Source organism: Dromiciops gliroides, chromosome 1 (genome assembly GCF_019393635.1).
Source record: "Dromiciops gliroides isolate mDroGli1 chromosome 1, mDroGli1.pri, whole genome shotgun sequence".
Classification (NCBI taxonomy): Eukaryota; Metazoa; Chordata; class Mammalia; order Microbiotheria; family Microbiotheriidae; genus Dromiciops; species Dromiciops gliroides.
In genome coordinates this window covers 158452222-158740579 of record NC_057861.1, presented here as the reverse complement: position 1 = coordinate 158740579, position 288358 = coordinate 158452222, and the positions used below count along the sequence as shown (strand labels likewise).

Below are 288358 nucleotides of genomic sequence, written 5' to 3'. Positions count from 1 at the left end.
AAAGGAAAGATGGGCTAGTTATATAGCAAGAGTAAGTGCTAATTTGTAGACAGACTGCATGCTCCACTTGTCTCCATTCTGTGTCAGGACAAATTGAAAAAGAAATGCTGGGTGGATTCCTAGGATGGATTTATGGATGAATGTGGTTAAGAGTCTCAGGCAAGGGTGTGCTGGAGCCAGCTCAATCTGGCTCTTGAGAGCCAATTGTTCAATTTTCAACATGAGCATTTATACCACAGAAATAAAAAATTCTACAAATCAGGGCTTGATTTATTGTTTTGCTGAGTGCCTAAACTTAAGGGAATTATGTAGAAAATCTTAATAATTCAGATCAAATTTAAAAGTATGTTATGAGTATGTTCCACCTCTCCCCCCAACCCTGGCCAGTTATTAAACATTTACTGGCACATTATTGATCTCAGGTTTTGATTGTTATAGTTTAAGGCTTGTATTCATGTTGACCTAGTCCAAGGCAATTGATTTCCTGCAGTTCCTTTGACTAGGTCAGTGATAGTGTTTATAGGAAAGTTTTGCCTTCCTTGGTCATCCTAACTCATTATATGAATTTGCCAGGAGAGATATTCCCATGTGAACCAGCCAGTGGTTGTGCCAGCAGACCAACAACTTGAAATAGACTTCAGGGAGAGTTTTCCAACCCTCATGCCCAGCTCTTCCCACAGCCTCCAACCCAGATGCAATCTCAGCAGCTATCTTCACAAGCGATGTTAAAGCAGCACTTAAATGGGCAGCAGGCACCCATGAGTAGAGCCTATAGAACATTTCCATGTCAAAATTTCTGTCCTTCCCCACATCTTTTCATGATGCAATTTTGGCTCAAATGAAGAGTGAGGTACAGCTCCCAACTGAGAGGACCCTTGTGGAATTAGGGGGTGGAAAACCACTTCCCCATCTTTTAGGAATCTTCCCTGGATGGAAGATTCAATGCTTATGTTAGACAGTCATACATTAATCTCCAAAGTACTGAGAGGAATGTTACCCGTTTAGATTCTGGCATTGATTTGCAAAGCAAAATCTGCCCAAAAGGAAAAAGGAGACCACTAATCTCTTCAATAGGGTCACTTACCTGTATAGGAACATCAGCAGAAAGAACCCTGTTCAACATGGCCCATGAACAACCAGTATATCTGGATGACATGGACCAAAGGAGCAGTGAGTACAGAACCACAGTGTATAGCCCAGATGACAGTGCCCTGAGTTGTTTGTAGGAAGGGGGTAGTCAGACGAGTGGTGCCCAGCTGCCCTGTCTGCAAGAGGAATGATACAGTGAACCATGAAAGCTCTCCCTGAACCATTAGCCAGTCCTGAAGAGGGAAACTCTGCCCACAAGGAAGACAAAGATGATGATAATGATGAAGATTACCAAGGAGAAGACAAGAAAAGCCATGACAAAAGCAAGAAGAAACCACTGGTGGCTTTTAACATAAAGTGAGCTGTTGCAGATCCACCATTTTGTGGAGTACAAATTGCCAAATATTCTATTAAAGTGCTTACTTTTTTTGTGGAAAAGACCCCCCCCCCAAAAAAACCCCACACAATGGCAAATGTGCACACTGTACTTGAATTGTATTACTGTTTACTGTGTAAATGTGAAAGGAATTAAAATTATTACTCAGGGGGCAAAACCTTATTTTAATGGATGTCTCCAGTGACATGACTGAAAGTAGGTTTTGAATGTTATCCCACATACTTGATACTCTTGTTCATCACCAAGGATATTGGAAGAGGGGCAGGGGGGGGGAGGGGAGGAAACAAACATAATAGTAGTATCAAGTATGTGGAAAAACATTCAAAGCCTACTTTCAACCATGTCACTGGAGAATAAGTAAGTACTTTAATATGAGAATAATTGGAATTTTTTGCATTTCTTGAATTAATTTTATCATATTAAATACTACTATAAAGTTTCTATTAATTTTTTTTGGAAAAAACAACATTGATATATATAGCATTGCCTAATCTCTCTTTCATTCCTTGTTAATGCTTTCACCACTCTCTGAAATGACTATGTATCTACTTTGAATAGATACTTTGAAAATACTGCATATTTACTTTGAATATGTTTTCTTATCTGTATACTTGTTGTTTTCTTCCAGTACAATATAAGCCATTTGAAGGTACTGACTGTTTCATTTTTGCCTTTGTATATCCCGTGTCTAGCAGAGGCCCTGACACATAGTATGGGCTTGACAAATGCTTGGGAAATTGACTTGAATTGATGGTTCCTATGTTTGCAAGCATTCATTTAAGTGCAAAGCTATAGTTTCTTCTCAGAGCAGGCTACATGTGGCAAATCTGTTAGCTTGGTGTAAGCCACTTATATAATTCCCAGCTTTAGTGCAACCAGTATCTGACCATGTGGTGATTCACTGCTTCCAAAGTTTCCATATTTTAACCCTCCATGGGGAGATTAACAAACCTGCCGATGTTAAGTAAAAACCCCCTTTGCATCTCCTCACTTGGGCCAACTGTACATCAATCAAATGATCCCTGAATAACTGTGGCCATATACTCCTAAGAAAGTCAACTCAGTACCTGTTATGCTTTATTCCGGTAATGTATTTTAAAATTCTGCTTATTTTAAAAATCCATTTTAGTTATTAGTTGGGTGCCTTTTCCTTGCCTCCTCCTAGCTTACTGCCCTCTTCATGTTTAGCAATACTTGTGGGAGCTGCATGATTATGTGGGAAAACTGCTGCTTGCCTAATGATTTGTGATGACAAGACAACAGGTGTTGTGTGGGAAGACAGTCTCACTAGTGCTATCTTCCTGTTACTCCTTCAGAGTCTGCTCATGGCTCATATTCAAGACTCTTGGCTCTGTCCCTATCCTTGAAAGCTTCTACCATTTAACTACAACCACTAAAAATCACTTAGTCTTCAAACCATTAGTTGTTGTACTCTTTATGGCCCCATCAGGGATTTTCTTGGTAGAGATAATGGAGTGTTTTGTCATTTCCTTCTCCAGCTCATTTTACAAACGAGGAAGTTAAAGCAAATAGGGTTAAGTGACTTGCCCAGGGTCACACAGCTAGTAAGTGTTTGAGGCTGAATTCAAACTCAGGAAGATGAGTCTTCCTGACTTCATGCCTGGCATTCTATCAACTGAGCCACCTAGCTTCTCCTTCATATCACAGAAAAATTAAACCAAACTAAAAAAAAAGAATGACCTTTAAAAGAACAAGCATTGTACTATCAAGAATGCGCCAAAAGACAAATAGCACAAAATTCAGACAACTAAATTGTTCTTTCAATTCACTATACTGACATCTACCAGATCCTCAACCCTAGGTAGCTAGGACCAGTGTTCTGCTTTTACCTCCAAGTAAGGCCTGATTACACAGAACTAGAGGCAAGAAAAGACATAGGGCTAGTGTGTAATACTTGCTACAGATGAACACAGATGAGGTGTGTCAAGATAACCTGGTCATTGCACTATTACCTTTACAGAATACCAAGAGAGATCATAAATCATGCTAGGTCACCATATGGCTCACTAGAAAGGTCTATTATCAACCACATCATTTGTCCTAGATAGGTACATTCTTGGACCAAGGCCCTGAATAAGCTTTACTGACAGAAATTAAGCTCCCCTACATGTCAGCAGGTCATGGTGAGATAAGGCAGGTCACCAGGGAAGCCAGTGTCTTCTCATTCCTCACAACTTCACCGTGTTTTGGTGTTTGTTTAAATCCTGTCACTATGGTCTCATTCACTTATAGTATATGTGGGAGACACATCATCAGGCACTATGTCCCTCATGACAATAAGGATGGTGGCAAGTTAAGAATATTTTCTATTTGTACCCACCCACCCAGCTTCTTTGCAGACATTCTCCATCTTAGTACATGGGAGATCAGAAGGCTAGCAGAATATAAAGAAAATTATTATTCCTTTCATGTCACAGATGAAGAAACTGAGGAATGAGCAGGTAAAAGTTTCGTGAAGTCATTTTCTGGAACACACTGCCTCAAGTGTGTGGGACTTAAAGAATTTTATAAAGTAGGTTTCCTTTCTGAATAATAGCTGGCTTTACATAGTTAGCATTGATTTAGTACCTTAAGGTTTGCTGCAAACATTATTTCGTTCTATCCTCACAATAATCCTAAGAGTTACCTCTACTACTATTATCCTCATTTTTTCGATCAGGAAACCTTTGCCCAGGATCACAGAGTTAGTGTCTGAGGCAACATTTGCAATCAGATTTTCCTGACTCTGTGTCCAGCACTATCTACTTTGCTGACTTTGGAGGGACAATACAATTGACTCAAGTTAAACCAGAGCATTTTAGAGCTAACAGATTATAGAGACCATCCCATATAATATAGAAATAAACTATTAATTAATTCCTGCCAAGCACACCAAATCAGATGTTCTACTTAATTACTTGCATTTTGCTTCTGCAAAATTTGCAAATGTAGTGGCAATAGATTTGGGAGAGGTTAATTCCTGAGGTGCTAGTACTGGGGCATTTCATCTAAGTAGCTAAAATATCTGGCTAGAAGAGGAATTGAAGTAGCATCTAGTTCCAATAGTCTCATGAATTCAATGTCCCTGCAAAAAGATACCACTGAAGGACAGATATGCATGATTTCTCTGCAATTATAAGAAAAGCTTCCTCTTATTAAGCACATGCACACACACACACACAAAAAAAACCCTGTTTATGGAATTTCTTCCCATGCCCAAAACAGACCCTTGTTTTTTGCATTGCATGTTATTTTCAGAAAGCACCTTTTTGTAACAACCTCTTCAACTAACCAGTACAACAAGTCTTAAAGCATGTTGATGGCAGGGGGCAATCTCATGGTACCTTCCAGCAGGAAGGAATTAAAGCATCAGAATCCTGAAGGTACAGGCAGTTTTTTGTTTTGTTTTGTTTTGTTTTTAGTGAGGCAATTGGGGTTAAGTGACTTGCCCAGGGTCACACAGCTAGTAAGTGTTAAGTGTCTGAGGCTGGATTTGAACTCAGGTACTCCTGACTCCAGGGCCGGTGCTTTATCCACTGCGCCACCCAGCTGCCCTGGTACAGGCAGTTTTCAGAAGAAGAAATCAAAACTATAAATAGTAACATGAAAAAATGTTCTAAATCACAAATTAATTAGAGATGCAAATAAAAATAACTCCAAGGTATGATCTCACACATACCAGATTGACTAACATAAGAGAAAAGGAAAATAACAAATGCTAGAGACGATGTGGAAAAAGTCACACTAATGCTAATGCATTAAGCTTCACAACAACTTTGGGAGTTAGGTAGTATAGGTATTATTCCCAATTTACAGAAGAGGAAACTAAGATTCTTAGAGGATAAGTGACTAGACCATGCTCACAGTCACCGGACTCTAGGTCTAGCATTCTTGGATTTGAACAATGATTTTCAATGCATTTTGTTCCATGAACCCTTTTCAACAACAACAAAAATATGTTGTGAACCTCCAGGGCAATTTAATATACTCATTATAATATTCTTTACAGTTATATACAACTTAAGGTACTATGAAATAATTTTTAGTGTGAGCCCCTTAGGCTATTGTAGCAAACCCCCCAAGGTGTTAAAGAACCACTAAATGGGAACCTCCTGAGCTAGAATAATCTCAAAGGACCCTTTCTACTTTATCATTCTATGACTTGAGGGAAGGAGAAAAATTTGAAAACTTTTAATAAGTTTTTGAATAGGAAGAAGGGTAGAGAGAAAGGCAAAACCTTCAAGTTATTATTTTGCAGGAAGACAGATTTAACCTCCTTGGTTTTGACAATAGTACACATTGAGCTTATCTTATGAGCAAGTCGTCCTTCCAAAGGGCATTACTAATCCAGAGGGCAGGGCTATTTTTATGACTATTACGGTATGCTGAACTTTGGAGAATTTGAACATCGAGAATGTGGGTGGACACTTTATAACTTTCAGACATTTCTAAATGTAAACGACATCCTGAGGAAGCAAGTCTGAAAAGGGACTTTCTCATGCCATATTCTTTCCAGCTTTTAACATCATTGTGTATTTTTGACTATTCATGCAGTAGAAATGCAGCTGATAGTGGTCACTTGTTAAGGAAGGGCGCCATTTGCTATGGCCTGGAGCAGTATACCATATTGCCAAGATAGCTTTATATGTGTTAAGAGCTCCCACGCACACTCTCCCACCCTTGGATTTTATAAAAGTCACCAGTTCCATTTACAGACACGAAACACAAGAACTATTTTCTGCATATAGAGAATAGTAATGTTAGTTCTGGGATAGAGTGCTGGGTTGTCAGGTGGAAAACTGGGTTTCTTTGCATAGAAACCTATGGCTTATTTGGGATGTGACTGAATAAAAGCTCTTAGAAGCAGGTAGGTATCACAATGCATAGAGCACTGGGCCTGGTACTCAGAAATACTTGAGTTGTAATTGAGGCTCAAACACTTACTTGCAGTGTTTTTTGGGGCAAGTCACAACCTCAGTTTCTTGATTTTTAAAATGGAAATAATAATAGTACCTACCTTTCAGAGTTATTGTGAAGATCAAATGAGATAATGTTTGTAAAGTGCCTGGTACATAGTAGGCATTTATAAATGCTACTTGTTGTTGTTGTTACTATTATTATTATTTATCTCAGTTTTCTCATTTATAACCAACATTCCAGGCCTTGGTCTCTCAGCCATTGTGAGAGAATTTTTGAGATGATTATTTTATCTAATTCAATTTGGGGGCAAGTCAGACAATTGAGTATGTAGAGCCCTTTTCCCTAGTCTGCCTTGCATTGGTTGGTTGTATTGTGTACATGCATCTCTTTATTTCCCATAGCTCTGCATTCTTTTGGACTTCTTATGAATGCTCCTTCATGCCATCACTTCTCCTTCCCTGACTTTTCATCTTGGTTTTGTGTTTTGTCTTCTCTCATTAAATTATAAGCTCCTTGAGGTAAAGTGTGAGAAAATGGTTAATTGTCTCCTCTCAATGAGGATATAATAGTCAATCATACTCCTCCTGACCTGTTTATAGGACAAAGGTCTCAGATTCCCCTCCTCCCCCTCAGGCTAACAAAATCACATGGTTCAAGGAGCCCTGGTCTCAATAAGGTCTGCTCCAGAGTTGTGTCCATATAAGGAAGTATAAGATCTACTCCTGAGTTATGCCCATGCAAGGAAGAGGGGTGGGAATACTGCGTTCAGATTAGCTAGTTTTTGCACGTAGACTGTAACCCTTGATTAATCAGATCAATGATGAAAAGGGGGAGGGTCCATTCATGTTAGGGACTAGGGTATAAAACAGGGCCTGCGAGCCCCCTTTCTGGGCACCCATTAGCTGCACGCTAGGGTGCCCCCTTTTCACAAGAAGGAAATAAAAGAGTCTTTGTCACATCACTGCTGAGTTCCTGAGAATTATTGAGAAGAGGATTGTTTTTCCTCTCACATAAAAAACAATCTTTCTTTTTAGAATTTGTATCTGTGTCATTTAAAATATTGGGGGCCAGCCTGTCTCTGTTCTAAAGTTTAGGGTTCCTAAGGTATTGCTACTTATAAATTAATGGCAATTGCACCTATTTAGGTAGTAAGCATTTATTAAATTGTATTAAATGTTAGGAGAGCATTGACCACATTTGACACAAGCCAAAAACCTCCCAGCATTATATTGTCTAAGAGAGACGAGCAGAGTTCAGAGGTCCTATATTACCTAGAGAGAGAGAGCTTAGCTACCAGAGCCTTCCTTGCCTACCCTATCTACCCCATCCTGTAGAATGCCATTCATCTTGTGATCTCAATTGCTTTTCCCCTCTTTAGATAGAGGTGGCTCTTATACACTGCTCAAAGCTAATTGGCTAGAATCATTAAATTGTATTGGTTGACTTGACCTGAGGGTGATCCATTACCTATGACCTAATGATGTAATGACTTAATGGGGAAGTGTGCAAAAAGACCATCTCTGAAGGGCAAGGCAGATGAAGTCTAGGTGTGGTTTCTATCTCTACTTTGCTGAGTTAGTCTGATTTCCATTTCTATTGAAATGGAAAATGGGCTCTTGGGCTGGTCCTAAAAGAGATTAGCTCAAGTTTCTGAGCTAAGCCTTTGATTGGGGGGGGGGGGTTCCCTGTGTGCCCCAAAAGTCCATTATTAATAATTATTTTCTAATATATCCCCAATACTTAGCACAGTATCTAGCACTTGGTAAGGATTTAATAAATGGTTGACTGACTTCTCAACATCTAATTTGATCACCAAAATTACTATAAATTATTGTCTAACTTCTCATAGCTGATGTCTGCTTATATCTTTGACTAGTCATAAGAAAGATGTTATGCAATGGTGAAACGTACGGATGATTTTTCTAGTTAAAAGGCCTTATGTGAGAGGTCCGGAATATCTCTGGTGGACACCCATTATAAGCTGACCCTGGATGACATGCTATAATGAAGGTCCATTGAGATATTTTAAAGACTAGGAAGCAATCAGAATACCTTAGTAATCCAATTTATGGTAGAAGACTCATCTGAAGCAATGAATTTTTTAAATTTGGTTTTAAAAATAATGTAGTTATTATTTTCAAGTATTTGTAGTAATTCAAAGTAGGTGAAGGGAGTTGATAAGGGGAGTCTGATCAACATGATATGGTTATAGGGAGGCAAGTCTTTTGTACTTTGTATGTATCTATTTGAACTTGACTTCAGACACATTCACTAATATATTGAAAAGATTAAAAAGGGTTGATTGGGAACATCTCCTGAGGCTGGATACTTTTGAACCCATCCATATCTTATGGAGGATGTGATGAAATAATGGGATTTAGTAAATACTCGAAGACCCAAATGGAGATTAATCTAGACTGATTGAATCAAGTGAGAGTGATTAACTGCTAATTAGACTACTTCAAGTTAACTGGATTGTAATCACACCTTGAGAGCACCTTCAGAACCAATGGATTTGGATGATGCCAACCAATCATCTTGAAGCAGTGTGTAAGGACCGCCTCTGTTCCAGAACTATAAAAAGCTTCCACAGTCAGCTTGCTGGACAGTTCCTGATTAAAGTAGGCTCCTGGAGGAGGACTTGAGGAAGAACCCAACCAGGCTGGAACTCTATGCGAGATAGGCTTTTTCTTAACTTTCTGAACTCCTTGTGAACACCTGTATGCTTTAATAAATGTTTAATGCCCAAAGACTGGTGCTGAAGCTTCTAATTTAAGGTGACCACAATTTAGATTTTAAACATCACAAGGATAAGTAACAAAGGTGCTTCTTTCTTTCTTACTTAGCAAAAGCACTACTAAGCCTATAACCCCCAAAGACCAAATTTTAAAAATAAAAGGACCCATATGTACAAACATATGTACAGCAGTCCTGTTTGTAGTAGAAAATAACTGGAAGCTAAGAGGATTCTAGTTCTTAGGGGATGGTTGAATGGATTATCATATATGATTATAATAGAATACTATTGAATTAATGAAAGATGATTTCAGAGAAATCTGGGAAAACCTGTATGAATTGATACAGAGTAAAGTGACACAAATTAGGACAATTCATATAGTTGCAACAAGATTGAAAAGACAAACAACTTTGTAAGACTTAAGAACTCTGATCAATGCAATGACTAATCATGATTGCAAAAAACCATTGATGAAGAATGCTACCCAGATTCCTTTTGTTTGTTTTTTGGGTTTTGGTTTTTTTTTTGCAGGGCAATAGGGGTTAAGTGACTTGCCCAGGGTCACACAGCTAGTTAAGTGTCAAGTGTCTGAGGCCGGATTTGAACTCAGGTATTCCTAACCACCTAGCTGCCCCACTACCCAGATTCTTAACAGAGAGATGATGGAATCAAGAAGAAGAATGGGGGACACATTTCTGAGAATGACCAAAGTAGGAATTTGTTTTGCTTGATTGTGCATGTTTATTGTGAGAGATTTCTTTTTTCTTTTTTCCCAGTGAGGGGAAGTGAGAAGGAAACAAAATAAATGCTTATTTAATTGGGGAAAACATTTAAGATCTCTTTTCTAATTTGGACATTTTCATTTATTGAAAGGGTAGAAGTCTACTACAAGGCATATATCCTGATGAGGACAATAACCAAAATAAAAGGTACTGTGTTATTTCAAATTTATTGGGACCACCAACTATTTTTAGCTAAATTATTGGGGGACTAGGCTGAGATTTCTGAAACAATACTAAATTATATATTAATGGCCATTATATAATAATGGCTATTATACCACTTTAGGCAGTAAGCATTTATTATAAAAGCATATTAAATATTAGTAAAGAATTGACTGCATGGCAATTAACACAAGCAGAAACGCCCCCAGTGCCATTTTATCTCTACATTACCTATACTGGCTTAATAGGAGAGTGAACCAATGGGACAGAATTCCAAGCCTAGAGGGTAAGACAAGAATGGTGTTGACCTGTAGTCCAAGGCTTTTTCCTCTTTTCACAGAGAAGGCTCATTATACACTGATCAAAGCTAATTGGCTAGCATCATTCAATTCCATTGGTTGGTGTGACCTGAGGGTGGTCCATATTAAAATGAGTTCTACCATGACCTCATCAGGGTCTAATGGGAGAGACAACCTGAGGGGTAGAGCCACATTCAGATAGGTGTGGCTTAATCCCCTCAGTTCACTGAACTAGACACAAAGAATCTATTCTCCATCTCTATTGTACCCTTAGGCTGGTCCCAAAAAGAGATTAGCTAAAATTACAGAACTGAACTTTCCCGAAGGGGGAGGTAGGGGTGCAGGGAGACAGGATCCCCTCCCCCCCAAAAAACGATTATTAATAATAATTTTCTCACAGCACTATAGTTGCCAAAATATTTATGGCAGCACTTTTTATGGAATCAAATAATTGGAAATAAAATAAATTCCCATCAATTAGGAAATGGTGAAACAAATAGAAGTATGTGAATGCAATGGTATTTTGTTGTGCTATAAGAAATTATGAACATGACAAATACAGAGAAACATGAAAAGACTTCCACAAATTGATACAAAGTGAAGTAAGCAGAGCCAGGAAAACAATATAATACTTATGACAATGAAAATAGAAAGAATGACAACCACAAAACAACTGAAATTGAATATTGAAAAATTATAAAGACCAAGCTTGGCCTCAAAGAAGTAACATGAAAAGATACATTCTATTACTCCTTTGTAGAGATTAGAGTCCAGAAATATGGCATGTTACATATAATATATACTTTTTTCAATATGTAAATCAAGATTGTTTTTTATAATTATTTTGTTATAAGGGATGGCTTTCTGGGACGGAAGAATAATTACAAGGGAAGCCTAGACTATGTAAAAACAAAAGAAAACAATAAAAATACATTTAAAAATTAAAAAGAAAATAAAAAGAAGTTCAGAAGGGGGCACAAACAGGGCAATTTGCTTACTACCTTGTTAAATTTAGTATGCATTTTATAAGAACTATACCTAGCAAAAGTTCCCTGTTCATATTCAACAATTATTTCTTTTCTAATTTTGCATATTGAAATAAATGATTGTTAAGTTCATAATAGTAAAAAAATTGAAAAAGAAAGGGGCAGGAAATGTACATTTATGTATGGAATGCTATCCCTTGATTATTAGTAAATGTTCCATAATATCATCTTGGCTGATTTGTTTAAATGAGGAGGACCCTAATAGGGCTCAGGAGCTATAGTTGTGAGTAGTAAATACATAGTTTACTTCACCAAAATTATCCCTAGGCCTCAGAGAGCAGCTTGTATCTGTTGGCTACCCCTTCTGGAAATCTCTAACCAGCCAGTGTGCCACCAGGGTGACAAAAGTTGGGATTGGGAGATATAACTTTGCTATAAATGATTTAGTTTCAGTTCAGGGAGTAATTCTCAACCTTCTCAGTGGAAATGTTAATGTACATGGATAGTTCTTCCTCTACCTACAAGAACACATATTTGATCATCTTCTTTCCAAGAGTCTTGTACTATTCAAAAACTTCCCCTTGTTTCTCTGGAAGTCTGGGTCCAGGAATTCTCTAAGAAATTAACATTATTCAGGAAATTATCCTTCTCCCCAGAAATCTGGCTCTCATGCCCCTATTTTCTCCTGGGATCACATAGTTGAAAAGCTCTGCCACTAGCTTTCCATGCCATTTTGATTCTGCCTCTGTGTCTCCAAGATTGCCATTAATATATCTCAGGAGAAAATCTGCATATATGCAATTCAATTTATTTCCACAAATATTAATTTAGAATATAATATGTACCAGGTAGTATGCTAAGAGCTAGGGATGCAATGATAAAAGCTCAATAGTTCCTACCCTTAAGGAGCTTATATGATACTGAAGAGTGACAACATCTACACAGATAAATATATACAAAAAAAAATATGAAGAAATTTCAGTGTTGGTGAATGTAGTTACAATTGGACAAATTAGGAAAGGTCTCTTGTAGGAAGTAGTATTTGAGCTGAGTCTTGAAGGGAGCTAGGGGCTTTAAGAGGTGTGAGGGCCAAAATTTGATATATGGAGAGTTATTTGGGTGACTCACCTTAATATTGGGGTCCTGGAAATATGAGGGACCTAAAGTTTAACCCTCCCCTCTGACTAGCCCTTTTTTAGATATTTCTCCCAGGCCAATAAGAAAGGAGCCTCTAAGCTTTAGTTCACAAAAGGATCAGATTTTATTAATTGGGAATTAATTAAACAACAAAGTTGAAACTAATAAAAATCAAAGATAAAGAAATAGGAAAATAGAAATACAGAGAGATATTCTTAACTCTAAACTTAGCCTATGTAATCCCAGACTGTTCCCAATTAAGCTAGTTCAAAGGAATTTAGGGTTTTCCGTAAGTAACTCATCCACTCCTGACCAGTCAGTCAAAAGTAGCTCACGTGCCTCCAACTCAAGGGCCCCAGCAGAAGGAGCCAGCGTGAGCTTGCGTACCAGAAGTAGCCCGCCTCCCTTCCAGGAGTGTTCAATGTCCCCTCCCCCAAAAGGGGAGGTCCTTCACAAAGCTGCCTTTGTAACCTCGGGGTGGGCCAGGTGTGGCTCCTCCCAAATGAGTTAGCTAAAAACAGGAATATTAATCTTTACCCCAAATAATTTTTACCACAGAAGTAAAGGCATTCCAGGATTGGGGACAGCCTGTGCTAAAGCATGGAGGTAGAAGATGGATTGTTCTAAATGGGCACGGTCCTCCACATTCCCCTTTCCAAGCACACAGGTCCACTTTTAGTTCTGTTGTGCTCCATCAAAGACACTCTATCCCTTTTTTGGACCAGTACAAAAGTCTATAAAAATGGCACTGAACCAGAATAGTTTTAGTCAATCAAACAATCCCCAGATATTAGGGCTTATTCATTTATCCTCAATGAAGTCCCTCCATAGGAACTTGGAATCAAATTTCCAAAGACTCACCTTCCTGTAACAACTCAAGTCAAACCCTTATATAGCTGAACCATGTTAAAAAAATGAAGTCACTGGGGACTGAAATGAATATTCAGGAGATAGCACCTAATTTGATACAAAGGGAAACTCCCTGAAGCTTCTGGGAGGGCAAGCTAAAAATCAGGGTTTTTCTATTTCTCTCCCAGCAGTCAGTCTTGAAGAGTACCAAAGAGCCCTGCCCCTCACATAAGCATGCAGTGCTGCATTCATCTTTCTACCAATTAATAGAATCTCATGAAAAATATTCCATCCTTAGCTGAAAACTCAAGTTTCATATTATAGGCACCAAGGAAAATCAAAGGATAATTAATACATGGTTCTTCCTCTCAAAGAACTTATCATCTTTTTTAGTATGAGAGAAGATATGTATAAAAATAACTATAATATAAAATAAAAGAGATACATGCATTAGAGAAATACAAAGAGTTGTGTGAGTTCTGAAGAGAGTGAGATCATTTCTGATTTAAGGGTTATCAAGGAAAGCTTCATGGAGGAGGTAGTGTTTTTACTAAGTCTTGAACAAGCTAGGGTTTCAGTAGGCAAGGAAAGGTTATGAGGAGGAGCATTATCATGCATAGTGAAAAGTGAGAATGAAACATGGAGACTAAAAAGAAAAGATATTATAATAGCTATCATTAAAATTCACAAAGCACTTTAGATAATTTATCTCATTTGATCCTGTCAACAACCCTGAGTGGTAGCTGCTGTCATTACCCCAATTTTATGGATGAGAAAACTGCCACATAGACATGTTTCAATAGATAAAAAAAATGCAATTAGCCTATGAATTATTTGTAAATGGTTGTTCCTAAACTACTTCAAGCAATCAACAAGTATTTATTGAGTACCTATTTTGTTCCAGGTTACATTTTATGTCTTATGTGTTAAACGCTGAAGACACGAAGACAAAGAAAAGAACATTAATTACATAAAGAGATTATGTTCCTGCCCAAAAAACCTGTTTGTACCATTACTTCCTTTCTTAGCAAACCTTTTTATTTCAATAGAGAAAATGAAGATCAAAAACACCCAATACCCAGAGGGCAGCTAGGTGGCTCAGTGGATAAAGCACCGGCCCTGGATTCAGGAGTACCTGAGTTCAAATCCGGCCTCAGACACTTGACACTTACTAGCTGTGTGACCCTGGGCAAGTCACTTAACCCCCATTGCCCTGCAAAAAAAACAAACAAAACACCCAATACCCAAAACCACACAATTATCTCAATAGATGTAGAAAAAGCCTTTAACAAAGTATAATTTTCATTTATGAGAGAGCAAAGATAAATTTGATTCCAGCCTGTGAGGGGGAAAAACAAACCTCTTCTCAATAATTCTCAGGAATTCAGCAGTGATGTGACAAAGACTCTTTTATTTCCTTCTTGTGAGAAAGAAGCACCCTAGTGTGTAGCTGGTGGGTACCCAGAAAGCGGGCTCTCAGGCCCTGTTTTATACCCTAGTCCCTAACATGAATGGACCCTCCCCCTTTTCATCATTGGTCTGATTATTCAAGGGTTACAATCTAGCTAATCTGAACACAGTATTCTCACCCCTCTTCCTTGCATGGGCATAACTCAGGAGTAGACCTTATACTTCCTCATATGGACATAACTCTGGAGCAGACCTTATTGAGACCAGGGCTCCTTGAACCATGTGATTTTGTTAGCCTGAGGGGGAGGAGGGGATCTGAGACCTTTGTCCTATAAACAGGTCAGGAGGAGTATGATTGTTATATCCTCATTAAGAGGAGACAATTAACCATTTTCTCACACAACCCCCAAACTATTACAATTCTGTGAATGTACATTTTACCTTTCTGAAATGAGAGGAAAATGACCCCTGCTCAATAATCCTCTGGAACTCAGTAGTGAAGTGTCAAAGACTCTTATTTCTTTCTCAATAGAAAGGGCATCATGGGGCAGCTAGGTGGCACAGTGGATAGAGCACCAGCCCTAGAGTCAGGAGTACCTGAGTTCAAATCCGGCCTCAGACACTTAACACTTACTAGCTATGTGACCCTGGGCAAGTCACTTAACCCCAATTGCCTCACTAAAAAAAAAAAGGGGGGGGGCATCATGAGCATTAATTTACTGTGCAGCTGGTGGGGTGCAAAACACAGGGGCTCAAAGGCCCCTTTCATCCCTAGTCCCTAATGTGAAATGGACTCTCCCCTTGTTCTTCATTGGCTGATTACTTAAGGGTTACAATCTAAGCATGAAACCTAGCCAATCAGAATGCAGTATTATTAATCCTAATTTCCATAATTATTCTTTGAGTTCTTAGCTAATAGGGAGGTGACACAGGGACATTCCTTCAATCCTCCCTTATATGGACACAGCCAGGGAGTAGAGCAGACTTAGTTGAGACCAGTTCAGGGAAACTTGAACCATGTGCTCTCTCTGTCAAAGGGGAGGGAGACTGAGACCTAAGTCCTCAAATAGGTCCGGAGGAGTACAATTTGCACAGTACTGATGTGGTAGTTGTGTCCCACTGAGAGGAGACCATTACTCCTTTCCTCACACTATATATGGAAAGTTTCTATTTAATAAGACATGCAAAATAACCAAACGTCCATTAGAAGGACAAAAGTAGGGGGAAATGATAGTTCAACATGGGCATGGCTATAGAGGAAAAATTTCTTCAACACATTATTGATTCAGGTGTAGGTTGAGGCAAACATTTTGCAAAGCAACAGGCAAATGTACAGTGAATCACAAAAATTGTCTTACCTTTTGACCCAGGAATTTCACTGCTAGGACTTTATTACCAAAACATCACAGAAAGGAAAGAAAATACTTTTCTGTACAAAATTATTCATCACTGTTATTCTTAGCAGTAAAAAAATTGAAAACAATCCATATATCCAGTAAGTGGTCATTGACCAAATCAATTATGATATATTAATGCAATGGCATATTTTGTTACCATTGATGATCATAGTAATGTTTTCAACATTGGCCACTGGGACTCAAGAGGATTGAGCTCCAGGGATATGTTTACATAGATAAGATCTAGAACCTCCCACTCCAAGGCTCCAAGAAACAAGTCATTCCCACCTTTGGCAGAGTAGGAAAAGAGCTGTGGCTGGGCCTTTGCTCCTCCACTCTCCTATCTGTGAGAATGGTATTGGGTTAGAATTATTCCTATTTATTGCCTATCAGATATTTGTAATATGAGTATGATGCTTTTTGAGGGGTTGAGGGTAACAGCCATGCTCTCTACTCTGGGTGGAAAAAATCCAAAGTTACCAGTGACTTAATAGCAAATTCTAATGGTCTTTTCTCACTCCTCATTCTTTTTGGTCTTTTTACAGCCTTTGATACTGTGGATCACTGTCTTCTCCTTAATACTGCCTCCTCTCTAGGATTGTTGTGACACTGTCCCTTCCCACTTCTGCTCTGACCTGTCTGACCATTCCTTCTCAGTCTTCTTTTTAAGTGACTTGCCCAGGGTCACACAGCTAATAAGTGTCAACTATCTGAGGCCAGATTTGAACTCAGGTCCTCCTGAATCCAGGACCAGTGTTTTATCTACTGAACCACTTAGCTGCCCCCCTTCTCAGTCTTCTTTGCTGGATCTTCATCCAGGTTACACCTGTTAACTATGGGTGTCCCCAGGGTTCCTTCCTAAGCCTTCTCTTCTCCCTCTATACATGCTTGCTAATCCTATCAACTCCCGTGGATTCAGTTATTATTTCTATGTATCTGATTCTCAGATCTATTTGTTCAGCTAACATCTCTCCTGACCTCTAGCCTCACATCTTCAACTACCTAGAAGACATCTCAAACTAGATGTTTCATAGACATCTTAAACTCAACATTTCTATAACTGAACTCATTATCTTCTCCTTAAGAGGCAGCTAGGTGCTACAATGAATAGAGCACTAGACCTGTAGTCAGGAAAATCTGAGTTCAAAACCAGTCTCAGACACTTCCTATCTGTGTGATTCTGGACAAATCACAGCCTCTGTCTGCTTCATTTTCCTCAACTATTGAATAGGGATCAAAAATAGCACCTACCTCCCAGGGTTGTTGTGAGGATCAAATCAGGTATTTGTAAAGTGCTTAGTAAAATGCCTGGAACACAGTAGGTCCTTAATAAATGCTTATTCCTTTTCCTCCCCAAGCCCTCTCTTCTTCCTAAATTCCCTATTACTGTCAAGAATACCACCATCCTCCTAAGTCACCCAGGCTCACAACCTAGGGGGTCACCTCTATTCCTCATTCTATTACCTCCCATTTCCAATCTGTCTATTCTACCTACATAACATTTCACATATATGTCCTTTGTCACTGCTATCACCTTGGTTCAGGCCCCCATTGCCTCACACCTAGACTATTGAAATATCCTTCTGCTTGGTCTCCCTGCCACAGGTCTCTCTTTGTTCTAGCCCATCATCTACTTGGCTATCAAAATGACCTTCCTGAAGGTCAAATCATCATATCATTCACCCAACTATATGATAAACCCCAAGAACTCCCTATTAACTACAGTATCGAACATAAAATCCTTTGGATCTTTAAAGCCTCTCATAATCTGTCCCCCTCCTACCTTTCTAGTCTTCTTAAATCATCCTCCAAACACATACTCTGTGATTCAGAGACACTGGCCTCCTATCCCTCACACATAGTGCTTTATCTCCTGATGTACATTTTCACTGGCTGTCTCTCTTGCTTGGATTTCTCACCCTCCTCATCTCTACCTAGTAAGCTTTACTGACTTCCTTCAAGTCATCACTACCTTCTGTTTTTGTTGATGGTTTTTAAGTTTACACTAATTTGTCTAAGAAGACATGCAAAGAAGATCTTGAATATAGCAAGGAAGTACTCATGGTGATCACTAAAATATAAAATTCACCATAGGAAAGTAAGACGTTTAAGTATGGGAGGCTGTGGGCTTTGAATTTAAATAGGCCCTAAGAGTATGGTTATTCAAGTTGTAGAAATAATTTCCTTCTTAGGTTGACTTGGTGTCCTTCAATTAGAACAGTTGATAAATTTAGTTAACAGAATTGGTGTAAAAAAAAAAAGCCCCAAACAAACAAAAAACCCCCCAATCCAACCCATTACAGCATTCACTCTATGTTGGTGGTCACCACCCAGGCCATAAACTACCAAGGCACACAGAAAGAATTGTCTCCTCTGTCCCTAGAGGATTGGTTGTTTAAGTTCCAAGAATCTCCTCCCATTTAGCAAAGAAAGACTGACAGGACTCTCTCTGCTAACCTATAGGGAGGAAAAGCACAGGATTCAGAGACCAGAGCCATTAACCCAGGATACTTAGACATCAAATGCTATTGAGTGGACTTTGTCAGAAACCCATACTTCCTTCTCTGATTTCATCCCAAATCCTGTATCTGTGTATTTGTAAATTCAAGGAGTGCAGGGCAAGAAAATTATTTTCTGTTAGAGGAGATACTCAAGAAATGCTTGCTGAAGCAAAGACCATAAACACAGAAATACACACACATTTGCAGTGGGTTTCTCCTTGTGTGCAAGGAAAAGCAAACCCAGCATTCTTTCAAAGAATGATTTTGCCTGCTGAATCTGTGGGAAAACTGGAGGACCACTTTTTTTTTTCATGTGATTAAAGACCCAGACTCTAATAGTTTCTTTAATTCTTTGGAACCGTGTCTTTGTATTTCATGTAGGGGGAAAAAAACTACCAAAAAACTTGTTTTCTGGACAAGAGGTAGACAGGTTATGCTGTCAGTGACTAGAAACGACCTGCCTTTGTCTTTCATAGCTTTTCTCAGTTCCTCCATTTGGGACACACTGTGATAGTGAGGCCCATTGTACTAGGGTGAGTACTCAAGCAAACACACATACACACACACACCCACACACTGCCACTTAGTCTGTGACCCAAAGAAAGCACCCAATGATGTCGCCCAATAAAGCTGTAATTCTACTTTGGCCATTCTCTTTCCATTGTTTTTTGCTTATTTCACATGGACCTTTATAGGAAATTAATAAGCTTGGCCACAACAATTTGGCAGTAGATACTAAAGGCTAAGCAGACCCCACTTGAGAGTTCAGTGTATTCTGAGGATTTCTGGGAAGTTCACAAGTTGCAGGATGGTGTTGATTTCATCTGAGAAATTAGTTCAAATCATGCAAATAAATAAAAGAAATGAAGAATCAGCATGGAGCTTATTGCTCTAGCTTCCAGCCTAAGCTCACATCACAGTTTCCAGGGCTTTTATTGGCTACATTTCAAAATTACTTCTTTCTGGATTACAGGGGGTAGGAAGAGGTACTTTTTTGTGGTAATAGAATGTGTTGTTTTTTTTCAATTGGAGGGAAGGATAACAAAGTCCCCATCTATTCACAAGCTTGTTTCTCTCATTCATCCTTACCGGAACGAATGTTCTCAGATTAGATTTGGGTAGCAACACAACCCAGAGACATTGGTAACAGGAAAGATCCAAATCCCTACTTTACAGATAGAGAATGATTCAGGAAAGGCTACACCAGAGTCATTGGAAAAGTCGGTGGTGATAGAGCCATGGAACTCCCACAGCTGTGCATGATTCACCAGGCCATGTATCTCAAATGAATCTAAGATATAATTATAATGAAGGAAGGAAAAGCCACATTTTCTCCTGAAGTTTGGTCCAGGGAAAGACCATGGGAAGATGTCAGGAGGCATCATTTCTGATCCCTTCCCCTCTAGTGCAATATGACCATTAAGTCTACCACCCCATGCCAGGCCACCTGCTTACCAGCCAGAACTGTAGGTCCCAACAGTGTGCCACCAGGCTTTCATTGAGGATCATTTTACCTTATTTTGCCTGGTCTCAGGGCCACTACTCTATGTTGCAACATCTCCATGCTTGATTGAACTCCTCAACTCTACTCCTGAAAGCAATAACAACCATAATGTTCTCCTCCTGCCAGATAACTAAGAAAGTACAATTGATATCCTTGAATCACCTTCATATCTGCTATGTATCTTGGCTATTGATGAGAGAACAAATGTGCTCTTCTTCCCTCCTGTGCTGGGAACTCTTTGGGTCTTCTTCACTGGAAGTGGTGGGTACTTCTGGGAAACAGTTATTGCCATAATGGCAGAAATTCAGGGCAAAGTCAGCAAACTTTGCCCCGTCCCTTTTAGGACCCTTAAGTGCCTATTTGAAGTTAATATATAATAAGAATAATTAGCATTTGCATGGCTCTTTAAGGTTTACCAAGGGCTTTACAAACATTATCTCATTTTATCTTCAGAACGATCCTAGGAGGTAAGGGCTATTATTATTATTATTCCTGTTTTACAGAAAGAGAAATTGAGGCAGATGGAGTTGTCATGCAGCTAGTAAATATGTGACGCAAGATTTGAATTCAGGTCTTCCTGACTCCAGGTCCAGTACTCTACCCACTGTGGCACTAGCTACCTAGATACCTTATGTTCATTTGCATGGCTAGTATGCAAGCAAAAGGCATAATTCATTTCCCCTAAAGCAACTAGGAGGAAGGAAGAGGGTTTTGAACTTCCCATTGAAGAAGCAGGGTCAGGTAATTGGGAGGTGGGGGGGGGCAATGAGGGTTAAAATGACTTGTCCAAGGTCACACAGCTAGTAAGTGTCAAGTGTCTGAGGCCAGATTTGAACTCAGGTCCTTCTGAATCCAGGGCCAGTGCTTTATTCACTGCACCACCTAGCTGCCTGCGAAGTAAATTTTAAAAAACTTCTTACAGTCATCTGAGAGGCTGGGAGTGACGGTGTTTCCTTAATAACAAAAGTAGTAAAAGTGTATTATCAATTTGCTCACAGGTATGTTGGCTAGGCAGCTTCACTAAAGACTGATATTTCTCCCTTCTAGGAATAAGTTCCATCAGATGATAATAATAACAATAATGGCATTGATGATAACAATTAGAATTCACATATCCCTTTAAGCTCTGCAAGCACATTACATCTGTTATCTCATTTGATACCTACCACAACCCGGCAAGGTAGTTGCTACTAGTCATCCCATTTTATAGATGAGGGAACTGAAGCAGAAATAGACTAACAGCTTTGACCAGGGTCCCAAAGGTAGCTAGCTCAGGAAGATGAGCTCTTGGTGGAGAAGAATAAACCAGAGTGGCAAATGCCATCCCTGACAGATGTCATGAAGCCAAGAGAGACAGCAAGGGCCCCAGCTACAGAAGCAGAATAGGGCATCAGTGAAGCAAAATGTGTTGTAAGGAGATGGTGCTGGGAGGGTTGTACCAGCCATGATACATTAGGAACATGAGTCATTTGGGGAGTGTTCCCTCTTCTGCTAGTATGAGAGCCTGTAGAATATTGTCCCTCTTCATGTATGGGTCTGGGGAGCAGAAAGGGAATGCTGGGTGATTTAGTTACTTCTTACCCTTGTTATTTATTTTACTATTCTATCCTAGTTAAATTTGGTTTATGGTTCTTTGGTTTATTGGTCTGTTGGTAAAGAAAGCACCCAATGTGGGCTGAAGCCACATTTACATAATTGTGATCACTCAAAATATCTCATCAGTCTGGGGTGGCAAGTGGTACCAGAGTCAAATGGGACCCTTGTTACAATAGGGTTATTGAATTTAGAGCTATAAATGTTGTCTAGTCCAATCCTGTCATTTTATAGATGAAGAAACGAGCCAAGAGAAATTAGGTGACTTGTAAAAGATTCCACAAGCAAAAAAAACCAGAGCCAGATTCTAAATCCTGGTACTCTGACTCCAAATATAGTAGATTTTTCATTATTCACTCTTTTTTTTTTTTTGCAGGGCAATGGGGGTTAAGTGACTTGCCCAGGGTCACACAGCTAATAAGTGTCAAGTGTCTGAGGCCGGATTTGAACTCAGGTACTCCTGAATCCAGGGCCAGTGCTCTATCCACTGCGCCACTTAGCCGCCCCCCCCCCCCCACTATTCACTCTTGCTCCTTGTTTTTGTTGTTCAGTCATGTTTGACTCTGTGACCACATTTGGGGTTTTCCTAGCCAAGATACTAGAGTGGTTTTTGCCATTTTCTTCTCCAAGTCAGTTTACAGATGAGGAAACTGAGGTAAATAGGGTTAAGTGACTTGTCCAGAGTCACACAGCTAATAAGTGTCTGAGGCTGGATTGGAACCCAGAGAGGTGAGTCTTCCTGACTCCTGGCTTTTTATCCACTGCACCACCTAGCTGTCCTGTTGTTTCTTATTAAAGTACAACATACAGAAATAGGGAAATTAAGAAGAGTAGGTTTAGGAAAGAAGATAATGACTATAGTTTTAGACAAGCTGCAATGGAGATGTGGAGATGTCCAGCAGGAAGTCAAATGTTCTAGGATTTTGTACTGAATGGGCTTTCTTGTTTTAGCCATTATAATATCCACCACATAGGACACTGCTAGCCCAATTTTAAAATTTAAACTTTTAAATCATTTCACCCACCATCAACATAGTGTAGGGTAGTGGTGTCAAAATGAAGTGGGGGCCACTAATCTGTACATAAATATCCTCATGGGCTGCACATTGTCTTAGTTTTTAAAATGTAATCTAAATTTTGTTGTATCTTTATTTATTTTGTTAAATATTTCCCAATTTCATTTTAATCTAGTTTAGGCCACACTTGGGCATGGATGAGTGTTAAAGGCTGCATGGCTACTGGCCTCATGTGTGACACCTTTGATGTCAAATACATGTATATAGAAAGCAGGGCTTGGAGTTAAAAGGCCTGAGTTCAAGTCTTCTCTGCCACTCACTCACTACATGACCTTTAGTAAGTCACTTAAACTCTCTGAACCTCAGTTTCCATGTTCGTCAAATTGAGATAATTATAACTGGACTGCCTGCCTCACAAGGTTATGATAGGTGATACAATTTTATATATTTATATTTACATATATAAGTGTACACATACATATATTTATATACATAAACATATATATGTATATAGTGTTTTGTAACCATGAAGCATGATAATAATATGAATCATCTTTTAACACCATGTTGGAGGCCTGGCCTACTCAGACTATTCTTTTCCTGTTTCCTGAAGTAGTTGAGTGGTACACCATTGATTTTGCTGAATAGTGGATTTTCAGAGAAAGCTATAAAACTGGAGCCTCCCTGTAGCAAGGTGATCACTATGTGGTGCCTTTTGTAAAGAATAGAAAGGTCTCCTTGGGGCGGAAAGGAAATTATTGATGATCAATGGGTCAATTTTAAATTTTAATTTTATTATAGTATGTGCCATGCTCTATTCACAGGTGTTTATTGTGATAATAGCTGTCCTGCATTGGATATAAATGAACCTAACACAATCATGTAGAGACTGAATCCAAGGTACTGGTCTCAGTAGCTACATCCTAGAACCTACTAGTAGGTCAACTGACTCTCAAGATTGAGTTCTTACCATTATTCCACATTGTTTACAAAAGGAAGGTGAGTTGTTAAGAAGTCTAATAAACCAGTCCATATGCATTTGTATACATGCTCTCTTTCTTTAAAGCTAGGTGGTGTAGTGGATATAGCACTGGGCCTGGCCTAGGGAAGATGAGTTCAAATATGGCCCTAGACACTTACTAGCTATGTGACTTGGAAAATCAATATCTGCCTTAGTTTTTTCACCGGTAAAATGGGAATCATATCAGCACCTACCTCTAAGGGTTGTTGAGAGGGTCAAATGGGATAAAGTAAATGCTTAGCACAGTGACTAGCACATAGTAGGTCCTATATAAACACTTATTCTCTCCATGCTCATTTTATACTTATCTATAAAAGGTTGTAAATAGCAGTAGAATATAAGATCCTTAAGGTCATGGACTGTTTTTTGTTGTTGTTGTTGATCTTTTTTGTTTTTGTTTTTGTTTTTTTGTGTGTGTGTGAGGCAATTGGGGTTAAGTGACTTGCCCAGGGTCACACAGCTAGTAATTGTTAAGTGTCTGAGGCCGGATTTGAACTCAGGTAATCCTGAATCCAGGGCCGGTGCTCTATCCACTGAGCCACCTAGCTGCCCCTGTTTTTTGTTTTTAATTTCCAGCTTTGTTTCTCCAACATCTAGCATAGTGATAATACATATTTACTGAATAAATGTTTGCTGAATTAAATGGAATAATTTAATTCTTCAGAGAGCCAGATTTGCCACACACCATGTTGGAGGCCTGGCCTACTCAGACTATTTTCCTGTTTCCTGAAGTAGTTGAGTGTTACACCATTGATTTTGCTGAACAGTGGATTTTCAGAGAAAGCTATAAAACTGGAGCCTCCCTGTAGCAAGGTGATCACTATGTGGTGCCTTTTGTAAAGAATAGAAAGGTCTCCTTGGGGCGGAAAGGAAATTATTGATGGTCAATGGGTCAAAGTACAGATGGTGAACTACCATAAAGGGCACACTTGCCTGTAACAATTTACTTTTTTTTTTTCATTGTGGTAGTGCTCTTAGTAGGCAATTTGCTGGAGCAATAATGGCTTGCTTACCTAGAAATTCAGCCTAGTGACTGGGCATCAAACCAGTTTTTTTCTAGAGTATTTTGTGAAATGTTGTTACCGTGCAAATGCTTATGTGAAAGGTTACAGATTCTGGGATTTAACCCATCTTGTCTACATTACATCTGACTATGGATCCTTCTTATATTGCTGCCAACAGGTGGTCACATGGTACATCATTAGTTTTTATGATGTCAAAAAAATAGAAGTGATCTTAACTATTTCTGTACATTGTTTAAAAAACAGAGAAAGACATCATGGAATCCTGGAAAGAGAACCAGCCAGAGAGAAATTGGTTACTGAATGTGTAACCATGTGCAAGTCACTACATCTCAGAGGTTAGCCAACTAAGACAAAAATTACATAGGAATTGTTGATCCGCATGGCTAAAGTAAGAGGTTCCCTAAAACAATGAAGTCATAGATCTTGATCAATTTTTAAAGAGGAAAATAATTTGAAAGTTCCTACAGATACAATTTCTATCAATAACTAGTTTTGTTTGGAGAGGAAAAAGGGGGAAGAGGAGAAATTAACAAGAATTTATTAAAAACCTATTCTAGGCCTTAGGTAGATAGAAAACTAAAAACAAAACATAACCTACTTTTATCCCATCAGGGAAAACAACATCTCATATATAAGTAAACATTAAATGTGTACAAAATAAATATAAAATCTTTGGGGGGGGGGGCAGGGGAGGCATATAGAGAGGTGGGAAGCACTGGCGCAGGGAAAGAGGTATATTAGAATTAGATCCTACAAGCTCCCACAGCCAATTGTTAAATTTTCAGTGTGATGGGCAGCTAGGTGGCACAGTGGATAAAGCACCAGCCCTGGATTCGAAGTACCAGAGTTCAAATCTGGCCTCAGACACTTGACACTTACTAGCTGTGTGACCTTGGGCAAGTCACTTAACCCCCATTGCCCCACAAAAAACAAAAAAATACAACAAAAAAAACAAAAACAAAACACAAAAAAATTTTCAGCATGAGCATATAAATCTCATAAATAGTCAAATGCTACAAATCAGGGTCTGAGTTAGTATTTTATTGATTTCTAGACTTAATAAAGTCATAGAGAAAATAATAATGCAGACTAATTTTCAAAGTGTATCTTGCTTTTTTTTTCCCCCAGAGCCAGGTGCTGAGCATTACCATTACACCACTGAGCTGGGGGCTATAATGAAATGTTTTATGTGAAAGGTGGTGCTTATGCTCAGCTTTGAGTGATTCTGAGAGGTAGAGGTGAATAAAGAGATTTCTAGGCCTGGGGGATGACTAGTGCAAAGAAAAACGGGTGGGGGGGGAGTGGGCTGGCTTGGCTGAACCACAGAGATCATAGAGGGGAGTAGGGTACAGAAAAAGCCTGGAAATGTAATCTGAATTCAAATCCTAAAGGACTTTAAGTGCTAAGCACAGTATTTTGTATTTGATCTTAGCTCTACAGGTTGCTGCTAGAGGTATAGGGGCAGGGGAGTGAAATGGTCAGACCTGTACTTTAGAAATATCACTTTGGTAGCTATATGTAGGATGGATTGGAGGAGGGAGACCTGGGGCAGTGGAGCCAATTAGGAGATGATTGCAATAGTCCAGGAGCTAGGTGAGGGAAGCATTCCAGACTTGACCAAGAAACTATCACTCTATTCTTTTGAACTGGAAAGTTTACACTAAGCATACAATGCAAGAAGACACCACTTCAATTGGTTGATTTGTTCTAATTTTATCATGTTCTTATTACTGCCTGATATGTCTTTGTTGCATTATATGACTCTAATTGTGATTCCCCTCCCAATTAGGTTTGTGTTCCTTTTGAAGTGAGGAAATGTCAGTGGTTTCTTTCAAGTATTTTTTGTCCAGACTTCTTTAAAAAAAAAAAAAAAAGACAGGAAAGGGCCATTGAGCTTATCTTGTTCACTTCCTGAAATCCAAACAAACTCTCAAAAACCAAATCACACCCTATCCATTCAACTTGTTTCTGTGCAACGGTGGGCAGGAGAGGGCTACAGCATTTAGATTTTATGTAACCTTTGGACTGGCTTAGAAAAGGCTCCAGTGAGTTTGTGAAATAACTTCGAAATTTCAAAACTTGAAATTGGTGTGGTTATTTCTCCCCTAAAGAAATTATTTTTTAAAATATCTAGAAAATGCCTTAGAGTATTCCATCACGGTTGACCAAGTTAAGCTCCCAAGGGGTTTATGCTTGGCCAGTATTTTCTGTGCCCTTGTTTCTAAACCAATGACTACCATTGATTTCAGGGTATTCTTCTCCCTCCATCGCTCACCTCCCCCCTAAACTTCAGAGATACTGCTTTTAGCTTTGTAAGTGGTGAAAAGAAAAAAAAATTAAAATAATATCTGACATTTGTATAGCACTTTATGGGCAGCTATCAGCACAAGTGATAGAGCACTTCTAAGCCTAGAGTCCGGAGGACCAGATTACTTGCTAGCTGTGTAACCATGAACAAATCATTTTACACTGTTTACTTCAGTTCCTTATCTGTAAAATGAGCTGGAGAAGGAAGTGGCAAACCACCCCAGTACCTTTGCCAAGAAAACCCCAAATGAAGTAGGGCAAAGAATCAGACACATCTGAAATGACTAAAAAACAACAAATAACACTTTAAGGTTAGCAAAGTGGTATCCACACATTGCATTTGATCCAGTACAATACAATAAATATTTATCAAGTGCTGACTATGTGCCATGTACTGTACTAAGTGCTAGGGATACGAAAAGAGACAAAAGATAGTTCCTGCCTTCAAGGAGCTTACAATCTAATGCAAGAGACAATGATAAAATATATATGAAACAAGCTGTATAGAGGATAAATAAGAAATGATTTAAAAGGGGAAATCACTAGAATTAAGAGGGGTTAGGGAAGGTTTCCTATAGAGAGTAGGATTTTAGCTAGGACTTAAAGGAAGCCAGGAAGGTCAGTGGTTGGAGCAGAGGACAAAGAGTGTTCCAAGCATGCCAGACAGCCAGAGAAAATGTCTCAAGATGAGAGAGAAAATGTCCTATTTGTGGAACAGCCAGGAGGCCATTGCTACTGGCATAAAGAGTATGTGTTGGGGAGCAAGGTATAAGAAAACTGGAAAAGGGAAGAGACTAGGTTATGAAGGGCTTTGAAGCCCCAAAGAGGATTTTTTTTGTATTTGATTCTGGAAGGGATAGAGAACCACTGGATTTTATTGAGTGTGAGTGGAGGTGGTGGTGACATGATCAGACTTGTATTTTAGGAAAATCACTTTAGCGGTTGAATGGAGAATGGATTGGCAAGGGGAGAGACTTGAGGCAGGCAGACCCACCAGCAGGGAATTGATCCAGATAGAGACAGACAGAAAGACAGAACATTTAGCATTTATTATGTGCCAGGTACTAGGGTTACAAATACAGACAAGACAGTCCCTGCCCTCAAGGAACATATGTTTTAATGGGGAAACACAAAACATTAAGGAGAAGCTGGAAAAGGATTGGAAAGTACATGGCATGGAATGAAAGGAAGTGACATGGAGGTCTGTACCCTAACAAGTTAAATCAAAATCTAAACCAATCAAAATGGAAGAAGCCCAGACAAAGTCAAGGTTACTAGTGAGAACATGATGCTCTATATAGAAGGGACATGGCTAGAGTAGGGTAATGCATTATTTCATATGTATGTATTATAAATTATATTAATTGTATTGCATGAATTAATAATAATAATAGCTAACATTTATATAGTGCACAGATGTTTACAAAACTCCTCTCGTATATTATTAGATTTGGTCCTCATAACAACCTTGTGAAATGCATGCTACTTATATGCAAATTTTATAGGTGGGATAAAGGCAGGCAACTAGTTCAGGGTTACATATCTAATCTAATAAAAATAACTGAGGAGGAATTCCTTCAGATCTTAAGTGTACTACTCTATCCATTACAGTGCACTGCCTTCTCAAATATATTTACTCTCAACATACAATATACATGAAACCCCACTATATATATGTGTGTGTGTATGTGTGAGTGTGTGTGCATACATGCTAGTGGGATTGGCACTATGCAAAGAACTGGGAGGCCATGGGGGGGGGGGGGTGGCGGCAGAGGGGAAGGGCAAGCATTTATTAAACACCTATTAATTGCCAGGCACTGTGTTAAGCACTTTAGAAATATTATCTCATTTGACAAAACATTTTGGGAACTGCAGCTTTTCCTTCCTTCTTAGGGATTTTGAATTGAGGTATGAAATCTTGAAACCTTTTGTACTTGTAGGCTGGAGGATTGGGTGTGGCTAGGGAATTTAATACTCTGGTCTCAGGGGTTCTTAACCTTAATTGTGTTATGAACATCTTTGGCATGCTGGTGAAGTCTATGGACCCCTTCTCAGAATACTAGTTTCAAATACATAGAATAAAATACATAGAATTAAAAATTAAACCAACTGGGGTCAGCTAGGTGGCACAGTGGATAAAGCACTGGCCCTGGATTCAGGAGGATCTGAGTTCAAATATGGCCTCAGACATTTGACACTTACTAGCTGTGTGACCCCGGGAAAGTCACTTAACCCCCATTGCCCTGCAAAGAACAAAAACGAAAACAACAACAACAAAAATTAAACCAATTATATTTAAATTTAATCATATATTTTTTTTCACAAGCCACATGTTAAGAACACCAGGTTTTAATGAAGCTAAACAAAAAAGAAAACCTCATTTCCTGTTTTCCTATTCCACACTTCCTCACCCCCTCCATGGGATTTTATAATCCTTTTCCTCCTTTTTTGAATTAATTTTGTTCAAATTGTCTGTGGGCTTTTCATTTCTTATGATCAGAGTATGCATTGATGGATAACCCTTAGAAGTTTTCTCCATCTCACAGAGTATATAAGCTAAGACACCACCTTCATCCCTCAGAGTATTGAGCTTTAGTTTAGTTTTATGAATGATCATATAATTCCCAATGAGTAGAACCATGAAACTTGAGCTCAAGACTCACTTGGCTATCCCGTAAATGAATTAGTTTAAGCCAAAGTGCTTCTGAGGGTGTGAAAGTTCATACCAAAGGTTGAACTATGCCCCTTTTATCAGAAGGGTTGGGAAACTAGGAAAGACTAGAGTAGAACTCCAACCTCAGAGCTGTCCGGGAGGTAGAGTTAGGTCTTTGAGTACTTTGCCTCACCCCTTATGGCTGGAGATGGTAGTGGGAAGTGTCCTGATAGTCATGTTTCATAGAAATACTTAGAGCTTATAAAAGGAACAAATTAATTTAAAGGGGAACTTTATTTACACAATCTTAGCCCTATTACTGGTCAAAGAAGAAAGAACTGAATTCTAAGCCCAAATTCTAAGATGTCAAGTTTGACACTGAGAGCAAATAAGAATAAGAAACAGATTCTAAGAATAAACCCAAGGTTTCAATTTGATTGAATTACACTAACATTTATTAAGTGCCAATTGTATGCTTGACCATTCAAATATCTCATCCACATTTTATCCAACATATTAGTAAAAATAATCATTTAATTCCTTGTCATTCACAGGTGATCTTATATAGCAGATTATATAATATTCAATTTTTGAAAATTAATATTTTAAAATTATGCCATAGAACTGAGTGCCCAGCCACTGTAATTCAAAGAATTAATGTAAAGCTCTGATTTTATACTCTAAATTGTTTACAATTTGCTTACTGCTTATGTGTCAAAATGCATTATAGTTCTCATGTCCCATTTATTTGACTCACCTAAGGAGAACCTCAATCTTGGCCTTGACTATATGTACCTATATTTAGGAGTTGTTCTACTGATCACATGGTCACTGGGCTGCCCTCTGCTAGGAGGGAAGCTTTTGGGTTCAATGGAGCCCTCAGCCCTCATTAAAGGAGAAGTTGACTTTACCATTCCTTCCATAGCTGAGACTCTAGAGGTTTACACTTCAGGTCTTTAAGTACGGGAAACAGGCCCTTTATTCAAATATCAGACAAACTTTCAACTGATTTTTTTTTCTCTACAAAGAATATGACCTTTATCGGTTTCTAGATCCTTAACTGTGAGCAGCTTCTATTTGCAGATTGAGAGCTCTGGGGTTATATAATTCTTTACTTCCAGGTGCCAAATTCATTTGAAATAAAAAACCATCAGCCAGTAATTATAGCCCACAGACATTTAATCTGTCTATGAACCTCTCTCTTCTGGTCATCAGAATACAATATCTCTCTGTCCCAAGTGTCATTTGACTTAAAGTTAGAAATTCCTTACAATTCTCATTTAACCACATGGTCTTCAGACCTATGTAGGAAGATTGAGGGGTTGGGTGAGTCTCTGTTTAAAAGCCCCCACAAGAGCTTGGGGGGGGGGGTCTGAAGAATCTTGATTGCTCCTTATTCTAACATACTCTGGGTTTCTTATGCAAACAAATGGGAGGAAAGAAGCCAAGAACAACAACAAAAGGACAAGTACAATCATTGCTAGACTGTGCTGTTCTCTGGAATCTATTGGTCCAAATTTTTGTCATAATTTTGTATATGTGTCCAGCAACAAGACTCCCAGAATTTGACCTGTCCTACAGATTAGATTAGAGATTATCAAACTCCTTTGTATACTAACTAACCCTGTGGGCCATAGCACACCAACACTAACAACTAAACCATCAAAACACTTGTGGTAAAATATTTCGGAATATTTCTATAAATGTGATGATGTCAAATAGCAATCTTATTTTTCCACTCAATATTTTCCAAATATACTATATTATTTTTATCCTCAGAGATGCAATGTAGTCAAGTAGATAAAGAGCTGGTTTCAGAATCAGAAAGACTTGGGTTCAAAGACCTGATGCATATTTATTACATGACTGACAAGGTCCTTTTTTTTTTTTTTTTGAGGCAATCAAGGTTAAATTTCTTGCCCAGAGTCACTCAGCTAGTAAATACCTGAGGCCAAATTTTAACTCAGGCCTGATAGTGATCTATCCACTGCCCCACCTAGCTACTCCCAGTTGCTTAACTTTTAAATAACCTGGGCTATTCTTAAAGACTCTACATAGCAGAGAATGTGCTGATCTACATTGGTAGAAAAAGATTTTTTCTCTCTCTACTGGAGTACCTTTTATACCAATGAAATTATGAATCCAATCTTTAAAAAAATGTTCAATATGTAAATTTAACACAATGTATTGAGTGCTAGGCTGGGAATCAGAAATTCTTGGCTTCAAATCCTACCTCTGATACCAGCTGTGTGACTCTGGACAAGTCACTGAATCTCTTTGTGCTCAGGAAATTCCCTAAAATTTATATGAGAAGCCATAGATAAGTTGTTTGCACAGTCTGTGTAGGCAGAGGGAGTTCCCACATGGAGAATGTGCTTACACTGATGAAATAATGGCTCTTTTGCTTATTTACATACAACTTAAAACCAATTTATTTGTTAAGAAGAATGTGATAATTATGTGATTATTTTATAATTGGGTAATCAATGAGTATTTTCTAATTGGAAATAATATTGAATTCAATGCTTCTTTCTTTTTTTAATCAAAATTGACCAAAGGTTTATCTACTTGATTGATTTTTTCATAAAATCAGTTGTTAGTTTTATTTACTAATTCTATAGTTTTCTTACTTTCAATTTTTTAAAATTTCTCTTTTGATTTTCAGGATTTCTGATTTAGTATTTAATTGGGGATTTAAAATTTTTTTCTAGCTTTTTTAGTTGCATGCCCAATACATTGATCTCAACTTTCTCTATTTTATACATGTAAGCATTTAGAGATATAAAATTTCCACTAAGAACCACTTTGGCTGCATCCCATAAGTTTGGGTATGTTGTCTCAGTATTGTCATTCTCTTGGATAAAGTTATTGATTGTTTCTATGATTTGTTGTCTGATCCTCTCATTCTTTAGGATAAGATTTTTTAGTTTCCAATTAATTTTCAGTGTATCTTTCCATGGCTCTTTATTACATGTAATTTTTATTACATCATGATCTGAGAAGGATGCATTTACTATTTCTACATTTGACTGTGAAGTTTTTGTGCCCTAATAAATGGTCAATTTTTGTGAATTCAACACTTCACCTTGTAAGATGTTTCAGAACAATGTTTATTTTCTCTTTCATTTTAATAAGCTAATATTTGGTGGGGAGGGGATTGATTTCAGTTCTTTCAGCAGAATGTAAGCTCTTTGAGGGAAGGTGCAGTTTTATTTTTGCATATGTAACCTAACACAGTGCCTACTATACCATAGGACCCTATTATGTGCTACTGAATTGAGTTGACTGAAATTTCACTTTTAAAAATCCAGACTTAAAAAAAAATGCTTTCATAAATTTGCTGGAAATATGAAACTATTTTGAAAATTTTGTTTAAACACACATTGTACAAATTGGAGCTAACAGGAGTCATATTTGTGTTTCTTCTTTCTTTGGGACTGGTTGTTTGAAGTAGGCTTATGAATGATTTTTTTTGGTTTTTTTTCCCAAGGGCTGATAGATGGTACAGTGGATAGAGCACAAGGCCTGGAGTCAGGAAGAACTGAGTTCAGTTCTGGCTCAGACACTTACTAGCTACATGATCCTAAGGAAGTCTGCTAACTTCTGTTTACCTAAATTTCCTCATTTGTAAGATGGATTTAATAATAGCACCTACCTCTCAGGGTTGTTGTGAGGATCAAATGAGATAATATTTGTAAAGTGCTAACTTGGCACAGTGCCAAGTGTGAGTGACTCAGACAGACACCAAAGCAGATGGGTTCTTGTTATGTGGGCTTTCCTGCCATTTTCTTTTGTTCAGTCATTTCAGTTGTGTCTGACTCTTCATGACCCCATTTGGGGTTTTCTTGGCAAAGGCACTGGAGTGGTTTGCCATTTCCTTCTACAGTTCATTTTACAGATGAGAAAACTGAGGGTTAAATGACTGCCCAGGGTCATATAATTAGTAAGTATCTGAGGCCAGATTGAAATTCATGAAGATTAGCATTCCTGATTCCCAGCTCATTGCTCTATTCACTGAGCCACCTAGCTGCCCTTCCTGCCATTATAAGTGTGTGTGTGTGTGTGTGTGTGTGTGTGTGTGTGTTTCTTCCTAGGATTCCAGGAAACTGTGCTTCAACAGGACACAGTTTGGAACATGTTGCCTTACATCATGGTCAGTTCGTTGTTGACTCTCCATACATGGAACAATCTCCATGCATATAGTCTTTGAATTTATCTGTGATCATGTAAAACATAAATCATTGTTACCTGGTTAAATGAAACTGTGGTGATAATTGTATAGGGGTAGGGGAAGAACACACTGGAAACAGGGCTCAAGCTGATAGTACTACAAGAGACTCCCCACCTCCACCCCATCTCTCTCAGGGATATTCCTAGAACCCTAAGGGAGTGAGAGGGAAGTAATTTTCTGTTCTGGAAGAGGAAGGTATAGAGCCATTGCTATTTCCCAAATTCTCAGCTATAATCTGAATAATAGTTCATGTTATTGGCTAAATAGCTTATGAATCTGTTAATTATGTTTTGTGTATCATTGCTTAAAGCTATCTCTGACTTCATAGAATGAAATGATGGAATAACTGTTCAGGGTAGTCTAGTCCTCATCATGAAAACAATGTTGAAAATTAAGGCAATTTTCTATATAATTCAGGGGGGAAAACATTACTTGCAAGCAATAACTGTTTCCTGTCACAAAAGCAAAGGAGTCATATCCTTATTTCATTCAGTGTTGACTCCTATATGTTGAATTTTAGATGCTGAATCCATAGTTTTTGTTTAAGAGAATATTGATATTAGGATACAAGTGAAATTTCAAACTTTGAGCAAGAGAACAAAGATATCATATTTGCTGTGTTTTCAAGATTCCTTGACATCTGTGCAAAAATGCTGGGTAATCAATGGTTCTCAATGATGAGCCTGCATAGTGAGTACTATAAGGTCCTTTACAGAAGAAAATAAGGGGAAAAACATCCTTCATCTATCAAGTGGGATTCTACCAGTTTGAGTGCATGCCTCAAGGGACTTTTGTGGTCCCTATCACTTTTCACTGGCTCACATGGGTTTCTAGATGATCTTTCCCTATATTTGGACAGATATTAGAAGAGTAAAAGAAATGGTTATTTAAGCTATTAGATCTCCCCAAAGCTGTTATTCTAAGCTCTCTATTCACAAGTGCCAGTTCTGCAGAGCCTCTGTCAAATATGTGGGTCACATAGAAGATCAGTAGCGGGTAATTATTTTTTTTTGGTGAAGCAATTTGGGTTAAGTGACTTGTCCAGGGTCACACAGCTAGTAAGTGTCAATTGTCTGAGGTCATATTTGAACTCAGGTCCGCCTGAATCCAGGTCCCATGTTTTATCCACTGTGCCACCTAGCTGCCCCTGGGGGTGATTACTGACACTGAAAAGAAAGAAAGAAAGGCTTCTTGGTCAGTTGTAGCTGAAGAATTATCAAGAGCTGGAGACCTTTATGGAATTTTGTGGCTGTGACAGGATCAATAAGAAGTATGTCCATGTCCCTCCTTTCTTCTAGTACTAGAGATTAGCTTTCCCTTAAAGGAGACAAAGCTTTCCACAGGACCTAATTGGTCTCAGCTTTCTTGAAGCATCTTCCTTGTCTTCTGAAGGCATAAAAAGTTCCAGCTACATGGAGTCTAGACTTCTCTGACTTGGTGTGTGCCTGAAACCACATGAGTTACTATACCCTAATTTCCTGCTGTTATACTCATTTCCATGGGGAAGCAAGGGAAGACTTGTCTACAAAAGCTGAAGATAAATGCCACTGTATCTCTGTTGCATATTCTTGATATGTTAGTACGAGGTAAACTTCCTTTTTGTCAACTGTTCAATGACTTACCTGTGCTTCACTTCATCTCAAAAAAAAATCTGAACTAAGCATGTTGGCACTCTTATAGTGGTTATTAGCAGGAGTTTGGGGAAAACTATACAATCACTGTAAAGGCTCTTCATGGGTGAGAAGAACTATAAACAGAAGGGCAAAATGAGGCAGTATGTCTTGAATGATTGGCTACCTTTGGATCCTAATTTTGATGAGGTCTTAAGACTTGTTTAGCTGTTTTACACAAATATCAGGGCTGGCTTTAGCCAATTCAGGCAAGCCCTTTTTGTCATTCACTGACACCAGTTTAAATAGTTAGGGATCACTTTCTTCTATATGTGTGTGTGTGGCAATAGTTCAGAATGCTCTGGGTAAAGATACTTGTGAGAAAGGCATAAAGCAAAGGCTATGGAAAAGGATGAGTGCTGGGAAAAGGGGAAAAAGCTGTTGTATTACATAATGATGCCTATGTGGAAAGCTGGGGGAAGTTTTGCACTATGAGAATGACAGTCATCAGAAGCCTACTACATTTGTCAATTGGGAATTCAATGACCCTAGTGAGACCCATTTTCCCACCTACATGTTGAAATTCTTCGTCTTAAATTGGGCTGTCACTGATAAGCTCCAATAGTAGCCTGTATCCTAACAAGGGATATGTTAAAAATTGTTAGTCAGGGATTGTGTTGGCCAACTATGAGTTTGTGATTTTTTACCAACACAAGAATGTGAATTGGGACATATGATATTTCCTTTAGAATTTGCCATCAGTGGAAGTAAATGTAAAAGACTGGAACCAATCCTCTAAACCTAAACCATACCCATCAAACTTGACATTATTGACTTGATGACTGATAGTATAAGTTGGAGTTGGAGAGTCTGAGAGTCAGATCACCTACTGGATGTGACCTTCAAGAGATCAAGATTAGTACCCCGGAGAGCACTACACATTTGAGGGAGTGGCAAAAGTTATAGCTCTGATCTAGGGTACTGCACTAGGCTATCACTGATCCTACATAAAGCATGACTGTAATTAATGGTTAAATAAATACTCAAATGGACCTGTGGTTTCATTACTTTGGATGTTCCTGCTAATGATAAAGATACATTCATGCTGCCCCATCCTGTGTGACTCTTGTATATGTCCTCCCATAGTTGGCCACAGTGAAACCATCCAATATGGTAGAGGCCTTCCTTACTCTTTCCTCATAGTACAAGGATACCAGGGAGTATGTGTGTGATCCACTTGTTATCCTTTATAACAAAAGCACACCAGTTTCTTTTATAATCATACATTTTCATAATAAAATCTTTTATTCCTGTTCTCCTTTAGAAGAAAGGAAGGAAGGAAGGAAGGAAGGAAGGAAGGAAGGAAGGAAGGAAGGAAGGAAGGAAGGAAGGAAGGAAGGAAGGAAGGAAGGAAGGAAGGAAAGGTTTATTAAGCATCTATTATGTGCAGAGCACTATGTTGTTAATGCTTTATAAATATTATCTCATTAAATCCTCACAATAATCTTGGGAGTTAGGTGATATTATTATATCCATTTTACAGTTGAAGAAATTGAAGCAGATAGAGATTAAGTGATTTGTTCAGTCACACAGCTAGTAAATGCCTGAGATTAGATTTGAATTCAAGTCTTCTTGACTCCAAGCCCAAGACTCTATCCCCTGCACTACCTAGCTGACTTTTTATTATTAAAAAGAGAGGCTTTTGTTTCTGGAAGAAGCTTTCAGTCATTAAAGGATATTTGCAATTTCTTGAAGGCAATCCAACCCACTTTCCTCTTCCCATTTAATTTTGGGACCCACTTGATATTCATTTGTACTTTCTGTTCCAGATATACATAAACTATTGAACATGTTGTATAAGTAGTCCATCCAACTGCATGTCATAATCTTCATCCACTTGGTTTTTCCAAGTGGGCAGCCAGATTAAACTCTTTTGAATAGTTACAGATCTCTTCCAGGACACTCTGCAATGTTCTAGGATACAAACAGAAGCATCTGGAGGCCTTCACTATCCCCAGGGAATCACTCTTCAATTTGGACTCTACATTGGATCTCCTCTATCAGAGCAGTGAAATACCCTTAATAAGCACACTTTTCCCCATTTGATCAGAGGTTCATTGAGCAAGGTTAAAATAACCTTGCTCAATGAATAGTAACCTTTCAAGGAATATCGATATAGATATATGAGTAGGAGATAACTTGTTGGAAGAGAGACTTTAAGAAGGCATTTTCTCTAAGAAATATATTTTGTAAATCATCAAACAATATACATAATGGGAATTTGAATTCTCTACCTCTTTTGGTCAAGTAAAGGATGGTAAAGTTGTATTCTACTGAAAATCTCACTACTGAAATTCTGACTGTTCCCAAATAATACCCACTTCAAAGATGCCCTCCACATGTGCAGATGATTCACATAAAAAATAAATATGAATGGGAATATAGACATATAAGTCAGTAGTTATTGATATTATCTTAGTTATTTTTTTGGTATTAATATGAGATTTTCCCTACACTTTTGTTATCTTCTCCCTCCTTCAAATACATTGTGAATCAATCTTCAGTGCCCCAACAATAAATCTCTATTCTATATACTTTGTCAAACCTGGCAGATGCGATTGCTAAGCAACACATATTGATATTTTATAGATCATGGAAAACAGAAGAACTACTAAAGTACTGGAGATGGGCAAATGTTGAACTGTTTGTTTTTTAAGGGAAGAAAATAGAATCTGCAAATCATAAATGATTGAGCTTGGATTAAATTCCTGGGAAAGTTCTAGAAGTCAGAAAAGAGATGGTTATTGGGGCAGCTAGGTGGCGTAGTAGATAGAGCACCAGCCCTGATGTCAGGAGTACCTGAGTTCAAATCCAGTCTCAGACACTTAACACTTACTAGCTGTGTGACCCTGGGCAAGTCACTTAACCCCAATTGCCTCACTAAAAAAAAAAAAGAGAGAGAGAGAGAGAGAGATGGTTATTGAATATCTAGAAAAGGAAGCAATAATGTTTACAAAGAGCCAACATTGCTTCGTTGAAGAAAGATCATACTAGACCTGCCCTCTCGCAAATGATTTAAGTAGTAGATCAGATGAATGTTGTAGAGAGAGTTTACCTAGATCCTAACAAAGCTTTTGATAGAAAGATCCAGGAAAATCTGGGTTCAAATCCTCCCTTTGACATATACTAGCTGTACAACCCTAGACAAATTACTTATTCAGTCAGTGTCTGAATTCTCTAAGTTGAATAAAACATGGCAAACTTGTATTAGTAATGGGAATTTCATCTGAGAGTACCCTATAGCAATAACTAGGCCCTGTCCTTTATTTGACAAATTATTTCATATTATTCTTGTGGAAAAGGTAGAGATGTTAATATAATCAGATTAATTTAAAACTTGAATGGCTGAACTCAAAGAGTAGTTGTTTATGGTTCAATGTCAATTTGGCAAGAGTTCTACAAAGGAATGCCCTAGGAATTTGTTTGGACTGGTACTGCTTAACTTTTTATCAGTGACTTAGATAAAGGCACAGATGGAATGATAATTTGTAGATGATACAAATCTGGGAGGGTTAGCTAGCACAGTGAATGACAATCATGTTACAAAAAGGTCTTGACAAGCCAGAGCATTTGACCGAATCCAATAAGATGAAATTCAATGTTGATAAATACTATTTATAACAATTATATTTTTAAAATCTACATCACAGGCACATGATGAGGGAGATATGGTTACATACTAGCTTGTCAGCAGGGTAATGCAGCAACTGCAAAAGTAATATGCTCATGGGCTGCATTTAATAGGGGCATAGCCCCAAAGGGCTATAAAACTATGCATACCCTTTGACCCAGCAATATCACACTACTAAGTCTGTATCCCAAAGAGATAAAAATAAAACAAAAAAGGAAAAGAATCTATATGGACAAAATTTTTATAGCAGTTATTTTGGTGGCAGCAAAGAATTGGAAATTAAGGGGATGCCCATCAATTGGGGAATAACTGAACAAGTTGTGACATATGATTGTGATGGAATACTACTGTGGTATAAGAAATGATGAGCAGGATGCTCTCAGAAAAACCTGGAAAGACACACATAAACTTTTGCAAAACTAAGTGAGCAGAACCAAAAGAATATTATACATAGTCACAGCAATATCGTACGATGATCATCCATGAATGACTTAGCTATTCTCAGCAATACAATGAACCAAGACAAATCCAAATGATTTATGATGAAAAATGCTATCCTTCTCCAGGAAAAGAGCTGATGGAATCTGAATGCAGATTGAAGCATACTTTTTAAAACTTATTTTTCTTGGGGGCTTTGTTCTGTTTTTTTCTTTCACATGATTAATATGGAAATATGTTTTCCATCACTGCACATGTATAACCTATATTAAATTGCTTGCCTTCTCAATAAGGGGAAAAGGGAAAGAATTTTGAATTCCAAATTTTTAAAAAACAAATGTTAATTCCAGAAAAACTTGGAAAGACTTACATGAACTGATTCTGAGTGAAGTGAACAGAACCAGGAGAACATTGTAAACAGTAACAGCAACATTGTGTGATGATCAGTTGTGATAGACTTAGCTCTTCTCAGTAATACAATGATCCAAGACGATTTCAAAAGACTCATGATGGAAAATGCTCTCCATATCCAGAAAAAGAACTATGGAGTCTCAATGTAGATCAAAGCATACTATTTTCACTTTTTTGTTGTTTTTGTTTCTTCTTTCTTGTGTTTTTTCCCTTTCTTTCTAATCCTTCTCTCACAACATAACTAATGTGGAAATATATTCAACATGACTACTTACTGAATAACCTATATCAGATTACTTGCTGTCTTGGGGAGAGGGAAGGGACGAGAGTAAAGAAGAATAATTTGGAACTCAAAATCTTACAAAAATGAATGTTAAAAATTATCTTTACATGTAATTGGAAAAAATAAAATAAAATACTATTTTAAAAACAAATGTTAGGGGCAGGTAGGTGGTGCAGTGGATAGAGCACCGGCCCTGGATTCAGGAGGACCTGAGTTCAAATCCAACCTCAGACACTTTATACTTACCAGCTGTGTGACCCTGGGCAAGTCACTTAACCCCAATTGCCTCACCAAAAAAAACCCAAAACAAACAAATGTTAAAGAATTGTACATGGATTTGGGAGGAAACAAAATATTAAATATATGAAAAAGAAAGTTGTAAAAAAATAAAAGTGGCAAAGTTCCCATGAAAAAAGAAACAATAGTCTGTCATTACTTTGCCCTCATCAATTAATTTTTTTTTTTTAGTGAGGCAATTGGGGTTAAGTGACTTGCCCAAGGTTACACAGCTAGTGTTAAGTGTCTGAGGCCAGATTTGAACTCAGGTACTCCTGACTCCAGGGCTGGTGCTCTATCCACTTCGCCACCTAGCTGCCCCTCATCAATTAAATTTAATAAGCATTTATCAAATGCCCACTCTGTGCTAGTGACTGTGCTAAGTGTTAGAGATACAAAAAAAAAAAAAAAGGCAAAATATAGCCCCTACCCTCAAGGAGCTTACAGTTTAATGGGGGAGACAGCATGTAAACAAATACATACAAAGCAAGCTATATCCAGGATAAATAGGAAATAACAAAAGGAAGATTCTAGAATTAAGAGGTATTGGGAAAGCCTTTCAGTAGAAAACTATATTCAGTTGTTAGAACCACAGTTAAAGCATGATATTCTTAAGCTAGAGATGATCCAGAGAAGGACCTACCAGGATTGGTTGAAAGAACTAGGGTTGTTTAGCCTGAAGAAGAGAAGACTTGGAAGTGAGAGGAAAGGTGGGGAACAGGACACGATGGCTGTCTTCAGATAAATATGTGAAGACCTGCCATGCAGAAAAAGGATTAAACTTGTTCTATTGGTCCCCAGAGGGAGAACCAGAAATAGTGAATGGTGGTTGCAAAGAAGAAAATTTCCATTTTCTATGAGAAATAACCCCAACAACTTTCTAACAATTAGAGCTGGCCCAAAGTGGAATGGGCTGTCTCCATATCACTGTGCTTGGTTGGGCTTCTTGCCAAGCTTTGAACTGGTTTTACTCTGTACTGTTTCTCTCTGCTTTATGAAGAGATGCACCATCTAATCTTCCATCACCCTTTTCTATAAGATTTTACACATTTTATTTAGTTTAGTTTAGATTTTAAACAAGGGTATTGCCCTTCACTGCCATCTCTTTTTAGTGGACATCTCACTCAAGCGCTTCTTGACTGAGGCACTTTTTAGGGTGTTTTGACCTTCTTATTATGAAAATTTATTTATATTTGTTAGACTTCTACATGAAATTATTATAATAAGTGTGGATATATTTTCTTCTATCTATTACCTTGTTTTTTTTTTTAATCAACACCTTGTTTGAATAGGAATGAATTGTTTCAATTATATGCTATATCTTTTTTCCTCTCAATTTTATGCCTACTTTCAGCTTTATGCTAATTTTTACCTTTGTTCTAATAAGTTGGTGGTCTGACCATACACGGTGGTTGATTCAGGAATGACTGCAACTTCAGAAACAAGTCATCTCTTGTCCTTTAAAGTATAATCAATTTCATTTTTCATGATGTTATTCACTGCTCACCATGTCTAGCACCTACTCATTCTTTTCCTGAAGAACATATTCACGATGTAGAGTCATGAAACTTCTGTGTAGTCTATAAGTCTCTCATTCCTTATTCCTGGGCATGCTTTCCAATAATCTCCAGTATCTGACCTATTTCCATATTTTTGTACTGAAGTCATTGGCTTCAAAGCATACAATGATTTAAGTGCAAGAGTCTTACAGAGTTCTTCACATAATTCTTCTACTATTTCTTTCTCTAAGACAGATATTGGTGGATAAGCTGCAATTATTTTCATTGAAGCTAGAGAGCAACTAGGTGGCAGAGTGGATAGAATGTTAAACTTAGAGTTAAGAAGACCTGAGTTCAAATCTAGCCTCAGACACTTGTTAGCTGTGTGATCCTAGGCAATTCACTTAACCTCTGCCCCAATTTCTTCATCTGGGGCAAACAGAGGTTAAGTGCATCATGGGGGTAGCTAGGTGGCACAGTGGATAAAGCACCGGCCCTGGATTCAGGAGGACCTGAGTTCAAATCTGGCCTCAGACACTTGACACTTACTTGCTGTGTGACCCTGGGCAAGTCACTTAACCCTCACTGCCCTGCCCCCCCCAAAAAAATAACACACACAAAAACAAAAACAAAAAGGTAAGGAAGGAAAGTAAAGTGCCTCATCCCTCTCTCAAGATTCCAGGCATCACTTAAAACTGAACCTAATCTGCACATGCAGATTCTGGAGCTGAAAGGTCCTGTTGTTGCTGTTTTTTCCTTCATTCTCAAAGAGGACTGTGACATCAGGAAGGTGATGTCATGACTTAGAATGCATCGGATTTAAGTGAGGGAGGGCTGTGCAAAGTCACCAACTTCACTCTCTCCTCCAGAACCATCTGGGTCCAGTGGCAAGATATATATAACAATGGAGACACCCCAAAGAGCAAAGAGAGTGAAGCAGAGCAAAAAAAAAAAAGAAAGGGTGTAGTCTGGAAATCTTAGTCAGACTGAGACCAGGACTCATACTTCTAAAGCAGGACTAAGAAAGGACTGGGAAAGGATATAACAAGGGATGTTGGCAGGGAGCCTCGGCACAATAATTATCAGTCCAAATCAGGAGGGAGTCCATAATAATCTTGGATGCCTCTTTCCTCCATGTTTCAGTACAGCTCAAGAAAGTTCCAGCATTAGGGTAGCTCATATTTTATAAGGGGGAGGGTCCTACTCAGGTGGATCTGATCAGTTTCCCATCTCTGAGGTCCCAGGCAAGAACATACCAATCGTTTAGCAAACTAAAAGTTCCTAGTCTGAAAAAGAAAACTCCAGATATAGGGCAGGAGCTGTGGGAGAAGGAAAGAGGATGACCAGAGAAAGGTAGGACATACAGGAAGGGGTATCAAGTAGGTAATTGGCATACTATTGGACAAAAAAAGACTACAAAAAACAAGTTTTCCCAGGCTTTCAGCACTCTATTTTTCAGATTTTTTTTTCAGCAACAAACATTTATTTTATTTTCCAGTTACATGTAAGGGTAGTCTTCAACATTAATTTCCACAAGATTTAGAGTTCCAAATTTTTCTCCCTCCCTCCCTCCCTTTCCTCCCCCCTCCACAAGATCATAACCAGGTTATATATGTATAATCCACAGGTATTATTTTTATCAGTTCTTACTATTGTGCATAGTAAGCTTCCTCATTAGTTCCTTAGGATTGTCTTGGATCATTGCACTGCTGAGAGTAGTTAAGTCATTCATAATTGCTCATTGAATAATATTGCTGTCAGTATGCACAATGTCCTCCCAGCTCTGCTCACTTCACTATACATTGATGTTCATTAGTCTTTCCAGGTTTTGGGGGGATCATCCTGTTTGTAATTTCCTGTAGCACAAGGCCATTACAGTACAATCATATAACACAGCTTTTTCCATCATTCCTCAATTGATGGACATTCTGTTGATTCTCAATTCTTAGCCTCCACACAGAGTTGCTATAAATATTTTTTCTACAATTTTCCCCCTTTTCTCTTTTTCATGATTACTATTGTTAACTTTTTTGCTTCCATCCTATTCCCTTCCCCATGATATTTATTCTATTATCCATCTTCTTTCATCCTATCACTCTTCAAAAGGGATTTGCTTCTGTCTGTCCCCTCCCTCACTCTGTCCTTCCTTCTTTTGCCCCTCTCTCTTTATCCCCTTCCCCTCCTATTTTCCTGCAGGGTTAGAGAGATTACTCCACCCAATTGAGTGTGTACATTATTTCCTCCTTGAGCCAATTCTAATGAGATTGAGGTCTTTGAGTCAATTCTGATGAGTGTTAGACTCATTTACTGCCCAGATTAAACAGATTACTCTACCCAGTTGGGTGTGTCTGTTAGTCCCTCCTTGAGGCAGCTCTGATGAGTTTAAGGTCTTTGAGACTTTTCTGATGAGTGTAAAATTCATTTGCTGCCCTGCTCCTCTCCCATCTCTTCCCCCACTCCATAAGCCTTTTCCTATTACTTTCATGTAGGATTTCACTTCTTCCCTTCCTCCTCCCCCAGTGAATTCCCTTCACCCCTCAATTTAACCCTAAAGATGTCATCACCTAGGCAGCTAGGTGGCACAGTGCATAGAGCACTGGCCCTGGAGTCAGGAGTACCTGAGTTCAAATCTGGCCTCAGTACCACTATATGCCCCAGGTATGTCCCCCAGCTCCAATTTTTTATGGTTCTCTAGGGTCTTGTATTTGAAAGTCAAATTTGCCATTCAGTTCAGGTATTTTCATCACAAATATCTGAAAGTCTTCTTTTTCATTAAAGTCCCATTTTTTCTGCTGAAAGATAATGCTGAGTTTTGCTGGGTAGGTGATTCTTGGTCATAATTCCATTTCCTTTGCCCTTTGGAATATCATATTCCATGCCCTCCAGTCCTTTAATGTAGAAGCTGCTAGATCTTGTGCTATCCTGACTGGGGCTCCAAAGTACTTGAATTCTTTCTTTTTGGCAGCTTGCAATATTTTCTCCTTGACCTGAGAACTCTGGAATTTGGCTATAATATTCCTAGGAGTTTTCCTTTGGGGATCTCTTTCTGGAGGTGATCAGTGGATTCTTTCAATTTCTATTTTAGCTTCTTCTTCCAGGCATTTTCCTATGGCATTATTTGGATGTTTTTTGGAGCGATTGTGTCATGAGTTCAAGAGCTCACTGCCTTTCCTCCGCCATCTTGGCTCTGCCCCAGAAGTAAAAATATCAGATTTTTTTTTCTCCCATGAACTTCTGGATATCTCTACTGTTAACACTTTTATATGTTTTGTATATCTTTTGTAGCTATGCTATTCCCTATGGTATTTAGCTTGATAGATATAACCATGTGCAGCCATGTAAACGCTGAGAATACTCATCTCAATTCCCAATCTCACTGACAAAATTGGCTCTCAGAGCTAGGCTGGCTATGTCTACCCACCCTCCCCCATCTCTTAGTTCTAGAAGAACCCCTGAGGTAAAGGGGTGATTCTCTAATGCCATTTGCTTAAGCCCCCAGTGCTCTGTTCCCCTCCCCTCCCCCACCCCTGCCCCAAGATTATCAGTGGAGAATCACTTAGCTGGCCTTAAGTAGATTTTTAAAGGAAAGGGTATTTACTATAATTCAATTTTTTAAAATGTTGGGTCAGCTAGTTGGTCCAGTGGATAAAGCACTGGCCCTAGATTCAAGAAGACCTGAGTTCAAATCCAGTCTCAGACACCTGACACTAGCGGTGTGACCTTGGGCAAGTCACTTAACCCTCATTGCCTGGCAAGAAAGAAAGAAAGAAAGAAAGAAAGAAAGAAAGAAAGAAAGAAAGAAAGAAAGAAAGAAAGAAAGAAAGAAAAAGTTGTATATCAGATTGCTTTCTGTCTTGGGGAGGGGGGAAGGGAAGGAGGGAGAAAAATTGGAATTAAAAATCTTATGAAAAATGTTGAAAAGTATCTTTACATGTAACTGGAAAATAATAAAAATAATTTTATGATTTAAAAAAAGTTGTTACAAAACACTATCTTTCCAAAAAACTTTGTAACACACTCTCACACAAGTACAGAGCCCAAAGGGACAGGCAATATCACATATGCTAACATGAATCACCAGAAGTGGGTTACAGTCTTCTACTTTGACAAGCCTTTGGAGAGTGCCAGTTATGTCTTGAACACCTGCCTTGAAAAGATCTCTCTGTTGTTGCTATCAGGCCAAAAAGCAACCCCTTCAGTAAGACTCAGCCATTACTCTTCCTTTCTTTGCAGACCCTAAGGGATGAGACCGACCTGCATTTGAGTTCTGCCTCATGTATTTACTAGCTGTGTGACTCTGGACAAGGGTCACTTACTTTTCTGAAGTTCATTTTCCTCATCTGTAAAATAAAGGGATTGGAACCAACAGCTTCTAAAGTACCTTTCAGCTCCATATCTATGATTCTATTATCTGTCACCTGAAAGAACAGCAGTTGCTTTCCTCTTTAGTACATCAAATTCCTACTTCTTTTGGACAGCCTCATATCTAGTGGTTTTTAGCTCCAAGTATTTAGTGGTCATTCCTTCTGCTTCCCATTCTCTCTTGTTTCAATCCAACAAACACATATTAATCACCCACAGTTGGTTAGGCTCTGTGCTAAGTGCTGGAAGATTATTGCTGTGTAGTCATTCAAATCATGTCTGACTCTTCCTGAGTCCATGTACCATAGTGTGTCAATGCTTGTCCATAGGGTTTTCTTGGTAAGGATACTGGAGTGGTTTGCCAATTCCTTCTCCAGTGGATTAAGGCAAACAGAGGTTAGGTGATTTGCCCAGGTCACGCAACTAGTAAATATCTGAGGCCAGATTTGAACTCAGGTCTTCCAGACTCCAGGCCCAGCACTCTATCTACTGAACCACCTAACTCCCTCTAAGCTCTAAAAGATATAAATAGTAAAAAGAAATATAGTCCTTGTTCTCAATGAGTTTACAGTCTAAAGGAGGAGACAAGATACAAGAGAAAGTAGGAAAGTAGCAGTGGAGGGAATGAAATACCAGGGGATACTCAGCAAGAGAATTGGGGGATGGTTGGAGGCGGGGGGGGGGGGGGGAAACCTAGTTCTGTGGTGCTAATACCAGGCAGGACAGATGCAGAGTGGAGCGTTCTGAGAGTCTAGTTTCTGCCCTCTATAATGGAAGGCATTGGGAGGAGTTTAGCATCCCACTCTCCAGCCATCTAAATAGAGGGGAAAGGAGACTGAGAAAGGCAAAATCAACCATGGCTTGAGTTAACAGTAACGGTGAATTCAGAAGTCATGATCTTGTCCTGATTGAGACATGTTGTCCCATGGAGCTAAAACCAGACAGGGCAGCAGATGAAAAGCAGTTTCAAATTCTTCCATTCTCCAACATCCTAACACAACCAAGGATTCCTACCCCTTACCTCCATTCCTGTTTCTTTCTTTATTTTCACATTAAAATTCTCCCTTCTTCCATTTTCTAAAAGGAATACAATTCTCCCTGATCAATTGGGTTAGGAATTTGTCTTTTTCATTTTGGGTACTGGTAGCTTGGTTTTCTTTCTTTAAAAAAAAAATCAAATTAGTAATGATTTTTTCTATTTTTTAAAACCAGCTATTAGTTTTATATATTAATTAAATAATTGAGATATTTTGTTTCAATGACCCTAGTGAGACCCATTTTGTTTTGTTTGCTGTTTGTTCCCCCTGCAGGCTCCAGACTGCTGAGGGCTGAAACTGTGGTCCTACACTTCCCCTAGAGTCAGAGCTATACAGGCACTAGTTGGTTTTGTTTGGGGTTTTTTTTTTTTTTTGGTTTTTTGCAGGCAATGGGGATTAAGTGACTTGCCCAGGGTCACACAGCTAGTAAGTGTCAAGTGTCTGAGGCTGGATTTGAACTCAGGTACTCCTGAATTCAGGGCCAGTGCTTTAACCACTGCGCCATCTAGCTGCCCCCGGCACTAATTGGTTTTGACCTTGCTTTTTCCTCTGTACATAGCCTAGAGCCTAGAATGTGACCATTCCTCACTCATTTTGTACCGGTTTCTGCATACTGCATAGGGGTGGTCCCCTCTTTTGGGGTCTGGCATCTCTTCCTGCCCTGGTATACAGAATCCTCTTTTTGTTTTTAAGTTTTTTACACAGAAGAAATTATTTTCATAGTGATTTAAAGAATTTTTAAAAGTTATAATCTTCTTTAAAGTTGTTAAACTGATTGGGGGTAGCTTGGAAACTACTTTAAAATTTCTTCTATTGGATTTGGATCTGGAAAGGGCCTTAGAGAGCATTTATCCCAATCTTTCATTTTTCAGATTAAGGAATTGAGGCCCACCAATATTAAAATAATTTGCCCAACATCACGTGCCTATTTAGATATAACAGTGACTTTTATTTGAGTAAGGTGGACTAGTTGTAATTAAAGCTTCTTCACTAAAGGGGAAAAATTTTTTTTTAATTTTCTGCAAGAGTAAACCAGACCAGGTATATTTAATAGAATAGGTCAAAGCCTTGATGCCAAGCAGAGTGAGATCAGGTCACAACAGGCTCCAGCACTGATACCAGTGGGTGAGTTAGGGAGACCCAACTGAAAACCCACAGAGTGCCTCTGACCCAGAGGAGGTGTTCTCTGGGGAAACTGTCTCGAGAGTAACACATTAAACATGTCAAAAAAAAGAGTGATCAAAAGGAGGCATATATTGATATATAGGCTAGGATTTTGTTTTGTATTAAGTCAGGTTTAGCTACACTTTGTTATGCCTGTGAAGTATTATTTGTCACATTCTAAGATGCATAAAATACATATGATTTCACAATCAGATTTCAATTTATTATACTCCTTGAGAACAAAGAATGTATCAGGTCAACAAGTATTTATTAAGTACTTACCAAGTTCCAAGCATTCTACTATGTTCTAGAAATACAAATACAACAACAACAAAAAAGACAGCCTTTAACTTCAAGGAGTTTACATTATATTGGTAGAATAAAACACATAAAAGGAAGTTGAAGAGTGGTACCTTTTATCAAAATATAGTTATCCTGTTTTATCTCTTTTAATTAAATCTATTTTAGTTGTAACTTTGTCTGAGATCATAATTGCTACCCCTGCCTTTTTTGAAACAGTTGAAACATAATAAAGTCTGCTCCAACCTTCCATTTTAATTCTGTGTGTATCTCTCATTCTTAAATGTTTCTTGTAAACAGCATATTATTGGATTCTGATTTTCAATCCATTCTGCCATCTGTTTTGCTTTTATGGGTGAGTTCATCCAATTCATATTCAAAGATATGAATATTATTTGTGAATTTTCCTCCATCTTAGTTTTACCCAGTTTTCCTTTGCAGCCTCTCATTTTATCCTATCACTGTTACCTTATCTTCTTCTCCTACCCTTCTATTCCTTATTTTATGCACCCTCTAAGAGTCCCTCCCATATCTTCTACCCCACCCTCCTAAATCTTATTCTATATACACTTCTATAAGTACTTCCCATACCTTGTCCCCTAGTTTTCTCAAGTCCAGAAGACTTCTATACCCTTCTAGATGTACAAATTGTTTCCTCTTCAAACCAGATGTAGAAGGGGGGAGAACTACCCACATGAGAGCATCATGGTAGAGAAAGTCCAGAGAGTCAAGAATATATCCTGGAGAAGAATGATGGCATGGCTGTACTGAGAGTTTTCCTTCAAATGGGGATTCTAAAAGAAATAAGCTAATAAGAGGAACATGAAATAAAATATAAATTTGTATCTCTTCCAGTGTTGAATACAATATTCTGCATGCAAGAGTTATTCAAGAAATGACTGTTTAATCAAATTGAATTCTAGTTCAGCAGCAATCTGAGTATATACTTGTTTCACAGAGCAGTCCACTTTGAGTCAAGTAGAATCATCTGGTTGCTGAGTACCACTTCTATCAGGCCCCAAACTCTATTCTCTGGCAATATGGAACAAAATGTTTTTAACTACTGAGGCCCTTTCTGGTCTCTTCTGAATTCAGAGCCAATAATTTTTCAACTATATCACATTGCCTCCCCAAGGTGAACCTAAAGACAAAAGCTTGCTTTAAAAAACCCACATATCATTTTACTATTTAAATGATTATTATTTAATTATCTAGTAATCATAACTTCATGATGGTTTATAGACATACCAGGTTGCAAGAATGGAGTAGAAATAGATTTTGGGAGGTGAGTATTCTGGGGTCACTTGAGGAGGACTATTTTAAATAAATATTATTTTTTAAATGAATGAAGAGTTTCATTTTTCATTAAAGGTGTTGAATGTATTAGAGGCTGAAGATCACCGAGTTCAGCCACAGAATGTCTTAAGGTTAAGTTGAGGAGTGGATATTTTCTCAACCTAAAGTCTAATGCTCCTAAAACACCAGAGACTGAGAACCACCTGTTGAAGTGGAGGATAAGACAGTTTCAAGAGCATTCAGCCTTTAGATGTTTTCACTTACAGGGGCAGTCACAGCCAGCCTGAGGTTAATGTCACAAAGTGGGCACTTGGACCAATAGCAGCTGTACTTTGCCCCACCAGAGCCCAAACAAGAAAGCTGCCAAGTTGTAGCACATTTCTCTCAGATCAAACTATATTTTCAGTCTGACTTCTAATAGCAGCCAACTAGATTGCACAAACGTGTGAGACAAAAAATAGTTGTGTACCCTTGACTGCTAGGCTTTAGGATTATTGAAGAATGACATGTATGGAGGACCATTATACAATCCCCCAAATGGAGCTTGGTAATGGAAACACTGGTACTGTCTGCACAAAAGGTATCACTATAAGTTTGGACATAATTTCATTTTTCATTTTCTTCTCTTCATGCATTGCTCTTCCCCCCTCCCTAATTTTGGAGCTGACCCATAACAATTCATCTATTTCTATAAGCTGACATGTCAGATTGAGACAAATCCCCATGGCTAGCTCTCTGTCTTTCCCATTTTCAGTTTAAATTTCCCATGTGGATTTGTAATACACTCTCAGATCATTAATACCTTTCACTTGCAAATCCCTCACAACTTTCTTAGTACAAGTGCTTGTAGCCTACCTATCGTCTTTCATCTACTTTGCTTAATGAGGAATGCAACCTGACTGCTGAAGTCTTAAGCTCATCTATCCTCCCTCTTTTCTCCTTCCAGAGCCTCCAGCTTTTGTTAATTCCATGTAGTCCATTTAATCAATGCTATTACATACAACCTATGAAATGAAGCAAACTACTAAATGGTCTTTAATCCTCTGAAGCCTCCTTCAATTCTGATGTGACAATGGCAGAGCTAAAAAGTAGGATGGGAGAAATGGAGAGAGAATGCAAATGGTACTCAATATTATATGGTTTTTAGATCTGTTATTAACTCTAGGTAAACTAAATGAGAGATTCTTGGCCAGAGACCAATGAATGCAAACACTACTGACAAAACTAAATCATATCAGTCATTACATTCTCATTAAAAAACTTAAGTGAAATCAGAACACAGAAGGCAGTTGCAACTAAATGGAAGGATGGCTTACAGGTTCACCTCTGAGAGATGCAAAGAAATTAGTAAAGTTGGTTTAATTTTGTATCCAAAGGGTACAAGAAGCATAATTTCATGGAATGCTTTGTAGTGTATTTGAAGTACTTTGCAAACCTTAAGGCACTGTAAAAACGGTTTGGTCTACAATATCAGTGATATGGGGAATTTTCAGTGTGGAAACTTCTTTCATCACTGTAAAGAAGCAAGTATATCTCAATGCTCAGGTTAAACACTTATAAAAATAAAAGATTGATATGCATGTTATAGATATTTTATTGAAGAAGAGAGTCAGTGGATAGTTGAAATAGCAAATGTCAAATCTCTCAGAAAAATAAATGAAATAATGAAATACATTAATAAAGCATCAGTAGGGGGCAGCTAGATGGCGCAGTGGTTAAAGCACCGGCCCTGGATTCAGGAGTACCTGAGTTCAAATCCGGCCTCAGACACTTAACACTTACTAGCTGTGTGACCCTGGGCAAGTCACTTAACCCCCATTGCCCCGCAAAAAAAATAAATAAATAAAGCATCAGTAAGGGCTAGAATACCAGGGGATACAAACATGAAAAGCAAGACAATCCTCCTCATCTATAAAATCAAAGCTTTGGACTCAGTGGCCCCCAGTGGCCTTTTCTGTTTTAAATCTATGATCCTATAATCCCTAGCCTCAAGGACTTCATATTCTAATAGGAGAAAATGACATATATAGGGGAGTGATGGTCAAGGAGTAGATTTGAGAAGTCACAAGGACATGAGTGCAGCCACAGGGCAGATATGTTCCATTAATGCTTATGCATTTTGATTTGACTGTGATTCCTAGAGCCAGAGGTGGTCTTGGGGGGGGGAGGGAGAGTGGAGAGAAAGAACAATGTTGCATCATATTATAAAGATAAATGGAGGGGCAGCTAGGTGGTGCAATGGATAGAGCACCAGCCCTGAATTCAGAAGGACCTGAGTTCAAAGCTAGCCTCAGACACTTGACACTTAATAGCTGTGTGACCCTGGGGAAGTCACTTAACCCCCCATTGCCCCACCAAAAAAAAAAAAAGATAAATTGAGAGCAGTAGGCAGTTTGGTAAATCTGCATATGGTTAATTATGGAGAACCCTAACTAATAAGGTGCAAGCAAAGCCCCAGAACAAGAGATGGAGATCCAGTTCTCAAGCATGACATGAAGACGGCTAGAGAAGAGCAAACTGTGTGCTGGGTCTACATGCAATTGATTAAAATCTACGAAATAAAAAATGACTGGTTAGCCAAATGGAAGTCATTTGCAAATCCAGCTGTTTAGATACAGTCAGAGAACAGATTTATTAAAGAACAAATCACAATACACAAATAAAAGAAAGAATAAAAATGAGGTGACATGGAGTACAACTTGGACAGTTTCAAACTGTTGATGACCCTAAGTAGGAAATGGATGAAAACAAATATTTACACAAATACCATTTTCTAAAGAGTTTAAGGAGTATAAATCAATCACCTCAACAAAGAGATCAAAAGATCGTAGGAATCACCTTAGCCACCAGATCTAATATCCCTGCTAAGTGAAGATATATAGATAACATAAATGATATCTCACATCATAAACTTGTAACATTTTACAAAGGAGGACAGTATGAGAAGTATTATCCCAAAAAGAAGTGTAAAAGCTTAAGAAACTCAAGTATACCAGATAATTCCAAGAATACTAGAGCCTAAGATTGGAAGGAGACATGAAAAATAGGGAAGATCTTTCAGGATATCTATAACAAAGTCTTTTTCTCCATCAATCACAACCAAGCCATCACATTTGTACTCATGACAATGCTCCGTGTACTTCTCAGGGAAGTAGAAATAGTAAGTAGGAAAAAAAAAAAGATAGGAAAAGCAGCTGACCTAACCTATGTACAAAGCAACAGTTTATATGCTTGAGGTGACACAAAATTGAGGGCATTGAAAGATTATCAATATATCCAAAAGAAAATATCCAACTTTTGGAAAAAAGAACATACCATATTTTTACCTCTAAAGATAACCAGGATAATATCAATAACTATCTGCCTATACATCTACTTTCATATATCAATGATATCTCTATGAAAATAATATGCACATTTATCAAGGGCATCCTTGATGAATGTAAGTGAAAGGAACAGATAGGTTTTAACAAAAGATTTTCCATAGCAGATTACATAATTTTTCATAGCAGTCACACAAATTATAGAAAGGTAGATCTAATGAAATTCCACTGCATTTATTGTTCATTGATTTTTTTAAAAAGGCTGTTGGGGCAGCTAGGTGGCGTAGTGGATAGAGCACTGGTCCTGGAATCGGGAGTAACTGAGTTCAAATCCGGCCTCAGACACTTAACATTACTAGCTGTGTGACCCTGGGCAAGTCACTTAACCCCAATTGCCTCACTAAAAAAAAAAAAAAAGGCTGTTGATTTACTAGAACAAAATACTGCCTTAAGATTTAAGTTCCTATGTCCAAAGGGCTATGGAACTGTGCATACCCTTGGATCCAGCAATAACACTGCTAGATTTATATCCCAAAGACATCCCAAAAAAGGACCTATTTGTACAAAAATATTTCTAGCAGTTCTTTTTATGGTGGCTAAGAATTGGAAATCAAAGGAATGCCCATCAATTGGGGAATGGCTAAACAAGCTGTGGTACATAATGGTAATGGAAAATTATTGTGTTATAAGAAATGACAAGTAGGATGATTTCAGAAAAGCCTGGAAAGACTTGTATGAACTGTTATATAATGAAGTGAGCAGGACCAAGAGAACATTGTGCACAGAGACAACAATATTGTTTGATGAAGAACTGTGAATGACTTAACTATTCTCAACAATACAATGATCCAAGACAATCCCAAAGGACTATTGATGAAACATACTATCCATCTCCAAAGAAAGAACTGATACTGATGAAGCATGCTATTTTTAACTTTCTTTCATTTTTTTCTTTTATTCATAGTTTTCTTATACAAAATTACTAATATGGTAATGTTTTACATAATCATACATGTATAACACATATCTGATTACTTACCACCTCAGGGAGGGGGGAGAGGGGAGAGGGAAGGAGGGATAAAAAATGGAACCCAAAACTATAAATAAAAATGTTTATTACTTTTAAAAAAAGACCTAAGTTCCACAATGGATAGAATACTAGACCTATAGTCAAGAAGACCTGAGTTAAAAGCCTTTCTCAAACACAAGCTTGGTAATTCTAGTCACTTATGCTATTTCAGCCTTCATTTTCTCATCTAAATAGGGATCATTTTAGCACCTAGCTAATAGGACTATTGTATGAAAATCAACTGAAATAATATATGTGGAGTGCTCTTCAAAACTTATAACTTATGCCAAGATGGCAGAGGAAAGTCTGTAACTTTGGGAGCTCCCTGAGATTCGTCCACATACCTCCAAATAATGTCATAATACAATTCCTGGAGCAGCAGAATCCACAAAAGAACAGAGTGAGATCATTTTCCAACCAAAGACAGCTTAAAAGGGCAGCAGGGAAGGTCTGCTCTATCAGGCTGAGAGGAGAGTACAGCCATGCTGCACAGATCCAGCCCCAGGCAGGCCATACCTCCAGAGCCTCTGAATCATCAGCATCAGCAGCTACTTCTGGAACTCAGCCCATGGATCATTGATGAGGTCCAGTGGTTGGACAGAGGGAGATAGCAGGGTTCTTTGCTGGAGCTGAGGCGGAGTGCTGTTGTATTGTCCAGGAAGCAGACTAGAGTGACAGCTGCCCAGTGGGGGAGGGGCATGGGCACACCAAGCTTGTGACCACAGAAAATTGGATATCTGCTTCCCCGTTAAAGAGAAAGCAGGCCTATGGTTACTTACAGGCCAAGCAACCTAAGAACATGCCTTTCCTTAAATTGTACTACCTGGGACCTCCTGAAGTTTGGGACAGTGTGTCCTGGCCGCAGTGCCCCACTTTAAGAAGGAGTTAAGGCCAGGAGATAAGTTGGGATAATGAGCAGGCAGAAAAAGATTCAGACCATCTAAAGTTTCTTTGGTGACAAGGTAGATCAAAATACACCCTCAGGAGAACATGGCAAAGTCAAAGCTCCTACATCCAAAGCTTCCAAGAAAAATGTGAATGTAATCATGCCATAGAAGCACTCAAAAAAGACTTTGAAGATACAGTAAGAGAGGTAGAGGGGAAAGTAAGAGAGGTAGAGGGAAAAATGGAAAGAGAAAAATGAGAGTGATGCAGGAGAGTCATGAAAAAAAGTTAAAAACTTGAAAGGCCAAATTGGTCAAATGGAAAAGGAGGTACAAAAGCTCTCTGAAGAAAATCATTGTTTAAGAATTAGGATTGAACAAATAGAAGCCAATGACTTTATGAGAAATCAAAACACAATAAAGCAAATCTATATGAATAAAAAATAGAGGGTAATGTGAAATATCTTCTTGGAAAGACAGCTGACATGGAAAATAAATCCAGGAAAGATAATTTGAAAATTACTGGACTACCTGAAAACCATGATCAAAAACAAGAGCTTAGACATCATCTTCTAAGGAATTGTCAGGGGAAATTACCCTGATATTCTAGAAGCAGAAAGTAAAATATAAATTAAAAGAATTCACTGATCACCTCCTGAAAGAGATCCCAAAATGAAAACTTCCAGGAATATTATAGCTGAATTCCAGAGCTCCCAGGTCAAGGAGAAAATATTGCAAGCAGCCAGAAAAAAACAATTCAAGTACTGTGAAGCTACAGTCAGAATAACACAAGATCTAGCAGCTTCTACATTAAAGGATCAGAGGGCATGGGATATGATATATTGTAGGGCAAAAGAATTGGGATTACAACCCAAAATCACCTACCCGGCAAAACTGAGTATAATCTTTCAATGAGAAAGAGGACTTTCAGGCATTCATGATGAAAAGACCTGAACTGAATAGGAAATTTGACTTTCAAATACAGGACTTTAGAGAAGCATAAAAAGGTAAATAGGAAAAATAAACCATGAGGGATGTTAAAAGGTTAAACTGTTTACATTTCTACATGGGAAGATGATACTTCTAGCTCATAAGAACTTTCTCAATAGTACGGCAGCTGAAAAGAAAATACTTAGACAGAGGGGGCAGGTGTGAATTGAATATGAAGGGATGATATCTGTGTTAAATATGTCTTTTTGTTTATCTCCCCCTTTTTTTTTCTTTGTGGGGTAGGCAGGGTGGGATGGCTTGTATCTGGGGCTGGATTTGGGCTCAGGGACTCCTGGGTCCAGGGCTGGTGCTTTGTCCACTGTGTTACCTAGTAACCCCTGATGGCATCTTTAGGGTAAAATTGAGGGGTGAGAGGAATGCACCAGAATAAAGGGAAATGGGAGAGGTGGAATGGGATAAAGTAGCTCACATAAAAGAAACAAGAAAAAGTTTATGGAGTGGAGGGGAAAATGGGGAAGGAGTGGGGGAGTGATTGAGCCTTACTCTCATCAGAATTGGCTCAAAGAGGGAATAACATACACATTCAAATGGGTATAGTAATATATCTTGCCCTGTGGGAAACTAGGAGGGGAAGGGGAAAAGGGGGGAAAGGGGAAGGAAGGGAGGGCAGATTGGGGGAGGAGGCAATAAAAAGCAAAACACTTTTGAGGAGAGATAGGGTGAAAAAAGATAGAAAATAAAGTAAATATAAAGGGGAGGGAATAAGATGGAGGGTAATACAGTTAGCAATAGTAACTGTGAAAGAAATGATGAGCAAGATGCTATCAGAAGAATTTATGAAAAATGCGATCCATCTACAGAGAAAGAACTGATGGTATCTGAATACAGATTGAAGTATAATTTTTTTTGTTAGTTCCTCTTTCTAAAGTTATTTTGTCTGTTTTCTTTCACAACCTGATTAATGTGGAGATGTTTTGCATGATTGCACATGTATAACATATTGAATTGCTTGAGTTCTTAGGGAGGGGTGGGGAAGGAAGGCAGAAGAGAATTTGGAACACAAATTTTTAAAAATCAATGTGAAAATTTGTTTTCACATGTAAGTTGGGGAAATTCTAAGTAAAGACATTTTTATTTAAAAAACATAACAAATATATAAACTATTAAAGCAATATAAAATATTTATATATTATTATATGAATTATTATTATAATTCATCTGTATCTTCACCTTATAAAACACACCATTGCTTAGTTCTTCTAAGCATGGTCAGTATCCACTGCTTTAGTTGCATCTATGAGACAAGATAGGGAGGTCAAAGTCAATTAATTTGATTTTATCAGTTACCTGGTAACCAGGGCTGCACTGACCTCAGATATAAAAGGATATTGTGGTCATCAGTGATCCTTTCATTGAACTCAGCTATATGAGTTATATATGGGTTATATCTACATGAACTCAATTATATGGGTACCAATATGATTCTACCCATGACATATTCAAGGGCACTGTTGAAACTCAGAATGGAAAGCAACTGGTCAATGGAAAAACTATTACCATCTTCCAGGAGAATGACCCCACCAAAATTAAATGAGAAGATTGTAAGGCCAAGTACATGGTTGAGTCCACTGGACTTGAGCTGACTTCCACCTTTATAAAAGACAAAGGCTCACTTGAAGGATAGAGCTAAGCATGTTATCATTTCTGCCCCTTATGTGGATGCCCTTCTATTTGAGATGGGAGTGAACCATGAGAAATACAATAATTCCATAAGAATGTAAGTAAATCTTCTTGTAATACCAACTTTTTGACCCCCTGGCCAATGTCTGTGATGTTATTTCCACCCAGAAGACAGTAGATGGCCCCTTTGGCAAATTGTGCTGGGATGAACAATGACAAAAACATAAACCTTGCTTCCATTGAAGCAGCTAAGGCTGTGAGCAAGATCATTCCTGAGCTGAATGGGATGACCTGTGTTCCTACTCTCAGTGTATCTATTATGGTTTCTGGAGAAACCTGCCAAATATGAGAACATCAAGAAAGTAGTGAAGCAGGCATGAAAAAGTCCCTTGAAGTTTTTTGGGTTACATAGAGGACCAGATTGTATCCTGTTGCTTTAAAAGCAATGCCGCAGGGGCAGGTAGGTGGCACAGTGGATAGAGCACCGGCCCTGGAGTCAGGAGTACTTGAGTTCAAATCTGGCCTTAGACACTTAACACTTACTAGCTGAATGACCCTGGGCAAGTCACTTAACCCCAATTGCCTCACTAAAAAAAAAAAAAAAAAGCAATGCCCTCTCTTCTACCTTTGATACTGACACTGGTTTGCCCTTCATGACCAATTTGTCAACTTCATTTCCTGGTATGACAATAAATGTGGTTATAGCAACTGTATAGTACAGTGACATCAGAATCAAGTAGAAACAGATCACTGAGGGCTATATATTGACTTAGGAAAGCACAAGTCAATATTATTCATGTTTTATTGCATTTTTAACTTATTGCGTCAAATATGTCTCAATTACATTTTAATCCGATGCCCACAGCTGAGAATATGACACCTCTGATATAGTAGGTCTATATGGCATCCAAGGAATAAAATAGAAAGCCATGGATCTTTATCCCCAACCAAAAGAGGAACAGCATCACTGAGGAGCATACATCAGAAATCTATTGTTCCATACTGTACATCTAATATCACACACACAATTCCTGCTCCCCAAGGCATTCTGTCATTTTTGGACGGGGGAAGGATAGAATCCTATGCTGTGTAAATCAATAAGGGCATCACATATTGGACACCACTAAGCTATAGTTATTCAATCTACATATAAGAACATTAAGAACAGAAATGAACTCTTTTAGAGATGGTTGGCGTGACTTCGAGTCTAGCTCTCTCCATGATGTTCATTCTTTGCCAACTCCCATTTTCTCATATTCTCCCTTTGACACCAAGGGTTGTGTAATTTTCTAACCAAGCCTTTTAAAAAAACAACACATTCCCCTCTGATTTACCCCCTACTAATGATTTACCCCCTTTTCAATGACCCAGTACAATATATTTATAATTCCTTTCAGCTGTCGTTAAAAGAACTGTTTGGAGCCTCCACCCTGTTCAGAATGATCTCGCTAGGCTCAGCAGTTCTGACCACCCCCCCCCCAATCTCCCCATCCTCGAGGCCTGCACTGTGGGCTCATTTGCATTGATTCCTTAAACAATGAGGACCAGGGTCTGCTCCCTTTAGACTGTACACAGTGTTTCCAAAGTCGGTCACAGTTTGGACTCAGAACAAGGGCCCCAGCAGGACTCAGGCTGGAATGTTTTGATTGTTAATGTCCAAAGTTGGTCTTCCCTCTATCTTTTATGGGAACAAATTCAGACATTATGCCCAACTGGAGCGAAAGAGAGAGAGATGTTTTCCTCCTGCTTATGGCTGACATGTGTTACCCTGCTGTTAACCTCTTTCAAGACCGCCTCAGGCCTCTGCCCATGCAGCCCCTTTTCTTGAGTAAGCTTTCCTCAGGGACATCCACCTGCATGCCTTTCCTGGGGCCTGAAATAATATTTCAGACCACCATACACTTTGCGGGGGTTGCTATTTTTGCACGTTCATGCTTTTGCGTGCTTTTCCTGTAAAGCAGCTTGGGGAAAAAAAACAACAACCTGCAGAGGAATGGTACTTTATAAATCAAAAAATAATACTAGACTGTACTGTAAAAATTGGAGGCTGTAAATAGTCTGGCACACCCATGGGGCTGGAGGAGCATCCAAGGCAACAAATGTTCTAGGAAATGGCAACACTGTCCTCTAGTGGCCAACACAGCCAGTCCTCAGAATCTATAGGCACCTTGATTTGAGCATCACCCTGACCCTATACCTTTTCCAAGGGACTGAATCATGGCCACTAAGGGTTTTCTGTGCAAATGGAGCAGTAGAAATAATGCTACATGATAATTATATCCAGTAGAAAGACCACTAGAAGAGGTCAGAAAATTTCCACATCCCAGACTAAACATATTTCCAAAAATACTAAGTTATGTCTATTATTTGCTTTTAACAAAGAAATGCTGTATCATTTCTTGAGCTTTGTTACACAATCCTTTCTGAGTGCCTTTCTAAAATATAGATAGATAGTGTGTTATACTGGAAGAAATCCTAGATTTGGAGTAAGAAGACCTAGGTTCAGGACCAGGCTCTTACTACTTTTTACCTCTTTTATGAACAGGGAATTTTCTTTTCTTTTTCTTTTTCCTTTCATTCCTTTCTTTTCTTTCTCTTTTCTTTTTTCTTTCCTTCCCTTCCCACCTTTTCTCTTGCCTTCCTTCCCCCTTTTTCTCTTCCCTTCCCTTCTATTTTTTTTTCTTTCCTATTCTTTTCCTTTCAGAGACTACGTCTCCCTATCCAGTCCAGTCTGTAGGTATAGCAGTCATTCACTATCCCATACCACTCTGATCAACATGGAAACTTTAGCCTGCTTCATTTTCCGATTTGAGCTGGTTCACCTTTCCTTAGGCCCCCTGGTTGCCTTATACTCTTGGAGGCCATATTGGTATAGGGCTTAGTGCAGACACCAGGCTTTAGCCTACTGTAGCTCAAAACTAGAACTTATTTACTTATTTGTTTGTTTGTTTATTTATTTGGTCAGGTAATTGGGGTTAAGTGACTTGCCCAGGATCACACAGCTAGTAAGTGTCAATTGTCTGAGGCTGGATTTGAACTCAGGTACTCCTGACTCCAGTGCTGGTGCTCTATCCATTGTACCACCTAAGTTTGGAAGACCCTGCTTTTGTTGTTTTTTTTGTTTTGTTTTTGTTTTTTGTTTTTTTGTTTTTCTGCAGGGCAGTTGGGGTTAAGTGACTTCCCCAGGGTCACACAGCTAGTAAGTGTTAAGTGTCTGAGGCCGAATTTGAACTCAGGTACTCCTGAATCCAGGGCCAGTGCTCTATCCACTGCACCATCTAGCTGCCCCGAAAACCCTGCTTTTAACACAAACTATGTGACCATGAACAAGCCTCTAAATCTTTCAGTGCCCCAGGAAAACTTTCTAAGATTATAAATTACGAATGAATTTCCAATCTGCAACAATAGAGGGATTTTTCATACTGGGAATCCCCTACCAAGAGGAAACCATAGATCTGGACCAAAATAAGCAAAATGGTGCCCAATACAGTGTCATGCTTGTAGGGAACATTAAATATGTTTGATGATAAAATCTATCTTTAAATTTTAACAAAAAACTTATTTTTTTTTTTACTATTATTATAAATTATCTCCAGCATGGATGGAGAAAGAGGTGGTAGAAATGTGGAAATTTTGTTGGAGTGTCGTATGGTCTCTGATGTTATTTTAGAGGTTCTAAGATTTTCCACATTGTGTAATATAGTGACACTAACACTGTAACGGGACAGCTTGGTGGCACAGTAGAGCACTGCCCCTGAAGTCAGGAGGACTTGAGTTCAATCTCACCTCAGACACTTAGTAGTTGTATGACCCTGGGTGAGTCACTTAACCCCAATTGCCTTAAATATCCAGGGCCATTTCCTGTCTTCCTGATAACATAGCTTGCTACTGGACCCAGATGGCTCTGGAGGAAAAAGTGAGGCTGGTGACTTTGCACAGTGCAAGTCATGACATCTGTCACAGTCCTCTCCAAGAACAAAGGACAAACAACTACAACAACAATGGTAATCATCTATGAGTTGCAGCTTCCCTCCATTTCTCTGTAAAAAAAATGTGAATTGCATGCCTTCTTTCCTGATGAGCATAAGATGAATATTAAGAAAATTATATTTACAAGATTCTTCAAGAAAACAGTTATTTCACAGGAGATTATGCTCAACGACCAAAAAAAAATTCTTAAGTGTTTGTGCCAGGCACTGTGCTAAGCACTTTTTTTTTTTTAGTGAGGCAATTGGGGCCAAGCGACCTTCCCAGGGTCACACAGCTAGTAAGTATTAAGTGCCTGAGGCCAGATTTGAACTCAGGTCCTCCTGACTCCAGGGCCGGTGCTCTATCCACTGCACCACCTAGCTGCCCCGCTAAGCGCTTTTTAAATAATATTTCATTTGGTCCTCACAACAACCTTAGGAGATAATTATTATAATTATTATAAATATTATTATCAGCCTTATTTTACAGTCAAGGAAAATGAGACGGACAGGTTAAGTGAATTGTCCAGAGTTACAAAGCTAGTGTCTGAGGCCAAATTTGAACTCGGCTCTTTCTGATTCCAGGCCCAGCACTCAGACTATTGCACCACCTATAATCTGAGGTACCTACCCCACTGGGGAGAAATATTGCATCTGGACATAATCCTTCAATGATAGGAATTGCTTTACACATTGCCATAAAGGATTAAAAGTATCACTGAACCAGAAAACATAGAAATAATACACTCATTTTATATTATAAAACATAAATTTAGTGAGAGGTGAGAGCAACCTGAGGGAAAGTGTTTTCCAATAGAGGGTATATTTATCCCAGATAAGAGAAGGTAACCAAAAAAGTCAGAGATCTTAGGATCATAGATTCAGCACTGAGGGGAAGGGGTGGGCAGGGAACTTTGAGGTCATCCAAAAGCTTCATTTTGCTGGTGAGGAAAAAGAGAAAAAGAGATCGGAGACCTTGACTTATTCAAGGTCATTCAGCTACCACAGAGCATAATGAGGACTTGGCCCAGCAGTTCTCACTCCAAATTCAGCACTCTTTCTATGATATCACACAAACTCCCCCAAAATATGGGGGATAAAATAGCCCTTGCAGGGACCCATATTCCCTGAAAAACCTCATTCAACAGTTGCTGAAATCTTAGATTTGGGTTTAATAACCTTCTCCCCGGGAGGGGGGGGGGAGAGATGTATACAGACACACTTTTAAGGTGAAATCTGTATTATTAACATTTCATCAGCACTTTCTTAAGTCTAGACAATTGACAAAAATAAATAAATTGAGGCCTGATTTGTAGAGTTTGCCAATTCTAAGGTATAAATGCTCTCACTGAAAATTTATCAATTACTCTCAAGCTGTTTTGAGTTGGTGGCAGCACAACACACTTGGCCCTGCAGAAAGGGATTTCTTTTTGGAGGTGTCCCAGTGGTTTTGTAGGCTGCCCATATAGATATATTCTTTGTCAGGGTTTTGCTGGTTAATCCTAAAAGTCAGGAAATAGTTAGTCAATACATGGAGTGAACAATGTTGTTATACTTACTGCCCTCCCCCATTAAATATTTAGTAAAGTGCATTGGGAAATAGAGATTCGTCAATCTAAGCTCATGAACATTTATGAGTACTGCAGTCTTGGTTATTGTGGGAACCCATAAGAGAAGAACTGCACAAGGAAAAAGGCCAGCCCATCTTTACTGGCAAAAGTAATTTAAAAAGAGAAGAATCAGGGCAGCTAGGTGATGCAGTGGATAGAGCACTGGCCCTGGAGTCAGGAGGACCTGAGTTCAAATCCAGCCTCAGACACTTGACACTTACTAGCTATGTGACCCTGGGCAAGTCACAACCCCAATTGCCCCACCAAAAGAGAGAGAGAGAGAGAGAGAGAGAGAGAGAGAGAGAGAGAGAGAGAGAAGAATCAAATTGGCAAAGACAACTATAGTCTATATTGGAAAGGCTCTGGTAGAGCTATTAATTGATTCATGCATTTTGAAAAAGCAATTTGGAATTAGGCTAAAAAACAAATAAATAAATAACCTTAGGAAGTGTACTCCCTTTGAATCAAGACCAGGAAGGAATCTTACCCTAAGGAAGTTAAAGCTAGAAAGAAAGATCCCATTTAGTCCAAAGCATTAATTGCTCTCCCCTTTATAGTAGCAAAGATCTAGAAACAAAGTAAGCATCTATTGATTAGGAAATGGCTAAACAAATTGTGCTACATAAGTGTAGCCCAAAAGAGCCAAGTAAGTTAAGGTCAGTCACATTCGAACTCAGTTCTTCCTGATTCTACATCAATTCATGAGGCAACTAGCTGATTCATTGGATAGACAGTGGGCTTCTAATTAGAAAGCCTTGAGTTTAAATCCAGTCTTAGATACTAGTTGTGCAATCCTGGGAAAGTCATTTAATATCTCTGCCTCAGTTTCCCCTCATCCTCATCAGTAAAATGAGGATAAAATTAGCACCTGCCTCACAGGGGTTCTTTGAATATAAAATGAGATAATATTTGTAAAGCACTTTGTAAATCTTAAAGCACTATATAAGTGCTAGCTATTGTTATTTATATATATATAAATATATACACATACATATATATAGGGCCACTTAGATACCTCATACAGAATTAATATTACATATATTGTCTGATATGGTAAAAAAAATATTGGTTGATTTTGATGAACTAGGTTTCTTCCCCCCCCCCCCAATTTTTAGGAAAGGTTAGTAAATAAGGGAAGATAGGAAAGATGAAAAGAAAGAATAAGCATTTATTAAGTGCCTACTATGTGCCAAGCATTGTGCTGAGTGCAACTAAGAAGGAAAATATTTGGAAATGATTGTAATAAATTGGTATCAATTTTAATGAAATAGTACTAGAGGTTTGGTTACTATATAATAGGGAACTTTGGCGAAGGCAAAGATGGCCTCTTTTTACTTACTGAAATATAATTTGTTCCTTCATCTTTCCCTGTCTCCTCTCTTCCCTGTGTCTCATTTCCAGCTCTGCCTCTTACTGCCTGTCTGAGATTACCTCACTTTTATTGTTTGTAAATAAGGGACCAGACTTATCATCATCACAGTCTCTGTCAGTTCTAAATCTTGTGATTCTTTGATGAAGACAACATTCATATTATTGAGCACCCCAGGGTTCCTGGCACTGTTTTAAGTTCTTGGGATACAAAAAAAAAAAAAAGAAAGAAAGAAAGAAATCCAAACCAAATAGAAAAGCATCTGCTCTCAAGGAGTTTACATGCTACTGAACTAAGAAAGGTGACTGTTCTCATAAATGAAATCTATTGAATAAATAAAAGCGGGATTAGAGCTGGCTCCAGCTGAGCCCCAAACAGGGCTATACCTCTGTTGCCCAACCTTCCCAATGATTCCTCCCTCCCTCTGTTGTCTCCCACTACCCTGAATTATACCAGCACCATTGGTATCTGTAGCTAGTGGTGGCCACCCCAGAAGCCCAGAAGCAGAGAATGCCTCATGTCTGAGTGCAATGTACTTAAGGAACAGCACAGAAGCTAGACCCCACAGTCAAGATTCTCACAGCCCTAAGCCAAACAACCAAGGGGACAATTGGTGGTGCTAGTGACCAAGACCTCTATCCATGGCATAGTGGTTTGGCACGTCCTGAGGCTGCTTGGGCAGGCCCTACATTATGCTGGTGAGCAATCACAAAATGTTTTACAGAGGAGCCTGGGAAAAGGGAGGGACCATGAATTACAAGGGAAAAACATTCAGAGAAGCAGATCCTCAAGAGGCAAACAAGGCCTCACAAGCAAGTCAGGAAGTGGCTGGGGCAGGGCGAAACAGGGCTGGGAACTGGGTGGGCTGGGGAATCATCTCTGTTTAGGTCTTTTTTATCCACCAAACTGACAGTCATCATGGGTAGTGTTTGTATCAAAATGGGAGTACCAGGAGGTCACCTCTCTCTCACACCCCAACTGAATGATGTCTGTAAGTGTGAGTTCATCCCTGACTTCATTTGCATGTGAACCTCCTTAGTTGTAGGGAACTCAGAGTCAAAATGGTAAATTTCTGTTACAGTTGGAACATATTCTGTGAGGGAGTTTTTGTTCAGTGGGGAAAAAAAAGCACTGGAACTTGGAGCTAGAAGTGGAGAGGCAGCCTGATGGAATAGGACCTGTATCTGGAGTGAGAGAACCTGGGGTGGACGCCGAGTTCTGCCATCAACTACCTACCTGTGTGACCTTGGTCAAGTCACTAAACCTTTATGGTACTGAGTTTCCTCTGCTATGAAGTGAAGTGGTTGGACTAGATCATATCTGAGGTCTCTGTCAGTTCTAAATTATAATCCTATGATATAAAATCTGGCTAATCAACATTTATTAAGTGACTCCTATGTATCATTCACTATGCTAAGAGCTGGGAGTACAAAAAGAGGCAAAAGACAGTCCCTACCCTCAAGGAGCTCATATTCTAATGGGGGAGACAAACAAGGTAACAAATATATACAAAAAAAGCTATTTTTTGACCTTGGACAAGTCATGTAATCTTTCTGAGCCTCAGTTTCATGGTCTTGAAAGTGAAGCTAATGATTCTTACATTACCAACCCTATTGGGTTGTTGCGAGGACCAAATGAAATAATGGAAGCAAAATATGTTTGTGAACTTGAAAGCTATTCTTCTTATTATTGAGTTTGAATCCTTGCCCTTAAAATAGAATAAAAATAATTCCTTGTAGGGGCAGCTAGGTGATGCAGTGGATAAAGCACTGACCCTAGATTCAGGAGGACCTGAGTTGAAATCCAGCCTCAGACAGCTTACTAGCTGTGTGACCTTGGACAAGTCACTTAATCCTCATTGCCCCACCAAAATAATAATAATAATAATAATAATAATAATAATTCCTTGTGGTAATTTCTAACTTTCTACATCTCAGTCTTCATCTGATTTATTCAGTTACTTAGGACTGTACAGCTCAAAAACCTCATATTCTGTCCCCTTGTTTTGCAGATAAGGACACTGGATGAGAGAGATCAAGAGACTTACCCAAGGTCCCAGAGGTGGTAATCCTCAGAACTGGGATTGAATATACATCCTCAGATTCTAGAAACAGTGGCTTGTCTACTATCCTGTGACATGTCTCAATAGGTGCCCCATCTTTGGGCACTGAGAGTGAAAAGAATTATGAGTATGACTTTATTCTCAGGTATGTGACCATTTCTAAAAGGTGGTTTCAGGCTGGGTCACATCGAGCCTGAGCAGTCTGAAATAATGAGGAAGTGTCATGCTCCTAGGGGATAGGCATTGTTAATGTCCACACCCTAAAGCCTAAGAGGCCTCCCTGAAACACCAGCTCTAGGGCCAAGCAAATCAGAAAGAGTTCAAAGGGATGCCTTTATGAAAACAAGCCAGCACAGATAGTCCTGTCTGTTTTGACACAGGCAGAACTCAATCCAAACAAACACACTCATATACTTTGGAAAGGTTTACAGAAACCTAGAGGGGGGAGTGGGGAATGAACCCACATAGTCACTTTTCCCATCCTCCCTAGTCTTCCCCCCAGGCTTGTTGCCCTGAAATTCACCCCAACATCACCATCCTTCACCTTTTCAAAGGTGGAGTCAAAGACCTTAAGAATGATTCAGTTATGTATGCTGGTAATTAGAGGAATTGGACATTTTAAAAGGTGTTGATTGATGGATATATATTTTTTTCAACTTCTCATGGTTAGTCAGAGTAAGGAAATGGTAAAAGTAGGGTCAATGCCAACCCTAAGTACAGTTTTAATGTCAGCTTCAATAGCTTTCCCAGTTGCCTTTCTCATAAGGTACCCAGGACCATAATGTGCTCTCACACCAGCTGGCATTCCTCATTCTCCTACTTTCTATCTCCATCAAAACGTACTTTTTGATTGGTCATTCAGCCAAAGGTTATTGCCGATTAAAGGGTAACTCTTAGCATTCGACTAGGAAACAAATGCATACGCTTAAGGGATGAAGTCCAAATGATCCTGCATGGCTCTTGAGAAATGACTTATTCTCCCTCCAAGTCAGTATCCACATCTGTAAAATGAAAGTGTTGGATGAGATGACCTCCAAGGTTCCTTTCAGCTTTAGAATTATGATCTTTTGATGAAATTTACACAGGCAAATAGTAGAGAACAAATGGTTCTATTATGATTATTGTTCATTTATTGTAAAATTTTTTAAAATTATTTCATACCAGCTTGAAGGTTCTCCTCCAAAAAAGTGATGCTCATGCCTATACTAGAATTCTATAAGATTCTTTGAAAGGTCAGCAAATAGAAATACAGTTATCCCTTCCACATCACAGAATTTAGAGGTGTAGTGCCACTGTAATATGAAAAATCCTTGTAAAAATCTTTGACCCACTTTCAGTACCAGAGGAGAAGTCTGAATTGTTATGGTATTAAAAGATAAAAGATAAAATATGTTGATGTACAATACTATACATATATTTTATGAATTGCTGAGTTTATAAACTTTTTCTATGTCATCTGCTGGCCTTCACATGTAGTCTGTAGCTTCTGCAAACCTCCCCAAACATTTCCATTTAATTTCTTATGCCAATCCATGATATATCATGACAATGATGGGGAAAGTTGCGACGTGTAAGGGATAACTGTAATCTTGTTCTCCATCCTCATCATCAATATTCAGGGAGACATAAAACAAACCAATGACTGCCAAAGCTATTCATCATTGCTATGGGAGAGATCCAGCACAGAGTCCAGTTGAGGACTTCCAAAAGGATTTCCAAAAGGTGAGATCCTCTGGGTGCCTTTCTTTATGGGTGGCATGCATCATGCCTGGAAACACTGGAGAACTTCTGAAATGATATCCACAATCTCTCTAAAGAATTTGATATAACTGTAGACAGAGAAACAATCAAAAAGATGAACCATGTCTATTATCAAGACTACTATAATGGGGCATGCTCAGAGCTGTCCTTTCTGCTTCTGACTAACGACCCGTGACTCAGTGCTCAGAGACATGGCCACATGGTCAACCAGAAGCAGAAAAGACAACTCAGTGTCTGCCCTGTTGTACTCTAATATACAGATAATGGAAAACCTGCAGATTTTATCAACCAATGGACAATAAACTGGGTTCAGAATTAAATAGGAGGAGAAAAATAGGCAAGAGATTGGCTTTTGAAATTTGCAAAGTTTTTATTGACCCTGAACTTTTCCTTGAAACAAAGGCCCACCTTTTTTTAAAGATCATTCTTTTTGTTTTGTTTTGTTTTGTTTTGTTTTGTTTTGTTGGGGGGGCGGTGCGGGGTAATGAGGGTTAAGTGACTTGCCCAGGGTCACCCAGCTAGTAAGTGTCAAGTGTTTGAGGTCAGATTTGAACTCAGGTCCTGAATCCAGGGCTTGTGCTTTATCCACTGTGCCACCTAGCTGCACTAAGACCACCATTCTTCAAGTGTTATTGTGTAGCTGCAAGTCAAGAAATTAGACTGGATAACTGAACATGAAAAACACCCAAATGGCTATGGAGTAGCATATGGTGGGTATGAATAGGCTGCGATGCATTGTGAACAAGGAATAATGAAGAAGTTTAATAAAGTTTACATAATTAAAGATACATAAGATCAAAAAAGAAGATGGGCTGATCTTGGGTTGAGAGTGAAGGATAGGGGCAGCTAGATGGCGCAGTGGATAGAACACAGGCCCTGGAGTCAGGAGGACCTGAGTTCAAATCCGACCTCAGACACTTGACACTTACTAGCTGTGTGACCCTGGGCAAGTCACTTAACCCCAAATGCCTAACAAAAAAAAAAAAAAGAAAGAGAGAGAGAATGAGAGATAACCATTAGACAGATAACCTGTATGCTCCATTGGTATCTGCACAAGCTCAGTAGAAATTTTTTTAAAGCCCCTAGAAGTTTGGGTGGACCTCCTAGGACAAACTTATGAGAGAACATGGCCAAGAGTCACTGAGGGGCCACTATCATGGCTGGTTTATAATCTTTATCACTTGAGGGTCATGTTCATTTGAATATTGAGCCAGTAGTTGGTGGAAGGATTGGGAGAAGAGAGGGAGGCCTTCCTGGGCTTCTGAAACCCAAGTAGTTAAGTGGCTATTTATTCTACCTATACTTAGACCCAGTAAGAGTTCAAGGTCAAAGGTAATTGTCCAAAACAGATATTTATGGGAAAGGAACTTTCTTAGCAAGATAAAATTCAGTTCTACCTAAATAAGCACTACCAAGGGTAAAAGGGAAGGGGGAAGGGGGAAGGGGGAAGGATGAGGTTGCCAGTAGAAAGGAAAGAGGTTCATTAAAGTATTTTTAAATGCACAGGAGAAAGGCCAGAAGAATCACAGAGATGTAGGATAACTTTGAAAAATCCATGTTGAATTTATTATATACTTTGGAAAAAAGCAAGTTCCATATAATTGAGCATTGTAGTTTCATGTACAATCTAATTACTCCTCCCCTGTCTCAATCCTTTTTCCCCCATTCCATTTATAGGAATTCCTATTCCCATAGATGTTCATGTTATATTTGTTGTTTCTATAATTCAAAAATTTTTAAAAATGAATCTAGGACAAACCCATTCAGTAAAGGTTGTGGAAGTCAAGATTGGTAGTATAAAAAAAAAACCCAAAACAAACAACTGCTCTTTCTGTCCTAGTATACCACTATTTCCTGTCACCTTTGAACCTAGAATTATATAGGCTTTATGCTTATTTCAAAATATTCAGGCAATCTGAACATTGTTGTCTAGTGGAGGGAACACTGCTGGGGATTAGGAGACCTATGTTTTAGTCTAGCTCAGACATCAGCTAGCATAAAAACATTCTGTGCCTCAAATTCCTCATCTTTAAAATGGAAATAACTATGTATTTAAATTATTTATATTGGTATATTTGCAGTTTTCATTCATTTTTTAAGAACTGGAGGGAACCTTAAAGATCATTTTGTCTAATTCTCTTGTTTTATATCTGAAAAATTGGAGAAATAGGAGAATTATATATATATATGTATGTATATACACATACATATATACACACATGCATGTGTGTGTGTGTAACACATATATCATATAATGTATAGATAATGTGTGTGTGGAGGAGAGAGAGAGCAAGCCATAACTAGAAACCAGGTCTCTGAGTGTTCTGGGATGGAGATTCAAGTTTTTACGTATTTGTCCTGGCTCTCCTTTTGGTGCAAATTCTTATACAACTTCTAGAAAGGATCTGCTTTCTGGGAAGTTGGGAAAAAATAATTTATGTGACCTAAGAATGAAATGAAATAGCTTGAGATTATGAACAGAAAAACCTTAGGAAATTAAAAAGAAATTAGGATAAAGTTGAGTAAAAAATTAGCAATTCCCTTTATATGAACTATCTTAATTTTTCAATCCATTATTATTGATATTCTTGAAGCTGGTCAATAAAATAAGTATTAGATATGCCTCCCCCACTGTCCCATTTCTATCAGGGTCTGCTATAAGAGTTCTCCTGAGAGCCTCTGACTGGTCTTACCATCCTAGTGCAGCCAGAATCTAAGGGAAATCTATGGTAAAGTGGCTGAATAATTACAATCATCAGAGTTGATGATTTAGATCTAGAAGAGACTTTACAAGACATTTTATAAGTGAGGCCATTCAGAATAGCCATTCAGAGGTAAAGCTGGGATTCAGACCCTTGTCCTCTGACTCCAAGTCTAAGGGACTTTATCATTAGTATAGAACAGTTTATTCTCTCCAATGATTAAGGAGTAGTTAAGTTGTAAATCATGGCATATCATCATCTTCATCCTCATCCTCATCAATAAACATTCATGAAGTACTTAGTATGCACTGGGTACTCCATATATTCATGTAGTGAAGGATTATGGTTCTAGAAAGTCATTGTATAAATAGGAAGAATGTAAGCCTATACAAAATGTTGCAGGGTAAAGAAAGCATATTCAAAGAAACAACCTTCTCCCTGAATAAATTAATTCTTTACATATTTATTTCTGTTGAGGGGATGACTAGGATCATAAAGGTAGAGCTAAAAAGGATGGTAGAAGCCAGCTAGTCCAACCCCTTCATTTCACAGATGAGGAAACTGACGCTCAGAGAGGTTAAGTACTTAGTCCAAAGTCACAAAGGTAGTTAATGGCAAAGTCACTAAGTTTACAATAAAAATATATCTATATCCCTCCCCTAATCCCTCCTGCTACCTCTAGAAGAATGAACTATTATTCTGAATCTTCACATTTGCCTGTGAATGACATTCCCCTAGAACTTTGCTATATTTGGTTCCAATATGTGTTATCATTTACATACAAAAATGATAAGCCTGACCATGGAGCATTTGCTATTTTTCAGTACTTGTGTTGGATTTATGTTGAGCTCTCTATGTCCTCTTAACTGGTCTCTAGTGTCTTTAGGTTTAAATTCCTCTTTGTTAACTGAGACTAACACAAATCTCAGTGGAGAGGTGCTCTGTCCTTTAGGGACAGAGCCTGACCAGTAATTACATCTTTGCCAATGCCATTGTGAGCAACAGTAAACACATGTGAAACAGCTGGCCAGGGTTAAGTGTTCAGACCTGCTAAGGGCTCCCTCACTTGCCTGCCTGGGAAGGTGTTGGCTGTCCCCGTCTCTGGACAATGGAGGCCCAGCAATTTCAAAGTCTTCTATTTCCTCTAAAAGAGCTGAACAGCTGCAGTAATGAAACAATCCTTTGAAGTGGTTAGGGCATCAGAAGAATAGGCAGACAGACAGCTAGAAGAGTGGGCGTCAAACTGGCCCTGGAAGAATTCAGGGGGCACAGACAATGAAATGGAGAGGCTTGCAGCTTTTCACAGATTATCCAGGATAGTTGTTCCTGGGAGATAGCAGAGTCTGGATAAAAGGGGCAGTCCTGAGAAAGAACATCTGTTGCACTGAAAAAAAGTGGAAGGGTTTCACAACTAACATGGGAAAGTACACCCTTAACTGAAAAGAGCATTTATTGTCTGTGGTCCAGAGATTGGTTGTGGTCTAACATTTTGACTGAAATGAGCAAGAGATTTGGGAAAAACAACAACAACAATAACCACTAACTTATTGGGTTTTTCCCCCACTGCTCATTCATTATGGGTGGCAGCATGGTCAATTGGATCTGAAGATGGTACCAGAATCACCAATATAGGTTCAAATCCTATCTTTGATGCTTACTATCTATATAATCTTGGGAAGTCATTTGGCTGTCCTGGGTCTCAGTTTCTTCATCTGGAAAATGAGAGAGTTGAATAAAATGGCCTTCTGAGGTCCTTTCTGAAGCTATGACCCTATGATTGGTTGAAATGACCAAAACAACTGGTTGTTTTGGCTTTGTGTGTAGACAGTCATATAGCAATGGAAATAGTCAACATCCAGATGGAATTGGGCTTCTAGTAGTTGAAGGGATTTAAAATAAATCCTAGAAAGATCTTTTGGACGAGAGGAGACCAGGAAATAACATCTCCATCGTCTAAAATTCAAAGGTAGCAGTTACCTTTTCATTGAAGTAGCATGTTATATCAGAGAGAGCTCTGGACTGGGAATCCAAAGATATGGATGTTCAGTCTCAGGACTGCCTGACTCTGTGACCTTAGGGAAGTCACTTAACCTTTCTAAGCCTCAGTTTCTTTATTTGTATAATGAAGAGGACTAAATGATTTCTAGGATCACTTTCAACTCCAAAATTCTATCAATTATCATTCTGGGATGACTTGAGGGCAGCACTGCTCTGAGGCAAGAGGATGGACTGGAAAAATCAATAAAAGTCTCTTTCAGTCCTCTGCTTTTATGATCCTAGAACATCCACCCATCTATTCATTCAGTCAGTCATTTTTTCATTCGATACTGTCACCTACTAAGCACTGGGATACAAAAAAAAAAGGCAAAAGACAATTCCTGTCTTCAAGGAGTGCACCATCTAATGAGGGAGACAATAAGCAAATAAATCTGTATAAATTTTGGAAAAAAAATGATAACTTTTTTCAATATAATTGGCTTCCTTTGTAATCTTATTATGTGTTTAAAATATTAATCAAAGAAGGGGTTCATGACACAAATAAAGAACATTTTGATTAGATCATTTTAAAGGTATTTTTAGACCTAAATTCTATGATCCTGTGCTTGTACCACTTGAAAGCAAGTCAGAGACATACTAGCCTGCTTTACTCTTTGTCTCTGCTAATAAAAGGTGTAAAATATCAGTGAAAGCTTAAAATGTTACATGCCCATCTTTTTCCTATTGTGGGTATATGTCCATAATATGTAACTCTCAGTGTCAGCCAGTTGGATTCCCTCAGAAGATAGTAATGTTCCCAGTGACCTGTGGGATGTCTGTATCTTCTATATTTTGGAGAAGGGGTGGGGGGTGGTGGAGGATAATAGTGAATAGTGATAAAGGGGATTGAGACCTTCATAAACTGCTGAGGAGTGTGGCATCACCAGAATGAGCCTGTCTTTCCTATCCTTTTGTGGGAGGTCACCAAAACCAGACATTCATTAAACTAATCTTTAAATTAATTCATAGGGTAGGGGTGAGGGGGTGGAGGGGTGGGGAGAAGAGGCTAAGCTACATCTCCCAAGGATAAAAGCCAATCCCTCAGAATTTTATAGAGAATGGCATGTAGAGAAGAGAACTGAGGGTAAGAGGATGACTTTACATAAGCCCTGAATAACAAAGACCTTTTATAAGAGATGATATTTTCCCAAGTGTCCTCCACCAAATTTCCAGGCACTGACTAAAACCTTTGGGTAACCAAGAGGCCAGCTGATCCCTAGAGTGTATTTGACACTCCATAAAAGTTGTGCTAACTTAAATGATTCCAGCATGACTGTCCAGTGAAAAGACCTGCAGTGCCTCAGATTAAATTGAGCTCATTGGAGTTTTTTAAATTATGAATGATTTTAAACTGAAGGAACTGTAATCACAGAAATGTGGGGACAAACATGGGCGTCCTAACTGTGGAAGGTTGCAGGTTTCCTTAGAGCCCACTCTGCTTAAAAGGAGATGACTTTTTTAGAAGTCCAAACCTGTGATTTCATTGGTATAAAGAATGTTTGGTGTAGAAACTCCCTATACGAAGACAGATTGGCAGCTCCTCTGTAACGTAGTGTTAGAAAACTGATTGGGGGCATTGGAAAGTTAAGTGCTTTCCCCAGTATGAAACCAGGTCTTCCTGTCATTAAGATCAGCCCTCAATCCACTCTTCCACCTGAATGCCTTTCATATGGCCATATACTCTGCCACTAGAAGTGGCTACATTGCCATTTCTTTTCTTTTCTTAATGCTATGAAATATTTATTAAAAATTTGAAAAATCAAGAGTGAACATAAACCCGATTCAAGCATACATACAGAAGTGTCTACACAACTCTCCTAAGAGAAGAGAGCAATTTAAAACCAGGCCTATCAACCCTGTACTTTCTCAAAGCCACACACTGGAGCAAAGGGAATTCTGATTTTCTTTATGGAGAGACACTTTCTTTTCAAACTTTGTTCAAGATACCATTGAGGGGGAAGATGATGATGTACACCTTGGGCACATAGAGCATCCCCAGGGAGACCGAGGCACTGAGACTCATTGACACAGTCAGTGTCATAGTCTGGATGTATATCTGATCCAAAGGAAAAGGGTGTTGGCTTGGTCTAAACCAGCCGATCCACCTCCTTCCCTATCCTGAACCCGGGATGGCCCCCAGTGGCCAAAGGAGAAGAGATGACTCTCCGAAAAGATGGATGGCATTTTAGGAGTTGGAAAGGATGTCAGAGTCAGGAAAGGGCCTATTATGGGCAGGCCAGAGGAAAAGGAAAAGGTTGAGTGAATCAAAAGCCAGTACTAAACACAGGATAAAATGAACAATTGGTGACATGTATGAACAGGTTAACAATGAGATGAGCAGATGTGTGATGAAATAAATTGGTGAATATTGAAAAAAAAGATACCATTGAGGGTAAAAGAAAAGGTGCTATGAGTGCATATGGGGAAATTGGACCGGTAAACACAAATCTAAAGAGATCCAAAAGAACTGCTCCAAGTTCTGCCTTGCTATTGGTGGACTTTATCTATACAGAGACTGCTGACTTAGCACCTCATAGATATAGAGGCCACAGGACATATTTGTCAATGACACTGTTACAGAAAATTCAGGGGAAATACTTTTATATTCCACATGGACCAGAAAGCTAGCATTTCTTAACCTGTTTCACCAATCTCTAACAGTCTGGCTTTCTGGGAGGGCCGTCAGGATGGGCTTAGCAAACTTGCATAGTTATACATTTGATTCACTCTCCTATATTCAGGAGGGGTATCAGATTAGAATTACAGCTATATGCTTCATCTCAAATATCTGCAGTCTAAGAGTACAATAGATTCACATTAAAAGGCACTTTCTTTGATCTTTCTCAAGGAGAGGATAACACTTAGCTCACTAGCATCAGATTAATCCCCTCTCACCAAATGCTGAATACACAGAGAACATCACAGATATTCTCACCCCTTCATCTTTCTCTGATCTCTACTCCTAACTCTCCAAACTTTTTTCTCCAGAATTGTCCAGCGGCCTTCTCACCCTGGAAGATCCTTCTGCCTCTGTGACTCCTTCCTCTGATTAGTCAGTTCTTCCCAGAACTTCCATCTTAACAAAAGGGCTGACTCTCCAGATTTCTTTCTCCACTCTGCCTCTGTGTTGATATTTCACACACACACACACACACACACACACACACACACACACACACACACGCTTTTAACTTTCCCTTTATGTGCCTTCCCCCATTAGAGTGTAAGTTCCTTGAGGGCAAGGCCTGACTTTCCTCTTTGTATTTGTACTGGCTCTTAGCACAGTGTTTGTCACATAATAAGCGCTTTAAAAATGCTATTTATCTATTTATTTATTTAACTTGAGTTGATAAATAGCTCATGAACCTAGTAAGCCAGAAACAGAAATTGGAAAAGTTATATAGATTAGGATATATGAATAAATATGTAAGGGTAAAAATGGGTTCTTCAAGTGGTAACAAGATGAGATCAGTTTCTCCCAAATAAAGATAGGACAATTGATCACACCATTGAGGGAGTCTGCTCTTAGCAGTCTCTAAGGGTTTCAGGAGCTGGAAATCAAAGTGAGCCCAGCTTTCCCACAAGTCTGAGGAGATCTCTCATCAACCATACAAAAATTCATACCTGCTTCTTTTGACCACTGCTATCCATTTCCTTCTCTAAAGTGTTCGCCTGGCATATAGATACTTTCTCATTCAATCAGTAATTATTTTTCTTTCCACATACACTTTATACAGTGTAACAGGGTTGTCCCTTGGGGACAGTGTTCCAGGCTTGATAGAAATTGGTTCATATCCATCTATCCATCCATCCATCCATCCATCCATCCATCCATCCATCCATCCATCCATCCATCCATCCATTCATCCATCCATCCATCTATCCATCTATCCATCTATATCTATCAGAATGCTCCTGGACCAATTTCATTTGTAGAAGGAACTCCTAGGTGAAGGAAATTTCCTTCTCCTAATGCAAGATGGAAACTTCTCAGCTGTTTATAATCTCACAGACCTACCTAGGACATTGATAGGTTAAGTATGTTACTTGTTCAAGGTCACAAAACCAGTATGTGTTGGAAGTAGTGTTTGAACCTAAGTCTTTTCTGTTTCAGAGACTCTTAAAAATGTGAAAGACTCTGGGGCAGCTAGGTGGCGCAGTAGATAGAGCACTAGCCCTGGATTCAGGAGTACCTGAGTTCAAATCCGGCCTCAGACACTTAACACTTACTAGCTGTGTGACCCTGGGCAAGTCACTTTACCCCAATTGCCTCACCAAAAAAAAAAAAAAAAAAGTGAAAGACTCACCAAGCTGATAATGATAATACCATAACCCTCTCAATCACTCTGACCCATCCACCTCCATCCCTCATCCTCAAGAGATTTACTTTTTTAGCCAAGTTCAATTGATCCTGAAATGTAGCTAAATAAGTCTGATGCTCTTTTTTCAAGCTGTGATTATTTGCCAGATCAAGGAAGCCCTTTCCCCCAAATTTCTTGCCTTTTCCACCCTTCTGCTGTACTCTGAATTCCAGCTAAATATGGCCATATGGCCAGGGACTCAGAGCCTTTTTTCAGAGCCTCCAAATGACATGACTGCTTATGTCCTTTGGATGAGTAGAGACTCACCCACTACCATCCTTCCAGTAGGATGGAGGACTATCTTATCTTATCATATGCCTTGCCAATTAATCCTAAAGAAGACTAGCTCTCTCCATTCTCCATGCAGACCTGGGAAAGACTTTAGCTTAAAAAAGTCATTGCACTTGGGGTTATCTCCAGTCACCCTGACCTATGTCTTACCACTGGACTCGGATGATTCTGGAGGAGAAAGTGAGGCTGATGACTGCACAGCCCTGTCTCACTTAAATCCACACAAGTATTCCACTCTTTTTTTTTTTTTTTTAGTGAGGCAATTGGGGTTAAGTGACTTGCCTAGGGTCACACAGCTAGTAAGTGTTAAGTGTCTGAGGCCGGATTTGAACTCAGGTACTCCTGACTCCAGGGCCAGTGCTCTATCCACTGTGCCATCTAGCTGCCCCAAGTACTCCACTCTTAATAGCTAGGTAAGTAAAACTCCACACTGGACAGGCTCTGGATTTGATCTAGACTAATAATGTGAAATGTTGTTCAGATTTATCTTTTAAAAATAGCAGCTCTAGGACTTACTCCACCCCACTCCTCACTTCTGGCTTTCTTTCCACTGTCAAAAGACACACACCTACCCCTACATTCACACACACATACAAGTAACATACTATCACTATATAACATTTTAAAGCAATATTTTATTTTTCCCAATTATGTTTAGGACAATTTTTAACATTCTTTTTCTTAAATTTTGAATTCTAAATTCTCTCTCTCCCTTTACTACCCTTCAAGAGATGGTAAGCAATTTGATATAGGTTATGCATGTGCAATCATGTAAAACATATTTCCATATTACTCATGTTGTAAAAGAAGATAGACCAAAAAAAGCCCCATCAAAAAATAAAGTGGCTTTTCCTTCTCTCTCTCTTTTCCTCGGCGCTTCCCAAGGAGGGGCAGCTCTCTCTTCGCCGGCACCATGCCTGCCCTCGGACCGCTCGTGAAGCCCAAAATCATCAAGAAGAGGACCAAGAAGTTCATTCATCACCAGTCAGACCGATATGTCAAGATCAAGAGAAACTGGCGTAAACCAAGAGGCACTGACAACAGAGTGCAAAGACGATTCAAGGGCCAGATCTTGATGCCCAATATTGGTTATGGAAACAATAAGAAGACAAAACACATGTTACCTAGTGGATTCACGAAGTTTCTGGTGCACAACGTCAAAGAGCTAGAAGTGCTGCTGATGTGCAACAAATCTTACTGTGCTGAAATTGCTCACAATGTTTCCTTGAAGAATCAGAAAGTCATAGTTGAGAGAGCAGCTCAGCTAGCCATCAAGATTACCAATCCAAACGCTAGACTGAGGAGTGAAGAAAATGAGTAAAAATTTGCACATTTTTATTTGTGTTAAATAAACCACCAATGACAAAAAAAAGTGAAAAATAGTATGTTTCATCTTGTATTCAAATAGCAGTTCTTTCTCTGAAGGTAGATAGTAGGATTCATCATTAGTCCTTTGGAACTGTCTTGGATCATTGTATTGCTGAGAATAGTTAAGTCATTCACAGCTGATCATCATACAATATTGCTGTTACTATGAGCAATGTTCTCCTGGTTCTACTCATTTCACTCAGCATCAGTTTGTATAAGTATCTCCAGGTTTTTCTGAAATCTACCTGATCATCATTTTTATAGCACAATAGTATTCAATTACATTCATATACCACAACTCATTCAGTCATTCCCCAATTGATGGACATTTGCCCAATTTCCAATTCTTTGACACCACAAAAAGAGCTGCTGTAAATATTTTTATACAGATAGGTCCTTTTCCCTCTTTTAAAAAAGTTCTTTGGGATACAAACCTAGTAGTGCTATTGCTGGATCAAATGGTATGCCTTTTGGGTATAGTTCTGAATTATCCTCCAGAATGGTTGAATCAGCTAACAATACCATAAACAATGTATTAGGGTCCCAATTTTCCCACATCCTCTCCAAGATGTATCATTTTCCGTTTCTGTCATATTAACCAATCTGATATGTGTGAGGTGATACTTAGAGTTATTTTAAATTGTATTTCTCTAATTAATAGTGATTTAGAACATATTTTATATGACTAAAGATAGCTTTGATTTCTTCATCTGAAAGCTTCCTTTTCATATCCTTTGATTATTTATCAATTGGAGAATGACTTGTATTTTTATAAATTTGATTCAGTTCTCTATATATTTTAGAAATGAGGTCTTTTTCAGAGACACTTGCTGTAAATATTATTTCCTAGCTTTCCATTTTCCTTTTACCTAATGCTTTCCTTAGTTGCACTAGTTTTTTCTTCATACTTCTGTGATTTTTTTTGTGGGGAAATGAAGGTTAAGTGACTTACCCAAGGTCACACAGCTAATGTCAAGTGTCTGAGGCCGGATTTGAACTCAGGTCCTCCTGAATCCAGGGCCATTGCTTTATCCACTGCACCACCTAGCTGCTCCCCACTGAGCCACCTAGCAGCCCCTGTGATTTCTTACGTAATAGAGATCATGCTCAAACACTTTCCAGAAACAGGCTCAACCTACTTTTCTGTGTTCCTAGGACTAAGTCTTCATTACTCTGTCCACTATTACATTAGGAAAGGCTTTTTACCAGGACAGTTTTTAAATCAATAAAGACTAGCTGTGTAGAAACCTATTAATTCTTTGCTAATTATTGGTAAATTCAACAATCAGACTGAAAAATAAGTTAACAGAATATCTAAAGAGGCTTTCTGGTGTGTTAACACCAGCCTTCCAAGTCAGAAGAGAACAAAGTCTGGCACCAAATCAAGACAAAGTAGAAATAGTTCTTGATTTGAGTCAGAAGACCCAGATTCAAATATTGGTCCAGCCCCTTGTAGCCATGTACATTCAAATAAGTCATTTCACTTCTCCAGGACTCATCTGTAAAATGAAGGCGATATCTGGCTTGCTTAGCTTATAGAGTTGTTGCAGGGTTAACACAAGATAACTGGTATAGAGCATTGTGTGAAGCAGAGACTATTTTATTGAGTCATTGGATTTGGAGCTAGACAGGACCTTAGAGGTAGTCTAATCTAAACCACTGATTTTGCAAATGAGGAAACCTTAGCTCTGAGTAGTTAAGTGACTGGCCAAAGTTATAAGGTTAATAGATAGCAAATCCGGGATTGAAACCCTGGCACAAAAACTTCAAATGTCACATTTTCCCCATGCTCTCTCTATCAATATCAGCCATAATAATAACTATCATTATAGTTATTAAGAATAAGACATTTCTGGGGCAGCTAGGTGGCGCAGTGGATAGAGCACCAGCCCTGGAGTCAGGAGTACCTGAGTTCAAATCTGGCCTCAGACACTTAACACACACTTACTAGCTGTGTGACCCTGGGCAAGTCACTTAACCCTAATTGCCTCACTTAAAAAAAAAAAAAGAATAAGACATTTCTGAAGAGGATTTGAAACTTAAAAAAACCAAAACAAAACACCAGATCATCAAAGAGAATGGCAAAAAGAATGAGGAACTATTAGAGAGTCTGGGTGTATTTTGGCAAAATACTCTACTTGGCTTGGGAAATGATAGCATGAAAAGGGAAGTGATGATACAGCAAACAAGATGTCAATATCTAGTTTGGGTTTGAGAGTTTATTTTGGGGAGATTCAAACCTATAAAGAGAACAAAAGTTGATAGGGTAAGCATTTCATGAAATAAAAATTCAAGGATTTCAGTAAATGCATTCCAAATTGCCTTTTCCAAAGACATATATAAAAGACCATAAAGTTGTCTTTAGAAACTTTAGGAGAGCTTCAGAAAAAGCTTTTTAAATTTAAAGGTCATTTTTATTAAATATATGGCCAGGTTTTAAAATATGCCTAATATTAAAATTAATTCAAAAATAATTAAAAGTCAGAAAAGCCTTAAGAGTGCTTCCAAAGTCTGGTTAATATTGGAGTAATATAAAAAATGCAGAGGAAATTTTACAGTGAGCAGGTGTTGGAGATAATTAAGGGAGAAAAGGGTTCAAACATTAATTAACAAGAATTATGAAAACCCTTGTTGGATTATTTTCTCCCCAGTTGACGTATTTCTAAATATATGTACACAAAAAGGACATTTTAAAAATCCATTCATTTTATGGACACGAATAGAAAATGGATTTTTATTTCACAATATTCTGTGCCTTCCTCCGTAAGATAGAGACATGGAGGGAGACTGCAAAAGAAGAGTCAAAGAAAGAGGAAGAGGAAGAAGAAAAAGGCAGAATCATTAAATGGATAGAATGATAGACTTGGAGTCAGGAAGACCTAGATTTAAAGAGTGCCTCAGACATTTACTAATTATTTGACCCTGAGCAAGTCACTTAACTTCTCTAAGCTTCAGTTTTCTCATCTGTAAAATGGGAAAATAATAGCACCTACTTTGCAGGGTTGTTGTAACAATTAAATGCCATGATGTAAAGTAAAATGATTTGCAAACCTCCAATTGCTGTGTAAATGTTTTGTTTTGTTTTTTGTCCATTAGTCATGTCTGACTCTGTGTGACCCCATTTGGGGCTTTCTTGGAAAAGATACTAGAGTGGTTTGTCATTTCTTTCTTCAGCTCATTTTACAGATGGGAGAAATAGAGTTACCATGATGATGGTGGTGGTGAAAAAGACAATGAATTCAAGGTTTTTAAAGTCTTGCTAAGTGTTTAAAGTGCTAAGAATAAAAAAAAATTCCAACAGAACAGGGCTATCATTAATTTAAAACAAAACACATATTTTTCTTGAGAGAAAAAAATTCTCTCTTTGAGAAAGATCAAAGTTGTCACTATCTTCCATTTTGTCTATTTTTTCATATCTCTGCAGGTTCTTTCTCATTCTGATGCACACTAGTGTTCCAGTAATGCTACCACCTCCATTTTCTCTGATGGGACCTCTGGATCTAACAAACTCACCAGCTCAATTTATTACTACCATCTTAGAATACTTATTCACATATGACTAGGAAAGAATAAACATAAAAGAAAGAGAGACATAATGTTCTCCCAGACACATATGAGATAGATGAGAAGCAGAGAAGCTGCCTTTGTCCTTCAGTTCCTTTAAGCATCATCCCTGAGGCTTATTGCTTTCTAGTCAGGACATGGAAGAACAGAGGTATAGTTTCTCTTTTTATCAGAGACCTTCTATTTGTCCTTGATAAGTCTGTTTCTCTTCCCAAATGGATGGCTTATCTCTTCCTTGTTCAATTTCTCCAATGCCATGGTAAATGGGAGGGGGAAAAGGACTGGTTAGAAAGAAAGAATTTCTTTCTTCCAACCAAGAACTGTACTGAGAAGACCATTATAAAAACAGAACACTGACTGAGGTAAAGATGAAGTGAATTGTAATCTATCAGCTCATGGACATTTGACCATTTTCAGAGTTTTGAAGAATATAGATGACAAATTATAAATCTAATAACTGTAATTATAAATTGAATTACTGCTTGGAGACTTTGGGATAATCATACTGTTGTGGTCATTCCTGAAATAAAGGTAATGTTTTTCAATTTCACATCATAGGAGGGATTGGTGATTTAAGGCATTGGTGGCTCTAGGACAGTGGTGTCAACTTCAAATAGAAACAGATCCTTTCTGAAAGCATACTGACTTAGAAAACCACAAATTAATGATATTGTTGTTGCATTGTATTTTTATTTATTTTGTTATGCATTTCCCAATTACATTTTTCCATAAAAGTATTTTATTATTTTCCTGTTATGTGTAGAGATAGTTTTCAACATTTTGGGTTGTTTTTTTTTATTTTTAGCTATTATTCACTTGCTTTTTTCCATATATATATATTATTTTCCAGTTACATGTAGAGATAGTTTTCAACATTTGTTTTTCTAAGATTTCTAGTTTCAAATTTTTCTCCCTTCCTCCCCTCCCTTCCCCTCTCCTCAAGACAGCAAGTAATCTGATATAGGCTATACATGTACAATCACATTAAACATATTTCTGCAATAGTCATGCTGTGAAAGAAGAATCAGAGCAAGAAGGGAAAACCTCAAAAAAGAAAAACAATAGAAATAGTATGGTTCAATCTGCATCTAGCTTCCACAGTTCTTTTTTGGGGGGGAGAGAATTTTCCATCATGAGTCCTTTGGAACTATCTTGGACCATTATATTGCTGAGAAGAATCAAGCCTATCACAGTTGATCAACACACAATGTTGTTGATACTGTGTACAATGTTCTCCTGGTTCTGCTCATCTCACTCCGAGTCAGTTCATGTAAGTCCTTCTAGATTTCTCTGAAATCCACCTGCACATCATTTCTCACAGCACAATAGTATTCCATTACATTCACATACCACAATTTGTTTATCCATTCCCTGATTGATGGGCAATCCCTCAATTTCCAGTTCCTTGCCACCACAAAAAGAGCAGCTATAAATATTTTTGTACCTGTGTGTCCTTTTCCCTTTTTTATGATCTTTTTTGGGAAAAAGAACTAATAGTGATATTACTGGGTCAAAGGGTATGTACAGCTTTATAGCCCTTTGGGCATAATTCCAAATTGCCCTCCAGAATGGTTGGGTCTGTTCACAGCTCCACCAACAATGCATTAGTGTTCCAATTTTTCCACGGCTTCTTCAACATTTATTATTTTCCTTTTTTGTCATATTAGCCAATCAGGTGTCAGGTGATACCTCAGAGTTGTTTTAATTTGCATTTCTCTAATCAATAGTGATTTAGAGCATTTTTTCATATGGCAAGAGATAGCTTTGATTTCTTCATCAGAAAACTGCCTGTTCATATCCTTTGACCATTTCTCTATTGGGGAATGACTTGGTTTCTTATAAATTTGATTTAGTTCCTGATATATTTTATAAATGAGGCCTTTATCAGAAATACTGGCTATAAAAATTGTTTCCCAGCTTTCTGTCTCCCTTCTCATTTTGGATTCATTGCTTCTGTTTGTACAAAACCTTTTTAATTTAATGTAATCAAAATCATCCATTTTGCATTTCATAATATTCTCTCTCTCTTGTTTGGTCCTATCCCAATTACATTTTAACAGTCCTGGTCTCACCTGGGAGTTATGTGGGCAGCCTGTGACCCACAGGCAGCACCTCTGATATCACTGCTCTGGAACATGAGAAAATGAAGACAAAAGATAGGAGAGGAGGAGGAACTGAAGATAAGAGAAGTCAGAAGAATCCAGGGACAGAAGACACAGAAGGCCAGGAGAGAAACTGCTTAAAGAAGACAGAATATAAAAGTTGATAGGCAAGACCTACAAATGTTTTGTTGGGACCTAAGCCAATCAAGAGACTATTTTGTTGAAAGCGGATTGGCTAGAAAAAAGCTGAGTCAGGTGAAAGAGCCAAGTAATTTTAGATAGGCTCTGAAGCTGCTAGAAGTCCTTTGGAAAAGAGTCTGTGGGGCAGCTAGGTGGCACGGTGGATAAAGCACCAGCCCTGGATTCAGGAGGACCTGAGTTCAAATCTGGACTCAAACACTTGACACTAGCTATGTGACTCTGGGCAAGTCACTTAACCCCAATTGCCCCACAAATAAAAAAAAAAGGAAGAGAATTTGATCCTGCTGTTATATAAAGAGGGGTCTAGGTGTAATGTCCATTAGTGTCCATTATAGCCTGGGAGGGGAAAAATCTCTTAGAGGTACCTGTGTTTCCCTTTAATATCCTCTTTAGCTTAAGATGGAGGGGAAGAAAATGGGAAATATGGGATCTTCAGCTGTTTTTCTAGGAATTATGTTGATACATGTCTCTAAAAATATATATAACACTCTCAGCAACCTGGGAAGGGGGGCTAAGTGCTGAATGAGTTTCAATGCTTCAAGTACACAAAAAAGCAGAGTAGTGGCTTTGCCCATCAGAAGAGTTGTAAGGACTAGAAGGAGAAGAAGATATCGGAGAAGTGTTTTTGCCTAACAGAAGATGTATGGTGCTATTTATTCCTTAAAGAGCTCAAGGACATCAAGGCTAACAGACCAGAAGTGTAAGTTTTCCCAAACACCTAGCTTTCCCTACTTAAATGCCTCCCTGTTAGGTTTATATAAGTTTGAGTGTACTAAATCAAAATATATTCATTGGTGGGAGAGGGTGGTCTAGCCCTGTAAAATAGTTGTCAGGTCAAAAAATAGTTGCATCAGAACCCTTCAGCGGGTAGTCTACCTCTACTTTTCCCTTAATCCTTGACCTTCAGTAGATGGTCTCTTACCTTATAGCATCTTTGGATCTACTTTATCATTTTTTGAAAGACAAGCAGCTAAGTTTTTTCCTTCGATTACCCAGATCCTTATTCAGAAGAGTCTCAGCTTTTGCTTTAATTTTGGTTTGGTTTTTTGGGGGGGTTTTTGTTTTTAGCTACAAGTATATAGTGCTTCTTTTCCTTTCTTCCCTTTGTGATGGGAGATGGAGATTAGAATCAAAATATTTGGCATGAATGGGTTGTAATCTGCCCCAATAAAAGTAGTACTTAAATCAGTGAGGTCATAGATCCATTGGAGGTTCAAAGTATCTAATGATATTTCTTTAGTTTTCTTTTTTTGCCTTATCTCTCCATAGTTTAGGTATCAGAATAATATTTGTTTCATAGAAACAGTTTAGAAAGGTACATTATTTTAATACCGATTGGACCTTAGGAAGTTAATCAACTTGGCTTTAAAACAACTTCTTTGGGCCAAACTGTCTGGTGAGTGGGTGAATGCAAAATCAACTAGCTCACTATATCTAATAAAACTCAAACCACCAGACCAAACCATGCTTCACATCTCAACCAGCTGGTCATCTGCTATCTATAGTACCACCTCACATATATTCCCCTACCCTTTGTTTTAGGCTTAATAATCAAATCACTACTAGGATACTACTATTTTTCCTGTGAAGGGCTTGTCAACTGACCTTTATGGATAAATTCACCATCCCTAGAACAACTCAGACATTACTTTCCTTGACCAACATTCCCATATATATTCTGTATTCTCCTAGTAGAATGTAATCTTCTTGAGGGAAGAAACATAACAGTGCACATAGCACAGTGCCTGACATATAAGAAACACTTAACAAATGCTATATCATTCATTTATAAGTTGATTCTTTTTTTTTCTATTTGGAACAATTTTTTAAATCACATTTCTGCAGAGTTCATTTGCAACTTTCTTGATTTTTCTTTTTGAAAAAGGGTAATTTACATTTGCCTGATTTCCTTATCTTTTCCCCATACTTGTGAATTGGGTGTTTCATAGTTTTGTAAATATGTATTCATTTCCTTAAAGTTTTAATATTGGTTAGCATATAGACACCATAATTTGATAATTTTCTTCATTTTCTCTTTGTTGAGAATTTCTACTCATTTTTTTATTGTTAAAGTTCCTTTTAAAATGGGATTAGCACAATGATCAAAGGCAATCCCAAAGGACTAATGGTAAAGCATACTATCTACCTCCAAAGAAAGAACTGATATTGACTGAACACAGACTGAAGCATGCTATTTTCACTTTCATTTTTCCTTTTATTCAAGTTTTCTTATACAAAATTATGAATATGGTAATGTTTTTACATAATTGCCCACATATAACATGTACCTCAGAGAGGGAAAAGGGGAGAGAGAGAGGAGGAATAAAATTTGAAACTCAAAACTTTAAATAAAAATGTTTTATTTTTTTAAAAATGAATTTTAAGGAAATTTAGAAGAAAAATGGGATTAACAAATGGTTTATCTTTTAATGATTTTTGCAATAAACTAGCTCTTCATTGTTTTGATCAATTCAAGAGAACTTTTTGTTTTCAATTTTCTTTGTCTTCTTTGATTTACAATTTTTATTTTTGTGAGATTGTTAATTTGTCAGTTTTCCAGTTTTTACAATTTTTATTGCATGCTGAATTCATAAGATCATGGATTTAGAGTTGGAAATTCCCTCAAGGGTCATTAAATCCAGACCCCTTATTTTACAGAAGAAAATGAGGCCTAGAGAATTTAAATCACTTGTTCAGGGTCACACATCTAATAGGTAATCAAGGCAAGATTTGAACCCAGGTGTTCCTGATCTAAATTCTATTGCTCTATCCACTACCCTACTATTCCTCTAATAATTTTTTTGGTATTCTTGGTCTCATTTTCTCTTTAATTAGTTTAATGTCTCTGAAATATAATTTTTCCTTTAAAAATTTCTTTAGCTATATCCCATAAGTTTTAGCATGATATTACTATTATTTTCTTTAAGATAATTATATACTATTTCTATGATTTGTTCTTTGGAATTATTTAAGACTCAGGGTAACATTTAGTTTCCACTTAGATATTCTTTTATCATATGTTCCTTATTAATTTTAATGTTTGTTATGTTATGGTCTTTTGGAATGTTTTATGCTTTGGTACACAAAGAGTGTAGAATGTAGAAAATAGGCATAGTTTTTAATATTCTTATTCAATCATTGTCAAAGTGATGACTCAATGAAAAGGGGGCTGTGAGAAGTTAGTCACACTAATTCACATCTGGTGGAACTGTGAATTGCTTCACTATTCAGAAAAAGGATCTGGAATTATGCAGGAAAAGTTGCTGAATTGCTTGATCCTTTGACCCAGAGTTTTTATTACTGGAACCATATCCCAAGGAGGTTATGGGCTCCAAAATAAAAAAAAAAAAGACCCATGTGGCCAAAAATGTTTATAGAAATCCTATCTATCTTATAAAAAGAAACAAAATGTTTGGCCATCTATTAGGGAATAGCTGTACAAATTATGGTATATAAATGTGATAACTCCTACTAACAGAGATGTAAGGAAAATTCTTTCCTCTTTCAATTCCTAATCAATTTGCTATCCCACTCAGTACAGCAATTATTCTAAATGTTCTCATCCTCCCTCAAGTCTTCCCCTTCCCCCATCCTCATAGCTAAGGAACTCATAATTCACTGGGGAAAAAAAAAATAGTTCATTCACCAATATCTCCCTTTTCTCCCCTCCTCTTCAACTCACATCACTTAGATATGTCTTCCCCTCCCTCCTACACTATTTCTTCCTTCACAAACTATTTTTCCTTTAACTTCTTTTTTTTGGGGGGGGGGGGATTTTTTGGTTGGGCGATGAAGGTTAAATGATTTGCCCAAGGTCACACAGCTAGTAAGTGTCAAATGTCTGAGGCCAGATTTGAACTCAGGTCCTCCTGACTCCAGGGCCAGTGCTCTATCCACTGTGCCACCTAGCTGCCCCTTTCACTTCTAATTCACACAAAGAGCTGGACTATCTCCTTGCCAAGGCAAACCTTTCTACATGTACCCTTGATTCCATCTTCTCCAGCAGAATGTATAATCCCCATTCTCTCTAGTGTTAATTCTCTCCCTATCTACTGCATCCTTCCCTGCTGTCTACAAATATATCCACATCTTCCCCACCCTTAAAAAACCTTTTATTTGACCCATTCACTACCTCTAGCTATCATCCTATTTTTTTATGTTCTTCACTAAACTCTTTAAGAAAGTCTTCAACATTCCGTGCCTCCACCTATTCTCCTCACTCACTTATGAACCCTCGGCAATCCATATTATAAGCTTGTTATTCATCTGAAATTATTTTATTCTCTCTAGTTACTAATGATATCATCAAACATAATGGTCTTTTCTCAAATCCTGTCCTTTTTGATCTCCTGGTAGCCTTTGACACTATCCAGTAGCCCCTTCTCTTGGATATTCTCATTTCTCCAGGTTGGGGTTTTTTTAATCATAAAAGTATTTTATTATTTTCCAGTTACATGTAAAGATAGTTTTAAACATTTGTTTTTATAAGACGTTGTGTACCAAATTTTTCTCCCTCCAGCTCTTCCTTCCCCCCACCCCAAGACAGAAAGCAATCTGATATAGGTTATATATGTACAATCACATTAAGCATATTTCTTCATTAGTCATGTTGTGAAAGAAGAATCAGGACAAAAGGGAAAAACCTCAAAAAACAAAACAAAACCCCCAAAAAGTAGAAATAGTATGACTCAATCTGCATTCAGAATCCACAGTTCTTTTTTCTGGATATGGAGAACATTTTACATCATGAGTTCTTTGGAACTGTCTTGGATCATTTCTATGGGTTGTTGTAACACTGCTCTGCTCTTGCTCTTCTCCTACCTGTCTGATGCTCCTTCTCAGATTCTTCATCTATGTAATGACTATTAACTGTGAGTATCTCTAAAGACTCAGGTCTGGGCCCTCTTCTCTTCTCCATCTATACTGTTTTGCTAGTAATCTTATCAGCTTTCATGGATCCAATTTTCATTCCTTCCCAAATGATTCCCAGGTCTATATATGCAACACTAATTCTCACTTGAACTCCAGTCCCAAATCACTAACTGCCTTTTAGACATCTCAAATTAGATATCTTGTGGGTATCTCAAACTCAACATGTCCAAAACAGAACTCATTCATGTGCCCTCGAACCCTTTCTTCTTCCCAATTTTCCTGTTAGTATTGAGGGTACCATCACTCTCCTAGTTACTCAGACTCCAAACTTCAATGTCATTCTCTAATCTTTACACTCACTCTGACCCTGTGTCTAATGTGTTGCCAAGTCTTATCATTTCCCAGCATCTCACATCTATATTCCTTTTTTTTCCATTCACATAGCCACCACCCTGGTCCAGACCCTCATTACTACTTGCCTGGATTCTAATTTCCCCTACTGCCAATGACTCTTCTGAGATTATCTCCCATTTGTACTGTATGTATTTTGCATATTCATGGTTGTTTGCAGATTATTTCCCCCATTAGAATGTGAACTTCTTGAGGGCAGGGACAGCATTTTTGCCTATTTTTGTATTCCAAGTACTTAGTATAGTGCCTGGCATATAGTAATTGCTTAATAAATGCTTATTGACTAATAGCATCTCTCTATTTTTCATTTTCCCAGTTACTTAGTAGTGTCTGTTCTTGGCACTGGCTAGGGTTAACTCTGTTAGCATTTCCCTCTTCCACCCAGTTTCCAGATGTTGCCTATCTATCCAGACCCAGGCATCCTTCAGGTGAATGTTCAGAAACTGCTATAGGAAACTTTAGCTACATTTAGAGTCAGTGGGCCTGGATTCAAATCCTATCCCTACTCCCTTACTACTTGTGCCCTTGTACAGGTGACAACCTTCTCTGGTCCTCAGTTCCTCATCTACAAAATAAGAGGGTTGGTCTAGATGGCTTCTGGGATCCTTCCCAGCTCTAAATCTATGATAGGAACCCTTATGCCACTCTCCAGGCACAATGAACATCTTCAGGTTGCCTGGAAAAGGAACCCTAGGGTATTGCCCCACCTACAGGAACCTAAGCTACTGACATCAGAGAGCTAGAGGCAGATAGGAAACTCAAAAATACACAAGCTCTGGGACCTATTTTCAATGCTCCCATCAACTCACAACCCTATTATAGGATATGTAGCACAAGGGACTTTACAGCTGATATATTTACATATGAAGAATCTGAGACCCAAGGAGGTAAAGCGATTTGTCTAAAGCCACACAGTAAGTTGTCAGAGCCAGGACTGATTTCTCTGACTCCCAAGTTGAACACTCTGACACACTAGCCTTCCAAGGGTCCACTGAAGTGCTTGTTTTAGCCAAGGACAAGTAAAGAATTTTCTTTTGAGGAAGGGACATCCAAACTTATTGGGAGAAAGCTAGAGGGACTCTCCAACTAGTTGCCAGGCAGTCAAGTATAGAGTCCATGACAATAACTCCTTAAGCTACATGGGTGTTTCTTTGAGGACAAACAGAGTCCACTCTAGGAGATTCTGAGCTTAGGCTGTGGCCAACACATTCAGAAGTGTTATGTCACTCAACATTCCCAACTAGGTCAAGTCCTATTGCTGCAGTTGTGTCTAAAGCAAAGGACTTTGCTGAAAGAAATAGCCAATGTTTTACTAATGTATGGGCCAAATTCAGTATGGGGAGAGTTAATTGGGAGGTTGACTGTAATATTAGGGTTCAGAAAATAATGGGAGACCTCTAGGCCCAGAGTTTCCTCTCTTCCAAACTGACTTTTCTTTAGTTATTTCTCTCAGACTGATAAGAAAGGAGATTAACAGCCTCTTTTCCACAAACAAATCAGGTTTTATTAATGGGAACAAAACTTACAACACAAGTAAAGTTAATAGGGCCAGGGACAATGAGAAAAGGGATAGAGAAAGGGAAAAATATGAGCCACTACCCAGATGATTAGAATCTAAATCTCTAGGGTAAAAAGGCCCGCAGATACCTCGAATAAGCTCTGCTTCCTTAGCTATTCAGAACAGCTTGGCTCACACAAAAACTTACTCAGATGCTAAACTTGCTTCCAGCTCAACTGGCCTAAAGAGCCAGCCTCACTTCAACAACACAAACTCACCACCACCTGGAATCTGTAGTTCTAAAGAGAATCAGCTGTGCAGTGTCTCCTGGTTCAGTCTGAAGGTCAACCACCACCAGATCCTCTCTCTCTCTCTCTCTCTCTCTCTCTCTCTCTCTCTCTCTCTCTCTCTCTCTCTCTCTCTCTCTCTCTCTCTCTCTCTCTCTCTCTCTCTCTCTCTCTCTCTCTCTCTCTCTCTCTCTCTCTCTCTCTCTCTCTCTCTCTCTCTCTATCTCTCTCTCTCTCTCTCTCTCTCTCTCTCTCTCTCTCTCTCTCTCTCTCTCTCTCTCTCTCTCTCTCTCTCTCTCTCTCTCTCTCTCTCTCTCTCTCTCTCTCTCTCTCTCTCTCTCTCTCTCTCTCTCTCTCTCTCCCTTTCTTCCCCTCCCTCTTGGAGTTCTCCCTTCCCCTTCCTGCCTCTCCCTCAGGAAGGGAGGCTCTTAGCTGTGCTGAGTCTCCAATTAGTTCAACATAGCCCCTGGGCTGTCCCCATTATAATTTGGCCAGGCCCATGTGGGCATGGGGGAACTTCCAGGTGGGGCTTAGGCACTTAGTTAGATACTTTGACTCAATAAATGTTCTTTGTGTTATTCAATCCCACCTAATATACATGACAAATCTGATCAGAGTTCCTTTTGTTTGTTCTATAATCTCTTTAAGTACACACCTATCTTCTCATAGGCTTTTCAAGATTACATCTTTTCAGTCTGACCATAATGAAGCAAAGATGGGGTCATAGAAACCCCAAGTAACAATTAATTCCTTACACTAAGGAGGAATTCTGAAGCATTCCTCTATGGCAAGGGTTCTTAATCTGGAATCCATGAATTTTAAAAAATATTTTGATATAATTGGTTTCCTTTATAATCCTGTATATTTTGCTTTATACATTTAAAGACATTATTTTGAGAAGGGGCTCACTCCTGATCTAAGGTATGAATGGACCTAGATGTTATTCTACAAGAAGATGAACTTGTAGAATCCAGAATGGACCCATCACTTGGGGCAGTGCTAAAGGGGTTGGAGGAAGGATAGCTTAGCCTGGAGTAAGTAGTACTATAACTTTTGGAAAAATAATTACAACAACATAGGACCAAGCATAAGTAAATTTTTGTTACACACAAATCTTTTCTAGAAAATGAGACATTGGAGATTGCTTATTAAAGGGACATCATGGGACTTTGGATTACTGTCCTTTGTCTTTGGCATATCTAATTCTGATGGCTTCCCTTTTTACTTCCATTACAGCTAGGGTTTTTGCAAGAGGAATTGGTGACAGTTTACTGGGCCTTCCAAGGGTTTTTTTAGGAGATTTTTTAGGAAGGACCTCCAAACCAAGAAAAATATGATACCTCTAAAGGGTTAGCTGGATGTTTTCTTTTCCTGAGCATTTCTGACCTTACATTATTTGTAAGTAATTAAGATGTGTCCCACTTATCAGAGTCCCTGAAATGAATACAGTCAGCCCATCAGCCACAAGATAAATAAAATCTCTTTATTCCATAGTATAACATGTTATAATCACTTATGTATTTTCATAAATCAACACAAAAAAACCATTGATCTGACAAAAATCTATTTAAAAAAAAACTAGAAGTACATGCAACACAAGCAATCTCTACATTGCATAGCCTTTCCAGTATGTCAGTTCTGAAAAAAACACCACCAGTTGATGTGAAAGCCCTGTTGTCACCACTGTGGGAGCCTTTGTCAGCTGTGGCAACACAAATGTGCCTAAACAACATATTTGCAGTCAGGTGGTTTGACATCATTTTTACTCCTTCATTTGGTAATGACTGAGCTACCAGCCTTCATGTAAGGTGAAATCGCCCAACAAAAGACCATGCACACAAAGCAAATCTCATTAGTCTGAGCTCAAACCAGAAAGGGCAAATAGAAGCTATAGAGAGATACAAGATTCCTTACTTTTGGAAGAAAGCTACAAAATTATATGCAACGATATAATCCTTCACATGAAGGCACACTACCTTTATCAGCCTAGCTCTGGAGTTTCTAGTGGGTGAGAAAGTAGTTCAATTGTAAAGGAACAATTTCCCATTGAGTCTTGATTTATATATATAATACACCTGGACACTTTGGTTAAAATAAATAAATTTCAGGGAAATTTGAAAATTTAGAAGAGAGATTTGGCAGAGAGGTGCAATACAACTTTAACATGAAGGAAAATGAGCATGAAGGATAGAAAATAAAGGATGGTTCAAGAGAATAAAAGAGAGAGTTCTGGGTAATGAGAACTGGGATGCAGTGGGTCCAAAATTTCCATAATACCTTTCTATGGTTAGACAAGACAGAATTAGGTAAGAACCCACATTTTTGGAACAAAGCAAGAAAAGAATATGGCATAACCATCTTTGTAAGATAAACACAATGTAAATCACATGCACACACATTCTCCTCTCCATACTACATTTGCATCAATGTTTTACATTAAAAACACATATATGTAGATGCAGAATTCTCTTTTGTTGGTGTTGAGGGAAAAAATGAAGACAACACCAAGCTAGATAATGAATCATTAACAATAAATGCAAAGATATGTATAGTGACACAGCAGGCCAGGATTACAAAGTTAACTCATGTGGGAAGCTAATAAAGAGCTACTTACATAGCAACCACAGGACTGTGAATCATCTTACTATGTATGGATTGTGGATAAGTTTTAGGGTTTTATAAACTATGACTGTTTTCCTAAGGTATGTCTTCCCTATGTTCTGGGAATGCTGTATCAAGGTTCAACTTTAATAATTTGCCAAAATTATTAGATAGAGATGTCCAATAGGAAAGTAAAATTAAATAATATATATGTAGAGTAATCTGCAAAGCTTAAAGTACTATATAAATACTATTTATTATTATTGAGTGAGGGAAACTTAGGAAGAGTAATCAACATTAAATCTTCTATTAAGAGGGTAATTATATTCCCTTGGAAAATTGACTAAAATGACTCTGCTTGAGGCAGCTAGGTGGTGTAGTGGATAAAGCATTGGCCCTGGATTCAGGAGGACCTGAGTTCAAATCTGGCCTCAGACACTTGACACTTACTAGCTGTGTGACCTTGGGCAAGTCACTTAACCCTCATTGCCCCACCAAAAAAAAAAAAAAAGACTCTGCTCATACATAATCCTCTCTATGACTTAGGTCCTTGCTTATAGATGACCTGATTCATCTGCTTTGCAACCCCACTCCTCCTCCCACCCTCCACACACACACACACACACACACACACCCCTGACCTACTGGGACAGTAAAATATTGGGCGACAAGGACCTATAGTTGGATCAGCCCCACAGAAGTACAGAGTCATGCAACATAGCTCTAACCAATCATGTCACATTCCTCCACAAACCTGGACTGAAATAATTAACTCTGCAAAACTAACACTTCCAAAGTTCCTTATTAAAAGCACTCATCTGGTGTTGGGGTGCTTTCCCACCCACCACTGTGGCTCTTAAATCACAAATTTAGATAAAACACATTTCCAAAGTAGAAACTCATTTTTAAACACCTAAGTACTTCACACCCAGGAACCATTTAGGGTTATCACTGATGAATACCACAAGGCTAGAACTCCTTAGTTGGACTTGGGGCATCTTGAATTCATCCTAGAATCAAGAAAAATGGAGCTAAAAAATGGATCCAAATTTGAGCTACACCCATCCAGGCAAGAAAATATCTGGGTAGACTTTCTTTGCTCCATAGTAGAACACCCTGTTCCATAAGGGGCTTAAAAATCAGCCCCTTGTGTCCTATTTAGCATTTGAATGAATGCCAGGACCCTGTGGTATAAGTGATTATTCATGCATGCACTGGCTTATAACTTTCCAAATACACTGCATATCATCAGCTAAAGATAGCCCAGTAATATAAGACTTCAGGCGTACAGTTCTTTCTCTTTTTTCCCCACAAGGAAACCAAATTAAACATTGTAAGCATAGTCACGTAAAACAGGAGGGGAAATCAAGACTGGAACAAAAATGAATAGGCCAGAAGGAAAAAAGGGGAGAAGTATGGTAGCAAGAACTTTGAAGGAGGGAGGCAGTTTCATGCCTAGCTTTCCCAATACCTTTCTATGGGACCTTGGCCAGATCCCATAACCTTAATGCCTATAGTTCCCACAAACATGTAAAATGGGAATAAGTATGTTATTCATATGTCCTTCTTGAAGACATATTGGAAGGATTCACCAGGTAGACATTGGAAATGTGAGGATAAGTTGAGAAAATTCAATCAGCCTTTAATGCTAGTTACCAAATTCTTTATAAAGCAATCCCCTTCAGTATCAGAGAAAGAGCAGTGACCCAAAACAAAGACATTATTGTAACTGACCCCAGAACAAAAGCTATTTAGAAATGGAATATATGGAGAAAGTAGCTGAACTTAAGATTTGATATAGAATTCGGAAAGTTGAATTAAGCAAGATAGCATTTTTTTTTCATTTTCAAAATATCTCAAGTTTTTCTTTTTTTAAGATTATGACAGGAGTTCTGCTTTTTTCTAAAAGCATAGTTTGTATGTAACATAGTTCATTAGTCACAGGTATTTCCTTTATTCAATATCTAATGAAATGGTTTAATATCTCAGGGAATAGGTAGAAGCTTCTAACTGGGTGGGAATCTGTCTTCCTTGTACATAGCAGAACTTAATAAATGCTAAATCCCATTGGCCACAAGCGAATGTACTGACTTCCCTTACTTTTAAGTTATAAATTCAGTTTCATGTGTGACCTGTCATATTTAAGTTCATTCAAACATTTGGGCTTAGTGTCCCAAATCACTCCAGGACTTGAAGCAATGCCTTCCTTTCCCAAGGAGACCTTGTCTGCTTGATGCTGAGTTTAGATATAGTTATTTATTGGCCATTTCAAAGCTCTAACAAAATTAGATCAAAGTTTGGAATCTAGGGGGATAACAGACATACTCTTTGACAGCTTTCCACAACTGTTTCATCACGAATGAACTTTCCATGATAATAATTCAGGTGTTACATAAGCCAAAGTAACAAATTTTCTCTACATACTAGATTCAAAAGAACTTTTGCCACAAAATCTCCATTATGTAACACTCATAATTTAAAACTTTTTTAGCAGGCTTTCTCCCCAACTTCCAACACAATTTCAGGTTTGAAAATCTCAGATCAATTTCAGCTCTACCAGACCTGCCTAACTGAACAACAGCTAACATTATAGCAAACTCCATCAACGGAGAAAGCAAAAGACAGCAGTGAAAATTATCTTCCCAAAGTAAACTACTGCAACCATCTCGGAGGTGAAGTAAAGGATGTGGGGCTCTGGCATTTACACCTCCTTGGGAACAGCTGTTGGTTTCCTCTTCTGGAAGCTGCCTGACTTAATTTTTTTAAGTAGCTCAGTAATACAGCTAAAGAGGTGGAGTTACTCCATTTGGTAAATGCCTCCAGTCATCACTGGGGTCAAAGCATCAGAACTGCTGATTTTTCCAAAATGTCCTCGAAAGGGTAGCAACCACAGCAGTTTTCCTGCAAAGGAAACAAAATAATGATCTTGTTGATTCAGCAGTACTTAAAAAAAAATAATTACCTGGTTATGACTCCCCTTACCCAGGCAAAGACATGTATGTACGTATGTGTGTGTATGTAAGTGTGTGTATGTATATGTGTGCATGGATATACTACATACTTAATTATATACACACTATTGTTCAGTAGTTCCAGTTCTGTCTGACTCTTTGTGACCTCATTTGGGGTTTTCTTGGCAATGATACTGAAGTAGTTTCCCATTTCCTTCTCTACCTCATTTTACAGATGAGGAAACTGAGGCAAACAGGATGAAGTGACTTTCCTGGAGTCATATAGTTAGTAAGTATCTTCGTCTAGATTTGGATTTAGTGAGATATCTTTCTGACTCCAGGCCCAGTGTTCTATCCACTGCACAACCTAGTTGCCCTCTGTGTCTCTGTGTGTGTGTTTGTATGTATGTTCATTAAAAAGAAACGCTTTGCCAAATCCCACTGGTTAACAAAGGTTAAATTTTGTATACAACATATTATAATGCTTCTTACAACAACAAAGGCTAGATAAGGAGTCTGTTTAATGTAAATGGGGGAAAGAGACAAACTTTTGCAGCACTAGCCACTCATTCAATTTTTTGTTATCCATATTCTGGGGATCAAAGTACAGGATGGTCATCATGCATGGAAGTGTTTCCAATGGCTTGTACTATCACATCAAACACTGAGCAAGCCAGGTCTCAACCAACTTCTACATAAGATGATTTTTATGACTCTAAAGCAATATCCTCATAAATAGATCAAGGATATAATAGCAATAAGAACTGAAATGTTGGTAAGGTTGATTTTCATGGTATTTCCTTCTACACATCAAATTGTTTCTAATGAATTGTAGGAAATTTACATACTCTAACTTACAATGTGAATTTTAAGCCATATTCATATGGCTTAGAAAAGTCTTTTATTTTTCCACTGATGTAGCTATTAATCACCAGATTTTAAGAATCAATATTATCTTAAGGTTGTAACATACCTTGCCAAGAAAACAATCTTGACACTGGTGGACAGTCATATAAAGAATTCTCTTTTTTCTTTTATCTGGACTAAAGTTGGTTTAAGCACCAGTAGCTCGGATTTGTATTTATTTCACACACATATGTAGCCCACCAACAATTTTTTAAAAACCAACAGATTAAATCTTGAGCCATAGACCTCCCTGGTCCTTCATGGTCAACCAAATGGCTCTGAGAAGCTGCTATATATTTCCATATAGTGCTAACAGTAGCAAGAAAACTAACAACCACAATCCATCAGAAAGGTACAAACTGTCTCTTCCCAGGGTTGTGGTGGGGACTTAGCTGATTTCTGTGGTACATTGTGATTTTTGGGAACCTAAGAAAAGTGGGTGGCTAGTACAAGTGACCATGGAAAAAGAGGAATGTATTAAAAGCTCAAAATAATATCTTGTTCCAAAAACAAATTGAAAATAAATCTAACCATAGAATTCAAATACTTCATCTTAAACCAGTCCCTGACCCATACTGGGAGCTCCATTGGTATTGAACTTGATTTCAAGAAAGTTGGCTTTAACAGTCTTTCTCCCCACCTCTCCCCATTCCCTACACAGCCAGTCCTTGGCAACTGGCTCTCCTTACAATCTAACCTCACTTTTGCCCACTGATCTAGTTCCCACAGTACTTTAAAGGTAGCACCCTTCCTTATGGTGGGAAGGTGGTTTGTGGTGAACCCTTAAGGTTTGTGGCAACTGGGAATGGATGGTTTTTAAGTGGCTGAGAAAATATTTCTTCAATAGAAGGTGAGAGAAGAAAAGGGCAGGGGAAAATGTCCAGTGTCATATCCCCAGACCACTCAGGATGAGGACAAGAGTGTACAAAACCTGAAGAGAGGATAAATTCAAGGGAAGAGGGGAAAGGAAAGAGAATCCAGTCTTTTTGTCCTGTTCTCTATGTATAATAAAAATAAGACCCCCCCTCCCTATAAACTTTAATTTCTCCACATGCCTTAAAATCCAAATCAGCCATTCCAGCTCTTCTTTTACTTTCCTTTAGGCCCACAAGCCAGTGATTACTAAATAAAAGGCCAATACATATACAGCAAAATATTGATAACAGCATTTTTATGGTAGCCAAAAAACTAGAAACAGAGTAGGTGCCCAGTGATTGGGGACTGGCTGAATAAATGGCTGCATGAATGCTATAGGCTATTATTGTGTTTTAAGAATCAAGAAGGAATTCAGAAACACATATAAATTAACACAGAGTGAAAAAGAACCAAGAGAACAATATGCATATGACTACAATAAAATAGATGAAAAAAACACTAAATCAAAACCAAACATTGAATAATTGGAATAAGCCATCGTGGCCTTGGAGAAGAAGTGATGAATTGTTGTATCCTCCTTTCAGGAGAGTTGTAATCGGTTGGGGGATTGTGAGCATGGAAATTTGCATATACTGTAAGAGAAGAAGGTCATCATGTTGGTTGATTTTACTTAGTCTTTTGGTTAGGAGGAAAGAGACTAGGTATATGTCAAGAGTAGGTCTGAAAAAGTCTTGTGTAAATGCAAAAGTCATCGATCAAATTTATTATTTCCAAAAATCAAAACTAAAAGGAGGGGGGAGAAAACCCATGGTTAAACATCAATTTTACCTTCTCACTCAACAGACATAAAAGACCTGCATATCTAACCCGTGGTATGAAAAACAATCCATAAACGCTCCTTTCTTAATTCTTTTCTAAGCCTTCTCTTTCCTAAGATAAATTAAGCTAGCTCTTTTAGTTTATAAGCTCCTAAGGGACAGGACTATTTTCATTTTTCAGATATCAAGAATGTTTCCATTTTCTCTCTGTAGTCTCAGTGATTAATATAGTACCTTGCATGAGGCAAGGACCAAATGAATGCCTGGTGATTGGACTGGTTCAATCCAATTTGAGTTCAAGGATATTTTCCAATGAACATAGGGAAGCTCTCACTTAGGGGCCACAGAATAGAAGCAAGACATAGAGCTGGGTCTGTTGGTACAAAGATGCTGCTCAATGTGATGCAGGAAGGCAGGCAGATGCTCTGGGTGTCTGTTTTTATCAACATTGAGAATTTGTATGGACACTCTTCCCAGATATTATTTTGCATAAAAGGAAAAAACTAGAAGGGTCCAAACAAACCTTCCAAGTCGCAACACTCTTCAGCAGAGTCCTGGGCCACCAGTTAATGAGCTTCAGAACTTGGGCTCTTCTTCTTCTTCTTCTTCTAGGAAAGTCACAAGATATTTTCGAAGAGAGTAGAGCTTTTGCTTAACTTTGCACTTGTGATATGAGCACATTTTCAAGTCATTTGCTATGGGGTGGGGCTGAAACCTTCTTAAAACCCAAAGGGCTTTATAGCATCTTCTCCATGACACCTTCCCTGATCTCCTCAGTCAAAAATTACCCTGTACTTTAGCACACAGTATTTTGTTCCACAACTCTCTAATGTGCTTATTATATGTTATTATAATTGCCTGTATCTTATCTTCCTACTAGAATGGAAAGCCAGCCCCATGAATTTATGAAGCCTGTTTTCCCCACAATACCTAGCACAAGGCTTGGCATACATTAGGTGTTTAATATTTATTGGATGCACTACCATTGTGTTTGTAGTTAATGCCACACCACCATAACTGTTTTCTAGTTGTTGACTGTAAATTAGTTTTGTTTACCAAACTAGGTTGGAAACTCTGAGAGAGGAGGGAGCATACTATAGAATAATTTTATGTGACTCCACTGGTCCTAGCACAATACTAGGCACATAGTAAGTAATCAAGAGTTATGACTGACTGTCTGATTTGATAAATGGTAAGTTAAAGCTAACTTTTAATTAGACCTAAATACCTCAGTATTAAACACAAAAGATGCATAGAACTTTAAGAAAACTGGTGTTTAAGGTTTTATTTAGCAAGAGTTTATATATTCAGGATTTCAAACATAAGTGTTAAGAAGAACCCAATGGAGTGCCTTCTACACTGTGGACATTTAACAAACATTTATTTAATTAAATTTGTTGAGGATATAATACTTCTATCATTTTATACTCATTTGGTCCTATAGGGTGAATTGACTCTAAGTAAAACTAAAATCATTTAATGTTAAGAATTTAGAGTTAGAAGTGACTTTAGAGATATCCCATTCAACTCCATGAAGGAAGAAATTGAGTCAAGATAACCTGGCTAAGATTCCTACTTTTTTCATGTAAAGTGAAATCCTGTTTTACAGAATGGATCAGTGGCCAAGGTCATTTCAAGAATGAATCTTTGGGGTAGGGATGAGGGAATTAAATTGGCAAATAAGAATTTTATTGGAAAAAGAACTACTTAATTTGAATAGTGAGTTTTTAAGGAAATAATCTGATAGTTCTCTTCATTTCTCTTAGAAATTAATTTAAATGACAAAACTCACTGAAAGACGAGCAAAAGGCTTTTTTTTTTTTTTGGCAGGGCAAACCCCATGATTCAAATCTTTGTCTTTGTAAACCACTCATTTTATAAAAGAGGATTTTACTCTATTATTGACTCCATTCTGTTGCTAGTAACTGAATAAAATATCCAAAACAGCAGTCTGATCATGTGATTTTTTTTTTCCTATACTGCATCTTTTTACATTATTGCTTCAGTCACCATCTCCTGTGCTTTCTGTATTTTATCTCATTGCATATAGGGACATTCAGATTCTGAAGTGTACCAATAAGGGGGAAAAACCCACTTAACTTGATACTCTGATAGATCTGTGAACCAAGAAGTGATATAAATACTCCTTTCTCCAGGGCTGATCACACTTTCATGTCATCTTATGCTACACAATTCTTGTCTACCACTTTCATTTTATTTTTTTTTTTTGCAGGACAATGAGGGTTAAGTGACTTGCCCATGGTCACACAGCTATTAAGTGTCAAGTGTCTGAGGTCACATTTGAACTCAGGTCCTCCTGAATCCAGGGCCGATGCTTTATCTACTGCGCCACCTAGCTGACCCATTGTCTACCAATTTCAATATATGCTCCATAAAGAATCTACAGATTACATTAGAGCTTTTTTTTTTGGGGGGGGGGGTTTAGATTACAGTGTGTCCCAAAAATCTTAGTGAGGTCTTAAGCTATTAATGCCTTTTAAGTTTAAAACTATACTAAGACTTTTGAGACCTTCTGTATTTTGCAGATTCAATGTATCACTTGGGCTACATATATCAGATACTAATGTGTCACTTGGGATACTAGAGTAACAGTAATGTATCACTTGGGTTGTCCATTCGTCCTCCTCTTGGTTTTTCCTATGTGAATTGCTAACCCAATCTCTTCTGAACGATTATGGATCTCTCTGAGCTGGCCCTGTTGTGTTCTGGGACCCGAAAGCAATCAGTACAATACCACCCACAAACTATCTAGAAGTGATCCCTCATCTATTTGTATTTTGGCAGGATCATATACTGGCACAAATACCTTTGGCAAGCATATGTCTCTCTGTTTGGGGCATTCCAGAGGCAGCTGAGTTCAAATCCAGCCTCAGACACTCACGAGGTATGTGATCCTGGCTGGACAAATCACTTTATCTCTATCTACCTCAGTTTCCTCGTCTGTAAAATGGGAAAAGCAATAGTAACCACCTCCTAGGGTTGTTGTATATGAGATAGTAGTTGTAAAGTGCTTTGTAAGCCTTCGAAGGACTATATAAATGCTTCTGTTTTTATTATTTCTGATTTTGATACTCAGGTGATTGTTGAAAAACTATATTATTGCATCTAACCAAAAAACCTTGTAAGATTTTAATATATTCATGGAAGATTTATTTTAAAGAAATCCTTTAAGATTCCATTCCACTCTGCTAGCTAAAGGCACTCTATTAGCTAGGTGGCACCCCAGAGTACTGGGCCTAGAGTAAGAAAGACTGGAGTTCAAATCTTACCTCTGATACTTACTAGCTAGGTGACCCTGGGAAAATCATTTAACTTCTGTCTGCCTATGTTTCCTCAACCGTAAAATGGGGATAATACTAGCAATTGCCTCTCAGTGTTGTTGTGAAAATAAAATGAGATATTTATGAATCAATGCTAATTTTCCTTGTTCCTACCAAATTGAATGGTATATTGAATTTTTTTTTTTGGTGAGGCAATTGGGGTTAAGTGACTTGCCCAGGGTCACACAGCTAGTAATTGTTAAGTGTCTAAGGCTGGATTTGAACTCAGGTCCTCCTGAATCCAGGGCCGCTGCTTTATCAACTGTACCACCTAGTTGCCCCTGAATTTTTTAAAGCAATAAACATAGAGTGACCTTGTATACTCTAAAGTTTTCAGTTAATTGTGTGACTATGAAGCTGTAGTATGCTATAAAAATTATCTGCAAAAGTTTACCTACTACCTTCTTGTCTTTATCACAAAGAACCTAAACATCTGCATAAATTATTATCAAAGATTTTCTAGAGATGTAACCTTTGGTAATAATGCCATGCATGATCATTTCTATCCTTATGGTATTTGACTTCAAAGGTCCCCTCTAGCTCTTAATGTTCCTCTTTCAGATATCTTAAAAACCAATCACTCTCATATAATTGGGCGGGGAAGATAAAATATTGTAATAAAAAACATCAATCATTCAGTGGCTTTAAAATTATACCAACTTTAGGACAAATTTTTATAAATATTTGGTCATCTAGTCTTCTCAACTTGATAGGTGCCTTGTCCACTTCCTCACGTGGCATACTGGCTCAGCTGAAGTGGTTGATGCCAAATGTGGTTGTTCCACTAATATCCATCCAAACTGGCCTCCCTGCTGATCTCCAGGCTAAATAGGCCATCTCTCCCAAATGTGCCTTTGTGTAGATTTTCTCCCATGTCTTTCATGTACTCTCTCCTTGCCTTCTTCCCTCAGAATCCTCTCACCTTCTGGGGGAAGGAAGCCTTCCCCAAACCACCCCCCTCCCAGCTGCCTTCTATCCTCTTCTTATTCCCTCTTTCCCCACTCAGATTGCTTCCAACTACTTCATACATGTCTTGTCTGTACTTAGTTATTTAAATGTGGTCTCCCTCATTAGAGTGTATAATCTGTGAAGGTTGAGAGTTTTTTGACTTTCTCGGTATCCCCAGAACTTCACACAATGCCTTGCACATTATTGCTATTTTTTAAAAGATGCTTATTCACTGACTGGCTGATTAAAGGTTCCCTTTTGGGGGCAGCTAGGTGGCACAGTAGATAAAGCACCAGCCCTGAATTCAGAAGGACCTGAGTTCAAATTTGACCTCAGACACTTGACACTTACCAGCTGTGTGACTCTGGGCAAGTCACTTGACCCTCATTGCCCTGGGGGGAAAAAGGTTCCCTTCCATCAAATCTTCTCCAGTGATATCTCCTACAAAAAGTCTTCCCTGATTCTCCCAAATGTTATGGCTCTCTCCCTTTTTAAACCGTACCTATTAAGTATCACAAGCAACTTGAAGGCAAGAATGGAGTTTTGTTTCATTTTAATTTCATGTTAATTTCCAATAGTTAGCATGGAGTCTTAGGCAGAGTTGGGCTTTAAAAAAATGTTTACTGGGATGAAATACTGGATGAAATGGACTGTTGCACTGGTCCTGGGTCCACCATTTACTAGCTGTATGGGCTTAGACAATTCACAGTGCATCACTGGGTCTTAGTGTCTTCCTGTACAAAAAGATGGAGCTGAACCAGATGAAGTCTAAGATTTAGTCTAGCTCTAAAGTGCCATGAACCTGAAACTGTCATATGTTCAAGCACTCTAAGTTTCTAAAAAAAACAACAACAAGTTTTAAACCATTTGGCTAATATGACACAAAGCAATGGAAAGAACTTCGAAACAGATGCATGTGCTTCTAACATCTGGTCAGCACAAAGACAAAGATTTTTTTAATTGCAAGAAAAATAAAAGTTGGCAACCTGTAAGCTGAGCCTGCGATGGAGATTGTGGTCTGACAACCACGGATGCTTCAAGGCTTCACTTGCACTTATTCTCCAGCTAAAGGTGAAAATAAGAGTCTTATTAAGTAAGTAAATGAGGCAGGTCAGTCTTGGAACTCTAAGACTCCTGAAGGAGGGATGATATCCTTCATCTGAGCACACCCTGGAAAATAGTAACAAGTAGCAGAAATATCATGCATTCATATTGTCCCTTTACCCCCATGAGAGCAAATGATTCATTTTGTTAACTGGGTTTTTATATTCACCCTCTTCCTGCAAAATAAGCAGTCATAGGCAATCTCAATGTGTCTCAATGGTGACCTAATCACTGAGGGGATAAATGGATCCTGAAGCAAGGGATGGGACACAGAATCTCTGTTTCTGGAGATCTTTCTAGGAGGGAATAAAAATCATCTCCCCTGAGTAGTATAAATATAGAGCTCCTTGATTTTCCTTTCATTTTCTCATCTGTATGTGTGTGAGATATCCAATACCCACTCCCACCCTCCTCACCTTTGTCCCCCACTAGAATATAAACTCTTTGAGAGCAGAGACTGTATCATTTGCTTCCTTATATTTCCAGTGCTAATCCAGGGAAAATCAAGGTCCCTTGTTCCTTTGTGCCTCCAAAATTCAACTCTTTATAATTCAGCTTCACTCTTTTCTGTTCTCCTGAATTATGAACTAATGATGGTTTAATATAATGACAAATAGAAGGCTTATCACTTAAATACTTGGCTACATTATTTCTTGGCAAACATAGGACAGAAGCAAATGCTGCCAATCATGTTATATCTATACATCTGCACCAAAATTGTAAATAGTGCTAAAAAATCATTTGGCGATCATTAGACTGAGAGTTCCTAAGAATATTCCCTAGTGTATTGGCCCCCATTACACTTTAAAATTGTGGAATTCATTGAGATTACCTCTTCTCCTTAATCAGAAGCTTAGAAATGAATTCCTTGGCCTCTTCAGAAATGTCTTGGAATTCTTCTTCTTCCAAATCCCAACTACAAGCCAAGATGTTGCTTAGTGTCTCAGCATCATTATCACCCAAGAAAGGAGACAGTCCACTGAGCCTAAAAGGCAAAAACAGAGAAACTTTAGAATGCCTACAGACTTGTTTTCCCCCTTGGCAATCATGGTATAGTAAATAGAGCCCTGGACTTCAAATTAGAATGATCTTTGTTCAAATTCTGCCTTATACACGCTAGCTGTGTGATCCTGAACAAGTCACCTATCTCTCTGGGCCTCAGTTTTTCAATCTGCAAAATGAAGGAGTTGAATTGGATGGCTTTTCAGGTCCTTTCCAGTGCCAAATCAACAATCCTATGAATTCAATTCGATTCAATGTTGTTGGTTTTTTTTTTTTTGTTGTGGTTTGTTTGTTTGTGGTTTGTTTTTTTTTTTAGTGAGGCAATTGGGGTTAAGTGACTTGCCTAGGGTCACACAGCTAGTAAGTGTTAAGTGTCTGAAGCCGGATTTGAACTCAGGTACTCCTGACTCCAGGGCCGGTGCTCTATCCACTGCGCCATCTAGCTGCCCCCAATGTTGCTTTATTGATGGATTTAGATTGATGTGACCTTGAACAAGTCAACTGACTTCTTTGAGTTTAGCATTCTAATTTTTTTTAAATAGGGATAATCATCCTTATACTCTTAAATTTAGAGAAATTAGAGGAAAAGGCTTCATAAACCTTAAAGTGGTAAATAAATGATTGTTGAATCAAATATACAGGTGAGTTATATCAACTGACTATAGCTTTTTTTTTAAATAGCAGTTTCTATTACCTAAGATATAAATCCTAAATAGAAAATATCTGGTGATAACTGTGGCACAAAGTGGGGGCAGGGGGGAAATCCTCCCATGAAAACACCCTTTGTTGACTTCAGAATTTTCAGTTCCCCTGAAACACCTAACCTTGTGACTGGAACATGCAATCAGACAACGATCCCCTAACTTGTTTTGCAAATGAGACTTTGGGGCATATCCCAGTGTTCATCAATGGTGTTCCTGCCTGTCACATGAACTTTTCAACATCCTGTTGTTAAAGTCATCTTTATTTCCATTTTTTTTTTGTTCCAGTAGACCCTTTCTTCTAAATGAAACTACTGCTCTTAAAATCTTTTTTTTAGGACCCACCAGGCAGTCGCAGGTAGGGGATCAGATAACATTTGAATCTGCCAGTGCCATTTAGAGCTGCAGTTCAAAATGATAAGAAAAGACCAAAAAAAGTAGTGAGAATAAATAAGAAATGAAGATTAAAAACAGAGAAAGTAGCCAACCAGCAAGGAGTAACTGATAGATTGCAGCTCATGCCTCCTGGCTGGAATCCTCTTATAATGCTCATATATAAACTTGGCTTATAAATACCTTTGACAAAAATCCAAACTTTTGAATGAAATAACAATGACAGATAACTAAATGAGGGATTTCATTAAGAGAGTGGCCAGAAAGGTTTATCCCAGCACTATCTGGCTAAGGAGATCCATGGTATATCCGCCCCCATTGCACATCATGAAATCCAAGAAATGTCTAGATCTTGAAAACTAAGTTCAGAGCAGATATGCAGTAGAAAGGGTCAGTCAATAGTAGCAAAACTAACTTTGTTCATGTTTCCCATGACTTTGAATAGTCAGTCAACTAGTTTTATTAAGTACCAACTATATGCCAGATCCTGTGCTAAGCACTAGAGATACACAGAATGGAACAAACCTGGTCCTGCACTCAAGGGCTAGAAACCTACCATTACCACCAGAATAGCAAGGTGGAAATACAAATTATACAAACAATTTTACAGTTTATTTTGGGGAGGCTTTGAAAGTGATGGTGAAATGGAAGGAGGACATGGATTGGGGTATGAAGCTGTAATTTCCATCACATGGTATCTAGAGGCAGCTGCCTTATTTCTGTTAAAGACAAATACCTTGGTTGTAGTGTCATGTATTACTGGAGGGTCACTGCTACTTAAAGTAGCCCAGGTTGGAGAAAATAAGAATCTGACCAAAAGAACTTTCCCAGAAGACCTCCTGTGAGCTGTTCTCTGTACTCACCTCGGTCAGCCAGATAGGGCTAGGATAAACTTTTCTCAAATCATCTAATGTCAGAAAACAACAGTCAGGTCAGAAGAGCTACTTTAAGGCTTCCCTGAGACAGAGCCTCAAACAATAAGGATCAAATGTAGGGAATCAGCAGCCCAGAAAGCAGCAGACAGAAACACTGAGCTGATAGACTGCTTAACAAGCAAGGGCTTCAGACCAGCCACCAGACGAAGGTCACGTAAAAAAACAGCATAAGGGCTTAGTCAACCTTGACTGAAGCCACAAATCAAAGAATAACCCTCACATGTTCTGTGTGTGGAAAGTACTTTCCACACACACCCACACACAGATAATGATCGCCCAGAAGTCCTGTCATCTCTGAACATTAAGGTCAGTAATAGTTATTTATCCGAGACATTAGGATCCCATTTAGTAAATTGTCCCTTTCTAATGAATCAAGTGCCTGCTTGGAATAGGAGGGCAAAGAGAGGTGACTTTTTCCAGTATGTGAACTGAGAAAGAGTGAATGTGTTGCATCTGTATGTATATTGGTTCCTAGAAAGTCATGTTTGTTCTCCTCCACCTCAAAATTGCTCTCTATTTAAGGATAGAAACTAGAACTGTGATTTCATGCATATAAGGAATTCCCGAGATATGAAAACTCTCTCCACAATGCAGATTGGCATCTTCACTGCAAGTTGTCTAGGAGAGTTGCCTATGGAGTTACCTGACTGAGGGTCACACAGTCAGTATAGGGCAGAGGCAGCTCTTGTACTAGGGTCTTTGTGACTCTAAGGATAGTTCTGGGGACCCTTTGCCACACTGACTTAACTTTATATGTGTAACGGGGGCTTGTTCTCCTAATGTGGAACAACCTTGGGGGCCTCTGGAGCATACCAGACTTCCAGAGATGTAGGCCTCTGTATCCCCTACCACCTGGGTGGGTATAATCTCTTTTGATTGGCTGTCTGTACATTTAAAGCTGGAGAGACTGTTTCAGTCTCACTTTTCAGCCTCTTTTTCTGCTGCATTTTCCAGTTTCCTCCGGAAGGTGAAAATCCCCAGTTCACCCACAGTGCGAGTGCCCCGAACTGAACTGAACTGAACCGGAAAGATGGAAAGGACTTCCTGTGTTCTCCCTCTTTCACCCCGACTCCAAGAAGTGGGCCTGGATATGTTTGTTTCTGTTCCATTTCATTTGTCCTCAATTACAGGTGCCAAGGCAATACTCACTGGGCCTAGGAGCTCAAGACATGATGACCTCAGAGCCAGGACTGCAGGTGAGGTGGTGTGGCCAGCCACCCCAGCATGGAAGCCCTGAGAAGCTGTGGTGTCTAGGACTCAAGGGAATGGGAGGAGAGTTTGGACTTAGAACTGGGACAGGGCCCCATAGGAACTGAACTAAACTATAAATCTAATACAAGGGAGAAGGAAGAATTATGCCTTCCTCATATAGGGGGAGTCAACTTGCATATCTATGATTATACCTTTTGAAGTAAATATTTCTGTGTAAAAGCTAATCTGACTGTTCATGACTAATGGAACTGGAGTGTAGCAGACTACCCCTTACTCTTGGAGGAAACACCATTGATGGGGGTGGGGGGGGGGTGTGAAGCTATAGGCAGAGAGCCTAGATACACCTAATCTCTTTAAGAGCACTGGAGACAAAAAAAGAATACTGGAGACAGGGGCAGCTAGGTGGAGCAGTGAATAGAGCATGGGCCCTGGAGTCAGGAAGACCTGAGTTCAAATCCAGCCTCAGACACTTTACACTTACTAGCTGTGTGACCCGGGCAAACCACTTAACCCCAAATGCCTCACCAAAAAAAACCCAAAAACAAACAAACAGAGTACTGGGGAACCCTGAGAGAAGGGTAAAATCTAACCTACCCTGCTTTTTCCCCCCTACCTCCTCCCCAACCCCAGCTTTTCAATTTCCTTTCATGTTGTGTTTTCTACCATAGATTGTAAGCTCCCAGAGGGCAGGGATTGTCCTCTCTTCATATTTGTATTCCCAGCATGGCACATAGTAGGTACTTAATAAAGACTGTTTGACTGAATTTCCAGGCAGTAAGGGTCATAACAATTTGTGAGCTATATACATATAAACATATGTGTATATGTGTCTATTATGGGTATATATATATAACATGAACATGTTATTTATAATATGTTGTATAACATATATTATACGTGGTATGTCATGTAACGTGCATGTTTTATGTGATTGTGCACGTGTGTATTGTATATATGTACATATAAATTATATTTGTCTTCTGTTACTCATCTTGTACATATCATATACATTACCCCAACACACACACACACACACACACACACACAGAAAATTAGAATGTAAGTTCCTTGAGGGCAGAGACTGTCTGGCTTTTTCTTTGTATTCCTAATGCTCCTAGCATAGTATCTTGCACAAAGTATGCATTTAATAAAATGCTTGTGGATTGGTCTCTGTAGAATCAGGCATAATGTTTTTATTTATTTATTTTGTAGAAGGCATTAACCTGTTATCTGACTTTGTGCCTCAGTTTCCTCCTTTGTAATAGGATTTTTCCCCAAATCCCCTTTCAACTCTAATGTTTATGATGCTGTATATTATTGTTTTTTCCCCCTAGAACAGCAAAGTCTACTGCCTAGGATAGGGATGAGAACAGTTTTGTAGATTCTGATTCTACTTACAGCATGTAGGCGATCACACCAACACTCCACATATCAGTAGGGAAAGAAACAAAATCATAGTTCACAACTTCAGGAGCAAGAAATTCAGGAGTCCCAAAGTTTACTCTCAGCTTTTCTCTGGGTTTGTATCTGGAATTGAGAAGAAGAGAGCAATGATGTCAGAAATTGTTAAAAGCTTGAAAAAATATTCATTCTAGTCACTGTGACTAAAATTGGACATCGGGGAAAACGCCCTTTACCAGCAACTCTTTCAGGGGGTTCCATAGAAATTTTGGGAGTTTAAGTGTTTCTTTTTCATACCATATAATGATAGGGACTAGGCTTGTGATTTCATAAGTATAAGGAAATCCCTGGTAAGAGAATTCCCTCTATCAGTGCAGGTCAACACGTTCTCCACAACTGATAGCTCTAGAGACTTGATAAGTGAGTGAGCTGAGGAGCTAAATGATATGCCTAGGGCCCCACAGCTAGTGTTGTGTCATAGACATGACATCAACCCAGGTCATCCTGGCTCTGAGATCAGTTTTCTATCCACTGAACCACACTGCCTTTCTGAAACTATACCTGCAAATGCTTCCCTCATTACCAAGACTGATGGCAAGAGTCTAGTGTAAAGATGTGCGGAGTCTTGGGGAGGACACTTACTATCTCTATGGCCTCTTTCCTCCCCCTCATCTTGAAGATCATTGTGCCTGAGGCCTGACAATATCCCTGCCTCTCCCAATCCAACTCAGAAAGTGACACCTCTCTTTTGGGGTTTGGGGCTGCTGCATAGTACATGTTTCTGGTTGTCCCTGTCTCTCCTTCTATGCTCCCACTGTGGAGTGTCATAAATTAAACCATGTACCCTTCCCTAATGTAAGTTAAATAGGGCAAATAAAGGCCTATTGCTCTGCTTCACTGGCCTATCCCTAATTTTTCTGCAAATTCCCATTTGAACTTTAAGTGCCAGAGTAGTTGCAATCTACTGGGCTAGTCACCAAAATCTATACTATATACTATATACACATTTATTTATACATACTTATATAATGTATAAATTAATATATGTACATATGCTACTGTACACATATAAATATACAGGATAGACAAGATAAATAGATAGATTGATAAATAGACACAAATGCCAGACTGACGGAGATAGGAAGATAGGAAGATGAAAGAAAGAAAGAAAGAAAGAAAGAAAGAAAGAAAGAAAGAAAGAAAGAAAGAAAGAAAGAAAGAAAGAAAGAAAGGAAGGAAGGAAGGAAGGAAGGAAGGAAGGAAGGAAGGAAGGAAGGAAGGAAGGAAGGAAGGAAGGAAGGAAGGAAGGAAGGAAGGAAGGAAGGAAGGAAGGAAGGAAGGAAGGAAGAAAGAAAGAAAGAAAGAAAGAAAGAAAGAAAGAAAGAAAGAAAGAAAGAAAGAAAGAAAGAAAGAAAGGAAGGAAGGAAGAAAGGAAGGAAGAAAGGAAGGAAGAAAGGAAGGAAGAAAGGAAGGAAGAAAGGAAGGAAGAAAGGAAGAAAGAAAGGAAGAAAGAAAGGAAGAAAGAAAGGAAGAAAGGAAGAAAGGAAGAAAGGAAGAAAGGAAGAAAGGAAGAAAGGAAGAAAGGAAGAAAGGAAGAAAGGAAGAAAGGAAGAAAGGAAGAAAGGAAGAAAGGAAGAAAGAAAGAAGAAAGAAAGAAAGAAAGAAAGAAAGAAAGAAAGAAAGAAAGAAAGAAAGGAAGGAAGGAAGGAAGAAAGGAAGGAAGGAAGGAAGGAAGAAGGAAGGAAGGAAGAAAGAAAGAAAGAAAGAAAGAAAGAAAGAAAGAAAGAAAGAAAGAAAGAAAGAAAGAAAGAAAGAAAGAAAGAAAGAAAGAAAAGAAAGAAAGAAAGAAAGAAAGAAAGGAAGGAAAGAAGAAAGAAAGAAAGAAAGAAAGGAAGAAAGAAAGGAAGAAATGAAGGAAGAAAGGAAGGAAGAAATGAAGGAAGAAAGGAAGGAAGAAAGGAAGTAAGAAAGTAAGAAAGAAAGGAAGAAAGAAAGGAAGAAAGAAGGAAGAAAGGAAGAAAGGAAGAAAGAAAGAAAGAAAGAAAGAAAAGAAAGAAAGAAAGAAAAGAAAGAAGAAAGAAAGAAAGAAAGGAAAGAAAGAAAGAAAGAAAGGAAGAAGAAAGAAAAGAAAGAAAGAAAGAAAGAAAGAAAGAAGAGAAAGAAAGAAAGAAAGAAAGAAAGAAAGAAAGAAAGAAAGAAAAGAAAGAAAGAAAGAAAGAAAGAAAGAAAGCAGAAGGAAGGAAGGAAGGAAGGAAGGAAGGAAGGAAGAAAGAAAGGAAGGAAGGAAGGAAGGAAGGAAGGAAGGAAGGAAGGAAGGAAGGAAGGAAGGAAGGAAGGAAGGAAGGAAGGAAGGAAGGAAGGAAGGAAGGAAGGAAGGAAGGAAGGAAGGAAGGAAGGAAGGAAGGAAGAAAGAAAGAAAGAAAGAAAGAAAGAAAGAAAGAAAGAAAGAAAGAAAGAAAGAAAGAAAGAAAGAAAGAAAGAAGGCAGGAAGGCAGGCAGGCAAACTCTTTCCTTTATTTTTATATCCATGGTATCTGGCACATAATAGGTGTTTAATTCATAGTAGGTATTTAAACAAGTAGATGTTTAATTTTATTTTAATTTAAGTAGGCATTTAATTCAAGTTGGTATTTAAACATAGTAGGTGTTTAATATTTGTTGCTTGACTTATACATATACTGAATGTTCCAAAATCTTAGTTCATATAGTTAAAAACTGTAAGACTTTTGAGATACCTTATATATGACTTGATATATCATAATAGCATCTCCCTCCCAGGGTTGTTGTGAGGACCAAATGAAACAATATTTGTAAAGTACTTAGTAAAGTGTCTGGCATACAGTAGGTACTAAATATGTGTTCCCTTCCCTTTCTATATAATATCTATGTATATATCATACATATTCATACATACACATAAATATACATATTATATAGACATCACACACATCTAGGTAGCTGCACCTGCAATCAGAAAGTTGTTGGTTGTTATCACTCTTTGTGGCCCCATTTGGGGTTTTCTTGGCAGAAATACTAGAGTAGTTTATCATTTCCTTCTCCAGCTCATTTGACAGATGAAGTACTGAGGCAAACAGGGTTAAGTAAGTGACTTGCCCAGGGTCACACAGCTAGTAAGTGTCTGAGGCCAGATTTGAACTTAGGAAGCTGAGTTTTTCTGACTGCAGGCCCAGTGTCACATAACTACCCTGCAATCAGGCAAATCACTAAAACCCATTTCTCTCTGTTTCATCATCTGTAAAATCAGATAATAATAGCACCTAAATCCCAGGGTTGTTGTGAAGACACAATGAGATATTTGTAAAGTGCTTTGCAAACCTTAAAATACTACAAAATACTAATTATTTTATTTTGTATGGTTTACATACATACATACATACATACATACATACATACATACACACACAATCTCTGGAAGTACTGATAAGAGATTAAGTAAGACTTCACTAAGATCAGCTAGGTGGTGAAATGGATAAAGTACCAACTCTGGAGTCAAGAGGACCTGAGTTCAAATTCAGCCTCAGACACTTGATACTAGCTGTGTGACCCTGGGTAAGTCACTAAACCTCAATTGCTTCACCCCCCCCCCCCAAAAAAAAGACTTCACTAAGCCTGCTTTAATTTATTGATAAGGATAGATAGTCATTAGTAATATCCAATTTTAAAGAAATAATTAATGTGCTGAAATCCACAAAACTTCCTGTTTCCTTAAGTATATTTCCACACTCCCTTGAAATCTTATTTGCCCTATTAATTTGCTTCAGTAGGTCCTCTCTCTTCAGAAAGAATGAAGGTGAATTTTATACCCAAGGCAAATAATCAAATATTTTGAAGTAGTGAAACCTAAAACAGTCCAGATTCATTATCACATGGTGCTTTGTGTTTCACATTTGAAAACATTTTCAAATGGAGTGATTTGTACACATTCAGAGAAGCACAGGACCAAGAATGATTTAAGTGTATTCTAAATGGATTTATGGGGGAGGGGGGGGTGAGAAAAAAGGTTCCAAACCTGAATAAAGTACTTCTGCTATTTCTATAACAGCTAAGCACACATAGACGTACCTTCTTGCTAATCCAAAATCAATAATTTTTATTTGTTTGGCGTCTCGATTCACACACAGGATGTTCTCGGGCTGCCAGGAGAAAGACATTAGAAAGGATAGCAGTTATCATTCAACTGAATTGTACTTGAACCATGACTAAATATAGGACAGTGCCCAGGATAAGCCTAGCAGGGCTTTGGGTCTGGCACATATTTGTTTTTGTGGCTATTTTCTTCTTTAATTATGTGGCAGTTGAGGTTCTAGGTAGTCTGCCAAGATCCCATTCTCCTCTTCATGGTTTTGCCATTGAACATAACACAGAAGTTCAGACGTAAGCCTTCTCTAGGGAAGTAAGGGAAGGGGAATATTACTAAGATGTTTTCTCAGATTTGAAGTTTAACTTCCAAAAGTATTAAGTACGATTTCTATTCTAGTTGGGGGAGATTTCTCATACTACATACATATGTTTTCAACCTGGTTCTAGCAGACAGCTGGATTTTCTTATTAGCCACACTGAAAATGAAAGAAAATTGTTATATTCTTTTGACGCCAGAGCCTAAAAGACTGTTTCTATTAACTTTTTATCCATGTTCACATTTTTGCAGTTATGTTCCTAATGTTCACATCCTAAGCGCAAGTCTTTCCCTTGAAATGTGGCATGGACGCTGCTATCTGGGGTTTCCTAAGTGAAGCAACAAAAAAGAAATATTAGAAGGAATAGTCTTCAGACTTTGAAGATCACCTTTCATTTCAGCATGACCCAATTTGTTCACTAGAATGAGACTCTTAGATTGGGGAAATTCAATCACATAGCCAAGAAAGGATTTCCCTATTTTTTTTTTCACTCAAACAAAAGTGACACTCTAAACAGAACTTGAAATCCTGGTGGAGAGTGCTTGGATTCCAATGGGGGCATGGAGTCAAGTGGAAGGAGCTTCTGGTCCTTCTTCAGCTATGCGAAACTGATGAACACCCTTGTCTTTCACTTTTATCATTTGTTAAGTGGCTAGAATGAGGCTGACCCTACCTCTACTTACAGGGTTACAGTCAATGAGAGGATAATAGCTGTAAAATTGGTTTGAGAAGTGAAAAGCCCTTTCCAACTGCAATATATTATTGTTAATTAGAAAGCTATGCAACATTTCCTTTTCAATATGCAATAATTTCTCTCCCTTCGACTGAAGTTGGGTTCACTGAGTTTTGAAACCTTTTATTAGAATAAGTACAAACCACATTGGGTGTAGACATTTAGCCATTAATTATTTTTATAAGCTACAGCTGCAGGGCAGCTTGGACTAGTGGGTCTCTATCCACTGGACTTGAGAGTCAGGAAAATCTGGGTTCAAATCCTGCTTTAGATACTCATTAGCTGTATGACCATGGGCAAGTCACTTAATCACTCTGTGCCTCAGTTTCTTCATCTGAAAAATTAGGGACTTGGATATGATGGCCTTTAAGATTCTTTCCAGGGGCAGCTAGTTGGTACAGTGGATAAAGCACTGGCCCTGGATTCAGGAGGACCCGAGTTCAAATCCAGCCTCAGACACTTGACATTTACTAGCTGTGTGACCCTGGGCAAGTCACTTAACCCTCAATACCCTGAAAAAAAGATTCTTTCCAGCTCTAAAATCTAAACTCCAATGCTCAATCATATTGAAAGTTTTTGAAATATTAAGGAATATTTTTGCAGAGTAACTTTATTTTCTTTAAGATTTTGGAGAACAAGGCCACATGGGGCACTTTTTCAAAATTCTCATGATCTATGCAGGTTTTAACTTTGTCATTTACTCAAGTAAATTAGGCCCAAGGAAGCCTTGACTAATTAACAGCCTGACTGCATAGCCCACAACAAGTCCTCAAGAGTTAATACATTACAAACTTCTATTAGGTGTCATTAGATCTATAGCCCATCATTGTCTCTTTCCTGACCGATCAGGGCCATTAGGACTTTCTGTGGAATATTCATCCTGAATTAAGAATGCTTGGGAAAAAAGCACTTAGGATTATGCTTAGTTCCTAACCAAATATGCTGAAGTAATTGTAAAAATCTCTATATACCCCTACCCTCCAAAATGAACCCTAGTTCATGGACAACACATGTATACAGGGGCAGGTAGGAGCCAAATTAGAGCAAGAAAGATGAATGTGAGGGAAGCTATTTAAATGATTCTGCAAATATATATGTATATATATATATGTATATTCACTTTCTCTCCTTCCTTTATTCCCTTCTTCCTTCTTCTTTCCTTTTCCTTCTCTTCCAGTCTTATAAAGTAGTCCTTCTATGCATAGCACTGTGCTGTGGGATACAGAGCCACAACTGGTCCCTGCCCTCATGGAGCATGCATACATGGTCAAGCTGTTTAAGTAGCCATGACATTGCTGTGCTATGTGTATGAATACGTATACAAACATATATGTATGTATGGAAGTAAGTGGTATAGTGAGTAGTTGTTGTTGTTGTTGTTCATCTTTTGTTTACAAAGAGGACCAGTGACATAACAGGTGATGTCTTGACCTGAATGTGAATTGGATTTAAATGAGATAGAGCTGCACAAAATCATCATTCTCACTCTTTCTTCCTGAGCCCTCCAAGTCCAGTGGCAGGACTAAAGTGAAGACGAAAGGTGATGGCCCAATATGCAGGGGATAACTTTGGCATCTTCAGTGTCTGACAAAGCTCTAAGCACTCCAACCACCTGCTTCAGCTGCCTTCCTGGATGTCAGAACAAATTGTTCTCATCTGCTTATTATGCTGGGGGAAGTCTTCACATGCTCTAGGTAGACACCCCCCTAACTCACTGAGAGGTTTGAGACCTGTCAATTACCCTTTACCTAGTTTAGCCCAACTGCCAAGGTAGTTTACTAGGGTACGACCACTTGGAGCCACAGGTGAGAATTAGGCAAAGGTGGATAGTACTAGACTTGGAGTCAGGGAGACAAGTTCAAATTCACTCTCAGATACTTCTTATCTTGTGTTAGCCTCTCTCAACCACAGTTTCCTCATTTGTAAAATGGGAAAAATAGCACCCACCTCACAGAGTTGTGAGGATTGAATGAAATCATATACATAAAGCACTTTGCAAACTTTAAAGTGCTATATAAATGCTAGTTATCTTCATCATCATATGTTCTTCCTGGTTCACTGTTATCAGGCTGGTGTAGTCCCAGAGCTCTGAAAATGTCTAATCCATATACATTCAGAGCTCATGAGCTTTTGGACTGGAAGAAATCTGAGAGATAATTGGATCCAGACCCCTCATTTTGTAAAAGAGAAGATGATATTTACAGTGTTCTGTTCCATCATGCTAATTTACCAGGGTGTGTGTGGATTTTTCCCCCATTGTTTACTGATTGTAAGTTGTCATTTACTGATTGTAAGTCCAATTCAGAGAGTGGGAGTGAGGGGAAAGGAAGACAAGGTAGAGGAGTAAGTGAAGGGGAAGGAAGGCCTGCCTCACTCACCTCTAAAACACCCTCCTTGCTGCCTCTGGCAGCCTGATGCCATCCATTCCTCTGCCCCTTCTGCTCTGTTCCCTGGCGCTTCGGTAACATATGTCTAGCTGCCTAGTGCCTTGTCTCCCCAGCACGCTACTCAATTCTCTATCATCTCTGGAAATCATGAGCTTGAAAGATCCCTAGAGATTCCAGAAGATTCCAGAGAGTGGGCTAGCCTGAATTCAACTAGGAGACCCGTTGATTTGTTTGAAATCCTCCCCCACACACATCTGAAAATAATGAGGAAAAACACTCAGGAGACTACTAAGCATTCCAGCCAGGCCTTTAGTATTCATGATGCTGCTAGAGTTGCTGCATAAAGGTGGAGATCATGTTGTATGTGAACTCTGGCTCGCCCCCAATACTAAGTCCAAGTTATTTAGCAGGTACTTAATTCAATTGTGAAATTGTTTGTTGAATTGGACATGGGGGACTCCTAATAATTGGCCCTGAAAGATTAGTACAGAACAAATAGGAGTGGAAAAAAGTTCCGGGAGAGGCTTCTTATCTTCTAAGTTACCCATGATATAAGTGATGTAAATGGGCAAGTTCAAGGGCAGAGGAGGAAAAGTTAACATTTTACATGATACAAAGCACATACTCTACCTTCAGGTCTAAGTGAAGGATGTACATTTGATGCATGTGTTTTATCCCTTCGCAGATCTGCTTGATGAACAGAATGGTATCCAACTCAGTTAAATTGTAGTTTTCGTCAATAATTCGATCAAACAGTTCACCTCCATCCACACTATTGAGAGAATCGGTATGAAAATTTTAGGGTGTTTGGGGTTTTTTTAAGCATTCATTGAGTGCCTCATAGAGCACTGAGTGGTAATTTCACTAATTACCTAATTACCATGAGATGCAGTCGTGGTGGACAGAGAGCTATCCTCAAGTCAGGCAAATTGGGGTTCCAGTACTGCCTTTGCCGTATCCTGGCTGTGTGATTTTTTGGTAATTGCTTACCTCTCAATGGTCACAGGCAACTTTTTAGCACAAGTACTAATCTATACTGGAAAAGGGGATTTCCTAAGGAAATCTCAGTTCCAGGCAAAACAAACAGAAAAACACAATATTTCCCCCCTCAAAGTCATTGGCTGTTTTTTGTTTTGTTTTGTTTTGTTTTTTATTAATGCCCTTGTAATACTTTTGTTTGTTTTGGAGGCAATTGCAGTTAAGTGACTTGCCCGAGGTATACAGTTAGTGGGTGTCTGAGGCTGAATTTGAACTCAGGTCCTCTTGATTCCCAGGCTGGTGCTCTACTATAGCTCTTTTAATAGGTACATCTCAGCTATTCTTCTCTAACGACTCTGTTTTTGCTCCTTCAGCAGCCTTCCTCTTTAAAAAGGAGGCCAAATGAAAGTGCTGGTTTTGCACATTTATAACATTAACTTCATGGATGCAAAGACCAGCAGAACTTTCTGTGCAATTAATGCAAAACTTAAGTGAGTCCTAATATATTATGCCCTAAGTATAGAATAAGTCCAAGAACAACAGCCAGGATAAAGCCTGAGGAAAGACTAAATAGCAAGTGGAAATTAATAGAGGACTGCTTCAATTACATTAGAGAATTGTAAAGCAACTAGGAGGTACAGTGGAGAGAAGGTTGGACTTGCAGTCAGGAAGTCCTGAGTTCAAATTTGGCCTCAGTCATTTACAGTGCCACCCTGGGCAGATCACTCAACTTTTCTGTGTCTCAGTTTCATCCTCTGTAAAATGGGCATGATAATAGCACCTACCTCCCAGGGTTGTGAGGATCAAATGAGATAATATTTAAAGTGTTCTGCAAACCTGAAAGTACAATGTAAATGCTAGCTCTTTTTATTATTATAATCCTGAGTATTATTGAAATGTAAGCTGCCTGTTAGACTGGAAGTTCCTTGAGGGTAGAGACTGTGACATTTTTTCCCCTTTTGTGTCTCCAGTACCTAGGAAAGTGACATGCACATAGTTTTGAGTTGAATCACAGTTTATGTTAATGATATGATTATTTCCATAAACAGCAATTCTAAACTCCCAGAACATATATTTCACAGAGCGTTCATTGATGTTATTTAAGACTGTTCTCATAATGTTTAGTGTTGATTATTCCTGTTTTAAAAATAATTTTGTTTGGGGCAGCTAGGTGGTGCAGTGGATAAAACATCGGCCCTGGATTCAGGAGGGCCTGAGTTCAAATCTGGCCTCAGACACTTGACACTTACTAGCTGTGTGACCCTGGGCAAGTCACTTAATCCCAATTGCCTCATTAAAAAAAACCACACCAAACAAAAATAATTTTGTTTTATGTAATAAATTCTGGATGTTTAGTCCTTTTTGTTATAGAAAATGCCTTTTAATTTCAGGTTTTTTTTAATATTAAGCTCTGAAATTTAATGGGCTTGCTACCAATGGTCACATTCAAGATGACTGACAGATAAAAACCTTATCTGGCTCAAAAATATATTATGTTGACCAGATACATATTATAGTTTGATCTGAGCCAGTGGATCTGCTGAAGTCCTACTCAGGTGTGAGTCAACAAGCATTTACTAAGTTTACCACAGGCCAGGCACTGGAGATACAAAGAAAGGCACATGCTAAGTGCTTAATAAATGCTAGTGGATTAACTGACTGACCAACCTTTGAGGCTTCTGACCAGCATGGGAAACAGTGAAAGGGAAGCCAGGCTTAGCTGAATCAATTCTGTATCCCTGCTGAACATCCTTTCTTTGCTATGACTAAGTATTCCTCCTTTTGGTAACTATTAGATGGATGACTCTTTCATCTGATTCCAGTCTTGAACATGAGATACCACAATGTGCCTGGCCTATGCCAAGGTAACCTTGGGTCCTTAAAGGCTACGTTAGTGACACCCAAGTTCTGCCAGGATGTATAAAGATAGAAAATGGATTATGACCCTGGTAGAAGATGGTATGTCAATTGTCTGAGGACCAGCCAAGGTGATATCAGAGGAACTCATCACCACGAAGTAATAACCTTGTTTTGGCTACAGAAACTCAAGGATGGGTAGCTAGGTAGTGTAGTGGATAGAGCGTGGGGCCTGGAGTTGGGAAGACTCATCTTCCTGAGTTCAAATCCGGCTTCAGGCTCTAGCTGTGTGACCTTGGAAAAGATTTAATTCTATTTGCCTCAGTTTCCTCATATGTAAAATGAGCAGGAGAAGGAAATGGCAAAACCACTCCAGTATCTTTGTCAAGAAAACTCCAAATGAGTCACAAAGAGTTGGACAGGACTGAAATGCTCAAATAACAAAACTTAAGGTTAGGACCTACCAAAGCAAATAAGGGTTATGATCTTGATCAGTGGATTGAGTATGTAAACTAATGACATGACAGAACCTTGGAGTACTGAAGTCAGAGTAGGATGGAAAAGGCACTGGGCCTGGAATTAGTGGACTTCAGCTGCAGTCCATCTCTGCTACTTCCTCAGTATCCTTGGGCAAGTCACTTACTCCCTAGTCTTCAGCATATTCATCTATAATATCAGGGAGCTGAGCCAGGTGAACCTGTAAGTCCCCTTCAGTTCTTGACTCTGTGATCCCATAAATACAAGACCCCATAAGTATCCTATAAGATACAGAGCATACAGATCTTTGAAGGAATAACAGTCAGCCAATAAGCATTTTTTTAAAAGTTTTCTTTGTAGGGCAATGAGGGTTAAGTGACTTGCCCAAGGTCACACAGCTAGTAAATGTCAAGTATCTGAGGCAGGATTTGAACTCAGGTCCTCCTGAATCCAGGGCTGGTGCTTTATCCACTGCACCACCTAAATGCCCCGATATGCATTTATTAAGCACCTACTGTGTGTCAGGCACTGTGCCAAGCATAGTCCCATTTATCACATATGGAAGCATTTATGAACAATTTCTCCAGAGTAGTGGAAAGAGGGCTGAACTTGAAAGTTAGGGGAACATGAATTCAAAATACTTCCTACTTGTGTGACCCTGGAAAAACCCCTTCACTTACCTTTCAGAGAAAGCCTCAGTTTCCCTGCTTCAAAAAAAGGGGGGAATAATACTACTTATTTCAAAAGACTACTGTGAGAAAAGCACTTTTTAAACCTTCAAGTACTTTGAAAAAGTAAGCAACTATTTATAAGATCTCATGATATTCTTTAAAGTCAGTATCAACAACCCACAAATCCTGCAGCTTCTAAAGGGTTAGTGAACTTCAGCGGTAATTGCAAAATCTGGTGGAAAATATTATCATTGTGATGATCTAAGTTTTGAAGGGGAAATGGAAAAGGAAGAAAGATAGGGAAAGTCAATAAGGAAAAGAAAACACATACTATTCCATCACCAGAACAATGTCATTCTTGGACTCAAAGGCATCATAGAGTTGGATGAGATTCACATGATCCAGCTGGTTCATGACACTGATTTCATTCATCACTTCATCCTGGAAGGAAGAAAGGAAGGAAAGAAGTAAGCAAGGAAGCAAAGGCTCTTAGACCCAGGACTGTTTAAAATGGAGCAAGAAAGAGGAGGGGGGAAGTCCACATTACTCTACCTACTTTTTCCTTAACCCCTCTGGTCTTAATGATTTTGGCTGCTAATTTCAGGCCTGTGGCTTTTTCTTCACATTTGTGCACTTGGCCAAACCGTCCCCTGGAAAATAAAAATGGAGCATGAGAGACAATGTGATCACACAGGTCTAAGGGCTAGTGGTCAACCTGGAACATGGCAATGATTTCCCATTAGAAGTTTCCATGTGTTCTTAATGAACAAATCGAATGAGCACACTATTACCCCTGGTAGTTTTGCTTCTAAGGCCATCTGGGCAGGCCAACAGTATATATCCTGTACCAGACGCCATCCAATTTTAATCTTCTAGATAAATCCAATCATACTGAACATATCTGGATTTAATAGGGATAGCTCTGCCAGCATTCTATTATAATCATTCTTGCATGTGGGCTTGAGCTTAAAATGCAAAAGATTGAGATTTCCAAAGTTACATAAGACTAGGTCTCTTTGATCTCATCTTTAACTTTGCAAAATAAGACATGGTCTGTAACTCAATGAATTCCCAATTCTAAATATTGTTTCTCAGTTTGTAAGCCAAAGGACGGGACAGTTTCTAACTAGGCTTGAAATTGGTTTGGTCGCTATCCCTTTCAGAGATAACAGCATCAGAGATGAATCAACCTAATAAATGCTGCCTTTAGCCACTGCCACCCCACCAACCCAGTCGGCATCTGTTTGAGCTTGAGGGTGATTAAGAATCCTTTTAAAGTGTTTGGTTATATAACATATTTGGTTACCAGTTCTAGGCTGGCATTCATTTAAGAAGATCTCCAGATTTTTCTTCATTAACACATTCTCTGCTGAGTAAATTTTTGCAATCAAGTATTGCTTACCCTCCTAAGATTTCCCTCCTGTTCACAGTATAGAGACTGTTGATTGCTATCTGCCTGGTTGTGACAATCCTATGATCAAATGGGGCAGGGGGAGCAGGAACATCATCTACAAGAGGAACAAAAAAAAGAAAGAGTCATCTCTAAAATTCCCACTTCTTCTGGTAGCACCTATTAATATGCTTCTTGCTGAAAGTTTCTTCATTTCATATTCAAATGACCACATGTTTTATTCCTAGTGAATTAGAACTTTAAATACATATTTCATTTTCTAATGCTAACATCATATATCACAAAAAAGAAAAGCTCGATGCTGATGTGTTCAAAGAAAGCATCTCAGGATGAAAGAGCCACTGTCTCCACTATCTTTAGGACCCCTAGCCTTACAAACGTCAAACAGAGTTTAAGAATTTCCAGTCTGAATATTGTTCCATCGGATACCCTTCCCAGATTCTAGACTATTTCAAACAAAGGATAAGAAATGATTTGGAATACCATCAAAAGCATTACTGAAACAGTAAGTTATTTTAATCAGAGTTGAGAGAAAGAAAAAATGTAGGGTTTCTTAATGCTATTAATACTTTAAAAAATTTATAGATCAGTTTCCAAAATGTTTTAGACTTTAAATAAAGTCCAAGGCACAAAACTGATTTTCCCCTTACTGGAAATGAAACACCCTGTAAAATTGGATAAATTTTAATTCTAAAACTACTTAAGTTTTCATAGTTCCTACCCTTAGTCTCTAGTGGGAAAGCAACCTGCTGCAGTTTAAATTCAATCAAAGAGCATCATCAGGTAACAATAATTACTTAAGCAGTCATTTTCTTTTCTATTTTTATCTCTTTTAAAAGCTGGTAATACATTCTTCATTCATCACTCATATATTCATTAATTCATCCCACTCATTCCTTCACTTTCACTAACTCACACCTTACTTCACTTATTCATTCAGTAGGCAACTATTAAGCACCGACTGCATATGTACCCTGGGCCAATACAAATGAAGTAGAGGACTCAGTCCTTTGCCTCTAAGACCTTCCAAATTAGTTCATTGTTATAGGAAAAAAACCTAATAATTGAAAAAGAGTGGGGCAGCTAGGTGGTGTAGTAGATAAAGCACTGGCCCTGGATTCAGGGGGACCTGAGTTCAAATCCAGCCTCAGACACTTGACACTTATTAGCTGTGTGACTCTGGGCATGTCACTTAACCCTCATTGCCCTGTAAAAAAAAAAAAAAGAAAGAAAAAGAAAAAAGAAAAGAAAAAGAGAAGAATCAAACTCATGTGTAGTAGATTCAAAGCTATAACTTTGGGAAACAAATGGTGCTTTTCCCAGATAGGGGGTGGGGAAGGGGAGAAGAAGGGGGTTGTAGACATCATTGCCATCTCTATGCCTCAAAACATATCTAAAGAGATTAGAGGAGAAAGGCGGTCCCTAGAGAAGGTAAGGCACCAAGGTAGCAGACAAATAGATGACAGGGGAAGAGGTAAAGGGAATGGGCTGTCCTCCACATGGTTGAATTGTCTCTTCAGGGGCCCACCTATATTTTAATACATACTTCCATCCTCAGTAGAATTTCTAAGGATGCCAGAATTCTAGTTATTGTTCTAGTTTTATTTTCCACATTTGATTCTGACACTTCAAATATTATTAATTTGATAAAAAAGGAGATTATCAGAGAATTATGTGATTGGGTTCCAACTACCTTTAAAAACTTTTAAAAGCATAGCTTTTTCACTACTGTCTTGTTAGGCTACTAGGCCAAGTACGATGTTTAAAAAAAAAGATTGTTGAAAAGGGTTAATACTGGAAAATAAACTATTTCCTACCAAATTGTATTGCCGGTTCTTTTCCTTTGGCAACAGGCTTTGTTAGATGGCCATTTTCAAACCTGGGTGACTCCTGGAACTTGCTTCGTAGGCTACCAATGGTTTGATTTATCTTGGTGGACTCCTTAGCTTTGCATTTTTCACCTGTGCCTTCTATGTCAACTCTGCTCTTCTTCTTGTCATCAATGATGAGGCCACCGTCATTCACTCTCCGCTTACTGCTATGGTCAGCCAGAGCAGCTAGCTCAGCGTTCTGGGAAAGGGCCTTCATGGATTGGCCTCCTGGGGCTATTGCTGAAGAATTCTCCTTTTTATTGTCGTTGTACCTGAAAAGTACAATACTGGTGAAGCTCTTAATTTAGAAAATAAAGATAAAACATCCTAGAAATGGAGATCTATTAAATGATATTACTTAGGAACAAAATGCTAAAACATAATAATAATCTTTTTTTATCTTTTGTGACAAACAGCATTCTTACATAATTAAATCTCAGACACCTATCTTATAATAGCTGTATGTATAGACAAATAATCTGATAGATATAGGGTGTCTATATCTACCTATGTATCTATCTAGATATATCACATAAATACATGTATATGCCAAATAAACATGCACATATATGTATGTATAACCATACACACACACACACACACACACACACATACACACAAGATTTTCCTCTAATGTAAACTTGTTAAAGACAGCAGCTAGGTGGCACAGTGGATAGAACATTGGGCCTGGAGTCAGAAAGACTCCTCCTCCCGAGTCCAAATCTAGTCTCAGATGCTTACTAGCTGTATGACCCTGGGCAAGTCACTTGACCCTGTTTGTCTGTTTCCTTATCTGTAAAATAAACTAGAGAAGGAAATGGAAAACCACTCCAGTATCATTGCCAAGAAAACCTCAAATGGTGACCTTGGGTAAGACTTTCCATGGGATTTGGGACTGGAAGGAATCTTAGAGAATATTTAGTCCAACTTCCTCATTCCATAGGAGAAAACTAAGTTATGCGACTTACCTAAGGCGACAGAGGGAGTGAGGGAGTTAAAATTTGAAGCCTGGTCCTCTGACTTTAAATGATTCATGCTTTTCCCACTGAATAGTGACTGCCGCTCTGGGCCTCGATGTCCTCATCTTCAAAGTGTAGATAGTAAGACCATCCTTTCCTAGCTCTCAGATATGGTGTGGGGACCCAATAAGATGGCATAGACAAAGACTTTATAAACTATAGGCATTACAAAATGGCACAAAAAACCTTATTGGTGCTGCTATTCATTTCATACCTAAAATGGTAATGAGCACATAGGGCTATTATGGGATAGAAAGACAGTCTGTGCTTTAAACTAGAGGGGTCAAACACACAGCCCCCAGTACTGCCATGTACAATCTGAACCAGATTAAAATGTAATTAGGAAATATTTAACCCAATAAATCAAAATGTAATAGAACATAGATAATGTTAATCTGTTTTTTCCTCAGTCAATATGAGCCAGCAGGGATCCTTAAGTACTGTTTAGTGGCCTCTGTCTCTGTTTGAGTTTGACACCACTAATTCAAACCCGACTTTGCACAGGATTTCTTCCCATCAGTTTTATCAATTTGTTGTATTGGAAGCAAACTCATACCTTTCTACTGTTTCATTTTTTGCAGATGTTGATCCTTCCTCCCCAGTTTCTTCTTCATTGGTATCTCCTTTAGCATGAAGTACATTCTTCTCTCTTTTGGAGACCAGACTGTCCTGAGATCCCTTCACATCTCCCAAAGCTTTGAGTTTTTCCTCAATGCCTTGGTTATCCCCACCAATGGTTAGCTCTTCTTGTCTTCCCATCTTTGATGCATCTTTTCCAATAATATCCTCTTTGTACTCTTCTCTGGAAGCAAAATCTTCTACCTTGGTTTGAAATCTTCCTGTGAGAGAACTTTTCTGAATGAGGGAGGCACCGACCTTTTCAGCATTCTCCTTGTTGAGTTTATGAATCTTTTCTTTGTCTGAGCAGGCTTGGTTCTTCTGAGCAGATTTATCTAGAAATCAGTACAAAGCACAGTTATTTCAGTAGAAGATTCATGAGTTTAATATAATCTTATGACAGATGGGTTACCTTTCTCTTTCTCCTCCTTCCTATATACATTTATATGCATACATATATATACACACGTGTGTATATATATGCATGTATAGACAAATATTAACATAGACAACTACACTCATATATAGTCCTATGAGTTCTATAGATAGAGAGAATCAGGCCCTCCCAATGTGGAAACTCCCTCCATTGATTCAAGATCATCAATAACTCATCTATCACTTACAGTCTTAGAGAGTTGCTTAGGGCACAAAGGTGATTAGTCCATGATTTTACAGCCAGTATATGTCAGAGACAAGACTTGGATCCAGGTCTTCCTGAATACAACCTTATATGTGTATCTCAAACACATATACATACAAACACACACTCATGCATATACACTTTTTTTCTTTTAGGAAATATGAACTTTAAATAGAGTAAGATGAAGTAAGATGATGGAGCAATTGCCAATTAATTGGGTTTTTTTTTTAAGTTTTCCTTACAGACATTCAGTAGGGGCAGGAAGGCAAATAAATATAAATCATAAAATATAGCCTCCTTAAATCATAAATGTATAAATGCATCTTTTATGTGGTCAAGAACAATGATTCAGTTCATCAATTTTTTTTTTATCCTTGAATACTACCTGTCGTGTCAAGAGTTCTCTTCTTTGCAACACATGTTTCCTTCAGATTTAAATGATGCCACACCGTCTCCTTTGCCTGTGGATACACAATTGTGATATTATAGAATGCACTTGGGGCAGCTAGGTGGTGCAGTGGATAGAGCATTGGCCCTGGAGTAAGGGGGACCTGAGTTCAAATCCGGCCTCAGACACTTGACACTTACTAGTTGTGTGACCCCGGGCAAGTCACTTAACCCCAATTGCCTCACCAAAAAAATAAAATAAAATAAAATAATGTACTTCTAGCTTTTGGGAAATGTTCCGGAGTCATTGGAAGGAAAGTCAATCTGAATTATAGAATATTTTAAAACAAATATAACACTATTACTTTCAAGTAGCAAGATAATAATGTTTTGAATTGGCATGGACCTGGGAAACCATTCCAACACTTTCCTTTTATAAGAGATTGTATATATATAGCAATTAGAATGTTATGATTTATTATTGTTTAGTGGGAGAGACCCAACTTTAATAGATAATGAATTTTTTATTAACATATTCAAGTATCAGCCTGAGTAATCCTGATGTTCAGTCATTTTTCAGTCATATCTGACTCTTTAGGACCCCATTTGGGGTTTCCTTGGCAAAGATACTGAAGTGGTTTGCTATTTCCTTCTCCAACTCATTTTACAGAGGAGGAACTTCGGCAAACAGGGTTAAGTGATTTGCCCAGAGTCACGCAGCTAGTGTCAGGTGTCTGAGACCAGATTTAAATTCAGGAAGCCGAGTCTTCTTGATTCTAAGTCCAGTGCTCCATTCACTACTCCTGCCTGAGTAACCCTGACCTGTGACCTATTTTGCAAAGATATTGTTTATATGTAAATAGGCCCTGTTGACCTTACAGTTAGTTTTCTTAGGCAAAGATTGCTCTGACAATGTTCTTCACCTCATTAATGGGCTGAGGCAAATTTTGTTTACAAAGCTGGAACTAAGGTAAACATTAGTTCTTTTGCTGTTGGAACATAACTTCTCGATTCGCAAAGTTTAAATTAAATATGGGAATTCTTTTTCTGTATGGTTTGGATACACCTTATAATAGAATCTAATCCTTTTATTATTGGTGTATCCTCTCTCTCTGCCAGGATGTTTTAATAAATGACAATTCTCAATATATGAAGTAAAATCAAAGCAAGGTTTACTGTCATCACTCTGTTAAATGCTAAATGTTCTACAAAAAGTTGAATTAGATATGGTCTGCTTCTACCATTAAGTAGCCTTAACAGTGCTAAGAACACTGGATTTAGAATCTCCTGAGAACTGGAGATTGAACTCCATATCTCCAACTTAGATACAACATCTCTGGGCCTCAGTCTCCTTATCTACAAAAATGAGATGGCTAGATTAGATGATCTCTAAAGGTCCTTCCATTGATTAAACTGGAATCCTATTATTTTTATAAAATATTTATCAATCACTTATTAATTCATTCAATTCAACGAGCAATTACAAAGTGTTACTATGTGCTAGACACCAAACATCTAAAGACAAAAAGAAACAACCTTTGCCCTCAAGGTGCTTAAACTTTATTGAAATATAAGTAAGTGGAACATATATAGCAAAAAAAAAAATACAAATAACTTGTGCTGGATGTGGAGGGAAGGTAGAAATTAATAAGAGGAAAGGGAAATAAATAAATAAAAGCCTACTGGTAGAAGCTACACTGAAGTTCAAAGGGTGTTTTGGAATGAGTTTGACAGATATGGAGGAGGACAAAGATATATTAGCCAGAGCCAGGAGCTATGATAACCCAGAATTTCTACATAAAAATTCTAAGAAGTGGAGTTAAGGAGGAACAGCATTCCAAACATGCAAGATAACCTGTGCAAAAACTTGGTGTTGGAAGATGGAATGTTGTGTATAGTGAATGATTGTCAGGCAGGTCATTTTGGCTAGAGTGCATAATGAATAAGGAGAAATATTGTGAAAAAGTCTAGAAAACTAGACTGCAGCTAGAGGGTGAAGAATTTTAAATGCCAAACAAAAAAGCCCTTTTTCTGTACAAGGCTTTGCAATAGATAATGTCTGTAATGCAAAGAAATACAAAATGTGGTTCTACCCCTCCCCTAGAGACCTTGGGGAAATCACCCAGCAAGATAGGTGGATTCCCTCTAGAGAACTCAAGAGAAGAGAAAGACAAGGGCTACACAGGAAGAGAAGGTGAAGAGGAGATGGGATCAGAGTGTGATTCACTAAAAGGAATGACACATCCTTTAGTTTACAGATCCATCAAAGCATTCCTAGCATCTGGAAGTGTCTTAAGTAGAATAGGTCCTCAATATATGTTTGTTGAATTGAATTGTTGATATGCATGGAGCAATGTAGAAGAGAATCAATAATATAATCAAGCTTCAGTTATCTTGTACCACCTGAGCCCACCAGTTGGCATGGCAGGTTTGGTCTCAGGTGAATAAGGAGTTGGTCTGTTAACAGAACCAATGGGACAGAGGCACAAGATTTGACCTTACACATGTGTCAGAACAGCCAGGTTGAGATGAGATGGGATGAGAAAAGTTTTTCCACCAGGTTAGAAGGCTATAACATCATAGAGCAACAAACAAAGTTTGTTGGTCAAAGGTCAAAGAAGGATTTAGGTTAATTCACTTTCCAAGTGTGAACTAATGGGTCAGTAAATGAAAGTCAGCTACACAGGATTAAAGGATAACTATGGGCACTATGTTTCACTCAAGCACAGGCTTCTAAGTCACCTTTTTGTTTGTTTGTTTGTTTTTTGCAGGGCAATGGGAGTTAAGTGACTTGCCCAGGGTCACACAGCTAGTAAGTGTCAAGTGTCTGAGGCCGGATTTGAACTCAGGTACTCCTGAATTCAGGGCCGATGCTTTATCCATTGCGCCACCTAGCCGCCCCCTCTAAGTCACCTTTTTTGAGCTATTAGGCAAATCCTTAGCCAGGAATCATGCCTACTCAGCCTGATGGATCATAGCTGACAACTATAACTAATATTGGTGGGAAATATCTACGTTTATGGAGTGCCTATTGGGAGACGAAAGCTCAGAAGAGAAAAATACTTGGCTGGGAAAGAAGAAATAAAATAGGAAATTAATGAGTTGTGTGGGCAGAGATGATTAGTGTTCCTTCCCTACCTCCTTCTCATCCTGGAAGATGCCACTACCCCTTTCCCCAATTGGTGAATCCCAATCATGAAACTTCCTTTGAGAAGTGCCCAAGCTCACTTCTCTTTCAGCTCCTCTCTATCTTGTCCTTTTTTCAACTCCCTTTTTATGTGTTGTCTTCTCTCCATTAAAATGCAAGCTCCTTGAGGTCAGGAACTATCTTTGGTTTTGCTTGTATTTGTAATACCAGCACTTAGTGCCTGGCACATAGTACACATGTAATAGATGCTTTATTTACCTATTTGATATTAAATGTCAAGTTAAAAATTTAGTGCCAGCATGTGATAGAATAGAACTGGGGTAGGCATTAGTCTTGCACGGGGTAACACCCAGCAGAACTCTGGGAAACAATGGAACTACAGCATGAATCATTGCACCTCCTTTCTCCTGGTATACAAAGATTCTTGTGGTAAAAGAGAATTAGATCTGAGACTATAGAGAAATAACAAGAAAAGAAGAAGGAAGAGAACTTAAGGTTTATCCCTCCTGACAGAAACCTGAATATACAAATGGGGCAGAGAGAATAACTGGAGGGGCGATTAGCACAAACGTTCAAAGAAGGGTAAGAAGGAAGATCTAGAGGAAGAGAATGCTGGACATGAGCGATGTGAGCAATTCCACTGTTTTTCAGCAATAGGTAGAGGCAACAATTGGTTGGGGCATTTAAAAAGAAGGAAAGTGACTCCTTTAGTGGTCAGACATTCCAGTCACATAAGTATCCTATGTGACAACCAACCAGAAGAATGACCCTGCTTTAGTAATAAATAAAAAAGTATTTGTAACTAGCACATTAAAGTAGCAGCCTAAGCAGTACTGATCTTGGTATATTGAAATGACATCCTTTGCAGTGCAGCTAGGTGGCACAGTGGTAAAGCACCAGCCCTGGAGTCAGGAGTACCTGAGTTCAAATCTGGCCTCAGACACTTAACACTTACTAGTTGTGTGACCCTGGGCAAGTCACTTAACCCCAATTGCCTCACCAAAAAAAAAAAAAAGAAAGAAATGACATCCTTTGTAAATGGGCAACTAGGTGGTAGACTGAATAGAGTGCTGGGTATGGAGTCAGGAAGACTCATCTTCCTGAGTTCAAATCCAGCCTCATACACTAACTAGCTGTGTGACCCTGGGCAAGTCACCTAACCATGTTTGCCTCTGTTCCCTCATCTGTAAAATGAGTTAGAGAAGGAAAAGACAAACCACTTCAGGATCTTTGCCAAGAAAACCCCACATGGAGTCACAAAGAGTTGGCCACAACTGAAAATGACAAAACAACATTCTTTAAATGAGTGCTTTTAACCTTCTTGCAAACATGAATCTGTTAAGTAGATAAATATTTCTTTTATAATTTCACTTACATGAAGCTGGCCACAGTCTTGTTACCTATTGTCCTAACTGGCTTCCCAACAGAGACAGAAACTGACCCATGTAAGCCATTGGGGATGGAAGGGCATAGCTGCTCTAAATAGGTTATCTGGAGTCCTCTATTATGTAGGTATTTCAGCATGGCCTTTCCCATACACTTGTGCCATAAGGAAGAGGGTAGGGGTCCTAGAGTGTGAGAGCGTAATTAACTGTGCCTGTTACTCTCAAACCCCACCACCACCACCACCACCACCACCACCACTTATGCACTTGAGTTTTGCTTGGTACCCATCCCAGAGTAATAGGTCTGTTCACCAGAAGGGCATGTCTAACGTGACATGGTAATTCAGACACAATCCAGGTTTTATTCTGCAAAGGTAATTGGTCTGAGATTTTACCCATCCTTCCAGAAGCCTATTTGAGAGGTCCAGTCATAACACCAGGAGCCATTTTCCAATCATTATAATTCATATAGTTTATAGCTGTTTCTAAGTGGAATTTCTGAAAGCTGTGACATCATTCTTGATCCATAGCAGTCAGACATTCCAGTCCACATTTAGAAATACAAGAGTAATACCTCCCCCCAAAGAACCACTGTACACTAATAATATCACATGTGACTATCAACAGGAAGAATGACTTAAAAGTGCAGGCAATTCCATTTGTATTTCCTGATGTAATACTGACATCTAGAGGAGCTTTGTACTAAAAAGACTTCCAATAAAAATAAAACTTTTTTTCTCCTTTTCTGATTCTACTAACTCTCTTAAAGGCACTAAAATAAGAAAAGAGAAAATAAGAAAATATTCCACTTTCTACAGGACATGGCTCTAGAGTCAGGGGGGCTGTGATTCAAATCCTGACTCTGAAATTTACTATTTTTATGACAGGTGGCTCAGTGGATAGAGTGCTGGGACTGGAATCAGGAAGACCTGAGTTCAAATCCAGCCTCTGATACTTACTATCTGTGTGATCTTTGGGCAAGTCACTTAACCTCTGTTTGACTTAATCCACTGGAGAAGAAAATGGCAAACCACTCCAGTATCTTTGCCAAGAAAGCCTCACACAGAGTCAGACAGAACTGAAACAACTGAACAGCAACAAAACTATATTCCCAATAAGGAAATCTGACCAGAAATTTCAAATGATCGTGCAGTTTTTATTATAAAAAAGTAAACATTTAAAACGAAGAGAGATATATAAACTACCTCCATATCCCTTTCCCAAAGAAAAAGTCTTCATGCTCCCATAAAGAAGCTCAAGGAAAAAGGAGATACAGGTTCACCTTGGCATGGAGATAGGAGGAAATTTTTCAGCATCACAGTTTCTGTCCTGACACAACTCATACCTAATCAACCCAAGCAGCCTCAATCCCAGAGTCTTGCCCTCCTCCCTCCTTTTTATACTTCTCAGATCTAATTAGTGTCTTAAAACTTTCTTTTCTCTAGTCTCATGTTTCTTTTGCTTACTCTATCAGGAACTGGGCTTCTCTTTGGGTCACTCTCCTTGACCCAGTCAAATGATTTGTCAAGATCCCCCTGAGATATGGCCCATCATTCTTTTTCCAATCTGTTGCCTTTCCTTCTAATCCAGAAGACTAATTTGCACTATGTGGTACAAAGAGGTCACCTAGTGAGGCTGTATCTTTTATAGTTATTTTAGTACTTTATTGTCATCCCTTTCCTGCTATTAGATCTTGCCTTCCCTCTGAGATTAAGGATAGCTAGATGATCCAGTGAATAGAGTGCTTGGCCTAGAGTCAGGAAGACTCATCTTCCTGAGTTCAAATCTGCCCTCAGACACTTATCAGCTGTGTAACCCTGGGCAAATCATTTTAACCCTGTTTGCCTTGGTTCATCATATCTAAAATTAGCTGGAACAGACAATGGCAAACTATTCCAGTATCTTTTCCAAGAAAACCCCAAATGGGGTCATGAAGAGTTGGACACCACTGAAAAATGAGAGATGTCTGAACAACAAATCCCTGTGAGGTGTTAAGGGCTAAAATTCTAGCTAAACTGTCTAAAATATCTAATGAGTGGTCGCCAATAAATTATAAGCTTTAGCAAGAGTTAGGCTTTTAAGCACTTATTAAGGAAAATAAGAATTTGGTAAAGAGAGAGAAAGGCCTAGATTCCTATCTATTAAAGGGAGAGCACATTTCTAGCTCCGCTCTCCACCAGCATCCTCAGGAAAGAGAGCCAGACAGAGTGCTAGTCTCTTCCTTCTTCCTCCCACTAGCCCACGTCACTTCCTTTTCCAAAGAAAAGACTCCTGGTCTTGCCCTCAAAGACCTTCGCTTCATGGGCGGAACTCTTCTACAGTAAGTCTCCAGCAGGTGGCGTCATTCCAATCGTTACAGAGGTTACGTTTCATCCACTTTGTAATATATCTCATATGTACAAAATTATTTGCATTAGACCAAGAGTTCCTTTTTTTTGCCTTTCTTTGTATCCTCAGAACTTGGCATATAGAAGGAGCTTAATATATGCTAATTGACTTACTTTCAAGAACCATTCCTTGGCAGTGGGATGAGTGGCAACCTATTGTGTTTTTTTAATGGGGCCTGTGATTTCATGGGTACAATGAGCTCCTTCAGAGGAACTCCCTAGACCAAAACAGGTCAGCACCTGCCCAGCAACTTGTAATCTTAGAGGGTAAGTGATTTGCTCAAGGACACACAGCAAATACATGTCAGAAGGCAGCCTTGAATCAGGTCTTCTTGACGCAGACCAGCTCTCTCTGTTAACCCATTCTTCATTTCAGTGACAATTTTCTTCAAGGTTCTCAAAGAGATTTGCCCACTATTATCTGGTAAATAAATGATGGCAGACAGGGACAGACCCTGAGAAATAAAGCCACTTGTTTAAGGTTACCAGGCATTAGAAATAGGATCTGGACTTCTGTCTTTTCTGTCCTGTTTTCTAGGCCAGGCTATTTTTCAGAATCTGATTTTCTGAAGTCTGTATTTTGTGTGAGAGGCAATGAGGAGCACAGCACCCAAAATATATTTACCAGATTTAGTTTGGATTATTTTTTTTCCATTTCTGAAAAGCATCGCTTCCTTTAGAAGTTAAACCTGCTGCTTGAAAATGTACATATTATAGCAACAGTAATGAAAGCATACACAGAAGAAAAGAGATCGGGAGGGAGCATAAGAGCTAACAAGATGTTTTTGCTACTATTTTGTTAAAATGACTGTATAACATTATAGATTTAATGCTGGAAGGGACCTTTGAGGTCATCTCACCCAACTGCCTCCTTTTACAGATGAGGAAACTGAAGCAACTCCTCAAAGATTATATAGGTAATAGTTGTTGCTGTTCAGTCCCTTCGGTGACCTTCAGTCATACCTGACTCTTCATGACCCCATTTGGGGTTTTCTTGGCAGAGATACTGGAGTGGTTTTCCATTTCTTTCTCCAGCTCATTTGATAGATGAGGATATTGAGGCAAACAGGGTTTAGTGACCTGCCCAAGGTCACACAGTTAGTTAGTGTCTGAGGCCTCATTTGAACTCATCTGGCACTCTATCCACTGTACCACCTAGCTGTCTTCTACTCCAAGTCATGAACTCCAAGTTTTCTATCTCCAAACCTATTGCTCTACAGATTATAAGCAATTTGGATTTTGTAGTCATTTCACACCTGATGTTTGTTTTAATTTTTAAAATTCAGTTTACTTAAATGAGGTTTTGATAGTTAAGTTTATAATTTTAGAACATTATTCTGACAAAACTAATGTAAATTTGAGTACATAGGATAGCTGTGAAATTGCAGTCCCACTTATACAAGACATTCTTTCAGTTGTCTTGAGTAAATCAGAAAAAAAAAAATTCCCCATGTCATAAAGGGACTCATTTCAACTTTGTCTGAGCTTCCCAGCAGGACCAGATTCCTACTGGTTGGCACAGTGGATAGAGTACTGGACCTGGAGTCAGGAAGACCTGAGTTCAAATCCAACTTAGTGACCATAGACAAATCACTTGACCTCTCTCAGCCTGTTTCCTCTTCCATAAGATAGGAATAATAATAGCACCTACCTCCCAGGATTATTGTGAGGATGATATTTGCAAAGTGTTTTGCAGACCTTAAAGTGTTATATGAATGCTACCTTATTGCTTACTATTCCATCTCCTTTGCTCTTAGCAAAGGAGACTCCTTCAGAGTCAAAGGACAGTAACAAAAAAGAAAAAAAAAAAAGGAGACTGGATAGAATTTCTAACTTGAACCCACTCAAATGCTCTCTTGATATAAGCACCCTGAGCAAATTAGACATTGGTCACAAGGTCTGATGTTCTCGTTCCATTAATTTGTGTGTTTTATCTATCTATCTATTTATTTATTTATTTTGGTGGGGCAATGAGGGTTAAGTGACTTGCCCAGGGTCACACAGCTATTAAGTGTCAAGTGTCTGAGACTGGATTTGAACTCAGTTCCTCCTGAATTCAGGGCCAGTGTTTTATCCACTGTGCTACCTAGCTGCCCTATGTGTCTTATCAAAGTCAGCTGAGAACAAAAATGGTTAAGGAAATATGATAAGACATTAAAGTTGTTCTATTTGGCCCCAGAGGACAGAATTAGAAGCAATGACTGTAAGTTACCTGAAGAGGCAAAATTCAAGTTCGCTTCAAGGGAAAAATTCCCAATGATTAGAGATATTTTAAAATGGTGCCTCAGGGGGTAAGGGGTTCCTTCTCATTGGAGGACTTCCATCCAGGGTTGGATTAATATCATTAGTTATGCATGGATTCTTTTTTTGGACAAGGGTTGGATGAGATAGGTTGCATCCAATTGAAATTCTGTGATTCTATAATGTATTCTGGGACTCTCAATTCTGAGTAATATGAAAATTGCTTCATAGCCTTTAAATTATTTTGTATTAATATAGTCATGGTAGAAAGAGAGCATGACATAGTGAAAAGAAAGCCAGTGTTGGAGCCAGAAAGACCTGGGTTCTAGTCTGATATCTGACATACTGTCAGTATAACCCTTGGCAAATCATTTAATTTACAGGAAAGTTACTATATCTATATGGGTAGAGATGGTTTCCAAAGTGAGAGTTCTGCATAATGATGAAGTAATATATTCAAACCAAAAATCTCAAACAAAATAATCATAGTTAAGAAATAATTGGGGGGGCAGCTAGGTGGTGCAGTGGATAAAGCACCAGCCCTGGATTCAGGAGGACCTGAGTTCAAATCTGGCCTCAGACACTTTACACTTACTAGCTGTGTGATCCTGGGCAAGTCACTTAACCCCCATGGCCCCGCCCAAAAAAAAAAAAGAAAGAATTGAGGCAGCTCAGTGGTGCAATGGATAGAGCACTGGCCCTGGAGTCAGGAGGGCCTGAATTCAAATTTGACCTCAGACACTTACTAGCTGGGCAAGTCACTTAACCCTGATTACTGAAGGGAAGAAGGAAGGAAGGAAGGAAGAAAAACAAACAAACAAACAAACAAAAACAATTGGCATGATCCTCAGGGATTAAGTACATTTGTTGTCAAAGGGAGGTAGAGTAGATAGACAGGTGGCCTATGTGTCAAAAAGCCTCTTATACATTGGCTATGTGGTCCTGAGAAAGTTACTTACCTTCTCAGTGCTCTGGGCAAATCTCTCTTTAATTATAAATAAAGTCGCAGAAGAGACGGTGACCCACACTGGCAGAGAAAGTTCCTCAGTAGATGCTCCGATACCCACAAAATCACAGGTTCAGTCCAAAATAAATTATCAAAGGACACTTTAATTTAAAAACTGAGTGTCATATCTATCTGGGACATGAATCGACCCTCTCTCAATCCTATATTACATGTCCATCATTCATCCTTCCAGAAGGTTGCCTATTAGTGTGCAATAATATAGTTGATATTCCCAAGGCTTGATAGGATCCAAGTTTTCCCGTAAGTAGGGGGACCATTTAAAGAGACTTGAGCTCCATGAGAAAAAGTTTCTGAGTCCCTCTAGCAATCCCACTGGACCAAAGGCATGCTTTTCTCACCAACCAATGTAGGGACAGAGTCTTTAAAGAGCCAGACCCCACACATCTTTTTTGATGTGATGAAACTCTAATCACAAAGCCCCAGAGCTTTCCTGCTTTCTCCTCATTACTTGAGCTAGCTACTTTCCAGCAGAGTCAATGCATCTCAAACAGCTGAGCTATGTTGGATACTGCTTGGAATGCCCTTTTGTTTTTTTCTCTGAAACCCCTGGCTGAGGGCAGAAGTCGCATGCCCTTGCCAGATGCCTTTAGGGGATCTCAACATCATTTCATGAGATGCCTGGGCTTTCACACACCTCAAACTGCAGAATCAGCTGCAGGACATTCCTTTCAACCTCCTAACATCTTCCACTTGTAGGACACAACCAGACTAATGATTTACCTGCCTTGTACTGTGTGCCTTTCATATGACTGCTTAATAAATTTGAAAATCAACACTCTGTTTTTAACAGTCGGAAGTTAATACACTGAAAAAGGTAAACCCAAACTTGAAAACTAATGAAGACATTGTAGCCATTTATTCCAACCTCAGTAAGTTCCCAAAGGGAGAAAGAGGAAAGGGAATCTTGAAAGAAAGTGAACAGAGGAACTATAAAAGTAAAAAGATTTTCAGGAGAAATATTTAATTTTTCGGAACTGAAAAATGATTCTATAAATTACTTTCACAATAACCCTAATACATTGCTTCTATATGAGTACTCATTCTTTACTGCAGACTTGAATTCCTTTGTGCATTAAAGTAAGAAAACATACTTGACTACTGAGTGTATCAAAAAAGAATTCCTTCAAAGTCAAGTTGTTTCAAGGTCTATAGGGAGAGCCACAATTTAAGATAAAACAAGATCTGAATGATGGGTCCAGGAAGGTAGGATGCTCTCCATGACCTCATATCTCTGTAAATGAATCCTCACTGGGCTACTTATAATATTAAATGTAATAAATCACAATTGCCTAAGTAAATAACTCAGCCTGAAAATTAGTGCATACATCAACAATTAGGTGAGCCATGCATCATTCAGGAGCCATGCAGTAATATCCTCATTCTTTGTTCATATACTGGATGAAGGTTCTTGAAATTTAAGGTATTGACCTCAAGACTTAATGACTACTTCTTTCAAATCATGATGCCTAGATGATTTGGCTATGTAAATATTAAAATATAAATAAAATAATACATGAAGTAGTCTGTCTCTTGTAAGAAAACATTACAATTCTTAATTGGGCATGTTTTGGAAATGCCTATTAAAACTTACTGCATTAGGTAACCCTTGACAGATAGTATTCTTTTTTTTTTTTTGCGGGGCAATGAGGGTTAAGTGACTTACCCAGGGTCACACAGCTAATAAGTGTCAAGTGTCTGAGGCCAGATTTGAACTCAGGTACTCCTGAATCCGGGGCCGGTGCTTTATCACTGCTCCACCTAGCTGCCCCAACAGATAGTATTCTTTAAAGCAAAAATAAAAATATTTTAAACTTATTAAATTCTCTGCTCATGAAGATGACATACAAATTCTGAAGATGATAGGTCTCCAAGAAGTACAGTTGGGGGGCATCAAGGTGGCACAGTAGATAAAGCATTGACCCTGGTTCAGGAACACCTGAGTTCACATCCTGCCTCAGACACTTGACACTCACTAGCTGTATGATCTTGGGCAGGTCACTTAACCCCCACTGCCCCACAAAAAAATAAAATAAAATAAAAATAAAAAAGAAGTTAGGTTGGGCAGCAGCTATACACAGATGTGTAGCAAATGAGGCTTGCTGGCTAAACAGAAAATATCAGGGGAAATAAATTATACAGCATATTTGATTTCTATCCAATAACTTTTCTCTTTTTCAAATAGCTAATCTTTATTAGTTCAAAAGGACAAATAAGAATGTGTGGGATAATGGGTCTGAGTTCTAGTTAGCATATTTATGGGAAGTGTGACTTTGGGCAAGTTTACTTAACTTCCATAAGATTTGTTTTCTTCATCTATAAAATGGAAATAATAATATGTGCTTTATCTATCTCTTATAGGGTTGTTGTAAGGAAAGTGATTTTTTAAATGGTCAAGTATTATAAAAACTGAAGCATATGTGTGAATGAGGAATTTTACTTTCCCTGTAGACCTACAGTGAAAACTTCATTATTACAAAGCATATTTAATAGTATGTTGAACATATTCTTCCCTCTGTTATTTATTTGATGGATTACGGATTTGCTTAGGAAAATAATTTTATTTTTAACTCATAAGTTTGCCTCTTGCAGCTTTCAAACTTATGTCTCTATCAAGAAAAGAATTCCCTTGTACCATTTAAATACTTGTAGAATAAATAAATAAATAAATACTTGTAGATCTTCTCTTCTATCTACTTCACAATGTTAAGGGCTGGGGGCAGCTAGGTGGCACAGCGGATAGAGCACTGGCCCTGGATTCAGGAGGACCCGAGTTCAAATCCAACCTCAGACACTTAACACTTACTAGCTGTGTGACCCTGGGCAGGTCACTTAACCCCAATTGCCTCACTAAAAAACAAAAAAAAACAAAACAAAAAACAATGTTAAGGGCTAAAATTCTAGCTAGTCTGTCTAAAATATCTAATGAGTGGTCACCAATAAATTATAAGCTTTAGCAAGAGTTACGTTTTTAAGCATTTATTAAGGAGAATAAGAATTTGGTAAAGAGAGAGAGAAAGGCCTAGATTCCTATCTGTTAAAGGGAGAGCGCATTTCTAGCTCCCTTGAGTCCCCAGGAAAGAGTGTGAGACCAAGCGCCAGTCTCTTCCTTCCTCCTCCCACTAGCCCGCGTCACTTCCTGACGCCAAAGAAAAGACTCCTGGTCTTGCCCTCAAAGACCTTCGTTTCATGGGCAGAACTCTTCTACAGCAAGTCTCCAGCAGGTGGCGTCATTCCAATCGTTACAACAAACAAGTCTTGTCATTTCTCCAACAGTATTCCTCCATTTCTCCTTGCATTATTTTTCTTAGATTAGTCATTTAAACATTTGGAACCTTGGACTTTCTGTATCTCTAAAAAGTGATGCTTCAAAAGGTTCCTGAAATCCACAGCCTGGTAAAATCCTAAAGGACATCCCAAGTCCTCCTTAGATAAATGATAAGGCCCCTATTGACCTATGACCATCTGCATAGCTACAAACCAATAAATAAGGAAGGACTTCTGGACCTCTAAAGGACATGAGTTAATTATATTATTGTGCCTAAAATGATATGTTAAAATATGTATATATACTGTTTTTTCAATGAAATGGGATTTTTTAAATTATGTTTTTAAATGACGCCTGATTTACTTAAAGAGTATGCAATAAAAAAACTGATTAATAATAAGTAGCATATAGACATGTGTATGTATATACACACATACACATATGTAATATATATTCTGTTTAGTTATTTCAAATGCAGGTAAAATTAAGTTATCGTTTCTTTATGAACATCTGACTTTTTAAACAGGTCTTACCTAGTTAAATTTTGTTTTTATACAGTTCAAGAACTAAACCAAGAATGTTTTTACATGAAGCTTATAATGTTTTTTATTCACCTAATAAAACCCTTTGATTTCTTCCCAGTGCAGATGGTTTCATAACAAGTTATTTCACATAGTGTTCCTGGTTTACATTTTAGTTTTTATTTTAAGGTCTCTTTTATCACAACATCCATCTCCTATCTCCTGGTTCCTAAAGTAATAACTAAGGGCTTCAGCTCTTTCTCACAATGGGCTAGGATACATACCCAGGAGAAGATGCTGGTGATTCGTTATGGATTTCTGATCTTTTGTAAGGTGAAAGTGCTGTGTGATTTGCTGGTGAGTTTAGGACCTAGGTCTTCTAGGTCTTACTCCATGATTCATTTTCTGTGTGATTTCAAGCAAAATACTTAAACTAATCTTTTAGCTTTCCCTCATCTCTCCAAGTAACAGGGAGGGATATTTTTTGTTGTTGTTGTTGTTTTTGTTTTGTTTTTTGCAGGGCAATGAGGGTTAAGTGACTTGCCCAGGGTCACACAGCTAATAAGTGTCAAGTGTCTGAGGCCGGATTTGAACTCAGGTACTCCTGAATCCAGGGCTGGTGCTTTACCACTGCGCCATCTAGCTGCCCCCAACAGGGATATTTTTAAAGATAGCCTAGCCAAGGTTTTACAAATAAAATATCTGTGATGATTAATAAGAAGCTGTCTTCTCAATATGCCTGGGTCAGGTCAATCCACTGGTAGGTTGTTTGCTATTGCGATAAAATAAGAAATTTGTAGGTCATTCAAGAGTTAACAGAAATAAATATACATAGCATAGGTAGTCTACAACAGCAGTGTCAAACTTAAATAAAACTGAATCCCTGCTGAGGTCTATTGACTTAGAAAACCACAAATTAATATTATCTATCTTGTATTATATTTTTTATTCTGTTAAAAATCTCCCAATTACATTTTGGGTTTTTTTGGTTTTGTTTTTGGGTTTTTTTGGTGGGGCAATGAGGGTTAAGTGACTTGCCCAGGGTCACACAGCTAGTAAGTGTTAAGTGTCTGATGTCGGATTTGAACTCAGGTCCTCCTGAATCCAGGGCCGGTGCTCTATCCACTGTACCACCTAGCTGCCCCTCCCAATTACATTTTAGTCTGGTTCAGGCTCCTCTACAAGATTAGCAACTCTGATCTACAAAGATGTATATTGAGGACACCTTGAGTTTACTCAGCTGAGTACAGATCCCCTTCTTTCTGAGTTACCCATGGCGGTCCACCAGCCAAGAACAGAGTGTGTTTGGAGCTCTTCACAGTTGTTTTGTACAAAGAGGACCAATAAAGTGATGTCATCACCCCTGTACCTTTGACCATCTGGGTCATTTAAGCCTTGAGGATGGTTTCAGTGGCTTTTAAGGAAAAAGTAGCCTAACTTGCCTAGGGAGAAGGAAGAATAGAGGGAATGTTAAGATTTTGTCCGAGGGGCAGCTAGATGGCACAGTGGATAGAGCACTGGCCCTGGATTCAGGAGGACCTGAGTTCAAATCCAACCTCAGACACTTTACACTTACTAGCTGTGTGACCCTAGGCAAGTCACTTAACCCCAATTGCCTCACCAAAAAAAAAAAAAAAAAAGATTTTGTCCTTGGGAAGCTCTTCATTTCCTTAAAGGAAAATGTATCGATCCTCCACTTAAAAGGGCCTTGTCCAGTGCCTCATCATGGCCTGTTCCTGTTCTTTGGCCATAGAAGAGTGGATGCTCCTCTTGAAAGGATGGAATTGCTAATGAGTTAGGTGATGCCTCTCCATGGCTGACCAATACGGCTCCAGGCATCTGTTTCTTCTTGTTTAACTTTCCCTGTATTTGTGTGTGTGTGTGTGTGTGTGTGTGTGTGTGTGTGTGTGTGTGTGTGTTTGCCTGGGAAAACCTTAAGTGCTGGTCCATGCTGCCTAAGATCCTGGGTACAAACCACACTGAAAGGTTTGGTGGTAGTTAATCCCTGTCAAATGATCAGTACCAAATGCACTCTTGACAACACCACCTCTAAAGTTCTCCCTATTTTCTAGAGTATGCTCATGTCTGAAGTCAGAGATCCTGGAAATCAGAGGTTATAAGACCCTGATACTTGCCTTCCTCCATTAAAATACATTATCTATATAGGGCATCAATGCTGCATTGAACATTTATTTGTTGGCTTAATGATTTTATTCTATTATATTCATCTGTTACATGAATATCTAATCATATTATATCTCAAAATCTAAGTGTCTAAAATCCAGCACTTAGGATCACATGGCTGTCATTGCGTTGAACATGATCACAAACAATTAGGTGTTTAATAAATATATTTTGATGATATTACTTTATTGCATTGGCTACTCTAAATGAAGGAAAATTATTGATTTTGAAAGCCTTAGAAATATATTGAATAGTAGACTACTAGGGAAGAGTCTTGAACATGACAAATTATTTCATCTTTTTGTGCAGTATGGAGAAAAGGACAGTAAAATTTGGTGTCGTAGTATCTCTTGTGTCCTTTGCTATTTTCTACCAGTATAAACTTAAATCATTTAACTTCTTCAGTATTCAGTGTCCTTATCTATAAAATGAGTGACTGGATCAAATGATTAGCCCATCAACAAATATTTATTAATTCACTAATCTAGTAAACCACTGCTACACACTGTTGTTGGGGAGATGCAAAGTTTAGATAACATACCATACTCTATCAATCCATGTGTCTTAGCTCCTTCCAATTCCAAATCGTACTATCAGCAAAGTTTGTCATTTTCTCAGCAGAGTTGAAGTGAAATCTCAAGCAATGCCAGATAGCATATTGTACATATATCTAAACTGCTAGCTGGGGAATTCTTTTGGAAAGCAGGCCAGGGCCATCTGTTGTTCCTGCTGCCACTCCTTTTTACTTATTGATTTTACTTATGATTGTGGGACAGCATTTTTTCCAGGAGGTATAGAAGAATTGGAATTGCTTTCTTAAAGGCATCTGTGTAAATCATATTTTGTATCCCTGAGTCCTGTGTTACCCATGGGTGGGGGCTTAAAATATGCTTTGGCTTCTGGCTGTAACATCCTGACTACCATATTCTCCACTGGGATATTCTGCAACATTTGAAATGGGAGTAAAGCAGTCAATATTCACATGTTGTCCTTTATGGAATAATAGAAGGGGACTGATATAAATGGCTCTTCTGGAAAATGTGAAAGATTAACACAGACACCTTCAGACCCCTTAGCAGGTTGGCTGCTCTGATAAAATTCCATCACTGACCCTTTTCCAAACATCTCTACACTTAGAATGTGTCTTACATTGTGTTGTTTTTTTGTGATTAATAATTTCTAATAATTAATAATATTATATTGTAATATAATGATGATTATAATGAAAGCTGGAATTTATATAGGTTTGCAAATCACTTTGTATATATTATCTGAGTTGAAACTTACAATAATTTAGGTGCTATTATTGTCCCCATTTTACTTATGAGGAAACAGAGGCTGAGAGGGTGACTTCCCGGGGTCATACGGCAAAGCTAAAGTCATTTGTAAGAGGCCACGAGCCATAACAGATAGAGTGATAGACTTGGAGTCAGGAAGACCTGTGTTCGATTCTCTGTCTCTGACACTTTCTAGCTGTGTGACCATGAGTAAGTCACAATTTCCATGTAAATTTATTTGTAAAACAAAGCAACTGGACTTTGATGACCTCTGAGATCCCTTCCAGCTTTGAATCTATGATCCTAAAAAGCATCTACGTTGTGCCTCGTCATTATAATAGTAGATAATCATAATAGCTAGCATTTGTATAATATTTTAAGATTTGTGAAACACTGTAGGTATATATGTACATATATATGTACATATATATATATACATATATATATATATGATTAAAAACTTCATATGATCCTTACAACAGGCCTGAGGGGGGTGCTAGTATTTGTCTATTTTTTTTTTTACTTTTTTTTGTGAGGCAATTGGGGTAAGTGACTTGCCCAGGGTCACACAGCTAGTAAGTATCAAGTGTCTGAGGTCAGATTTGAACTCAGGTCCTCCTGAATCCAGGGCCAGTGCCCTATCCACTGCACCACCTAGCTGCCCCCTGGGGGTGCTATTATTAACCCCATTTTATCATAAGAAAACTGAAGCTGAGAACTTAAATGTCTTGTCCAGGATCATGCAGGTGGTAAATGTCTGACACAGGATTTTAACCCAGATCTTCCTTCTTCCAAGTTCAGTACTCTATCCAATATATCACCTAGCTGTCTATTTGGTTAGAAACTTTTATAGGTGGTTTAATAAATGCCAATTTTCCATGGCCCGTAGTAGACGTATAATGAAAAGAACATTATAAAACAACCTTGAGGTCCTCTTAACTATCTTTCCCAATTACTGTTCTTAGTTGCTAATCAAAAGACTTAGAAGTTTTCAGGGATCTCAATAGGTCATCTAGTCCAAATCAATCCTAGATAAGAACCAATTCTACATCATGCCCAAAAAGTTGTTTAAAGATCTCTAAGTGAAGGGGAGCTCATTATCTTCTGAGGAAACAGTACATTTTTGCATAGCTTTAATGGTTAGGAGGCAGTTTCATCAAACCCAAGTCTGACTCTCTCTGACCTCTCTTGCTCTTGGTTCTCATTTCTGGGGCCAAGCAAAACAAATTGAATTCTCCTTCCAAATGTCAACCTTTAAATACTTGAAGAAAGCTATCATGTTCTTCCTAAGTCTTCTCTCCAGGACAAACATTCTCCGTTCCAGTTGTAAGGGGTGGGGTGGGGTGGGGGAGTAGAGATTGACCAATAAGGGCATGGTCTTTAGAACAGGGACTATAAATTCTGCCTTTTGTACGCACACTCAGTTCTGGTTACCAAGGAAAAGAAAGACCTTTCCTTTGCTCAAGCCTTTTTGTGGGTACAATCAGTGCTTTTCATTGACACACTGTAAGCAATAGGAATATCTGCACATACTTTGAATCAGGGAGGGCCCCTCCAACACCATTACATCATGCATTAATGGAAGCAAGTTCACTAAGCCTCTAGGTGGATTGATACTCAGCAGAGCTTACTGCACATGCTCTAAGATCAAATGAGATAAGAGTTGCAAGTCTCTTAGCATTATGCCTGACACATAATAGGCACTTAATAAATGCATGTTCCCTTCCCCTCCTTTTCCCTCCTTCTAAGGACCGGACCTTCATTGACCAATCTCCCTTTTATACAATAATTCAGTGATCAAAATTCAGGTACTATGTAAGACATGATTTATGTCCTAAATTGTCTCCTAAAAAAATTGTCATCAGCCAGCTAGTTTAATACCTGGGTATTTTATTGCTTGGAATAGAAAAAAAATGGTGTTGCCTTGAAACTTTTTGCTTTCCATTGCTGGAGAATATGTAGTAAGATCCATATTTAAATGTATAAAAGAGTAGCATGTAAGGATGGTGACTCATTATCTCACCTCTTGTACTAAGTTCAGAACCAAAAGAAATCAGCTTAAATTTCAGCAGAGGGGACTTGGGTTGAAAATAGAATCACATCTCACAGTTGGAATAGCCCTCAAAGGTCATTAGGTTCAAGGTTTACCTGAACAAGAATTCCATCTGTGACATCCCTGACAAATGGTCATCCGGCCACCACATGAAGACCTCTGTTAATGGTGAACTACCTCCAGACAGAGCCCACTCAGATTTTGAACAGCTAATTGAACCTTGCCTCTTTGTAACTTCCATCCATACCTTCTACCTATGCCTTCTGTGGTCAAGCACAATAAATTTAATTTCCTTTCTCGCTGGAGAAAGTAGCCTTCTCCCTCCTCATCAGCACCCCCCAGGTAGTTTCTTTTCCAGGATAAATCCCCAGAAGAACTTGGTGAATGCACCATCTGCTGAGGCCAGGTAAATGCTGCAACCACCCCTAATGGTGCATCAAAAAAGTTGTCCATTAAAAAAGGGTACCAATGGTGGGCAGCTAGGTGACACAGTGGATAGAGCACTGGTCCTGGAGTCAGGAGGACCTGAGTTCAAACCCAGTCTTAAATACTTGACACTTACTAGCTGTGTGACCCTGGGAAAGTCACTTAACCACAATTGCCTCACCCCAAAAAAGGGTATCAAATAATTTTAAAGTTTATGAAAATGACATGCAAAAACAAATAGAAAAATAGATCTGAGATAATCTCTAATATAGTAAACTATCAAATCATAGAAGGACCTCAAATATTATAAGCCCAATCCCTCATTTTATAGACGAGGAAACAGACTAGGTGAACAAAAGTGAATTGACCAGTGGTAACACTGGTAAAAGAAATAGGCAGGTGTGTAGAATGGCATGAGAGTTAGATGGCAAGTTAGACTATCCCTGAAAATTGCTTACTTTTGTACCAGGGTGCTATAAATATTCCATCCATTTCATGGTTGGGAAAGGTGAGCCATAAATCAACAAAGTGAGGCAGGAACCAAATAAACTGTAAACCCTGACAAAACTCACAAAATTATATATCTATTCATTTTTAAACATAATTTTTAACGTTAGATGGGAAATATGTGAGTGCAAAGGGTTATTTTTGCTATCCTTGACTTTCTAAAAGTTCCTCTTTGTTCTATTTTTAAGATCAAAGGTATTGCTAAGCAGGCCATGGAGAAAGGAGACTAGATTCTGCACTTAATATTATAGTACTGGGTAGTTCCAATTGGATTTGAATCCACACAATAAGACATTAAGCTTCCTGATTTTTAATTCATCACTCTCTCCACTAAGTCCATGCTATCTGTTCCAGTGGTTGCATGGGGGTAGTGAAAGGGAGTAATTTCTCCTACCATCTCACAGACTATTTGCTAAATGACACCCAAAACAGCAATAAATAAATAGAAGCCGACAATGAGGTGACAGCTGGCCTCTGCACCAGAAACATACAATCACAGATGGAAAGTCCAACTACTAGTATTCCAAGAGCAAAATTTAAGTCTGTTTTGAGTTAGGAACCTCTTAGAAAAACTGTGCTCGGTCTTTGTTTACTGCATGCAGCTGTAACTTTCTCAAAGTGTTTTAATGAACTTTCCCTTCCATTTTGTAAGTAACAGCAAGAAAAGGCATTCAGCAAGAAACAAAAATACTGACCTAAGATCATACGGGCAGTTCTTTAGATGTATTCATCTGTCTCTCATTTACTGAGGCACTAACTAGATTGTGCATCTGTAAAATCAGCTATTTTGTCCATTTTTCAAACAGTAAAAAATAAACTAGTAGGTGAGAAACTGCTAAGGAAGCAGGGTATTATAGCATTGAGGAAGCATGACATTATGGAAAGAACATGGGTTCTGAAAATAGAAAATCTGGTTTCTAATCCTGGATCTACCATTAACTATCTGTGTGGACTCCAGCTTCTTCATCTATATAAATAAAGGGGGGGGTGTATTAAACAATATCTAGTATCATCTAATAGCATATTGCTTAAAAAACTATTTTATAGAGAACTCATGCAAAGCAATCACTCACATGGGGATCAGAAAAAGTGATATAAGGACACTGTAAAGGTCTTTCTGAAGAACTTTGGAATTGATTGTGAGACGTGAGAGACACTGGCATAGGAGCACCTAGCTAGTATGGTGCGCTCACATCAAAGAAGGTGCTGTGTTCTATGAGCAAAGCAGAATTGCAGTAGATCAAAAGAAACATGAGACGACAAATTTTAGAGAGCATCTCCACTCCAAATGTTCATATGGACGATTTGTGCCCGACCTGTGGTAGGGCCTTCTGAGCTCGTATTGGTGTGATCATTCAGAGTCGGACACACTGTACCTTGGCCCCAACACAGTGGTGTCATTTTGCTCCTCTTTGAGAAGCACAAAAGACAACAATCTAAGGCCCAAAAGGCTGATGATAAGTAAAGATCCAGTTTGGATTAAATTATATCTAAGGTTCAATTCTAAATTCTATGAGCCTAAATAGAGAAGAAGGGGAGGCGGGGGCCAGGACTAGGCCAGATTTACAATCTTCCAACCCTTAACAGTTGGAAAAGGGTTTGGTCTGGCCATAGATGTTAAGAGTATTGACCATCAATGCATTTTCTTGATTTTTACCCTGTTTTTCTCTCATAAGTAAATTATTCATTTTCATCACCTCCATATAATCTCATGAAATTGACAGTAAAACTATTCGGTCTTTTAATTGAGAAATTCAGGGAAACTAAATTCAAGAGTATTCAAAGAGATTTAAACCTAACAGGCTCCAAGCTGGATACAGCTAGGGGTGGCTACAATGAACTTGATTTCAACATGACTCTAGAGAAAAACTTTTGTTAAAAATCCTAATTGTGGCGCAGTGGATAGAGCACTGGCCCTGGAGTCAGGAGTACCTGAGTTCAAATCCGGCTTCAGACACTTAATACTTACTAGCTGTGTGACCCTGGGCAAGTCACTTAACCTCAATTGCCTCACTAAAAAAAAAAAAAAAAAATCCTAATTGTGATTTGTTGTTTGACATTTGCTTCAGGACACCAGAGCCACTAAACAATAAAAGAATCTGAGAGGGCAGAGGTAATAAGAATTATAATTAACATGTATATAGTGCCTAGGTACCAGGCCTTATGCTAAGCACTTTACAAATATTTGATCCTCACAACAACCCTGGGAGGTAGGTGCTATATTTATCCCTATTTATCCCTATTTTATAGTTGAGGAAACTAAGGCAAACAGAAGTTAAGTGACTTGCCCAAGGTCACACTTCTAGTAAGTGTCTGAGCTAAGATATCAACTCAGGTCTTCCTGACTCTAGGCTTATTGCTCTATCCACTGAGCCACTTAGATGCCTCTTTTGGGAAAAGGCCCATGATCCTTGTGGGCTTTGGTATCAACATCGCTATTTGTTCTGGACACATATTTAATGTGCAACACAATTTGTGGTTTGGAATAAACTACAAGGATGAGAGGGAAGGGAAATCTGAATGTGCCTTAAAGAAAATAAAACAAAAAAGTGTAGTCAACTGAAAGTTGTACAATTTAACCAAAATTCCAAGTATCATTTCAAAAGATACCTTAAGTGGGGGGCAGCTAGGTGGTACAGTGGATAAAGCACCGGCCCTGGATTCAGGAGGATGTGAGTTCAAATCCAGCCTCAGATACTTGACACGTACTAGCTGTGTGACTTTGGGCAAGTCACTTAACCCTCATTGGACTGGGGGAAAAAAGACAGTTTAAGTGGACAAACATTTTGATGTAGTAAATGAAACTACTGCCCTGAACCTCTTGTTTCCTTGCCAAGAGATACCAATCTAAGGTCTTGCTTCAGTACTTTCATTGTAAGAAATATAACATACTCATGTGCCATGGGGATGTTCTCTGGAGAATGCAAAAATTTTAGGAGCTGTTTTCCAGAGCTGAATGGGGTAGTGTGGAATAAAGTACAACCATTTCCCTACTAATACCCACTGCAATTTAGACTTCAGGGCTAGTGATGTAATTTCCTCTACAGTCATGCATAAGTGTGTTTCTGGGGCTCAGTAGTAGCTCCACTGAAGAGATGATTCTCCTGGACAGAGTTTTACCTATCTGATGAGCTGATGCTCTTTTGGCTTTCACCTGTTGTCATCATGAGAGTCCCCAGGCTCAGACAGATTCTAAACTAGCCCATTTAGGGCAGCCTGTCTCTAACAGATCCCGAAGGTAGAAATCTTCCTGTGCCTAGGCCAGTCTGTCATTCTCTGAATAACAGCCTGATGAGCCCTGCTCCTATTTTGGAGAAGCACTCAGGGTTATCGAGGACCAAAAGAACTGTCACTACCCTCTTTGAAAAGAAAAGTCTATGGTGATGTAAATGATCAAAGCCTGGGTTGGGATCCTAAATCAAACACTTATTGTGTGAACCTGGGTAAGTCACTTAACTTTTGTGCGCCTTATTCTCAACTGTAAAATGAAGGAGGTAGACTGGATAATGTCTAGGGTCTCTTCCAGCTCTCCTTTGATCCAAACTAACCACTGTCTGGAGCTAAGCAAAAAAATGAATGAAAACGAATCCTTTAGAATGTACTAATAAGACATTCAGGCTTGAGGACTAGGCTTGGAGGACTTTAAAATGGCAGCAGAACTAATTTCTAAAGTAAGCTAAATGGAATAAATAAACTCCTGCCATAGCTAAGAGTCCTAATGATTTGGCTAGCTCTGAAAGGTTCTCTCTGAAGTTGGATGGGGTCCATCTTAGTTGTACTTATCTGCAAAGGACTAGATTTCTGTAAATGAACTCAAATATATACAAGACCATATGGAAACATAACCTGATGCACAATATTCAGTGCCACCAATACAGTGTTGAGACCCAGAATTTTACTTCTAAGCTTAAGAGAACAATTGTCAGGCATTCCAAATTCTTAAAGGAAACCATTTTAATGCTTGAAAAATATCTTTTAAAAATCAACTATTGAGTTCCTTTGTAAAGAGAGCTAGATTTTATTCCCATTTTCACTAAACAATCAGCTACATGATCTTTTTTTCTTTCTTTCTTTCTTTTTGCAGGGCAATGAGGGTTAAGTGACTTGCCAGGGTCACACAGCTAGTGTCAAGTGTCTGAGGTTGGATTTGAACTCAGGTCCTCCTGAATCCAGGGCCAGTGCTTTATGCACTGTGCCACCTAGCTGTCCCAATTTTTTTACATGATCTTAAATAATTTAATGTCTCAAATTTCTGCTATGACAAATGGGAATAATATTAATATTACTTTCTTCTACTTTCTCCATATCTTGTTTCACAGATAAAATGAGACAATAAGTGTGAAGGTAACTTGGAAAGAAAGTGTACTATGTAAATGCAACTTATTGTCAAGATGACTAATTTTATTGACTCATTGAACAAGGATTTTTAACCATTTATTCTATGTGTTATGCTTAATTACTATCTTCTTTATTGCCAGAATAATAGGCTCTCCTTACCTCTGAGTAATGAAAACTTTTGTTTGTCTATAGATAGCTTCTTTGTCACTGGGACTTGTCATCACTGCTGAAATGGAAACTGCCTCTATGTGTGACCCTGAAATTTGGAAGAACATTCTCCCTTTTACATAACAGACATTGCAAAGCAGTCACTGGCATTATGTTAGAGGGTAAGTCTCCCTGTCACTGGCTTGGTAGGAGAAACTTTAACCATGAGCAATACATGGAGAATCAACTGAGTTTTAGCACAAACAGAATTAGGAAGATAAGGGGTTTATATCAATACCTCTTTTAAGTCTCGTGCCTATTGGACTATAAAATCCCTATAAGCAAAAGATTGTATTTTATTACTCTCTGTATACCCTAACATTGTGTGTCTCATATAGTAAACATTCATTAAATAATAATAGTAATAGGACCTGCAATTTCATTAGTATAACAGGCAAGTCCCAAATGAGGGAACACCTTTTACCAATGCAGGTTGGCACCTTCTCTGCAACTTATATTATAGTTCCAGAGTTACCTAGAGCATTGAGAGGTTAAGAAACTTGCTCAAGATTACTTAAGTATGTGTCACAGACAGGATTTAACCTGGCTCTGAGACTAACTCTCTTGTCCTCTACAACATCCTGCCTTTCATAAGAATGAATGAAGAATGATACACTTATGCAAGGCTTAAGGTATACAAAGCACTTTCTTCATAACAACCTTGTGAGGTCTGCAGTGCAAGTATTATCATACCAATTTTATAAATAAGGAAGAATTTCAAAATAGTAAGTGTCTTTACCCACAGTCACACAGCTGGTAATTTTTGAGAGCAAGGGCTTAAATTTTTGACTCTTTCAAATCCTCTGACCTTTTAAATACACTATAATGATTAAGCTGGGCAATGTGCTGGGATATCATAGGAAGGCAGTGCATGTGAACTTTTAAATAATACTTTATAATCCCTCCCACCCTTACCCAAGATGAAGAATCATTTCTGAGGCAAAGAATGTGATTTCATTCATTTTGCTACCTTCTGAGAAGAAAGAGTGTTCTTTCAAAAAAAATTCTCCTAAGTAGGAAATCCTTCATTCTAGTTTTCAAAGCTATACTGAAGCCCTGTACATATATATCTACTTTAGAGAGACAGTGACACTGATAAGAGATCAAATCTCTAAAAGGGAATGTGAGTCGTGCATGGAGCACTGCCAAGTTCCAAGCAAGAACTGGGTCTACGTCAAGCCCCTAAAATGTGTCGTCCATAGTCAATCATTCTTGAACAATGATGCTCTTGTCAAGTCGATGCATGCAGAAATCTTTGCTTGCCTTCCCTTCTCCCTTTTCCAAGAGCTCCATATGCTTGTTTCATATGGAAAATGAAAGGCTTTTCTATGTCAGGGGATGAGATGAAAAAGTTTGAAGTCTGCACAGGAAAGTTCAGAACTTGTACCAACCTGAGGTCCCTAGAAATTAAAGATTTATGGACCTTTTCCCTTCCAGGCACAGGAGCCCACAGTTCGTTACGTGTCACCACCACCCACTCCACCAGGACTGCTGCCATTTGAGCGTCTACACACATTCACCAAAGCTCTTTTTTTTTACCCCTGTGAATGCTCCTTTGTAGGTCCAAGAGGACAGCGCTGAGTTCTGAGTGACTGAGCGGCTTACAAGAGCCTTGCCGAAGGCACTGCCCATGCTGGCTTTGTCGGCTAGAGCTGAGTGAACCATAAATAATATTACAGGGCGTTGAATTCAGGAGAATTACAAAAAGAACACAGATGGACCAACACATATGAATCACAGTGCCTCAGCCTGTATTTCTTCCCTTTTTAGGCTTTAAAAATAACCTCTGCTCACTCACAGAGGAGAGCTGGACACCATGGACAACCCTGGGTAACCTGAACTTCTGAACCTTCTTTCCAGAAGTGTTCTGTGGAAACAAAAAAGAAAGAGCAACTTTGTTCACTTCTAAAGTCCAGTGTATACTTCAGGTGATGTCTGACAGTCATTATGGAATTTCAGACTCCCTTATTAAAATTTCTCTTTTATGGTCTTCTTGAAAGAAATTCACACCTGATCAAACATCTTTAAATGAGCTAATATTTTTTAAAAATAGAAAAAAAGAAGAAAAATGTCCAAATATATTATGGCAGAGGCCTAAGCAGCCCTCCAGAATACAGATTGGAGGGACAGTTATCCCCATACTGTTCATGATCCAAATGACACCTGCTTCTGTGGTAGGCTTATTTGCAGTATGACTGCTTTGCGATGAAGGGAGATGTATTTGAGAGAGAGTCTGAGAAACCTCGCCTTACCTCGGAATTCAGTAACCAGAATTCAGGAGTATGGCCAAACATTTCAATTCCTTATCTAAAAACTCTGCCCTGGATCTAGTTTTCTGAACCAGAAGCTCTTCCAATGCTAAGAACGTCATCAGGAGTCCTCTAGGTAGGAAGCCACTACCATCACTATACTGATTAGTATGCTTGGACAGAAGCACAAAAAATCCTTGCACCACATCATGGTCAGCTTTAACAGAAAAAGTACTACACCACAGGTTGAGAGAACTGGGTTCTAGTCCAGGTTTTGCCATTAATTTGATGTATGGTGTTAGGCAAGGGAATTATGTACTCTTGGCCTGGGATTTGTCATATGTAAGATAGAAAGAATTACATCTGCCCTACTTTCAGAGAATTTTTTGTAAATTCATGTAATGTATATACATGCTGCCCACTTAAAGTATGTATATGTTCATGTGAATTTATTTACATGCAACTCATAGGGAAGTGTGAATAACATCTCTGGAATTTTGCTCATCCTTCTCTAAAGGAAGCCATTGATTCCTGCCTGGAGAGAGGCAAGAGACAGGGGCCAAGAAACGGCTGTTCTGTTTTCCTCTGATAGGGGGAACCAAGGTAAAATTATATCTAACTATCCCCCTAAATACTCTTAGACTAGGGGAAATAATTTTGCCATCCAAGCCAATCTCCTGATCTCTATCCTTAAATGAGGAAAGAGTAAGCTAACTTATATGCAAAGGTTTAAATCCTTTCTCATCAAATGCTAATTACACAAAGGCCATCATAAATAATGAATGGGGGGGCAGCTAGGTGGCACAGTGGATAGAGCACTGGCTCTGGAGTCAGGAGTACCTGAGTTCAAATCCGGCCTCAGACACATAACACTTACTAGCTGTGTGACCCTGGGCAAGTCGCTTAACCCCAATTGCCTCACTAAAACAAACAAACAAAATAATGAATGGGAATAAATCCATTTATCCAAGCCAATAGCAAACAGAAATCAGAGAAGTTATAAATTAAAATATACCAGGAAATGAATACATAGAAAGAATGAGCTCTCCCACTAGGACTGAGGGCAAGTACTCTCTATGCTTTTGTCTTGGTATTCCTAGTGCTTAGCACAGTGCCTGGCACATGGTAAGAGCTTAAAAAATACTTGTTGATTGTTTGATTAATGTCATTTGCATAAGTCTTAGTTATTATCTGGTCTTAGACCCTCATTTATAGATGAGGAAGCTGAGGTTCCAAGAGTTTCTGACATCCAAAATTACCCCGTTATTTACAGGGAGAATTTTCACCACATAAGTCATCTGATTTCTCTATGCCATTATATAGTAGTAGAGTGTAATACAGCAATAGATTATACAAACAAAAGGTAGGATTGAAAACCAAAGGACATTACAATCTCCATGGATAATACAGTGTTGAATATTCTTATCTTTTCAGTTCCAGTCATCCACACATAGAAAACTATACCGTGTTATCTTCATACATAATGGACAGTGAATATGTTCCATAAATGCAAAAGGATAAAAGAAAATGTTCTTGAACACCACTGAGGAGTATTAAAAACCTATACACAACCAAGACAGAACACAAACATACAATATGTCAATAGATTTTCAGCCCCAGGCACATTTCCCCACATGTTTTATATTAGCACCCACAAGAGTTTAGAGAAGGCCACCATTCCATGGGTAAAACTGTGAGGTTGAAAGTAATTAAATCTTGACTATTTCCCACCTCCTAACAGAAGTGACTGTGCCAAATAATTTAGCCTTAATTGACTGTGAACATTCATAGCATTTAATAGCCCTCGAATTTCTTCCTTGTGCTAGTGAGTTGATGCAAATGGTAGGTACATTGATGCAAACGGTACCTTATATTTCAGGGCTCTTCTTTCTGCTATTTTCATTACAGAAAGGCTTTATTAATTCAGAGTAATAGGCAGTAGGGGGAAAACAATCTGAACTGGTGAAAAGTCTTAAATGAATTCAGAGAAATGTATTTTCCATTATTTTTTTAAAAAATTGAATAGCACAAATAGCTAAGTATTACCAAGTAGAGGTCCTACCAAACCTACTTTTAAAAAGCACACTTTTTAATGAGCATACGATTTCTAAATGGACAATTGTTGTTATAGTTCCTTGAGTGATTTAAACAATTCACTAAGACTTGTTTACATTCAAAATTAGAGGGACAGCTAGGTGGCACAGTGGATAGAACACTGGCCCTGGATTCAGGAGGACCTGAGTTCAAATCCAGCCTCAAACACTTGACACACTTACTAACTGTGTGACCCTGGGCAAGTCACTTAATCCCGACTGCCTCACCAAAAAAACCCCCAAAAAACAAAAATTAGATTAGTAACGCCATTTTACGTTTTTTAAAATTATATAAAGTAAAATTCTAATTAAACCTTCCTTAAAGAAGGCACAACTTCCAAATTACAAAACTCAAATTTATAAAAAGGGTTTTACTATGTTTTGCTGAATCTGGTACCAAAACTCCTGTTGTTAAAAAAAAAAAAAAAAGGTAAGAGTGGAATCATAGGGGATAGAGAGCCAGCTTCAGAGGCAACAAAATCTTGCCATAGTCCTTCCACTGACCCAGACTGGCTGCGTGACCCTAGACAAGTCACTTTCAATGGCTCAGGCAACTCTTAGGACTAGATGAAGAACATGTGCTGATCTGCCTTGAAAGAAGGACTTTCTTCAAGATCTTGCTAAATCAATGAAATGATAGGTTTAGAAGCTTTCTTTTACCTCTAACATCCTAAATATACTATCAATTTATTATCATGAAGGGGAAAATATAGGGAAGCACTATAATAGTCCAATCATTTGGTTCTTACTTAGGAATTACAGGCATACCTCATTTTATTGAACATTGCTTTATTGTGCTTTGCAGATCTTGTGTTTGCAGAAAATTGAAGGTTTGTAGCAACCCTGTGTCAAGCAAGTCTACCAATACCATTTTTTTCCAATGGCATGTGCTCACATCATGTCTCTGTATCACATTTTGGTAATTCTTTCAATATTTCAAACTTTTTCGTTATTATTATTATAGCTGTTAGGTGATCTGTGATCCCTGATCTTTGATGTTACTATTGTAATTGTTTTGGGGCACCACAAGCTGCACCCATATAAGACAGCAAATTTAATTAGTATATGTTGTGTGTTTTCTTTTTTTAATTATAAAAGTATTTTATTATTTTCCAGTTACATGTAGAGATAGTTTTCAACATTAGTTTTTAAAAGATTTCTAGTTTCAAACGTTTTTCTCTCCCTCTCCTCCCTCCTCCCCTTCTCCAAGACAGCAAGTAATCTGATATGGGTTATATATGTACAATAACATTAAAGATATTTCTGCATTGGTCATATTATAAGAGAAGAATCAGAGCAAAAAGGAAAAACCTCAAAAAAGAAAAACAACAACACAAAAAACAAAAGAAACAGTATGGTTCAATCTGCATCCATGTTCCACAGTTCTTTTTTTTTTTCCTGGATTTGGAGAGTCTTTTCCATCATGAGTCCTTTAGAACTATCTTGTACCATTCTATTGCTGAGAAAAATCAAGTCTATCACAGTTGATCGACACTGTTTTGTGTTTTCTAACTGATCTACTGATCCACCATTCCCAGATTCTCCCCTTTTCCTGGGGCCTCCCCATTCCCTGAGACACAACAATATTGAAATTGGGCCAATTAATAATCCTACAATAGCCTCTAAGTGTGCAAGTGAAAGGAAGAGTCAATCTATGCAGCAAACTTCATTGTTGTCTTATTTTAAGAAATTGCCACAGCCACCCCAAACTTTAGCAACCAGCCATCAATGTCAAGGCAAGATCCTCAATGTTGATGACTCTACCAGCAAAAAGATTACAACTCACCAAAGGCTTAGATGATGATTAGCATTTTTAAGCAATAAAGCATTTTTAAATTAAGGTATATACATGTATATTTTAATATGTAACAATATCGCATACTTAATATGTTATAATTTAGTGTAAACATAATTTTATAAGCACTCAGAAACCAAAAAATTGCTTTATTGTGATATCACTTTATTGCTGTGGTCTGGAACCAAACCCACAATATCTCTGAGGTATCCTTGTATTTTGTTTTCTTGATTATTTATGTCTACATGTTTATAATTTTATAAGCTTTTAAAGTTTCAGCATCTAAACTCAGAAATCAGACTTTCAGATTAAAACTCTGCCTTGTAATTACAACCTATATCATGAAGAACTATTTCAAAGCATTAAGATTTTTTTTTCCTAAGAAAATCAACATCCCAAGTAACTGGAAGAACAAAAAGAGATATGAGTCTCCAAGTAAAAACTGTACCACATATTCTATATAGATGGAATTTGGAATTCTCATTTCATAATTCCATATTACATCTCTTCCCTCAACTACCCAGCATCTGTCCTTCCATTTTGGTCTAGTCTTTTTTACATTTCCTACTCTATTTATTCATGGTCCAGACAGAGCACCTCATAAATTTATAGCTGTTGGCATTCAACATTATAAGAAAGAGTTCAAGTGGAAATGGTTGAGTAGTAGACTCTAACTCCAATAGTCTCTGGCTAAAATCCCTGAATTGGGTTAAGAAATAACTCATAGGAACATGGGTATTACTGCCACCTGAGGACACTAACTCTAACAACAACAAACCTGTCATCTCCACTGAAAACTTTGACCACCTGTGACATTTGCTTCCATTAATTTATTGTTATCAGATATATTTTCCCCACTCTTCCTTTTCCTTTTGCTAGAAAATTGGTCCCCTTTTCCTCCTCCTCCTCTTCGCACAGCATTTGTGCGGATGAGGATGTACACTGACCCAACACATACAGCACATTCTACATGCTGCTTAGCCACACTCTCCTGGCCTCATGGCATTTCTGTTCCTAAGCCTCTATGGAGTGAGTGTGAAAAAGAAAACGTGTCTTGGGGAGTTTGGATTTGTGAAAAGTGAAGATGAACTACTGTGACCTTACCCTAATGATGAGGAACCGAACCCTCATTCATGTAGAAATTGATTTAAAGAGTCATTCTCATCCCTAACATAGAGATAGAAAATATGTAAAATATCAAGTTTCTGAGTAGCATCCAAAGAGAAAGCTTAAGGCTTTCTTTTAGAGCTGAAAATTACTTAGGAGAAATTCACTTTTAATCAGAACTCTAAGCACTCTGCCTAAGTAATCCAATCAGGGCACTGAAATAAAATGTCTTGGCAGTTTCTTTCTAATTCCTAGACCAAGGACCATACCCATGTAATTCTCTGGAACAATATCATAGACAAAGTGGTAATTGGTGAAGATTAAATTTAATACTGAAATCATCAAATTAAAAAACCTACCTATTCAAAAGAAAGAATTTTCTGTGTCATTTTCTCCCTTCCTCTTCCTCATTCTTTACACTCTGCCCAAAATATGTGCAGATAACTCCTATCACTAAACAACCTTATTCTCGCCTCTCTTGTAGGTTAGCATCCTCTCTCTCTAGAATTCTCTGTTTTTACTGTTCCTACTTCATCACCTGCTCACACTCAATTTTTTGGTTTCTTTCCACTGAGCCACATGGCTTCTTGATCATCAAAAACTAACTTTGTCTACTTCCAGTAATACACAGCAACTCCCTTTTCAGTGTTACTTTCATTGACTGAAACTATTATTTCCAAGGTCACCAATGACTTCTTAAAGCTCTCTCCTCTATCCATTCCTCATATGACATGGTATCCATACAGGTCACTTGCATCACCCTGACAATATTCCTCTGGCACTCAGAAATGAACACAATACTCTGGATATTGACCACCTCATGTGATCCAACACCATGCTTCTGTTAATTAACACAATCTAATATTGTTTAGGTTTTATACCAGAGTTCAATATATGCAAACATCTATAGCTCAAGAGTTTCAACACCAAAAACAAAGAGATTTAATCATATAGAAAGCAATAGTATTTAAATTTAGGCATTTGAAAGACTGTTAATGCAAAAGATCAATACTTTGATGTATATAAGAGTTTTATATATGTATATATGTATGCATACATACACACACATACACACACACATATATATGTATATATATGTGTATATATATATATATACATAAAATCTCATTTAATCCTTTAATGGAAGTACTACATGCATTTATTATCTCCATTTTGCAGGTGAGGAAAATGAGGATCAGAGAAGTCTTAACTCAAAGTCTAGCCCACTATAAAAATACTACCATGAATCTGAATCATTCTTATTTGCCCTAATTAAAATCCAAGGAAACTAAAAGGTACAATGACAAATTTTATTAGCTTGAAAACATTTTAATACATAAATCAGAGTAAGATGATCCATACAGGGGGCAGTGGATAAAGCCTGGATTCAGAAGACCTGAGTTCAATTCTGGCCTCAGACACTTGACACTAGCTGTGTGACCCTGGGCAAGCCACTTAACCCTCATTGCCCCACAAAAAAAGAAAGAAAAGAGAAAAATGATCCATACACAATATAAAATTAATGGGGTATCAATTTAAAAGTTTTATACCATTTTGTACAGGTCTCTGCTTAGAAGTAGTAAGCATTCCTGTTTCCCCATCAGGCTTCTGAAGTCACCGCTGGTTGTAGCACCAAACAGAAAATGGTCGTCTTTCAATGTGGTTTTTAAGGAGTTAATTTCCCTGCACTTACTCAGCAATTTCAGTCAAAAGAATTGGTCCAGTGTGTCAGGAAGGGTAGTGGATGAATGGCACAGTGTGGGATTCCCCTGATACTAATGACGTTAATGGTAGCCAGTACATCCATGGGGCACCCTGTACTCTTGAAGGGGAGAGGGTCTTGCCCCTGTCCCTATACTCCCTTTTTTCCTTCTAATTTGCAGTGTGGGGAAAAGAGGTTGAATTTCTACACCCTGAAAAAAACATAAAGTGAAAAATTATCCACTAGTCCTGCAAAACACTATTTCCAGGAAGCGGGTTTTAAAGGAAAATTCTTGACGTCCTGAGGCTAAAACCAGGAGGTGTCATAACTTTGAAACTGAAAAATGAAAGAAGTACTGTCTCCAGGTGCACTGAAGGTTGTACCTCATTTCATCTGTGAAGGGAGCCTGGTTAAAATCCTTGGTAATGGTCCAAAAAATACCCTGGCAGTTAGTATCCTGCATTAAAATTTATAAACCACCAAAGACCTTTTCTTACAGAAAAGTTAATTCAGGATGGATAGCCTGAAAAAAAAAAAAAGACTTGAAAGGGATAATCATCAGAAGTGGTTATATGGAAAACTCGATGTAAGTAATGCTTTTTGCTCCACCAGAGTGAACTAAAAATACCAGCACTGGGGATTTCAGCAGGAGGGGGAAATGCACCAAGTGTAATTTCATGTCTAAAAAGTCACAGGAAAAGCTTATTTTGAAATTGCCAGTATTGACAACTAGGGATGACAAAATGATGTCAAAAATCAGAAGGATGGAAACGTACAATCATGCATGAAGATCCTCACTGACAAATATAAACCATGCCAACTCTCTGGGGTCTAGTCTGAGGTTGGATCAGTCAGCTTGGGCTAGCATGAGACAATAGGTCACTTCAGACTATGTGGCATTTAGCTACCCTCCAAGTTCACTTATACCTCTGCCACTTCAGGTACCATTACTGCATAAACCATGCTTTACATTTGGTTTGTGGGGATTCAACTAATAGAGGTGAGTCTTAAGGGTGTGGGAGATGTGTGGAAAGAGGATCCTAAATTAGGTGGCCACAATGCTTCCCATCCCAAATTGAAATGAGATTGCCATAGGGCACTAAATACAGTAGCCTAGAAGATCAACAATGCTATTGAGCCTTTCTTGGTGGTAAGACAAGAAAAGAGAAGGAATAGTTGGGATTTGGCTCTCTGGGACTCTTCTAAGTAGCCTGGTTTCATTAAAATAAACCTATCCTATTTCATCAAGGTCATCTGACTCTACTCCCATTCTCAAAAATCAATCTTTGTTGCATACTGCCTGATCTTATTCTCTAGTTGCTTCGAGTATTTAACTCTTGTTTCCTCAGCAAGATCGTAAAATCTTCGGGAGTAGGAACAATGTTTATTCCTTCATTTGTCACCTCCACAGAGCCTGGTACAATTCTGGGCATGTGTCAGGTACTTAATAAGTGCTTGTTAACTTGACCCAAGTGGAGCAACATAAGATTCTTGAGCTTTTCTTATAACCCCTTAGCCAGAAGGCACTTGGAATTGGACACACAGCTGTTTGGGATCTTGAGGTACTGACAGAGCTCATATGGTCATTTACTGTGGTCCTAGGAATTCAAGTCTTTGTCAGAACATCCTATATGGAAACTGAGACCTTGAAAAGAAGAGGTGGGTTAGGGTATCTGAGTCAAAATATTGGGAAGATTTTTGAATCCTTGGATTAAGGCTACTAAAATTCAAAGTCAAGAAAGTTTTGGATAAAATTTCAAGAGAACTGAGTTAGGCATAAAAGCACAGATTTGAACTGGAAGGATCCTTAGGCCTTGTAGTCCAAAATCCTTATTTTACAGATGAGGTAAACTAGGCCCAGAAAGATAAAATAACTTGCCCAATGACACCCATATAGGATACAACTAGGGTATAAATTTTGCTCTCCTGATTCTAAATTCAGTGTTCCTTCCATTACTCCCTCTATACCTCTCTCTATATTGCTTCTGCTGAAGGTTTCCCACTTTCCAAAAGGCCTAGGTGCCATCCTTCCCTCTAAAAGTTCCGTTATGACAGCAGAGGAAAATGACAAATGTTGTGGGGGATATGGAGGGAAATGAGACATTAATACACTCTTGGTAAAGTTATAAACTGATTCAAACATTCTGTAGAGCAATTTGGAACTATGGCCAAAGGGCTATAAAACCATGCATACTCTTCCACCTAACAATACCATTACTAGATTGGTATCCTAAAAGAGATTTTTTAAAAAGTTGAATTCAGGGGCAGCTAGGTGGTGCAGTGAATAGAGCACCAGCCCTGGAGTCAGGAGGACCTGAGTTCAAATCAGGCCTCAGACACTTAACACTTACTAGCTGTGTGACCCTGGGCAAGTCACTTAACCCCAATTGCCTCACCAAAAAAAAAAAGTCAAATTCAAAATTGGGGTGATGCCCATCAATTGGGGAATGGCTGAACAAATTGTAGAATAAGATTAGGATGGAACACTATTATGCTGTAAGAAATGATAAGCAGGAGGGCAGCTAGGTGGTTCAGTGGAAAAAGCACCAGCCCTAGATTCAGGAGAGCCTGAGTTCAAAGCCGGCCTCAAACACTCGACATTTACTAGCTGTGTGACCCTGGGCAAATCACTTAACCCTCACTGCCCTGCAAAAAGAAAAAGAAAAAAGGGGGGGAAAGAAAAGAAAGAAAAGAAAGAAAAGAAATGATGAGCAGAATGCTATCAGAAGGACTTATAAAAAATGCAATCCATCTACAGAGAAAGAACTGATGATATCTGAATACAGATTGAAGTATAATTTTTGTTAGTTCCTCTTTCTAAAGTTTTTTATGTCTGTTTTCTTTCACAACCTGACTAATGTGGAAATGTTTTGCATGACCACACATGTATAACTTATATTGAATTGCTTGAGTTCTTAAGGTGCGGTGGGGAGAGAGGGAAGAAGAGAATTTGGAACACACAAAGTTTTAAAAATCAATGTGAAAAAAAAAGAAAAAAATCAATGTGAAAATTTGTTTTTACATGTAACTTGGGGAAAATTCCAAATAAATAAAAAATAAAAGTTATTTTACTTCTTATGATCAAGTGTCTAATAAACTTTTGTCCAAACCTAAACCTTACAATGAGATATTGAGTCAAAGTAAGATCCATGAGTGTTCTGCAATTCAATTCAGTTACAGTTCTCATGGAGAAAATGGCAAGTGAGATCTACTCATTTAGTTCAAGGGTTAAAACCAGTGAAAATTAAAAAAAAAATTTAAATGCTTCCCACCACTTTAGGACTCACAGTGAATTTCAAAGCACTTAAATTGAAGTGTCTACTATTTTTGAACTCAATAGAGATTAGGGTTAGAAACTGGGCCAGTGATTTCTTTTAGTATGGGGATCTCCTAGGTGAGGAAATGGCCTCTATCCATTCAACTTGGGACCTTCTCTGCAACCTAAATCTTATCAAGGTACTTAGAGAACTGAGAGCTTAAATGATTTACATTTCCCTAGGATCACACAGACAATATGTGTCAGAGGTGGACTTGAATCCAGATCTTTTTGACTTCCACCACAACTATCTTCCATACCCTTTTGCTTAGGAAAGGGTGTGCTAGGGCCAGCTCAAACCAGCTTCAAGGAGAGCCAATCATTAAATCTTCAGTATGAACATTTATAGGCAAACACTACAGGCAGGTTTTAATTGATTGTTTTGTTGGTTGGCTAGACTGAAGAAAGTGGTGGAAAAAATGTTAATAAGAAAGATTAAACTTAAAGGTATACAGTTCACATATTTTTTTTTCAGTGTCAATTGTCAAACATTTACCAGCACACACCTGATGCTATCCATCCTGAGCACAATAAATATATTTTAATTAATATTTTAAGAAAGATTGTATGCAGCCAGACAGAGTCAGGAAGAACCAGGTTCCAGGCCCATTTCTGATGCATACTGAATAGGTAATCTTAGGCAAGTCACTTAACTCAGTCTTCCTGCAAGTCCCTAAGACTTAGAAGATGCAGAATAGTTGATGATTTATATTAGTGGAGGAAGCATCTTCATTGGGAATTCTCTATATCAATGAAATCACAGGTCTGAACCAAAATAAAAATATCAATCTAACATACAAAAAAAAGCATTCTAACACTGTTAGTGTGACCCTGGACAAGTCAGTGAGACCCTAGGCAAGTCACTGTGACCCTGGGCAAGTCACTTAATCCTCATTGCCCCACAAAACAATGTTAGTCATAGGTTTGGTTTTGGTTCATGGTTCATTTCATTGTTTTTCAAACTCCTATAAAGTTGGGGGGTTTTCTGCATTTTGGACAGGTTCTACCAGTACAGGTATGAACCATACCTCAGTATATGGTTTCTGCACATGAATTGGCCTCAATCTTGTACTCCGCCTATGCTTGTAAAGGCATACCCCTTTCAAATTTCAGCAAATTTTCAGTATGAAGGGGCAAGTAACAGAGATAATAAATTATAAGGGCATGTTACATTCATAATACATTTGTACCTTGGAAAGGATGATGCCATTTCAAATTTGAGTGGACCATTTTTCACCTTATAAATGCTATAAAACTTTGAATAGGTTTATTTGTACCTCATAAAGGATGAGGCTTTGAGCGGTTCTTTTGCATATAAACCATGAAAACTGTTGAGCCAGCTAGCAGAGACCATGAACTTGCCCCCAGAATACAGATGACCTCCATACCTTTCCCTTCCTCATTATTTGTGTGGGCCAACAGGAAAGCTTAAGAAACTAGGGATTTATGTGCTTATGGTCTGGACTACAGAGATGAAGAGGTGGGAAATCTGCTGATTGTTGCCATAGATTAGGGCGACTTTTCTCACCAAGAAGAACCAGTCTTATTGCCTGCAGAGATATTGCCTGCAGAACTAGGGAGACTTCTGCTAGTCCTAAAGCAAGAGTCCTTGCTCTTTCTGAAAGAGCATAGTCGTTCCTAGCTGAAGATCACAATTGAATTTGAAGCTGAAGGTGGTGGAGACTACAGCTATCCAGTGAAGAGGTTGGGAATGGGGGAGAGAGGAAGGGGGAGGAGGGAAGCAACACTTCCAGCATGAGTGCTTTGCACTGTGAGGAGACAAGCCAACCTAGCATTAAAACAACCTGCCCTCAAGAAATACCACATCCATTGGGGAATTGTGCAAGGAAGCAGAAAGACCTCAAATTGCTACAGTTCCAAAGCCAGATATGTTCCTTATATATACACCTACCCTACCACTGTACTATTAAGTTTTTGCCCATTCCTCCCATGTATGTTTTGTGTATTTGTGGGAGAATGTTCCCCAGGATTATGGCCATAATGTTTTGTACCTAATCCTTCATACTACATATGCCCTTTAAGTAAATGCCTCTGTTCTTAGTAAATACTTTGTTTCTGAGCCAATCATTCCTACTACTGATTGTCAATGAGAAACATACCAATAGGGGCTTGTGAGCAGTAATGTTAGGAATGCAGACCCAAAGTTACCCCCTAGAATCTGAGGTAATAGCTGCCTAGTCAGCTGCCAGACAGTGCAGTGGATAGAGAGCTAGGCCTGGAATCAGAAAGACCTGAGTTCAAATCCAGCCTCAGTTCCTGTTTTATCTTTCTTGATCATAAGTGAATAAGTATTTGAGATGGACAGACCATGGTACAACCTTGTGAGCCTCTAAAGATCGGAAGAGCTACCAGAAGTCTAGCAACTAGAGCCCATGGCAGAATCAGTGAGCAGCCATGTGTGCTGAGTATGGCTAGGAACCAGCCCTGGGTAACAACAGCATGCTTGAGCCAGTCCAGCAGTAAATCAAGTCAGCACATAAGAGATTGTGCCCTGCAAGCAAGGGAGCCATTTATCCAAAAGCCAGTACATCTCCAGGAGTCAACTTGGTGGGGAGAATGTTTGGTAGTCAACACTTTAAATCAAGACTGCTCTTTCCAGGGGAGCAACCAGGTATGTAGAAAGAAGGAATATTTTAGAGCATTGGTTTGGAAGGATGGTTTTATGCTTTTGGTTCTTACTAGAAGTTCTCAATAAATATCACTTTGTAAAAGTGAATTGATGTTAACTGGTTAACTGTCACTGGGGAAAAGATAATGGCCCAGATTATTTCAAGGGGGACATGCCAGATTTCTTGGTGGGGTCGGAGTCATGAGCAATAGAAGTAGATAACTACAACCTTTTAAGGTTACCTACCCATAGAATTCTGGTGACCAAACCTGCCAATCTGTGAGTAGGGGTTAAGAGACGGAGCTTAAAGTTTCTGCTACATGAAGTAAAAGTGGTTGGTTGGTTTGTTTGTTTTTCTTTTTTTTTTTTTTGCGGGGCAATGGGGGTTAAGTGACTTGCCCAGGGTCACACAGCTAGTAAGTGTCAAGTGTATGAGGCCAGATTTGAACTCAGGTACTCCTGAATCTAGGGCCGGTGCTTTATCCACTGTGCCACCTAGCTGCCCCTGGTTTGTTTTTCTTAATAGGAAGTTGAGTTAATATTCTGTTTCAATCCTGTTATCAAAATGTTTTTATTAATTTCCCAACTTATCTAGAATCTCAAGCACTATATAGGAAGAAATGCATAGATAATTCCTGCCCTCTAACAGTTTACAAATGACAACATTAGCTTACAGATTAATGTATAGGGAGCATACAAAAAAAAAAGTTAAACAGACAACTAATACCAAATTAGACAACAAAATATCATATATATTTAAGGAATAAGTATAATTCATGATGGAATGCCTCTGAGTTGTCTCTAAATGTAGTGATTCAATACTCTTCTTTAATATCTATAATATATTTATATATTATATTATATATTATACATATATTCTTTTTTTAAATCACCATCACTTCCCAACAACTCCCTACTATTACTAAAACCTCAATAGAAGATGCTATTATACTAATAAAGTATTATGTCAGCTCTCTTCTCAGATAGCCTTTTCTTACCCTTCTGTCCCCATCTGCCCTGTTGTTCTATTTATGGACCTAAGGGAGGGCTAGTAAGACTGGAGTTCAATTTCATGGAATTTCTCAACTAAGATTCAAAGCAGGTGACAGACATCACTACTAGTACTCAGTCTCCCCTTTCTAATTAGGAATGGCAGGGTCAGCTTGGTGAAATCGAGAGAGTGCTGGGCTCGGAATCAGAAGATCTGAGTTCTGCTGCTGAGCTGCACAACCTTTGACAAGCCTCTTTTCCTCTCTGGGTCTTGATTCCTTATCTGGAGTATGAGGGGGTATTTCAGACATGATGTCTTTGATACTGTGCTCTATTCATTTTATGAAGAAAAAAAAGACCCCCCCCCTTCTTAATTGATTTCAAACAGCTATAATTATCACTGTATACAGTATTCACCACTTCAAAATGACTAAAATTCTTGCACTGTGATGTCCTTTCTTTTTTATTTGTTTTCCATTCAACTTAATTATTTTATCTAATCCAAATTCCTTTTTCTTTCCCACCTTATTTCCCACATGTGCAAAATGGAAATGAGGCCATAAAAGAATAGGCATGTATAAAATTCCACCAATTTGTTTATTCTAATTCTAATATAATTTTTATGAAGGCTTTCAGTTCTACTCAATAATCATTTGTTGAGTGCCTACTGAGTGCAAGACACTATGCCAAGCAGTAAATTCATACCAAAATGAAATTAATTATGATATGTTGAACCTTATGTGTCTCTCATTAGAGAGGTTTCAAAATCTATATAGTGTATGTGGAGGGGGGCAGCGAGGTAGTGGAGGGGGGCAGCAAGGTAGTGCAGTGGATAAAGCACTGGCCCTGAAATCAGGAGGACCTGAGTTCAAATCTGGCCTCAGACATTTGATACTTACTAGCTGTGTGACCCTGAGCAAGTCACTTAACCCTCATTGCTCCCCCCACTATATATATATATATATATGTATATATATATATAGGCATACACACATGTGGATATATGTATATCTCTATTTCTATACACATCTATACATTATAAGGGCCAAAATTTGATACACAGAGCATTATTTGGGTGACTCGTCTTAATATTGGGGTCCCAGAAATATGAGGGACCTTTTAGGTTTAACCCTCTCCTCTGAACTACCCTTTTTAGATATTTCTCCCAGGCCAATAAGAAAGGAGCCTCTAAGCTTTAGTTCACAAAAGGATCAGATTTTATTACTTGGGAATTAATTAAACAACAAAATTGAAACTAATAAAAATCAAAGATAAGGAAATAGGAAAACAGAAATACAGATAAATGCTCTTAACTCTAAACTTAGCCTATGCAATCCTCAGACTGTTTTCTATTCAGCTAATTCAAAGGAATTTAGGGTTTTCCGTCATTAATTCACCAAACACCTGAACAGCCCGCCAGACCAAGAACCAGCACACGCCACCTGGTCAGCAGTCACCACACTGAGACAGAGCACGAACACGCACTTCCAGAACAGCAGTCGCCCGAGACAGCACACAAACATGCACCACTAGAGCAAGGGCCCAGAAGGAAAAAGACCAAGTTCTGGAAGATGCCTAGCATTCCGGAAGCAGCCTGCCTCCCTCCAGGGAGCATTCAATCTCTCCTCCCCCAAAAGGGGAGGTCCTTCAAAAGCTGCCTTTCTGAGCTCAGTAGCATATATAACCTCGGGGTGGGCCAGGTGTGGCCCCTTCCAAATGAGTTAGCTAAAAACAGGAATATTAATCTTTACCATAAATAATTTTTACCACATTTCTCCCCCTTTGTTTCTTTGGAAAACCCATATGGGTTTGCCAATTAAACAATAAAAAATACCAGAATATAATACCCTATGCTAGCAAACAATATGTTAATAGCAATATAGAAAAGGGAGAGATAAAAGTTTTGTCCAGAGGGGCGGTCCCTCATGAACCGATGCTTTGACATTGGCCTTGCAACATATAGATGTGTGTGTGTGTGTGTGTGTGTGTGTGTGTGTGTGTGTGTGTGTGTGTGTGTGGAGAGACACAGAGACAGTGAGAGAGAAAGAGAGAGAGAGAGAGAGAGCGAGAGCCAAATGTCTATTGAGCATGTAGTCCGCTCTGTCTGGTGCCAACCCAGGAGGCGGCTTGAGAGACTTGCTTCCAGGAATATGTGATAGTGCATAATGGAGGACCCTGTCCTTTATTTCAAACTATGAGCAAGTAATCTGTGACTATTTCTTGTCCACTTATGATAAAGAAAAGTCTTTTAACTGGCTGCTGAACTTGAACTGAGTGCTTACAAAAGGCTCCAACAAAGGAGTTTTATCTCTCCCTAGTGGCATTTGGGTGAGAAAGGCAAACTACTGTGAGTCTCCTGATGAGGAAAGGGCCTCGGGCTCTCTCCCCAACTTGGTCATTGGGAAGCCATGAGTGTACGGTGCTGCTGTTTTTCTGCCTCTATTGTGTTTTAATCTTTCTACTTGAAGGTAAAGGAGTGTAAAAGACTGACTAGACCAGGCAATGCCCTCATTAAAAGGCCGGAAGAGCCACTATCCAGGAACTGGAGACCATGACAGAGCTTGCTGTGGCAGAGTCCCCTGTTAAACCAGCTCTAAGATCGCTGCTTGACCTGCTTGGCCCATTCCAGCAACAACACCATGCCCTGTAAGCAAGAAAGCAACCTGTCCATCAGTTATGCTGCATCCAGAAATGAACTTAGGGAGAGGGATTTAACTTAGCAACTACCATAAGTCCGAACCCATTCTCCCTAGGGACCAAATTGTAGTAAGGAGAATTTGTCCCAGATGTTTTTGTATTTCTGTTCTTGCAGGTCAGTATCTGTTCTGCAACTTGTAACTTTAGAAAACTGCCTGGGCCTAATATTATATAACTTGTTCAGCATCATATTTGCCATAAAATGCCCTTGTCTTATTTTCTCTGTGTCAAAAATTATTAATGATATTGATAATGATGGTCAACTTTGATAATGAGTCAGGACTTTGGATCCAGATCTTCCTAACTTGATGGTTGCCCTCTATCCATTACACCATGCTGACTCTCCTTACAATATTGTTATCCTTGTAATGAAATAAACATCTTCTCACTCTGTTAAAGCTAATCTATATTAATTCATTAATCAGTATTTAGGAGAAAGTAAATGACCAAAATTACAGTGGGACACTAATCTCTGATTAGAGGATACTAAATAGATGATCAAACGATATTGAGGATGAAATGAGCTATATGGGAGCTTGTCATTACAGAGAGTTTTAGAGAAAGACACCTTAAACCACTTATAGTATATACCTAGTAAACTGAGGGGTTATGTGACAGATCTGGATTAGGAAATAGCTCCAGAGCCTATGAGCATTAAGTTAATATTTATAAATTTGCACCAAATAAATTATAAATTTTGAGTTAATTCTCAATTATCTTCTCTAATAATGGGGGTGGGAGGGATATCCCACTTAGAAGTTTCCTCTGTATCACAATAGTGACTAAATCCCAGAGATTATCTATGGGGTAGTTGCAGAGGCATGCTGGAGCCATAATAATGTAACAATTTAATAGTACTATAGTCATTTGTATAATATGATATTATTGATTATGATTACAACAGCATTTATATGGTCTTTACTATGTGGCAGGGACTTTACAAATCTTATATCACAACAACCTTACAACAACCTTAAGAGGTAAGTATTGTTGTTTTTCCCACCTTATAGTTGAGGAAACCAAGGCAGATAGTGTTTAAATGTCTTGCCCAGGATCACACAGCTAGTAAATACCTGAGGCTGGATTTGAACTCAGGTCTAGCACTCTATCCACTGAGCCACCTAGCTGCCTAGAATAAAGAGAAAAATGCTAGAATAAAGAGATCTCACTGGAGAGTAAGGGGAGCTAGGGAGGGAGGCAGCCATGATACCAGCTGAGGGGCAGAGTGGAATAGCAGCCTAGGGAGTATACAGATGATTGAAAGTTGAGTTCATTTTTCATAGCACAACCAACCAAAATTAGATTTGAATCAACTGTTTTTGCCATGACAGTATCATATTCAGCAAAATGCCATAGATTCAATTTAGTTCAATCTTAGGTGTTGCTAGGCAGTTCTAAAAATAGATTCCTTAACATTTCTATCTTTAGGGATGTCAATCAAAGTCTTTGATTGGAAGGAGGCACAAAAGGAAGAAGGAAAGTAAATTCAGCAGTTTAAATTTTTTTAAAAAAGAAAATATCTTAAGGGGCAGCTAGGTGGTACAGTGGATAGAGCACTGGCCCTGGATTCAGAAGGACCTGAATTCAAATCCAGTCTCAGACACTTGACACTAGCTGTGTGACCCTGGGCAAGTCACTTAACCCCAACACCAACACCAAAAATAAAGAAAGAAAAAGAAAAAAGAAAATATCTGAACAAAGCTACATTAAATTAGATGTCCTGCTTATTTTGTTATGAAAATATGGTGACCATATTTTCTTAATCAATGTGGGAAACTCCCTTGGAGGGATCTTAATCAATGCAGGTCAGTATCTGTTCTGCAATTTGTAGCTTTAGAAAGCTGCCTGGGCCTGATATTACATAACTTGTTCAGTATCACATCTGCCATAAAATTTTGTGTCTTATTTTCCCTCTGTCAAAAATTATTAATGATATTGATGATGATGGCCAACTTTGATGATGAAAGTCAGGACTTTGAATTGAGATCTTCCTAACTTGATGGTTGCCCTCTATCCATTACACCATGCTGACTCTCCTTACAATATTGTTATCCTTGTAATAAAATAAGTCATCAAATAGCTTCCTTAGAATGCATCCAAGGTAAAATTATGTCTACCCTACAATTTGTGATATTCCACAAGATCTTTGGTGGCTTAGTGGACATAGTAAAGGACTTGAGGTCAAGAAGACTCAAATTCAAATCTGGTCTCAGTAACTTACTAAATGTGTAAAACTGAGCAAGTCACTTTGCTCAGTTTTTATCCAGGCCATGCCCCCTTTCCCATGGTGTCTCCCATGATTTTTATCTTGGGCAATCATCTTCTTTTCTCACTCTATATTATTTCACTTGGCAATCTCATCAGCTCCCACAGATTCAATTATCTCTATGCTGATAGTACTTAAATCTACTTATCTAATCTAAACCTCCAGTCTTGTACCTTTACCTGCCTATTAGAAAACTCAAAGAGGGTGTCTTATAAGACATCTTGAAACTCAACACGTCCAATACTGAATTCATTACCTTTTTTCCCCAAGGCCTCTCCTCTTCCTCACATTACTATTACTATCAAGGACACTCACATTTTTCCAGTTACCCAGGTACTATCTAGGTGTTATCTTCTACTGCTCACTCTCTCTTGCCTCCCCATATCCATTCTCCAAGTTCGGTCAATTGTACTTTCATAACATCTCTTGTATATGCCCCCTTTCTTCCTCTGACACTGTCATCACTCTGGTGTTGGCCTGTATCCTCTCACAACTAGACTGTTGCAATAGGCTAGCAGTTGGGCTCTTTGCCCCAAGTCTCTCCCCACTCCAGTTCGTCCTCCACTCAATTGTCAAATTTATCTTCCTGAAGAGCAGGTATGATCTTATCTCACACACACACACACACACACACACAGAGCCCCCCTCTCCTATTCAATAAACTCCAGTGGCTCCTTATCACCCCTGGGTTCAAATATAAAATCCTGTGTTTGGTGTTTAAAGTCCTTCCCAATCTGGCCCCCTCCTACCTTTTCAGTTGATTTGGACTTAACTCCCTTTCCATGTCTTCTGGAATCCAATGACCCTTAGCCTCCTTGCTGTTCCTTGCATAAGACATACCATCTCCCAACTCAATGCTTTTTTTTTTACTGACTGCCCTTCATTCTTGGAATTCTCTTCCTCCTCCTCTTCATCTCCTGGCTTCCCTGACTTTGTTCAAGTCCCAGATAAAATCCTACCTTCTACAAGAAGCTTTTCCTATTTACCTTTATCTTCAATTTACCCTGTATAAATCTTTTTTGTACATAATTGTTTGCATGTTGTCTCCTCCATGAGACTATGAGGTCCTTAAGAATAGGAACTGGGTTTTGCCTTTCTTTGTATTCCCAGTACTTGGCACAGTTCCTTGAACATAGCAGGTGTTGTTGACTGACTTAATTTCTCAGCCTCGGTTTTCTCATCTGTAAAGTGAGAATAATAATAACACCGATTTCATTAGCACCCAACTCTCACCCTGAGCCACTCCACCTTCAATATTTCTGTTAATTAACTGTTATTTAAGTGAATGGCATAAAATTTCCCATGCTTTATTTTCCCTTTGTCACAATTAGGAACCCCTTATTAATGATGATGATGATAAAATAGCCAACTATTATGAGGATCAAATAAAAAATGTACATATACTACTTTCCAAACCTTAAAGTGCTAAATAAATGCAAGCTATTATCATCATTACACAAGCCCAACGATCAAGTGAAAAGTACATTCAACTTGGTGTCGAGTGACATCTCTGACACTAGCTGTGTGACTCTGGGCAAATCAAATCATTTAATATCTCTAAGCCTGTTTCCTCATCTCTGAAATGAAGCTAATAATACCTCAACTATCTACCTAATTGAGTTTAGTGTGGGGTTCAAATGAGATAACATTTGTGAAATGCTTTGTAAACAAATATTCTAAAACCAACTATTTTAAACTATTTAAAAGTTGGCTGTCATCATCAATATCATTAATAATTTGTGACTTGGGGAAAATAAGACAAGAGAAATTTTATGACATGTAATTAAACAACAGTTAATTATGATAAATAATAGAAGTGCTATACCTCCATGAGGGGGGTTGGGATGAGGTAAACACAGCAATTGAATAGGAAAATGTCATTCTGAAACTTGATATATCTCAGCTTCACTACAAGGTATTCTGACAATCAGTTACTATTTAAAACATTATTATTTAAAATATAGCAGGTGGGTATCAACAGAATATAAGTAATATTATGATAGCAAAGTAACAAAGTGCAGATCTGCATTATTTTAGGATCTGTGTGGGCTAATTTAAATAGGCAATTCCCAAAATGAAATGGGGGGGGGGTTGGGGGGGCACAAAAGGAAAGTTGTCCATGTTTATTCAAAGAATTTGAATTCTTTTAAAGAAACAAAAAAAAATTAGAGTTGGGAAGGACCTTAGAGATCACATAGTCCTGGCATCCCCTGACCACCCTATTTTACCTACAAGGAAACTGAAACCCAGTAAGGTTAAAGCACTCACTCAGGACTACAGCAAAAACTAGTATACCCAGCTCTCCAGGGTTCAAGTCCAGCATGGCTTCCATCACATATAGGTGTATTTGTACTTAAGTGCATAGTAAGACCTATACGAGTAGTGTCTAGGGGCAGGGATTCAAACATACTTAATCTATCTCAGTACACATACTCCTGTTTACAAATCCCAAGTAGACAACACCAGAGAGATTTTCAGGAGGTGGGTCTGTTTATTTGCCAGAAATTAGAGAGGCACAAGAATTCAGTGGGGATTCTTTAACTTTATGTGTCTTAGATTAAACCTTTCCTGAAATAATCTGCTGCTTTGCTGACCATTTTAGACCTAGAAATTTCCATGATGCAGGGTTTCCGTCAGCATCTCTCCGTGGGTCCATTATCTCTTAAATGGGCATAGGACTTGATGTCTGCATTGCCCCACAGAGATCACCAGCCTAAGCCTAACAGGGAGTGCACAGTGTGCCTGCCTGTCACTTCATAAACAACTCAAGATTGGTCACTTACCACCAGCTTATCAAACTGGCTGTAGTACAAGTTCTGTATTTTGTCTGCCTGGGAAATCTAAAGGAGAAGACTATTAATAGGCATATTTTTAATCATGGAAAATATGCCCTTAATGTTCATAAGAGGGCAAAGAAAAGTTCCCAAGGAATAGTCTAAACAACACTGGGACAAATGTATACAGTGCACTTATAGGAGACAAATTGAACACTTAATGTTCTAAGTCCATGGATCAATTTTTCTATTTCCAGCACCAATTTCTTGCTAATTTTTTAGTATTTGTTTTTAATGTAAACTCTGGTTAACAGAACTCTTGATTTCTAGTTATGACAAATAAGACTGTGTCTAGTCCATTGGATCTAGGCCTTGAAGAGATAAGAGCAATCAGTTAATCCAATTGCCTCAGTGTATAGATGAGGAATTAAGGATCAGGGAGAGGTAAAATGATTTGCCCAAAGTCATATAGGCCAGTGGTGTTAAGCTCAAATAAAAGTGGGGTCACTAACCTACCCATAAGGATACAAAGGACTCCTTATTGACTTATAAAACTGCATATTAATATTACATTCTATTATATTTTTATTTATTTTGTTAAATGTTTAAATAAATTTAAATAAAAGTTTAATAAATTTATATTTTACATTGTATACATTTGTAAAATTTATACATTTTTGAGTTATATTTTTAAAATTTCAATAAATTGTTAAATAAAATTGTTAAACATTTTAATCTGGTTGGGGCCACACTCAAGATTGTTGTGGGCAGCAATGCTCCTAGCAGGAGGCATGTTTGATACCTCTGACATCAGTAACAAAGTAAGGATTTGAACCCAGGTACTCTAACACCAAATTCTTTCCACTGTACCCCTGTGGCAGAGAGTCACCATTTCTCCCACACAAGCTTGTCCAAGAATTAGATCATAATACAACACATCACACTGAAATGATTTTGTACATCAACTTTCTTGGAAAATTTATAAGTTGCTTGAGAATTTTGCTGTCATCATTATAAAAGTCAGATACTATTAAGTCACAGTTGTGCAGAAATGACAGTTAATAGAAAGCTCTGGTTAACAACATATTAAATTTTAAAAGTTCATATACTTTAATGCAATGGTGGCAAACTCAAATAGAAATGGGGGCCACTAAGACCTACATAAGGATCCCTGAGAGACACATATTGCATTTGAAGACTATATATGTTATATTTCTTTTTTTTAAAAATTAATACATCCATATATTAAAATCAGATATGGACTGCATTTTAATCTGGTTCTGGCAGCACTGGGGAATGTGGTGAGCCATGTGGAGCCCACAGATTTAATACCTTGCTTTAAGGTACATGTAGAACTCTATCCATTTTTTTCACTTTATGTTATAATACTTTAGCCTTAAAATGAAAAAAAGAAATTTGTGTATAGTCAGATTACTTCACCTCTCAAAACAGATATTGCTAGTCTAGAAACAAAATGTTTCCAACTTAATTGTTTTATCCTGGAAAAGTATGAAAGACACTTCCAAATGTTCTTTTATGCTGAAGTTTGGCCTTCATTTGTATATGCATGCTTAAAACAAGCATTGGAAGCATTTTCCTCACATTATGTGTCCTGAAAATATAAACTACACCCAGGGTTTGCAGGCAATAACTAATTCACAAATGACAGAAAGTTAGAAGATGCACAAGCCTATCGGGAGCTGTCCAAATTGAGCCACTATTTCTTATGTACATGGCCATGCTATTGGACATTTTTAATTTGTGTAATTTTTTTGGTTAAACTAAGAAGTCCATGTGAAGATTACCAGCTCTCCTATGTTTTCTGCCCTAGTGCAACTTGTTAATTTTAAGACCTGTATGTTTTAATTCCAAATTATTGAAATAAGAGCTATACAGGTACCTATTGTTTAACTATATCTAGAAAAGCTACTGTATGAATATTCTCACAGTAATTTTTCATCTGAAATATCAGTGGTAAAGGAGGTGAGCCAATCACTTAGCAAAAGTCCCTCTCCAATTATTCCTCCACAAAGCTATCAAGAAGATATTCCTGGGGGCAGCTAGGTGGCACAGTGGATAAAGCCCTGGCCCTGGATTCAGGAGGACCTGAGTTCAAATCTGGCCTCAGACACTTGATACTTACTAGCTGTGTGACCCTGGGCAAGTCACTTAACCCCAATTGCCTCACTAAAAAAAAAAAAATCCCAAATATTATCTCATTTGACTTTCACAACAATGCTTCAGGGTAGATGCTATTATTATTATTATTATTATTATTATTATTATTATTTTACAGTTGAGGAAACTGAGACAAACAGAAGTTAAGTGACTTGCCCAGGGTCACACAGCTAACAAGTGTTTGAGGTCACATTTGAACTCAGGTACTTCTGACTCCAGAGGTACCATATTAGCATTCTATCCCTCTTGAAAAGACTTTGCATTTATACATATATAAATATATATATATATACACACATATATTTATATACATATACATACATCTATACATGTGTGTATATGTATATGTGCATACATATATGTGTATATATACATACATACACACATAGAGAGAGAGAGAGATATAGATACACTTACCTCCACTCCTTTCTCTCCCCTCTCCCTACAATATATGCTTCTTAAGATATTTACAGATTTATAGCAGGGGCAGTTAGGTGGCACAGTGGATAAAGCACCAGACTTAAATTCAGGAGGACCTAAGTTCAAATCCAGCCTCAGATACTTGACACTTACTAGCTGTGTGACCCTAGGCAAGTCACTTAAACCTCATTGCCCCTAACAAAACAAACAAACAAACAAACACACAAAAAAGATATTTATAGCAGCTCTGTTTGTGGTAGCTTAGAATTGGAAATCAAAGAGATGCCCATCAATTGGGAAATGGCTAAACAAGCTGTGGCCTATGATTGTAATGGAATATTATTATTGTGCTATAAGAAATGACAAGCAGGATGATTTCAGAAAGTCCTGAAAAGATTTATATGAACTAATACAAAGTGAAGTGAGCAGAACCAAGAGAATGTTGTGCACAGTAAGAGCAATATTGCTTGATGAAGAATTGTTAATGACAACTATTCTCACCAATTGTCTTATCCAAGACAATCCCAAAGGACTAATGAAGAAGCATACTATTCACCTTCAAAGAAAGAACTGATGTTGATTGAACATAGACTGAAGCATGCTATTTTTCACTTTCTTTCATTTTTTTCTTTTATTTGAGTTTGCTTATACAAAATGACTAATATGGTAATGTTTTATATAATTACACTTATAGGAACTATACCATAATTACTGCTGCAGGGAGCAGGAAGGGAAAGAAGGAGGAATAGAATTTGGAACTCAAAACTTTAAATAAAAATGTTTATTATCAATACTTGTGTGTATGTTCCTTAAGGATAAGGGCTCTTTCTTTAGCGTCTAACACATTACCTTGCATTTCTACTATAGGACCATAGATCTAGAGCTAGATGATACCCTTATGGTCATTAAATCCAACTTCCCCATTTTCCATATAAGGAAACTGAATCCCAAAGAGATTAAGTGATTTGCTCAATTTCACACGAGAAAGCTAATAAGCCTCTAAAGCGGGATTTGAACTCAGACTTTCCTGACTCCAAGTCTGGTGTTCTATTCCATGCTGCTTCTTAGTGACTTAACAATTGAATGGAAATTGAACTGACAGCCTAAAGGCTACACTGTCATCCATAAAATATTAAAGAATAAGAGAAAGGCCTCTGGCACATTTGGGAAATTGTCTGCAGAGGATTTACAGTGAGACATAGACAAAAATTACTCGAGACTTTCTGGAAGCTTCCCATTTGGCTGCTTCTCCTGTCCCCAGAATCTATGCCAGAAATCCCACTAGCTTTCAAGGACAAGAAGGCCACCTGGGGTCTTCTAAAGGTTCTCCAAAATATCAGAATGCCAAGATTGAGCTGACTTCATCCACTAGAAATTTATGAAACATGACTTCAGCCAGGCCCTTGCTGCTTCTGAGCAATCGTTCTACTTTACTTTCTTTATCATCCCTCTTCTCCAAAACATCTGCTCCAGACCTTTACTTTTCTCCCTCCACCAATAGTGCCCTTATTCTTTTTTTTTTTCAGGGCAATGAGGGTTAAGTGACTTGCCCAGGGTCACACAGCTAGTAAGTGTCAAGTGTCTGAGGCCATATTTGAATCCAGGTACTCCTGAATCCAGGGCCAGCGCTTTACCACTACACCATCTAGCTGCCCCCTGTGCCCTTATTCTTACAACAGATCACCTAGCCTCCTACTTCCTCAAGAACATCAAGGACATTGGATGTGAATTTCCTCTCTTTTCATTAACATTTCTCAGCATCATTACTCACTTTCTCCTCCTTCCCTCTGATCTGCAGGGAGAAGGGAAAGAAAGGTTAAAATTTTATATAGCACTTACTATGTGCCATGCACTGTGCTAAGCATACTTTTCACAAATATCATTCCATTGGATTCTTACATAGGTACTATTATTATTATCCCCATTTTGCTTCTGAGGAAACTGAGGCAAACCAAGGTTAAGGATAGGATCTCTCAGCTAGTAAGTATGTTGAGTCAGATTTGAACTCACGTCTTCCTGATTCCAGGCCCAGTTCCACTATGCCACTAGTTTCTGAAGATGCAGAAGTATCCCTATTCTTTCCTAAGGCTCATCCCTTGGCTTGATCCCTTGATACTATTCCTTCCCACCTCTTCCAAGACCTTGTTCCATCAGTAATTCTCTCATTCATCTTTTTAATGTGTCACTATCCACCGGCTCCTTCCCATTTGCCTATAACATAATTGGAACTTGAGACATTTCCTCCATCACCCAGCTAGTTTGTGTTTAAAGAATGTGAAAATTTTTGTGTACATGTGCATGAAATAATTTTATTAAACTTCTTTTAATATTAAATGAACAAGGGCAGCTAGGTGGTGCAGTGGATAGAGCACTGGCCCCTGGATTCAGGAGTACCTGAGTTCAAATATAGCCCTTCAGACACTTGACACTACCTGCGTAACCCTGGGCAAGTCACTTAACCCCCATTTACCCAGCAAAAAAATAAATAAATCAATTTTATATACTATATATGTATGTATGTATGTATGTATATATATATATAATATATATATATAAAATGAACAAGAATCGAACAGATTCAGAAGGCATGGATAAGTTGTGATCTGTCGTATAGAGGAAATACATTGAAGAGGTCAGAGATCTCACTGAAGTATTGAAATAATCATGTGTAATTGAATGAAGATCCATTTGGTGCATCATTAAGTAACGTACAATTGGTAAGATAAAGCTGAAGCAGTAGCACCAAGTTATGTAGTTCCTAAGCAAATGAAATGCTTTTTGGTTTGTTCTGGATTATCTACTCTATTGAGTAAATATTGAAGTAGCCAGGTGTCACTGGACCTGGAGGTCAGGAAAACTCAAATCCAGCTTGAGGCACCTACTAGCTGTGTGATCCTGGGACTCTCTCTGCCTCAGTTTCCTCAACTGTAAAATGGGGATAATAATAACACTCATTCCTCAGGTTGTGAGGAACTAATAATATTTGTAGAGCACTTCACATAGTGCCCAGCACATAGTAAGAATGCAAATACTTATTCTCTCCCTCCCTGTTGATGTAGTCATTGTAGATATTTAAGATTTCTTTTAAAAAAAGATTTATTCTGATTACTAAATGGTAATTATGCATAATAAACCAGCATTACCTTAAAGAGAGGGGCAGCTAGGTGGCCCAGTGGATAGAGCACTGATCCTCAATTCAGTTCAAATCTAGCTTCATATACTTAGTAACTGTAACCATAGGCAAGTCACTTAACCCTGTTGCCTCAGTTTCCTCATCTGTAAAATGAGCTGGGGAAGCTAATGGCCAACCATTCCAATAGCTTTCCCAAGAAAACCCCAAAGAGGGTCACAAAGAGTTAGACTAGACTAAAACAACTGAACAACAACATCAACAAAAACCTAAATGACATTTTATTTTTTACATTTCATGGCAAAATGCATTCAGAATTTGTGTGTTTCTATTATATTCTTGAGGGGAAAAATTAATTCCTATTTCTCATTTGAGGTTTCCCTAATCCAAGGGAACTGTGGAGTAAGGTCCTTGTGTGCATTTGAATAACCAAATTATTCATAATTAACTTTTCAGTTCATTTTCTTACCACAAGAGGTCACTGTAATGCCTTGGTACAATGTGCTGGTAGGTGATCATGAAGACAAATAGAAACCATGAGATTGATTGGAAAGAAGCTAATGTTCACTATTTTTCTACTCCTTGGACACAAGCTCCATCTTCTCAATTCCAGCATCTGATGGGCTAGGCACACACACACACACAGAGCCCACATACCTATAGAGAAAAGAATATATATATCATCTACATGTGTATACACACTTGTGTACTATGTGTGAATAATGTTTGTGTATACATACTGCTATATGTTTGCATGTGACATATATAGGATGCATGAATATATTTAACATATACATCTATAAGTAAAAAAGGAATAAAATTAAATAAAGAAAAATTTATCAGTTTTTAAATGCATTTCACCAAGAAGCCAGAACTACCACTTTCAATATTTTTCAAGTGATGATAAATATTTTTTTCAAACAATTAATTCATGAATTAAGATAAATGATGGAGCGTCTGAATTTCGTATCCTGGCAACCCTGATATACTGAAAGGGATAAGTGAAGGTCTCTCACCTAATCTCCCTTGTTGGTAAATCCTTTGTCAATGAATCATTCATTAAGTGCCTACTGAGGGCAGGAACTACTTGACAGATACAAAATCAACAACAGTTCCTGCCCTCAAGACTTTCATTACAGAGAGGATTATGGAAACATCATACTCATTTTTTAAAAAAGAATGGAAAAAAAAAGCAAATACAAGTACCTTTCACAGCTATGGTCAAGGGAGAATTCTCAACTAAAACAATGGGATAGAGGCAATCACAAAGATAAAATCAGATGATTTTGATTACATGAATTGAAAATTATAGGAAAACATGAACAAGAATTGAACAAATGATAAGGTGTGAAGGAGATGCTATCTGCAGGCTACTAATGTTCACCTTAGTAAAAATCCTAGATTCAGTGATAACACAGACCCACATTGTACCAAGAAAAGAATATTTTTCTTTTATACATTTCTTGCATGTTTCCTCTAAATACTCTTTTTTACCCTTCTCAAAATATGACTTTGGACTAGCTTTTTCTTTTAAAAAATAAAAGGAAATGACATTCTAATAGGCAGTACTCTACTATGTATTAAGCAAATGTTGTTGTTCAGTGGTCCTTTCAGTCATCTCAACTCTTCGTAACCCCATTTGGGGTTTTCTTGGTAAAGATACTGGAGAAATTTGCGATTCTCTTTCTCCACCTCATTTGAAAGATGAGGAACTGGGGCAGCTAGGTGGCGCAGTGGATAGAGCACGGCCCCTGGAGTCCGGAGTACCTGAGTTCAGATTTTGGCCCTCAGGACACTTAACAATTACTAGCGTGTGACCCTGGGCAAGTCACTTAACCCCAATGCCTCACCAAAAAAAAAGGAAAGAAAAGAAAAGAAAAGAAAGATGAGGAACTAAGGCAAACAGGGTTAAATGACTTGCCAGGGGTTACACAGCTAGTTAATAATCTAAGGCCAGATTTTGAACTCAGGAAGATGAGTCTTACTGACTCCAAGCATGGCATTCCTATCCACTCTACCACCAAACCTGTCCTAAAATGACACTCTTTATTGTACTGATTAGTAGTCAATCATGAAACAGGAGCCAAACAAAAGCTTCTATCAATTCTCCCTTCACTTTGAGTATTTTTCAATTGTATCTGATTTTTCATGGCCCTATTTGGGATTTCTCTGGCAAAGATAATAGAGTGGTTTGCCATTATTTCCTCCTGTTCATTTTTCAGATGAGGAAAACCAGACAACAGAATTAAGTGACTGCCCAGTATCACACAGCTAGTAAGTGTCTGAGGCTAGCTTTGAGCTTACTGACTCAAGCATGGCACTAGATCCACTGTGCCACCCCAGATGTCCCTATTAAAGCAAACACCACTCAAATGAATTTTTTTTTCTAAGTTTGGTGAAAAAACAAAAACAAGCCTTAAGAACACAAATGCATATTTGTGTTTTCATAACATGGTTCTTGGGAAATGACAGATCTTGGGAACATCTTATAAAGTCCTGAGACGACAATGGGCAGAGAGGCCTGTTTACTTGTCCATCTCCATACTGAAAGTTTCTAATCACCTAACTCCCAACCAGCCAGGCTGAAGGGGAGCTCCAGTAAGCAATATTTGCATATTTCTGTATCAGGCTGAGGTCTGAAATGACTCATACTACTTACACTTTCAAAAAAATGACTTCTTGGTTTACTTCTAGATCATACTTTTGTAAGTGAGTATTAAGAACCATTAATAAGTAAAACTGTCTGCCTCTTACAAGTATACTTGAAATTCACGGATCTTGTCTTTTTAGCCAAAGAAGTAAATTCAGCCAATACTTTACCAAGGAAACATATGTCATCTGTAGCGATATGAAGTCTTGCTTAAATTAGCCTATGAACCTGATTAATTAAATAGATTCATGAATTCATCTCCTGTACATACTTCAAGTGTTTATTAAGCACTTTCTAAGTCCCCAGCCCTAGGCTAGACCCTGTAGGAAATACAAGTATATATAAGGGAGCAAACCTACTATCGATCTTTTCTAACCCAAACTTATCATCATATGTAATTAGAATATGATTAGCAAATTCATGAAATTCTTTTTTATGCTTTAATAACAAACAGTAAGTAACTAGTTCATATGTTATGATCTAGGATCTACAATTATTCCTTTCACTGCTATGGCCAAGGGGGCGGGTTCTCCACCAAACAAGGGAAAGAGGCAATCACAAAAGAGAAAATAGATTATTTTGTTTACATGAAGTTGATGATTTATCCCGGAGCTTTTCATTGCTTTCTCTGGGTTTTCCCCCACCCTTCCAGTATGTGAGCTGGATTAAATTCAAGACCCAGGGACAGCTTTGCTTCTATCTAGGGGACTGAGTCTTTGGTGCCCAGAATTAAGCTTGATTTGCATACTAGGTAATTTTACTGGAAAGAATAATAGGCTCTACCCATTTAAAAACAAATCCTAAATATCTCTTTTCTTTTTATATAGGACTTTAGTTGGAATCCTAAAAATTGATAGAATGCGCTACTCTGGGTCTTGACCGTAACTATATCATATTGCATTTTCAATTTAGAACTCCCAGTTATCTATGATTAATCAAAGTGTATATTCCCTCCCTTGGCTACCGATTAAAGGTATCCTTTTTAGATTCTGTCTTTTTCTTTCTCTCCATAGAAGAATATACTGACTGTTCAATGTTGTATGTGGTCTCCATTTCCCCAAGAGCATATCACAACTCAGAGCTAGGAAACAAAATTGGACATTTAGGAGCAACAGTGCTTAATTTGTTAGCCATTTGTAGACTAAGAACTATCTGATTCTGAGCACACTCCTTCCCCCCTTTTCCATGGCTACAGTATTGCTGTTGTTTATAGGGGCTTTACACAGGACGTGGGAGACATTTTTTTATGTTTTCATAGTGTCATTGCTCCATCCTCCCACAACCTCCCCCACTAAAAAAACTCATCCATTACCTCCTATATTCATCCTGGAATCAAAACTAGAATATTTGTTTTAAATGAAGTCTCAACCAAAGCACTTTTTACTAATGATTTTTTTTTTTTTTGGTAACAGGGGTGAACATGAGCAAGTCTACATTTCCCAGTGTGCTGTGAGGCATCCCTAAGTTTATTTGATTAGCAACTATGTTTCTCACTAGGCTCCATTTCCCAAATGATGAGCCTGATTGGAGACCTTGAATTCCCATGAAATGTTGTGATGGTGACAACGGGGAAGTCATGATAGTGAAGACATACACTAAAAAGGAGGCAGCCTAGCCCTATAGACAAAGGAGTAGAATCCAAGTCATGGAACCAATTAGGCAAGGAGTTGCAGGTGGGATTAATGAATAGGCTGCCTGGCTAAATACTGTATATACACACATATACTAGCTAAATACTATGTATAGAAATGAAAGTAGAAATAGAAAGAGGGGGAGGAACATGAAGAATTTGAATACAGATAAATGCTACAAAAGGTGTTTCCTGAAAGTAAAATCTTGCCCTATGGTGAATACATTATGTTACTTGTTCCCAGTCCTTGACAGGAAATTCAAGCCTTGAAAGTCACTTTTACTGAACCAGTATCATCTACCAGGTGTATTTGTGGAACTATCACCCTGCTACCCTGGACATACAGAGGGAGTAATTGGCTAGACACATCGTCCTGTTCATATTATTGGGTCTAACTGTGGTAATAAGCTTCTGGGATTGCTGACATTAATGGAAAAAAAAGCAAAACATCTACCCCAAAAGATATTCCTAATATTGTTAGACAGCTTTTTTGTTTTCTTTAAATGAAAAGTCCTCTCTACAATTCTATTTGTAGAACAAAACTTCATTCTTCATGGAAATTTGGATCCAAGGAGATATTTAAACACTAAGGGGAGCAAAGATACTGTTTCAAATCGTAAGAAATTATTATTAATAGACAATATCTTGGGGAGATTCAAAGGCTCTCCCCTTTTTCTAAATTCCTCATTTTTAAAAGTTCCTTTTTCCCACAGGAAATTACTGAATGAGATTTCATTAATAATTCTCCTCATTTTGGTCAGACACCATCCAACTTGGCAAGGAATTTAATCTAAAGTGGGGAAGCCCATTTTGTTCTACTCGAACTTGGGTGAAGAGAAATTCTTTTGTTCAGATAGCCAAAGGCTGGGGGTGGTCTGAATAGAGATAATCTCTCTGTCCAGGGGTCAGTCAGTCACCCCATTGAAAAGGGTATACATTTTTGGCATTGATAGCTTAAAGCTATGGGTAGGTCTCTCTATAGAGATACTCAACCCTTCATTTTAATATAGCCCACCTCCAATTACTTTAACTGATTAGATCTGATTGCTGTTTGATGAAACACCTACTGTTTTGAAGGATATTTGATCTGTGAGTCTGGCACCATGATCGTCTTTGGTCTAAGAGAGACTACCAAATGACCATCCTTTTATTAATAACCTGCTGGCTTTAGTAATAAAATGATTACATTATCCAGAAACTATGCCTCTCAACTTTTTAATCACCACAAAATGAAGAATTCCTGACCAATCTTTCCCTCTACTTTTTCCTTCCCTTCCACTCCTTCCCACCCCCATCCTCCCAGTCAATACTGATCTCTCCTGGTATCCCTCCTTAGATCTCCCACAGTTCTTGGTTCTCATCTCTCTTGTATACTCTCTATGTATTACTTTGTTGTTGTTGTTATTATAACTCATAGATCACATTATCATAGGTGTGGGCCTAGAAGAGAACTTACACCTCATCTAAGTCAATCCCTTTATTTTATAGACATGGAAAAGGAGACTGAGAATAGTTAAGTGATTTGGCCAAGGTCATTCAGGTAGTAAGCATCAGAACTGAATTTGAGTCAAGGTTCTCTGACTCTAAATGCATCATTCTCTGTACTGAGCAATGTTGTCTGTATGTTTCATATCCCCCTGATGGAGAAGGCTAAAAGGGTTAACAGGGAAACTATTTGATCAATAGTAGCTAGAAGGGTTAACAGAGAAACTAAGACCTGAGTAACCAGAGGGTTACTATCAACCAACACTATCAACAGAAGCCTAAGGAGGCAGTAACCAGGGACCATTAACCATTAATAGTCATTAATATTCCTAGATGACAGGACACCTAGAATCTAGATCTTAAAGTAAAAAGACATCATAAACAGAGAGACCCTCTGGCTCTGACAAGTTTAAGCATGTCTTTAGGAACATGTGCAGAAAAGATCAAATGTATCCTTAGGTTCGCTTTATGACATTTAAAGCCCCAAAACACCCCCCTAGTGAAAAAGGTACCCACCTTGGAAGAAGTCTTAGTACCCCGGGAAGTCCAAATTAGGATATGAACCTCCCTCCATAAACCTCCTTAAAGAGGAGGCTAAGATAATGAGGAGATAACTTGTTTTTCTTACTATAAATATAACCATTTTTCCTCTCCCTATTTGAGACTCTTTTGGGTGATTTTCCCTGTGGCCTCATAGTTTTTTTTTTTTGGTTTGTTTTTTTTTTTTTTTAGTGAGGCGATTGGGGTTAAGTGACTTGCCCAGGGTCACACAGCTAGTAAGTGTTAAGTGTCTGAGGCCAGATCTGACTCCTGACTCCAGGGCCAGTGCTCTATCCACTGCGCCACCTAGCTGCCCCGCCTCATAGTTTTTTAATAAAACTTGGGAAGCTGAGTCACTGAGTCTTATAATTCTTTGGGACACCTCATGATCAATTTGATCAATTAAACCCATCTCCTACGTTACCCCTATTTTAGAGTTCCATGAAGACAAAGACCTCTTATCTAACCTCTGCACAGTGCTAGTAGCAGTGATTTACACATGGTAAGTGTTTAATAAATGTACACTGCTCAGCACAATATTCTTCTGTAGATAACAGATGCTTAATAATATGTGTGTTCGATTGAATTGAACTTTGCAACATGAGAATTTCCAGTGCAAGGATGAAATTCTTTCACCACTTTCGGTATGGGGAATAAATAGGAAGGAAATCTGAGACCGAAATCCTGATTACAAAGAACTGACTAGTGGTGACTAGCAGAACATGCAGTAGAAGCTGTCAATTACACTAACACATGCGCTGCACAAAGAGAAGACAAGGTTGGTAGAAATATTTCACAGTGAATACATTCCCTATTTTTAGACCTTTCTTTCTTTACCTGGCATTTCCCTGTTGGACTCCAGTAGCTGACATATAAAGTTCTATTTGTACACAGGAGGATTCAGAGGGTACAAGGACCAAGTTGTGCAACTTCCAGACATTTTTTTTTTGTCTGGATGCGAGGGGTATGTGACCCATCAGCCAAAAGTGGCCTAAGCCCAACTTCTAAGGCTGCACTCAGTCTCCCTTTCACAAATACACCCTTTGTAATTGCATTTTTGCTTCCTCAATCTCACATTTCACAATTGCAATACTGAATTTTACCTCTATCATTGTATTCTGATGGATATGCTTAATAAAAACAACTTGCACACACACATATGTATGTGTTAATTGTATGTGAATAATATATTATTATATTACAAGTTAATATATAATATGTAAATAATGCATAAGAAGAACAATGTGTTATTTTATAATTATATATGTATATAATTCACAGGTATATACGCACATTTATGGAATGGAAATTTGGTCTCTGAAGCACACTGATCATTTTCCAATTTAAGAATGATAATTTTTAAATGTATATTTAAGACTGATTTTTTAGAGTAAAAAATAAACATATACAAATCTAATTATTTTTCTCTCTCAAATCACTCCAAATAACAGAATTGGCATGTAAATGTTAGATTGTGAACTTCCTGAGAGCAGGAATTATCTTTTGCCTTTCTTATCCCCAGCACTTAGCACAGAGTGGGCACATTAAAAATGCTTATTGACCTGACTAGAATTTCTCCGGAAATCTAATACGACATGATTCTATTTATTTCTTTTGTCCTCTGGGCTTCAACCCAAGCTAAGTGGAGGAAGGACAGTCCTGCTGTGCTCTGTGTGCTAAAGGAGACATGACTCCAGATTGTTGGAGACAGGCCAGGTATGATGCTGCATACCTGGATGAGGAGCAAAGCTAATGCTTGAGGGGCAGCTAGGTGGCGCAGTGGATAAAGCACTGGCCCTGGATTCAGGAGTACCTGAGTTCAAATCCAGTCTCAGACACTTGACACTTACTAGCTGTGTGACCCTGGGCAAGTCACTTAATCCCCCATTGCCCAAAAAAAAAAAAAAAAAAAAAAAAAAAGCTAGTGCTTGAAATTCTTTAGGAAAGACCTATGGATGCTGAAAGATATTGGAAGCTATAGACATATAAGGGAGATGGGCTTCTCAACATGTCCCTGATTTTCAGCTTGCCTCCTCAGAAACTTGGGTGAGAAAGTTTTCCCTTGGTTATGATCAGGGATTCTATTTTGGTTGAGCCATCTAATCATTCACTCTTACATATTTTCTAATGCATTTGAATGTCTACAGTTGTCCTGATTTTTATTTGCTGTTTGCTTGGATAGATTCAATAGCTACTTGCTTTTTGTGACCATCTTTTGGGGGTAAAGCACTTGGTGGAAAAGAGTTAAGCTAGGGAGTATACGCTAAGGGTTACCCTCCCTCTTAACAGTAACCAGGGAAATGTCTTATATTTTGAAAACTTCCCCCAAGATTGTCCCCATAAATGAGCAATATTTGAAGATACAAACATATCTAAATCTAGCCAAATATCCCTCTTGGAGATAAGTGAGGGAAGGACGAACATTCAACAAGGCCATTCTGCTGCCCCCTTCAGGATGGAAATTGCAATCTCCCTGGTACAAGGGGTGGGACAGATTCTAGAGACACTGATCTAAGATGTCTGAGAGGCACATTTCTATCCATATAGAAAATCCATATCTTACACAAGTATTCATATTTTTTACTTCATTCCAGACAAGCAAGATTTTTGTATTGGAAAGTATTAGCTCAGAGTCCTGGAAAATCTTTTAGACACTTTATTTTCAGAATTAATAAAGATTGTACTCATCACGAAAAAAGGATTCCCTTATTACTCAATAAAATCTTGAGAATATCCAAAACTGTCAGAGTTTGTATAGTTTCCTAAGGAAGATGCTTTAATTAAAGAATTAAATTCATACTGGTGATAGAAGAAGGAAGAGGATATAAGATGTTGCTATTGTTTGTTCTTCATTTTCTAAGGAAAGGCATCAGAGGGTGATGTCTTGAATTAGATTCAAGTGAGCCAGAATTCCACCAAGTTGTCAGCCTCACTCTCTCTTCCTGAGTCATCAAAGTCCAGTGGCAAGACAAGGTACAAAATGGCTTGGGATGCAGTTGATGACCCTGGTGTCTTTGAAGCACTCTAACCGTTCCTGTTCATGGCTGTTGGAATAAATTGTTCTCATTTGCCCATTCTACCAGGGGAAATCTTCACATGCTTGGGGCAGACATCCCTCTAACTTACCAATGGGTTTGAGACTTATTGGTTACCATCAACCTGATTTAGGCTACCTGCCTCGGCAGTTTGTCACAGTATTGCCACTGCACATGCTACAGCTTCTTGGAGCCATAGGTGAAAGCAGGGTGAAGGTAGACACCAAAGGTGGATGAGGAGCCCTGAAAAGGGCTCAGCAAGCCACCCCATACACCCCAGATATATAATAGTAATATAGGTCTGGGGTAACAAAGAGATTTGAGAAGTTAAAGGAAGGATACACCTAAAAAGTAAGGGAGATAAGCCCATTAAGCATGGCTACTGCCAGGGGACAGCAATAACTCCAGAAGTCAGGACCACCACCCCTCATTCTTTCCAGTTTGTGTGTGTGTGTGTGTGTGTGTGTGTGTGTGTGTGTGTGTGTGTGTGTGTGTGTGTTTGCAGGGCAATGAGGGTTAAGTGACTTGCCCAGGGTCACACAGCTAGTAAATGTCAAGTGTCTGAGTCCAGATTTGAACTCAGGTCCTTCTTGAATCCAGGACTGGTGCTTTAGCCACTCCTTTACCTAGCTGGCCCCTACCACCCCTCATTCAAGTCTTCCCCATCCCACCTCTCATTCAAGCTTTCCCCACCCCCAAAAAGGAACTCCCCTTGGTCAGGTGGTCACCCCATCTCTCTTCTATAAAAGCTTTAGCCTTTTTTCCAGTGGATGAGAAGATGTCTTGGAGAAAGACTGCTTCTAAGCCACCTCCTCCCCTCTAGGAGAAGTGTCCTTCATTGACTTCCCCTTTGTTTCACTTTCTCAAAGAGCCCAAATAAAAGACTATTTCATTCTAATTGAAATTGTATGTGGAAGATCAATTCTTTATAAGAGAATACCTAATAACCACTACCACCTATTTCCCCATGACAGTAGGAACTAATTAAAGGGTCAACTTCAAGATATTTACTAAATATTAGTATTAGTTGATAATAATGATAATTAATTATTTAATGGTGATCACTCATTTCTATAGTGTTTTGCAACTGAGAAAGCACTTTCCCATAGTATCTGTTTAGATTAATTGAAAAGAACACGTTTTTACCTTACTGTTTTAACCATGCAATTTTTGGGAGAACATTTTTTTTTTCAACTTGCCTATGTTACTGTGAGAAAATAATGGGCTTTGCCATATGCCCAAAGGCCCCAGATTGATTGAATTGACTGACTTCTCTGATTAACTTACTTAAAGTTAATTCAATTGAAACATACCTGCCTGGCGCCTCAAGAAAGTATTGTTCTCAGAAGCTGTGGACTCTGAACTCAACACGGGATCACCCTCAAGTCCAGTGAACCAATGGATTTGGGTAATGCTAGCCAATTAGCTTGAAGTAGGGTGGAAGGACCACATCTCCTGGGGATGCAGAAGGGAGCTTCCTCTTTCAGTTTTGTTTCTCAAACAGGCTGGTGGTGGAGGACTGAGGATGCTAGGCTAGATAGGCTTTTTCTTGTCTTTCTGGCCCAGGTGTTCTCTTTTTACTTATAAATGTTTAATGCCCAAAACTGTGCTGAAGCTTCTAATTTATAAGTAAACCTAGCTACTTTTCCCTACACTTGGGACAGAAATAGGTGACCCACACATTAAACTTTAAATGTCACATTACAATTTATCCCAGCAATGAGTAGGAACAATGAGCAAATTCAGTCAACTATATGTGATCTAATTATTACTGCAGTTTGGAGCTTGCTTCATGAAGACTTAAGGGTGAATGAAAGATCTCAAAACAATGTAAAAAGAAATTTCTCTGGCAGTCTAAATTGAAACATTTTGGGGGAAATAGTTAAACCCAACCAAGAATAAAGGGTAAAAGGAATACTCCTTGTCGTCCTTCTTTCATCTTTCCTACTCTTCATGAGGAAAGTCAGGTCGATGAGTGAGAAATCACTGCAAGAAGAGACATAGTCAATCAAACTCATTTCAATTGAACTCGATGTTCATAAAAAACCTATTGTTTTTCTTTGCACCTAAATCAACTTGATCTTCTCTGTAGTACAAAACAGATGAACTATCATATTTTAAATGACACAAGCCTATCTCGTGTAGAACCTGATGTTTTTCTTCAAAGAAGCTCACATGGGGAAATCTGGGACACTAATCCACTGTTGGTGGAGTTGTGAAAAGATCCAACCATCTGGAGAGCAATTTGGAACTATTCCCAAAGGATGGTGCATACCCTTTGATCAGCATACCACTGCTAGGTTTATATCCCAAAGGACATCTCAAAAAAGAGAAAAAGACTTATTTGTATGAAAATATTATATAGCAGCTCTTTTTGTGGTGGCTAAGAATGGAAATCAAGAAAGTAATGTCCATCAATTGGGAAATGGTCTAAATAAGCTGTGGTATATGATGGTGATGGAATACTATTGTGCTATAAGAAATGACAAGCAGAATGATTTCAGAAAGGCCTGGAAAGACTTGTATGAACTGATGTATAGTGAAGAAAGCAAGAACAAGAGAACGCTGTGCACAGAGAACCAATATTGTTTGATGAAGAACTGTGAAAGACTTAACTATTCTCAGCAATACAATGATCCAAGACAATCCAAAGGACTATTAATGAAACATACTATCCACCTCAAAGAAAGAACTGATATTGATGGAATACAGACTGAAGCATGCTATTTCTCACTTTTTCATTTTTTTTTTTTTTTCAAGGTTTTTCTTATACAAAATGACTAATATGGTAATATTTTACATGTATAACCTATGTCTGCTTACAGACTCAGGGAAGGGTGAGGGGAGGGAAGGAAGAAGGGATAAAAATTGGAATCCAAAACTATAAATAAAAATGTTTATTACTTTAAAAAACAAAACAAACAAAAAACAAAGAAACCTCACATGAAAGAGGTAGGTTGCAAGTACTATTTTTATTTTCCTACTGAGAAAACCAAGAAGGATCAGGATAGAGCCTAGATTCTCCTCTCACCTCTCAGTCCACTAGCCTACTAGTTAGATTTTTCTTCTGTGTCAGTTAATAGGCCGAGAGCCAAAGGAAACTACTTAGAAGGTTCTACTTGTCTTTCTCAGAAGACGTCACTATTGTTTAAAAAACTATTTCCGCAAGAACTTTGTTTAATCAGTGTATGAAAGGAAAAACCATTCTTCTTCAAGGCCGTGAACATCAAGCAACAGAATAAGGAGAGGTTTCTAGTTTTAAAGCTCTAACAAATAATGTAACTATATTATGTATATGATTAATCTAATATAATGAGAGTCTGGTGGTTTCCCCAGGAAGAAGGCAAGTAAGAATAATACAGATAATTTTCCTTAGAAAAAATCCTGTGCGTGTCATGCAAATATGATTACCTTCCATTTTATCTCCCAATAGAGAATATAGTTCAACTATCATCATCTCCATTTTATAGCTTAGCAAACTGAAGTTCAGCATGCAGCTAGAAAGTGTCAGACTTGAACCCACAGCTTCCCCTGACTTCCAGGCTAACATCTTTTCCACAACCACATCCACTTCTTATAATGTCAGACACAGATTTACCTAGGGGCATGCATCATTGAGTGAGCAATCCTGTTGTAATTAGAAGCATCAAAACTGACATGTGAGACTAATCTACCTTATTTAAAAATATTTCTACCTTTGCATCTTCAAGATCTGGAGTCTGTCTGCTTCTTTCCCGGGTTAGCCCAGACCGGAATATGTGCCAGATGAATGAGGAGCTTAAAAGGCATATAACTACCTACAATCCAAACATCTTTTCCTTGAAATGACAATTCCATTCTCTTTGAACCACTCTATAAATCACTTAGCTTGGGAGTTTTATTTTTTCTTTTATTTTTTTTTCCTCTCCCCTGATTTTCAGCAAGAAGTATTTCCCAAGCACCGATCCTGCCCTACCCTGCCATAGTAAGTGCTGCCTCCTCTCAAAGGACACACCTATCCTAGTCCTGGAATGGATATATTTCCAGTGACACCAATCCACAATGTTCTACCACCTTTAAAAGGAAAAATATGACAGCCTTTTGATAGCATTAAAAACAGGTGCAGGAACAGAGAGCTGAGACACTGAAGATAATTTACACTACCACGAATGCACTTGTCACTCATTCAAGGACTATTAGCACCAATGGTAATTGGCGACTGACTATTCAGATGACTGGTCAGCTGCCAGGACTCTTTGCCCTTACTTACAAACACACACACACACACACACACACACACACACACACACACACACACACACCCTGTGGGTAACATGAAAGGAACTGGAGATCAGAAAAATGAACTCAAAACAAAACAAAACAAAAAACTTTCACTGTTAGCAAAGTTATTTTGGGAATTAAACTATATTCATGAACTTTTCAAATGGCACTGTATCATGAATGCCCAAGAAATGCCAACTCCCAGTCAAATTCACTAACCACTTAGCTCTTGATTCTAGTTATTAGATTAACTCAGGAGTCCTGAGCAATATCCCTCTCCCACCCCAAGAGACTCCACCCTTCCTCCCAGTTAAGAATTTTGCTCAGTCTTTTATGTCCTTGTTCTAGCGAGTTGAAAAGTCCTGTCATTTTTGTGTTTGGCTCCTCTGTCAACACTGCATGTGTTTCCTAGCCCACAGCTGCCCACATTCCACTGCCCTGGATGTGGTAGGATTTGAAGCTGGTAAATGTGAAGGATTTTTTTTTTCATGTCTGGTGGAATCCAACATCTCCAACCTCCAAAAAGTCATATCCTGCATTAGGGTGACTTTTATCTGTGACTCAATGAGAATTTTCTGCAGAGGTATACATATATAGTGTGCTGTTCTCATCTATTCTACTAGGATAACCCTGTATTAAATCCTTACACAGTGATTTTAAATGGAACATTATAAGATTTTCAAGAGTCTCCAAGCATGTTTTAAAGGACTTTATACATCTTCACAGGATTGTTTTGTTTATTTTCAATTCTTTTTTTGTTGGTGAGGCAATTGGGGTTAAGTGACTTGCCCAGGGTCACACAACTAGTAAGTGTTAAGTGTCTGAGGCCAGATTTGAACTCAGGTACTCCTGAATCCAGGGCCAGTGGCTCTATCCCACTGCACCACCTAGCTGCCCACGTATTTTCAATTCTAATTAAAATGGAAAGATATCACTCATAAACGATTTGTGTCTTAAAATGTATTTCTTACCTAAAAAATACAGTTAGAGATAGAAAGGGTCAAATATTAAGAGCTGGTAGAGATATCAGAACCCACCTAGTCCCATCCTCTCACTGTAAATATACAGCCTAAGTAATTTGCCCAAAGTAAGCACAAGTACTAAGTACCATGCTTGAGACTTGAACCTAGGACTTCTAGATTTCATAAGTCAGTATACTTTCCTTTATAGTAAATGATCCAGCCCAACCATATCAGAAAAAAAGGAAAGGGTGAAGTGACTTGTTCAAGATCATACAGGCAATAAATTAAACCAAGCCAGAATGTGAACTCGGGTTCCATGACTTCAAATCCATCTTTCCTTCCCTTTTAGAATTGCAGGCACGCTCAGAAGGCTGATGGTTAAATTTTCAGTAAGAGTATTTATATCCTGAAAAGCAGCAAAAGCTACAAATCAAACTTTGATTTATTTTTTTTGTTGACTGTCTAGACTTAAGAAAGTGAGAGAGAGAAAACGTGAATAATGCTGATTTAAAAGATTACACTTCAAGTCGTAACCTGGGTATTTTTTTTTTTTGGAGAGCCAGTTGTTAAACATTTTGCTAGCACACCCTGACTTCTGGAGACCCTTAGAGATCATTCTAATTCAGTGGTCTCCGTTGGTCTTTAAGAGCCCATGGCTAGGGGGCAGCTAGGTGGCACAGTGGATAAAGCACAGGCCCTGGATTCAGGAGTACCCGAGTTCAAATCCGGTCTCAGACACTTAACACTTACTAGCTGTGTGACCTGGGCAAGTCACTTTAACCCAATTGCCTCACTTAAAATTTAAAAAAAAAATTAAAAAAAAAAAAGAGCCCATGGCTAGAAAGGTAGGGTCACTCAGCCAAAGTGATACAGTGTTAGGGGCAGCTAGGTGGCGCAGTGGATAGAAGCACCGGTCCTGGAGTCAGGAGTACTTGAGTTCAAATCCGACCTCAGGACACTTAAACACACACTTACTAGCTGTGTGACCCTGGGCAAGTCACTTAACCCCAATTGCCTCACTAAAAAAAAAAAAAACAAAGTGATACAGTGTTAGAACAGGGACCAGAATCTGGGTCTTCCTACCTCCCGGTTTAGGGCTTAGTATTGCTCTGATTTGCTGCTGATGTTGTGGATTTCCATTGTTTAAGGTAGTTTGAAGAGTGGATTCATATATTCTTGTACCTGACCACATTTGACTATCTTAAAACAAGGGATCTCAGATTTACAGCTGGGAGGGACCTCCAACCCTGTTTCCCTATGTGTAAAGTGAAGAGGACTAGATTAAATAATCTTTAAGGTGCTTGCTAGCTTTAAATCCTGTGCAGCAGGGTCCTTCCAAAGACCTGGGAAGGAGAGGCAAGTTTCTTACCGGGCCCATCAAGGCAAAATGATGTGACTTTGGGGTTCCACTATTCTTGGCTCCTAAGCAGAAGAGGAAATAGCTTTGTGCTGTGTAAGGCATCTCCTCCAGAGATCATTACCTTGGGGAGAGCACAGCTCTGACGAAAGCAATGGCTAAGGATCAGGGCACCATCCCCTGAAAAAGTGGTGAAAAAGCTACACCTTGTAGTGGCATCCATCCCTTTTACCCTCATTGCTCTGCTACCTAGGTTTAGACATCACCATTGTCATCATAATCACTAGCATTTGTACAATATTTTAAGGTTTGCAAACTGCTTTACAAACTATTCCTTTTATTTTCACAACCACCATAGGAAATATGTGCTCTTATTACCCCCTCTATTAAAGATGGGGAAATGGAGGCAGGTAGGGGTTAAGTGACTTGCCCAAGATCACACACCTAGTGTCTGATGCCTGATTTGAACTCAAGTCTTCCTGACTCCAAGTCCAGCATTCTATTCACCTAGCTGCCTTCTAGACACCTGCCAATGAGAAATTGTATGTGTTGGGGGTAAGGGAGGGGAGAGGGGAGACTAAACAATATTACTATGGGTAAAATGTAAGTTATCACCTTTCCCTTCTACCCACCACCTCCTTCAGACATTGATGCTCCACTTCCTTTCTCCAGATTAAGTATTTTTACACATTAATACCTCTTTACTTTAATAAATTTTAATTATATGCATATTCATATGAATGATGTTTGAGTCTCTGAGGGTTTCGGCTCTGTTTCCAAGAGCTGCTGAGGATTAATTATAAGGCATGGGTTTCTCTGAGCCAGAGCTTTCTTCCTGTCTGGTTCTCTCCCTCTTGCTTTCCTCCCCCCTCCTCCTCCCCCCAAAAAAGACCCAATACTTCTTCCATTAAGACTTTCCAGAATTAAGGATTCAGAATCTGTTCTCACTGTATACCTTTGGCCTCTCACCCTCACCCCAAAATTGTCACTAGGAGTAAAGTCATCAAAAGATTAGACTAAATCTAATACTGAAGTATTCTGTAGGCTTTTGCCAGCTGTCTGGCTATGCATAGCCAAGTGTTATGGGAAACTACACCTAGCCCTTCTGAAGTAAATATTTCTGTGTAAATGCTTTAAAAAAAAAAACAACTTTTAGTTCTTTCTCAGCTGGGAAACACTATCCAGCTGAAACATGGCAGTAGATAGTAACAGAAATCAAGTCAGTATGAGACACCATGTCCAATGGAGAGTAGTAAAAACAAGTGTGATAACATCATCAGAAGACACGAATGGCTCTGTAGAATCAAGGGTGTGAGTTTTCCTGGCTGCATATGCATCCTGGCCATAGGTATCTGGCATGGGTGCACTTTCACATGTTTTTAACCACACATGTTCCCTACATATATGTTTCCTGGCCATGCATATTCTCTGAGAATATTTCCTCCCTTTTGCTCAGTTATGAGTAGAGAGAGGAGGAAATCTATCTTGTCGCCTTATTAAGAGTCAGTTGGGAGGGACAGCTAGGGGGCGCAGTGGATAGAGCACTGGCCCTGGATTCAAGAGGACCTGAGTTCAAATCCGGCCTCATACACTTGATATTTACTAGCTGTGTGACCCTGGGCAAGTCACTTAACCCCAATTGCCCAGCAAATAAAGAGTCAATTGGGGCAGCTAGGTAGAACAGTGGATAAAGCACTGGCCCTGGATTCAGGAGGACCTGAGTTCAAATCCAACCTCAGACACTTGACAATTACTAGCTTTGTGACCCTGGGCAAGTCACTTAACCCTCATTATCCTGCAAAAACAAATAAAGCAAACCAAATAGAAAGAGTCAATTGTTTTTAACTAATCCATCTTCTGACCTTGTCAAAGAAATATATTAGTGGAGACTAATGAGCTGTGGGTTCAAATGAGTGCTGATTCATTCCTACAATGTGTTGTGAGAAAATAATGATTAATAACGGGTTTTGGGGGGACCCAGTTTCTCTCTACCTCTCCTCATTTGGGAGGTAAATTTTTAGGAGTTCTCATCTCTTTCAGGGTCTAATCCTGGGTAGGGTGTACAAAGAATGGAGATAGAAACCACACCTCTCTGAATGAGCCTCTGCCCTCAGGGGGTCTGTCTCCCACTAGACCTTGATATCATCAGGGTAGAGCTCATTTTAATATGGGCCACCCTCAAGTCACCCCAATCAATGGAATTGAATGACGGAGACCAGTGTATAACAACACACTTCTATCAAAAGAGGATAAAAGTCAGGAGCACAGGAGGCCATCTTGGAACTCACTTTTGTATCGACCTGAGGTCAGTTGATGAGTGCTCTCTTCTTTAGGGAATGTACTGCTTCTGAACTCTGCTTGAGGCCGTGTGGTCTTCTAGAGACAATATGGCCATGGGGGGGTTTCTGCTCCTGTTAAATGCCACATGGTCAATTCTTTACTTACATTGAATGTGCTTTAATAGTAAATACTGCCTAAACATACAATAGCCATTAATTTATAAGTAGCAATATTTCAAAAAGCCCAGTCTGGCCCCCAATAATTTAGCTAGAAAAAATTAGCACCACAATAATTTAATAAATACAGTATTTTAAATCAGTTATAATGTTTGGGGGGGTCCAGGCATGTGTTTTAGAGGGAATGGTTCTATATGGATATCAAAGAATTTGTAAAGAGAGGATTGAAATTTTAAATGTGGTTTGCCTATATAAATGTTATACTAATTACAATAGTTTATGTGAATGATCTATCATTATGACTAATTACCCTGTGACGTGTCATCAGTATAGATCAGATCAATTTTGTAATAAGTTCTATTTAGTTTCAGCAATAAACTCTGTGTATACTTAGTCTCCCACTACCCATATAGCACGGTTGCCAGCTGAAAGCTTCAAATTACAGGGATATCTTTACATGGTATCTTTTTTTTTTTTTTTAGTGAGGCAATTGGGATTAAGTGACTTGCCCAGGGTCACACAGCTAGTAAGTGTTAAGTGTCTAAGGCCGGATTTGAACTCAGGTACTCCTGACTCCAGGGCCGGTGCTCTATCCACTGCGCCACCTAGCTGCCCCTACATGGTATCTTTAAACACAATCTAAGATGTGACAGAAGTTTTTAAAAAATAGAATAAAGGAAAAGTCAACAAGAAAATGAAAAAGAAAAGGTGTGGATAAGAATCCTGAATTTGGATTCAGAAGACTGGGGTTTAGGGGCAGCTAGGGTGGAGCAGTGGATAGAGCAACTGGTCACTGGATTCAGAAGTACCTGAGTTCAACTCTGGCCTTAGGACACTTGCCCACTTACTAGTTGTGTGACCCTGGGCAAGTCACTTAACCCCCATTGCCACCACAAAAAAACCCAAAAAACAGAAGGACTGGGGTTCTCTGCCATTTATACCTTGGTTGGACCTTGAGTTAAATTATTTATCTTCTCTGGGCCCCAGTTTCCTTATCTCTACAATGAGGGAACTGGATTAGGGAATGACTTCCAAGACCCCTTCCATCTCTAAATCTATAATTTCGATGGAGAAAGGCTAAAAGGGTTAATAGATAATCTATCAACTGTATCATAAAAGAGGTGAACAGGTAAACTAAGAATTGTTATCAATAGTAGCCAGAAGGGTAACAGAGAAACTAAGACCTGAGTAACCAGAAGGGTTACTATCAACCAACACTATCCACAGAACTTCTGGAAGGTGACCAGGGACCATTAACCTTTAATAGCAATTAATAGGGGCAGGTAGGTGGCGCAGTGGATAAAGCACCAACCTTGGATTCAGGAGGACCTGAGTTCAAATCTAGCCTCAGACACTTGACACTTAACTAGCTGTGTTACCCTGGGCAAGTCACTTAACCCTCATTGCCCAATCCAAAAAACAAAAAACAAACAAACAAACAAACAAATAGCAATTAATATTCCTGAATGACAGGACACCTAGAAACCAGATCTTAAAGTAAAAAAAACATAAACAGAGAGACCCTCTGGCTCTGACAAGTTTAAGCATGTCTTTAGGAACGTGCAGAAAAGATCAAATGTGTCCTTAGGCTCACCTTATGACATTTAAACTCCAAAAATACACCCCTGGGGAAAAGGTACTGGCTTTGGAGGACATCTTAGGACCCCAGGAAGTCCAAAATAGGATGTGAACCTCCCACAAGAAGGAGATTAAGATAATGAGGAAATAATCTACTTTTCTCACTATAAATATAACCATTACTCCTCTCCCTATTGGAGACAAACTCTATCTCCTTTGGGTGCCTTCTCTCCCTGTGGCCACCAGTCTTCTAATTTAAAACTTGGGAAACTGAGTCACTGAGTCTTGTAATCTTTGGGACGTCTCACGATCAATTTGATCAATCAAACCCATCCCTTACTATATTTGATAAATGAGGGGAAAGTAGCAACAAGACAAAGCAATGGAAAAGAGAAGTTAAAAAATAATAGAAGAGTTGAGAGAAGAAAAAAGAAATAAGAAAAAAGTTGGAAAGTGGATAATCAAGGATAAGAACAAAAAAAATAGAGGTGATATAGTCTGGAATTTTCATTTAAATATTCATTATGAGTATGGTTATTATTTTATTTATAGGCAGGATTTTTTATATGCCATCATCTTTTTAAGATCCCTTGCTCCAGGGGGCAGCTAGATGGCACAGTGGTTAAAGCACTGGCGCCCTGGATCAGGAGCACCCTGAGTTCAAATCCGGCCTCAGACACTTGACACTTACTAGCTGTGTGACCCTGGGCAAGTCACTTAACCCCCATTGCCTGCCAAAAAAAAAAAAAAGATCCCTTGCTCCCTCTCCCAAATTCCCCTTCTCAGCCACGCTCTCCAGTAAAGCTGATATGTCAGGGAGAGCCTCAGATTCACAATAGATTTCATAGAAGGCACCTTTTGACAGTGGTTGATAATTGCTGGTTTGATTAACAGGCCTAATCTTTTTCCCAAGGGAAGAGATATCAAAAAAAGAAACCACCAAAAACAGAAAATTTTATGTGAAAAGCATTTGCGGTTTTTATTTTTTTTTAATTCCTGGAAGAAAAGGGTTGTATTTTAAGGATTTACTTCTTTTAGTCAAAGCAAAAGATGGAGACATATTAATCTAGCTCTGTCTGCATACCTGGTGACAACTGAGCTGCCTGGAATGAGTCTCGCCATCTACTGCCCAGCCTGTGCTGGCTCTTCTGGCATTCATTCACTAGGAAAGTGAAGACCCCCATTGCCTGGCATCTCCTGGCTTCCAAGCAAAAGGAAAAAGCAATGCACTCCTGTCACATGTTCTCATTCCTCACAGTCAGGGAGAGAAGAGTAGGAAATTTATTACTGACATCTCCTGACTTATAATAAACAGATTGAATGGGACACATGGACATCCTAGCTACTCTGCTTCTTCATATCTATATAAGAGAACAGACCTATGAGCCTCTAAGGGAACTGGGGCCAGTGGGTACAAAATGCCTAAATCTAAATGGGCTAAAAATCATAGCCCGATGCTTCTTTATAGGATATTCAAGGGCAAATATAAGCTCATTCAAGTTCAAGGCCCAAGTCTGACACTGATTAGCCTTAAGATCATGGCAGATTTCCTCATTTCTCTGAGGCTTAGCTTCCTCATCGCTAAAATCCATATCTTAGCACATGTACCTCATACAGCCATGTATCATATAATGGCATTTACATTCAGAGTTGTCATGTGGTATTTTTATAAGCCTCAAAGCACTACAGAACTGTGCATTATTATCATTATTCATTCAGCAAACATTTATTAGGAACAACTGCATGCAGTGCAGGAGAGGAGCCTAGAATGATTGAGTGTTCAAATCCCACCCTATAACATTTAGCTTTGTAACCATGGACAATTACTCTATCTATGGCCTTAGGTAAGTTGAAATCATGGATCCTTATGTAATGAATGCCCATGCCTTGTGTTAATGGTTGTAGAATACCCAAATAAAAAAAATGTTCATTTTCTTCCCAGGAAACATCTAAAGCAGGGGTTCATCATGTTTGTGTGTGCATGTGTAAAGGACTCCTTTGGCAATCTTGTGAAGCCTTCGCAGAATAATATTTTTTAATGTATAAAGAGCATAGGATTACAAAGGAAATCAATTATACTGAGATAAACATGTAGGGTTATTTTATCTGATCCAGAGCTCATGCATGCCTTGAATCTAAAGGTTTAAAAACCCTTGATCTAAAATAGATAGCATTTTTTTCATTTTTCAGAAAAATATTCTGTGCTTCAATGTAGTATGAAGAAAAATTCTCTCCAATAGGTATATGGCATCTGAGCATTGCAGTACTTTTTATGAACAAAATAAAATCATAAACTTAGGAGTGTAATGTCCTCTTAGAGACCATTAGAGTTTACCTAAACTATTCAATCATATAAATGTCTTAAAGAAAAAAGTATATGTGTATATATGGATTTTCTTATCGCAAAGAATTAAAATAGAAACTTAAGATAATTACTAACTTAATAAAGTAGCAGAATACAAAATAAATTCACAAAAACTGGTCAGTATTTCTCTACAGGACTAACAAAACGTCAAGAAAGAAATTATAAGGGAAATTCATTTAAAATAACTACATAATTTATGAAATGTCTGAGATTTAACCTATAAAGACACATAATATAATAAATACTACTATTACTGCAGAAATGAAGAGACAAATAATGGAGAGGGTAGTCCACTGTCCATTGATTGGGTCATGCCAACATCATAAAATAGTAATACCGAAATTATTTTATAGGCTTTAACATCAGATACCTATTATATATATATATATATATATATATATATATATATATATATATATATCACAATACCAAGAGGAAACTATATAGAACAAGACAAAATAATAATGAAATCAATCTAGAGGAACAAAAAAATCTTGACTGTTAAGGAAAATAATAAAAGTAAAAATTAAGAGGGGAGATAGTAATCTCAGACCTCAAACTGTATCATAAAGCAGTAATTATCTAAACAATTTGACATTGATTAAAAGCTAGAAAAGTAGATCAGCAGAACAGAATAAACAAGAACTAGAGCAATGCTAGAGGTAAAGCATAAATTACTAGAAGAAGGGCTCTCCAGTTGATGTAAACTGCTAGAAAAACTAAAGAGCAGTTGGGCAAAAATTAGATTCAGACTAACATCTTACATGGATATATAACCTAAATAGAATCATAAAAAATAGGGATGAGAAGCAAGTACCTTCCACAAATATGGACAGAAGAAAAATATTTGACAACAACAACAAATAAAGCAATAGAAGTATTCATTTAAAAAATAAAATAATTTTATTACATAAAGCCCAAATGCTTTTTCATGAACTGTAAACTGGGGGGGGGGGGAGCTTTTTGCATTAAATTATTACTGATAAAACATACTGATAAAGTTTTGATATCCAAGATATTGGAACTGAAAATTCATATATATATGATATATATATATATTATGTTTGTGTGTGTGTGTATATCTATATATAGAGATATATAGTCAAGAACCATTCCTCAATAAATGGAGTAAAAAAAAATAATATAAATAAGCAGTATTCAAAGGAGAATAAATATCAGTGACCACAAGAAAATATACTTTAAGTCACAGAGACGAAAGAAATACAAACTAATATAACTCAGAGGTTTTACTTTATTTCCTTCAAATTGGTAAAAGTGAGCAAAACAGAATAGTCAACATTGGCAAGGGCAGGGGGAAGGGAGAATAGAGAATAAAGAGGGTTGTGTTCAGCACTGTGCTCCAACTTTCGTGGATAGCAATTTTGAATTTACAAGAATGGTGATTACCTATTCTTATCATCTGACCTAACACTCCCAATATTAAGTATATACTTCAAGAAGTCAGAGGGTCAAATACACAGTTATCCCTTCCACATCATGAGTTTCCCCATCATGGTTTCAATATATCACAGGTTGTAATAAGAAATTAAATGGAAATTTGGGGGGAGTTTTGAAGAAGCCATAGATGACACCTGAAGGGCAGCAGAGGACACAGAAAAAATTTAGAAACTCCAAATGCATCAAATATATGTATAGCGTATTTTACAATAAGGTACTGTAAACATAAAAGAAAAAGAAAAAAATTCAGACCTTCTCTGGTACAAAGGGAGGACCAAAATATTTTACACTGATTTTCCAGATTTGGTGGAGGGGGCGGGGTGCTGCACCCCTAACCCCTACAATGTGGAAGGTATAACTGCATATCCAAATATTCATAGCAGAACTTTTTGTGCTAGTAAAAAACTCGAAACAAGATCAGGTACCATTGATTAGAGAAAGGATAAACACTCTGTATATTGAATGTAATGGAATATTACTGTGCAAGTAAGAAATTATGAATGTGAGGGATTCAGAGAAATATGGAAAGGTTTATAAGAACTGCTGCAGAGTGATTAAGCAGAAACAAAAGAAGAACATATATAATTACTATAGAAATACAAACTAAAAGATTACTAAAATTAAGTCAAACTGAGTAACTGAAAAACTAGTAATGATCCCAGAAAATAAATAATGAAACATCACTTATCCCAAAAGAGAGATATGGGACTATAAAAACAATGTGTTGTATACATTCATCAGATTGTAGTTACTGAAATCAGTTGTTGATATAAGCTTTTCTTCCCTTTTATTACAAAAGTAGGCCTCAATTCTGGGGTTGGGAGGGGCAACATAGAGGTATTGTATATTCAGAAATAACATAAATGTAAAAACAAAAGGCATCAACAAATTTTAAAAGATATATAATCTCTGAAGAGATGTCTAGGTGAAATGATTCAGCCTCTCAGGTGTCATGAAAATGAACTCCTTTACCTTCCTCCTACTAAGATTTTTAGTTCTAAATTTTTTTCCCTCTCTCCCTTCTCTTCCCAAGACAGAAATCAATCTGATACCAGTTATATAAGTACAATCACATTAAACATATTTCTGCATTAGTCGTATTGTGAAAAAAGAATCTGAACACAACGGAAAAACCTCAAAAAAGAAAAAACAAAACAGCTAAAAAAGTAGAAGCAGTATGGTTCAATCTGCATTCAGACTTCACAGTTCATTTTTATGGATGTGGAGAACATTTTCTATCATGAGTTCTTTGGAATTGTCTTGGATCCTTGCACTACTGAGAAGAGCCAAGTTGATCACAGTTGATCAACACACAATGTTGCTGTTACTCTGTACAATATTCTCCTGGTTCTGCTCTTCTCACTCAGCATCAGTTCATGTAAGTATTTCCAGGTTTTTCTGATATCTGCCTGCTCATCATTTCTTACAGCACAATAGTGCTCCATTACATTCATATAACACAGCTTGTTCAGTCATTCCGCAATTGATTTCCAATTCTTTGCCACCACTAAGAGAGGTGCTATAAACATTTTGTACATGTGAGTCCTTTTTCCTTTTCTATGATCTCTTTGGGATACATACCTAGTAGGGATATTACTGGGTCAAGGGTATGCACAGTTCCCATAGCCCTTTGAGCATATTTCCAAATTGCTCTCCAAAATGGTTGGATCAGTCCAACACTGAAGTATTAGTGTTCCAATTTTTCCACAGCTTCTCCAACATTTATTATTTTCCTTTTTTTGTCATATTTAGCCAATCCGATGGGTGTGAGGTGATTACCTCAGAGTTGTTTTAATTTGCATTTCTCTAATCAAATAGTGATTAAGAACATTTATTCATATGGCAATAGATAGCTTTGATCTCCATCTGAAAACTGCCTCTGACCATTTCTTAATTGGGGAATTGGATTATAACTCTAAAACTGCATTTTGAGATAATCTCCCAGTGCCATTCTTATAATCAGAGGGCAGGGTCTGACAGCTCTGCTTACAGTGTCCTCTGTTTCCCTATAACCTGTCAAAGCAAAGGGGGTTCAAGAGCTTGCACTTTCTTTATCCTGTGGTATCCTGTGGCTGGCTCTGCTTTTTCACTTCAACAGTAACAATGCAGGATTCTCTTTTGAAGGCTCTGGCAGGAGTGTCCTGTCTACAAGAGAGGTGTAGTCATGGGCTTATTCTTGTTGTCACTTTCATTTGTCACAATGATACCATGGGGCCATTTACTGTCTTAAGATTTTATGTTCTTCTTATAGTAGGGACCTTGGTTTCTCCCCAATGGGTGGCAGGTCAGGTCAAAGGATTTAAGAGATGCTTAATTGTTTAGGAAACAGGCAGCAAGAATAAGTTACCAGAGGACTCCTATTATATTTGAACACAACTCGGTTTACCCTCTTTAAAGTATTTAACATTCCTTTAATAGTTAGTCTTTCTACAACAGTGTGGTGGGAGTGGGGAAGGTCAAAAGGGCTGGAGTACAGCAATCAATGGTTTCTTTTTTTTCCTTTACTGGAATTTCATTCAGAAATCATAATTTTCTACAAATTTCACTACAATTTTTGTCCATTCAAATGAGGGATGAGACTGAGCAGGACACTAAAGTGTGAAAAAAGCAGGGGATGAGGAAACTCCTTTCTATATAAAAAGGCAAACGTTCTCCACTGGGATATGGTTGAATTTCTGTTTGATCATGTAGAAAACTACAAAACCAGAAGTTTAGATTTTTAACCCACAGATGGTACAGTAACTAACATTAAAACCTGAAAATTTTCCACTGCAAACTATCAGATCCAACCAAACTGCTAAAGACTTCCAGTATAGGCCTAGTCCTATTTGTTTGCCCTTCAGGAACCAGCTCAGTTGAATTCCAAGAGGCTCCTCACCTGAAATATGCTCACTGGGTAGTTTTGCTGGTTTAATCATACAACGACTCATGAAGACTTGGTTAAGGTATAGAAGGATTGTCAGCTGCATGAATGTAAGGAAGATGCACACTGATGAAATTAATTGCTCTTTTCAAGTATTAAAGTATCATCACAGGCTATTTATGAAATACCCATTTGCAACAGGATGTGTGTTTACTGAGTGTTCTGGCTCTGTAAACAAAATAGAATATTCTGGTGAATTAGTAATGGATCCAAGAAAAGAATCATAGGACCACAAACTGAAAGGGACCTTGGGGGTTAAGTTTTAGAGGCCTTCATGGAGGCCTCTAAACTGCCTTCCAGACAGTACACTATCCATTATTTATTTATTCATTCATTCATTCATTTATTTATTTTTGCAAAAGGAGAATTGGAGCCCTAAGGCACAAAAGGAGAATCTCTAGTCCCCAGACCCAGTTGAATCCTAAATTTACTTTTTTCTGTTCTAAGCCATGAATACCAAGATATGAAATCACCATTTACATCTGGAAAGAATATAGAATAAGTGAAGAAGCTAAGGGAAAGTTTAAAGTTGTCCTAAGTCACCCTGTCAGAGTAGAACTAACAGTAAAGGTGCTAAAGCTGCTTTTCCCCCAATAGGAAATTTGAATCTCAATTAGCCTGAATTCCCTGAGGTTCTTACTTTCACCACTAGCAGGAATCAGCACTGGTCCCCTCGTCTCTCTGCCCATTGCCTGATCTTTCTAGATTCAGATGAGAACCTTCATAAAAAAAAAAAATTAAAAAAAAAAACCACCAGACTTTGCTGGTAGGAGTTAGATTGCCCCATTGCTTCCAGGACCCTATGGGGTGGGATACCCCAATTTCACCCTGAGAGACCTGATCTATTTCCATCATTCTCCCTGACCACCCTTCACTTTGTATCTTCCTTTAATAAAGTGGACTTGCTTTACTATTTTCCTGTGAGCTTCAAGTTTTCCTCATACAAAAAGGTGGTGTTCCAAACATTCTGAAGTTTATTTTTAGAAAACATCTAACGTTGCAAAAAACATTACAAATCCTAAAAGGACACAACATACAGTTCCTATGTTTGTGCTTCTGTATGCTTTGAGTCTTGTGTCTGACAAATATTGATAGTGTGTTGTTGTTCAGTCGTTTCAGTCATATTTGACTCTTCATGACCCCATTTGGGGTTTTTCTTGGCAAAGATACTAGAGTGGTTTACCATTTCCTTCTCCAGCTCTTTTTACAGATGAGGAAACTGAGGCAAGCAGGGTTAAGTGACTTGCCCAAGATCACATAGCTGGTAAGTGGCTGAAGTGACTTTGAACTCAGGAAGATGAGTCTTCTTGACTCATCCACTGCACCACCTAGCTGCCCCTATTGATAGTTCTGACGTTAAGCAAATCTCTTAATCTCTCAGTGCACCATGCAACTCTGTAAGACTACAAACTATACATTTGCAGACCTGCCATTAGTAGAGGGAGTTTCCTCATTGAAATTTCCTTACAACCAATTGAAATCACAGGCTGCTATGTAATGATGTCCAAATACTTTGGTGTTAGTAGATAAACCCTAGGGATTTGCCTGAGGTAAATAAAGGGTAAGTGATTCGCCCAGATCACACAGCTTGAAGCTGTCAGAAGAGGGATCTGAACCCAGGTCTTATGACTCAAAGTCCAGCCATTCTATCCACCACAACACATCAGACTGCCCCCCTGCATATAAATACACCAATCTAGAAGTCATGGTTGTTGCCTTTCATTCTCAAAGAGAGCCAAAATGACATCACCATGTTAGAGTCAAGTTACAGCGTGTCTAACTGGCTGATCAGACCAATAAGAGCTCAGAATGTTCTACCACAGGTAGGGCACAAATAGTACATGTGAACATTTGGGATGATTCTCTAAATTTTCTCATCTCATGTTTCTTTTGAACTTCTTCAATTCTACTTTGCTCACAGAGCACAGCACCTTCTCTGATGATGGGCATGCCACACTGGGCTGTGCTGTGCCAGTGTCTCCCATGTCATGCAATCAATCCCAAGTTCTTCAAAGAGACCTTGAGAGTATTCTTCCCATACAATGGGAAGACAATGTATCTGGAGTCTTCAATAAACAAATAGCTATGTCCTACATTTTCCAGTTAGAAATGTCTGGTAGACTTTTATTCTGTGTGGCTCTATTTAAAAAAAGTATTGATGTGGGGCGGCTAGGTGGTGCAGTGGATAGAGCACCGGCCCTGGAGTTCAGGAGTACCTGAGTTCAAATCGGCCTCAGACACTTAACACTTACTAGCTGTGTGACCCTGAGCAAGTCACTTAACCCCAATTGCCTCACTAAAAAAAAAAAAAAAAAAAAAAAAACAACAACAACAACAACAAAAAAGTATTGATGTTCATGAAAAGGATATAGAAGTATACATTGTTTTATAACAACAAAACATAAAGAAAAAATTTTCATATGTGAAATGTTGCTGTAGAAAATGAAGTGGGGGCAGCAAGATGGTGCAAGTGGATAGAGCACCGGCCCTAGAGTCAGGAGTACCTGAGTTCAAATACGGCCTCAGACACTCTTCTGACTTTGTTTAGAACTTTCTGATCACTAGTATTCATGTTTTTAATGACAGTCCTATGGAGGAAGTCTGACGCAGCTAGGTGGAACAGTGGATAGAGTGCTGGTCCTGGAGTCAGGAAGATGCCTCTGCCTGAGTTCAAATCTGGCCTCAGATACTTATCAGCTGTATGACCCTGAGCAAGTCACATAACCTGGTTTAGTTCAATTTCCTCATCTATAATAATGAGCTGAAGAAACATGCCAAACTACATTCAGTATCTCTGCCAAGAAAACCCCAAATGGCATCACAAAAGAGTCAGACATGACTAAAAACTACTGAACAAAAAACAATGGGAGAAGTAATTTTGTGTCATTAAAAAAACAGAATTGACATTCTATGACACAGCATCCAAAAAAAAGAACTAAAATCCAAATTCCCCAACTCTAAGTTAGGAAATTACCTAACTCTACATTCTTTTAGTGGCTTGAGCCCCTTCTCTATATCAAAAATCAAACCATAATTGTTTCCTAAATTTTAAACCACTTCCATAGCCATTCTGTGTATTTACTCCCATAATATTAATTGAAGAGATTTTTGTAGCAGTATGAAATTTACAAAGAAATTTAGAAACTAGCCAACTGGACATACCTTTTGAACCTGGCAGGGGTATATGTGCTGGAGCCAGCTCTAACTGGTTTTCTTTCTGCTTGTTAAATTTTTGTGACATTTCACCTAAGAAATCATCCCATACAAATCAGGCCTTGATTTATTGTTTTATTGGTAGTATAGATTTAAGAAAGTATTAATAATACTGATTAAAATGAAAAGTGTGTATGCATACATGTTAAACATTATCAGCATACCCCTATATTACTCTATAAAACATTGATTAAACTCAGCAAAACTGCAATAGAAATCTCAGGAAACGAAACCAGCACCAGACTAGAGGTAATAATTGATAATAATAACTATGATAATACCATATATGACTATGTGTTATCTGATACAATGTATATAATAAATTATGTCATATATAATATTTTATATGTGTTATATAGAAAATAATGCCATAAATCTATGTAATTACACATATGTATATGCTATAACACTAAATAATATATAAAATTACAACTGTATATAATATATGTTTAGATGATTACATAATTATACCATATAAATATATAGTTAATTGTATTATGTAATTAAATTAGATATATAATTACTCTTTGTGTTATATAATTATTATCTATAATGAAGCATACAGATATGTATTAATATATAAATATATTATGGTATTGTATAATATGCTCATAATAAAATAATGAGTGACCTTATATAGTACTTTAAGGTTTGTTTATCTCACACTATGATGCCTATGCCCCAAAGAAATAAGGAAAGAGGAAAAGAATCTATATGTAAAAAAATAGATAGATAGATAGATAGATAGATAGATAGATAGATAGATAGATAGATAGATAGATAGATAGATAGATATCAGATATTTTCATGGCAGTCAAAAAGAGGAAACCTAGAAGGCATTTTCCTATTGGGAAATGACTAAACAAATTGTGGCATATGAATATAATGGAATATTTTTGTGCCATATGAAATGATGGAGCATATAATTTCTGAGAAAACTGGTAAGACCCATATGAACTAATGCAGAATAAAGCAAGGAACCCTAGGAGAACAATTCATACAGTGATAACATTGTAGAAAAAGCAACTTTGAAAAACGTTAGAACTCTAATCAATGCAATGATAAACTATAAATTCAAAGGAATAAAGATAAAACACAGAAGTGAAGAACTTAACATGCAGAAAGAGACATACATTTTTAGATATGATTAATTTGGGAATTTGTTTTGTTATATTATATGTAGCTGTGAATTGAAGGTTTTGGTTTTTGTTTGGTTTTCGATAGGAGGAGGGTAGTGGGAAGGACATTAGTTTTTTTTTTTTTTTAATAATTGCTACTTGACATTTTTTTTTAATTGCATGTTTTCTGACTAATGCAGAAATATGTTTAACGTGATTGTACATATATAACCTATACCAGATTGTTTTCTGTCTTGAGGAGGGGGAGATAAGGGAGGGAGGGAGGGAGAAACAATTTGGAACTCAAAATCTTATAAAAGCAAATGTTGAGGGGGGCAGCTAGGTGGCGCAGTGGATAGAAGCACCAGCCCTAGATTCAGGAGGACCTGAGTTCAAATATGGACTCAGACACTTGACACTCACAAACTGTGTGACCCTGGGCAAGTCGCTTAACCCAATTCGCCTCACAAAAAAAACCAAAAAACAACAAAAAAAAAACAAATGCTGAAAAACTATCTTTACAAGTAACTAGAAAATAATAAAATACTTTTAAGATTAAAAAATAGAAGACTTTTTTTCATTTCACCCGTTTAAAAACAAATAAATAAATAAATTGCATGTTTTTAATTTTACCGGTCTTAATATAGCATAAAAAGCACTGGATTTAGAGTCAGAGGACCTGGGTTCAGATCCCAGTTCTGCTAATTACTCCCTGGGTGACCTTGGCAGGTCATTTAATCTTCATGCATTTCATTTTCCCCATCTATAAAATGAGAGGGCAAGAGTAGATGACCCCTCAAAAGCCCTTTTTTGCTTGACCCCGGGATTTCATTTGATCCTTACAATAGCCTGATGAGGTAGATGATATGGGCATTATTATCCTGTGTCATAAATTAGGAAACTGAGGATCAGCAAGTTTATATGATTTGCCATGGGGCATAGGTAGCTAAACTGAGAGGAGCTCTAATAACATTTTGGCTACAGGATGATGATTTTGTGATGAAAATCACAAAGAGTGTCTACAGAGCTGAGTGCTACAGAAGCCAGCATCCACACCTAAAAACCTTGAAGGCAAAGTACTGGTAGGACAAGTATATGGGGCTTCTACTCTCTCAGTCTCCAATGTACTATTAAAGGGGAAACGGATACTTTAGAAGAAAAATTCAGAGATCCTGCTGGAAGAAATCTGCACTAGAAGTTTAATTTTTCTTAAATTATAAAAGTTATTTTATTATTTTCCAGTTACATGTAGAGATATGTTTTCAACATTTGTTTTATAAGATTTCTAATTTCAAATTTTTCTCCCTCCCTCCCCCTCCCTCCCCCCTCTCCCCAAGACAAGCAAGTATCTGATATAGGTTATATATGTACATTAACATTAAACATATTTCTGCATTAGTCATGTTATAAAAGACGAATCAGAGCAAAAAGGAAAACCTCAAAAAGCAAACAACAGCACCAAAAAACAAAGAAATAGTATGGTTCAATCCGCATCCATATTCTACAGTTCTTTTCTTTTCTGGATTTGGAGAGCCTTTTCCATCGTGAGTCCTTGGAACTTTCTACTGTACCATTGTATTGGTGAGAAGAATCGACTCTATCCAGTTGATCAACACATAATGTGATGATAACTGGAAGTAATTTTTTAAAAAATATTCAGGAATCAATTGTCAGATATTTCTGAGACTAGTAGATTCCAAAAGAATGGACAAAGTAGTATATGGTAGTATTAAAAAAACAAAGAACATTGGGGCAGCTAGATGGCACAGTGGATAGAGAACTGGCCCTGGAGTCAGGCGGACTGAGTTCAAATCTGGCCTCAGACACTTAAACATTACTAGCTGTGTGACCCTGGGCAAGTCACTTAACCCCAATTGCCTCACCCAAAATTTAAAAAAGAAAAAAGAATAAAAACAAGAACAAACAGAAACTACTACCTCTACACCTATTTCTTTTCTCTATGGATATTTATTTATTTTTAAAATATGGTTTTAATTTCTTTTTTAAGTAATAAACATTTTTATTTATAGTTTTGAGTTCCAATTTATTTATCCCTCCATGCCTCCCTCCCTGCGGTAGAAAGCAGATACGGGTTATACATGTACAATTATGTAAGACATTACCATATTAGTCGCCCTTCTCTCTCTATCCTACCCTCCAACTCCATCCCATCCTCCTGACTCTCTGCCTGTGTTGGTTTATGCCCCATTCATGCCTGGAATGCTTTCCTCCCCCATCTCTGCCTTTCAGCTTCCTTGGCTTCCTTCTAAGACAGCTCAAATCCCAGATTCTGCAGGAAGCCTTTCCAGGCTCCCCCAGCTACTAGCAATGCTTTCCCTCTGAGATTACCTTACATCTACTTTGTATATATGTTGTTTGTACACGATCAATTGCATGTTTTCTCCCACCACTAGAATGTGAGCACCTTGATGTCCAGGGACCAACATTTTTTGTCTTTGAATTCCTAGCATTTTGACCAGTGCCCTATACATGCAAAAGTGCTTAAATACTGATTGGCTTTTTTGATGAAAGCATAAGTGTGGGGAAAAGTCTTTTTCTAGATTATTCTTCTACAGCAGTCTACGTATTCACACAAAATGGGCTGAATGGTACAGATAATATAAGATTCCTGTTGTATATAGTGTTTGTTGATTCTACACATACACACACAATCAGATTCTTAAAGGATCCCTATCAAACAATGTGTCTCCTTGCTTGATGTTATGTCAAGATCCTCTAAGATTACAATACTGTTAAGATCATAGCAATAACTTTCTTTGATGATTTGCTGGTTTTGTAACTTTCAATGACTGTTCGTAAAAGGCAAATGTTAACTCAGGCCCAGTTATGGAATGCTTAAATAGCTCACCTGTAACCTTCCTTTAGGATCCCTATAAAACACTTGTTTACAGAAACATTTACCCTACAATTTAAGAAAACCCTGCATTATTTGATACAACTACCAAGATCCTGTACTTTTGCCAAACAAAAACAAAACACTCATATTTATGCGTCTTCAAGGTTTTCACTTAGAAACATTTCAGGAAATGTTCCTGAAAGGGTCTTTACATAAGAAAGCTAGTTTTGCCAAAGCCATGTAGGCCTGGGCTGGTATACCAAGGAGCATATCCATAATCAATTAAAAGGTAAACAAAACAAAACCCTAAACCAAGATCTGAGAAGAGGAAAACAAGAGAAAACACCTTATCTTTCTACTGATTATAATGTCAGGAGTCCAAAGTAGATATTGAGATTTGGGTACCAGCGATAGAACACCAAAAGGTAGTATAAAATAATAGAAATATATGGTTAGACCTATACTTCCTCTGTTCATGAACATGGTGCTACAAGTTAACATTTCACCACATTGGCCCAAGAAATGTGGATTCTGGGGTACTGAACTAAAATGTGGGAGGGAGGGGATGTATGTGTGTGTGTGTGTGTGTGTGTGTGTGTGTGTGTGTGTGTTTCACCCTTTCTAGAACTGTTCATTTCTAGAACTGTTCATCCTTGTGGGTATCATTGAATAAAAGTGGAACTAAAGACATAAATATGTATGTAGTGTTATTTCTATACTAAGTGTTTCATTACTAAATAGATCCCAGAAATGAGAAGACTGGATCAGCCCACTCACCTTGTTTGAATGTGACTTGGGGCTTACCCATTGCCCAAGGGCTATGAACTGTATCTTCACTACCCTAAAATAACTGAGTATCAACCACATATGGATCAAAGATGTTTAGCCATTTCATCGAGACTGTCCTAGGAAACATCCCAAAGTCTTAGAGAGATTTCCTATAGAAATGTTCTCCAGATGGCGCTATTTGAAGAGAACGTTATTCTGACTGTATCTAGCTCTGGAATGCATAAGGTATCCTCAATTAGATCGCATTTACTCAGAGATGAGTCTAGGCACCCACACTGGAAGAACCAAAGTAGATGAAGATTGCAACTATCGTTCAAATTATGAATGTATTTGAATGGGAAGTCAATTGAATTAGTCTATCAGTACACATATGGTGGACAGGCATTGCAAACATACAATGAACTGGGGTAAGAATTTAATAGAAGGGTATCAGGCTATTGAACTGAATTAAATTATAAATCAATGTCCCACAGCTCCTCAGATAATGCTAAACTATAAACTCCTTAAAGGAAGAATTGAATTCATCCCAAATCCCATCACTCATATCTTGTCCTCTCAATGCAGGATCATGGAGAAGATGTAATTGACAAGAATCTTATGAGATGGAAAGTGGGAAGAGCTAAAGTCTGCATGCATGGGGAAGGAGTGTTCACACTGATGAGATCACAGATACAATAAAGCACTAAATAGGACCAGTATCTCTTTGCTCAGGAGGTACAGTTCTTCAGTACAGTGTCTTAAACATAGAGTGAAAAGAGAAGATGGTCTAGAAGTCTGAGGATCTAAGTGCACATCTTGCTTCTCCTTCTTGCTATCTGTGTGCAACCTTGGGCAAGTCACAACATCTCTGTGAGCCTCAGTTTCACTGTTTGTAAAATATTGGGTTTTAAAGTAGAAGAGCTCTACTCAGGTTCCTCTCAGCTCTCCCATCTATGATATACTATGATAAAGTCGTGGGGAGGGAGAGGAAAAGATCAGTAATAATGAAGGAAAAGGGAAATGCTTTTCCCCAGCAAAGGCCTCTTCTTAAATTTAGAAATGTAGCACAGTATATGGGCGCCATCTAGAGGAATACAATATTCCCAGATTTAACAGTAGTTAAATATTTGAGTACCAGTGAGGACTCAAAGCTTTCCCTGCCAAGTGGCATTGCACACAATTTAAAATAAAACACAGTCTCAGTTTTCTGCAATCTCTAAAATGAGGCCAATATAATCTTGCATCGGTGTAGTGGATAGCAGTCCAGCGTAAGAGTCCGAATAGGTCCTGGGTTACAAATTTGCCTTCGACACCAAAAGAGCTATATGATCATCAGAAGATAATTAATTTTCCAGGACTACAGGTAACTCCAGTAAGTTAACTTACACATGAGTTATGGATCTCTGACCTACGTTGAAAGTAATTTTCCAGGACTGAGAGCATCCCCTAACACAATAAATATAGGTTCCAACAACTCTTCCCTCCCAAATTTTTGGATTATTAACATATTGTCATTTTGATCATAGCAAATGATAACTTTTTCCTAATTGCTTGGTTCATATTTCCCTCAATGTTATTTCTCAGCCAAAGGTCATCAGAAAGACAGCCAATTAATTTTTCTGTGTCCTAGAAACTTTTTGTTCTGTAGCTTTAGAGTGTAGACGTCTAAGTTATAGTTAGCAAAGACCTATTAGTTTTGGGGAGGTGTTAGGATTATAAGTGGACTTTTCTAAACAAAAGCTAAATTCTCCAGTGTTTTCTAGGCCAAAATTTAAATTCCCTATTCCCTAATTGATTGTAATAAATCCTAGATTATATATTCCATTGCTCATATATAACCCTAGGCAAAGTAGGAGGGGGAAAAAACTTGATTCATTTTGAGTGGAGAAGGAGGTTAACTTGTGCCCAACACCCAAAGTCCTAGATTGTGTTCAATCTTGAGGAGGCTTACCCCCAAATTATCCTATGGCTTATTTCCCCTAAGAGTTTTCCCTTGGAACCTCAGAATTTGGCTCTACAGAAAAAAAAGGTAAAAGGATCCTCAGCCTCCCCCCACAGAAAGTGCATAACACAAAAGATTCCATCTGAGCCTATAAATCAATTAATTCAATCAAAAAGCAATTACTAAGCTACACTGGTCAAAACAACTCCCTCCTTCCCTCCCTGATTCTCCCTCCAATCTAGTCAGACCTACCTTCCCCAGGCACCTATGTAAACCCTTAAGAAATATAGTTTTTCTGTGTCTTGGTTATCTACCAAAGGGTAAACAAACTTAGAGTAGGAATCTTCACTTAGCTCTGCACAGTTCACATAACTCACAGTTTGTACTGGAGATGAAAGTCTAGGTCTTGCTCCTTTACATTGTTGGCTTAGTCCCTTGCTATCCTCTGGCTCTAGGGCAATATGGTTGCTGTTTTTTCTTTGTCTGGAAGATCCTCCACTACTGCTTCTTCTCACCTGCTATCTCCTGGGATCCAGAGGTTCACTAGGTGGTTCCCTATACACTGTTCACGTTTTGTATGTAGTCCCTCTCTGGTCTCTGGTCTTCCTACAGATCTGCTGTGGTCCCCTTTAAAAGTCATGTCAAAGGGGGCAGCTAAGTGGCGCAGTGGATAGAGCACCAGCCCTGGAGTCAGGGAGTTACCCTGAGTTCAAATCCGGCCCTCAGACCACTTAAGACTTACTTAGCTGTGTGACCACTGGAAGTCACTTAAACCCAAAATTGCCTCACTTAAAAAAAAAGTCATTGTCCAAGAGTGAATCTAAATCTACAAGTAGCCATGTATCCATTAATCACCGTCAATAGACACACATGCATACAGAATAAGGCTACTCTTTACATTCCCATGAAGGGAAATGTCATCAGTCCTCCCCAAAGTAGTACTGATGGTTACCATGCATGGGGAAGATATTTCACAGCCAAAACAAAGCTCTCATCTTTTAGCCTTGCTAATCAAACAGTCACAATCTCTGCATTTCATAATTTAAAATTGTATAAAAGAGTCTCTTTCTCCTTTTTTTTTGTTTTTTTGTTTTTTGTGGGGCCATGGGGCTTAAGTGACTTGCCCAGGGTCACACAGCTAGTAAGTGTCAAGTGTTTGAGGCCAGATTTGAACTCAGGTTCTTCCTGAATCCAGGGCCGGTGCTTTATCCACTGCGCCACTAGCTGCCCCCCTTTTCTTTCTCCTTTTAAAGGACAAAAGACTCCATGATATTTTGTACAGCAAAAGTTCTCAATGAATAAGCACTGAGGGGTAGCTAGGCAGTAGAAGTACCTATGGTAACATCCCAGATTTCCCAGGAAAAACCCAATTTCTTTCTGTTTTTCTTTCTTACTCTTTTTGTTTGTTTAAAGAACGGGTCTTTAAAAGACTCCCTCTCCATCAAACCAATGAATCTTTCTTGTAATAAAGAAAAACATTCAAACAAAGCCAATCAACAGAATAGACCACATCCTCACTGTTATACCAAATCCTACCCCTTATCTACAGTACAGTAGAAGAGAAGTTTCCTTACCAGTTCTCCAGGGTTGAGATAATTATAAAAATTGTATAATTTTAATTAGCATGGCAGAAGGGAATGATATATAAGTCATGTGATCCAATTTTTGGTTCAGAAAATATGGTCACTGTATCTCTAGGCCAATCTCTATTATTTCCCAGAATTCCTTGCAGAAATGATAATGTAGAAATGGCACCTCTCACTCCCACCCTCGCCTAGAAATTGTATTTTCTCCCCATCCTTCCTCAATCCTCATGCAGTTTTAAGGCTTTAGGGAAATTACAATTCACAACTCACCAAAAGTTAGGGGGACCTTCACAGAAAGAAAATCTAATTCTATCTAATATTTCTGAGTCCTTTTCTATCTCTTTTTTGAATTCTGGGTTGAAAGGAAAAAAAACAGGAAGGGTTTTACAAAATTCTTTTCTAATATATGAATGCAAAATATCTTCTTTTTCTTTCATTAATTTAATAGCATTAGCTATAATTTGTATAAGGTTGCTAATTTCAAAGGTGATCTCAAAGGCTTATTTCTTACTTTACCTAAACCTAATCCTGTTATCCAACTTGGAATTGTTAATTAAATGAGATTTAATATTTCATTTGTATTAACTCTTTATAATTAAACAAAAACTATAATGGTTATTATTTTAAAATGAATGAGTTACATGAGAATATTATACATTACATAGGAAATGTAAATTGATACTACTTTCAGAGGAGTAAAGTAGAATAATAAAGTATTTACCTCATTCTCTTCAGTTCCTGAATGGAGTTCATTGGTGTTTTCCTTCAAGAAACACTGTACTGTCCTCACCTTTTTCCACACATTGAAAAAAAGCCATTTTCTCCAACAGGTTACTATTATATCGTGTATTATTCCTTCCAGCCTATTCATTTTTAACATCTTGCTTGTGATTCTGATTAAGTTACTGTCTGGAGTATGGTTTTCATCTCTCTGTGTCTCTGATTTGTAAATCATAGCATAGTCATGCCCTTTGATTTCCCCTGCCTCTTGGCTGTAATGAAAAGAAAAAAAGAAAAGAGATGTCAGTACTTTTTCATATTTTATTTTTTGAGCAAAAATCTAAGAACAATGATTCACTCTTCTATTAATGTCGGAAAGAATAAATCAGTGATCATGTAGACAAATGGTGATGTCACAACCTGGTTTTAAGAAAAAGTGTTTTCCATTTGACCACAAAAATAAAAATAAAGGATTAGCCCTAGATTTTGTTCAATGACTTCATTTTTTATTATTTTAAATATCAAATGAGTATCAAGCAACCCAATAACTTTTAAAAAATAGTTTTATCTGTATTTTAAACCAAAACCATTTTTAAAGCTATATAATGAATTATGTAAATGTGGATAATTATCATAATATAATTATCATAATTAATAGATAATAACAGATAATTAGAAATTTTGAGCTATAGGGAACTTAGTAATCATTTACTCCCACCCCTTTGTCTTAAAGGGGAAACCGAGGCCCAGAGAGCTTGTTGTTTATAGATAACAAAAAAATGACACAGGTAAATAACTCATCAACAATCTCAGCAAAGATTATTGAGAACCCTTTTAAAATTGTATTTTTATCACATGACATATAGCAATCTTAATGTTTTGTGGCCATCACATATGGTTCATATATAAAAATTTTAATAGGTTTCATGGCTAGATCTAAGGCCCTCTGCTGGGGATTTTCATGAAAATCACTCTTCTCTCATTCTCTTATCCAGCCATAATTGTGCTAGTTGGAATTTGGTCTGCTTCTTTATTTGGTAACTATCTGGTGAGAGAACTCCTCATTCCATAGGATTTGAGAAATGAGATTGTACAAAACTAACTAATCACAAAGCACTTAATTTATTTTTAAAATTCTAAGTATCATGAGCCAGAACTTTATACATAGAACATACCACTTAGCATTGCTCTCTTTACTATGAACAAATCATTCTTACCCTAAGTAGATGGATTAATTGCTCTTTCCAAAGCCTAATTTTGATTAAACATATTCCTTCAAATAAATTTTAGGTGTTCAAATTTGAATCAAAGAAATCAAAGGAAACACAACATACATTTCACCCTCAGATAAGTGGCTAGCAAAGTTAGAGACCTTATTGCATTAGATAACCTTATTGCAAACTAAGCAAACATTTAACACAGAACTGATGATATGAAGAACAACTAAGTCAAAACCAAAAGAGAGAGAAAGAGACATTCATTCCAGGGTGTAAGATAAAAACAAACAATTTATATACTGTAATTACCATAAACATGATAGGGTTCCTATGTTTGCATCATTGTAGGGGCAGAGTAGTAATTAATTCCACAGGAAAAGGGAAGTGAAGAATTCAAATTCATTAGGGAATGCACTGGGCAAAAGTCACCATTGTCACTCAAAAACCCTCTGTACTCTTCTCTGAGGTCTACTCCCTTCTCTGAATGGAAGTGCCCTTTCTCTATAATGCCAGTTAGAGCTCCTGTTTAACTAATATGGCCCTTGATCTCATATTGCTCAGCTGTTACACACTTAGTCAGATGGGGAAGATTTTTAATTTTAGACTCCAGCCTTTTCAAGGAGGTCAGGTAAGGAGAGGATGAATAGGACCATTGGATGAAATATCACCTTCTCCTGTTCTGTCCTCTCTGTTGGAGTAGGACACAACCACCTAACAAACTACTAATATGAAAAAGGGTCCTTCCAGAACAACAATGACCAAGAATGGAAATCAAAGGATCATAAACGTGCGGAGGATGTTAGGAAAATCATTCAGTCCCACCTTCCTTCAAGTAAATAAATGTCCAAGTATCTGTGTTCCCTTCTTAAAAAGAGACTCTCAACTATCCTCTCTTGCCTATTGCAACCAATGAATCAACAATCATGTCGTAAGCATCTACCATATGCTACTGTGTTCAGTGCTGGCCACACAAAGGTGAAACAAAACTCTTTCTGCCTTCAAGAAGCTCCTATCTGTATTGAATCACCATAATGGCTAAGAAGTTCTCCTCATGTCTATCTGGAATGCAAGAAAACAGTTCTATTTTTCCATGGTGTTGGGAACTGAGGACAAGAATGCTTAAACAGTTTTATATTTTAGAATACTCAGTCCTCAAAACCATTACTGAGGGAATTATAAAGGATTTATCCGGAATTGCCAGTGGATCTAAATTCTAATGAGAAGAGGGATTTTGATGCCCATGCATGGTAGAAGCTTATTTTTTACAAGCAATATCAAGAAATATTTTTTTTTTATCTTCACTCATTTTCTACTTTAGCACTAACTCTCCTCTGGAGGAAAGCCTAGATACCTTATGGTTGTACCTATCAACCAATTGTGGTTGATCTCACCATTGTAGGGAAGATCTCAAATTGTAAGCCTACGACCCATCCTGTCCTTCTTGCCTATGGGCCCTCCCATTAGGCTTCCATAGATGACCTACTCAGTGCACTGGAGGTCTTCCTCCAGGTTCTTTGACACAGCTTTTAAACTTGAATCATGAACAGCCTACTTCCTTTTCTAACCATACATTTCCTTGATAATATCCTGTGTGCTACTCTTTTTTTTTTCACTTTTTTTTCCTTTTTTTTTTTCAGGGAAATGGGGGTTTAAGTGACTTGCCCAGGGTCACATAGCTTGTAAGTGTCAAGTGTCTGAGGCCAGATTTGAACTCAGGTACTCCTGAATCCAGGGCAGTGCTTTATCCATTGAGCCACCTAGCTGCCCCTTGTGTACTACTTTTTAATGTAATCTTTATTTATTAACATGCTTATCGCATACCCCTCTATTGCCCTTTGGATCATGTGCAATTTGGATTCTTCAGAGATTGTGGTGTTACATGATTCACAGTCATATAACATTATTCCAGACTTATCCTATACCATTAACTATCTGTATGCTCTACAGCAAGTCTCTGGACCTGCCTTTCCTCATTTTGACACTTGAGACTGGACTAGTTCATCTTTAAGGACCTTTTCAGCTCTTACATTCTATGTTAGATAGATATGAGGTAATATTTGTAAAAACAAAAAAAAAATTTACATAGTACCTCACACATAGTAGGCTCCATAGAAAGCTTATTCCCTCCCCATCACATCCTTAATGAAATATTTATTTGATATATACTATGTGCTATTACATTTTGTGAAAAACAATGAACACAAGGTCTCTGGCCTTGGGTAGCTAATAATCTAATTGTAACATGGGCAACATGAATCAGTAGAAAGAACACTGGAGCTGAAGCCAGCTGCATTTCAATCTGAACTCAATTTACTACTTGTATGACCTTGGATTATGTAATGTCTTGGATTGGATGACATCTAAGGTCACCTTTGACCTCAGAATAGGCAAGCCTATAAGGCTGTGATATGAAACAATAATTATAATAACTTTTATATAGCATTTACACATATTGTTTCATTTGGGTCTCACAATGGCTCTCTGAGCTTGGTGTTCCTGGTGTTATTTACAATTGAGAAAAGTAAAGCCTAGAGGGGTTAAGTTACTTGCCCATGGTTACAGAGATAATAAAGATCAAAGTCATTGTTTGAATCTAGGTATTAATGACTCTACATCTAATGTTCTGTTCCCTAGACTATGCTACTACTATAAATATTTTATAGTAAAGACTTCCAACCAAGATGGCTGCCTGAAAGGAAATAGACTGCCTAGTTCTCACATATCTACTCCAGCAAAAAACATGAACTAATGAAGAAGTCTAATGGGGAACTACAGTAAGTGGCTTCTTCCACTCCAAAAGTATACAAAAGGTCAATCAGAAGTCTAGGGGAAATAGGAAAGGCACTGTCACCAAAGCCATCCCCAGTGCAGACAAATAAGCCTATAACCTCCAAGAGCAAACAGAAATGAACCACTGAACAAGTGCAAGGCTCTATGTCTGGAGACAGTGAGAGTGGACAAAGAAACAGGGTGCTCAGAAAGCCCGAGAGGTCAGTAACCCATTGCAGTAGACCTTAAAAGACTTGGGGGTATGGGGGCAGCTAGGTGGCGCAGTGGATAGAGCACCAGCCCTGGATTCAGGAAGACCTGAGTTCAAATATGGACTCAGACACTTGACACTTACTAGCTGTGTGACCCTGGGCAAGTCACTTAAACTTCATTGCCACACACACACACACACACACACACACACACACACACACACACACACAAAAAAAAGACTTGGGGGTGGGCCAGCAACCAGTACATGGTAGTACTCAGAAATGCACATCATTGATCCTTGGTCTGGAATAGGCCAGGAAGAAATGCCATTGATGGTCCTGAAGATTTAGCTCTCTGAAGGTGAGTGGGGGTGGCCCAGAAGGTGGAATTCAGTATAAGAACTCAGAAAATCTACAGCAAGGAAAAGTAAGGCCAATCACCCAACCCATAAGCACAGCAAAAAGCAAAGGCTAGCCATGGCACAAAGCCCCAGTTCATAAACTGAGGATAGAGAGTTAAAAAAAAAAAAACTTTAGAAAAATATCACCACTATAAAGAAACCAAAGAATAAAAATAAAATTATTATAGTTCCACGAGATGCATGAAATCCAATGTAGAAGAATGTAGTGCTAAGACTGTAAGCAGGAGGAACATGTATTTTCCACTAGGACTACATTAATATCTAGAAGAAACTAAGCAAGAGATTAAAAAATAAGATAAATTGGTAGAGAAAGTAATTGGAAAGAGAAAAAATAGCTTAGAAGAGAAAGTGATAGGGGGAAGCTAGGTGGTGCAGTAGATAAAGCACCAGCCCTGGAGTCAGGAGTACCTGAGTTCAAATCCAACCTCAGACACTTGACACTAGCTGTGTGACCCTGGACAAGTCACTTAACCCTCATTGCCCCACAAAGAAAAAAAAAAAGAAGACAAAGTTATAAACCTTATCCAAGTAACAGACTCCACAAAAACCAGATTAGAATAAAGAGAAATCAATGAATCTAAGAAACAGAAATATTAAATAATCAAAAGATTTTAAAACTAGAAAATGTAAACTATCTGATATAAAAAATAACTGACTGGAAAACAAACTACCAAGAGAATTTAAGAATTGTTGGACTTCCTGAAAACCATGAATTTTTTAAAAATCTGGACAGCATATTTTAATAAATCATATATGAAAGTTTCCTATATATATTTGATGCAAAAGGGAAAGTAGGGGCAGCTAGGTGGTGCAGTGGATAAAGCACCGGCCCTGGATTCAGGAGGACCTGAGTTCAAATCCAGCCTCAGACACTTGACACTTACTAGCTGTGTGACCCTGGGCAAGTCACTTAACCTTCATTGCCTGCCCAAAAAAAATAAAAAATAAAAAGGGGAAAGTAAAGGTAGAATCCACTTATCCAAAAGGGGAAAGTAAAGATAGAATACATTGATCACAGAAAGAAACCTGAAAGGAAAAATACTTGTGTGTCATTGCCAAAACCCAGAGCTCCTATGTCAAAGAGAATATAGTATAAGCATCCAGAAAGAAGTACTGCAAGTACCAACAAACCACAGTTGGGACTACACATGACCTGGCAGCTTCTACTTAACATGAAAGAAGATCTTGGAATACAATATTCCAGAAGGCAAAACATATAGGCTTTCAGCCAAAAATAACTTATTCTGCAAAAATGAGTATAATCCTACAGGGGGAAAATGTATTTTTAATGGAATATCAGACTTTTAAATATTTATAGTGCAGGGACAACAAAAGCTAAATAGAAACTTTCAAATACAAGTATGAAAGTCAAAAGAAACCGAGAAAGGTAAATTGCAAGGGTTGTATAATGATCAAATACTAATATTTTAATAGAGACAAATGAAAGGAGCTAGGGGAGTATGAGGAATGATTTTTAAGAGGGGAATGAGAAGGGATGGTAAAAGTAATACACTAGTTTTACTAGTGTAAAAGGAGGAAGAAGGGTGGAACCTGCTATTTCTCACCATTGGAGTATATAAGAGTATACAACATGGAGGAAGAGCTGGTAGGAGTATCAGATGAACCTCACTCCTAGCTGAAACAGACAAAAAGCAAAACAAAACAAAACAAAAAAACAAACAAAAGGTTGAACACAAACAGCTGACTTTGTATAGAAATATATCAAATGAAATAGAGAAACAAGTCAGGAAAAGAAGGTGAGGATTAAGAAGGAGACTAATTACCAGGAGATAATTGCATAAGCAAAACAAAATCCCTGCTCCTAGAGGCAGGATTTATGTATATTGAAAAGAACAGAACCATAACTACTTATACAAGGACAACACTCTTGAGACTTACATATTCTGATCTTTGTGTGAAGACCAACAAAGTCTCTAAAGGATTTATGATGAAGCATGCACTCACCTTCTAATAGAGAGGTAAGGGACTCAAGGTGCAGAGACATTTTGGGATATTGCCAATGTGTAGATTCATTTTACATAAAGATGCTTTTGTGTTAAAAGGGTGGTTTTTTTCCTTCCTTTCTCTTGGTTTTAATGGGGAAGGGGATAGAGTCAGCAATAGTAATGCCCCAAAAATAGGGCCACTGAAATGTGTGTGTGTGGCAATTGGGGTTAAGTGACTTGCCCAGGGTAACACAGCTAGTAAGTAAGTGTCTGAGTCCAGATTTGAACTCAGGTCCTCCTGACTCCAGGGCCAGTGCTCTAGCCACTGCACCACCTAGCTACCCCTGAAATATGTTTTTAAATGCACAGAAGAAATAAGAAAGAAGTTTAAAAGGAAGCATAGACATGAAGGTGGTTTTGAAAGAAATGTTTTGAATTTATTACACACGTTTTTAAAAAATGCAAATAGTATTGTAGGAAGTACATGTGAGTAGAGTGTTTTTGCCTGTGTACCTTATAGATTTGCCCACATGTGGCTCACAGGGAACCATGAATTGATATCTCTGGAGTTTTCTCCCCCTACCCTTCTCCAAGGAGGAGCAGGCAACATAGGAAGTTGTGTCCAGGAATTGACCATTCTTTTCTCAGAGAGAAGGTGTACAAGACTAGAAATACATCTATGTGTTCCCTTAAATATTATTAGTTTAGGGAAAGTAATTTTTAGATTCAAGTTGCATTCCTGACTGTTATTTCTTAGTAGGGGAGGAGGGTCCCTAACCGATATATCCTAAGTTTGATACCCTACCCTGCAGAAAATAGTTTCACAGTGAACACATGTAACAAATAAATGAATTTATTCAAACAGAAAATATACATCTTCTCAACCCTTCAGAATGAAGCGAGGTTGGAAATGTGTGTCTTCTATTTTGAAATTAGAAGCCAGAAGACCAGGATCTCTTTTTTCCAGTTATCAACCAAACTTATCTCCTCACAAAAATATGGAGAACCAAGTCATAAATCTGGAACAGTGAAGATAGGCCCCATATAAATGGCCTTTGGGGCTTAGATTACAGTATGACATGGAGGTTCACAGTTTCTTATAATTATGCTTGTGCCTTGCTATGAATATAGAAATGCTTTTTTCATATTTAAGCTTAGAATTTGAAAAAAATTAAAAATTATTTAATAGAGATCAGAAGATAGGTATAAGTTTGGTTGTTGGTGTCCTCACTTCTTAAAAATAATAATATTATAAATTAAACTGATTTACCAATATCTACATTTTAGACAGACAATGAAGACAAGTATTGCCCTGGATCCAGAAAAGGTTGAACTGAATTTTGAAAAATGGTCAGTATAAAACCCTATTAAGATTTTTTTTCATTGTTCATTTATTCTGTCTTTCTGTGTCTATTTCTCTTTACACAAACACACAACACACACACATATACACACACACAAGGTATAGGGCGGCAAGGAAGACTTGTACCTGTGGCATGAGAGCTTGTTGAGCCCTCTTCAGGGCTGCTCATCTACCTGGCATCCAACTCTCACTTGTGGCCTCAAGAAGCTATAGCATGGATGCCATCAATAGGCAGTAGGCTTCTGCCAGTCGCGGACGACCATGGATCAGTGCCTTGAAGAGCCACAGGCCACAGTGTGGCTGTGCAGTCCGATATGGGAGCTGCAGCTCCTGCCGCAAGGAGGATATAAGAAAACTGCGCTCTTTGTTGCCTGTCGGTTCCTGCATCTCATTAGTTTTTCTTCCTCCCGAGCTTGAAGGCCCATCTCAGCTGCGCGCAAGCTGCTCCTGACTACTGAACTCCATCGGGCGCGGTCCTTGGCCATCTCCTCCCAGCTGCCTGATGTCTATTCTCAGAGCCCTCAAGTCTTGCTTGCATACATCTCTGTAGAGAAGCTGGGGGCGTCCAGCAGGTCTTTGGCCTGAGGCTAAATAGAGTAGGCCTTTAGGAATGCGCCTGTCTTGCATGCTGTGCACATGACCGAGCCAGCGCAGCCGTCTTTGTTTCAGTAGCGTGTAGATGCTCAGAAGTTGCGAGCGTTGGAGCACTTCTGTGTTGGTGATCCTATCTGACCAAGATATGCCAAGGATGCGCCAAAGGCAGCACATGTGGAAGCTGTTAAGCTTCTTCTCGGGCAGGTGGGGCTCGTCAGCCTTGGCAGGCAACTCGCCTCAGGACGGAACCCTGATTTTAAACCTCCGCTGCCTTGCGGCTATACCCATATATGGGAAAGGCTTTGGGAGTTAACCCCAAGGAAAAATCAGGAGTTGGAGTCCCTTAGGCAGTTGGATGTTGGACATCACATCCCTCTGGCAACTCCTGCGGTGGCACTGGTGCCAAACTGTACTGGCTCTGCCTCTCCTTTGGATCCACCAATGTTGCGGAGAGGGAAAACCTGCTGCATGGGCAACAGCTTGTTTTCCATATTGATCCGCCCAGGCCAGCGCCCTGGAGAGGACACCCCAGCTACTCCTATGGGGTAGATATAACACGGGATAAACCATCTCAGCAGCAAAACTAGGGTGAGGAGAACAATAGGCTTCAAACCCATCAGTAAGTTAAAGGACTGTTTACCTCAAGCATGTGAAGACTTTCCCCAGCAGAATGGGAAGATGAGAACAATTTGTCCCAATGTTCATGAAGGCAGCTGAAGCAGGCCCGGTGAAGTACTTAGAGCTTAGTCAGACAGCAAAGATGTCAAGGTTATCCACTGCATCCCTGGCCACCACCAGTGGGCCTGACTTTTGTCTTGCCATTGGACTTTGATGACTCAAGAAGAGTGAGACGGATGATTCTGTGCAATTCTGCCTCACTTAAATCCAATTCACTTGCAAGTCAAAATATCGCTTGTGATGGCATTCAACCTCTTCAAAAGCGAGGACAAACATACACGTACATATACATCATATACACATACACACATAACTCTTATAAAGTGGCTATAGAGTGTTGGACTTGGAATCAGGAATATCTGAATTCAAATCCTAACTAGACATTTACTCTTAGCCTCAGTTACATGATCTGTAAACTGAAGATAATAATAGTGCCTGCCTCACAAAGCTGTTGTGAGGATCAAATGAGGGCACAGAAGTAAAAAGTTTGTAAACCTTAAAGCACTATATAAATAATTGCTATTTCTACTTGGTTTTTTTTTGTTTGTTTTTTAGTGAGGCAATTGGGGTCAAGTGACTTGCCCAGGGTCACACAGCTAGTAAGTGTTAAGTGTCTGAGGCCGGATTTGAACCCAGGTACTCCTGACTCCAGGGCCGTTGCTCTATCCACTGCACCACCTAGCTGCCCCTCTACTTGTTTTTAATCTAATTATTTACATGCTGTCTTCTCCATTAGAATCTCTTGGACTTTTTCCCCCCACTTCACTCTGCATCCGTTTGTATAAGTTTCTCTGAATCTGTCCCTTTTGTCATTTCTTTACTACGCAATAATATTGCACTGCATTAATATACTGTGATTTGTTTAGCCGTTCCCCAATGCATAAAAACACACCTTTTTTTTTTCTTTTTTTTTTTGCAGGGCAACGAGGGCTTAAGTGACTTGCCCAGGGTCACACAGCTAGTAAGCGTCAAGTGTCTGAGGCCGGATTTGAACTCAGGTCCTCCTGAATCCAGGGCCGGTGCTTTATCTACTGCACTACCTGGCTGCCCTAAACATACCCTTTTTAACACCAGTCTCCAGATACCTACTCCAATGCCCTTTATGCTATACTACTGTGGAAGCATATTTAAAACCTCACTTATAGTAAAACTGAAAATATTAAGAAATAATATTTTGCTTCTGGCAGATGAGTCTAAATCAAAGAATATGGTACTAATATTAATATTTTTTTTTCCTCTGACACATTATCCTTCTCTTGTAAATTGTACTTCCAAGGGGGCAGCTAGGTGGCACAGTGGATAAAGCACCAGTCCTGGATTCAGGAGGACCTGAGTTCAATTCTGGCCTCAGATACTTGACGCTTACTAGCTGTGTGACCCTGGGCAAGTCACTTAACCTTCATTGCCCTGCAAAAACAAACAAAAAGTTGTACTTCCACTTACTAAATTATAAATCTAGAACTATTCTATGCCAGAATCTAAGATATAGTGAGGTATTAGTGAACACTGTAATTCTTTCATGTTTAGCATTTCTTTGATACATATGAATAAATTAGCTGTCCCATGCCTGACTTCTATTGTACAATGAATACCTTTTTACTATGGGTGGCAAAAATCAGCCCTGAATGGGCAGCCCCTCCCCCAGCCTAACCTAACTGCTCTACCTGAAACCGCCCAGCACGGAACACCCCACCCCAACCCCCCACCCCCTCACAGTGGGGAGGCACAGGAGAGGCCTGAGGGACGCCTGAGCTTTCTTTGCCCAGCCCCCAGCTCCCAGAGCGCCAGACAGGGGGCTCTGTGGCGGCTCTAGGACTACTAACCAATTAGCTTGATGTATGTGGGGGCTGGGCCCTGTGGTTCCCAAGGAAAGAGGCCTTTTATATATGGGGTAGTTAGACAGTCAGGGGTGACGCTAGAAGAGAAGGGGCTTATAGTTAGAGGACGAGGACGCTAGAAGAAGGGGGCTTTCAGTCAGAAGAAGCATGGGACAGCAAGAGAGAGGAGGAACTGAGGGGGGCTTTTTTTTTTTTCAGTTAGAAGAGGGAGACAGTATGGAAAGAAAGGGAGGACGCTACAAGGATGCTACAGAGACAGAGAGAGGAGCGGAGCAATGAAAGTGAAGGGGGACTGACTGAGAGAAAAGAGGACTGAGAAAGTTGGAGAGAACTGAAGGCAAACCAGTACAAGTGGCATGGCTGCAGGCCTCATTGGCAGCAGCCAGCATACCTTCAGGCTAGAGATGGTAGGAGAGAAAATTTAAAAAGCAGACAAGTCATGTTTTACTTTTGTTATCCTACTTCTCTTGGTATCCTTATCTTTAAGTTTATTCATATAAATAAACCCTGCTTTGATTATTTTTTTAAAAGGCGTTTGCTAAGGGAAGCTAGGTGGCACAGTGGATAGAGCACCAGCCCTGGAGTCAGGAGGACCTGAGTTCAAATCCAACCTCACACACTTGACACCTACTAGCTGTGTGACCCTGGGCAAGTCACTTAACCCCCATTGCCTCAAAAAAAAAAAAAGGCATTTGCTTATCAGTCTGAGAGGCTGTGAGGTTAGAGGCAGGCCCTTCCCTGAGGGAATTTTTAAACCCCCAAGCAGGTAGGCAGCTAATAGCCAGCTATAGCTTTACCAGCTAAAAGAAGTCAGGTAGCCAGGAGTTCCAAAGTCCACAGATGGCAAAGTCCACCAGTTAGCAGCAGTTAATAAAATTATTTTTACATTTGAATGGTGACCGTGGCAGGACATACAACCCAATTATAATTTTTCTTATAGTTATAATTTTTAGCTATAATTTTTCATATAGCTTTTGGTTATAATTTTTCAGATTAGCAGTTATAGTAATAATTTTTTTTTTACACATTATTCTCTTCCCTACACTTTCAGAGAAAACCTTGGACAGGAGACATAACCTAAGAGCCAGGAGTAGGAGAATCTTTTTTTTTTTGCATCAAATAAACGTTTTTATTTATAGTTTTAAGTTCTAATTTTTATCCCTCCTCCTCTCCCTCCCCTCCCCACTCCCTGATCAATAAGCAGATATGGGTTATACATGTATGATTATTTAAAATTACCATATTAGTCATTTTGTACAAGAAAACTTGAATAAAAGAAAATAAATGAAAGTAAAAAATAACATGCTTCAGTCTGTGTTCCATCAATATCAGTTCTTTCTTTGGAGGTAGATGGTATGTTTCATCAATAGTCCTTTGGGATTGTCTTGGATCATTGTACTGTTGAGAATAGCTGTCATTCACAGTTCTTCATCAAACAATACTGCTGTCTCTGTGTACAACATTCTCTTGGTTCTGTTCACTATACATCAGTTCATACAGGTCTTTCCAGGTCTTTCTGAAATCATCCTGCTTGTCATTTCTTATAGCACAATAATATTCCATCACCATCACATACCACAGCTTGTTTAGCCATTCCCCAATTGCTGGACATTCCTTTGACTTAGGAGTAGGAGAATTTTAAGAAGTATGAGAAAAGGTTCTTAACTTCCCTCATTAGAGGCAGGCTCCTCAGAACAGAATTTGGTCCATATGCCTGGGTAAAGAACAGAGGGTACACAGTACCTCAGCTTTTTAAAGCCCAGCCTTAGTTCCTCTTGGTTAGATAAGTGTTAAAACACTTATTATTTTATATACAATTGGGAGTTTGAAAATAAGTTTTATTTCTTCATTTTGGTCAAAATTTCCCTACCGCCCTTTATTCTGAGAATATTCCCTACCCCAAGCCTTGAGGTTTAGCATTTTGGACCTTTGTCAATGGATTTCAGTTCCAAAAATATTCCATGGCTTTGGTGAAAATGTTACTAGGTTTAGAAATCTCTTGCATCTTCAGAGTAAAGTTTATAAAATCTGTCAATATTATCTCATTCGATCTTAACAAAAATCCTGGGAGGTACGGTGGGCAGGGATTATGGTCTCTGTTTAGCAGGTGACAAAACTGAGACTCAAAGAAGCTTGCTCAGAGTTACAAACTTAGAAAGCGGCCGAATTGAGTCACATCCCGATCTCCTGATATCAAGTCTACTGCTCTATTCATTAGAAGTTCAGCTGTAAAAACCCTAGCAATTCATTTCCTAACCCCGCAATGAGAGAATTTAAGATTCCATTCAGTTGGAGGCAGCTAGGTGGCACAATGTATAAAGCACCAGTCCTGGATTCAGGAGGACGTGAGTTCAAATCCGACCTCAGACACTTGATACTTACTAGCTGTGTAACTGGACAAGTCACTTAACCCTCATTTCCCCCCAACCCCCCCCCCCAAAAAGATTCCATTCAGTTGCAGTTTACCAATATTACAATATAGAATTACAAAAGTCCCTTCCATCAAAGAGAAATTCTGAGGGGGAAAAAAGAGAGGCATTTCTCTGTGAACAGTTGTATATATTAGAATTGGGCTCCAAGTCAGGATGGATTTCCGTAGCATAAATATTCTCTGTATGTATAATGTCATTAGAACAATAGGAATTAGAACTCTACTCATCTGCCATATTGTACATGTGTGAAGAAGGTATGACACACTCTTAGCTAATGCTAAAATAGATCCTGCTGCTTTTCAACTTAATTCAACAATAAATAATTGCCTATTAGTACCAAGCATTACGCTAGGCACTTAAGATACAGAAACAAACAAACCAAAAAAATGGGACAATCTCTGGCTTCCAAGGGCTTCCATTTTCCTGGGAGTTGGGGGTCAGGTATGCAAGTCAGTAAACACAGGCAGTCATTTCACGAATGACCTAAGACAATCACAAAAGTCCTTATGAAGGAGGTGACTCCTGAGTTGTGTTTTGAAGGAAGCTAAGGATCTTATTCTGGAGTAGAGAATTGTTTCATTTATTTTACTGTCCCCAAATCTCTCCACAAAAAACCAACCAACCAACCAAAAATCACTTCCAAAGAGCTTGTGAAAAATTTGTCCAAGTCACCAGTGTTGTAACCCAAGCTGATAAAAAAAATCCTTCCCTACACATGTCAGGTCATGAGGGACACAAGGGAGAAAAAAAAAGGAAGAGAAGCAGTAAGTGCAGGAAGACTTGGTACAATTGTATCTTCTTTTCTTAGTTTAAATCCTATTTCACTGATAGGTTTTGTGCCTAATATGTATCCAAAAAAAAAGATTCCTCCTGATTGATTTCTATTTTACGTGTCTTGCCTGCAGAGTGGATAATTTAAGCTTGGAGGCTGGTAGTATTACAGAGTGTTCAGGCTTGTTTACAAGTTAGTTTGACATTGGACCCTTGAAATTTTCAAGTGTCAAGGAACCAGTTGCTAAATTGTGACTAACCAAAACTAAAAATATAATAGAAGGGCAAAAAAAAAAAAAAAGGCCAGGAATGGAAAAGAGGGGGTAGGAAGAACAATTTTAAAGTAATCTCATCAAGAAATTTTAAACAAAGCTTAGTTTTTTAAATCTTCATAATGGCTGAAAATTTCTTCCATTTATTATCCATCTTGTGCACTTTACTGCAACATGTAAACAGATGCCCTGTAATAGGCTACTCAGTCCATCCATTTTGGGGAAGAGGAGGAAAAACAACATGTCGAAGTCATTCTTAGAGAAAAAAAACAAGTCCTGAAAATTTTATTAACAAATAATTGGGGGCAGCTAGGTGGTACAGTAGATAAAGCACTGGCCCTGGATTCAGGAGGACTTGAGTTCAAATCCAGCTTAGACCCTTGATACTTACTAGCTGTGTGACCTTGGGCAAGTCACTTAACCCTCATTGCCCTGCCAAAAAAAACCACAAAGACAAATAATTGAATAAACCATATGTTCAAATTTTAGAATAGACATTGCTGGGGCAGCTAGATGGCACAGTGGATAGAGCACTGGCCCTGGAGTCAGGAGTACCTGAGTTCAAATCCGGCCTCAGACACTTAACACTTACTAGCTGTGTGACCCTAGGCAAGTCACTTAACCCCAATTGCCTCACTAAAAAAAAAAAAAAGAAAAGAATAGACATTGCTATCCTATCTGCAAAGCCCAAATTAATAAATCAGAGAACTAAAGGTGAGGAAGAGGAGGAGGTAATTCATTTTTTTTCACTTTAAGGTAAACCTCAAACTGCTTTTCTAATCATCAATTGTTATAGTATTTGTGTGGGAAGATTTCTGAACAATTTTGATTGTCCAAATTTTATTTTTTAATTTTGGGCTTTTTAAACTCTTTTTTGGGGGCGGGGGGAGGGCAGGGCAATGAGGGTTAAGTGATTTGCCCAGGGTCACACAGCTAGTGAGTGTCAAGTGTCTGAGGTCAGATTTGAACTCAGGTCCTCCTGAATCCAGGGCCAGTTCTTTATCCACTGGGTTACCTAGCTGCCCCCTGACTTTTTAAATTCTTAACAAACATAAAATAAAATGGATGTTAGGGGCAGCTAGATGGCGCAGTGGATAGAGCACCGGCCCTGGATTCAGGAATACCTGAGTTCGAATCCGGCCTCAGACATTTAACACTAGCTGTGTGACCCTGGGCAAGTCACTTAACCCCAATTGCCTCACCAAAAAAAAAAAAAGTTAAAAAAAAATAAAATGGATATTTCTATATATACAGTATAAAGGAAGACTATATAAGAAACTACAAATTTGTATTATGTATAGCTTACTTTTCTCTTAAATACATAATAAACTTAATATGTAACTTTCCAAGTTGTCCTACTGGTCTGTATTTCTTTATGGGCTTCTTTCTATTCTCTTTGTGAAAAAATGATGGAATTTGGCAGATGCCCAGGGGTCCCACTTGATTGATTTAGTATTGTTTGAATTGGGTGAGAATGAGAAACTAAGTGCCTACTTAAGGATGATTGGATGGGGACCACACCTGGCTAGCCCTGAGTGACTTGTTCTCAGAGGCAGAGTACTACTGACATCAGCAAGAGACCACTCTCAACCAATCCACTTGAAGGACCTCCCCTTTCAGGAAGGGAGAGAGGAACTAGGAAGTGGACACTTGCAGAGGGAAGAAGCCTTTTTGGTAAGGAAGAGGCGAGTGGGGAGAGAGGGAGAACAGGAGTCCCCCTTGTCGTTTGGGACATCGGCTTGGTGGTGAGAGATTTCATGTGGGCTGTTAGGAAAGGAAAGGCTTCCCTCTCTCTGGCTATACTGAATAGATCCAAGATTTAATAAATCTTTAAAAGCCTAAACTCTTGCTGAATTTATCAGTGATTTTAGTCAGCTTCTCCACCAAGACTTGGGGGGTGGGGGGGAGGCAGATTAGAACACACATTTAGATTTTAAACAACACGTCTTCAGGGTATGTGATTTTTTTCTTTCTTTTTTGCTAATCTATCTCTAAAACTTTCATCCCTTCCATCAACCCCTACCATTGAAGGGGAAAAGGAAGGGAGGAAAAATAATGCCCTTGTAAAAGATGTGAATAGTCAAACAATACAAATTCCTACATTGGTTATGTCTGAAAATGTATCTTATTCTGTAGCTTGGATCCACCACTTCTCTGTCAATAGGTGGGGTTGCAGGCTTCATCCTAAATCCTCCAGAATCAGGGTTAGGCATTGCACTCCTCAGAGTTCCTAAGTCTTTCAAAGATGTTTTTTATTTAGTGGTGTTACTGTTTATATATTGTTCTCATGATTTTACTCACTTTACTATGTACCAGTTCATACAATTCTTCCTAGTCTTCCCTGAAACTTTCCATTTCATCATTTTTTTACAGGTCAATAATCAATAATTTATTAAGTACCCACTATGTGCCAGACACTCTGATAGGCTCTGGAAATACAAGTACAAATAATGAAATAATCCTTACATTCAATGAGCTTACATTCTTACCGGGGAGAAAACAACTATGCAAAAATTACACAGCATAAATATAAAGTTTGTAAATACAAATATGTAAAACATAATTTTAAAGAAAGGGTAGCAGTTGGGGAATCAGGAAATGCAAATAGAGATTGCATCTTAAAAGGAGAGAGGAACTTTGAGATGAAGGTAAGGAAAAAATGGATTCTAGGCATGAGGAATAGTGGAGACAAAGGCAGGAAGAGTTGGAGTGCTTCATGAGGAACAAAGAGAAGGTCACTTTTGCTAGATCACACCAATGAAGCTGGAAAGCTAGGATGGGGGCAGACTGTGTAGAGATTTAAAAGCTAAACAGTTTATAACATATGCTAGAGGCAATAGAAAGACTGGAGTTTTTTGAGTAGGAATGGTACGCGGTCAGATCTTCAGGAAAATTACCTTGACGGGATTGTGTAAGATAGATTGAAATGGGGAGAGACTTGAGACAGCAAGACCAATAAGGGGGCTGTTGCAATAATATTGCATTTCATTAATATATCATTTGTTTAGCTATTCCCCAATTGATTGGTACCCCATTAGTTTTTGGGGTTTTGCTATAACAAAAAGTTTTGTTATAAATATTTTTGCATATATGGGTCCTTTTCCTCTTTCTCTTTGATCTCTTTATGGTATAGGCCTTGTAGTGGTATCTCTAGGTCCAAGAATATACAGTATAATGAATTTTATTTCTTGCCCAGTTAAAAGTAAAACAACACTATCTTATAGCCAAACCATGAATCCTGATAATCTAGTTTTTTAAAATGGAAAATATGGACAGCGATAGTAATAAGAAGAATAGCAATAATAATGATAGCTAGAACTTTACAAAAAAAAAGCTTTAAGCTTTGTAAAGTAGTCCTTTACGTATGTTATGTCATTTCATTCTCACAGCAACCCTGGTGAGGTAGGTACTATTATTATCCCCATATTTAGCCTATAAGTAGCAGACTGTGAGGTCACACAGATGTGCAAAGAGAAAGCCAGGTTACTTTGGTCAGGGATTATCATCCTACTTTCAGTGAAGGAAGAAACCTTCTAGGGAGCAAGAAGAGTGAGGAAGTGTTTGACCATTGTACATAAATATATGTGTGTCTGTATGTATAAAATTTGAAAATTCTGTTGATAGATTAGGGAATAAATTGTACTTTCATTATAATTGTCCAAATAAATGGTTGTTATATTTTGCTGGATGCTACCTGTTCAACTGATTTTTACTGTTTTCAGAAGAGGGAAAAAAGAATACTCTCTCAGAAGAGAAGTCACTGTAACAACATATATTAAAAAAAAAACATGCTAGCTCCTGTATTTTTCTTTTATACAAATGTCTAGCTGTCTTTTGCTTTTATGTCATCTACACTTCCTTACATATCTTTTCCTCTTTCCCAGAAAGCTGCCCTTTACAACAAAGAGTACAAAAGAGAAAGAAAAAACAGTTCAATAAAACTTGTCTAGACATCAATCAAGTCTGACATGGTATGAGCGTTCCGTATCCATAGTCCCTCTACTTTGTAATGAATAGAGAGAGGGAGGTTCATTTTCATAGTTCTTCTTCGGGGGCAAACTGAGTTATTAGAATTTCACAGCATTCCTTTATTAAATTTTTTTTAATTATTTTTTGCAGGGCAATGGGGGTTAAGTGACTTGCCCAGGGTCACACAGCTAGTAAATGTCAAGTGTTTGAGACCGGATTTGAACTCAGGTCCTCCTGAATCCAGGGCCGGTGTTTTATCCACTGTGCCACCTAGCTGCCCCCACAACATTCCTTTTAAAATTTTTTTGAGGTTCTTTTCATTTACATTATTAAAATGGTTGTTTTGTTGTTGTTTTCTTCACATTCTCCATTTAGTACAGAAAATAACATCCCATTACATTCATGCACTTCAGTTTGCTTAGTCCTTCTCCAATCAGCGGGCATCTCCTTTGATTCCACTATAAAAAATGTTCTACCAATTTTAATGAAAACAAGAGGGGAAAAATATCTCACTTGCCCTTCTTCATCTTTTCTCTTCAAATTTTTCTGTTCACATTTGAACATAGATCCTCCCTAAAGCTTCCATCTAACCTTGTGGAGGTCTTCCTATAGGTACTTTTAAATTGCCTGGGTACCAGTGCAACACCAGAGTTATCTATCGATTAGCCTTCCCTCTTACCACATGACTGTTCCACTTCCTTTTCCATTTGTATCATCATATGGTACAGCCTATTTCAACTCTGATTCCTTTGAATGCTGTGGCATTGCAAAATTCACATCCATACAGCATCCCCAGGCTTTATGTGTTGCTTTTAAAGATTTTTTTTTTTTAATGTCAGGGATCAGTTTTCAATTGCTAAAAAATCTGCACAGTTTTCCAAATGTAATCTGGTATGTATCCTTATTACAATTCAAATCTGGAAACAGCCCATTGTCCTTTTGCTACTCGAATTCCATTTTAATACTGTCAACTCAACAAACTAGCCATCGAACTACATATCATTGTCTGGACGATAGGTAGTTTTTACCCATAGAATGTTTTCCTACATGGATTGTGTGAGAAACAAGTATTTTTCTCTTGTATTTAATAACTAATTATTGAATCAGAACCAAGGTTTTTCCCCTTTTCTACTTCCTCATCCAGAAACCAACCATTGTGGGAAATCTCTTTCAAAGATGTACCCAGGCCAAGATCTTATCAGACAGTATTCTAAATTCTAAGTTTGGGCTAACACATCATGTTTCCTCAGATAGGTCTGGGGAATTGTTGGTTCTCTCTTTTGTCAGACGGGTGATAGAGAAATTGATAAGTCTATGTGCCCAAGACTTGGGTTACCCAAGTCACATACCCCAAGATGCTAATTGTAATATAGTCCAGCCTCTCATTATAATATTCATTTTCTCATTGTTATCCAACCAGAATTGATTACTGCTACCTACTCTTTGAAAGGCATATAAACTGTGAGCCCATTGCCATGAAGAGTCTTTGGTCTAAGAGAGATGGCCAAATGACCATCCTTTTTTATTAACATATGTGCTGGCTTTATTAATAAAATGATTTAATAACCCAGGAGCTATGTCTCTCAGAACTTTTTTAATCATCAAAATTGTTAGGCTGATCTTTTTTAAGTAATCATGGATCTCGTTGAAAAGAGCCTGAGTTGTTCTAGGAATACGTGCATCTGGATGACCTCACTATCTATAGGTAACTAAGCATCTAGGTAGCATGATGGAGAGAGCACTATACCTGGAGTCAGGAACACAATTTCAAATCCAGATGCACTAACTTAACTGTGTGACCCTGGTCACACTTAACTTTTGTTTGCTTCAGTTCCCTCACCTTTGAAATGGGGATAATAAGAGTACATACTGCCCACTGTCATTGTGGGGAACAAATGAGGTAATATTTGCAAAGTGCTTTCTTTGCAAGGATTAAAATGCTATTTAAATGCTAGCTATTATTACCTTTAGCAGGGTCCTGATATTTAAAAAAAATATTTTTATAACTGTATTCCAGTATAATTGACTTCCTTTGTGATCCTGTGTATCTTTTTTTTCTGAATTTAGAAAGACTTTCTCAGGTGAGAAGTAGTAGCTAGGCTTCAGCATACTGTCAGAAGAATCCATGACAGAAAAGGTCAAGAAACCCTGATCTACAGGGAATCCATCCTACATTTGGGATTCATGCAGAATATCCTCTACGAAAAAGATTACACCTTTGATAAAAATCTATCTCCCTGATTTATATCTCAAATAATTATCAAAGGGTATCAAAAATCTTTGAATCAAATATCACTAATACAATTTGATACTCAAAATATATATATGGAATTCATACACATTAAGAGTCATTCCTCAATTCACTAAAAGGATATGAAAAGTTTTCAAATGAACAGCAAATTATGAATGACCATATGAAAATATGCTCCAAATCATTATAATAAGAGAAATGCAAATTCAAATATGATTTTACCTTATAACCTGCAAAGTTGCAAAGATGACAAAAAATGAAAAACAGTGTTGGAGAGCTATGAAAAGACAAGAACACTAATACATTGTGAGAGGAAATGGGGATTGGTCTCCTCTCAGTCCAGATCTGTTTGAGGAAAAGGTCTCCTTCTCCACCCCCTACCTCCTCCTGCAAACAAAATCACATGGTTCAGGGAAACCCTGAGCTGGTCGCAATTAGGTACACTCCTGAGCTGTATCCATATAAGGGAGGAATTGAAGAACTGTCCCTGTATCACCTCCCCCATTGGTTAAGAAATACTGAGTTCTGATTAGCTAGTTTTTGCGCATGGATTATAACCCTTGAGTAATCGGGTCAATGATGAAAAAGGGGACTAGGGGATAAAATGGGCCTACTAGCCTCCATTTTAGGTCACCCACCAGCTGCACAAGGGGTGGCCCATTCTCGAGAGAATGACGTCCTTTTACACATGACCACCTCTGAGTTCCAGAAAATTATTGTAGGACTGATTTTCCTCGCACATTGATATTGGAACTGTGGATTGGTTCAACTCTTCAAGAAAACAATGTGAATTATATAAGAAAGGTAATTACACAATCATAACTTTTGACCCAGCAATCCATGTTTAACTAAGCATATAGCCCAAGGACAGTGGACAAAAAAGATAAGAAACAAGATTCCAACATAAACCAAAATACTCATTCATAGCAGCACTCTTTGTTGTATCAACTAAGCACTGATAACTACAAATTTACTAAGAACTAACTGATTCCCACTTAACTCCCTCTTCCCAGGCCAATGAATTGCCTGAGCATAGCCAATCTTTGTCAATTCCAGACTCATGATCAACTTATGGACCTTCCCCCACCTTACTCCTTGAACTTTATGTTATTAAGGTTAAAAGGTCCTTCTACATTAAGTAGTTTCTATTTAGAGTAAAATAGTGTCTATACTTAACTCAGAGAAGTTCTATAGTTTCTTTTGTCAAAGGTTAATTTACATTAAGTACTTAGTAGTTTCTGTAAGTGAGTGACCGGGAGCAGTCTTTTGGTTCCCTTGGTTCTGTTACCCCATAAAAACCCTGTCTTCGGTTCCCATCTTTGGGTATTCCTAGCTTCTTGCCTTTCGATACCACAAGCTATAGTTCCTCTGACCCAATTAAAGACCTTATTTTCTCTTATATTGATCGTTTCCTTAATTTCCAGGTTAACACCACAAAGTAGACACCCACTGATAGGAAAATGACTAAATATTCAGTGATATACAAATAACATGGAATGTCATTGTGCAGTAAGGAATGATGAAGAACTGAAAAGAACTTACGAAGCTTTATGTGAACTGAGGCAGAGTGAAATAAGTAGAACCAGAGAAATATACACAATGAATATAACAATGCAAATTAAAAGAAAACTAACTCTGAGTAAATGAAAACAAAACAATAATGGTCCAAAAACAAATAATGAAACATTACTATTAGGAGAAAAGTGGGGGACAATGAGGGCAGAATGTTGCATATGTTATCATATATGATCACTGTATCTACTGTTTTTGCTTAACTGTTTTTCCTTTGTTACAAGGGAGAATTCAATACCAGAATGGTGATGGTATATCCAGAAATGTTATTGACATAAAAGCAAAAAGAATCACTGAGTATTTTTTTAATTAAAAAACTATTAGTGGTTCATTGAAGTCATTTCTTTGGTTGTATTTATCAAAGATTCCTCTTGTATAATCCTCACATATCCATGAGAAACTCCTTGTTGAAGGTAAGTTACTAAGACTTTTGCTCTGAGTTAAAATATTTTTGCTAATCAATACAAAATAAATGCAGTGTAGTCTTGTTTGCTCTGTACCTACCAGTGTATTGTTGTATGACTACGAAGCAGTGGAGAGAATTCTTTTCAGAAGTCAATCTGTTCTTTTTTCATGTTTTCATAAAGGATACCCTGAATATACAAGTAAAATATTCTTTTAAATAATTTTTTAATATGAGGAAGTAGACATACAGTTTATCAGTTACTGATATTCTTTTGTGTGTGTGTGTGTGTGTGTGTGTGTGTGTGTGTGTGTGTGTGTGTGTGTGTATGTTTAACTTATTCTTTTGCTATCTTTTCCTACCTAAGGGATAATGTAAGGTTGTAAAGATTGGGTAATTTTCAGCATGTTTCCTTGTACTTGGTCTGGTCCAGTCACTCTTCCCAGAATTATTTTAAGTGCTCTTTCTACTCCTTAGACCAGCATGTCAGGGACTGAGGTGTTGAATTTGAATATAGTAGATTCTCTGCCACTGATAATGAAATAAATAGTTATAGAAATGTTAACAATTTGTTCCATTATCAATCTCTTTGTTATTTTCTCACCAGTTTCATTTGTGATCTTCAGTGGTTCAGTTGGGTCTCATGCTAAGCTGTTTGTAGAATTATTTTTTTCTTCTGCTTTTTGATGTTTTACAAGGTAATACTGATCATAGTATTTTATTGTCTTCTTTTAGCTTTGTGTCCCAACCCATTATTGCCCTCTTTCTCTATGAGGATCAAGGGTCTATTCTCTAATTTTGGTTTTTTGGATCTTTCAGCCTTCTTATTGTGGTAAATGTTAAACTTTTTTTTTCTTTTAACTTTTGTAAGAAATGAAAGTCAGTGATTTTTGCTTTTTTCTGTTTTCTAGCTTTTGTCATCAACGACGCACCTTGAATAAATAGGTCAGATTTAAGCCATCACAGTTGTTCCCAGTCTTGTCAGACTAGCCTTTCTTATGTTTTAAATTTATTTTTATTCTAAACTTAAACACCAAATAAAATATATATATATGAAAATAAAGATTTTTATATATACATATATGTCAGAAAAAAGAAAATTGTTCCATTAAACTGTCGTTCTTTTTTTAGGTTCAGCCAAGTCCTGACCCCATTTGGTGTTTTCTTGGCAGAGATATTGGAGTGGTTTGCCATTTCTTTCTCCAGTTTGACATGGGATTTAGGACATATCAAGGAATTAAGGGACTATTAAACTGGCCAACTAGATATCAGGACAGACACACCTAAGAAGTAAGGATATGTAAAATTCTATAGGAGGAAAGTCAGTTAGGCATGGCTACTACCTGAGTTAGGGAGACAGAGACAACTCCTGAGGTCAGAACTATCATTCTAATAAGAAAAGAAAAGAAAATCCCCCTGACTCTCAGGAATCTTGCCCCACCTCAACCCCAAAAGGAATTTTCCATTGTCAGGCAGTCACCCCATCTATCCTCTATAAAAGCTTTGACCTTTCTTCTGTTCCAGGAGGAAGATGTCTCTAAGCCACCTCCAACCCCTTTTAACTTCCCTCTTGGTCACTTTCTCTAGCAATCAAATAAAAGACCATTTTATTTTAATTAAACTGTGTGCAAGGGATGTAAGTCTTTACAGAGGAATACCTAAGGACCCCCACTACCTATTTTCCATGGCAGGCTCATTTTACAGATAAGGACATTGGGCAAATAGGGTTAAATGACTTGCCCAAGGTCACATAACTAGTAAGTGTCTGATGTTGGATTTTAACCCGGGATGAGTTTTTCTGACTGCAGGGCCTGGACTCCATCTAAATACACCAGGCTTTTGTAACCTTTTCTACTTGTGACCCCTTTTCACCCAAGAAATTTTTACTCGACCCCGGGGATATAGGTATATAAAATAAGTATATATAACCTTTTACTGTTGCCAATTTTTTTTTTTTGCAATTCCCACATTCAGTTATGCAACCCCATATGGGTCATGACCCACAGTTTGAAAAGCTTTGCACTACACTACCACCTAGCTGCTCTATCACGAGAATAATACTTCTACTACCTCTCTTAGAGGGTTGTTGTGAAGTTCAAATAAAATGACATGATAGATAGATAGATAGACAGATAGATAGATAGATAAATGGGACTTAGTAAGTGCTCACTGTGTGCTAGGCTTTATGCTAAGGACTATAGATAAAAATACAAGCTGTACAGTCCCTCAAAAAGCTTATATTCTAATGGGGAAAGACAATAGATAAAAAGGGAGTTGGAAAATAGGAAGAGATGGGAAGAAGTGGCTAGTTCAGAGATGACTTGGGAAGTGAAGTGAAGACCTAGATCTTGGCAAAAGCTGTATATGCAACACAAAAATTTGTAAACTTTAAAGTGCTACAAAATCTCAATGATCATTACCACCATCACTGCCACCAGTCTGGACAGTTTGCCTGGACTTTCCTGCTGTGTCTCTCTGCTTCCATTTTTACCTCCTTCAATACATTTTTTACACCATCCCCAGAGCAACCTTTTTTTTTTCTTTTGCGGGGCAATGAGGGTTAAGTGAATTGCCCAGGGTCACACAGCTAGTAAGTGTCAAGTATCTGAGGCTGGATTTGAACTCAGGTCCTCCTGAATCCAGGGCTGGTGGTTTATCTACTGTTCCACCTAGCTACCTCTAGAGCAACCATTCTTTTTTTCTTTCTTTCTTTTTTTTTTTTGCAGGGCAATGAGGGTTAAGTGACTTGCCGAAGGTCACACAGCTAGTAAGTGTCAAGTGTCAGAGACTGGATTTGAACTCAGGTGCTCCTGAATTCAGGGCCCGTGTTTGATCCACTGCACCACCTAGCTGCCCCCTACAGCAACCATTCTTAATCCTTTATGTTACTCCTCTCCTCAAAAACCTTCAGTGGCTCCATTACTATTTACTGATGAAATTTTCCTAGCTCTCTTTCTGGCCTCCAAAGTCTTCCACAATTTGGTACCCCTCTAGCTTTCCGGTCATATATTTTACTCCCCTCCAGACTGTGGGAGCAAAGTCCTTGCAATGTCCTCCTCTTCCCACCCAAACTTCAAAGCCCAATTTTAATGCTATCTTCTCAGCAAAGCCTACCAGATTCCCTCAGGTTATTTATGACTTCTGGAAGACCTCACAAAATGCTTTACTTATGTTTCTCTTTTACCCTTGTTATGTTAATAGGATTGTTGTTGCAAATATAAAAGCACTAAGTAAATTCCATTAACATACTTATAATGTAAAAGTGTTCACTTTGTATGTATATGTGTTTTGCCTCCCTACTCTAAGGTAAGCTCCTTGAAGGTAAGGGTCACCTGTGTACTGGGGGCCAGCACCTAGTAAAATGAAGGGGTTAGTTAAAAGACAATCTGTTGTTTCTTACAGGTCTAAATCTATGACCCTGGGCTCTGTCCTCTAGCAGGTAGGTGGCCAGGTGGATAATCTGCCATGGCCGGAGTCAGAGACTCATCTTCCTGAGTAAAAATATGGCCTCAGATACCTACTAGCTATATCTCTAGGGATGTTATTTAACCCTATTTGCCTCAGTTTCCTCATCTGTAACATGAGCTGGAGAAGAAAATGGCAGACCACTCCAGCATCTTTGCCAAGAAAACCCAAAATGGGGTCACGAAAGGTCTGACTCAACTGAAAAATGGCTAAACAACAATAAAATGCTCGGTGCTGGGTGGTGACTTAATAAATGCTGTGGAGTTGTTGAATGGAATACCTAAGGATCTAGAGCTGAAAGAGGCCAGGGAAGTTATCAAGTAAGGCCTGCATTTTAGAGATAAGGAAGCTCAGGTAGGGTCCTAGACTCACCCCAAATCACACACGTATATGAATGGGAAAAGGAGAGGCAACACAACCACTGTGGGGAAATGTTGTACAATGGATTCCCATTCTGCTAGTGTTCTTGCTGTATTAGATGATCTATGGAGAGGTCCCTTCTAATTCTGGGAGTCTGTGTAGTGTTAGTTGGTTGGAAAGTAGTTAAAGTAACTTAATGGCTGCATTTGCCCCATGGCAAATAATTTTTCTTCTCTAACTCAATTTTCTCTTTTGTAAAATGTAAAAATAACAATAATGTTTGTTAAAAAAAACACTACCTAAGTCACAAGGTTATTGTAAGAAGGATGCTTGTAAATCTTAAAGTGTTCTCTAAAGATGCAATTATGATGATACTGATTTTTATAATACATAAGATTTGCGTGTGTGTGTGTGTGTGTGTGTGTGTGTGTGTGATTTAAAAAAAAAATACCATATTCCTGGGCTGCAAACCTCAATTCAATGAAAGGGTTCTTTCTCTGATTTCCCCATCTGTTCCTAGAAGTTCAGGGCAGCTGAGAAGGATTAGGGGGGAAAAAAAACTGTCAACAGTAAAAGGCGGACAATAATACAATTTTACCCCTGCAGCTCGCAGCCCAATCTCGGAGCTCTTGAATTGGATGCACTTTTTCCCCCTCCACGCACAGTCACGCTCGGAGCCCAGGGGAGGTAAAGAAAAGACACAAAGTAGCGGCGCTTCCCGCCAAGACCACCCCCGGGGCTCTTTTCTCCCCCCCGGCTGCGGAGCGAGAGCAGGAAGTGGGGCTGGGCGCGGCCGAGCCCGGGCGGCGGCTGGGCTGCGGCGGCGGGGGGACTACAGCTCCCGAAGTGCTGCTCGAGGCGCCGCAGGCCCGAGCCCGGGCCGGGACGGGAAGTTTGGAGTCCCCTTCCTTCCTCTCCCGCTCCCAGTTCCCGGGCCCGTCTCCGGCCGGGCTGCGGGCGTCCCAGAAGTCGCCCGCCTGCTCTCGGCTCCGGGGCTCCCGGAGGGGCCTTTGCATCTTGCAGGGCCTGGGAGCCGGGGCGGGTTCCGGCGGCGGCCGGAGCGGGGGTTGGGCGAGAGGAAGGGCCGCGATGGAGGTGAGCGGGCCGGAAGACGACCCTTTCCTGTCGCAGCTGCACCAGGTGCAGTGCCCGGTGTGCCAGCAGGCGCTGCCCGCCGCCCACATTAACGCACACCTGGACAGATGCTTGCTGCTGCACCCCGCCGGCCTCTCGGAGCCCGACGACGACGAAAGCCTCGGGTCCGTGGAGCCCGGGAGGAGGCCGAGCTCGCCGCCGCCGCCGCCTCCGCCTCAGAGCAGCTGCAAGAGGAGGCGCCTGTACGGCTGCTCCCAGCCCCTGCCGCCCGCCACCCCGACCGGCGAGAGCAGCGACGGCGAGGTCGAAGACGCGGACGAGCCGGGGCCGCCCGACGGCCGGGACCCCTACGACCGCTGCCCCAGCCCCTGCGCCGGCGCCCACGGCATCGCCGCCTTTGCCCGGGGCTCGGCCGGCAGCCCGCTACCCTTGCGGAGGAAGGTGTCCGGCAAAAGGCCGCTAGCGGCTACAGTAGCCTCGGCATCCGCCACCGCCTCCTCCTCCTCGGCCGCCGCCGTCTCCGCATCCCAGAGGTGCTGGAAGGAGAGCGAGCGCTCCGAGGACGACGAGGATGAAGACGATGATGAAGAGGTGGCGGCCGCTGCCGCCGCGGCGGCTGCAGCGATGGGCGGCGAGGACGACGACGAGGAGGACCGAGAGGATTGGGAGGCCTCGGTGCCCTCCACCGCCTCCTTCCGGGAGAGCGCCGGGCACCTGGGCCCCGGGCGCGCTCAGCCCCGGCCCCCGGCCCGGGAGGAGATCTGGCAGAAGCTGGTGGGCAAGCCGCTAGCCGACAAGATGCGCCCCGCCACGCTGCAGGAGTACATAGGGCAGAACAAGGTGGTGGGCCAGGAGACCCTGCTCAGGTCCCTCCTGGAGTCCAACGAGATCCCCTCCCTCATCCTCTGGGGCCCCCCGGGATGCGGCAAGGTGAGTGGGGGGGGTCGCCTCCCCACCCCCATTTCTCCCTCTCCTTCCTAAGCTTTCATTCTCTCGGTGCCCCGGGACCTATTGTTAGTGCTTTTTAAAATGCCAGAGTTAATACAATGGCTCAGAGGCCTAGGCAGCTGCTCGGAGTAGGGATGTAAGGGTTTTGCCTGAATGCTGCAGAGAATATTTTAGCTCAAAGCCCTCCCTTCCCATCTTCTTTGGGTGGACCACAAATGCCGAGTTAGTGGTTTAGAATAGGAAGGACCTTGGGTTGTTCTAGTCCCACCCCCTCATTTTACGGATGAGTCAGACTGGACCTTTAGGGGTTAAATGATTCCCCCACCTATTCCCCACCCCCCAACTTAAAGAAAAAGTGCTGGAATTTTAAACTCAGCTCCAAAATCTGACTGTCCTGTATGCTTTCTTTGCATCTGGTCATAATTCTGTAAGCTTTCAGTTGATGTGAGACAGGTAGTTCTAGAGTACTGTGGCAAGATACTGACAGAGCAGTCAGTCAACATTTTTTAAGCGCCTCCTATGTTAACTGTGCTAAGCGCTAGGAATACAAAAAGGGGCAAAAAAACCCAGTCTCTGCCCTCAGGGAACTTACAGACATCTAATGGAGCACATTCCCTAGTTTACAATTGGGACCCACAGCTTAAAAACTTGAGGATAACTCATCTGATGATACATACCAGTGCACTATTTCTTCCTGATCACTCCGCCCCCTTCAAAACAGATAAAACAACTAGAAGGCATTTGAGTTCAATATATTGATATTTTGAAATTCAAAGTATACCTTCCATTTGTACAGTTGTTCATTATTCTAGTTTTTATATCTATTGTATACTCTATGTCACATGTACCCCCAACGTTGTAAGGTACACAGACGTTACGATTCCCGAAAGTTATTGTACACATTTTTTCTGTCTGTTTGTTTTTTCGGGGCAGTGAGGGTTACACAGCTAGTGTCAAGTGTCTGGGGCCGAATTTGAACTCAGGTCCTCCTGAATCCAGGGCTGGTGCTTTATCCACTGCACCACCTAGCTGTCCCTAGTGTGCATATTTTACAGAAAATGAAATAGAGCCAGAGGGGATGTGATTTACCAAAAAATACAGAACTAATGAATTTCAAAGCTAGCCCATTGGAACCCATATTTTATACCTATTGGTAAGGTGCTCTATCTTCTCTTCATTTATTACCTTTATAAGAAAGAGTCTTCTAACAATTACAGTTGTACAGCAGTAGAACATGCCATGCTTATATGTTGAGTATTACACACACACACACACACACACTCTCTCTCTCTCTCTCTCTCTCTCTCTCTCTCTCTCTCTCTCTCTCTCTCTCTCTCTTCGTATAACCATAATTTAAAATTGAAGTAGGGGAGATTGCTCACATCTGGTGGAAGGTTGGATTACATGGCTTCTTGAGGGATAGGGACTGAACATGTCATTTCTTTGGTTTAGGGAACTCCCAAGTGAGGAAATTCCCCCGATAATGCAGGTGGGTACTTAACTGAAACTTAATTGTCTACATGCAGAGAAGTTGAACAGATTGCCCAGGGTAGAACAACTAGTATGTTTCAGAAATAATCTTTAAAACGTTGGTCTTCCCAGGCTTTCAGGCTAACTCTACCCTTTACTCCACACTGTCTCTCATTAAAATGTTAATCTATTTTAATCAGCCATTTAATTAACTCTTCCAGTGACCCTCCCATAGTTGGTTCTTTCTAACCCTAGTTTGTGACCTGGTTTAAACTTTACTGCTGATTGAAGTTACTATTGCTTTGTTGTGTAGACAGGAAATTTATTGGGACAGCTGTGGACTGCATGGAACCAATATAAACCAAGCCAGAAGCATACATGAGTCCTTAATGGCTCTCCTGGGTGGCAGACGTAAATAAAATAAGACATCTCCAATGTTAGCACTATCTTCAGGGATCTAGCTTCTCAAATCCTGATTTGTTAGCCTGTGTTTGCAATCTGAGGAGGCCCTCTATGGCTTACAACATAGGATGCCTTGGAAAACCAAATAGCAGGGGAAATCCCCAAGTCCTGTAGGATAACCTATTGAAGAGATGAATGCTGACCACTAAATGACCCTCCTTGCCCTCCCCACTCCCACATTTCCATTTGTTATAAAGAAGTGGCATGGAAACATGACCAGATTTTTACATTTGAATTCTATTTCTTTTAACTTTAACCAATGAGAAGGAAGACTCTTAAGTTAAAGTTGGTCAGACATAAGACACAAGATAGGTCCTTATTTTTGTTAAAACTTAATTGGATTGGATTTGTTAAACCAGATATAACATTCATCCTTTTAGTTGAGAAAGGCAGCAGTAGGTTCTATTGAGCCAGCCTTGGAATAATCAGGGATTCATGGCCAAGTGTAGCCCCTGACACTTAGTGGATGTGGAACTCTGGTCAAGTCACTTAACTTCTTGGTGCTCCTGGCATTTTATTTAGGATTGTAAGTTGCAAAACAGTGAGTACTGCTTTGGTAGAGGGACATTTCTTTGGGGAGTTTAATACACCAATAAATTTATTTAATACACCAATAAAATTCAAATCACAGCCCAAAACAAAATTTACATGAACTTCATTATTACCAGAGAAATGAAAAGTTCAGAAAATGATTTTGGAAGCCTCACCTTGCTAATTTGACATCTACACTAGTGTCCAGGGTCTGGAATACCCTTGTTCAAGAACTACTCTTTGCCATGTGACCAGCACTCTGAGGCACCTTCTGGGTATGAATTATAGACTGCATCTATGGAGGGAATTTCTATCCTGGGAGTTCCCCTTACTGATTAAATCATAACATGTGGACCAAAACAAAAGCCAGCTTTTCAAGGAGAGGATTGCCATCCCAGTACAGAAACAAAATAAATAAGTGTTCCTTGCTGTTATTTCAAAGATATCCTTTGCTAGCTGATTATTTGTCCAGAGCAAATGGCTAGTGGCAAGGCATTTAAAAAGATGTTTGTGGGGTATTCTTTAATAATACTGTGTTAGGGACGTCTTTATTTCTTTGGGTGACAGCTGTACTCTCACTGAAGAAAAAAAAATTTCTCTGACCCTCACTCTATTTCTCCTTGTGGCAGAAACAAAGGAAGAGATAATAGGGATACAATACTCGACTTTGCACTCATTTGTCATCATATCTGCACAGCTCCCCACTCTGTCCCCTTTGGAAGGGGGAAAAACACATCACTTTTCAAGCCTCTTGGTGTCCAGAGCAGGTACTAGGACTTTTATCAGAATTGGGTGGGTTTTTTTGACATTTAAACTAGAGGTTCTAAACAGAGACCCAGAGGGCCCTTCTCTCAACTGAGGTGAAAACAACCTATTTTCTAACTTGGTGTCCTAATTAGGGGTGGGGGGGTATGATTGGAAATGGTGACTGCTGGAATTTTTTGTCCCTGTCCCAAGCCAGTTATTTTTCAATTCTAAAAACTGATGTTTCAAATGATGTACAACTGTTCTTTGTTCTGCCCCACTCAATATTAAAGCTGTATCCCTCTGATCTAAATGAAGTAGGAAGAATTTAGTGACCATTTCAAGAATGCAATGCATAGAAACAATTGCTAATTCGACCTAATGTGGCAGTTCTGTTTGAGATGTATGTGTGTGTGTGTGTATACATATACATATATACATAAATAAAATTTCAGCTTTAGGAAGAGATTCGAGATTTGAGCTATCTGGGCCTTATTTTGTATTTGGTGCTGTTTGTGTATTATATAGATAGCAATGTACTTTTTTTTTTTTTGGCAGGGCAGTGAGGGTTAAGTGACTTGCCCAGGGTCACACAGCTAATAAGTGTCAGGTGTCTGAGGTCGAATTTGAACACAGGACCTCCTGAATCCAGGGCTGATGCTTTATCCACTTCACCACCTAGCTGCCCCCCAGTATTATACATATTTACAGTAACAAAATAGAGTAATTGGTTAGAGTAAAAAATAGTAAGAGTAAATGGTACCATTACTTGTAATGCCCCTATAATCTTACTAGGATTCATTTTATGATAGATGAGATAAGTATCAAACTACTTGCAAAGAATCACCAAACATCTCTTAAATTAAATTCTTTTTCTAGACATCTTGAGGTTATTCTACAAGCACATTAGCCCATTCATTTCCCTCTTCAAATGCTAAGGTACCTTAAATTGAACCCAAAAGTGACAACGTAGAGACAATTTTGTTTCCTTTTAGTTGTTCTCTCTCTCTCTCTCTCTCTCTCTCTGAGATGGCTCAGCGGGGGGCCCTGCTCACATAGCTAGTCTTTGTCAGAGGCAGGATTTGAACCCATCTTCCGCACCCTGGCCCTCTCTGTCCACTACACCAGACCACCTCTCACCTGGTTCCTTGTGAAAAGAAAAGGTTGGGAAAATATACAAGTAATGATTCATTGTAGTATGAACTCCCTTGCCCCCTTCAGTTCCAAATTTTTCACTCTTTTCCTTAGCAAGCCCATGTAGGAGAAAAAGTCAGTGGTCAGGAAGATGTCATAGGTATGCAAAGGAAGCTCAGACTAGGAGGCTGGAAACCTAGTTTGGGTAACCAGGGAAGTTGAGAAAGCATGGTTTTCTGTTAGGCATCTTTTAGCTGTGTCACATTTTTCACTTTTTTCTTTTAAGATTTTTTTTTTTTTTTGGTGAGGCAATTGGGGTTAAGTGACTTGCCTAGCGTCACATAGCTAGTAAGTGTTAAGTGTCTGAGGCTGGATTTGAACTCAGGTCCTCCTGACTCCAGGGCCGGTTCTCTATCCACTGCGTCACCTAACTGCCCCCTCTTTTAAGATTTTTTTATGGGGTTTTATGATTTTTATTGCATATTGGACCTGCTTTACTACTTTTAGTCTTAGAGAGTTGCTGGGGCACTGAGAAATTAAATGATTTGCCCACAGTATATATTAGAGAAGGGACTTGATCCAAGTCTTCCCAACTGAGGTCCACCCTCTGAATTGCATCTCTGGGCTTTTTTTGAGTATTTAGTCTTTAGGTTTATGGTTCTTCACTTGGCGTTTTATCTCCTGTGCATGTAGATAAATTAAAGCCTCCAAATAACTTTTTTTGTTTTATTGTAGTTCTGAATGTCTTTTTCTTTGCTATCCCTTCCTGGCTTAATTCCTTTCTGTTCAGTACTGTAGGGTAGAGTGTGGTGGAGTGATGCTTTCCAGAAGGCTTGCCCTTAAGCTTCTCATGGATCATCACTGAAATGGATGGGCTGGCATTGGTGCCCTCACATATTAAAGAAAAGGTGTTGTATTGGCTCCTTTTAGGCACAGTGCCCTGTGAGATACAACTAAGGAAGAAGTGAGCTCATGGGAATATGCCAGGCAAATGACTTTGGGAGGGAGACAGCTTAATGGGATGACTGGTAACTGACCATTACTCATGGCACATGTGGTATGGTAAGCTGGGTTCCCAAGGTCAGGGAATGTGGTAGAAGAGCAGTAGAGGCTCTATTTGAAGGCTTTAAATTTTAAACTCTATAAACAGTTCTTTAAGGTCTAGGTTGCTGTTAACAAGGAAGGGATTTTGCCTTCCTGAATAGTTCTCCCTCCCCCCCATTTCCTTTTCAGCCTAGACTTATCTGTCCATATCTTTTAACAATGGCAAACTTAGTGGTTATTACTTTTTTGCTTTGAAAGAAGGGATTTGGAAGAAAAGTTCTTTGTTATTTAGGCAATATAAAGATATCAATAAAAATGTATTTTAAAAAAGAAAGGGAATTATAGACATTAAGAGTTAAAATGCAATCATTCAAGCAACTAAATGGTATGGGTTAGTTTACAGGTTTTATCTAAACCTAATATCACTTGTTTCCCAATCTGTTAAATGGGAGCTAGAGAGGCAGTAGAGGTAAAGACTCTTGTCCCATCCAATTCAGTACAATGATCTATATCTCCTCCCTTGTATCTTTTTCCTTGTTTCTGTTACAAAGAGAAATAGGGTGGGGGTGGGAGAATTTTCTTTTTTTCTTTAGTGAGATAGTACAGCTGTTGCCCAATGCTAAATCAGGACACTGGCTCTTTTTACAGGGATACCAAAGATTCTACAGGCCTAGAAAGGGGGATCAAGAAAGGAGGGGTAGGAAGAAGAGGATTCAGAGTCAGGAAGAGATTTAGTTGCTTTCCTGTTTTATTTCATCTGATTTCTTTGGTGAAAAAGCTGTTTGGACAATTGAGATTGTTATCATACTGCGAAATTCCTTTTTAAAGTGTGTTAAATTGTTCTGGTCTGCCTTTTTGGGTTGGCTAATGCACCAAGTGCTTCTCTGGGTTGAACCAATGCCTTAAGGTTTCTATGCTTGTCATCTTTTTCAGACCACCTTGGCATATATCATAGCCAACAACAGCAAGAAAAATAGCATGAGGTTTGTGACTCTGTCTGCAACAAGCGCCAAGACAAGTGATGTTCGAGATGTCATAAAACAAGCCCAAAATGAAAAGAACTTTTTCAAAAGGAAAACCATCCTCTTTATTGATGAGATTCATCGTTTCAATAAATCTCAGCAGGTACTTAATGTCTTTCCCTCTGTCTCAGAGTGACCCTGAGAATTACATATGAAGGGACTTAGATGAGCCAACACCTTTGAAGGGACTTAGACTGTGCTACACAAATTCAAGGTAATGCACACAACTGGGCATAGTGGAGTTTTAAGTACCTAGATCTAAATCCCAGCTCTGCCACTTATCACTTGTTCAACCATTGAATCTCTGGGTCCTGGCACCTCATCTATAAAATGAGAGGTTGGACTAGATGACCTATTTTGTACCTGTCAGCTCTAAACCTGTATATCTTATTACTTCAGAGAAGGAATATAAGACCTGTCTATCCAAACACTTTTAAAGGGTCCAGATTTTTTCCACCCCTTTATAATATTTTGTTTTACTTACTTGAGAATGATTCCTCTACCTGGGAATTGAAATACTTAACAAATTGTTGAAACTTCAAGAGTAAAGAAGACTATATTAGACCAGATTTCCATTCTGTAGGATTTCTTATTTATACTTTGATTCATATTTTTTAATAATTTGTTTTCAAAAGCATTATCATTTTTTTTCCCTTAAAGTAGAACTTGTATTTTTGTCCCTGAAGGGTCTGCGTTTTCTTCCCTCTGATCCCACCACTTCTTATTAAGATAATATCTCTAAGGTGGGGTACTTAGGTCTTTATTATTAACTTGTCTGGTTTTCTGAAATAAAAATGAAGCCAGGTATCACTTATGCATTAAATGTGTCAGCAGATTTTGGAATCTCCCCCAGCTAGAGCTGGATAAAAATTTTCGTAGTTGAGGATTTTTTTCTTGAATGTTTTTTAACATTTTAACCAGGGGTAGAAATTTTTAATTGGAACTGAGAGCTGTTCTCTAAGTGGACTTTAATTACTGCTTGCAAAATGAATCAAAAGCAGTCTTGGGACTGGGATACTGATTGACTGATTTCCTCATTTCTAATCTTTTGTTGGAAGGTGGGGGAGGGGGGCGGTCTGGACCTTGCAGTACATTGTTGTAGGGAATTCTGGGTGCAGAAACCTTTCCATTTATGCATATTAGCGATTAGTTAATTTATAATCTTGAGAAAATTGGCAGAAGCACTGAGGAAATTAAGTGACTTGCCCAGTAGGTGTCAGAGGCAGGACTAGAACCCAGCTCTGCCTGACTCTGGGTCTCCATTTATAAAATAGCACATAACAATTACATAGCCCACAAGAATTTTTGGAAGAATAAAAGTATGGTTAAATAGGATTCAAAGTGGAGGAAAATTGCGAATGTTAGTGAATGATGCTTTTTTCCATATTCATATTCTTCTTGGGGGAAGACATAGGGAGAAGGTTCTGGTTTTAACCTGATTCTTCCAGTTCAGCCTTGGGCAAGGTGGGGATGGGGTGGCAGGGTGCAGGGGTAGTACTTAGGGAGAAAGATTACTGACCAAGAAAAAGTAACATTTATGTCAAAACTAGATTAGCATTCCACATACATTCATTTTGCTATGGGCAGAGCACAGGCTCATATATCTGGCGGCTCGGAAAGAATTTTCTGGACTCAAAGACAAGGGCTCAACACACCCAAGTATTGGTGCCTTCCTTCATATTTCACTAAGTAGAGGGTGATGAACTTAAACCCCAAAGACAAAAACTGAAAAGCAGGTACTAGTAACTGACTCACATAGGCTTTTGCAGGTTGTCATTAACTGGAATCAGTTTCTTCTGCTTTCCTCCCATGGCTAGGACACTTTCCTTCCTCACGTGGAGTGCGGGACGGTGACCCTGATTGGAGCCACTACGGAAAACCCTTCCTTCCAGGTCAATGCTGCGCTTCTCAGTCGGTGCCGAGTGATTGTCCTGGAGAAGCTCTCAGCAGAAGCAATGAAAACAATTTTAATGCGAGCAGTCAGCTCCTTGGGGCTCCGGGTGCTGGACCAAGGCCGGCCCACAGACTCTGTGAGCCACGGCAACAGCAGCAGCTGCAGCAGCAGCAGTTCTGAGTAAGTTGACTGAGCTGTGGCAGAACACATACAACCCAAAGAATCTCTTGGCAGGTGGCCAGAGAGGGTGGGGACAGAGGAGACGAAAATAAAAGGAGCCCAGGGAAGGAGCAAGGGATATAAAGTTGTGCTGACTAGTATCTCCAGAAAATAATCCTCTTCTCTGGATCAGGATGCAGTTTTATAGTGGGGTTTATAGAGGCTATGTCTGTAAATCTCATGGGTCAGTAACAAGGCCTTGGCACTTAGTCTTTGCTGTGATTGCCTATGCCTGGGTCACGGGGTCATAGGAGGAAAGTGCTTTGTAAATCCTAAAGCTTACTATAAATGGGAGTTGCTATTATTAATATCATCAATTATAATAATGATGGTGATGATAATAGAAACATTTGGTCATTTGGTTCCTAAAATGCTTTAGAGAAGACTTAAGAAGCTTTAGTGCTCCATCAGGAAAACAAAACAATTAGTAAGATTTGCTTATTAAGCCCCTACTATGTGTGAGTCAGTTTGCTACTATCTGGGAAGACAACATAAAGGAGCTACCACATTCTACTGGGAGAATACAATATGTACATGGAGAAGTATACAAGGGGCCATGGTAAGGACAAAGCAAAGATCCAGACCAAGGGCAGGCAGAAAACTTTATGGGGGGAGGACATCTTGAGCTGAGGGAATCCTTTTTTTTTTTTTGATAAAGTGCTTCAGTGTGTCCATGTATTTTGTGTGAAGAGGAAGAGGACATGTAGAGAGAGAAATAGAGTGGATCAGTGTTTTCCCAAGCTCATTTAACCATGGAACATTTGGGGATTTGGAATATATTGGTAGAATGTATGATATTAGTCACTTGGGTATAGCCCCTGTGGTATGATGTCTTGGGAGGACTCAGAGTTTGAAGGACCCTACACTGGAGGAAAGACAGTAATGCTCTGAGACCCAAGTTTCTGGGATGGGATCCCTAGACTCTCAGCTCCCAGATGTCCCTATATTGTTGTGGGAAGGTGGAGACCACACTCACGCACTGTGATCATATTCTCAGCTCTCCTCAAGATAGCACTTCCCTCTAATTAGGAAGTATTCCTTCCTAATTAGCATTAAATGTTTTCTTGGGCTATTCTGTGGAATAGCAGAGTTTCCTAGTTCAGTTTGTGAAACATACTGTAGTTCTTAAGTGCAATTTAGAAAGAAGAGATCTTTAAGGTTTTTAAAAGAATTTTGTTTATTTTTTGCTTATTCTAATTCCTTGTCATTCTAGAATTTGCTCTTTTAAAAAAGATAATACATTGAAATGAAAGTTCCACTAAACATGTGATTTAATATTGAATTGTTATAAGTGGATTTTTATACTTTGAATGAATCCTCCTAAGAGTCAAGTGGAAACTTATGACCATAAAGGAATTTCAACTAAAAATGAAATTCTGGAGAACATTCCTTTAAAAAAAAATTAACACAACCTTCAGTTTCCTAAATCCCCATTACTTTTTGAGTTTGTAATATAAGCAGTGTGTATTGGGAATTTTGAGTTGGATTATAGAGTTGAGAAAGTTTCCTTTTTGTTAATGCATCTGGTCTTCTTTAAGCCACCATATCACATAGAGTTTACCCATGTGTCATTTGAAAAAGTGTAGTGGAATATAATCTGTGCCTAGGAAGAGGTTAATGCTGCTTGGTCTGTGTACCCACACAGCTGTGTTAGCGGCTGCCCCCTGGCTAAATTTTGGAGACTCTCCTTTCTGTAGGGATTAAAGTACAAGGCATAGTTTTAGGCTCCACTTGTTCAGGGTTTGGGTTTCGCCAGTCTCTCTGTGTCCCTTCCCTTACCTCCCCCTCTTGCTGTGTCAGATCTAAGAATTATGCCCTGCTTAATGAAAGACTTGAAACATTTTTGGCCTGTTGACCATAGGGAGGATAAGGTAGGTTCATTTCAGAATGGAATTGTAATAGGATATTGAGCAAGCCATGAGCAAGAAATGTGTCAAACATTTTTATATCCAAAATGTGCACTAATATTTAAGGGCCCACAAGATGCTAGCTAACTGGACGAGAAATGTGGAACAAGTTTATATGTGTTTTCTTTGATGATTGTTTTATTAGCTTATCAAAAGTTTGGGCTGGTGACTGCGATCTCCTATTATCTAATACGGCTTTTCTTTCTAACTTCATAGCTATGGGGAATTGTTGGAATTGTTCAAACATTCCTTTTTTTTTCTTATTAGTTTTAAGTCAGGTTAGAATTCATTATCTTACCATAAGATTTGGCTTTTCTTCAAAAGGCAGTGGGGAACTAGTTGAGATAAGATACCTTTCCAGTATGTAAAGATTTTAGATTGTGACTGCTCAGAGAGTCCCTACAGAGAAACACGTTCTCTTATCTGAATAAGAGAGTCAAATGAAGGCCAAGAGATTACCTTCATTTCCTAAAAATGAATAGAAACCATTCCAGTGCCTTTTGGAAATAAAAATAAAGACCACAAATAGTACTGAGGTTCCTGCTACTGGTGGGACCGTTTACCAAGGAGCTGTCATCCGCAGGTGATTCACTTTTATCAATATCATTGCCGACAACTTAGAATTAATTAAATTCTTACTGTGGTTTCTTTCCTTTTGTGTTCCCTACCATTTCTAAGCTATATCCTGGAAAGCTGTCATTAGGAGAGAAATGAAAGTGACCTGGTTTCTGATCAGTAAAAGTCAGTACAGGAGGGGCAGCTAGGTGGCACAGTGGATAGAGCACCAGAGCTGGATTCAGGAGGACCTGAATTCAAATTCGGCCTCAGACGCTTAATAATTACTAGCTGTGTGATCCTAGGCAAGTCACTTAACCCCAACTGCCTCACCAAAAAAAAAAAAAGTCAATACAGGGGCAGCTAGGTGGTGCAGTGGATAGAGCACCAGCCCTGGATTCAGGAGGACCTGAGTTCAAATCAGACCTCAGACACTTGACACTTACTAGCTGTGTGACCCTGGGCAAGTCACTTAACCCCAACTGCTTCACCAAAGAAAAAAGTCAATACAGGATGGCCATGGTTGCCCAGTTCCTAACTTATCTAGGATCTTGATCTCTTTGAAGTCATTTATTGGTGATGATGATACTAATAATTCACATTTATAGCACCCTAATGTTTATAAAGCATTTTCCTCACAATCTTTTGTTTCATTTCTTAAAAGAAGTGGGTAGGGAAAATAAAGAGCTTAAATTCATATCACTTAATTGTGTTTCTATATGGGCCTTTAGTGGTGCTGTAATTATACTGGTGTGGGCACTCCCTCCCCCAAGGCTGATGTTAACCATTGCTCACCTCCTTATCCTGTAATTCTTGTCCAGGTTTTCACCATAAATCCTTCGTAGAGGAACTACCCAATGTGCTGAAGACCTTCCTTTTGTTCTTATAATATCTTGGAGGTACCCATGTATCACTTGCACTGTCCATCTGTTGTCTCTTATTCTCATTACATGACCAACCTCACTCCTTCCTTTCCAAAAGGTCATTTGTATCCTCGAGAATGTCTTTTATGCCTCTTCTTCATCACAAGTAATATCCTGCAGCCTGTTGACACCCACTGTTGTATCTTTCCATTGCTGTTTTGGATTATTTGTCGTTTTATTCTTTTTGCGATCATTCTGTCCCATAATTCATAGCCACACAGCAGCAGTGTGAAAATATTGGTGTTAGAGATGGGCTTTTGCAACATCGGGCATTTTGGAATCATGGAAAGCACTGTGGGGTCTCCCCAAAGTGATTTAGCTCGATCCCTACTGACTGTTCAATTCTGGGACCAATTCACCGTGCATCTCTATGTAGTGCTTGCCTCAGATAATTCATATTAATTGATTGCTACCTCTCCAACTACATGCCATAGTAATAACTGAGAATTACATAGCATTGTAAAAGTCACAGAACACTCCCCCAGTAGCAGTATTTGCTACATCACGCAAACATCACCATTTTCTGATTGGGAAACAGACTCAGGGGAGGTTGATGTCTTGCCCACATAAACTCCATTGTTGTGAACTCAGGACTTGTGACTCCCAAATTAAATGTTTTCTTAATGTGACCAGTGTGCAAGTTAATCTGCTTTGGTTTTTTTCCCTTTCATCGTGTTTTTTGTTTTGTTTTGTTTTGCGGGGCCATGGGGGTTAAGTGACTTGCCCAGGGTCACACAGCTAGTAAGTGTCAAGTGTCTGAGGCCGGTTTTGAAACTCGGGTCCTCCTAAATCCAGGGCCAGTGCTTTATCCACTGCGCCACCTAGCTGCCCCCTTTCTTTCATTGTGGATGGTTATTTCACTTCCTTTTGCACTGTTATGCATTTCATGAAGTATATTTTTAGTGTGTTTCAGTACAGTGTTATCTGGGAATCCTTGCCATTAATACAGAGCTATTTTGTTTGAATTTTATGTTTTTTATATTCCATGACAGAGGCACTTAATTTAGGTGAAAATGCTTCTTAAATTTAGGTGGTTTAGAAAATGCCATGGATGAGGTTTAGAGAAGGAGATTATTCTTGGATTCATTTTTAGAAGTGGAGGGGGGCAGCTAGGTGGCGCAGTGGATAGAGAGCATTGGCCCTGGAGTCAGGAGCACCTGAGTTCAAATCTGGCCTCAGACACTTAACACTAGCTGTGTGACCCTGGGCAAGTCACTTAACCCCAATTGCCTCACTAAAAAAAAAAAAAACACAAAGAAGTGGAGGGCTATTAATGGACTTTGACCTATTGTCCAGACTCTGACGTGCAGTGTGCTAGCCCATCCATTGAATGGTCTACTGGATGGATAGTGTGTTGGACTTGGAGTCAGGAAGACCCAGTTTGAATCCCACATTAGAGACATACAAGCTGTGTGATCCTGAACAAGTCACTCATCTTTCTGGGTTTCATTTTCCTTTTCTATACAATGAGAGGGTTGGACTGAATGGCCTAGAAGTTTCCCTTCCTGCTCTAACCTACAGTCCCTATAATGATCTTAATATAGATGGACCTGGAGCTGTGCCCAAAGTTCAAGAGGCAGAAGAGCAGTTCAGATTGCATTTGGGAATTTGTGAGCTGCTTTTTACCAGATCCAAATTATTCCTAGTCCTGAGGAACTTCTCTCCCATCCTCTCTGCCTTACTTATCTCCTTTCCTCCCTTTTTTACCCCCTCTCTACCTCCTTCTTTCCTCCTTACTTTCCCCCTTCTCTTCCCCCCCTTATCTTTTTGTTGATGCCTTTTGTAATTTTTATACTACTCATTCCTAATATATCCACACCCTCCCCCCCAAAATTCTTCCTCACACAATATAGATTAGTTAAGCAGCTACATGTCAAGTATGCAATATTCTGTACCTATAGGCCCTCACTTCGCTCTTGTCTCATTTGTTGTTAGAGGGACCTTTTTAAGACAGATGGCTCTCTGCATACAGTTAAAAATAAAGCACATGCTGCTTCTGCAGAATCAGAATTGACAGACAGTGAAGAAATGCATGGGGAGAGCAAGTTCTAGAGATAGTCAGGTTCCAGTTATTATGTACACCTCAAGAAAAGAACCCAGGGATATGATAAAGGAAATACATGTGTGATTGGAAAAGGAGGCAGGCTGGTCTGTGTATAAAGGTGGATAGGTGTGTAGCCCGTGTGTTTTACTGGTACCCAAAATATGTAAGGAGACTGAGGCCTCTTGTATTTGGGCATGTCCTTTATGCACAAGTCATATAGGATGAGCTGTGAGTTATATCGACTGAGGGAGTGTTTACATTGAGGAGATCATGGGTCCTGGGAAGCATCTGGGTACTACTCTCTGACCCTGTGGCCGTGGATCACTGAAGAGTCGATCATACTTTATTTTGATTATTCGAGGTGAAAAGTCTGACTCTCATTGATGCTGGCAAGTGCTATAATTAAACGTCGTGCTGACAATAGAAGAGCTTCCTTTTGTCTAGCCAAGCTATAGCTGGATGAAAATGGTTTTGCAAGGTGGGGGGAGACTACAGCTGGAAGGGTCCTTAGCTAACTCAACTTTGTCCATTTTACAGATGAGGAAACTTAGATCCGAGAGTGACCTGCCCTTTAATGCAGCTGCTATTTGGTCTTGGAGCAGGGACCAGAGTTCAGGCCCTTGGGTCATAGATCTGTTTACAGAGAGCATTTATTTAGTACTCACTAGTGCCAGGTATTACAAGTATAAGAGGCTCACATTCGAATGGGAAAGCCCTGGGGGAGGGGGACAAGAATGGTATCAAATATGACTGACAGCTGCTAGGAAGCAGGTGGGAAAGTGCAGAGAGTAAGAACGAGAGAACTGGTTATCAGTTAGTGCAGGAAAGGACTTGAGAGGCCCTCCAGTCAACCTCCCCCACTTTGTTTGCAGACGAAGAGACTAAGGCTTAGGGACAATTTGTTTCCATTTCTTTGCTATTATGAAAAGTTCTGGCATAAATAGTTTGGTGTGTGGGGACTTTTTTTTTTTTTTAATCAATGGCCCCTTTGGGCTCATTTAGTTTTATGATAGCATTAGGTGTTTAGTGCTCATCCTTGGGCTTCCTTAACATTATTTTCTTAAGTTTGCTCCCCACATGTTTAAGCCCATGTCCAGAGAAATGGTTGTGTAATAAAATATTTAATTTTTGCTTTTATTGCTTAGAATATTTTGTGAATGTGATGAAAAAATAAGTGGCTGTGTGTAAAGAAAGCCAGTATCTGAAGCTCTTGGTGGGAATAACCTCATCTAATTTGCCTCTTATTGTACAGATTTAACCTAATATTAATTAATAGCTCATATATGTACCTGAGTGGAAAAGGTTGGGGGCATAGAGGTCTAGACTTCTTTCAGAGAGAGTATGGTTATTTAAGTGAAAAAAAGCCTCTCAATCAGAGCAAGACAGAAATACATACTTTCCAAAACGATATATATATATTTTTAATCTTCCCTGCAAGAAAGAAGTGATTTATTTTTGTACTTCCTATAGTGAGCTCAAGAGAAAGGCAGAGGATCTTTTTAGATGAGCAATAACAGTAGAAAGGTTTTGATTAGCTGTGAAACGGTGGGTTTAGGTCTCCTGTAAAGAGAAAAAATCTCATGGATAAATTAAAATTCAGAGTCATTATAAGAAGTGTGTTCTGAGTATTTAGCCTCATAGCCATTGTGTAAGATCAGAGTTAGAAAAATTTTTTAGGAAGTAGAAAAGGAGCCAGGCATGGTGCCCACCTGTTATCCTTGTTACAGTGAAGCCAAATTGCTTGAGTTATGAACTGCACTGTGCTATGCCTTGCCACCAGTATGGTGAGCCCTTGAGGGCCTAGAGGTAGGTACCAGGCTCCCCAATCAGGGGGAAATTGTCCAGGTCAGGAAAAGAACAGATCAGACCTTTTTTGCCAACTAGCAGTAGGATTCTGGTCCATGAGTAGCAGCTGTACTTCCAGCCTGGATAAAATAGGAAGTGCCAAAGTCTCATCTCCTATCTCAACTCACCTTAAAAATAGTAAAAAATTGATAAGGAAAGAAATATGCTTCTACCTTAGAGCACTGAATTTGAAATGAAAGGTCATAGATTTGAATTGCAGCCTAAGTGAGAATTTTTAAAGTAGGTGATAGTCATTTTGAGTTTTTGTGTAAGGGCTGTGCATTTAGAAGGTCATAGACTTGAAATGTTAGTGGTGAAGGGGACTTTAGAAACCATCTAATCTATCCAGGTGTCACATTGGGGCTTGAAGTCAGAAGGACCTGAGTTCAAATCCAGCCTCCAGCATTTAATATTTTTACAACCCTGGACAAATCAACCTCTGGCTCAGTTTCTTCAACTATGAAATGGGAATAATATCACCCCCCACAGCCACCACCGCTCCCCAATGATCAAGTGTTTAAGTTTGAACTCAGTGAATGGTATTTCTTTTTGTTTTGTTTTGTTTTTGTTTTTGTTTTTGTTTTTTTTTAGTGAGGCAATTGGGGTTAAGTGACTTGCCCAGGGTCACACAGCTAGTAAGTGTTAAGTGTCCGAGGCCGGATTTGAACTCAGGTACTCCTGACTCCAGGGCCGGTGCTTTATCCACTGCGCCACCTAGCTGCCCCAAATGGTATTTCTTTTGACAATACTGAATCCCTGGCCCTGCCCTTCCTCCCTCTCCCCTTGCAAAATGTTCTTAACATAGGTAGGTTCTATTATTGTATCTAACATATAGCAATTGTCATTGCCACCAGTAGTCTGATTTTATTACAGGAACAAAAATGTTGACAGGTTTATTTGTGCCTATTTGTTTAAAAAGACGGTCATTTTGGAGGGGATGAAATTAGGAATATAAGATTATATTTAAAAAACTAGGAAGAAGGAAGAAGAAATGGGAGATCTGTTAGCATCTCTGTGCTCTGCTTTTATTGCAGGAGTTTCACTATGACTGTGACTTGTAACCCAACCAATAGACAAAGAAAACAGCAGAATCTATACTTTGCTGTGCTGGGTTACTTACTTAATTCATGGATTCAAAATTTAGTCTATATTCATGCCAAAACCTCCTCCACATGTTCCCATGGTCAACAACATTGATTACCTCAGGCCAGTCCCTGAGTGTGATTGGCCTTTACAGACTGAGGCATCCTGTTCTTTACTAGGGCAGAGCTGAAGCCTTTACAGCTTGGGAAAATTTTCTAGACCTTGCACAGCATTTCCAGAGACTTTAAGGACCCAAACTTCCTCTGTGATATGATGAGACTTTGGGGTAGCACTTCAGTAAAGATATACTTTAGTTAGGAATTTAAAAATTCAACTGAAGATACAAACATCCCCTTTTCTTTAGTTTGAATTATAGGAGTTTTGGAGTTAGAAAGATCTGAGTTCAAGTCCTGCCTCAGACACAGTGACTCTGTGGCCCTTAACAAGTCTTTTAACCCCTAACCAAACCAAGCAATTAACTGTTGGAGTCTAAATTTAAGAGAAGGTGCTAGTCTGTGTTGAGGGACAATCACACATTTAGTAAAACTCTATTTTTAAAAAGTAATCATAAATATGTATGAAGCTATAATATATTTTGCTGATTGCCTTTTTTAATATGGAGTGACTATAAGGTTGCTTTTATTGTGGGGCAGCATAGTGCAGACTGTGGAAAAGGAAATGGCAAACCATTTCAGTATCTTTGCCAAGAAAACCCCAAATGATGACACAAAGAGGTGGACACACCTGAAATGACTGAACAACAAAAATACTGAATGCTAAGGAAATGAGAAATAGCCCTTTTGTTACAGCCCTAAGTAGATGCTCCTATTTGTCTTTTCATATAGGAACTTATAAAAAAGTTAAAAGACATTCAGTCTGTCCCCTGGTTTGTAATTTAGTGGCTCATCCTAAGTCTATTGCAAATTTAAAGTCAACAAACATAGCTCTTTGATGAGTTAAATTCTGATTATTCATCTCACCTGTCACCCCTTCTTTCTTTCTCTTTTCTAGCCACTTCACTGTTTCTTTCCATTAGGAGCTAGGCAGGGGTTGAGTGTGGAAAACAATTTTGCCATTAGTGGAACTGAAATCATGTATTAAGGTACCATCTTTTCCAGGAAAAGAGAGTTGACTATATATAATTAGATTATACTAAATATAAATATAAATATATATATATATATTCATGCCTTTTGCATCATAATCATTTCCTGATAATTCTCTCACATACATAGAACCTCCCCTCATTGTAACAAAGTTAGGCAGAATTCACTGCAACAGCATTTGACCAAGTACAACATTTGACCTCTGTAGTTCTTCTGGCTCTGTGTTGTGAAAACACACACACACACACACACACACACACACACACACACATACACATGCTGAGGAGGTGTGTTCCTTTCCCTCCTAGAAGTGGTGTGGGGTTTTGCATTTAATCTTGAGTTCAGGTGCCTTTTTTAGTGGTGTTTTCATTTGCATTGTCATAGTCATTTTGTATGTTGTTTTCTGGATCTGCTTACTTTGCTCTGTACCATTTCATAATCTTTCTAAGTTTCTCTTAGTTCTTCATATTCATCATTTCTTATAGCATAGTTGTTTTCTGTTGCATTGGTATACCACTATTGGTTCAGTCTTCACCCAATCAGAAGATACCTACTGTTTCCAGCTTTCTTATGCTTTTTTCTATTAGCTTGTGTTCTTACAGTGCAATATCTAATTCTGATCCTTACTTAGAGCAAAGATTTCCTTTTGTCTTATATTCAGTATCATTCTTTTAAAAATTATCTTTCAGAAACTGTGGTAGCACATTTTGGGTGAGGAATCGACCCCCAATCTTTGAAAAATGCCAGTTGAGTGGCACTCAGTGTCTGATGTGAGTATTCTCTTCAGCTGTTTGTTGATCGAGATTGAGACATGGAAGGAGAAAGAATAATTGCTATTGAAGTTGTAGTATCAAGGCCTCTTGCCATTATTGCACAAATAGTATGACATTTGTTAAAAATGGAAGAGCCAAATGATGGAAGATTCAAAAATCAGTGTAACTGAAAACCTTGGCTATGTTAAGGGAAGGAACTAAGTTAGAATTGTGTATCTGCATAAATATTTCAGTGATAGAAATAATAGCAAATGAAGTTCAAGTTCTTTAGTCTGGCATTCCATGCCCTCCACAATCTGATGCCCTTCTGCCTCTCCATGTTTATTTCATACTTTTCTCTTCCTTGCTGTTTATATTCTACTTGAATTAGACTTCACCATTTTTTATTCATGTTCCATCCTTTCCTATCTCCATGCTTTTCCTCACACCTGAAATGTTCTCTTCTTTCCTTGCATGTTCCATTCCCACTTGTTTGCATCCTTCTCATCTTTAACTCTTATGCTACCTCTTCTATGAAACTTTCTTTCATCTCCACCTTTTGTGATGATCCAGTTGAACCTCATGTAGTACTTATGATGTGTGATTTAGTATCACAGTTATTTTTTCCTTTGACACATTACCATACTAGACTCTGAGCTCCATCAGGGCCAGAACTGTGTTCTATCAAATCTTCTCAAGTGCCTAGAAAAGTGCTGTACACACGGAAGACTGTAATAAATGTTTAGTGTTTTAATTCACATTAAAAGAGTCACCAATTTAGAGCTGGAAGGAGAGCTGGAAGGATTCTTCAAGGTCATCTAACCACCCTCCTACTTTTATAGCTGAGGGAGCTAATGCTTACACAGCAGAGAAGGACTACAGGGACATATTTCAACTCACTCATTGTTTTAGGTTTTGAAGTTCTTTTGCTTAGCTATTTTTCTTTGGATGTATAATATCTCCAGGAGTTGATGGTGACTCCTGGTTAAAGGTGGGATCTTAATTTTGTGTTTTTAGTGTTTGCTTCACATTATACATCAATAGAGACTCTTGAGTAAAACTCTGGAGCAGTAACCATGTACCCTTATTAAGAGGGGTCTGTCTCATGAACAGAAAATGGCATAGTCAAAGTTAAATCGTTTTGTGTGTTTTTTTTTAACTTGGTTACTTTACAAATGTGCAGTTAGCAACCCATCAGTACAGTGATGAGCTGTGGCATTCAAGGTCATCAGTATCATTGTCCAGTTACCTTTCTCTTGATCTGGACTGAGAATGTGTACAATATTTGTTAAAGGCCAAAAAAGATTTTTAAAATTATCTTTTTAGACTTGATCTTTGATTTCAAATTCCCTATGAGGAAATAAATACCCTGACCCTCTGCCAATGTAGGCCTGCACCTGCTCTGCAACTTACAGTCTTAAGAGAGTTGCTGGCTTTCCCAGTAAGAAGCAGCCAAGACATGTTAAGGGTAGGACTTTAGCTAAGGTTTTTCTAACTCTCAGGCCACACTGATACAAATTAGAGTTCACCCCATATGTTTTTTTTTAGGTAGTTGACTACAATTAAAAATGGTAGAAAATTGTGTTTTAAAAAAAAAGAAAGTTCTTTGAATGGCAGAATCTTATGAGTGCTGGTATCCAAGTCAGAAAAGCCTAGGTCACAACTATTGTGTGGCCCAAGGCAAGGCACTAAAACCCTTTCCACTCCCCCAGGCAACTCTCTGGAATTTCATAAATAAGTAAGAGGTTGCTATTTGTTGGTGGAGAGAGGTTCCATACTAAGGAAGTCATAGGTCTTTTGTGATAAATCTTTTTGTGCCAGATGGTAAGAGGCTTTATATTTTTTAATAAGAATATATTTTGTTTTTAATCTCGCTTTAATTTCCCAATATGTCTCTCTCCCTTCCCCCAACCTGTCCCTTTATTTAAAAAAATCATTCACCACAACTAATACATTAACCAAGCCTGCCATTTAGAAGTTTTTCACACCCACAGTACTCCACCTCTACAGAGAAGGGAAGGAAGTACATTTTTATCTCTTCTTCATAGCATTTATTTTCAGTTATTTATGTTGTTATAGTCATCGTATGTATGTGGTCATGGCTTTGCTTACTTCACTTTTTATCAGTTCATAGAAGTTTAACCATGCTTCTTTGTATTCTTCATATTCATGGTTTCTTGCAGCACAGCAATGTTTCATTATATACCACAATTTGGATGGGCATTTACTTTGTTAACAATTCTTTGCCTCTGTAAAAAAGCGTTGCTATTAATATTTGGGTGCATATGACGACACCTTTATTTCTATGTGACTTCTTTGGGCTTTATTCAGATATTTACTTTGAATGGAAGGAAGCAGCAAAAGAAAGTCTAAATTCCTAATATGAAGTGGAGTCATGGAATAGGTTTTTATACTGATTAAGCTGCTGACCTAAAACAATCTACTTCTCTGCCTTTGAGTTTCTCCATAAATTATCATATTGACTTGCATCTGTTTACATGCTTACAAGTTGAAATAAAAAATGTGATTATTTTGGAGTGATGAAAATTCTACACTTGGGACAGGATTCCAAAGCTTCAGATTTTAGGAAAACATTTTGACCTGCTGGGGTTGGAGGGCTTAATCAGGGATTTATGAACTTATGCTTTAAATGTTTTGATACCTGTATTTCGGTATAATTGACTTCTTTTTTTGATTCAACGTATTTTATGTTGCTCATTTAAAAACATTTAGAGAAGGGGTCCCTAGGGTTGGCTTCATCAGTCTGCCAAAGGAGTCTAGAACATAAAACCTTATGCTAGGAGGAAAGGTTATAACTCACTTGAAAATGTTACTGTTGCATGAATGGAGTGTTGGTGTGTTTTTCAGTAGTATCTTAGAATTTGGAGAGCAAGAAAGAACCTTGGAGAGCATCCAGTTCCATTTCTTTTTCAGGGGAAATCAAGAGCAGTTTTGTGGTTGGCTTAGGTTCCCATAGTTAAACAGCGTCACACATTTAGAATCCAGGTCTCCTGACTCTCAGTGCAGCATTCTTTTTACTGTTTCTCATAGGTCCATTATAAAGGACCCAATTCTGTGCCATCGGATTCTTTAATATATTACAGACTTGGAAGGGGACTGGACTGATAGTCAGGAAACCTGTATCCTTGAACCTTAGGGTCCTTGTCTATCAGATTAGAAGACTGGACAAGACAATCTCTAAATTCTCTTCCAGATCTAATAATCTATAGTACAATGGATTATGCACTCGAACATATAAGCCCTGTTATGGAGAAGATTCTATTGCATGTCAAAATTGGAAGCCTCCATTTAGAAGGAGTACTTAAACTCCCTCTGCCATTAGATCAAGGAAACCTAGCATTGAGAGTAAATATACAGAAGCATGTGTGCCCCTCCCACCCCACCCCCACCCTCCCCCTTACTGTATCCTTCACACATGCCATTGTGCTTATGCAATGAAATACACAACCCAAGTAAGGAGCGGGGAGGAGGAGAAGCAATATAACCACAACCCCTGAGCCCAGGGGGTTTTGTGATAACTTTGTTAGGAAATAGGACTTCCAGGGTGATGTATAATGAAAATATGTACTGTGAACGTGATAATAATTAGTCAATAATTCCATTGCAGGCCCCCTGTGTACATAGAGGACAAAGCTGTCAATACTCTAGCTTATCTCTGTGATGGGGATGCCAGGACTGGACTGAATGGACTGCAGTTGGCGGTCCAGGCCAAGCTAGGCTCAAGGAAACCATTTTGTAAGAAGAGCGTACAAAATTATTCTGGTGAAGGAGTTTTAATTACAGAAAACGATGTGAAGGAAGGCCTGCAGCGATCCCACATTTTGTATGACCGAGCAGGTGAGTTGTTGAGACGATATTCTTGAAAGTACTGAACGTGAAATTCAGAATGACTCATAGCAAAACTTCCAGGTTCCTGACTTTTCTCTATGTCAGAACTATATAAGATCTTCCCTATAGGATTTCAACATTTGGGACTGTAAAATAGTTCCCCAAAGTGAATGAAATCTGGTTTGAAATACTTTTCAATCCAACTACTCTGGACAGATACTAAGGGCACAAAGCTGAGACAGCCCTATTACAGTTTAGAAGGTGTTTTTCTTAGAAATTTAATTTCAAATTTCCACTCTAGAATGATTAGATTTTCAATTTCAGTTACAGATCACTGTAGTTATCTTCTAATTAAGTATTTTTTTTAAGTGAGGCAATTGGGGTTAAGTGACTTGCCCAGGGTCACACAGCTAGTAAGTGTTAAGTGTCTGAGGCTGAATTTGAACTCAGGTACTCCTGACTCCAGGGCCAGTGTTCTATCCACTGAGCCACCTAGCTGCCCCCAGTTAAGTATTTTTAAGGGCACGTTTTCTGTAAAACACTGCCCAGTAACCTTTTGGGAAGGTAGGTAGAAGGGAAAGAAGCAAAGGTGTCTTGTACCTTTGATTGATTTCATTAGTGTAGTGAATTTCTAGTATGGAAATTGCCTTCACCTACATCATCTGTGCCTTGCAGTTTATTCTTTGTAGTAGCCTTAGAGCAAGGCTTCTTCAACTTTTTCCACTCATGACCCCTTTTTGTCCAAGAAACTTTTATGCAACCCCAGGTATATATGTATATAAAATAGGTATACATAACCTTTTGCTGTTGCCAAATTTTTCATGACCCCCACATTGTTACTCAACCCCATATGGGGTTGTAACCCACAGTTTAAGAAACATAGCTTTAGCGAGTTGCCAGGGCCCCTGGAAGATTTGTTGACTTTCCTATACTCACACAGGTAGCTAGCATGTGTCATAGGTGAGGCTAGCATTTCTTGCTTCCACAGCCAGATTTTTAGCCACCAAATCATGCAGTTTCTTGATCTCTCTGTACTTAGTAGTTGGGAGTTCTGTGTTCATGATCAGAGTGGTGCTAAGTACAAGGAAGAACTTCTTTGTTTTTATCCCTTTTATTAGTGATGAATAAAAATCTTTATTGTTTGCATATTTTTTGTAAATATTAGCACCTAAAGCTTCTCCCACACCCCGCCATTCAATTTGGTTGGGTCCTGATGCTTTTATTTTTGGAAAAGCTTTTTAAGGAAATGAATTTTGCAGTTTGCACTTGTCAGGAGTTTTACATATAATTGCATTTACAAATAGCAAATCTGATACCAGCTCTTAATGAAATTCGTGACTTGGCAGCATCACATGTCACAAATAGGGCACATTTCTGTCTTTTTATAAAGAGATGTAGGTGGGTGATAGAGACCAGCTTAGACTGGTCTTTTAGTGCTTATTGTCTGTAAGATCCTACTTCAAGTAATACTGCCATGAATGCAGATCAGATTTTCTACACTTTTATTGGCTGTGCCAAAATAGAAAACTGATAATTCAGTATTCTGACAATATCACGTGTCCTGTACATCCCAGCTTTCTACAAGGTATCACCAAATGTTGTTTGGAGAGAGTGCTGGGTAGTGGTTAGAACTGAAAACAGAAAGTGAGTTTGATTCCTGGTATTGCGTCTTGACTCATCATTTGACCTTGGTTATGTGACGTATTTCGGCCTATGTTTGCCCTTCCTCGATGGTAGGGCTTAACTGGAATTAAGAGCACATTAAGAGCATTTAGATAAAAAGTTCTGGTAAGGAATCAAGATTACTGATGCTAATATGGACTAGGGCAGGTCAGGGGCAGCTGCCCTCAACCACAAAGGAGCCCTGAATTCCAGCCATTCAGCCAACTTTTGACCAGTCAAACCACCCTATGCCCCACTAAAATGCTGTCAGAAAATCTCAGAGAACAAACTATATACCAGAATCCTGTTTTCCTTTTACCTACATTGAAGAACTTGGAGAGTTAGAGAAAAATTTCAAAAGCAACAAAATCTCCAGTCTGAGCTATAGCTAGATAGAGAACACCATGCCTCTGGAGTTCTAACAAAGTGCCCTCTTTCCCTCTCTTCCTCTCACCTCACCCCTGATGCCAAGGTCATGAAAGCCCCTCTATTCCTGGCTGTGTTCAGTAACCATACCCACTTGAATGGCATTTTTCCCGTCACCATTTGTCAGGATGTTCAAGAATCCCATCCTTACTGCCTTCAGATTTGCCCTCCCAGTATACCACTTCCCAGTACTTCCCAGAAGCTCTGATACTGGGATTTTCACCCACAATAGACTGAGGAACCATATAGTTTGGAACCATTTCCCACCTATTTCTGTATTAGATCAGGCAAACCTGGGAATGGGACAATATTCTTTAATTTTTAAAAAAAATTTATTATTATTATTATTGTGTGTGAGGCAATTGGGGTTAAGTGACTTGCCCAGGGTCACACAGCCAGTAAGTGTTAAGTGTCTGAGGCCAGATTTGAACTCAGGTACTCCTGACTCCAGGGCCAGTGCTCTGTCCACTGCGCCACCTAGCTGCCCCTCTGTATTTATTTTTAACTTTTTTTCTTTATGTAATTTTGAGTTCCAAACTCTCTTCCTCCCTCCCTCCCTCCCTCCATCCCTCCCTCCCACCTCTCCTTTCCCTGCTGAGAAGGCAAGCAGTATATCAGTTATACAAGTGAAATCATGAAAAATATTTCCATATTAGCCATATTGCAAAAAAAAAAACCCTCAATAATATTCTCCAATTTGCCTCTTACACTGTATTTCCCTCTCCACTCCCTCTTAAATTTCATGGTCACATAACAAGCACCATGCAGAGCCCTAGAGAGCCACAGACAGGGGCCTGGATGTGACTGAGCTCAAGATATGATGATGGACAAGCCAAGAATCTGCTACAATGAATGGGACGCTCACCTCTGACAACCTTTGTTTTGGTTTTTTTTTTGTTGGTTTTTTTTTTGCGGGGCAATGGGGGTTAAGTGACTTGCCCACGGTCACACAACTAGTAAGTGTCAAGTGTCTGAGGCCGGATTTGAACTCAGGTACTCCTGAATCCAGGGCCGGTGCTTTATCCACTGTGCCACCTAGCCGCCCCCACAACCTTTGTTTATAAACAAAGGGGAAGGAGTTTGGGATGGCACCTATTAAAGTGTAAAACTGTTTTTGAGATGTCCTATACTTGTAGACATGTCTGTCCACACTAGGCTAGAGGTTTTAATTGGTTCTTTTCAAGTGTTGTTACTTTTTCTTTGTTTTAAAGCCAGTCCTTACTGTTGAGAGTCAGTAACTGAGAAGTCTAGCTAGCTCAGATCCTGTAAGTCAAAGCCAAGGTGTCTCCTTCTCATAAGTGTTACAAGGGGAGTAGTGAATGCAGTTCCCTTTCTTGCTTATAGAACTTTAAGTGGATCGAGGGGGTCTGACCTGAGTGTGTTTCAACATCTAGTTGAAATTTCAAGGTAGAAAATGATAGTATGAAGGTCAATGGCATATTTGTCCTCTAATTTATTTATTTTTATTTTTTTGTTTGTTTTGGGGTTTTTTGCAGGGCAATAAGGGTTAAGTGACTTGCCCAGGGTCACACAGCTAGTAAGTGTCAAATGTCTGAGGCCAGTTTCGAACTCAGATCCTCCTGAATCCATGGCCAGGGTTTTATCCACTGTGCCACCTAGCTGCCACCTGTCCTCTAGTTTAAACAGAAATTTTAGAAGACTAAACCCCAAACCCTTGTGCTCTAATCTTGTTCTGGTACTTACTCATATCATGGAGGAGTTTCAGGGGACCACAAACTCAATATGAGTCAGCAGTGTTGTGTATAGCAGCCAGAAAAACTTGATGTGCTTTGGGGCCAATTTAGGAGGGACATAGTTTAGAGTCATAGGGAGGTGATTAAGTATCTCCTTACCAGAGAGTTCAGCTGCTGGGATTTGTTAGGGGGCTCATGGAGAAGAGGAGAACACAGTAGTACACTGTCCTTGGCCCTTCCCAGTCCTCCTCTAGCATTGTGTGGTCAGTTCTGGGGGCTGCAGTTTTTAAGAAGGACTTGATAAGATGGAGTGTGTGCAGAGAAGAGGCATTGAGCTCATGACATAGGAAGCTTGGTTGGAAGAATTGGCCATCTTTAGCCCAGAGAAGAGAAAGCTTGGAGCACATCCTAGCTGCCTCCACATGGAGAAAGGACTACATTGGTTCTGTGTGGACAGTAGTCTCTCTTCTACAACCCCCTGTCTCCTTGACCCACTGGTCTTTACAAGGAGATTGTGGTAAGGCTATATTTTTGGAACAAAGTGCACAGAGCATGAGGTACTGGGTTGATGGACTGGAGAAAGTGTGACAGAGCCACCTGAATTTAGCCTAGGACATTGACTTTCCCCACAACTGTCTTTGGTGTTCAGACCTTAAACTCTGTAACTGGGAAAGTTCAATTGCACCTGGAATAATTGATCATCTTGGATTGTTCACAGTAACCTGATAGTTAAGGAGAAAATTATTTGCTTTCCTTGGCCCTGCTCTGAAATCAGAGGATATTGAGTTCTCTCTGGTTAGTCTGACTGCCTTTTTCCTTTTGACAGAGCCCAGTATCTTTTTGAAGGCCCTCTTACTTAAGCAAAAAAGACTAAGTATCTCCTTACGAGGGAGCTCAGCTGCTGGTATTTGTTCCTGGGGCTCAGATGCTCCAGGGAGGAGAACACAGGCATATTGTTTGTGCTGGCCTCATGATGGGAGCGTGCCAGGTGCCTCTCTCGAAGGGATCACACTCTTAACACTCTTAAAAATAGCTGGCTGCATTCTCCTGCGGCCAGTGCTGTAGAACACTCTTTTGCGTGCACAGTCGGAATAATACAGTATAAAACAGGAGAATGCTTTACAAATTCCACAGCCTCTTTGCAAAACCTTTCTTAGCTTGCTCTAACTTCCTGTTGATCTGTGGCTTATTTTTCTTTTCCTGGAATGTATTGTACAGATGTTTATAAGATCTTAGGGAAAATGGTCATAGAAGTGTGGAAACATGAAGCACCAAGGCCTCAGTTTGTGCTATAAAAGATCTCCTTGATCAACATTTTTATTACATAACCGAGGGCTTAGTGCTTTATGCTTCCACAGGATCAGATAATGTATGTAAGCTTTAGAGCTTTATAGAGTAGTAGTAGTGATGGTGGTGTTATAGTCTTGATTCTTTCTGCAGATACTCGCAAATTTAGGACTGAAAGGAACCTTAAACATCCTTTAATACAACTCTTTTACATTAGAGATAAAGAAATGAAGGTCCAGAGAAGTAAAATTACTTGCCCAAAGTCCCACAGTGGGAGAGTCTAAATTTGAATCCAGCTACTCTGACTCCAAACAAGTTTTTGCCATGGTACCATACTTTAGAGTAATAAGAAATTAGTGAGATACCCCCATAATGCCTGGAGTAAATGAATTCTTCTGTGAAATACTGCTGTATTGGGGCTCCCAGCATCATGGTATTGGGTTTAGGTATCTATTGGCCACATTTTAAAAGAAACTTGGAAGGGGATACTTGAACACATGGGCAGTCCAGATCTCGCCGCTCTGATTCCCATCATGACCACCAACTCTACATCCAAGGCAGCTGCAGTATTTGTCGTTTGGGGGTTAGCATTTCCTTTAGCCATGCAGTAGGAGCTGGCATTAGAGCTAAAACACTAGGATCACTCTCCCCTTGCCCCTTGCCCCTTACCTCCAGACAGATAGTAGATGTTGACAGAGCTGTACTTACCCCTTCAAGGATACCTTTCCAGAAGAACTTTTCTCCTACCTCTATGTAGGTACTTGAGAAACCCTCAGACATTCCAATTGCATCCTCCTTCTCTGACTGGGAATAGAAGGTAAGAGTGAGAAGAGCTGGAATTACCCAAGAAGTATACCCGCCCAAAGGTCACATGACCTGAAGCACATCCCAAGATGCCCGCACCAGCAGTATTTGCACCATCTTGCCCATTTGCCCAGGGAACGGTCTGTGTATGCACCCTCCTTTAGAGAACAGCTGTCAACTTTATTTTCCTTAAGCTTTCCTCATTAGCTTACTATTACAGAAAGCATGATAATCAGCCAGTGATATCTATTTATGGATTTGTTTATCCTCTTGTGAGCCTTACCTTCTCCCTTTCTTATCTTTCATGGGGTTTTTTTCTTCTGATGTCCAGGAGAAGAGCATTATAACTGTATCTCTGCACTTCATAAATCCATGCGTGGCTCGGACCAGAATGCTTCACTCTACTGGCTGGCCCGCATGCTCGAAGGTGGTGAGGACCCACTGTATGTAGCCCGGAGACTGGTGAGATTTGCCAGTGAAGACATAGGTGAGCGTGATGGGATGGGCCCACAGTTCTCTGGAAGCATTTCTTCTTGATATCTTCAACCCTCAAGCAGTTTTTAGCAGAAAACTGCTTGGATCATTGTGCTGTCGGGAGGGAAGAGAGATTGAGGGAGATTTTTTTAATGACACATAAAAATTCATTTTGTGGTAAAGTTCTTTTACTTTGTATTTGTTACTTGTTATTCCAGTACCTTCTGTGGCTCTTTAGAATGAATAGAGGAGCCCAATAAGTATTTGTGGATTTGTATTCAGGAATACAAATCCCTTGGGGGCAGGGAGTGTGTCACATGTAAACCTGTAGGTGCATAATAAATGTTTGTTGAATTGAATTGAGTTGCTATCAGGTAACTCTTCAAATAGGAATACAGAATCCTAAATACTGGACAGATCTAGCTCAGAAAAGCTGCTTCAGCTGTGGGCTTAACAGGCTGTTGCTGGTAGGATTTTTTCTTTAATTCGTCCATCCTTGCGGTCCTATTCATACCATTAGTGGCCAATTTACTGACTATATTGTATTATCTTAATTTCTGGGGTTTAGGCTGTAAAAATTTGTCTGTGGGGTTTGGCACATAAACAGTAAAAAGTGGATTCCACATAACAGGCATACAAGTATTTATTCACTGAATAGAGGAAATATGTAGGAAGAGAACATGAAAAGAGATTGATAAATGGCCCATAAGTTAGTTTTGGGGACGTTTGTTTCCATAAAGTATTCTTACTTTGTACTCTACCTTGAACAGAGAAAAAGAGCGTAAACAGACTTGTTCTTCCCTACTAATGTAATACTTGCTTACACAAGTCATTTTACTAACTTTGTTTTTGTGGGTTTGGGTGTATTACAGGCCTGGCAGATCCTTCTGCGTTGACCCAAGCAGTGGCTGCTTACCAGGGCTGTCATTTTATTGGGATGCCCGAATGTGAGGTAACATAATCAGTTTAGCTTTATAAAAGTTCACTCATTTGTCTTGTGTTCTTTGCTTTCTTAGGTATGAATGTGAGTTCTCTACTCTTTGCTATGTATAGTCTTACTAAGCCAGTTGGATTTTGATTTTCCATTAATTAACTTATTTTTTCAAAAGGGGGATGATAATTATGTCACTTGAAGATGAAGGGAATTTTATAATGTAATGTAACTAATGGATTTTGAAAAACAGATATGCTAGTGTTCTGTTCTTATTTAGCCAATTAGTCATGTCTGACTAGTGATCCCATTTGGAGGGTTTTTTGGCAAAGATACCGAAATGGTTTGCCATTTCCTTCTCTAACTCATTTTATAAATGAGGAAACTGAGGCAAACAGAAAGTGTTTGAGGCCAGATTTGAACTCAGGAAGATGGGTTTTCCTGACTCCAGACCCAGTGTTCTTTCCATCGCACCACCTAGCAATCCCATACATGAAGAATACTAGTTCTAGAATTGCTTTTTTTGTTTAGTTGTTTTCAGTTGTATCTGATTCTTCATGACCCCATTTGGACTTTTTTTTGTCAGAGACACTAGAGTGGTTTGCCATTTCCTTCTCCAGCTCATCTTACAGATGAGTTAACTGAGGCAAACAGGGTTAAGTAACTTGGCCAGGGTCACACAGCTAGTAAGTGTCTGAGGCTGGATTTGAATTCAGGTCTTCATGACTCGAGATCCTGTACTCTATCCACTGTACTATCTAGTTGCTGTATTCTAAATCATGATGTTCTCTCTTCCATGTTGTCCTTCTGCACAGGTCCTGCTAGCACAGTGTGTGGTTTATTTTGCCAGAGCTCCAAAGTCTATTGAAGTGTACAATGCCTACAACAATGTCAAAGCCTGCTTGAGAAACCACCAGGGTCCTCTTCCACCTGTTCCGATGCACCTGAGGAATGCACCCACCAGGCTCATGAAGGACTTGGGCTATGGTAAAGGCTACAAATACAATCCTTCCTACAAGGATCCCGTGGAACAGGAATATCTGCCTGAAGAATTAAGAGGAATAGACTTCTTTAAGCAGAAACGATGCTGAACTTTAATATGTGGTAAAAGTAAAAGGTGTGGTGTTTTTCTAGGGAGGGCTAAGAAGGAAGGGCCCCTGAATTTTTTTTTTAATAGTTTATTGCCTGTTTGGGAGGGTGGGAGGGTAGGGGATGGTTAAATTATCAAGTTTGTGCCAGGATTTTAACTCCTTCAAAAGGGAGGCAGAATTATTTCTGTGACCAAATGCCTGACCTTAAAGTGATGTTCATTTGTACTCTGCAAAGCAATGCTAAGGAAAATAACTGGCAGCAATGTGCAATGAATGAGTGTGTCAGTAAGGAGTTAGCTATTTTGTCAGAGTATTTAAGTTCAAATTCATTTTGTAATTCAGTTCAGTAGTATTATAGTTGTTTTCCTTTTTAAAAAGTGTATATTCTGGGTAATTTTAACTGTTAAGAAAAAAAATTACAATTTAATACCGCATAGTGTTTTGAGTATTTTTTTTATATGGAAAGGTCTTATGAACCAATAAAGCTATTTCAAAGTATTCTTGAATCTTTATTTTTCCCTTTTCATTGACCCATAAATGATACAACTAAAGAGAGGCTTTTTGCAATATTTTGTTTACTGGTTCAGAGCTGTGACAAATGCTAAGGCCCAGTAGAGTACAACACTTTGGAGAGTTCAGGAGGCAATGTTTTTACAAAAAGCTCACTTTTTTTTTTTAATTGCAGGGCAATGGGAGTTAAGTCACTTGCCCAAGGTCACGCAGCTAGTAAGTGTGTCTGAGGCCAGATTTGAACTCAGGTCTTCCTGACTCCAGGGCCAGTGCTTTATCCACTGCACCACCTAGCTGCCCCCTAAAAGACTTACTTTTATGGATCCTAGTTTTAGGATGGGCAGTTACATTTGTGCAGTGAATAGAGCACTGGCCCTGGAGTCAAGAGGACCTGAGTTCAGACACTTACTAGCTGTGTGACCCTGGGCAAGTCACTTAACCCCAATTGCCTTAAACATCCAGGACCATCTCCAGTTATCCTGTTATGTATATATCTTGCCACTGAACCCAGATGGCTCTGGAGGAGAGAGTGAGGTTGGTGACCTCGCACAGCCCTCCCTTACTTAAATCCAATTCATTGCAAGTCATGACATCTGTCAAGGTTCTCTTCCAGAACGAAGGACAAACAAGTTTTAGGGTTTATTGGTGTTCCAACTTAAAGACCTTGTTTTAGGGGAATGATAAACTTTCATATATGAAAGACAAACAATATAATACAACCTTAATGGGGAAACAAACTGAAACCAATTCATTTAAAAAACCTTCAACTTGTCTCTTCTTTGGTCCTCTGATGGAAGGTGTGAGGAGAGCCAAGAAGTGAATACCAAGGGCCCTGTTCTAGAGATGGTGAGCAAAGCATCATGATTGATGGCACAGCAGTAGGGGAGAGCATGTGTGGTGGATTTGGGATTGTGGGTGAGTCCTGCTTTTATTGTGTGCTGCATGGCGGGGAAAAGAAAAAAAAAGTTTCCATGAGAAAACTATGAAGTGATACTTTCCCCTTCAGAATATTAAATATGACATCATAAACGGGTGCAATTTTAATTAAATGCCCACTGTGTTCTTGGCACTGCCCTAAACACTAGGGATAGAAATGCCATCCATAAAAACTGCATCCCTTCAGGGAATTTACCTTCTAATATGGGAAAGAATTTATAAAGGAGCTGAAGAGTCCTAGATTGGAGGAAAGGGGGTGACATGGTATGGGAATGGTTGGGAAGTAGTATGGAGGCCTAGCTTCTGAACAACATAAAATGAAAGTTCACCTTTCAGGGCCTGCCTCCTTTCCTCCCCCGCCCCTCGCCTCCAGCTATGCCATCCATTTCCTTTGAGGGTGAGATGGGGATGAAAGCCAGAGTGTAGGCACCATGCTGTGGGCAATAGATGGCAAAATACTTAATATATTTTTTTTTGGTTCAGAATTTCCTAGCTGCCTCTTTATTTATTCTTATGGCTTCCATCAATGTATGTCAAGCCCAAAAGAGTTATTAGATGGACACGTTATTTGGCTGGTGGGAAATGGGACACTCTAAAAAGGTACTTGCCTACCATTGGTTGGCTTATCCAGTTGGGACACACGTGTTGGCTGTTTTTATTGAATTAATAAGAAATTATAAGGAAGGACTATCATTGGCTAGTTCGGGGGAGATCTAATTCCTCAGTTTTCAGTTTAGTATGTGAAGATATTTTTTGAGGAGGTCCCTGTTCCAACATGCAACTTTGAAATATTGATGAAATTTAAATATTACTGTTCACTGGAAGATACCAAGAAACTGATGAAGGTGAAACTGTAGTTGAAACCAAGAAATGATTTATCACAGATCATAGAATTTTGGATGAGTACTTGGAGATTATTTAGGGCAATCATCGGGTTTTAAGGATGATAAATAGTCCCAGAGAAAATCTTCAAATCAGAGGAACCTTAGTAATTGAGTCCAGCTCATTCTGAGATTAGGAGTTCCCTCTATTAACATTCTGACAAGTGGTGTAGTTTCAAGGCTTTACACAGTTGTGACCATCTTGTAGCATAGTTTCATTAAAGAGAACAGGTTGTATTCCAAACTAGCCTGCTTTTGTACAGGCTTATAAAACCTGTAGATCAGTGATATGGTATTACATAGATGGGGACCTAGAGTTTAGCAAAACTCTTGATGAGCATCTATTGCTCTTGTGCAAAGGTAGAGGCACATGCCATTAATGGTTCTTACAAAATTGCTTTTTGGAATACAAGTGTAAATATGGGGGGAGGGGGTTCTGAATACTCATTCCTCTTAAAGCAGAGGAAGATTCTATTAGTTCTTGTGCCTGCCACATCACATCTGATTGAGCTTGTAGTTTTATGGGTCAGTCTCATTTCTCACCCACCCTTGCCATGAACTGTTTTTTTTCCCCTCAGGGCAATAAGGGTTAAGTGACTTGCCCGGGGTCACACAGCTAGTAAATGTCAAGTGTCTGAGGCCGGATCTGAACTCTGGTCCTCCTGAATCCAGGGCTGCTGCTTTATCCACACTGTGCCACCTAGCTGCCCACCTCCATGAACTTCCTAGTGCCATTTCTTGACCCATTTCTATTCTGTATTCATGCATAACCTCTTAAACCCAAGTGGAGGATGTTAAATTTTGTGCCTATTAAATTTCGTGTAAATTTCAGGCTAACATTCCGTCATCCAAAGTATTAGTTTCTCTCTCTCTCTCTCTCTCTCTCTCTCTGCAATTTGATAAACTTACCTTTAAGCAAGGCATTGTTTAAAAGTATTGAACTGAACAGATCCATAAGGATGAGGCTAACTTCAGGAATTAGGAACTATAGTGCCCCTGTACTCTTCCTAGGTCAGACCAAAACAAAGACGGCCATGTTCAGTTCTGGGGTCACCATGGCTTAAGAAGGACCACTTTGGTGTCTGAGTAGAGAATGAACTGGAGTAGGGAGATGCTTGTGGCTGGCAGATCAATCGGCAGGCTGTGGTTGCCCTTTGCTCTCTACTATGTTTCTGGTTATTAGATTTTCACACAGATGAATATTTTATTGATAGACGTTCTTTCCTTTTTTTTTTTTTTTTTTTTGGTAGGGCATTGAGGGTTAAGTGACTTGCCCAGGGTCACACAGCTAGTAAGTGTCAAGTGTCTGAGGTCCGATTTGAACTCGGGTACTCCTGAATCCAGGGCCAGTGCTTTAACCACTGCGCCACCTAGCTGCCTCCTGATAGACGTTCTGATTACACCTTTGTATCATCTCTGGAATAGGACTCTTCTCTGACATGGCCACCACTCTGATGCAGGCCCTCATTACCACATGCCTGGACTATTGCAATAGCCTGCAGGTGAATCTGCCTGCCTCAAGTCTCTCCTCATTCTAATCCTCCTCTACTCAGCCATCAAAGTGATTTTCCTATGGCAAAGGTCCAACCATATGTGTCTCCCAGCCCCACCCCAACTCAGTAAACTCCAGTGGCTCGCTGTTATCTCCAGGATCAAATACAAAATTCTCTCATTCGAAGCCTTTCATAACCTAGTTCCTTTCTGTCTTTTCAGGCTTCTTACACCTTATTTCCCAATATATACTCTTCAGTATAGTGACACTGGACTCCTGGCTGTTTCATGAACATAATAGTATGAGTAGTGGGGCACAGTTCTTAGGTTTGACAAGTCTTAAGATGTTCTGCTTCACATCTTAAATGCTTGCCTCCTAATTAACCGCATACTTTCTAACTTCAAAAGTCAAGTATCTGACCTGCTGCTGCTGTCACAGCTCTCCACTTCTCAATTGAGGTTGGGCAGAGGGAGCTACTTTTTTTGTTTTGGTTTGGTTTTTTGTGGGGCAGTGGGGGTTAAGTGACTTGCCTAGGGTCACACAGCTAATAAGTGTCAAGTGTCTGAGGCCGGATTTGAACTCAGGTACTCTTGAATCCAGGGCAGGTGCTTTATCCACTGCACCACCTAGCTGCCCCAGGGAGCTACTTTTAACCATTTGAGTATCATGGCCCTAGGTTGCTTTAGAGCTTTGCCTTAGAGCTGCCTTATTTTCTGGATCTTTCTTTCCAGCCTGGTAAACACTATATAATGCTCCTTTATGTGTGCTGGAGAACAGAGATATCCTCTTGTTGATTTGCCCCAGGTCTCAGAGGTTGGATTCAAATCCAGGTCTCCTGACTCTTTGTACAGTTCTTTTCCACTTTACCAAGTATCTCTAAGTTCGGTAACTTACTTTTGTTATCTATAAGGGACGTTTTCTTCTTGGTTTTTAGTTCTGGTAGCTTCATATCTGGATAAATTATTTTGTATCATACATGTATGCTTGGTAGCTAATAAAGATATGGTTGGCTCTTGTGTGGCATGAATAGATAGATATCTGATCTGTAATCTGGCCCATAACATTGGCGAGAAAAATTATAGCTTTCACCTTGCCAGAAACTAGGAGGGATGCTGTGCTTGCATTAGTGGTCTTAACAGGAGAGACAGGCAGGATTCAAGAACCCTTTGGCTGGGTCCTCTTTCCACTTTCTTATTTCCAAGAGGGTGATATTGAGCTTGAATTGCAGCTATGTGCCACGCAAAAAATTTGTAATCTGCGAATAGGAGGGGTTCAGATAAAAGATTTTCCCCAATTGTTTGGGGGAGGGCAAAGGAGGGAACAGGCATTTATTAAGCTCTTACTGTGTTCCAGGTACTGTTCCAAGGGCTTTACAAGTATTTTATGTGGTCCTCACAATAATGCTAGGAGGTAGGTGCTATTATTAACATTTACCATTGAGAAAACTGAGGCAGGCAGGTTAAGCAACTTACCCAGTCACACAGCTAGTAGAATTACACTTAGCTTATTCTCATAAGCTTAGCTCCTTCCCATCAAATTGGTTACACAAAAAAAGATTATCACAAATAACTAGTAAACCCCATTATCAAAGGAAGAAGTAAACAGAAATTAGGGAAGTCATAGAGATTAGAAGAGAACATCTTGAGTGAGATAAGATCTTGGCTCAAGCAAGGAATGATTTTAGCAAAGATGAGTCCCCTCAGCCATCCCTAGTATTGCAGGTACTGGGAATCGGTGGACATATTGAAGGAAGGCTTCCCCACATGTTTGTGGCTCAAGGGAAATCTTCAGTCTGCAATTCTTATTCACAAGTTCACTTGCCTCTATCAGCTATCTTTTTATACCTTTTTTAAACAGTTTCTGAATTGTAACGGTCTCCCCCAAGCAGGCATTTGGAGATTCCAGATAGATAAGATTGCTACAGAAGTTGAGTCTTTCTTAGGAGAAGGTTTTTGTTTTGTTTTGTTTTTTTAATACTCAGGAGTGGGGAAAGAAACGCAGTGTGGAACTATGCAAAGAGCATGGCTTTGGAATCCAAAAACCTAGGTTTGAATGCAACTCTGTCACTTAATATGGGGCAGCTATGTGGCACAGTGGATAGAATGCCAAACCTGGAGTCAGGAAGACATCTTCCTGAGTTCAAATCCAGCCTCAGACAACTTACTACCTGTGTGACCCTGGGCAAGTCACTTAACCTGTTTGCCACAGTTTCTTCATGTCTAAAATAAGCTGGAGAAGGAAATGGCAAACCACTCCAGTATCTTTGTCAAGAAAATCCCAAATGGGGTAACATATGACTGAAAAACAATTGAGCAACTGCCACTTAATAGCTGTATTCTCTTAGACCAGTTACTTAACCTGAGCCTCAGTTTTCTCACCTGTTA

General features: G+C 38.7%; 3 protein-coding genes across 6 annotated transcripts; 2 read left to right on the top strand and 1 right to left on the bottom strand.

Moving 5' to 3' along the window:
- Positions 1-79364: 79364 nt before the first annotated feature.
- On the top strand, positions 79365-79823 carry LOC122735531 (60S ribosomal protein L32-like). The gene has a single exon (XM_043977147.1). The coding sequence runs from the start codon at positions 79365-79367 to the stop codon at positions 79770-79772; it is 408 nt and encodes a 135-aa protein (XP_043833082.1). The 3' UTR covers positions 79773-79823.
- Positions 79824-94214: 14391 nt separating this feature from the next.
- MYLK4 (myosin light chain kinase family member 4) lies at positions 94215-259486 on the bottom strand. Of its 3 annotated transcripts, none has more exons than XM_044004597.1 (15): positions 259365-259486; positions 222627-222897; positions 129409-129484; positions 128322-128718; positions 126693-127018; positions 124867-124972; positions 124021-124114; positions 123796-123905; positions 120112-120253; positions 116027-116097; positions 111941-112069; positions 107132-107284; positions 106182-106260; positions 101430-101514; positions 94215-98256 (listed from the first exon to the last, which is right to left on the bottom strand). In XM_044004597.1, exons 1-14 carry the CDS (start codon positions 259418-259420, stop codon positions 101473-101475), a joined length of 2052 nt encoding a protein of 683 aa, XP_043860532.1. In that variant the 5' UTR covers positions 259421-259486; the 3' UTR covers positions 94215-98256; positions 101430-101472. The 3 variants fall into 3 exon arrangements, with proteins under 3 accessions (XP_043860532.1, XP_043860539.1, XP_043860548.1); XM_044004604.1 differs by having other exon boundaries at positions 101430-101511; XM_044004613.1 differs by lacking the exon at positions 259365-259486 and adding an exon at positions 224152-224326.
- WRNIP1 (WRN helicase interacting protein 1) lies at positions 249850-282639 on the top strand. Of its 2 annotated transcripts, XM_044004576.1 has the most exons (8): positions 249850-251184; positions 257521-257712; positions 259427-259683; positions 269875-269955; positions 273566-273795; positions 279991-280146; positions 281006-281085; positions 281880-282639. In XM_044004576.1, exons 1-8 carry the CDS (start codon positions 250249-250251, stop codon positions 282153-282155), a joined length of 2208 nt encoding a protein of 735 aa, XP_043860511.1. In that variant the 5' UTR covers positions 249850-250248; the 3' UTR covers positions 282156-282639. The 2 variants fall into 2 exon arrangements, with proteins under 2 accessions (XP_043860511.1, XP_043860519.1); XM_044004584.1 differs by lacking the exon at positions 269875-269955.
- The last annotated feature ends 5719 nt before the right edge of the window (positions 282640-288358 follow it).

What these genes read in the sequence shown, in the direction of transcription:
- MYLK4 (XM_044004597.1), bottom strand. Translation starts at nt 259,420, where the DNA reads ATGGGAGGAAAGCAGAAGAAACTGATTCCAGTTAATGACAACCTGCAA. An exon ending in CAGGAACTGAAGAGAATGAG is followed by an intron (nt 129,485 to 222,626) that starts GTAAATACTTTA and finishes GTGTATCCACAG; the next exon opens with GCAAAGGAGACGGTGTGGCA. An exon ending in AAAAATGAAACAGTAGAAAG is followed by an intron (nt 127,019 to 128,321) that starts GTATGAGTTTGC and finishes TGTACTTTTCAG; the next exon opens with GTACAACGACAATAAAAAGG.
- WRNIP1 (XM_044004576.1), top strand. Translation starts at nt 250,249, where the DNA reads ATGGAGGTGAGCGGGCCGGAAGACGACCCTTTCCTGTCGCAGCTGCAC. An exon ending in CATTTTGTATGACCGAGCAG is followed by an intron (nt 273,796 to 279,990) that starts GTGAGTTGTTGA and finishes TCTGATGTCCAG; the next exon opens with GAGAAGAGCATTATAACTGT. An exon ending in TTGGGATGCCCGAATGTGAG is followed by an intron (nt 281,086 to 281,879) that starts GTAACATAATCA and finishes CCTTCTGCACAG; the next exon opens with GTCCTGCTAGCACAGTGTGT.
- LOC122735531 (XM_043977147.1), top strand. Translation starts at nt 79,365, where the DNA reads ATGCCTGCCCTCGGACCGCTCGTGAAGCCCAAAATCATCAAGAAGAGG.